We start from the raw sequence: 288358 nt of genomic DNA, 5'->3' as shown, positions 1-288358 counted from the left end.
CTCTCATCCAAATTGCCGCCATTCACCCAGGAAACCTTGGCCAGGTATCGCTGCAGTCAGTTAAACTACTGAAATTATTGTATGATACATCAAATCACACAGTAATTTTCCGAGATAAATAGTGGTATCAGTTTTCCTTTATATGTCATATTTCATTTGCAAGAAATAATTTCTACGGTTTTCCTTCGTTTTCGCATTTACGATTTAAAATTTTTAACGAACAATTTAAATTACGCATCAAATAATTTCTTACATATCGAAAATACAGTACTACCGCAACTTTTAATGTTTATCTTTTTATTTAGTCAGAAAAGCTGTTTTTAAGTGTGTGAAATCCACGTTCTGGCTCCTCATTTAAATATGTGAATAATTTCAGTAAACCTACTACCACATTTCGGTACAGTTCTACAAGATGTATCCGTAGACACCATGTTCATTGCAATGGGATAAGGCGCTACGAAGATACTGACTTTTACAGTTCAGGAGTTACCTATAACATCTAACTTACAATAAATTATAAACTAGTGTGTGTATCGAAGGCGCGTCTTCAGAAATGTAATTTTCCATCTTTGAGCATACTGGCTCTTCTGTGACCCATATGGTTCAGTATTTATTAATTTTGGGGTAGGCTTTAATTTAGCACTGGACGCGAAATGCGGCCATGAGAAACTAGCAGCCACTGTGCTGCCCAATGGAAAGGTCTTCCTTAGCGGCTGCTGGAGGTCCAGAGACAACCTCATCTGTGGAGTATAGTGTGGCACTGACCGTCCACGTGCTCCTGTCTCATTTCAGCTGTCAACACCAATATGAACCGACCTTAGCCGCCGCCTGCTCGAAACCGCTGTCGCGTTTTTGTGATTGTTTAATGTGTCTCTTCCTTTTACAATAGGCTGTCGTGTTACGATGTCCATCTATTTTCAGGAGCTATGAGTTTTACAATTTTACATTGTCAAAGTTGTCTGTAGAATAGAAAGCGATGGTAGACCTGCTGTACGTTGCTAGGTGCCGGGGTGGAAAAATTTGTACCTCTTTAATTCTGCCGAATTTTGAATGAGAACGAGACATGCACTCGACCACCTTTTTACCTACCACCTAATTAATTATGCACACAACTGTAACGAAGGGAAATGATGGCGGACCCTACTAGATGGTAAAATAAGGAGTGCACACTCACAATAATTTAATAAAAATCTTAATCTACTCAGAGAAAAAAAGGGAACTTTATCATAATAAACAATAGGAAATGGGATTCTGCATGTATCTACGAAATGGTACGCTGATTAAATATTACAATGAGATTTATTATACATCAGAACATAAAGACACATGATTATCGACACATACAGTAGGTTAAAGGATAGGGTACTCTGAACTATTATGCGAATAAGAATTGGCTCAAGAACATAGGGTTCCTACTGTCTGTGATGCAGTAGCTTGACGATAATGACTGGAGGTCCTAATGAATCAAATATTAGTCTCTCGACTATATTGCTGTATCGCAATTGGTAGTGAGAGCTTACATGGGATCACATGGAGAAACAAGCAAGGTGGAATTGTGGCAAAGCGAGCAGCCGTGCTGCTGAGGACTTCAGTACAAAACTGATAGGTCCTACAATGCCGGAGCCGCAAAATACTTTACCAGTCCTGAAATTTGTAGCAGGTCGTCGGTAGGCGGCTTTCTGATGATGTAGGCTTCGACTTCTGGTGTGCACCAACTCTGTTTCAACCCCTGGCCTCTAAGGCTGTCCGAGAATTCTAAGTTATGCCGAAAAAAAGTGCGATTAAGTCGCAAGACCGTCCGATTCCGACGAAGATGAGATCTTGAATCCTTGCACCCGCACAACACAAGAGCGAAGCCAACATTGCTCAACTCCCTACCATCCTCAAAACCCGCGAATCAGCATTCAGTTCGGATTCCAAAATATCCCGACACTGTCTCATAACATCATTCTCACCAATAGCGACCGTTCCCTCAAATTTCGAGCAGGGCTTTATGACGTCAACTATCCTCAGTTTAAGTTGACCAATCATGCCTCTGCTATTCATCTGAGGGCACTGAACCTGCCATTTGACCGGCTACAAAGCAACCTGCCTAGACCACCCGCCATCCAGCGCCAGACAGTTGCACACAGCAAGGCACAGTCCACAAGTGTTCTCAGAATCAGAGGACAATCCAGTCAGTTGGTGCCAGGAGTCTTTGTTCCGGACGTGGCAGAATGGTAAACACATAAACTGCGGCGACACTCAGACGTCTCGCAGGTCGTTTTGCCCTGCATACAGTAGGCGAAAATCGACCGACGTCAGTCGCTCCGCCAGGCGCTTTAGCCCATTGCACAAACACCTCAGAACTCGGGGATGTGCAGCCCCCAACCGTAAATGCGGTGTGCCGAGTCCTCCGATGCTCGCCTCACACAAGCCACCCAGAGAAGTAACCCAACATGCATAGGAATCAAGTGAAAAGTATTTTTGAGCTCTCAGTACAAATACTCTCATTACAATAACCTTATTCGGTCTGTTACCACCGTTCAATGACACAGAACATTAATAAAATTGATGAAAATGAGAGGCGACATGCAGAAGAGGGCATAGAACCTCTCATATGAAATTATAATGGTTCTACAATTTCCTAGTAAATATGTACAGGACCGCGACTCGAACCCAGTCTTCCCACTTGGAGACCTGGACGGATGGTCGAGGCAGTTAAGGCACCTGCTCGCTTAAAGTGGGAAATCCTTGTTCGAGTTCCAGTCCTGCACATATTTTCCTATGTAACTAGTAAATTGTACTGCCATTGTAGTGTCCCATTTACATCTGAGAATGCATTTCATACTGTGTACAAAGTTTTTTGTTCATTTTATCATTGTGTTATGCCCAGTTTTATATAAACAGTAGCTCCGGCAAATGATTGTTGATTTATTATTAACTGCCTAACATTCTGTCGATGTGACTGTATTTGTGTGAAAATACTGATGTTGTTAATAAACGCATTTATAAAATGAATTCACACCTACACAGCCCCCACCCGAAATCCCTCTCCACCCAAACCCTATGCTACACAGTCTATCGGCATTCTACGTCTTCCCCCAAGAAATTGTCCTATTTAGGTGGTTGTAGCTGTGATACAGAGTCCTAAGACTGATTTGCTGCAGCTCCTCATGTTAGTCAATGCTCTACAAGTCTCTTTCTGCATATTTACTGCAGCCTGCTCACTGTCTTGGTCTCCCTCTACTCTTTTACTTCTTCTCTTCACACGTTCTTGTTCCAGGCATGCATTTCGTGCTTCAGTAGCTAGTGTTGCTGCCTTTGGTGTACGGGGTCCTGGATTCGATTTCCGGCCGGGTTAGAGATTTTTCCGTCCAGGGAGTGGATGTTTGTGTTGTCCTCCTCATTTCATCATCATTCAGGACAGTGGCGAGACCAAACAATGGAAAGATTAGGAAATCGTACAGGCGCTGATAACGACTCTGTTGAGCGCCCTCTCCCCCTGCCCCCAAATCGAATGTCATTATCATTCTTCTTTTAGGCAAGTTCTGCCATTTACCCATTTCGTTTCAGTACCACCCCATTAGTTACTCGATCTGCCCACATAATTTTCAACATTCTTGTGCAACACCACATTTCAGGTTTCCGTACTCTTCTTTTGTTAACTGTTTATTAACAACGTTTCACCTCCAACCAGACTTATGTCCCAGGCAAATATCTTCAGAAAATACTTCCCAGCACTTAAATTTAAATTCAGTATCAACACATTTCTTCTATCAAAAACGCATTTGTGGCCTTTCGTACGTCAGGCAGATGAGACATACTGTGAATGAGAGAGGCACGGTTCTCACAACTCAAGGAATCGGTTGTGTCACATCACTGCATCAGCTTGGCAATGTCGAAATTCGAGCGTCGACACCATAGTTCCGGAAAATGGTGGTGAAAACAGGAATGAAAACTCGCTTACCGAAGGATTTAATTAATACAGATAGCATTTTCGTATGGACCAAACATGGAATACGGCATTTTCTGTGACCAGCTCGTAAAATTTTCGCTGCAGTGCACCTTGTCTTGATGCTTTACTATTCTACACGGAACCATTGTCTAAATGCAGATTAAGTTCTTGAAAGGTTATTTAGATAAGAAAACTTTACAATTACGTTGAATAAGCTGCGTACATGACAAATAAATTAAATTGTCTTACCTCTAAAGAAGCAACGGTGGAACATAGTATATGCTGGTCTCTCACAAAAAATATAGATATGCTATTTACAGGCCCATCGGAGTTCAATGCTGGCTGTAATACGTTGAAATGGACATGAAATTATTTTGGCTGATAAATGAAAATATTTATGAAAAATCCAACTTCTTTGAGAAAATATATGACCTTGACGGGGAAGCAGTACTGAAAATGGGGAATTACTAACACTGAGTCTTTTAGCAAAATTATAATGCAAGTTACGTTTGTCTCTTCAAAATCATCTGACAATTGATGTTACATTACTCATAGATTGATTCACAAACAAGTATTATCTAACCTCACTAATCCAACATAAATGCAAACCATCCAATTAAATATAGCTCTGTTAACGAATCTCAGAAACATTGCAAAAGTGATGTCTAATTAGCCTTTTATCAAATCAGTTTACGTATCTTCTTCAGTTACTCAAAAACTGACAATTATCAACCAACTCATCCATATTAATGCGCTAGTAAAACAAGAATCATAATTATTTACCGTCTTGTGAGAAGACTTCTGCTTACATGTTCTCGTAATTCCTACATTAATCTAACACTTGATGGCTCACCGACAGCTACCCACAACTTTCGCCCAGTTCTCTCTTACTCTAACACTACTATCTCAGACCACAAGCATATCTTTGGCTCTGCGGTCGTACACAGTCAGCGATCCGCATTATAAAGTCTATCACAGACATACATCGTTTAGAATAAACTAGTTTCATCTAAATTTACATTAATATTACTGTCATATTCGATGACCGAAACGATATAGTTGAGAGATTAGTCCAGTTCGAAGAGTACACCAATACGTTCTTTAAGAAGAACCCTGACCGAAAGTGGATTTGGAGGAGCCCAAATATCAGTGTCAAAAATGAGATAGACTTTATTCTGTCAAACATTTGGCAGTCATCACCTTCTGGTGAGATCAAGGGTCGAACTCAGTGTAAGAGATGAAAGGAATAAACTTACGAAAGGGAAGAAAAGTGTAATCCACCTCAAATGCCTGGAAGAAATTCCAAGATGTCGTCCAAAGCAAGTTCCACGTAACTAAAGATCGAGATTTGGCGGAAATGATTGTTTCAAGTGCACAAGAATTGGGTGACCCATGCCAAAGAAATTGAGTGCCAAAACTGAAAATCGTTTACAACAGAGGAGAGAAATGAAATTCCGAACTGACCGTAACATGGTAGAATATTCCGAACTATGTAAGGCAGTGTGAAGGGGAATGAAAACTGACATACAGAAATTCAGTGAAGACACCTTACGGGCAAGCTTAGAGACCAAGACAAGTTTGAAGTCAGCCAAACCCAAACTCACAATCCTTAAAAAGCAGATTATCGCACTTGATGAAAATGACAGTCGAATCACTCAAAAGGAGGAGGTTTTGAAGTTCATCAGAGACTTTTATAACAATTTGTATAGTAAACCAAGGGAAAATTTGAGTGTATCTAAATTAAATTATGTACCTAGTGTTCCGAATACACTCCGATCGCAAGTCAAGTGTGCTCTAGATAGCATGAAGAAGGGAACAGTGCTCAGTGTTGACATCCTGAAACTGGCAGGAGAATTAACAACAAATCACTTGGCAAAAGAATTTACTTCCTGCCTGCACTATTCTTCAGTCACGCTAGAGTGGAACAAGGCAAAGGTTATATTGATACACAAGAAAGGAAGTATTCACAATATCAAAAACTATTATCCAATCAGCTTGCTCTCAATTTTGTACAAAATTTTCACAAAGATCCTGTTAAATCAAATTATTTCCACCGTAGGCTCAGACCAACCTATAGAAAAAGCAGGACTCGAAGCTATTTTAGCACTGTTGACCACATTCTGACCGTTGGTCAAGTGATAAGCAGAGGAAATGAATACCAACTGCGTCTAGTCTATGCATTGCCTTTGTTGATTTTGAAACGGCGTTTGATTCCGTTAGCCACATAGCTGTCCTCCAAGCTTCGAGTGAGCAAGGAGTAGGAGCAGCGTACATTGAAGTGCTCAGCAATATCTACGAGACTTCTTCAGCTTATGTTGATATCGGCGAATCAACTCAAGAACTCCGCATCATGAGGGGTGTCAAGCAAGGCGATCCTATCTACCCAAAACTGTTATCAGCTGTACTGGAAATGGTTATGTCAAAGCTGAACAGGGAAGGTAAGGGAATTAGAATTAATGGAAAAAGGCTTACCAACTTGAGATTTGCTGATGATATTGCCTTACTGGCCAACGACTTCACAGAGCTCAAAAACTTAGTCACAGATTTTGCATCGGAGTGTCAGTTGGTTGGCTCGAACATGAACTTTTCCAAAAGAAAAGTAATTTCCGAAAATGGGTTTCAGCTGGAGGTGTGAAAGTCAAGGATAGTTCATTAGAAGAGGTCAGTCAATATATCTACCTTGGCCAGATTATAAATATGAAGGGAGATGTAAGGCAAAAAATCTATCGGCGCACCGACCTTGGCTGGCAAGCATCTGGGAGGAATTCAACAGAATTCAAATCAAAAATGCCAGTAAATCTGAAGAAAACAGTATTTGATCAATGCATTCTTGCTGTGCTGACGTATGGCGCCGAGTCATGGACACTGGACTCATTTATAAAAGGGAAACTGAGGACAGCATAGAGGGCCATGGGAAGATCAATGCTGAGCTATAGAAGAAAGGATAGGGAAAGGGCAAATGACATCCGGTCTGTGACGAAGGTTAACGACGTCTTAGAGACAGTAGGCTCCTTGAAATGGCAGTGGGTTGGCCACTTCGCGAGAAGGAAAGACAGCAGATGGAGGAAGCTAGTACTGGGTTGGAGTCAGAGAGAGCATCGGAGGCCTAGAGGAAGACTACCAGAAAGATGGACAAAGATATCAAGAAGATCGCTGGTAGCACCTGGTAGAGAACTGTCCAAGACTGTTCCACTTGGAAAGGACTGCTGAAAGCTTACCTGAATCCACGACTCGAAGAGGCCACATTGTTTAATGACTCAATTGCCTGATGATGATGATGATTTAAGTGCCACATACAAGTGTGACCCAATAGACCATTTTCACAACACTCCAGCGGGGTTTAACAAATTTGGCACATATTTGGAAGTACCTTGTACAACAAACGTGTGGTAAGTTTATCACATTACTGATAAGTAGAAACGTTGAGTAGTATAAAACCATTGCAGGGTAGTCCTAAAGACTATTATAAAGTAATATGTCATGACCACAAAAAGAAATCTAACTGTATATCACCTTCAAACTCGAAAGATTTGATAGTGCTCAGGTGCATTAGTATGAATCATAATATGGTTATATTATGAGTAAATTGTCTCATAAACAAAGTTGCTGAGAAGTAAATCACGTAACGCAAAAACAGTATACACTCCTAGTCATCAATGCAATGGTACAGAACTGGGCAAGGAAAGGAAAAGTCATGCCTATGGGCTTGTTGAAGTGACTGCATCATAAAGTCCATTTCTTTCTGTTTTGCTCAGGTTCAACAGATTAATAATGAACAATGTGGATTGCATTCAGTGTGCCAAGACATCTGAACTCCTTATTATGTTCCTCAGTCATGTGCAGAGATACAATAGATACTTGGCAAGAAATAATCAACAACCATAGTTGGCGATCATCATAATGTCAGTAATGTGATGACCTGCATCACTGTTCTTCATAGTAGAGATTCTTCTGAGATACAAAAGACATACATATAATCGCTTATGTTGAAGTATGAATACCAGTAATAAATCGCTCTAATACCATGAACAGAGGTAGGAGACGGTATAATGAAAGTTATGAAAAGGTGACAAATGTAAGATAGCGGAACATGAACGTTTGTACCTATGTCAATATCGAGTAATCAATCTGATCAGAAAAGTTCAGTATCCTAATGAAATTACAGACTCGATGAAGTAACAGCACTTTACGTCAGAGTAAATAGGCAAAATTGAAAGTAAACTCTGAATAAGACAAAATCTATAAATGTGGCATCAGACTGCCAGTTAGACACAGAATAACCTAACATGACAGAGAACGTCACTGGTTCATAGTATTATACTGTGGCTCTCAGTGGCCTTGTATAGGAACATTGTGATATAATTACTTAAGAAAACATAACAATAAAATTAAGAATTGAATGGTTCCAGGTGGCCTTGTACTTGGAATACATGCCAGTCTTAATATCTAAAACAACTGAATAGAAAATATCAATCCGAGGCTCCAAGTGGCCTTTTTACATAAATAAATGCTGATCTCAGTAGCTGAGAAAATGTTACAGAAATCATATTTACGGCTCAAGGTGGCCTAGTTTTAGATGAAATAAACGCTGACCTTAATAACTAAATGAAATGACAGAAATCTGCTTTGTCGCTCAAGGTGGCCTAGTTTTACATAACGTAAACGTCAAAGCATCATAAAATATCATTTACCTATAACTTCATGTGGCTCTCAGAGGCCTATGCATAATTCATAATGAGAATATCTAACTCGACATGGGTTTTACAGGAACAAAGTGCATAAATAGCGGTATTATATAAAAGTATGGCTCTGTATGGCTTGTATAAGTACATATTAGACAAATAGAATCATAGAATCAAAGTGTGGCATCGTGTGAGTAAAGACACATCATTTATAGATTCGTAGCACCCTCAGGGCTTCATAAATTTCAGTCCAGTAAATGACCTATATCTCTAACAATGCACATAGCTACAGGGAATGATATGGGAATGATTGATAAGGACAGTGCACTTCATCTGTAAAGAAAATGATTAACAGTCAATCGCCTTTCGCCTTGAGTGAAAAACTGCTATGGCCAAAGAGAGGAAAAAATGTGATTACAGTACATGCTAGCATAAAGACAGTATTACTAAGTGCAATATAGCTTATTGACTAGATAAATGTAACATATCACAGTAAATCATGAGATAAATATGCAAAGATGATGGTCAATTGCAGAAATAGTGGTACCTGTAAATGAGGTTATTAACCTTAAAAAATGCACTCATACATGCTAGCATAAGAAGGCAGTATCATAAAAAATCTCATAAGGAATGGTGAAAGAAAATGTTTCTAGCTGCAAAGTTTCCGTGACAGTCTCCCTCAAACACCTCCACTCAAGTGGTACAAGGTAAGACAGATTTTCATAGAATGGACACAACATACGCAAAATACATATTAGCATCATACAATATCAGCGTAGAAAAATCATCAATATATCAATATAAAGCTCATTATTGAAATGCAGCTCAGGGCTTACACACTCATGAAACATCAATATTTCATTATTATTCCAAAAATTGAGTGCAGCATATGGCATGAACACTCAGTAAATAACCTAACAATACTATTATACCTAACACAAAATGCAGAGAAAAAAATACCCTTAATCCTAAATCTTTATATGCAATCTGCCTAATTTACCTATTACACTAACCGCTAAAATGTTAATAAAGGCCTGCCAGGAAACAGTGTGAGAAGTGTAACTGTGTGCCGGACCGAGACTCGAACTCGAGACCTTTGCCTTTCGCGGGAAAGTGCTCTACCAACTGAGCTACCCAAACACGACTCACGCCCCGTCCTCACAGCTTCACTTCTGCCAGTACCTCGTCTCCTACCTTCCAAGCTTTACAGAAGCTCTCCTGCAAGGTTCGCCGTACTATTCACCGTTTCACCCATAGCAAATGGGAGAAATGGTGAACTCGGGCATGAGTGATACGGTGAAGGACTTTTCTTACGTGTAAAGTGTAAGGCTTTTATTTAGGTACATCCCAACCAGGGTTTTTTGAGAAGTCATGAAATGTTAGCATTTCCTATCCCATGCGAGAGTTATATTGTTTTATCCGACGTCTCAATACAATCGTTAATTTAAAAATTAGTTTTTATAAATTTTTTTATGATTACGGTTTGGTTTGTCAGTGATTAAAAGGTAAATGTTCTAACTACCGCCACTGTTCCAGGCAAAGATGCCTACAAAAGACAAAAATGATCCAGCCGTGCTGATTGCACAGAGGAGCAACTTAACGATGCCGTGAAAGCGATGCAAATGGAATGAGCCTGAATAAAGCCTCAAAGGAGTTTCACATTCCATGGTCAACGCTGAAGAGATGATTAGCAAACGGGTGATTTACGAATAAAACCTTTGGGTGGGCCACCTGTACTAACAAAAGAATGTGAGAAAAAGTTGGTAAAACATATACTAAAATTACAAACCTTCGGATTTGCACCGACAAGGACAGAAGTACGTACCATGGCATAAATATAACCAACTTCACAAATTTAACCGAGAAAAGGAAATTGCTGGAATGGACTGGCTACATTTATTATTAAAAAGAAATCCGGAACTCTAAATCCGCAAATCGGAAGGGGTTTCACAAGCACGGTCAAGGGGTTTCAGTACGAAAAACGTTTCAGACTATTTTTCATTGCTGCAAAACATCTCGCTAGAGCAGAACCTTCTTGATAAGCCGGGAAATATATTCAACATCGATGAGTCCGGACTTCAGCTGAACAATAGACCAGGTAACGTGTTGGCAGCAAACGGGTCTAAGAGCGTTCCAGCGATAACATCCGGTGAAGAGGGTGAAACCATGTCTGTAATCGCTTGATGCAAAGGAGAGGGAAAGTTTTTACCCCCAACTTGTGTTTTGAAGGAAAAAAATGAAAAGGCCGAATACAAGGACGGTATACGGCCGGGTTCCACGATTTTCATGTCAGAAAAGTCGGCGTACGTAGCAACCGATATTTCTCTTCTGTGGCTAAGGAACCATTTTGCACCGAGGAAGCCTAAGGGAACGGTCGTGCTTATTTTGGATGGACATAGCTCTCATTGCAGCAGCATGGGTAAATTAGAGTTTGCAGAAGACAAAACATAATTTTGCTCTGTCTCTCCAGCCACACCACACACTATCTGCAGCCGCTAGACAGAGCATTTTTAAAGCTCTGAAATCCTATTATTACAATGCTTGCAATCCGTACATTAAAATGAATCCAAATAGAAAAATTTCCGGACTAGTGGTCGGAGGACTGCTTACACACTACAAACGAAAGTTTTCATGATACCTTTCCTTATTTTCAGACTGGTGTTGTTGCTGGTGAGTAAGTTCCTCCTTCGATTAAATGCAATTTTGGCCTTTCTTATTCTGCTCGCAATTTTTTCTACCATCTACACTTGGCTACACCATAGTTATGTGTATAGCTGTTAAAATTGTCTACATGTGCCTGGGGCAAATAAACAGACCAGTTATCAGATTGAGACGTTCGACGACAAAACAAAACAGCATTACGCAACTTATAACGTGTTCTCAAGTCCGTATCATAAGTACTTGTTAGTTGTTGTCTTACTTTGTTCCATCGAGTATCTCTCTCTTGAAGTTGACTCATATTTTTACACATTTTCACAGAATAGGGCCAATTATTCCAACCACTACGGATATTTCTTGATGGTGAGCCACGGTACCCTGAATTGTAATTTCTATTATTTCTCTCTTGGAAACCGTTACTTTGACGGTTTCCGTAGGTTCCATTACCGTTACATCACTACGGTGGCGTATATGGATGACATCTGCAATGCACGTTGCAGTACTGTCTTCTGCTATTATTTGCGTTGTTGATAGTATCGTTAGCACGATGATTAAATGCTTTATATTTCGGTAGACCTGACTTGTTTCTGTTGCTCATTTGAATTTTGACTACTCTCATAAACTGGGTCAATCGAATCCACGACCGTGAGAAAGTGTTCTAGGTTATAAGATGGCACAGTTACCAGGTTCTCGCGAATGTTACTCGGAAAACGACTCTTTAATATTCTAAAAACATCGACATGCGATATCAGATCAGTACAGTATGTGATCTTGTTCAAGAATCTTTCGATATACCGGCGCTGTTCACCTTGTCTAACGTTAAATGGCTGTGGGTTAAAAACTTCCATTCGTAGTCTTTCCTGAATTCCCTGCAACCAGTGTTTCTCCAAGAAGGCCTGTTCATACTCTTCATACGTCCAACAATGATTTGCCTTTTCGGCTGCCGAAAAAGAACTAAATCTTTTGCATTTCGGACCAATGCATGGTAAAACATTTCTAAAAGCTCTCACAAAGACAACGGGGTGTGTTTCCTTGATTCTTGCGAGAAGACTGGGAACTATGTTTTGCTTTGCCCTCGTTTATTATGACTGACGATAGGTCTGGCATTACGTTATCAGATAGCGACGCCGTCCTACACCTTTTCGGGGACGTAATGCTCTTTATGGCGACACTTGTGCATACGTCTGATTGTTTGCAAACTGTTCTCCTCTTTTGTCACAATCCGCGTTTCGCGAAACAATGTTCACGTGACTACTGTAATGCTTCGGAAGATGGTTCGTTCCAACTATCTCGTTCATTTATCAGTTCGAAACGATTCATACTTTCTACTGCTTTCATATCATTAGCCATTTTAGCGAGAAATTTATGTTTACTTTCTTTTATGAACTCTTCAACCGAATCGGCATAAGTTTTTTGTTCCCGGACGCACTTTCAAGTTAGGGTACATTTGCTGTTAAATACGCCAGCCTTACTTCTCTCAGTTTATCTTATTATATCCTTATTGATACGTTCGCACTCGGTTAAAAAACATTTTGTCATAAAGTCAAAAATCTTACGTCTTGCGTGAGATTTTGTATATCAGCCGGTAAGTTTTCGCACGCAGACTTCATTTTAGATCAGTGTGTTTGAAGTGTTGTTACCACTTGAGCTAAGGTTTCATGTGCGCTTTGTAAACTATCGTGCGCTGTTAAAAGGCCCTTAACTTGATATGTGCTTTGATCTTGATCTTCGCTCATACTAGAACTTTTTTGTCTAGCTGATTGACAAATCAGTAAATTTTTTATCTAGCCGTAATTTATTGGTTGCATCTGTCAACTTTGTGTTCAAGTTAGTACGCAAATTGTTGAAGTTGTTCGACAGTGTGACTTTTTGGTCTAAGGTACTAAGTCTTTGATCTAAATTGCCGTGACCAGTGGACACGTTTGTGATTTTTGTACTCAAGTCTGTACGTGATCCACTATTCATTCGTATCAATTTCTGTAAGTATTGTTATGTGTTTGATACATGCGAATGCTGACTGTCTAATGTGCATATAGCCTGTGTGTGTGTGTGTGTGTGTGTGTGTGTGTGTGTGTGTGTGTGTGAGTGAGTGAGTGTTAATTTAGTTCACTCGGTATCGATCTCGGAAAATTTTCTACCTTTGTTGCACTGTTTTAATACAAATTGTTTGGAAAGAGACATTTCCTATTGAGAATTGCGAATTAACCTTATTGACAGCTGGCCGTGTTACATCATTTGGTTTAACATCTGTCCATTCATTGCAGTTGAGTTCAGTTGTATATTGTTTTCGACTATGACATTGACGCCTATTGCGATTCATTGTCATTTTAATTATCTGATCATTATGCTCTGATTCAGTATTTTCGTCATCACTGCCGTTAGTATTAATTTTCTCGTTCACACACGATTCTATCTTTACTGTCAATAAAAGGTACACACTGTAACTGAATTGTTAAAATATAACAGAAACTCAATAATTGTGGGAAATTTCACTCGTGATACACGTTTGCGCCAAGATGGCTTTTCATTGTTGTTTCTGTTATGTATATGAAAATCGTTTATTACTTCAACGAAAAACCAGCTCTACCACAAATAATGTTCATTGTAAAGGGGTTTAAGTAGCTTAAGGATCAGGGTAAAAATTCTTCACCCTACCTTTGGTTGATGTATTTCTTTTCATGTTCCATAAACTTTAATTACTTTTCTCTGCAGAAAATTTTCTTCAGTTTCCATAATTTTATTCCGTTAACACTGGTGACGTTCTCCTTTTCTCATTGTAACCTCATTGTCGAATATATGAAACAAAGGCAGAATACAATTAGTTTTTTAACAATCAATATTATATTTACATTACTTTTTACCCACAACACAAAGATTGCAGGATCTGGTCCTGTCACACTCTCCAGTGTATTAACCCAATTTTTGCTACTAGCTCGATAATGAATTAGAATTTTTGATTTGGAAATGTTCATGACTTTTACGTGTGAAGTCATACATGGAAGTTAATGAAATGTTTTTAAGACTGGCTGCGGAGAGACACCATCTAACATATGTGAAATAGACTTTCTGGGAAATTTAATAGTAAGTGTTCTTAGTTGTACTTTCTTCTTAGTGGGAAACTTCACATCTTCTTTCTGTTGCGATGGTCGTCTTGAATACTGCCGCCTTAGAGGTCGCTAATTGTTGACCGTGTCGCCCAACGAAAGAAACTTATATTTAGTTGCGGTAGGATCAGCTGTTTGTCAAATAAATCGATAGGCACCGTATTTTAATTAACGTTATTTATATTAACCCAAAAATCGAATGTTACTAACGAAACTGTTAGAATAGGAGGAGTGATAAAATGTTTATGTACTCTCTTCGTCAGACACACCAGACTTCTCTCTTTCTGTCGACATAAAAAAAAAGTGTGAGTCATATCTCTTTCATCTAACAGCATCTCTGCTGCAGCTCATCACTTCCTTTTTTGTCTTACTTGTACTTCTCTGGAAACGTCTAGCAAGTGACATTACAACTCACCAATATGTTTATAGTGTACCCAGTTAAAGTAGCACCAAATATTTATCCTGACTTTTAACATTCTCCATCATTATTCACCAAATCTTCATATCATAAATGTTTTCGTCAGATGTTTCTTTAGCCCTTTGCTCTTGAAGTAATGGCAACAATCATTGTAAGGAGTATGTTTTCATATGTGAACGGAAGCTGCCATTTATTTTGTCAGTGCAATAACTGTGCCAAACTGAGACCACAAATGCGTCATATTGATCCACGATTACATGACATGAGGGTGTACAAAGGTAGAAGAAGAAACAAATAATGCAGAACTCCGCATGTTCATTAAATACCTCTGTGAAACATGGTATCTTGATGATGGAGACAATTAAAGTCCAAACAGAATTTTATGTGGCCTACTTTTAAGAATTTTCAGTTGCAAAACAGCCCGTCACATCTCCTTTGTAACGTATTTATTCTAACATACAAGATTGTTGTTCTGAATAATTATACTGAAGCAATGTCCTTGGGTGCGGAGATGGTCAGACAACAAGCTGTCGCCAAGGTCAAAATCACTCACGATACGGACAGCTACCAATATCAACGTTTAGATTCTTGATTACCCAAGACACGCTTCAAATCGCATGCGATCGCACCAGACGATAAGCCTGCATGTGTCTGTTCAAACTCTCGACATGACGCACATGTCATCCACGACAGCTCAAGTTGCTCTCGTCATCTGTCTGTCTAGGTAATGTCCAGTTAGCTTTCGACGACGCTGTGATATTAATCTCTGTCGCAGAAGTCAGCTGCAGTTTCATCTTTTCTCGAAACACTATTTAAGAACCGACATTTGAAGCTGACTGTAGAACAACTCTACTGCCACAAGCACACATATCGCGTAAGAACAACGAAGACAAGAAAAGAGAAATTAGGGCTGATATGGAGGACTGTAGACTGTCGTTTTTCCCTCGCTCTGTTTGCGAGTGGAACAGGTGAAGAAATAACTACCAGTGGTGCAAGATACCGCCCCCCCCCCCCCCCCCCCATGTACCATATGTTTGCTTGCGGAGTATGTACGAGCTTCAGGTACTTTCAAGTCCCAGAGCTACAGCAGAGACATTTACGTCAAGCGTTATTTACAAAACGAGCGAGGTGGCGTAGTGGTTATACACTGGACTCGCATTCGGGAGAAGGACGGTTCAATCCCGCGTCCGGCCATCCTGATTTAGGTTTTCCGTGATTTTCCTGAATCGCTCCAGGCAAATGCCGGGATGGTTCCTCTGAAAGGGCACGGCCGACTTCCTTCCCTAATCCGATGAGACCGATGACCTAGCTGTCTGGTCACCTTCCCCGAAACAACCAACCAACCGTTATTTACAAAAAAATTTAAACAACTTTTACAGATCTGTCCAATTTCATTCTAGCAACATGCGTGAAACATGACATTCAACATTCATTATGTTTTTTTTAAATAAAAATGTTATTCATTTTATCAAACAGGACATCGGAAGTCAGATCTATGAGCTCGACGTTAAAGAAGTTGGTAATGGCATAATTAACTGACGGTAAGAACATTTCTCAAGGAAGAGTTCGTATCATGCCATCACAGATATGCGCAATTTTCTGCATGAAAAAAAAATTAAAAAAACTAAGACTTGATTTTTAGATTGAATAATTTTCTCAAAACTAATTACAAAATTTAGAAAAGAGCATCTCCTATGCACTCAACCGGTTAAGTACTGGAGGAAGGTGAGAGTGTTAACGCTGTTTGGAACAAAAAACTGCAGGCGTCTGTGTAATAGTTGTCGTGTTCTCGGTGTTCTTGTAATAGTACTGCTTGGACAATCGCTATGAAATTTCCTGTAGCGAGGGAAACACAGTTGATACTGATCGTGTCGGGTAAAAACGGAACGGTACCTACCCATTTCTAAGGTCGCAGGTTCGAATCCTTCCTCGGGCATGGATGTGTGTGATGTCCTTAGGTTAGTTAGGTCTAAGTAGTTCTAAATCTAGGGGACTGATGACCTCTGATGTTAAGTCCCATACTGCTCAAAGCCATTTTTGAAAATGCATGTAAGTAGTCCGGAACGAACAATTCCTTACTCCAAACATCTGGTATCATGTTCGAACGATAGTGAAACTACATACTCCCACTAGCGTGTCTACGATTGAGCTATCAATACTTCTGTGATACACTTCATAACATTAGTCTGTGTACGAAATAGTAACGAAGTAATACCAACGCTGATGAAAACACACAGGAATAGTATATTTAGGAAAATCACACTTATAAGACGTACAAGGAACCGCGTGAGAGCGAGGTCGCAAAAGGCCAATGATGTTACGGTCTTCGACGCTCCACATATTGTCTACCACAGAAACACGTACTGACCAGTAATGGCAGAACGGGGCAGAACTGGAGGTATCCAGTGTTGAAAACAACATGAGGCTACGGAGTGTAGTTGAGCTGCTTAGTCGATAAGTAACTCACAACAGTGCTACAGTGTGTGTTCCAGGGGTGTTGACACAAAGCAGAGCAATGGTAACGATAAACAAAGCAGACATTGAATTATGTGTGCAACACAGTTGCCGAAGTTGACTTTCGTCAGAAAGGACCGCAAGGAATTTCGCAAAGTGAGAAACAAGTAGCAGATGAATTATCAGTGTTTCTGCAAAATGAGTCAGTGGAAAGTGGTGTCCTATACGCTCGGCAGTGCGGACGATGTACATAAGGAGTACAATAACGGCAATACGTGCTTAACAAGTGAAAGCGATTCTGAGACAGGTGTCGACCAACGAAGCTATCTTCCTTCTCTGAAAGGAACTCACAAATCCTGTCTTCAGCAAAACGTAGTAAAGGGCAGTCGTTGTCCAAGGAGCAGGTTCAAATGGTTCAAATGGCTCTGAGCACTATGCGACTTAACTTCTGAGGTCATCAGTACCCTAGAACTTAGAACTACTTAAACCTAACTAACCTAAGGACGTCGCACACATCCATGCCCGAGGCAGGATTCGAACCTGCGACCGTAGCGGTCGCGCGGTTCCAGACTGAAGCGCCTAGAACCGCCCGGCCATCCCGGCCGGCCAAGGAGCAGGTATTAAACATAAGTAGTACATAGAAGATGATTGGCTGCATAGTAAAAAAAAAATTATTATCAGATTTCGAATAAGTCCGCAGCAGTAAGACCATGTAGTGCATAAGAAAACCCATGAAAATCCAAGCGAGGACAGGCGGACGAGTTACAAAAACTGGTGTTTCCAGGTTTCAAGGATGCTCGTTACGATGTATAGGATGTGCAAGAGAGATACGTATTACGTTAGGCTCATCACATCGCGAGCAACACAGGTTACAGGGGTTCCAAGTGAAACAGTGGATAGTTGCATAACTTCAAACGGTGCTACAGAATTGGAAGATGTAAAGTAACGAAACACAGCACCATCTTGGCGATGCACAGAAAACTACGAAATCGCCCCGAAAATTTGTAGATGAGATAAACAAGCTTATCATATCGTTCTGGAAAAAATTTGTTCTCAACATCCAATCAGGATTTGAAGATGAAATGCATATGAAAGGAACCGTGGAATTTAGAGGTACCAAGAGAGTTGCATCAAGACCAACTAACATCAACGCCTTAACGCATTCTCATACAACTCTGACGACAGTCAATCTGGATGGTGAATTGTGTGGGATGTTCTTTTTTGTGCTGCGAGAAATTAGAGGCGCTCTGCTCCATAAGATTCTTTCTCGTGTGCGTGTCTTGGAGAGCAGTAGGGAATATTTACGTCACAAGAAGCAAGAGTGGGAAAATGGGAGTAAGAGAACTAGAACTATGGTAGGATCACTTCTTATGGTCAAGACCTGGTCAAAATAACACGCTGGTCTACGTGTAAAAGTCATACTCCTTTAGAGCAAACTATTGCCCCTGTAACGTTTGTGACATTTCAATTCATACCACTGGACAAATTCACCCTCTGAGTATTTGTTTTTTTTTCCGTGCCTACAAAACATATTATCGCTCTACCTGCAGCTACGCCTTAAAGAACAGCCATTTTCACGTTAAGCTCCATGACAGAGTGTTTCGCATTCGGTTGCATGCCATCACATTCCATCAGTTCTCATCACCCCGTTATACCAATACGATTCTCTACGAATTCTTTAACAGTGGATAGCTAAGTGAATGTCCTGCGCGGTTTGTAACTCCCAAAGAGTTCCCCATCGATCTTGATTGTGCGAACCTTTGTGAATACTGTAACGCGCCATTTTTTATTCTGTGTTCACGGTGCAAGTTAATGGTTCGTTGAATGTTGATGATGTCCATTTTGTAAAGTGTGTACATACATCCCATAGGAGGTTAATCTCTGCACCTTCCGGACATTCATTTTCTGTCACCCGCCTGATGCACATGGCGAGTAATTAGCAGCTACAATTTTTCCTTTCATAGCTGTTAACACAATATGTTCAAATGAGCCTTACTACAGGCTGAGCCTGCCACCTTGCACTCACGGGGTTCCTTGCTGGTCAAATGCAATTTCCAAATCATACCTAATTACTTCACCAAATTACAATTTTCAAGAATCTGCTAGGATCAGAATTTGTGTTTTTAACTTGAAAGCATTAAAAATATAAAAGACTAATTATAGTCTTGTGCTTGGTTAAAATTTCTTTGACTGAACGAAATTTAGTTCAGAGGTCTAACAGCTATTTTCAGTACAATCTTTTACTATAGCAACATTGTGGCACTAAGGTTCAAATTTTAAGATACGATGAATGAACCTGTCCCTGGAAATATTAAACAGCAAAGTCACTGTATGTACACATACCTGAAATAACATGTGCAATATATTCAGTCTACCTTTGTGAGTTGTGGTGGTTGAGGTTGTAGTTGTGCGTATCCCTGAGATGCAAAAATTAATGTCCCCGTCATCGGAAAACAGACTGCCCTTCCTATGCAATCATGGGAATTTACTTTTAAAAGGTAATGAAACAAGTCGTGCAGCGGATAATGTCTTATTAAATTTGAATTTAATAGGGGTAGGCCCAGCTTTAAAAGTGAATAGTCGTGCATGAAATACACATGCACGACACCACATATTAGTTAAGAGAGGCTGCCAACGATTGAATGAAAATGCACGTTTATAAAATACGCTGTTTTTACCATAACAATCATTGGAAGTGGGAATAACCTTCAATAAATTAACAATGAATGTAAAGTTAAAGGAACAATAATGTTTAACTGTGATCTTGATACCAATTTTGGGGTCACGTAATAAATACAGTCAACGATCAAGCGAAAAGCATATCAGACAATGCCAATTATGAGTGAACTCGGAAGAGCTAACGCCGTTCAAAGGTACGAAGTGTATGAGGCATATCAAACAGCTTACTGCGGTCACAATTAACGAAATGACTAAATCTTCCAAGTCAACAAGTACCCTGACCCTTGAATTATACCACGAAGAGGCATCGCTGCAAGAATCGCACCAAATGACTGCCACTACTCATGATCTTGTGCGCGCTCCATTTGCGACAGATAACAACGTTCGGGTCATATAGTCTCGTGTTCTGCCCGAGAGACTCAGGAAGTCCGTTGCTCCTTGAGGCAGCAGGCAGAGTCTACATCTACATATACACTCCTGGAAATGGAAAAAAGAACACATTGACACCGGTGTGTCAGACCCACCATACTTGCTCCGGACACTGCGAGAGGGCTGTACAAGCAATGATCACACGCACGGCACAGCGGACACACCAGGAACCGCGGTGTTGGCCGTCGAATGGCGCTAGCTGCGCAGCATTTGTGCACCGCCGCCGTCAGTGTCAGCCAGTATGCCGTGGCATACGGAGCTCCATCGCAGTCTTTAACACTGGTAGCATGCCGCGACAGCGTGGACGTGAACCGTATGTGCAGTTGACGGACTTTGAGCGAGGGCGTATAGTGGGCATGCGGGAGGCTGGGTGGACCTACCGCCGAATTGCTCAACACGTGGTTCGTGAGGTCTCCACAGTACATCGATGTTGTCGCCAGTGGTCGGCGGAAGGTGCACGTGCCCGTCGACCTGGGACCGGACCGCAGCGACGCACGGATGCACGCCAAGACCGTAGGATCCTACGCAGTGCCGTAGGGGACCGCACCGCCACTTCCCAGCAAATTAGGGACACTGTTGCTCCTGGGGTATCGGCGAGGACCATTCGCAACCGTCTCCATGAAGCTGGGCTACGGTCCCGCACACCGTTAGGCCGTCTTCCGCTCACGCCCCAACATCGTGCAGCCCGCCTCCAGTGGTGTCGCGACAGGCGTGAATGGAGGGACGAATGGAGACGTGTCGTCTTCAGCGATGAGAGTCGCTTCTGCCTTGGTGCCAATGATGGTCGTATGCGTGTTTGGCGCCGTGCAGGTGAGCGCCACAATCAGGACTGCATACGACTGAGGCACACAGGGCCAACACCCGGCATCATGGTGTGGGGAGCGATCTCCTACACTGGCCGTACACCTCTGGTGATCGTCGAGGGGACACTGAGTAGTGCACGGTACATACAAAGCGTCATCGAACCCATCGTTCTACCATTCCTAGACCGGCAAGGGAACTTGCTGTTCCAACAGGACAATGCAAGTCCGCATGTATCCCGTGCCACCCAACGTGCTCTAGAAGGTGTAAGTCAACTACCCTGGCTAGGAAGATCTCCGGATCTGTCCCCCATTGAGCATGTTTGGGACTGGATGAAGCGTCGTCTCACGCGGTCTGCACGTCCAGCACGAACGCTGGTCCAACTGAGTCGCCAGGTGGAAATGGCATGGCAAGCCGTTCCACAGGACTACATCCAGCATCTCTACGATCGTCTCCATGGGAGAATAGCAGCCTGCATTGCTGCGAAAGGTGGATATACACTGTACTAGTGCCGACATTGTGCATGCTCTGTTGCCTGTGTCTATGTGCCTGTGGTTCTGTCAGTGTGATCATGTGATGTATCTGACCCCAGGAATGTGTCAATAAAGTTTCCCCTTCCTGGGGCAATGAATTCACGGTGTTCTTATTTCTATTTCCAGGAGTGTATATTTATACTCCGCAAGCCACCCAACGGTGTGTGGCGAAGGGCACTTTACGTGTAACTGTCATTACCTCCCTTTTCTGTTCCAATCCCGTATGCTTTGCGGGAAGAACGACCGTCTGAAAGCCTCCGTGCGCGCTCGAATCTCTCTAATTTTACATTCGTTATCTCCTCGGGAGGTATAAGTAGGGGGACGCAATATATTCGATACCTCATTCAGAAACGCACCCTCTCTAAACCTGGGTGGCAAGCTACACCGCGATGCAGAGCGCCTCTCTTGCAGAGTCTGCCACTTGAGTTTGCTAAACATCCCCGTAACGCTATCACGGTTACCAAATAACCCTGTGACGAAACGCGCCACTCTTCTTTGGATCTTGTCTATCTCCGCCGTCAACCCGATCTGGTACGGATCCCACATTGATGAGCAATACTCAAGTATAGGTCGAACGAGTGTTTTGTAAGCCACCTCCTTTGTTGATGGACTACATTTTCTAAGGACTATCCCAATGAATCTAAATCTGGTACCCGCCTTACCAACAATTAATTTTATATGGTTATTCCATTTTAAATCGTTCCGTATGCATACACCCAGATATTTTACAGAAGTAACTGCTACCAGTATTTGTTCCGCTATCATATAATCATACAATAAAGGATCCTTCTTTCTATGTATTCGCAATACATTTGTCTATGTTAAAGGTCAGTTGCCACTCCCTGCACCAAGTGCCTATCCGCTGCAGATATTCCTGCATTTCGCTACAATTTTCTAATGCTGCATCTTCTCTGTACACTACAGCACCATCCGCAAAAAGCCGCATGGAACTTCCGACACTATCTACTAGGTCATTTATATACACATATATAGAGTGTGTGTCTTTAAAAAATTCTAGCATCTCTCTAGTTTTGGAAAAGTGCCAAACCATCCACCAAGGACGGTAATGATTCTCAGCGCCGTCCAATCTCTAGCCCAGTTGTGCAGAGATTGCGACCACTGCTCCAATGAAATTTCAAGATTTCGATAGAGCGTCTGCAAGACAAAAACTAACGGTCTTTCTAGCCATGTTTCAAAGTAGCCGTTGACACTGTGTCTCTTAGTTCCCAAGGAAGATTCCACCAGCCACTTCTTTCTTTTAAGTAAAGGAGCCAGTCTTTCACACAGCCGTTGCATCCTTGCCTGATCGCTTGCTAGCTGCCAGACCCACTCACTACCTCCCATCACTTAACATGGCCAGCTCTGAGCTGGGTTGTTGCGTGCTTGCCTCCACCATCTCTCTCTGCTAGGCTTCTGTGCTGAATGAACGGAAAAATAAAGCCTCTCACAAACAGAAGTGAACAGCTAATTCATTTCCTAGCTTGATTGTGGACACATGCATTTTGCAAGTAGTATCACGATTTTTGAAAGGACATCTCACTTATCCATTCACTGTATTAATAGACAAGAGGAGTACTATGACAGTGTGAGTATTAATAAATATATGTAGGGTGCAGCTACACGATTATTTAAGCCACCTTCCACAATCACACAATAGTGGCCCATGCATTTACAAAGGCAAATAACGCTCTGCCCGCAGCTGTCTTTCAGATGTACGTCACCAATAGAGCCTCTTTTCATTTGTGGCTCACTCGTAGCATTTTGTAGATTGCAGCTCTAGCTATCGGCGCAGTCTCTTCAATTTTGAGACGGCATGGTGAGGGCTGCTCTGGAACATGGCTAGAAAGACGATTAGTTTCTGCCCTTCTCTCCAACTAAAAATAAAACAAAAATTCTCCATCTTGCAGACGCTCTGTGGAAATCTGAATTTCGTTAGGGAGGTGGTCACTGTCTCGGCAAAACTGGGCTGGAGACTGGAAGGCGCTCAGACTCATTACCATCATTGGTGGATGGTTTGGAGCTTTTCGGAACCTAGAGAGAAACTAGAATTTTGGTAAAGACGCGCACTCTGCCTGCCACCTCAAACAACAATGGGCTTGCTGCAGTCTCTCCGGTTGCGCAAACGAGGATGGGTCCCGAAAGCTGTTACCTGAGGAAGGATGAAGGTAAAGCAGAAGGGGCCAGTCCATGGGTACAAGAACTTCTTTATTGCTGTTTGTTTACATTCATTAGACTCTGGTGCAGCTAGCATCGATGGTAGGCGAGACAAATACGCCGACACAGCATCTCCAAGTGCACCGACCTCCAGCTCAACCATGTAGGTGATAGCACAGAGCGTGACACTACCACAGTGGCTCCTGCTGTGCCAGAGAAGTCTCGTGTTGCTGTCAGCCCGTAGTGTGGCTGGCCTGGCGAAGAATGACTGACGCCGTGATTATGTCAGGCTGCGACTTGCTCCAGTAGAGAGTGAAGAAGTCTTCTGTTGATACCCGGGCAGAAGTGGTGACAGCATCATAGCTCCACGAAGGCGAACTGCCCGAACGCCCAGATGCTTAGGTGGTAGACAGAAGTTCGAGGCCCAGCAATAATACTGCCAGCAGCATCACCAGTATGGCACTGACCAGCACAGAGAGGATATCATACTACTGCCCAGCTGTTCGACGATTACGTGCTGCTTCGAGGCGGTTTAAATGCAGATGCTCCAGGCAGACTTTGCAGAAGGGCTGAATCTGTGTGTCATGGGAAAACATCTGGATCAGAGACGAATGACTGAGCTCCCGCTATTGTCATGCAGTAGTCGGTCAACTTTCTGAAGCGTATAGAAGTTGAAGTCTGGTCCACTACCTGACCGTAGACATGCGTAAATGGCGTCAAAGAAACGGCTCGCTTTTGCTGAGTGTGGCGAGCAAGTGGGTCGGTAACTGCTGGTGACCCATGTCCGTGCTCTCATGCTTTCTCTTCGTCTCTAAGCATTGCTGTGGTTTACTCTGCTGAAGTACCGTGATCCCAATGTGCTTATCATTTGTGCCTTTTGCACATGAATAACGTCCAGTCTAGCTTTCTTCATCATTCTATTTGCACCAAGTCCGTCTCTCTCTGTAGATGGTGGTGGCATGTCCTAGCTTCCTTAACGACTGGATGTGCACTAGCTTTGTGTGCACACTGTTCATGTCTTCCACCTTTACCTTTGGTGCCTCCCTACTACAGAAAGACTTCCCTTTTGCTTTTCCCTACATATTCTCACATGATTTTCACCACACCTACAAATGAATCAATTTTAATTTTTAATGTGTCAATGAACAGTAGGTGAAATGCCAATCAGCATTTATAACAAAATTTTATTTACATGGTCTTTTTCTTCTTATTCCGCACATGTAATTGCGTAGGCTTCCACGGCCAGAGTCAGTCGACATAAAAGTGTTCTAGGTATGGTACCGCGTCATAATGTATAAAACTACTGCTTCTGGAGAAAAGCAGCAGTAGTTTTATACAATATGACGCAGTACCACACGCAGAAAACTTTTATGTCGACTGACTCTAGCTGCGGAAGCCTAAGCAATTATATTATTTATATATCCTTTTTTTGTAAGTATCAATAGGCTGCAGTACTTGATACAAATACGTTTTCTTTTTGCTTTAAAAATTTGAATAGGCTACGCATGAATATAGATATGTGCAACTTCAGTTATTCCACTGATTTCTTATGTATAAAAAGATCATGCGTATGTATTGTAGGCTGAACTTAATGAGGGACGTGTGGGAGTGGTTACATTCACTGCAGCGTACTGAAACTGTAAATTATGAGAATGCTTTATGTACTTTGGCAAAGCTTTTGAAAAAGTTAGCTGAGCCTGTTTGACTATTGTCGTTGAGTTTCTGTCTGTGTTTTTAGAATATATAGAATGTAGGCGTGTCCTTTGTTTAGTGTATAATATTTCAAAGTTGCTTTCTACATTGTCATGTTGGCAAACAGCAACACATACTTGAAGTACAAAAACAAATAGAATACAGTGGTGTGTATGAAAGTGTGTTGTGAAAAACATAAGAAATGTATTGTGTTGCAGAACATCAGAAAATTCGACCAAAATTTTCAGTGTCTAAAACATGAAAACAACGAAGTGCTAGTAGATGTAAGCCAGAAATAAGCGGAAAAATCACCGTAAGTACAAATCAACCTACTCTTAACGAAGTGTTTTACGACCTAAAAGCAAATCAAAATGTAAATAACTTAATTACAGACCACTGATGATGCTTTAACTCAATAGAGTGAAACGCGTCGGATGAAAAAAAATCACTCATTTTTGTAGTTGTAACGACAGAACAAAAATACTCTCAATAATAATAACTGAAGTGTGTAAATAGCTGTGTTCATACTCAGTCTATTCACATTTTTAAAACAAAACGAAGAAAAGGAAACATATTTATGTACAAAACCGTTTAATCATCAGTTTTTCTCTAATGCTGTAGTCCATCCATATTTACAAAAAAAGCATATATGACTACTCAATATAATAACTGAGTTTTCCAAATACCGGTATTTTGGTGAAGCCCATTCATACATTTCTTAAAAAACACACATATTTATGAAGAAACCGTTTAATTTTTTATCGCTGTATCCAGTTTAAACAAACGTATCTGCAACATGTACAACATCCTTGAAGTGACACTATAAATGAATGTGCAATGCAGAGGACATACATCAGGCAACACTATGCAGACATTTTACGACTTCATCATCTCCGTAAGTAAAATGTTTTTTAACCTCTAAAGCGCCTTTCCTGAATAAATTTTTTTTATCCTTAGCAAAAGACGCAAAATAACCTACACTGCCCTTGGTCTGTTACTGTGAAAAGAAGTCTGAACTCTTCACCAACACCAGAAATGTAAATAAAAAATCCTCCACCTGAAGATGATGGTGTGAATCGCCGAAACTCGTAGTGTTAAAATAAACATGTGACTGATGCAGAAAATATTTTATTTCTATTTATCAACAGTCGCACCCCTCATAATGACGTTCTTTATGGGTGAAATATTCAAGTCCGTATATTCAAGACTACTTGAAGAAAATGCCCGTACCATCGAAGATAACTTCTTCTTGCCTTGTCTACTACTGGTGCTGTTCCATATAACTGACGAATTTAATCATTTGTGACATGGTCGTTCAGTGTTAATCCAGCTGTCCACCTAAGAATCTTTGTTTCAATGACAGTAAGTCGTTTATCTACTTCTTTTGTTGCAGGCCAGAATTCATTACAACACAGCGTAATTGAACGGTTTACAGATCGGTGTACTTTCAACTTGAGTCTGTTTGGGATTTTCCAGTCACAGGGTACACAGGTCACAGAACAGCATTTGAGCGACGTGCCATCCAGGCGGATAGACATTTCTGCACTGAGATTTCCATCAGCAGCAATTGTCGATTGTACATGTGACGCCAGTCGAGTCAGCAATGCACTTTGGATTCTAACGGATCATCACATCGGATGATGATTTAGGGATGGAAAACCGATAAAATGAGGGAGACTCACTGTGTGTTACTGTCTAGTTAGGGACACTGCAATGGAAGAGCGACCGAATATGGCTGTATATTGAATCATGTTCGTGAATAGTATAATTTCCATAATAAGTCAATAATACTTAATATCGCCGAGTAACAAAATCATGACTGCATAATATTACTGTAACCTATTTACTCCTGTAAAATCGGGACATTTGGCGCAGTGGTAAGACATTTGACTCATGTTCGGGTAGACGGCTGTTCGAATCCCCATCCGATCAATCAGATTTAGGTTTTCTTGGTATTTATACAGTGTTTAGCCCTTTCATGGATAAAATTCATTTTTTACAGATTTTTAAAGTATTAGGGTGGTAACAGTTTCTTTTCAGTCCCATTATTATATTTTCACCACCAAAATAGTTTTTAAGTTCTCCATTTTTTCACAACAGGATGTGGGACACACATGGCCCATGAACCAATGCAAGATACCTTTTCTGCTGACGGGCTGATTTTGTAATTTTATTTTTTTAGCCATAAACAGGATTTTGCAGAGAATAAAATAACTACAAATTATACATGCAGGTAATCTTTTTATTTGTGTAGAGCCAGTGTAAAAAATATTCATTACATTTCAGTTTTCATGGTACATGATCAATACTTACAGAGTGGTACACCACAAGCAGTGCAAACAACTCTTGTTCTCTTCTCTTTACAGTTTGTGTTGCATAATCTGCATCGCTTCGTAGTGCCACTGTCTTTCGGTACATGTTTGCCTACGTTCACGATCCGGACGTCATCTCGCACACTAGAGACTCCTCTCTTTGCTGGGAAGAAAGTGGGCATTGATCCCCTCTTTTTCCTGGATGAATACCCATTAATCAATTGTCTTGCTAATCTTTACAAATAATCTGCTGGGACACATGTGTCCCAATAATTTTATTTCGATTATAAGATAATGCAGTCGCTGAGAAGTACATTCCACACTGTATTTGTACTAAAAAATGATTATTAAATTAATAATAAGATGAATTACTTACTTCAGACATCGCTGGAAAGTGAGAAATGATGAAACCTGAAGAATGACACAAATAAGTGGCGTTGCAGCGGCCTTATATACACGCCAGTCAACAAAAGTAGTCACCGCTTCTCTATTGCCTTTGCAGTGCAGTCCCGATTTTTTTCTTAGGTTCAGTACAGTCGTCCCTAGATGGCAGCACCGTGCAGAGGTGGGTAACATATATCCCGACACTCGAACTGGCGCTCAAAGTTAGTGGGACATATATGACCCATCAACCACGAAAGGGTTAAGGCACATTACACGACTGTTTCTTGGAAACCAACACGGCCGATTTCCTTCCCCATCCTTCCCCAATCTGAGTTTGAGCTCCATCTACGACGGCTTTATCATCGACGACACGTTAATTCTATTCTTAGATTTTAATTTCGTAATTAGTTTGCTTGAGGTCAAGAAATAAAAAGAAAACAAGAGGAAAAATACATATATGCGCTGGATAAGACAGCCATGGAAGCTGTCGAAGTATTGTGAGAAACGCAAATATTCACTGGGATGCAAACTGAGATATCTGAAGGACATCAAATTCTCGAGGAAAACATAATTATTATATTTAGCGTTATTGCTATTATTACTACAACAACTACTCTCATTATTTTCTGTCTGTATTACGCCGGTCCGGGGACCACCGCTCTAATTTCAGTTCAATTTTCCTGTTCTTGCCTTTTCTTCCATTATTTCTTCACCGTTCCATTGTGTTTCTTTATGCTTTTCGTAGTCAATTTTGTTTTCTTTCCTTCCTCTCTTGGTAACTTCCCATTTTTAAAAATTGCCTCCTAAGCATTTATCTTTTCATGGCTTCTCCATCTCTTAGTCACTGTGACTGTTCACTGCTTTTCTTACCAAAGATATTTTAAGACCCTTTAGATTAGTCTTTTATCAGTTGTTCTGTAAAAATGTCTAAGAAATGGCTATCTCGTTGGAAGCATTGTTTATGATAAGTTTTCTTTGTTTTGATATATGTCAAAGTTACTTGTTATTTCAAAACTTCTGAAGCTTCTAGAAAACCTAATGTTTTCCTTGTAATAGTTCTGTATACTCCTAATATTTCAATTACAATTCAGAACTGAGCATAAGCTTGGAATATAGACACATATGAATTAAAGTTTCATTATTTTGTTGTACAGCTTTATTTTAAGGTTTTTGTACAATCATTCCTTTTCGTTGTACTTATTCTTAATTATATCGTAAGCTGGTTCTTTTTTGTGTATTCCTTCCTCTATAGCGGATCTTTCTAAATTTTTTTCTTGGATTGCTTCTCCCAAATATTTTAATTCATTTGCTTTTTTTATTGGACATCTTTAAATAGCTGTAGCAATTTTTATGGTGGTCATAAATTTAGTTTACTCTGCCAGGGATTTTTAAGCATATCATCTCAGTTGTCTTTTCCAGAAGACTGACGTGCTTTGTTACTTTTCTCATGCTTTCAGAAAATGTGGCACAATAATCCGCAAATGCAAGGCCATTTATTGTAGATAAATTTAATTTTCTTCCCAGCTTGAGTGTTAATACTTCCCGTTCCTTAAGTTTTTATTACAAATTCTCACATGCTTTTCAAGGATGAAACTTACACGGAGTCGGCGTAAGTGATGGCCTAGCCTGACACTTGTATTTATTTTGAAACACAGGGAAACTTCACCAAAATATGCTGGTTTTGAGACTGTGTCTGTAACTGTTACACAGATTAAATTTTCCAATTCAGGTTTAACTCTAAATTCGTGAATGACTTTATCACAGCCTCCGTATCAACAAAATTAAAAGCTTTTTTCAATTCATTAAATGTTATCATTGTGTCTGTGGATCTCATAAATCTGTGACGAACTGTGGATTTCGGTTTGAAAATCTATTATTAATATTACTATTTCCATCTTTCGTATTAGACAATATTTTTAGCAGTTTGAATGTATGTGAAGAGAGCTGCTAAAAGAACGTCTGGTTTGTTGTAAGAGCAGACATAAAACCCATAATTTAAGCGGATAAATCATTTGAATTAACACGTAAATAAAATGAAGCAGAAAGTTCACGTTCGCCTTCACCCCCAGGGTCAACACGATGGAAGTGGCATATTAGTTGAGTACGTGCGTTTACAATAAGCAGTGCACTAGGTTTAAGTCCAGACTGAGACACTATACAGAATGTCCGTAAAAGAATCTCCAAACATGTACACCTTTAGATATACGGCATACATCCAGCCTTAAATCAGTTCTTCCCACACTTAAGTAAACATGTCCGGAGTAATGGAAGAAATATCCTCTCCAATTCTGTTCTCAACTCCGGGAAATCAGGAGGCAGTTGCAGAAGGTAGACACGAACTTTTACAGAGCCTCAGAGGAGAAAATGACGCAACGTGAGGCCAGTTAAACGCGGAGGCCAGCGGAAAAGAGTTGTGTTGTATTCGCCACTACCACAAGCCCAATGAACAGGGCTTCGTTGTTCAGCCGATCTCGTAAAATCAGATGCGAATGGGAATAGATTCCACCTAGTTGACCAATAATGTCGTCACGTTCACCTTCCAATTGGAGAAAGAGTAATTCTTGCAACGTATCAGGATAAGCAACTCTTTTCATGGCAGCTTTAGCGAAAATAAAGGTCTGTACACTGAAGTCGGGACACAATGCTGAAAGAATTTAATTTTTGGAAATATCATTTATATTGCGTAACTTAATTAGGATATTCTTAACCAGGTACTAACATTATAGATAATTACCTTTCCACTTAGTTGAAAAGTAGCCTGATCACTGAACATCACACGATCAAGAAAAGTCTCCTCGCCGCTGAAACGTCACTTGCAAAAGTATAAGTTTATAACGTTAATCACAGTCATCTGACTTCAAAATATGCAAAAACTGGGGCTGGTGTGGATGCATGTGTAAATGTTTTCTTAAAACCTTCCAAACTTCGTCTTTACCACCTGGAGTTCAAGACGTACTGTCCGAACAGGCTTCTTACGACTATAAAAGTAAGATGGCTCGACACAAACAACGTCCACTTGAGACACTTTTGGTTGTCGCGTCTTTTCCGTTTACACACACATCCAGTCGTTTCGAATTGACTATACCATCGGCGGGTGTTTTTGTCACATGAGGGGTCTCGCAAACAGACTTAAAACAAAGTGGCCGGGAGGAGTGGCCGTGCGGTTCTAGGCACTACAGTCTGGAACCGAGCGACCGCTGCGGTCGCAGGTTCGAATCCTGCCTCCGGCATGGATGGGTGTCATGTCCTTAGGTTAGTTATATTTAATTAATTCTAAGTTCTAGGCGACTGATGACCTCAGAAGTTAAGTCGCATAGTGCTCAGAGCCATCTGAACCATTTGAAAACAAAGTGAACGTTGAAAATTTATACCTAGTACATTCTTTTATGGACAACCTGCATTATGTAGTCATTCAGCCAAGGTCTCTGTTCCCAGCAGAATACCTCGCGGTTGCCTGGAAAAGTCTAAACGAGGAATTAGAAGTTAAGGACAAAGAAACTCTTCTGGAAGACCCAAGGTATGATACAAGAAGACGATGAGCGTAAAAGAGGGCGTAACAACGAACTGCACGTGAAGCCTACGTTGTTCATTCAGTACATTGAGCAAGCAAAAAGAAAAGGAAAATTTGGAAATAGAATTGAACTTCAGGGAGAAGAGAGAAGAAGATATACTTCAAGATTTTCCAATGACGTTCTAATTGTTGGAGGTGGGAAATGACTTGGAAGAATCAATTGAACAGAACGGATAGTGTCGTAAGGTTGGTTGTAAGGTAAAGGTAAAATAAAAAAAAATAAAAAAAGTACGATAACGGTTTTAGCAGTTGTTCGAAATCAGGAACTTCTGTGGAAATTAGATTACGAAATTGTTTGGGTAGCAAATTGCTACTGAATTGAATCGGGATTAAAGACTGAAGAACAACTTAAATAAACGACGGAAGCGGTTGATAACACGCACCATGAGGCATCAGTTAATGGCGAATTAGGTGGTGGACGGAAATGGGGAGAGGGTTGGATGCCTGCAGACGAAAACCAAGATTTGACTGCAATAGCCAGGTTCAAATGGATGTAGACTGTAACAGTTTAGCAGAGATGATGATATTTGCACACGATAGTCTAGCGTAGAGAGTTGTGTGGACCAGTCTTCCGACTGAAGACAACACCATGATACGAAGGGGCCGCAGTAGACTGACAAATCGGATGTCTGCTTATTTTTAGTGATGAAATGCCACTGCTTCCCTGAGATTGAACAGGAACTTGAAAAAATAGAGGTACCGAATGATGACATGCTGAAATGTGCCGTTTTCAAGAAGGAACTTGAAACACTTCAGCGTTTCGAAGAAAAAGGCATCGTTGAAAACTGACAGAGCATGCCTTGAAGAAAGAATATTGACTCACAAAAAAAGTTACTTCAGTACTGTTTTTAAGTTAAAAGTCTTGGAAATACACGGTTGAAATAACATGGTTCACAGTTGGCCGGAAAGAAAGTTTAAGGAAACATTTTACATTCCAGAGTAAGTGTTGTACTTGATTGTCCACATCCAGTTACTTGAAACATATTATTTTACGTGTCTAGAGAGTAGACGAAAAGCCGCGTGGGATTAGCCGAGCGGTCTAGGGCGCTGCAGTCATGGAATGTGCGGGTGGTTTTGGCAGAGGTTCGAGTCTCCCTCGGGCATGGATAAATTAGGTTAAGTATGTTTAAGATTACGGACTGATGACCTTAGCAGTTAAGTCCTGTAAGAAAAAAAAAGTAGAGGAAAAGCAAAATGGTTCACCAACATAAGCAACCATTCCTAATGGCAAATAATCCGTATTTGTTAACTGACATCGTTAAAATATACGGATTAAAAAGACGTTGCAGTCAGCTATCACCTTGGTTATTGTAGCTTCCTGCCTCAGAACCACCACCAGTGAGCCACTTTCGCAGAAGCCACCTCCACAGTTAACATAAGCGGATTTCGATTATTGCTATTGACAACGCCTTTTCTTTCCCAACGTTGAAAGTGTAAAATGAGTTTTCCGTCACATTGTGCAGTTGCGGCTTTGCAGAGAAAGAGATTGTCTTCCCAAGTGTGTTCTCAGGGTTTCCAAGATAAGCCCTTACACGTGGCCACACTAGGGCTCTTAATAGATCCCTCAGTTGCGAAACGCAGCGTAACCGGGCGAACCTCCAGCCTTCAGCAGGCTTGCAATCTCTCGGCGCGCAGAATGTAAAAGGGCTAAGCTGATAGCGTAGCTCTTAAAACGGCCAGCAAGAGTCGTTGTCAGCCTCACATTCTGGCTCACCACCGAAACATGTTACTCTTGCAACATTTCCAGGAACTGTCTCACGTACTTAATGGACTTTTTCAGCGCTGAAACGAAATTAATCTAAAGCCCGAGATTCGTTTACTGCATTACTCGAACGCAGGAATGAATTTTCTATGGAGAAAGTCCACATCTAGAGATGAAATACCCACTCTGAAATTCCCAGGAAGAACATATGTTTTGCTGCAACGTTAAAAACAAATAGCTGAATAAGTAACTCTTCCGTTGCCTGTCTGTGCGTTAATGACAGCTGAAAATAGTGAAAACAAAGCTATTATTTTATAGTTTTCCCACAGCATAACGCTTCTACGTTTTCTTAAAGAAGAGTACGGAAAGAAATTACGATGCATGAACGGTGTGATATTACAGATTAATGTCCTTTGTGCCACGTTACGAGAGATTTTTACCTATCAAATTCAAATTGCTCTGAGCACTATGGGACTCAACTGCTGTGGTCATTAGTCCCCTAGAACTTAGAACTACTTAAACCTAAGTAACCTAAGGACATCACACACACCCATGCCCGAGGCAGGATTCGAACCTGTGACCGTAGCAATCGCACGGTTCCGGACTGCGCGCCTAGAACCGCGAGACCACCGCGGCCGGCTTTTACCTGTAGGGGAATGTCTGAACCAGGAGCTTATACAATTCCGTTCTTATGGTGGCATACTGAATCGCACTGCCGAACATTTTCATTTCGATTACTAACGTGCGCACAACGGCCACTGAAAGTTGTTAGTATTGATGCTGCAACAGATAAACTATGTTCGTAACACTTGATTTCCTGCAGAGTCCAGCAATGAAAGGAGAATTAACACGTTACCAATGTAAGAATAAGGTCGAGATAGTACAGAAATATACGAAGGGTAGGTCACGGATTAAAATACAGTCGAAGAGCAGTTTACTAGAGACCAAGCCCTAGTTCATGTCCATATTGCGGCATTTCTATCCGTAATAACTAAATATATTCAGAGAAGTAATAAAATTTGTGCTATCAGCCACTTTGTGATGACCATCTCCGAGCTGTACTCCAAGTCGTCTTCAGGTGAAATTCTTACCCGAAACTATAACGTAAATGTAAAAGGAAGAGAATGATTTTTGCCTTAAGCTGGTTCAAATGGCTCTGAGCACTATGCGACTTAACTTCTGTGGTCATCAGTCCCCTAGAACTTAGAACTACTTAAACCTAACTAACGTAAGGACATCACACACACCCATGCCCGAGGTAGGATTCAAACCTGCGAGCGTAGCGGTCGCGCGGTTCCAGACAGTAGCGCCGAGAACCGCTCGGCCACTCCGGCCTTGCCTTAAGCCCTGTTAGGAACTTTTTTGTGCACCTGGCCGGATTCTATGTTAATCTTGAAATTCCTCTTACAAATAAAAGAATAACCTAACAGTGTCTGTGGGAGGTAAGTCCTTAATTCGTCGTTGTTTAATCACAGATATTTATTATAGCGTAAAGACAGCCCTTGTTAAATAAATAAAAAACTTAAATCTAGTAACAAATACCGAAACTTTATGCATAACATTGTTTTAGCAAAGCTACGTGCTTTATCTATTACGTTATACAAGAATACTACGGAAAAGGGCCGTAGTCTCCTTCCTTGAGCAATTTGTTCTAATTTTACCAGATCTCCATGCATACTGCAAATTGCGTTAGAGCAAATGTATTGGATTTGACTTTGTTAGGAGGACCTTCAGTGTCAAAACCTTATATATTAAATTTCTGGACAGTCCTGAAAGTAATAATAGCTTTCTTTGCATTCTGTTTCGCCTATAAATTAACTACATCATAACTAGGCAATCAAAGAATGATCCAGTATCCCACAAGTAAATCTCACTTAACAATAACTTCGACAGTGAAAAGTACAAAATGAAAGATAAAATGAAACGAATATCTCTGGCAGTCGCAAACGTCTGCTGAGTTATCTTCTGCTTTCCTATAATTCGTATACAGTGAAAATTTAAGCAGTAGTAACATTGCAAGGGCCATTAACTGTGAACTTCTTCATCCTTGTAAATCAGTAGCTTTGACAAAAGGTACATGTAGAGAATTATTCTACTCCGTTAACTGATAAAACAGATTATAGGGACTTCTAGGTAACTGCAAATACCGACATGGGCTGCTTAGCAAGATTTATTTAAAATTTATTATCGGGGACCAATATCGTAGCGTATGCCCATATTCAGCAGACAGGTAAGACTATAAACTTATTCGTAGTCACGTGCCTAAGTGGCTTGGTCAAGAGTTCTGTACAGTTTCTTGAAAGAGGATACTTACGTGGTGTAATGTGTGTTTCGATATATGCAGCGCATATAGGAACATTTCTTGGCACTGTAGTGAGCTTGTCTGAAGTCTCGTTATTATACAAAAAAGCGAGATACATAAAATGTTTAAAAAGGTTCTCAACAGTGAAATAACATGTAGCATGAATGTGTCTACCTAGACATACAAAACCCCATCAGGGTGAAGCGAAATTCACGCACTCGGGCTTCGCAGCGCGACGTTTCACATGGCAGTGATAAAATAATGTCTGTCTCAAAACTTCGTCCGGCGAGCACATCCGGCAGGAAAAGGACGTTAAAGAGTGTCAGTCTGGCAACACTGTATGAATGGTAACTACCTCTCTCAGCACATATTACGTGTGGTGTACAGTTGGTGCAGTGGATAGTGTCTTGGGTTAGTATGCGAGAGATCGATGCTTTGATCCTGTGTTAAGGTATCTCTTTTTTTTATTTGGTTAATGTAGTCCCGGTGGTACGGTATGTGGCAGCTTAATCATCAACAGTGATTGCAGCGGGTTCTCTAGACAACATTTGCACTTACGTACTACAGTCGTAGACATGGAAGATTGGTCAGCTTTGAAAGAAGCCCTTTCCACGTCGTGGGCGAGAATCTATTCGTACCGTTTCATCTACTAGATACGAAACCTGCTTTCTTTGTACCCTCCTCCAATGGTCCCATAGATTAGTACCAACTGTTATTCTTGCCTCTTTCAGGGCACTTACATTTCGTTGGCGCCTTACATTACCAGTAGGACTAGCAACGTGCTTTGCGAAAAATGTCCAAACTCGGTTACTATTTGATATGAATTCTGAATTCGGTGTAGAAATGACGGCCTTGTTTGAACATATACTCTTCTCAACGTACTTTTTATTCAATGACGAATTCTTTGAACAAATAGACGGCATCGCCATGGGGAGCCCTTTGTCCCCTGTGGTAGCTAATCTCTTTATGGAGGACTTTGAGGAGAAAGCACTTGAGTCTGCTGTCTTAAAGCCTACGGTCTTCTGGCGGTACGTATATGATACTTTTGTTGTATGGCCTCATGGCAGACAGGAACTGGAGAAATTCCTTCATCATTTAAACTCATTACATGAGAACATCAAATTGACTATGGAGATTGAAAAAGATGGCACTTTACCATTTCTAGACGTGCTAGTACGCCGTAAAAATGTAGGGTCATTAGGACATTCTGTGTACAGGAAACCGACTTACACAGATCTGTATCTCCAGGCGTCAAGCTGCCATCACCCAGCACAAACAGCCAGTGTTCTCAGTACCTTAATACATCGAGCGCATGTAATATCGGATGATGAAAACCTTCACGCAGAATTAGAACACTTGGAGAAGGTTTTTAAAGAGAATGGCTATACTTCACGCGAAGTAAGAAAGGCCATGCGCAACTGTCATAACAAGAAGCAGCGCACTGAGGACGCTGATGACGACTTTAAATCAACTGCGTTTCTTCCATACGCTGGGAATGTGTCGTCGAAAATAGGCCGATTACTGAAGAAGAATAAAATCAAGGTTATCTTCCGTCCACCAGCAAAGAACCGGGCCCTGGTTGGATCCGTTAAAGACGATTTACAACTGAAGAAAGCAGGCGTCTACAAAATTCCCTGTGAATGTGGCTCTGCATATATTGGCCAGGCGACAAGAACTGTCCATTAACGATGTACAGAACATGAAAGATACACCCGTCTGCGGCAACCGTCAAAATCGGCAGTAGCACAGCACTGTATTTCATTGGGACATTCAATGGAATACAATGGAACAAAAATTTTAGCTCCGGTTTCCGGATTTTGGGATTCCGTAATCAAGGAATCGGTGGAAATACGTCTTTCCGACAATCTTATAAATCGTGACAACGGCTTTCAGCTGGATAAAAATTGCAATCCTGTTATTAAAATTATACAATCACAGTGGAATCGACAGCGTCATTCGCTACTCAGTGACTACATGATCTTTTACTTTCACCACCGAGGGCAGCACGTACAATTCGGCTATGCCGCGCATGCGCTGTAGGATGCCAGTACATTTCGCATGCGCGAGATTCGGCATAAATACCGCGACTGCACCTGGGCTCATCAGTAGTTGTGTACTCACCTGATGATGGCCGGACGTCTCTGGGCCCAAAATATCGTGGCAGAATGTCGACGGGATCCAGCTGCATACCCGGAAATTATTAGAAGAACGGTTACTATTTGTTTGTGTTATTACCATGGTCCCAATAACTCAACATTGAGTCTGGTAACTGCATGCTGTTTAGTATGTGTCTCAGTACATTATTTTTTAATTATTATTATTATTATTATTATTCTGTCGGCTGGATTGTGGAAGCATCACGTCTATTACCGTTAGGGAAACTGTGTAATTAGAAACCGAACATTTCACAAGTAGCGGTGTCAGGATGAACCATGCAGGACACGGTCTGTCAGAGGGGTAAAGCGCGTTAGGTGGAACAGCGCACAGGACTGACGGCGTGCTTATACTGTGTGCGCTGTCCACCAGGCGGGGACTAGTTGCTAGTCGAATAGCGCGCCCGTGGCAGACTCCATGTGTATTTGCACAAATATCGTAATTTGTTCGTGTGCTATTTTAGAACAATGTGGATGACGTATGTTATACGCAAGCGCTGAATATGTGGATATGCTTCTGGTGCGTGGAGAATTTGATAAACGGGTTGGTGTTGCGAATATGCTACTAAATATCCTGGTCGGCGTCATCCAGATAAAAGCGTGTTTCGTCGTCTGGAGCCATGCCTTTGGGAGACAGATTCTCTCCTTGCACCATCCCATGACAGAGGTCGTCCACTGAGGTCGTCTACTGAGGAAGCGATTCCGGAGGTCATACACCAAGAACCTCAGCGAAGCACGCGTAGCGTAGCAATGCAGCTGCGTGTTTCGCAACGCACGGTCGTTAATGTGCTGCGCGAGGATGGGCTGCTCCACTGTCATTATGCTTTCACGCGACACCTGCATTCTGCAGATCGCCACCTGAGGATGCAGTTCTGTAAATGGTTCCAACAACAACAAGAAGCCAATGATTTCGTAACACTGTAATATGTTCAGGTGATTCAGCATTCACTCATGAGGGTGTCTTCAATATGCACAGCGCCCACCACTGGTGTCAGGTTAACCCGCACATCACCCAGCACTGTGGACATCAAGTTTGCTTTGGTATCAACGTCCGGGCCAGAATACTGGACGATAGGTGTTTGGGCCCCTACATGTTGCCTGACCGGTTCGCTGCGCAATTGGTTCCAAAATGATTGTACACCTCCACACTTTGGAATTAATGTGCGACAGTATTTGGACAGAACATTCGCAGGGAAATGACTCGGACGTGGAGGTCCAGATGTATGGCCACCACGTTCTCCTGACCTAAATCCCCTGGATATCTTTCTATGGGGACACCTGAAGAAGCACGTGTACTCTACTCTGCCGACAAATGTGGAAGAATTGGTAGCGCGTGTTCATGCTACTCTTGTTACTGTAGTTGCAGCTTTGCTGCGAAGGGTCCAGAGCTAGATGGTCTGGCACGTTGCGCAATGTTTGGACGTGCAGGGAGGTCGCTTTGAGCATCTGTTGTTCTGAGGACCACGTATTCTGTTGTGAAGGTCTTGCGGTCATTAAAATCGTTATTAATATTGTTTTTGTGCGACATCTGAGCGCTCACATTACATGTAGTATAAATGACAAAAAGATGTTGTGTTCTTATACTGGGCTATCATCTGTAGCATCTCGAAACTGATATTGTTTTTGTAGTTATTCTGTCCTATAATACGTCATTTCTTTCAACTGTCTATTTCTTATTTGTCTAACCACGTATTTGTTACGTTCAGTGCTACAAAATGTTGCTAATTTAGGATACATGTGACCTAAGAAATGGTGTGTATTACAGTATGAAATGTCAGAATGAAATTAGCAAATAAAAAAAAAAATGAACCCCAACCCAGGATCGAACCTTCTACCCCCTGCATGATAATCCAAAACACTATCAACTGCACCAACAGTACAGTACAAAATTTGTGTACTGACAGAGATAGTTACCGTAATTGTGGTCACAGTGTTGCCAGATTGCCACTCTTTAACGTCCTTTTTCTGCCGGATGTACTCGTCATACGAAATTTTGTGACACTTTTTTTTTATCACTGGCATATGAGGAGTCGCGTTGCGAAGCCCAACTCAGCGAATTTCACTTCACCCTGCATAGAGTCTCACATTTACCACTAATTGTTCAATATCGATATAAACACGTAGTAGAACAGAGTGCGTCATGTGAGGTGAGTAAGGTAGAGATGAAAGTACCAAACTACAAATGATTCCATCTGTAACTGGGAGCTCAGTAATACTGATTGCCACTTGAAGGACATGGGTTCATCTCCCGGTACGGCCGGGGAGGACTGAAACTAAGTGCGCCCAACCTCAAGAGACCAGCTGAGGAGTTAAATTTAATAACTTGATTTATACATATTTCCAAATCTTCATTTCGCTCTCCTGTAAAATTTAATTTTTGCGTCTTAGACCTGAATCATTTTGGCCTCTACATATATATTTCAAGTATACGTAAGATCGGTTTATTCAGGCTATAAGCAGACAAGAGCACCATGGACGCGGAGCCATGGCCACATTGGAAGCACTACATCGCTGCTTGCTGATGAGAACAGCTTTAAATGCCATTCTCAGTGATACACTGTCTGCCCGACAATTGTAAAACACTTTACCGGTAGTTAGACGTTACACCGTGTTGTACACAGGATTACTGAATGAAGAGGGTAAATCTGTTTGCCTTTGCTTGAGTGAAATGATGTAGCAGGATTACCGGCAGTAAGCCGTTTATCATCCATCCCAAGAAGATGTTGCATCAGGGCTCTTAAGTTTCGATGAACTTCCAAGTACAGATTACGGGTATGAACTACTTGAAGACATGACTACAGGCAGGCATCGGGAATGAGGGCAGTCAGTTGGACATAAAAACAACAACTATGCATCCGAAGGTTCCTCAGACCACAGGTACTCAACCACACCACGTCTCTAGACGTCTGATATCTTTAATGACTAGACTAAAATTGAATCATGGACGTTATGGCAAATAACTAAACAGATTGCACACAGTGGCGACAACTTTCTATTCTTTCAGAGAAGAGAAAGTTGTGGACGGTCTTTTGTTTGGGGCGTTCCAGACGACGTTATATTACAATAGGCCTCTTCCATTAACTTGCGAAACTTGGTCATCGGTTTCCATTCTTTCTGCTGCCATTGTAGGAAATAGAACATAACTTTCAACTCGCTCTTCACAAGGAGGTGGCAACAGTCATTGGATACCTCCTAATATCATGTGGGACCCCCATTTGCACGGCACTGTGCAATAAGTCGACGTTGCATGGACTCAACAAGTTGTTGGAAGCCCCTTGCAGAAATATTGAACCATGCTATCTATATAGACATAATGACCTTTCTAGTGTCTGAGAAGCTCATCTGCAGAAACCAGCACGGTTTTAGGAAACAGCGGTCATGCGAGACACAGCTGGCCCTCTTTCTGTATGATATACAACAGGCTCTAGATACCAGCTCCCAGGTTGATGCCGTATTTCTCGACTTTCGAAAGGTGTTCGACTCAATTACGCACTGTCGCTTGCTCCAAAAAGTGCACACTTACTGTCTATCCGATGACAAAGGCGTTTGGACAAATGGTTAAAATGGCTCTGAGCACTATGGGACTTAACTTCTGAGGTCATCAGTCCCCTAGAACTTAGCAGTACTTTAACCTCACTAACCTAAGGACATCACACACAGACATGCCCGAGGCAGAATTCGAACCTGCGACCGCAGTGGTCACGCGGCTCCAGACTGTAGCGCCTAGAACCGCTCGGCCACCCCGGCCAGCGCGGTTGGGCAGAAAGTATCTTATCAAACAGAGAGCAGTATGTCGTCCTGAATGGGGTGTCTTCAACAGAAACAAGCGTAACTTCATGTGTGCCCCAGGGCATCGTAATAGGTCCGCTCTTTTTTTACGATTTACATAATCGATCTGGTTAATGGCACTGACAGCAGCATTAGACTGTTTGCCGATGATGCTGTAGTCTATAGGAAAGTAGTATCACTCGAAAGTTGTGAACAAATTAATGAGGATTTGCAGAAAATAAATGTGTGTTGTAATGACTGGCAGTTATCTGTCAGTAAGTATAACCTACTACGTATAACAAGGCGAAAATCCCCACTAAAGTACGAGTACAAAATAAATGCCCGTCTTTGGAAGCGGTAACATCCGTCAAGTATCTGGGTGTGACTATTTGAAACAATCTCAAATGGAATGCTCAGTTTACACTAGTAACGGGCAAGGCGAACTCTAAATTGTGGTTTATTGATAGAACCCTGAAGCGATGCAGTCCTTTAACAATACGTTAGTTCGTCCAGTCTTAGAGTATTGTTCGTCTGTATGGGACCCTTACCAATTGGGTCCAATTCAAGAGATTGAGAAGGTCCGAAGAAGAGCGGCAAGATTCGTGAGTGGTACATTTAGCTATCGCGAGAGTGTTACAAATCTCGTAGAAAGTTTGAAGTGGGAAACACTTGCAGATAGACGACGCGCTAAAAGGAAGGGGCTGCTCACTAAATTCCGTAATCCGATCTTAGCCGAGGACGTAGAGCATATATTATTACCACCAACGTTCAAATCGTGCAGTGATCACCATTCAAAGATAAGGGAAATTAGAGCTCGTACTGAGTGAGGCGTTCAGACAGTCGCTTTTACCTCGCGCGATCAAATGTGGTCCGGTGACGTGACGTCGTTGTTTGGGAATATGAAGACCATGGATGGCTGCATATGGCCTCAGAGTATGCGAAAATAACCATTTTCAGTCAATGATCGACTCAGTTAGAGCAGAGAACCTAGTCCATTCCATGTAAACATAGTCCACACGATTATGGAGTCACCGCCGGCCTGCATAGCGTTTTGTTGACAACTTGGGTCCCTGACTTCGTAGCGTCTGCGCCTACCACCACTTACCAACTGAAATCGGGAATCATCTGACAAGGCCACAAACAGTTTTACATTAGTTTAGGGTCCGATCGATATGGTCACGAGCCCAGGTGAGGCGCTGCAGGCGAAGTTTTTTTGTTGGCAAAAGCAACAGCGTCGATCGTCTGTTGCCAGCTAATTAACGCAAAATTTAGCCACACTGTCCTAACGGATGCATCGTCGTACGTCCCACATGGATTTCTACGGTTATTTCACGCAGGGTTGTTTTGTTCCTTAGACTGATAACTCTACAAAAACGCCACTGAGTTGTCCTTGGTGAGAGGTAATGCATGAAATTTGGAATTCTGCGCACACTGTTCACCCTGTGGAGCTCGAAATATTCAATTCCCTAACGATTTTCGTAATGGAATGTCCCACGCGTCTAGCTCCAACTACTATTCCGCGTTATAAGTCTGTTAGTACCTGTCGTGTGACCATAATCACGTCGGACACCTTTTCAAGTGAGTCACCTGAGCACAAATGGCATCTCTGATTTTTTCTTTCTTTATTGTGTTTCAATTCCCCATCGGGGCGGGCTGGCAGCAGCATATGCGCTGCTCTTCAGCCGAAAGACATGGAACAAACAATAGAAGAAATTTAAAAATAACAAAGGAGAGAATATGGTGAACATAGATATAAAAAGGGGGAACATCATGGAAGGCAATAGACAATAAAACTAGGTGACTGTAAAAAGGAGATAATTAAAAAAAAACTGTTTAAAAGTAGCACACACAAAAAGCCACGCACTGCAACGATTAAAAGAACACAAGGCACGGTGTGACTGGAGCATAAAAGTATCGACGGATGGCGTAGCACATAACATAACACTGATGGCGAACCTCAAGGCAGTACACAATTAAAATCACACCTCTTGACGCACAGGAGAAACAGCACTAAACACAACACTGATGATGATCAAAACAGAGGATCTGCCAGGCGCTAGGAGATGAGGGAGACCTGAAGAAGGAAGGGAGGGGAAGAGATGGAGGAAATGAGCGGGGGGAGCGCTGAAGAGGGCTAGGTAGGGAGGGATGTGGGAAGGAAAGAGGCAAGCATGGGGTGCAGGGTCTCAGGGGAGGGGGGAATGGAGGAAAATCCGCTCTGGGAGAAGGAGGGAAGAGGAAAAAGGGGTCCCTGTGGAGGGTGGGGGGAACAAGGCCAGGTCATAGTTGGAAGGAAGGGTAGATGTCACGACGAAGTTCGTCGTCTGGGAGGGGGAGGCGTTGGAAATTGCCCTGATGAAGGAGATGGAGGGTGTGGAGGTGGAGAGAGGGAGGGATACAGCGATAGAGGCGCGGCAACGGGCGGGGGGTGGAGAGGAAGGAGGAAACCAGAGGGTGGCGGGGATCAAGCATGCAGAAAATGTAAGGGATGCGGAGATGTTGGAGGAACAGGAGGAGGTGGGGGAAGGGGATCAGTTCATACAGGAGGCGTGTGGGGGAAGAAAGGCGGATACGGAAGGCAAGGCAGAGCGCATGGCGTTCAAGGATTTAGAGGGCCTTGTAAAAGCGGGTGGGGGTGGAGATCCAGGCAACGCTGGCATAACAGAGGATAGGACGGATGAGGGATTTGTAGGTGTGGAGGATGGTAGAAGGATGCAATCCCCATGTCTGGCCAGACAGAAGTTTCAGAAGGCAGAGGCTGGAATGGGCTTTCTGCTGGACAGTCTGGAGATGAGGGGTCCAGGTAAGATGTTGGTCGAGGGTGAGGCCAAGGTATTTCAGTGTGGGGGTGAGCTGGATAGGACGACCATAAAGGGGTGAGGAAGCATCTCTGACAATGCACTGCCCTTATATACCTTGCGTACGTGATACTACTGCCATATATGTATGTATATGTCGCTATCCCATGGCTTTTGTTACCTCAGTGTAGATCAACAGAGTCGTCCATTGATCGTGACTGGGCCAAATATCTCACGAAATAAGCGGCAAACAAAAAAACTACAAAGAACGAAACTTGTCTAGCTGGAAGGGGGAAACCAGATGGCGCTATGGTTCGCCCACTAGATGGCGCTGTCATAGGTCAAACGGATATCAACTGTATTTTTTAAAAATAGGAACCCCATGTTTTATTACATATTCGTGTAGTACGTATAGAAATATGAATGTTTTAGTTGGAACACATTTTTCGCTTTGTGATAGATAATGCTGTAATAGTCACAAAAATATGGCTCACGATTTTACACGAACAGTTGGTAACAGGTAGGTTTTTTTAAATTAAAATACAGAACGTACGTACGTTTGAACATTTTATTTCGGTTGTTCCAATGTACCTTTGTGAACTTATCATTTCTGAGAACGCATTCTGTTACAGCGTGATACCTGTAAATACCACATTAATTCAATAAATGCTCAAAATGATGTCCGTCAACCTCAATGCATTTGGCAATACGTGTAAAGACATTCCTCTCAACAGCGAATAGTTCGCCTTCCGTAATGTTCGCACATGCATTGACAATGTGCTGACGCATGTTGTCAGGCGCTGTCGGTGGATCACGATAGCAAATATTCTGCAACTCTCGCCACAGAAAGAAATCCGGGGACGTCAGATCCGATGAACGTCCGGGCCATGGCATGGTGCTTCGACGACCAATCCACATGTCATGAAATATGCTATTCAATACTGCTTCAACCGCACGCGAGCCTTGTGCTGAACGTCCATCATGTTGGAAGTACATCGCCATTCTGTCATACAGTGAAATATCTTGTAGCGACATCGGTAGAACATTACGTAGGAAATCAGCACACATTACACCATTTAGATTGCCATCGATAAAATGGGGGCCAATTATCCTTCCACCCATAATGCCACACCATATATTAACCCGCCAAGGTCGCTACTGATCCACTTGTCGCAGCCATCGTGGATTTTCCGTTGCCCCATGTGCATATTATGCCGGTTTACGTAACCGCTGTTGGTGAATGACGCTTCGTCACTATATAGAACGCGTGCAAAAAATCTGTCATCGTTCCGTAATTTCTCTTGTGCCCAGTGGCAGAACTGTACACGACGTTCGTAGTCGTCGCCATGCAGTTCCTGGTGCACAGAAATATGGTACGGGTGCAATCGATGTTGATGTAGCATTCTCTACATCGACGTTTTTGAGATTCCCAATTCTCGCGCAATTTGTCTGCTACTGATGTGCGGATTAGCCGCGACAGCTACTTAGGCATCATCATTTGTTGCAGGTCGTGTTTGACGTTTCACATGTGGCTGAACACTTCCTTAAATAACGTAACTATCCGGCGAACGGTCCGGACGGTTGGATGATGTCGTCCAGGATACCGAGCAGCGTTCATAGCACACGCCCGTTGGGAATTTTGATCACAATAGCCATACATCTACATGATATCGACCTTTTCCGCAATAGGTAAACGGTCCATTTTAACACGGGTAATGTGTCACGAAACAAATATCGTCCACGCTGGTTGAATGTTACGTGATACCTCGTACTTACACGTTTGTGACTATTACGGCGTCTTCTATCACAAAGCGAAAAAAGTGGCCCAACTAAAATATTCATATTTCTTTACGTACTACACGAATATGTGATAAAACATGGGGGTTTCTATTTAAAAAAAACGCAGTTGATACCCGTTTGACCTGTGGCAGCGTCATCTAGCAGGCCAACCATAGCTCAATCTGGTTTCCCCCTTCAAGCTAGATGAGTTTCGTTCTTTGTAGTTTTTTCGTTTGATGCTTATTTCGTGAGATATTTGGCCCAGTCACTATCAGTTTACCACCCTGTATATTGTCGCAGCTGATTTCCCTTTCTAACACCAACAAAGTACACTCTAGGAGTGTAAATGTATACCATAACGGTAATGATATGTAATAAACCCATCAAACTTACGTATTATCTGTACGAATTAGACGATTATATGGCGCCGGCCTTGGGTTGTTTACTAAAAAAAAATGTGATCTATTGGGACATGTGCTTCGTCATGAAGAATGTTACCAAATTTCATGCAGTGTAAAGTTACGTTTGTATTGTTACGAGCAAAAGGAAGGATTAATGCGAAAACCGGTGGTGTCATGTAGACTAGTCCTATTGACAAGCAAGCTTCCGATCTAAACGTCTGTATCTCAAGGACGGATCACCGTGCCCACGTGGGATTGATGGTGTTTAATCCTGGACATTAGTGCAGAGACTAAATCAGGAGTGACTAACCAGGATTGAAATCCCGCGAGTCGAGTTTTTTGACAGCTTCGTTACCTATCTCCATTTGGAGGGAAGTATCAGTTTTATACAAAACATTAGAGAAGATAAACTTCTTTGCCAAGATCGCTAATAATAAACTTTATTCTCGAAAACCGGTATCGGTGCCCTCACCATCCTCAGATCTGGAAAGCATTTACACAATGTGACTATATACAAAGCAATTGTAATGGACAGTATCAGGTACAATATGAAAAAAGAAACCAGGAATACAACAAAAAATCGACCGATAGGTCATTGCATATTTCTTGAAATAGCTGTAAAAGTACTTTTTCTCATGAATTGGCAGGTAGGTAACAGACTACAGGAGTGATGCATCGGCATGTCAAAATTAAAACAAGTATATATACAGTTACCCAGTTACTCACCATATGCATGTCTTACGTCACTAGAACTGAGCACATCACTGCAACCAGGGAGCCGCTAGACTGACAGGCGATGACCAGTAAAGGATAGACGTTGACGATTGGATCGACATGTGTCGCTAGAGTTACATGTACATTCCTTGCTAAAATATGTTGTGTGATTACATTACAGTGTGCTAGCTAAAACGTGAATGAGAATAAATTTAAACACTTGTTTACAAAATTTCTGACAATGCTTAATTAAAGCAGACTCTAAAAAAGATATTCTCATGGCGGTAATTACTAAATGTACGTATGCAAAAGCTGAATTTACATTTGGTACAGGTACCGCTACAATAGAATACTTGTGCTTACACAGTCGCCGGCCGTGGTGGCCGAGCGGTTCTAGGCGCTTCAGTCTGGAACTGCGCGACCGCTACGGTCGCAGGTTCGAATCCTGCCTTGGGCATGGATGTGTGTGATGTCCTTAGGTTAGTTAGGTTTAAGTAGTTCGAAGTCCTAGGGGACTGAGGACCTCAGAAGTTAAGTCCCATAGTGCTCAGAGCCCCTTTTGTTTACACAGTCATTTCGGTAATTAGGGCTTCTACTATGTCATGTAAGTAACTGTGTTAAAGTTGTGGACTTGTCCAAAGTGATAACAATGTACTCAAGTAAGAATAAGGAAAAAAATTTAAAAAATTAAACATGTCTTTTGGATAACCATCCAGGCTCTATAATAGCCTGAGTGCAAATCATGTGAGTCAAAAAGGAATAATTACAACAACAATGGTAACACACTTATCTCAGCATGGTAACAGTAGATCAACGATTTAATCACCTACTCCAACATAACACACACTCTCAAAACAAAAGATGAGCACAATTCAATCGTTTGTTCAACTGAGGAAAATTGGCTTTGCTCCTTGGGCCTTAAGGAAACTGTCTTTCTTATAGTTCAAAAATGACACAGTGAAATAGTTATTCATTAAGATGAGCAACCAGGTGAATGAAGTAGGTATCTTATTAGATTAATTCCACACATGTGGCATCGATTAAAAGAATCAAAGCTCTAGATGGAACAGCGAACATCTATTCATGAGAATTAAATTCTAAATATCATTATGCAACAATGTCCAATATCACAAAGTTCATAGATGACTGAAAATGCAGTTTCTGTAGCTAAATGGCAGTCTTATTTAAGCGTTACTGGGGACAGTTCAAGGGTAAAAAGAAAAATACAAGCCCTACTTTTAGGAAATGTTTGATAAATTATTGTATGCTACGTTGTTGAAACTGACAGGAGGCCGTGGCTGTGTACAAAATATAGACTGACTCTTACAGGGAAGATAACAGCAGCCAGTCGCTTTTTGTAATGCTGTTTATTTATATAGCGCCATTACGAGTTTCCAACCGACAGGTTCATCATCAGACTACTTGTTCACGTTAATATACATTTTACATTAGCTTTCCTTGGGGTGCTGGTGCCCTCCAACCAAAACACGATACGAGACAATGTCTTTTTAACTGTAATTGGGTGTCACAACGATTCGATGTAAATAATGTGAACAAATTATTAAAGTGAAGATGTTTCGGTTATTTGCACTGAAAAATCCGTGACATTATATCCCAGTTCTGACTACTTGTGTTTATGCAGCAGCGAAGATTGTGTGAAACTCATTCTTTGTATATAAGTTTACACATAGACACATAGTCTAAAGCGCCACTCACACACCAAGAAGTTCCACCACATGGAAAAATGTATACAAAGATGGGGCTATCACTACCATAACGTTGCCAAAGACTTACATTCGTAGAGATACTTCGATATATAAATAGATGTGACGGTACAAATTTACAAATTATTAATGTTCAATTCCGTACAATTCTTATTAAAGGAGAACTGATTGAAATAAAAATAAAAACAAATCAATAAGCCAGTTGTTTTTTTAAAAAAACTGGTATCATGTGAATATTTGGTATACGTTGGAATCAAAGTAAATGATAAAAGGTAGATGTACATAAATAAATATTACAACAGTGGACATTATATTAATTTTGTATAACTAGTTGAAGGTGTTGTATGACAAAGCAAGACATTGTCTCTCATCCTGTTTTGGTTGTAGGGCACCACCACCCCAGGGTAATTTCATCGTTTGGGAGAACAAAAAGTTAAAACTCATGTAAAATGTATCTGAACGTGAACAAGCCATCTGATGATGAACCTGTCGGTTCTAAACCGTTAACGGTGCTATTCGAATAAATAAATGGCATTGTAAAAAGTGGCTGGTGGCAGTTATCATCTCTGTAAGAGTCAACTTACAAATTATTTTATTATGTGTTGATTTTATATTTTATTCAACTGATCAGTTGACACTAATTACAGCCGTCTTCTCTTTCATTCTCATCAAGAACGCTCCACATTTAACCAACATGAAAGAATCCTCTTTACAATACAAAAGTATACTCTTGAAATTATGGTTTGAATTTCAAACTGAGTCAAATGGCCAAGATATCCTGTATGAAAATAGTTTTCATTGACCACTTACTGACCACGTCGACCCTAGCGAATATATATGTACAACGTATGTGTATGAGAAGTGATAAAAACCTCATGTAATCGAGTTATCCCAAAGCACCTAGGCAACTGCGTCGTTTGGATTGTAACACTGTGTTCGAATTATGCTTTTCTGGTTATCGATACCACCAGATATTGATTAAGAGTAAATAAGGCATTCGCTGTTTAGCCAAACTTTACGGACACATTTCGATGAAGTATTTTAATTATGCTGTTTTTTTTCGTTGTGATTGCTTAGTTGGCCTCATTGCTTGAACAAAGCAACAAGCTTAGAGGACTCTGTTAATCTCAAATACAAAGGGTATGTCGTCACTAAGCGGTGGAAAATTCGATGTTCCACTATCAGATCGAGTGTGGTATTGTGTGCTACTGCCCTTACTCAGAAGATCCATCACTTGTGACACTGATGAGCAAGTTATTAATGCTTATTTACGTTTACGCCAAAATAATGCAGGAGGCATTATGTAATGTCATAATGTTGTTTTCCGACAATCTGTAAAAAAGAGGAGCTCCCAAGAATATTTGAGAATTATCGCTATCATACATTTCTAATTAGCTATTCCTGATAATATTTGTCTTTTTCAATTGTTCTTATCTGTGCTGCTGCGATAACTCTCGTACATCGCACTATACACTTTGACACTGACACTGACAGTTGTCAAATTTTCGGCTATCAAATGACGAAAAAGGCAGGAATCAGAAGATCAAGATGTAATATTCGTTACTGGTTTACGTGTTGTTCGTGTGTGGACGCTAGACCGAATGGTACGGGGAGCATGTCACAATGTGATGTAGGGGTAAAACGCTGACATGGTATTTGATCGGGAATATAACTTGTCCCATCACCTTTCGTGGAGAATCGTCTTACCTGCTGAGGTAGGCTGTGACGCTGCTCAATGTTTCAGTCTGGCAGTACTTCTTGCCTAACTCACAAGAATCACAGAGCCCCTCCTGGCTGCCTGGCTGGACTGCCATCAATGTATTAGAATAGAATGAAATTTTCACTCTGCATCAGAGCGTGCGCTGATTTGAAACGAAACTGTGTGCCGAACCGACACTCGAACTCGGGACCTTTGCCTTTCGCGGGCAAATGCTCTTCCGACTGAGCTACCCAAGCAGGACTCACGACCCGCCCTTGCGGCGTTAATTCAGCCAGTACCACGCCTCCTACCTTCCAAACTTCGCAGGAGTGTTCCTGTGAAGTATGAAAGGTAGGAGCAGAGGCACTGGCTGAATGAACGCCGCAAGGGCGGGTCGTGAGTCCTGCTTGGGTAGCTCAGTCGGAAGAGCACTTGCCCGCGAAAGGCAAAGGTCCCGAGTTCGAGTCTCGGTCCAGCATACAGTTTTAATCTGCCAGGAAGTTTCAATGTTTTAGGGTGTTTGGCAGAAACTGTGTTAGGCACAGAACCATTTACTCTTATGACTAATGAAACAGAATTGGAGCACTTCCCACGAAAGGAAAACGGCTCGTTTCTATTGCTCATCAGTGACACAGCTGTAAATTGTCAAGAAGTATCACTGTTACCCACCATCCTCTCTAGGGTGAAAGGTTCGTTGTGGAAAGTAAACATATCAGCAGAGAATGTCTGCATTTGGAAGGAGGGGACAGGTGGCATGGTCGGGCATCCATACATTGCGCAGGACCATGATTTTATTTATTCCTGACCAAGTTGCGGCTCACATTCGAAAGACATGGCGTTCAAACCCTAATACGCATGCAGATTTTCCGAATTTTCTTCTGTCCTCCGTCGTTCCTTAGTTACTTCAAAATTCACGGAGATATGTTCCGTCTTTGCAGCTACATGAGAGGCAATTTGATTTTTTGAACGGCAGTTTGATTTTTACCATTTGCTTTCCGCTTCTTCTGTTTATGTAGTTTTTTCAGTGGTCTGTAATACACGTTCGTGTGCTGCACTTTAACAGTCACGGCCATCCGGGCGGTTAACACGCAGAAGTGTCTTCGCTTCCCAAATTCTCCTCGAGATTCTATTCACGGTGTATAAATACGCGTGTTTTACTTCAATTCCCACTTTTTCCAGTCAGTTCCTCCACGCATTACAATACACTGTGGCCCGTTCTCGGACAAGGACGGCTTTGCCTGGGGAATGTCAGCAAAACACTGGCGGTTGGTGCAAATTCTTTCGCAAGAGTTACCTCCGAGAGGACCCAAACCACTTCAACTGGCCGATTGATCGTTATTCATGATGACGTGCCTAACTTTTTCATCCGAAATAACTTTTTACTCGTTCGGGTTATTACTAATTACACTTCCGTGAAAAATTAGTAGTTCTGAAAAGACGACGTCGATTTTGATCTTATGACGGCATATCCTATCTGGTGGACAGTAGATATACTGCTAATGTTTCCAGCGTCGTCCACCATATACAGATTAGGGGCATACATCTACATCTACGTGATTACTCTGCTATTCACAATAAAGTGCCTGGCAGAGGGTTAAGTGAACTACCTTCATGCTGTCTCTCTAATGTTCCACTCTCGAACCGCACACGGGAAAAACGAGCACTTAAATTTTCCCGTGCGAGCCCTGGTTTCTCTTATTTTGTAGTGATGATCGTTTCTCCCTATGTAGGTGGGTGCCAACGGAATGTTTTCGCAATCGGAGAAGAAAACTGGTAATTTAAATTTCATGAGAAGATCCCGAGGCAGGCAGGATTTGTACCTGCGACTGTAGTAGCAGCGTGGTTCCAGACTGAAGCGCCTAGAGCCGCTCGGCCACAGCGGCTGGCTTGACAACTGACAGGCAAATAGTGTTCTGTGTTTTAGTGCTGAGGTAATAAAGTTCACAGAGACCACCAAAGAGAAACCTTTACTGATTTACAACGGACATCAGTATGCAGTTGACTGTACTAGCAAAGAAGAAGTGACTTACTGGCGTTGCGTAAATTTTAAAAAGAATAAATGCATAGGGGGTCTATTCACAAAAATTAACGCAGTTTAAGGGAAATGTAGCCATGTTTGTATCATAAAAGAAATGTTCAAATATGTGTGAAATCTTATGGGAGTTAACTGATAAGGCCATCAGTCCCTAAGCTTACACACTACTTAACCTAAATATCGTAAAGACAAACACACACACCCATGCCCGAGGGAGGACTCGAACCTCCTCCGGGACCAGCCGCATTGTCCAAGACTGCAGTGCCTAAGACCGCTCGGCTAATCCCGCGTGGCGTTTGTATTATAGATAAGGCAGCAAATGAGAGGCGAAAACATTCTGTCAGCGCAAAGAAGCGGGCAGAAGAAATCAGACACTACAGTTTCATCAGTTTACGATGAAGAAGTATGGCAGCTCTTGAAAGGAGGCTACAACTTAGTAACATCTTTACCGTCATACAGAAGTGCGAAACTACTGTTACATCGCGTTAAATGAAAAATGTATGAGAACTACACATCATCGCGCCGATTCTGGAGGAACATTCTTCCGAGAAAATAATTTACTGACGAATTATGGTAGCAATTTTTTACTTGCAGAAGATAGCAGGGGACCGAATGACAGAATACTGGTCTTTTCCAGCAAAAAAGGAAAATCGTGCTTATGAAACTGCGAGTGATTCTTTGTGAATGGAACGTTCGAGAGTTCGAACAAGCAGTCTGGACAGTTGTTTGTACTCCACGCCGATCTCATAGTTCTTGGGAGGGAACAAACACCATTCCATTTGTTTAGGCTTTGCTGCCAAATAAAAAAGCGAGAAACACATGAACGTTTTTGTAAAGCCATGAAGACTAACTTGCCTGAATGTAACACTGTGTCTCTGATGACAGACTTAGAAGTTGGTATCGTCCAAGCAGCTAACAGTTTGTTTCCTGGAACAGAGATTACTGGTTGCAATTATCATTTGATCAACGCTTGTGAAAACAAGTTCAGTGTTGCGCCCTCTTTCCAGCGTATAAAAAAACGAGGTAATACGCTGCCACATAAAGAGTGTGGTCTAATGGCTCAAATGGCTCTGAGCACTAAGGGACTTAACTTCTAAGGTCATCAGTCCCCTAGAACTTAGAACTACTTAAACCTAACTAACCTAAGGACATCACACACATCCATGCCCGAGGCAGGATCCGAACCTGCGACCGTAGTGGGCGCGCGGCTCCAGACTGTAGCGCCTAGAACCGCACGGCCACCGCGGCCGGCAAGAGTGTGACCTGCTCTATCACATGTTCGCCTGGAAATGTTGGACGATGGTTGGCTGTGTATTCAGGAGAGCACACCTGAAAACCAAAAGCTTCAGGACTTTTACTGAGTACTTTTTGAAGCAGTGGCTCGTTAACGAACGTATGCCAAGAGAGAGGTGGGACTACAATGGAAGGCGCCACCGCAGTAATAACGTCACGTAAAGGTGCAACCGAAGAATAAATACATTACTTTTAAACGTTCATCCGAATGTTTACTTATTTGCGAAAATCTTCGGGAAGATGCAGAGTACTAGGGCCACCAGTTTGTCCGACTTATTTTACACTTTGCTGGGAAAAGAAGAAAACAGATCAGCAATGAAGACTGACGAAGCGATTGCAAAGGCTTTAAAGAAACTCCAAACTAATGGGAACTTAAAATCATTTTTGACTTGTGTTGCCTGCGCACAGAAGATACAATGGCGAACAAAACATCAGAATCATCGAAAAATTTGTAACTACTGAAAACCAGTTTAATGTAATCTTTGGCAGTCTTGTAAATATTGTAAGTAAATTTTATGGTAGACTGAAAGAAACTATCTCATCGTGCTGTTCCCCGTTAATGATGCAGTCAGCTCAACGTCTCTTGAAATTTGTAAAATATTCCCTGTAGGAGACTGAGAAAACTATTGCAAAGGCGAAGTCTTTTCTAGGGAGTACCTGCAGCAATCACCTCCAGAGGTTCTTAGATGTAAAATCTGTATGGACAGACAATGAATCCAACGTCGTTGCAGCGTAAAGGCGGGCAAATGACATGCAATTAAATCCGTACTTTCTCCATCCGTTCGAAGATGAACAAAGCAGCATGAAACTAGTAAAGACAGAATAAACTGTCATTAAAAATAGTGACCGGTCACAGTTTTGTAACATTTCACCACACGTTAAAAACTAATGTCTGCTAATACATGTCGTAGACTACAGCGGTCCTGTTGAATGCGGCTAGGGGAGCACGAGCGCTCACGCATGCTCTCCACTTGGTTTGTGAGCGGCCGCAGTAAAACAGGACGGCCAGACGTCGGTACGTAGCGTAGTACGGCCGACTGGTAGCGCAGCAGACGTGCAAACCATGTGTTACCTTCAGAGGAAGGACCACAATTAGATTCGGCGTAGCCTCAGACACGTACACACAGTATATACGGCGCAGTTTACAACATTACAATATATTCCATGCGAAAGATTATGGATGCTTCGAAGGTGAATAGCAAGAAGCAGATGTGGGGAACAAAAACCTTTAAGCAATACGACTGAAGAAAATATTCATCGTATGGGAGCACAGAAATAAACGTCTCAATAATTTTCTGAACATTTGCACTTTCAAACCGTATTTTTATTTTCTGGAGAAACTCTCTACGAATGAATCTGCAGTTAGATCAAGTTACCATGCTGCTTTTTAGCTTGCAGAGGGTTGCACAGTTTCACTGAATTTTGGGCTATGTTGACAGTGTGAAAATTCGGCTACAGTTCGTGCTGCTTTTTTACGCAGTGAAGAGAACGAAATCCACCCACAGAAGCTCACTGGCAGACTTGATCTTAAGGGCTTGTCTTCGAATTAGCATACTCGAAAGCATTGACTTTTAATGAAAAGCAAAGTAAGTAACGTTTAACGTCATTCTGTGTTCTCATATTTAACGTTTAAATAAAATGGCGACGATATAAAAAATTGTCAATTTAAATTTCGTCCTAAAACGAACAGAAGATGCGTATGAAACAAATTAAGTCCTAGACCTGTTTACTTCTACAATGAAGATTTCACGTTTTAGCGGGGACAGTGTCATTAAAGCACAATGCCGTATTACGGAAGGACGGAGAAGGAAATCGCCTGTGCAGTGTCAAAGATACCATCCAGATATTTCCCTGAATTGATTTAGGGATATAACGAAAAACCTAAATCTGAACATGGAGACTGGATTCCTTTTGTAGGACTATAAGAATTATAGAATAAAAACACAGTGATTACAGATTTTTTTTCTGCGACCATTTGAATGATGTACGGCCCTGAAGTTTACTCAGCTTTTTCGTGCGGCCTAAATATCACGTACGGCTTGCTTCCGTAGCGCTATTTTTCGTGGGGAGTGGAGTACATTTCCATACATATTCAGACGGCAGCAACATCAACACAGAAGCTTCCGTATTCACACTTCCTTACCAAAAAGGTTAAGCAAACGAAAGTGGAGGAGGATCGTAAAGAAACTTCATGATCTTACTTTTCTGGAGACATATGAGTCTCAAATTTATCTTCGCCAAGGACAGAGGATGATGCAGTGAACTGAAACTTGTGCCGCAGCGTGGGCTTGAACCCTGGCCTCCTGCTCACTAGGCAAATAATCAGAGCTCTGTGGCTACTACACCTGTATGGATTACGTAGTCCATTACCCTCCTTAACACAAACTTCTTTTCACACCTTCAGTCCATTTTCTCCTTCTTAAATAGTCAATATTGCTGAGGCTCTCAGCTAGTGGAATAGCTTTGTATGTAATCCTGCCTGCACCTCAAGTGTAGGTGATCTGTTGAACTGATGGAATTACATTTTTCAGGAAACATGTGAGTCTGTCAGCGGGAGGGTTGTACAAATTTTAATTCACTGCTTCAACTTCTATCCTTATCAAAGATGAAGTTGAGACTCAATTTGCGTTGTCTCGTTGTCATTGTAGGCTTGTACCATGGGAAGCAAGAAGAGAATTTTGTTGGTGGCTGGTATCCTCTTTCTATAACACAACAGCATGCATGTATTAACAATGCTTCTTTATTCACAAGAACTGAAAGTTATTCAACTCAAGATCGTCCAGGTGTTGTGGTACAAGCTCCCACTAAAAGACCACGTTAACCTCACTGCCGGTGAAGTATAAGTCCCGTTATGTACACTACTCTGGTTGCTAGGTACTGGCTGACTCTGGGCTAGAGGCTGAGGTAACTGCGACTGCAACTCCCACTGCGCTGCGACTGATGACACGTTGACTCACTGGACGACTGCCTGGAACTAACTGGGCCCTCCAGTCCACAGCGGCGATCTAAATACTGGCGGTCGAGAGGGCGTTGGCGGCGCGTTGCTCACAAGTCTCAATGTGACCTCTCTCCTGATAGGGGCTTCGCTTGCGCCTACTATCGATCTTCCCACAACCTCTTTGGCGCCTGGTGTGCGGGTGACAGCTTACACCAGTACAACTCAAATGTTTCAAAAACAAACAAATAAACCTCATCCGAGCAGGTTTTGAAGGCCCATGATACCGAATGGCCACCATGTCATTCTCAGCCCGTAGGTGTCACTGAATGGTCATATGGAGGCATATGTGGTCAGCACACCATTCTCCTAGTCATTGTCAGTTTTCGTGACAGGTGCCCCCACTTCTGAATCAAGTAGCTCCTCAATTGGCCTCACAAGGGCTGAGTGCACCCCACTTGCCAACAGCACTTGGCAGATCAGGATGGTGACCCATCCAAGTGCTAGCCAAGCCTGACAGCACTTAACTTCAGTGACCTGACGGGAACTGGTGTTACGGGTGCACCAAGGTCGTTTGCTTCACATATCTCCAGGAAGATGTAATTCCATCAGATGATGAAGTTTCTTTTCCATCCTCCTCCCCTTTCTTTTTTCCCTTTTTTTCCTTCACCTTGTTTTGTCAAGCAGTGTGAATGTGGAGGTTCGCTTCGGTGTACATGTACTGAGATTGAAATGGTACACAGACAATTAACGTGGCCTTTTCTCAAGGATGAGACACAAAACCGTTACGTGTTCCACGTTTCAGTGCTGGCCCAGCCGGCATCATGGGGGAATCTCTCCACAAGTGGGGTATGCCATCGGCTGTGTGTCGCTGTAGCACGTGAATACGACATAGACATTAAGCTGTGGAAGCTCAGATTAGAAGTCTACGTTGAAGTTTCCTTTCCGTTCGAATATGACAGACTGAAAGTGCTTCAACTCGGTGACAGATTTTTCGAAAAGATAAGTTTGCAAGATTATAATCTTCGCAGTTTGGCAAATGATCTCCTTGGCAATGCAATATATGTTAAAGTGGGAGCCGTTGAAACATGTATCCACATTATGACAAAAGCATTCGGTTTTGCAGACTTTGTTCGTTCTAATGTTGAATACAGTTAAACAGCGATCAGCTCTGCTGTTTTAGGGTTGCAATCTGTGTCCATATTCCTGAAGTTATGAGAGAGGACATTTTTCTTATATGGAAAATTATTAAACATTTTATTACAACCTGACACGCCCTGAGCGAGACTCTAGACAGTTAATGACCTGAGTAGATGTCAATGGAGCCTGGTAGGCCGCTAAAACCATGAGGTATTTTTATGGTTCTTCGCTCATGGAAACGACCTATTTTGGAGTTGGAAGCAATTAGCGATCAGCCCATCCCTCAGTAAATCTTGCCGGATAGGCCCACAGACACACAAGGCAATCAGAGCAGCTCCTCATCGAGACAGGTCTCCAGCATAACAATGCTGTGATACCTGCACAGATGTCAGCCAAAGGCTGGGCTGGGGGTGATGGACTGAAGGGACATGTCTACACAGTGGGTTCATAAACCAGGCATTGTGTGCAGAGCCATGCGTAATAAAAATCTGTAATCTTTCATGTTCACTGATACTGCAAATAGGCCTGTGACCCACTTCAATTGGCTGTCTCAGTTGTATAATAAACTCAGGTGTCTGAGAATATTTAGAGATAGAATCTTTATTACATCTCATAGCTAAGACTAAAAAGCTCCAAGGCACCAACGATTTACTTAAAAATCTTTAAGATTGCATCTGTTCGCTTGTTGCCATGGGAAGCAATGCAACTTTTGAGAAAAACACCTTCCCCCTCCGTGAAAACTTAAAACAGCCAGTAATTGGCAGTTTCTTAACTCTTGCCTTTGTTCGAAAGGGGTTTGAGCTATTGTGTGCGACGAGAGATTTAGCGCCTTTAGAGCCCTACGATTTAGTCATCACGGCGTGATGGAGGTGTCGTTCGTGCACTTAGTGGGAATATGGACTTTCTTCTCATGAGAGGTGCGAGGCACTTCGGTGCTGGACTTTGGTCTGGTAGGGAGACATCTGGTACATGCTCTGGCATGTGTGGTTGGTGCTTGGGACCCGTCCTGAGACTGACTTCACTTGTGAGTAGTTTAGACTGGGGAACCTGTGGTGAAATTCTTACTGTACCGACAGTGTGATTTCAAACGTCTCGGACTACTCGTTTGCCGAGGACACACTTAATCGTTTTTGGTTTACCACTCTTGACATTTGGTTTCCTTGTGTGTTCTGTTGTATAAGTGAGCCAAATTGGTCATTGGTGCTACCAGCGACCAGGTGGGTCACCCGCTGAAATCTACCGTGATTTCAGGGCTCTGGTAGAGAGTAAATTGCGATCCATCTGCCTGATCGCTAGACCGTGAGATTTTTGCATTTCTTTTGTGGCCACGATCGATTAACAGGTGCAGCCTCTCGTCTCACTTCCGCCGCACCCATCTTGCCAGGCGCAAGTTACATCGCCATACGAAGCAAACAGGGTCACGTACTGTTGCTCCGGCACTGTCAGGATGTACAGATTTGAATTGCCACTTGCTATCAGCTGCGCTTATGTAGTGAAACCACAAGAAATTTTATCAATCAGAGTCTGCTCAGTGTCAGATCAATTCAGATTGTGTTATCCCCATTTTTAGGGCCAGAGTACTTGACTCACTTCTGCTACCCAGAATCCTTGTCCATTGTGGTCTTAAACCACTTGTTGGTTGTTTACAGTATTCAGTCACAACTTGTTTAGCATAATTTATGTCTGTCTTTGTTTTGGGAAAATAAATGTTGTCAGTAAACCAAAAGCCGGCCGCGGTGGTCCTGCGGTTCTAGGCGCTCATTTCGGAACCGCGCGACTGCTACGGTCGCAGGTTCGAATCCTGCCTCGGGCATGGATGTGTGTGATGTCCTTAGGTTAGTTAGTTTTAAGTAGTTCTAAGTTCTGTGGGACTGATGACAACAGATGTTAAGTCCCATAGTGCTCAGAGCCATAAACCAAATTTTGCATACATTCCCAGTCATTTTATATAACAGCGCCACAGAGTTAACTTTCATTGTGGCGCCCCTGCCAGGATATTGGATTGATGGAACCTTCTGCGACCTGCAGATCGCGTTGATTACCGTAGTCACTCAACTTGTCGTGCCATGTGCGGAATTTAGGATTTATGGGAACTGGGAATCAGTCGCTCAAGGTAGCGTAATTTAGAGTCGAATCTGCGTGGCATCGGAATGTGTAGTGATTAAATACTTTTTTGTCAGAATGAGAGTGCATGCTTACAAGTGTAAGTAGGCTGTTTAGGTCTTTTTTATTGGTAACGCCGCCGCCACGTAGCGCTCTGTGTGAAAATCACTGGCTGTGCCGTGTGCAGTCTGTGGCTGGTTTGCATTGTTGCCTGCCATTGTAGTGTTGGGCAGCGGCAGCTGGATGCTAACAGCGCGTAGCATTGCGCAGTTGGAGGTGAGCTGCCAGCAGTGGTGGACGTGGGGAGAGAGATGGCGGAGTTTTGAAATTTGTAAGAATTGGTGTCACGAACTGATATATATATTATGACTATTAAGGTAAATACATTGTTTGTTCTGTACTAAAATCTTTCATTTGCTAACTATGCCTATCAGTAGTTAGTGCCTTCAGTAGTTTGAATCTTTTATTTAGCTGGCAGTAGTGGAGGTCGCTGTATTGCAGTAACTTGAGTAACGAAGATTTTTGTGAGGTAAGTGATTTGTGAAACGTATAGGTTAATGTTAATCAGGGCCATTCTTTCGTAGGGATTTTTGGAAGTCAGATTGCGTTGCGCTAAAAATATTGTGTTTCAGTTTAAGCACAGTCGTGTATAAATTGTTCTAAGGGGACGTTTCACAAGAAGCAAGGCACGTTTCCTACAGAGTAGCGGAAGTAATTGTGTTTTGTTAACAATGGATCCATCTCAGATTATTAGCGGTGACCCGGCAGATATTACACGGGATTCTTAGTTAAATACAGTTGCAGACCGAGCAGATATGTCGAATGTAGAACCTGCGGATGACGACATGCCTCAGTCATGTGACGAAAGTGAACTGGAGGCCGTGGCAGAACTAAATGTAGACGCTGCTGGTACGCGACGCACCATTAGTGATACTGGCAGACCAGAATTATGAACGGAACGTCACAGAATGAAGGACTCTCGTTCATTTAGTCCGGAAAGTGTTAGCGGTGGATCTCAGTTTGAGGCTCTCATGCAATTCATGCAAGAGGCAGAAACGAAGAGACAAGAGGCAGAGAAAAAGAGACGCGAGGAAAGGCACAAATTACTCATAAGAACGGGCATATACAATATAGATGGAGTCCAGAAAGAGATGGCAGGAATCCAAGAAGAGCTGGAGAATGTCAAGAAAACGACAGTAGAAACGCGTGAGGCGGCGGACCAGACGAAGCGCGATGCCAAAAAAGCGCGATTGGTATCGCAAATAGCACGAAAGGACGCAGCAGAGGCCAAAGAACAAGTTAAACTGACAAGAACTGAGGTGTGCAAGACAGAAGAGGCAGTTGCAAGTCTCCAAAAGCAAGGCAAAACAATTGTTCAAGAAACGCAGGAAAAAATGAGTGAGGCTGCGAAGCGAATGGAACAGATAGAAATCAAACAGGCCGAAATCTCTGAAGTTAAAGATCCGCAGACCCGAGTCGCGGCCCGGGAGACGAGTTGGCTAAGGGCGTCTGACAGGCACATGGTCTGGTCACGCAATTGTAAATACAATCTCGTCTGGTAGAGCGCCATCGAGAGCATCACAGAAGGGAAAAAAATGTTTTGCGACTCTCCGAACCGCCATATGAGGACACACCCCTGTACATGGGCGAATGGAACAAGAATATGCTCCTGCCGCTGCGGAACGCGTAGTAGGAAATGCTCCGTCGGTAACACGCAGCATGTCAGAGACCGAGCCCGAAAACAAACGTACACATATAAGGAAGTCAGAAAAGTTATACGAGAATCTGGCAACAGTGCACGAAGATCCTTTGGGCACGGACACATGGAATAGCGCACTGTAGACGAGAGGGAAAATTCGTACGGCGGATTCGTTGAACCTTTCGACCACAAACTTGACCATCCAGAATTTTCCAAGTCTTTAAGGAGGCAAACAACGCATTACATCCCAAGACCTGGATGGCACAGTACGATCACGTGCTACCAGTACAAGCTTCTCTTTATCTATGGTTTCTGAGAAGGGTTAGAAGGGTCGATTGCAGAACTTATGCGCGGAGTTGCGGAGAGTTATCGCTCCTACCAAGAATTTAAGAACGCATTCCTTAGCATACATTGGTCGCAAGACACACAGGAGCGGATAAAACAGGAGATCATGTTAGGAAAGGACTTAGAAGCGTCAGGATTCCGCATTCCTGTCAATTTATTCGAATCCCTGGTCAAGAAAAACCGATTCTTGGATCAACCGTACAGTCCCAAGGAAACTATATGGTACTGCTACATTAAACTGCCTTTACATTACCAGCAACGGCTCAGCGGTAGATGCAGTTATTCAATCGAAGCTTTCAAGAGTGCGAACTCGAGTATGTGAATGAAACTCACAACTCGCGGGAAAGAAGCAGAAATAATGACCGTAACTGGCCATATTCGCCAAAGAGGAATGACGATAGACGAAATGGGGGAAAATGTCGATCGAATCGAAACCAAAATTCAAACTTCAATGGGAATAACCAGCCATCATGGGGAAATAGAAGAAGACGAGGAAATTATAATCATAACAACAGCAACAACAACTACTACTACCGACGAAACGGAAACTGGAAATAGCAACAGATCTCGAACCAGGATCAACAGGATTCTAGGCAGCATCACCAAAGCAATAGCAGGACATACAACAGTCAAGGTCAATGGAACGACCAACTTAGCGAATATTTGGAATTGAGGCCACGTAACCCATCACAGGGGTCACGCACAGAAAATTCAACAAGGAATTGATACACAGCCACTGAGGACTCAGCTCAGAACAATGTCGCAAAAACTATCGGAACGAGCGATATTAACCTGTTAGAGTACTAAGATACAACAGAACTGCAACAAGAAGAGAAGGTGCTGTATGTAAATAGTCTCTATGGAAGAACTTTTTAACATAATCTAATGTTAGTATTGTGTTGCTTAGTGTAGCCTTCCATTTGTTCTATTTCGGTGTTATTCTGTAGGTTTGTCATTTCCATTAGTTTTCAGCATGAGTCCTTGATGAACATGTTCAAATGAGTTGCGTATTTGTGACATCTTCATGCCAACATTCGCTGGCAGGTGGCAGATTTAATTCAAATTCCGTTGCCAGTTATACATCATCACTAACTGCCACTTTTTGTGGCATGCCATACCAGGCACGTTGCAGTGCTGAGTACTCCAAACAACTGAGTACTGCTGTTATTTATTTGGACCTCACACTTTTGGTCCGCTTACCGCAATTGAGCGTCGTACTCTGTCATAGCAGTCTCATAAAAGAGCTTCACAATCATTAACATGGGCTATGAAATTGTTTCTGTTTACTTTCCTTGGGTACTTATACACTGTCCATGGGACAGATGTGCATCATTTTATGTTTTTCGTGGTGTCTAGACGGTAAATCGTGCCATAGAGCATGTGTGTCTCGATTTTCGGATGTGTTCCGTATGGTGTGAGCAGTCCACGCTTTGGGCGTATGTCGGCGCTAAGACTCAGTGTGCTATAAGCATGTGAGTCTCGAATTTCTGATGTGTTTCGTATTGTGTTAGCGGTCCACGCTTTGGGCACGTGTCAACGCTAAGACTCGGTGTGATATGAGCCATCACCTGTCGTGCGATATAGCCTGTCACGTGGTAGAATTTTGCCAGCGGCATGTGAGCGCCGTCGGCAAAGTATTCTGTATGGGGAATCAACACGGATAAGAGCAAGTCATGGTAGAGTGGCGAACCAAATAAAAATATACTTGTATGTGTAATTCAGTATGCTTTTGTTTCATTTCCGCAGCAGCAATCCTGACAGATGAGACAGGAGGCAGCCTTTTACTATGTCAAATTTCGTCTACATAATCAAAAATGCCACTTCAAAGATTTCAGGAAAATCACGAGCACCTGAGAGAGTAGATGCACTTCCTGACTACTTCAGCGTCAGCAGACAACATCGCTGGACATCGAAAAATAAAAGAGGACTATACCAGGAATAAAATACGCAAAAATTCGCTTCGGTAGTATTAGCAAAGTCATAGGATAGTACAATAAGTTAGTATTTAGTATTAGAACTACCCAAAAACTAACAAAAACACGTACACACACAAACAAAGACACTTCACACAACATAATTAATGTCCATACAACGTTAACCGGGCCTTGGAGTTATTAAAATTATTTCTTGATTTGCGTCCTTACTAATAAAGTAGACAAATAAATAAATATATTTGAAAATTTTTGTATTCATCATTATTTTCTTTTTATGTAAGTGGGTTATATCGATGTAATGGCATTTGTGAGAGAATTTGACACTTGACCACACTTGAGGATTGTGCAGACTCCGGCAGCAACACGGCAGACTGGACGTCACGGCTCACATCGACCAGAGAGGGGCAAAGGGAGTGCGCAGCCGTAATGAATGACCTGTAGCAGCCCAGGTGAGTGGGGGCCGGACAGTCTGCTGTGACAGAACTGGGCCGCAGCCAGCTAACGCGCCTACGTCACGCAGCCCAGTCGTCTACCGGCGCAGGCAGCACATCACAAGCCAGCGCTGACAGTGGAACGCCATCTCTCCGCAGTATCCTTTCTTCCAGGAGTGCTAGTTCTGCAAGGTTCGCAGGAGAGCTTCTGTGAAGTTTGGAAGGTAGGAGACGAGATACTCGCAGAAGTAAGGCTGTGAGGACGGGGGGTCAGTCGTGATTGGGTAGCTCAGTTGGTAGAGAACTTGTCCGCGAAAGGCAAAGGTACCGAGTTCGAGTCTCAGTCCGGCACACAGTTTTAATCTGCCAGGAAGTTTCAAGTGGATGAATATTTGGAAAAATATCAGTTTAAAACTGTACTGACTAGAAGAGTCGGTGCCGTATGGTATGACATCGTAAACGAAACCATCTCATGTCGAGTTCAAGCTATTTTAGACAGCAGTAGGTGTGCAAAGGGTCAACGTCATAAACTCATTTTAACTAACGTATATGCGCCGCCGCCGACTAACAAAAGACGGTATAGGAGTAACTTTTACCAGGATGGAGCAGTCGAACTGCTAACGAACGTTTGGGCTACCGCCATACCTGCCTAATGTTAACTCCTATCAAGAGCTACAAAACATTGATGAATGAATAAGAACTGCAAGACAACTGGCCTTACATGAATCCCCAGCTTATCTGCCATACAAATGTCAGAAGCACTTCAGCAAGTAGGTTAGACACAATCGATGTTACACAAAAAGAATTTTTGCGCAATATCGATGATTGTGAGATATGTCGTGAGAACTTCTTCGACCATTGTGCATACCACGTTTCATTCAGGTACATCCCACAAAATGCTCTTCCTGGCCGTTGGGTATGGAAATTTAACATCTCATTATTGCAGGAAGCTGAAATTAAGCAGCAGATGAGAAACACTTGGCGCGAATGCTTACGTTCCCAAACTAAGTATCGTGAGCGAATAGCTTGGTGGACCGAACATCAAAACTTTTATTTGCAAATGAGTTATGCGGTATGCAAAGGTATAGGAGATATTGGCGCAAACAAATAGCAGGCCGGCCGCGGTGGTCTAGCGGTTCTAGGCCCTCAGTCCGGAACCGCGCGAATGCTACGGTCGCAGGTTCGAATCCTGCCTCGGGCATGGGATGTGTGTGTGATGTCCTTAGGTTAGTTAGGTTTAAGTAGTTCTAAGTTCTAGGGGACTGATGACCACAGATGTTAAGTCCCATAGTGCGCAGAGCCATTTGAACCATTTTTTGAACAAATGGCGGAATATTACGTCTCCTGTTTGCGACACCTTTATGGGCAAACTTGAACGCCTTTCGGCCAACAAAATGAAGCTGAAACGCTTTAAGTCGAAAATAATCGACCTGTTCCGGCAGCGTTTGGAGGTGTTGCGTATGCGAGCCCTAGACAAGGACGACCTCACGCAGGAACGTAAGTCGTTATACCACGTTATAATGGAGACACGCAGAGGGAAACAGAGAATAACAACCGCACAACCGCAATGAGGTACGAAGAAGGGGGAGGACACACTTCTCAGACCGCCATAAAGTAATATGTCGCAGGGATCTCTACGCCGGAACGGAAATAGTTGGACGCTGAAGAACTTTTAACACATGTTACGGCGGAAATACGTGGATAGGATAACGGCAGTCTATCCAGAATATAAATGAGGACGAAATAAAAAGTGGATGAATACCTAGAAAAATATCAACAATAAAATTCTTCTAATCAGAGTCAGTGCCGTATGGCATGACGTCGTAAACGAGACCATACCCACAGCGGAACGATTACACGAAATCAAACTGAGACCATCTCGATACTGAGACAAACGTTAGCTTGTAGAAACTGTAGCGCACATGCCATTATGTGAAAATAAAGTCAGAAATTGGAACTGGACTGGGAAGAAATTAGCACTTATCAACAGAGCCACAGAAAGTCACCCGAAGGTTTACAAACCGACTGAAATTTTATCAGTCGGCAAAGAATAACAGTTACTCGTGGATTATGGGCAGTTTGTGTTTTACGTGCTAACAAACGAAACGTCGAACTTAGAAGAGTACATGCTTTATATAGCAGAAGGAACATATTAATTACGGAAGAATAATAAATATAAGGATTGCTTTCATAACATTTTATCTGTTGCCCTATGTCGACTACCATTAGGACCTCAGTTTTGCTAATTGGAAGAGGAACACTTATCTCATCACTCACTACTCAGGAAATTCTCTTATGTTGATATTAAATGGAAGCTGTTGTAATATGGTAAAACTCCACCGGTAACGAATTTCATTTCCTCTATCGAAAGATAAATAGCTTCTTAATACACATGACGTTGCATCCAGTGCATAATAACTTAAACTGAGGAAAAGTTTTTGAACAAATGTATGTTATGAATTTTTCCGTTACTATTCTGACTGTTTTGAGCTATGTCACAGGAAGAACTTTCGGCGTTGGAAATGGCAGTCTGTTACTATCTCACGTCACTTTACTGCTTCACTGCGGTTACAAAATTTAAAGCGTATATGGAAAAAACATGTGTTAATTCCAAAAAGAGTGATAATTCGGGAAAATATGGCCTACGTGCCAAAGCCTACGAAGGCGAAATTTGGTGAGCGTAAGGCGTGGCTGTGAGGGGAGGATGTAGGCCGCCGCCGCCATCCCGAAAAAAAGTCGTCAGCACATCTGTCTAGTAAGTACGAGATCCAGGTTCAAGTCCCAACAGTGACAAGAATTTTAACTCATTGCTTCAGCTCCTATCCTTACTGAAACTTCGTGGGTTGATAGCGTATGTGACGTTACTGCATTGATTACAAAATCATGTAAAATTTACTAATAACTTCACAATATTAGCCCACTTATTAATATGAGATTACACAGACTCTGGCCTGGATGCAAGCAGTGATTCGGTTGGCGAGGCTGTCATAAAGTCATTGTATCCTCTTCCTAGGCAAGCCGGCCCACAACTGTTATTAATGGTTCTTGACATCTTGGATGCTGTAATAGAGAATGAGTTGACGTTCGAACAGGTCTCACACACGTTCTGTCGGGAAGAGATCTGTGGATCTTGCTGGCCACGGGAGTACCTCAACATCACACAGACAGTTCACAGACAACCGTGCGACAACTGGACGAGCATTGTCGTCTTAAAGAATGGCACCACGATACCGTCGCGTGGGAGGTAACAAATGAAGCAGCGGTAGGACCATGACGTGCCATTGTGATGTCAGAGTTCCCTCAACCACTAATAGCCGTGATATGAGATGGTTCCACACAACAGTGCCTTTATAAAGAATTGGAAGACTGAAACCTCTTCCGACGTCGTGCCACAGAGGTAGCGCCGAATAGTGATTCATCCCCGAACACAAAACGACACCATTCTTCAGCATTCCATGCTTCTCGACGATGCCACCACTCCAAAGGCAGCCATTTTTGGTGTGGTGTAAACAGCAACCAAGGCGTGGGGCGGTAATTCCCTAGCTGCTGCTGGTCGCAAACAATGGTGCGGAATGACGAAGAATGTTCCAGAGAGCCCATTAATTGGCGTTTATCTGGTAACAAATACGCAACCAGTCCATTTTACGATTTATTCAAACATGAACATGTCTTCGAGCCACTAAAGGCTCGTCTTCAGATGGATGGTCACGATTATGTGGGGCGCTCAACTGCGTGGTTATCAGCACCCGTACAAATTTCCAACCTTTGCTCAGTCCAAACTCGCCACATTCGTGAATTGTGATGAAATGATGAGGAGAACACAGACACTCAGTCATCTCGAGGCAGGTGAAAATCCCTTACCCCGCCGGGAATCGAAACCGGGACGCCGCGCGGAGTGGCCGTGCGGTTTGAGGCGCCATATCACGGACTCGGCGGCCCCTCCCGCCGGGGGTTCGAATCCTCTCTTGGGCATGGGTGCATGTTTTGTTCTTAGTTTAAGTTCGTTTAAGCAGTGTGTAAGACTAGGCACAGACGACCTCAGCAGTTTGGTCCCTCAGGAATTTACACACATTTGAACATTTTTTGGAACCCGGGACCCCGTGCTCGGGAAGCGAGAACGCGAACACGAGACCACGAGCTGAGGACATCTTCAGATGGATGATGATGATGATGTTTGGATTTTGGGGCGCTCAACTGCGCGGTTATCAGCGTCCGTACAAATTCCCAACCTTTACTCAGTCCATTCTCGCCACTTTCAGGAATGGTGACGAAATGGTGAGGCCGACCGGAGTGGCCGAGCGGTTCTAGGCTCTTCAGTCTGGAACTTCGCGACAGCTACGGTCGCCGGTTCGAATGCTGCCTCGGGCTTGGATGTGTGTGATGTCCGTGGGATGGTCAGTTTTAAGAAGTTGTATGTTCTAGGGGACTGATGACTTTATATGGTAAGTCCCGCAGTGCTCAGAGCCATTTTGAACAGCGATCCTCCCCTGGTCTCACGTGATCGACTGGAAGTATGATGACGGGTGTGTCTGCCTTCACATTGTCATGCACTTTTAACATCGGGCCACCGTCACGTCCATATGTCTCACAGTACTGAATACTCCACGATTCAATCAATAGAGCAAGTGGAGAACCCCGCAGTGTGACTTGTTTCAAACACTGTCAAATTTTGACAGTGTTGTCTCAAATGAATACACGTTATCTCAATGTTCTTCACAGTCATCAGTGAACATCTGACGCTGTTCGCATTCGATATACTAATCATTTACGTACCCACCAATGTTGTGTACGTGTACAAAGTTATATTGACGTCTACTATGTCTTCTGGGTGTTTCACTTTTTTGTCAGACAATGTAACGCTACTCTGTAATTTCTTGTTAGGCTAAACAGATCTGCTATTGTTGAAAAAAAGGAATAAAAATAGGAATAAGAAATGAAACATAAACATTTCAAGTTAATTAAAGGTAAAGCCTTTATGTTGATGATTAACGAAATTGTGCAGCCAAATAACCACGCGCGGTTGCCGTGCGGTCTGGGTCGCCTTATCACCGACCGCGCGGCTCCACCCGTTGGAGGTTCGAGTCCTCTCTCGGGTATGGGTGTGTGTGTTGTCCTTTGCGTAAGTTAGTTTAAGTTAGATTAAGTAGTGCGTAAGCTTAGGGACCGATGGCCTCAGCAGTTTGTTCCCATAAAACCTTACCACAAATTTCCAGATTGCAGTCATATGGGTCTGTTGTGAATTTATGGTTTCTTCTGAGAATTTAGTGTTCATATCAATTTCGGGCTCGCAAGCGCTTGTCGTCGGCTACATTCCACGACTTTTGCGCAAGGCTCCTGCCAGTCATCCTTAGGTGATCCATCGAAGACTCAGTCTTTAGTCACGTGTCCAGTAAAAATGTCGTGGGGTGTTGTTGACGACGGACGGCTGCAAGCCAGTAATTTCTTCGAACATGTTGGTCTGTGTTTCGTGAGGTTGTAACGATTATCTGTCTAGCTGCTTAGAAGTTTCGCAAGAATCAATATTCGTGCAGAACAGTGCAATAACTCTGTAGCACAATCGTCTGTCGCGTGGCGGGAACTCGGAAGTAAGACAGGTTAGAACGTTCAGAGTCATATAGTTAGCCATTTCTCCCTCGCTAAATAACCAAATGGAATAGGACAGAAAATCTATAATTTTCCCACGATGTACTCTTCACCAAGCTGTTTATTTTGGAATATGTTTGTGGATCTTTATGTTTCATTCACGATACCTGTGTATTTTTTTCATTTTTGGGTGTAGAGAATTCGACAATGGCTAGTTGCATCTGAAACTGGGCCGCAGATACGTTTCTATTGCATTCGCTCTTAAGCAGAAGCAAATCTGTAAGCATCATTATGGCGCTCCTTGGCATTAGGTATGGAAAAAACCGACCAGTTAAAACCAATAGCGGCATTTTAGTTCTGAATAACCTGTATTTTTCGATATTTATTTGGCCCCGGATATAACAGGTACTTTTTTAGTTTTCACTGAAAATAATCGAGTAGAGAACCTGAAATATCAATTATCCAAGGCAGCAGTGCTAAACTTTTCCGTTTTTAAATAAACATTTTTTTAAAGAACAGTTAATTTTAATTAGTAAAATTTGTATTGCTGTGAAATATTGCGTTATTGTAGAAAACGGGAAAAGCGATAATTGCTATTTTAATGACAATGCCGACAGAAACGCGCAACAAATACATGAAATAAGAAATGGTGCAGCATTTCTGGATCGATGAGGTGTCGCCTATTAGATGGTACGTGTGTACATGCAGTGTGTAACACTTGCACCATGTGGTCTACATGGTAGTTGCCCCACTGTCGTTGTTGGACGTCAGTTGTATTACAGATGACATCATCCCTAGTCTGGAAGTATTTTACGAAGTGCGGTTTCATTGAAGTACAACACTACACTTGCTTTGCAAGATTCATACGGGGAGGAACTACAACCAACCTATGTCATTATACAAAGAGAAAACGTATAAGTTAACGGTTAATTCATAGTTAACAGTATAAATGGAAAGCAGCTAATGTGCTGTTTGTTAGTATCTTTCACGCCTTTATCTGCTTGTTGCCCTTTCACAAATTAACACGACGAACAGAGTTCTTGAACCTAAGTTTTCTCTCTTTAGCACTGACTACTCGTAATTTCCAAAGAGTAATATGATTCGCGATTACAACACGAATTGCGAGCCGCGTTTCAAAAAATCAGGTTCAAGAGGAGAATACTGGTGAATACTTGTCGAGTGAAGCTGCGAATATTGGGGCGCCTAGGTCTTCTTTTTCTACATAAAAATTTTTAGAAAGCGTTCTTCTCTGTGGTACAGCGATCGGCAAAAAACTGTTAAAAATCAATAAAAACACTCCCGATCGGTCTTCCAGATTTTTTTATTTTTATTTTTGCTACCGGTTTCGGCACTTTCCTCGGACCATCTTCAGACTTACACCGTCATTATGGTTGCTGGTGGCGGCAAACGGAGCGATATCCGTAGTAGTACGTTTGTTACTGTTTGCCGCTCCGAGCACCCATAACGGTGTTGTAAGCCTACACGGAGGACGCGAAAGAACTTTCCCCCCTTCGAACAGCCGTGTACCGCAAGTCTCTAGAGGAACGGAAAAGAGCACAGGTGGTTCAAGTTTTCAAGAAGGGTCGTAGACCAGATGCGCAAAACTATAGACCTATATCTCTGACGTCGATCTGTTGTAGAATTTTAGAACACTTTTTTTGCTCGCGTATCACGTCATTTCTGGAAACCCAGAATCTACTCTGTAGGAATCAACATGGATTCCGAAACCTGGGATCGTGAGCGACCCAACTCGCTTTATTTGTTCATGAGACCCAGGGAATATTAGATACATGCTCCCAGGTACATGCCATTTTCGTTGACTTCCGGAAGGCGTTCGATACAGTTCCGCACTGTCGCCTGATAAACAAAGTAATAGCCTACGAAGTATCAGACCAGCTGTGTGGCTGAATTGGAGAGTTTTTATCAAACAGAACACAGCATGTTGTTCTCAATGGAGAGAGGTCTAGAGATGTCAAAGTAAACTCTGGCGTGCCACAGGGGAGTGTTATGGGACCATTTCTTTTCACAATATATATAAATGACCTAGTAGATAGTGTCGGGAGTTCCATGTGGCTTTTCGCGGATGATGCTGTAGTATACAGTTGCAGCATTACAAAATTGCCGTGAAATGCAGGAAGATCTGCAGCGTATAGGCACTTGGTGCAGGGAGTGGCAACTGACCCTTAACATAGACAAATGTAACGTGTTGCGAATACATAGAAATGTGGTTATTGTTGTTGTCTTCAGTCCTGAGACTGGTTTGATGCAGCTCTCCATGCCACTCTATCCTGTGCAAGCCTCTTCATCTCCCAGTACCTACTGCAACCTACATCCTTCTGAATCTGCTTGGTGGATTCATCTCTTGGTCTCCCTCTACGATTCTTACCCTCCACGCTGCCCTCCAACGCTAAATTTGTGATCCCTTGATGCCTCAGAACATGTCCTACCAACCAATCCCTTCTTCTAGTCAAGTTGTGCCACAAACTTCTCTTCTCCCCAATCCTATTCAACACCTCCTCATTAGTTATGTGATCTACCCATCTAATCTTCAGCATTCTTATGTAGCACCACATTTCGAAAGCTTCTATTCTCTTCTTGTCCAAACTAGTTATCGTCCATGTTTCACTTCCATACATGGCTACACTCCATACAAATACTTTCAGAAGCGACTTCCTGATACATAAATCTATATTCGATGTTAACAAATTTCTCTTCTTCATAAATGCTTTTCTTGCCATTGCCAGTCTACATTTTATATCCTCTCTACTTCGACCATCATCAGTTATTTTGCTCCCCAAATAGCAAAACTCCTTTACTACTTTAAGTGTCTCATTTCCTAATCTAATTCCCTCAGCATCATCCGATTTAATTTGACTACATTCCATTATCCTCGTTATGCTTTTGTTGATGTTCATCTTATATCCTCCTTTCAAGACAATGTCCATTCCGTTCAACTGCTCTTCCAACTCCTTTGCCGTCTCTGACATAGGCGAACCTCAAAGTTTTTACTTCTTATCCATGAATTGTAATACCTACTCCAAATTTTTCTTTTGTTTCCTTTACTGCTTGCTCAATATACAGATTGAATAACATCGGGGAGAGGCTATAACCCTGTCTCACTCCTTTCCCAACCACTGCTTCCCTTTCATGCCCCTCGAATCTTATGACTGCCATCTGGTTTCTGTACAAATTGCAAATAGCCTTTCGCTTCCCTGTATTTTACCCCTGCCACCTTCAGAATTTGAAAGAGAGTATTCCAGTCAACATTGTCAAAAGCTTTCACTAAGTCTACAAATGCTAGAAACGTAGGTTTGCCTTTCCTTAATCTTTCTTCTAAGGTAAGTCGTAAGGTCAGTATTGCCTCACGTGTTCCAACATTTCTTCGGAATCCAAACTGATCTTCCCCGAGGCCCGCATCTACCAGTTTTTCCATTCGTCTGTAAAGAATTCGCATTAGTATTTTGCAGCTGTGACTTATTAAACTGATAGTTCGGTAATTTTCACATCTGTCAACACCTGCTTTCTTTGGGATTTGAATTATTATATTCTTCTTGAAGTCTGAGGGTATTTCGCCTGCCTGATACATCTTGCTCACCAGATGGTAGAGTTTTGTCAGGACTGGCTCTCCCAAGGCCGTCAGTAGCTCTAATGGAATGTTGTCTTCTCCGGGGGCCTTGTTTCGACTCGGGTCTTTCAGTGCTCTGTCAAACTCTTCACGCAGTATCTTATCTCCCATTTCGTCTACATCCTCTTCCATTTCCATAATATTGTCCTCAAGTACATCACCCTTGTATAAACCTTCTATATATAGAAATAAGGATCCTTTATTGTATGATTCTATGATAGCGGAACAAACACTGGTAGCAAAATGTATGGGAGTATGCGTACGGAACGATTTGAAGTGGAATGATCATATAAAATTAATTGTTGGTGAGGTGGGTGCCAGGTTGAGATTCATTTGGAGAGTCCTTAGAAAATGCAGTCCATCAACTAAGGAGGTGGCTTACAAAACACTCGTTCGACCTATACTTGACTATTACTCGTCAGTGTGGGATCCGTACCAGGTAGGGTTGACAGAGGAGATACAGTAGATCCAAAAAAGAGCGGAGCGTTTCGTCACAGGGTTATTTGGTAAGCGTGATAGCGTTACGGAGTTGTTTAGCAAACTCAAGTGGCAGACTCTGCAAGAGAGGCGATCTGAATCGCCGTGTAGCTTGCAGTCCAGGTTTCGAGAGGGTGCGTTTCTGGATGAGGTATCGAATATATACTTCCCCCTACTTATACCACCCGAGGAGATCACGAATGTAAAATTAGAGAGATTCGAACGCTCACAGAGGCTTTCCGGCAGTCGTTCTTCCCGCGAACCGTATGAGACTGGACCAGGAAAGGGAGGTAATGACAGTGGCACGTAAAGTGCCCTCCGCCACACACCGTTGAGTGGCTTGCGGAGTATAAATGTGGATGTAGATGTAGATGATCAGAGGAAAGGGCAGAAACCAGAAGGGAAAAAAATACTGAAACATCAGTCGAGACTCTTGTTAAATTCTTTTTATTTGCCTGTTTAACATTTTGATTCTTAGTGTTTTGGAACTGAGTGAGTCAAAATTTTGGAATCTTCGTTCTATTTCTACGGTTATTACAGGAAATTATTGGAATAAAAACCGATAATTGGTTACATCAGAAACCGGTTATTCTGAGAGGTTGTGGTTAAACTGGCGTTGAAAAGTACCGATATAATTGAAAACCGTTTTGTTTCAGTGATACCTACCATCCCTACTTGGCATGTGAGGCAGTGCTCGGACAGTAGGGAGTAGATGAAGTCTCCCCTGGAGAGGCGCGTAGCGGCAGGCTGAAGATCTCGCCGGTTAATCCACCAGGCGGCGGGCGGCCCGCTCTTGCCAAGACGGCCAACCGGAATGCTGTTATTCTGTCTGGTCTGAGAATCTGGAGCCCCGTAATGGCCACTTGCCAAAACCAGCGCTGACGCCGAGATGCGGCCCGCAGTGGATAACATCTGCGTTCTCCTCGGCTGGGCCCGAGATTAAAGAGCCGCGACAAGCCAACCGGCCGCTGATACTGCGGGGAAGCCCGCAGAGATGCCGACAGCCGTGGTGCTGTTTTTAATGCACGCCGACATCAGCGGAACAGTATCAACAAACGAACGACAGGGTGCTGCGAATTCACTTCACGTTTTCAGTATGTCGTTGTTTGTAAGAAACATAGTGCGTGTGCAGTTTCCTTCCCGATCGAAAAAGTGAGAAACACCAATAGAGAATCGAGTGCCTGAATTCATCTGTGGCTCGGAAGAAGTATCTAAGCATTAAATTTACCATTATTTGCACTAGGACAATTTAACCTTCACTTTCATTTACTACTGCACATCCTCGTCTTGTTTATTTCAGAGCTCACTCTCTCTCTCTCATCATCATCATTTAAGACTGATCATGCCTTTCAGCGTTCAGTCTGGAGCATAGTCCCCCTTATAAAATTCCTCCATGATCCCCTATTCAGTGCTAACATTGGTGCCTCTTCTGATGTTAAGCCTATTACCTCAAAATCATGCTTAACCGAATCCAGATACCTTCTCCTTGGTCTGCCCCGACTCCTCCTACCTCCTACTGCTGAACCTATGAGTCTCTTGGGTAACCTTGCTTCTCCCATGCGTGTAACATGACCCCACCATCTAAGCCTGTTCGCCCTGACTGCTACATCTATAAAGTTCATTCCCAATGTTTTTTTTTTGTTTCCTCATTGTCTGCACCCTCCTGCCATTGTCCCCATCTACTAGTACCTGCAATCAAATGGTTCAAATGGCCTCAACCTTGTTGATACGGTGTCCTGAATCCACACAGCTTTCGCTCCCATACAACAAAGTTGGTCGAAAGATTGAACGGTGCACAGATAACTTAGTCTTGGTACTGACTTTCTTCATGCAGAACAGAGTAGATCGTAGCTGAGCGCTCACTGTATTAGCTTTGCTACACCTCGCTTCCACTTCTTTCACTATGTTGCCATCCTGTGAGAATATGCATCCTCAGAATTTGAAACCGTCCACCTGTTCTAGCTTTGTTCCTCCTATTTGGCACTCAACCCGTTTATATCTCTTTTCCACGGTCATTACTTTTGTTTTGGAGATGCTAATCTTCATACCATAGTGGTGGTGGTGGTTAGTGTTTAACGTCCCGTCGACAACGAGGTCATTAGAGACAGAGCGCAAGCTCGGGTTAGGGAAGGATTGGGAAGGAAATCGGCAGTGCCCTTTCAAAGGAACCATCCCGGCATTTGCCTGAAACGATTTAGGGAAATCACGGAAAACCTAAATCAGGATGGCCGGTGACGGGATTGAACCGTAGTCCTCCCGAATGCGAGTCCAGTGTGCTAACCACTGCGCCACCTCGCTCGGTCATACCATAGTCCTTACATTTCTGATCTAGCTCTGAAATATTACTTTGAAAACTTTCAATAGAATCTGCCATCACAAATAAGTCATCCGCATAGACGAGACTGCTTATTTTGTATTCACCTATCTTAATCTCACCCAGCCAGTCTATTGTTTTCAACATATGATCCATAAATGATATGAACAACAGTGGAGACGGGTTGCAGCCTTGTCTTACCCCTGAAACTACTCTGAACCATGGACTCAATTTACCGTCAACTCTAACAGCTGCCTGACTATCTATGTAAAGACCTTTAATTGCTTGCGAAAGTTTGCCTCCTATTCCATAATCACTTAGAACAGACAATAACTTCCTCTTAGGAACCCGGTCATATGCCTTTTCTAGATCTATAAAACATAGATACAACTCCCTATTCCACTCTTAACACTTCTCCTTTATTTGCCGCAAGCTAAAGATCTAGTCCTAAACCCACACTGATTTTCATCCAATTCGTCCTCAACTAATACTCGCACTTTCCTTTCAACAATACCTGAGAAGATTTTACCCACAACCCTGATCAAAGAGATACCTCTGTAGTTGTAACAATCTTTTCTGTTTCCATGTTTAAAGATTGGTGTGATTACTGCTTTTGTCCAGTCTGATGGAACCTGTCCCGACTCCCACGCCATTTCAATTACCCTGTGTAGCCATTTAAGACCTGACATTCCACTATATTTGATGAGTTCCGACTTAATTTCATCCACTCCAGCCGCTTTATTGCACTGCAATGTATTGACCATTTTCTCCATTTCCTCACATGTGATCCTATTTTCATCATCATTCCTATCCCATTGTACATCGAAATCTGAAACATTATTGATCGTATTTTCACCTATATTGAGCAACTCTTCAAAATATCCCCTCCATCTGCCCAAGGCATCAACAGGATTCACCAGCAGTTTTCCTGACCTGTCCAATATACTTGTCATTTCCTTCTTAGCTCCCTTTCGAAGACTGCTAATTACACTCCAGAATGGTTTTCCAGCAGCTTGACCCAAGCTCTCCAACCTGTTTCCAAAGTCTTCCCAAGATTGCTTCTTGGATGCTGCAATTATCTATTTTGCTTTGTTTCTTTCTTCAACATAACTTTGTCTGTCTACCTGAGTTCTAGTATGTAGCCATTTTTGATATGCCTTCTTTTTCCTTCTACAGGCTGCCTTGACTGTGTCATTACACCAAGCTGTTTGCTTCATCCTACTTTTACACAATACTGTTGCAGGACATTCTTTGGCCACTTCTAGTATTGTGTCCCTGTACCTTGTCCATTCCTTTTCGAGTGACTGCAATTGACTACATTCAACTAACTGGTACCTTTCTGAGATCACTGTTATGTACTTGTGTCTGATTTCTTCATCCTGAAGTTTCTCCACTCTTATCCTCCTACACATGGACCTGACCTCCTGCATTTTCGGCCTCACAATACCAATTTCATTGCAGATTAAACAGTGATCAGTCTCATCAAAGAATCCCCTGAATACACGTGTGTCCCTCACAGCCTTCCTGAATTCCTGATCTGTTATTATATAGTCAATGACAGATCTGGTTCCCCTGCCTTTCCAAGTATACCGGTGAATGTTCTTATGTTTAAAAAAGGAGTTTGTGATTACTAAGCCCATACTGGCACAGAAGTCCAAGAGTTGTTTCCCGTTCCTGTTGGCCCCCATATCCTTTCCAAATTTACCCATAACCTTTCCATACCCTTCTGTTCGTTTTCCAATCCTGGCATTAAAATCACCCATGAGCAGAACACTGTCCTTGTCCTTTACTCTAACAACTACATCACTGAGTGCCTCATAAAAACTATCCATCTTATCTTGATCTGTCCCTTCACAATGCGAATATACTGTCACAATCCTAATTTTCTTGCTAGACACTGTCAAATCTATCCACATCAGTCGTTCGTTTACCTACCTTATTGCTACTACCCTGGTTTCCATTTCTTTCCTGATGAAAAGCCCTACACCCCATTGTGCTATTCCTGCTTTGAATCCTGACAGGTAGACCTTGTATTCTCCCACTTCCTCTTCGTTCTCACCCCTTACCCGAATGTCACTAACAGCTAAAACGTCCAACCCCATCTTACTTGCAGCCTCTGCCTTCTTCCCAGAGTAGCCCCCTCTCTCTTTTTTCATTAAATATGGAGTGCTCATTCAAGTGGACAGGGACACTGAAGATTATGCTGAAGATAATTTCATTTTAGAGCGAAAAACATCATCATTACCGCCTCCAATACGGTGATAGCTAGGACGAATAAACTTAAGAATTAAATGGAAAAAAACACATATTACACATGTGTTAAATGAAACAACTAGTAAGTCCTTCCCTTCTGAACGCTCACGTACTAGATTTCTTACAAACAACGATATACTGCCTGCCGCGTTGGTCGAGCGCTTCTAGGCGCTGCAGGCCGGAGCCGCGCTGCTACTATGGTCGCAGGTTCGAATCCTACCTCGGGCATGGATGTGTGTGATGTCCTTAGGTTAGTTAGGTTTAAGTAGTTCTACGTCTAGGGGACTGATGACCTCAGATGTTAAGTCCGATAGTGCTTAGAACCATTTGAACGATATTCTGAAAACGTGAAGTGAATTCGTGGCACACCCGTCATTCGTGTAATATCATAATCTATTCTGCAGAACGTGCCGCAGATCAGCGTAAGTCCGCGAATGTTACTACACACGCCGGCTCATTTTCGATATTGCTGGAAGTACCCTGATACGGCGAGAGATCATTCTAGAACATTACCAAACGTAACCATTCTGGTGGTTCAGATGTTAAGGCGTGGGAATACATAACTGATTGACTTCTCATGGTCGGGGTTCACTGTCATGCAGAATTTTTTAAAACTCGTCAAATTCGTCGTTGATTGTATAAATATTTTTATTTTTTAAATGACATCATAACTGCCGTTGACTGTAGACATTAATTATTTCCCTGTCGCAGTTTCGGCCTTTGGGCCATTTTCAAGTGGTACTGCAAAAGATTTTGCTTCCGTACACCTCAGACTTTAAAATCTTCTGACCCGTATACATGACATCGCTAAAAATACTCCCTTTCGCTGTAGAAATACCGTAACGTTTGACGAGTGTGAAGCTCCATACCTCGTTAAATGAAGTAGATTACTTGAAACGTTGCTGATGTTAACATCATTCACGTTAATAGTTACAAATCGGTGTTTCACCACAGTGTTTACATGTAAATTAAGGCCTGTATAAAATGAATGTTAGACGATCACCTACCTTTTTTAAAAAAAAATTAAAACCCAAATATCGACCGGTTTCAGTCACAATCCATCTTCACGCTTTAGAGTTAAAACAGTTTAAGCCGCAACATCACATACATCATTACTTAAATAATCACCACGTGTCATACGTAGGACATGTCATGACTTCCAGTATGTTACACAGAACTTTTAAAGGCAAACTTACTAATGACATGCGAAAAACTGCGGTACATAAGAGAAAATCTGATGTGTCAGTCACACCTCTGATCTTCTCTGCAGTACTGCAGTGTTTCACATGTCACTGGTACGTCTGCCTTTAAAAGTGCTGTGTGCTGTAGTGGAATACAAGACATCTCTACATATGAGATATGGCCATTATTTACGAGTAAGTATAGACAGATGTCACGTAGCGACTTAAACTGTTTTAACCCTAATGCATGAAGATTATCTGTGACTGAAACGGGTCGATATTTGGGTTTTAAATAAATAAAAAACAACAGCTGATATTATAACATGTATTTTATACGTTACTTGACGGCTGTTTATAGCCACCTTCCAAAAATGTTTAAACTAAGACCACTGATGCACTTATCAGAGTAGACTGCCGTTTTGAGCCCATACGACCATAACTCAGTACCTGACCTGCTGCCCAGGAAAAAAAAATCTATAATAAATTCCTTGTGTCAAGCGCATTCGGAGGTGCTAACCAACCTGAAACATACTACTAGTAATACCTGTAATTATTAGTTTTCAAATGAAGTGAATACTGATGTTATGTCGTTCAGAACATAATAATGTCTTTTCTGGAGACTAGAAATCTACTCTGTAGGAATCAGCATGGGTTTCGAAAAAGACGGTCGTGTGAAACCCAGCTCGCGCTTTTCGTCCACGAGACTCAGAGGGCCTTAGACAGGGGTTCACAGGTAGATGCCGTGTTTCTTGATTTCCGCAAGGCGTTTGACACAGTTCCCCATAGACGTTTAATGAACAAAGTAAGAGCATACGGACTATCAGATCAATTGTGTGATTGGATTGAGGACTTCCTAGATAACAGAACGCAGCATGTCATTCTCAATGGAGAGAAAAGTCTTCCGAAGTAAGAGTGATTTCAGGTGTGCCGCAGGGGAGTGTCATAGGACCGTTGCTATTCACAATATACATAAATGACCTGGTGGATGACATCGGAAGTTCACTGAGGCTTTTTGCAGATGATGCTGTGGTGTATCGAGAGATTGCAACAATGGAAAATTGTACTGAAATGCAGGAGGATCTGCAGCGAATTGACGCATGGTGCACGGAATGGCAATTGAATCTCACTGTAGACAAGTGTAAAGTGATGCGAATACATAGCAAGAAAGATCCTTTATCATTTAGCTACAATATAGGAGGTTAGCAACTTGAAACAGTTAATTCCATGAATTAACTGCGAGTACGCATCAGGAGTGGTTTAAAATGGAATGATCATATAAAGTTGATCGTCGGTAAAGCAGATGCCAGACTGAGATTCATTGGAAGAATCCTAAGGAAATGCAATCCGACAACAAAGGAAGTAGGTTACAGTACGCTTGTTCGCCCACTGCTTGAATACTGCTCAGCAGTGTGGGATCCGCACCAGATAGGGTTGATAGAAGAGATAGAGAAGATCGAACGGAGAGCAGCGCGCTTCGTTACAGGATCATTTAGTAATCGCGAAAGCGTTACGGAGATGATAGATAAACTCCAGTGGAAGACTCTGCAGGAGAGACGCTCAGTAGCTCGGTACGGGCTTTTGTTAAAGTTTCGAGAACATACCTTCACCGAAGAGTCAAGCAGTATATTGCTCCCTCCTACGTATATCTCGCGAAGAGACCATGAGGATAAAATCAGAGAGATTAGAGCCCACACAGATGCATACTGACAATCCTTCTTTCCACGTACAATACGAGACTGGAATAGAAGGGAGAACCGATAGAGGTACTCAGGGTACCCTCCGCCACACACCGTTAGGTGGCTTGCGGAGTATGGATGTAGATGTAGATGAAGAACATTTTCATCATTCATCAATGCAAATAGTTGCACTTCTACTCATGACGCCATGTACGAGGGCTAGAACTTAAATAACTATATATTCACAACCGATACATATGTGTTACATGTTTGCACCTGTTACTGCCCTTCAAAGTGTTGTGTAGAACTCGTTACCAGCGATGTGAATGGCGTAGAATACCTTTAGCAGAGCCTGCTCTGTTGATGGTGGGAATGGAGCGGTCTAAAGCTATGGTGATTCTCATGTATGACTGTGATGGTGTTAGCCTAACGCATTACGTTCTTCCATGGCAGACGGTCGTCTTTGGAGCATTACCTGCGACTGGCCTTGCGAAAGAAGCGGCGACACTTTCTGCGCAACCCACCCATCATTTTGCACGACAATGAGCGGGAGCATGCAGCGAAAGCTGTGGCTGCTCTGTTCGGGACTGGGAAGTACTGTGGCATCCACCATACACCCGGGACTTAAGTCCTTGTGACTTTGATTTGATTCCGAAGATGAAGGAACCACTTCGTGGCATTCGCTTCAGAACTGTTCCAGAGATTCGACAAACAGTATACCGCTCTATTTGCACCATCAACAGAACAGGCTCTGCTACCGGTATACTACGACTTCCACATAATTGGCTACGGGTTCTACACAACGCTGATAACTACTTTGAAGGACAGTAACAGGTACAAACATTTTAGTTCATTATCGTGAAAATATTTTACCAACATGGAGTTTCCTAAACACTTAAACTTTAAAGTCGCTTAGATTTAGTAGATGAGCAACGATGTCCTACGGTAACGACTCTGTTATGTGTTTGTAACAATTACAGACGACTGGAATATTTAAATAGCCACTCTAAAACTTACGAAACACTAGCTGTTACAAAAGCTTTCTATTCAGGGAACTGCCTCTTTCTTTAGGTCGGGACTTAATTTTGGGTGCGGCATTGACGGAGATTCCAAACATCTGCATGGTCAAAAGCACAAGGTATTGAAGATAGAAACGTGCATTGTATTTAGAAAGCTGTCACTCCCTTTTGCCACTAAGCCGGGTTCGTAAGCGTCAGTATAGAAAAGTCTCTGTCCCTGGCAACAGAGTCACAACTCACTACGGCCTCCATCACTGCCCCTCACATCTGATCATAGCGCATGAAACCGTTTCCTTGCAAGGCAAAACTTGCAATATTCGTGGCACTACTCCAGATTAACCTGACCTTTGAGCACAGTTCTTTAGCCAGGAACGCTAAAAAGCGACTCTAAACTTCATAAAAGTACCCAAACCGCAATATGTACGTGAACAATATGAGAATAAAGTTCCTTACTATTTTACTTACTATTTTACTACTCAGCTAAAAATGAAAAATAGTAATCACGTACTCATTCCAAAAACAAAAAATTACGACGGTTACAGAGTTAATGAAGCAACAGGTATCTGAAGCACTTAAGTTTTTTGTTTCAAAACATACCAGTGACGTTAAGACAAATATATTTTTAATTGTAATCTAAAGCACGTAATTGCGGACAGGGCTTAAGGAAACGATCTCCACTCTTACATGCTATTTTCTTTCACTAGTTTATAAAATGAGTAACGACGTGATTACTCATTGAGGCGGAGATACGAATAAAATGGAGGGGAGCGCTAGTTTTGGCGTTGGCGCTTTCGCTCTAGAGAGTCGCCCTGAGTCCTTCATAATGGACAGACCTGTATCTGACCGTTACTATCAAATGTTACCTTTGTTCGGTCAGTAAGTACTTTTGTAGTACAAATTGCTTTCCAGACACTGCTCTGAGTGTCTGGAACATCAGTTGAGTCGCGACAGACTATTCCGCAATTTATTATCCTAGTTAAAATTTACACGAGGCAGTTATTTTCGTCGTGTGAAACGAAGTCTCATTGGAACAGTGATGAACTTTAGAACCATGTATTGGAATCAAGATGCAGTCTCATCGTCATGGGTAAATGATTTCTTGCGTGGCCCGGCGCTGGTGTGTATTTCCGATAGTCTTCAAAATGGCTATAGAGTAGAGTGCAGTTAAACGAATCTAAATTTATTTTGTAAGATGGTAATGTTCAGGCGAGCGAGTGTTTGTTGTAGTTGCATCATTAGAAGTCCCTCGTGGCAGTCCTAAATTAATTGTTTAACGGTAAGTGAAACCGGTATCTAAATTATATATAAGTAAAGATAAAACACATTGTTCTAGAAGGAACTAATGTATATTGCATTGTTCTGAAGGATAGAGGCTGATTAACTGTGAAGATAATTTATGAACGTAAATGAGAGACATTAGCCTGATACTCTGTCATTGGTGTGCTCTCGGATTAACTACAGGTGTCAAACATTGCTGTAATAGCAATCCCTGGCAGTTGTAACATTGCGCCTCTGAATTATATTTTATTTATCACAGTAGGTCCGTATTCTTATTGGCTACAACAGCCTTTTTCATTAGAATGTTACTTGGTTGATTTGTTGTTTCCCAAGATGGCTTACAGTGAGACGCATTGAGAGTGGTAGAGCAGGAGTATCTTTGAGAGCCAAACATCTTCGAGAAATGTGGTCTGCAGTGGCCTATGGGGCTTACGACACAAAACATACGTTAGGTAGACATTGACCCTCTCCATGCCCGATTTAATACAATCTATTTGGCACCAAGGTTCTCAAGTGACTAACCACTGTCATCGATATATTAATAGCAGTATGCAACTCATATTACGTCACATTCCAGCTTTCGGTTTCGTCGTAATGGTAGTCAGGTGCAAAAAATCAGAGTAGTAAGCTGCTCCACCGATCCTGCTAACTTCCAGTCACTATTCATCATACATGAAACACAGAGAAGAAATTACTATTCTAGTATCATGCCATTCAAGAACTCACCTTTTCTTTTTTATAAAAAAAACACTTCGTCGAACACATTCGCTTGTCTAAAAACTTGTATATCTCATTGTCAGGCTACGTAAGCGACTGTAGACATAAATCTATCGATGTGCACAGACCAGCGTTTACTACCACACTCTTTCCTATAACCTCTTTGATCTGACTATCACTAGCTACCATGAAGATGAAAAGCGAGTGAATTTGCCATTACGTCACTGCCTTGAAGCCAATGTCCACCATCTTGCCTAGTCCAAAACGCTAGGTTCACCGAATTTATATTTTCCAGTTTCACCGCGGTGATATTTCCCCGTGATGCCACTCTGACGTCTCCGCGCCCAGTTTCGACCGTTGGGCGTGTCCATCGGCTTTTATGGTCGTATCCTAAATAGCATCTGGTGCTTTTATTGTGTGGAGACGTAGCTGTTTCATAAAAAATCCAACTTGCGTCATTTGCCGTTGTACTAATCGATCCGATCCTAATACGAAGTTTAAAAGAATCACACTTCATTCATAAGTGGAGCCATTCAAGCAATATTTATTTTGTATACGTGAATTATGGCTGCGCTCTTTACTCTTATTCTTTCCTGTGTTTTTCATTGCCTTCCAAAGCGCAAACGCTCCGGCCTCCGAGTCACACTCTTCACATTTCCTCCCTCTTTAAAAAAAGATTCTGGCTATAACAGCCGGAGACAGCGGACATATGTATGTGTGTGAAGATTGAGTGTGTGTGTCTATGAATGTGAGAGTAAGCTTTGCTTCCTTCCTGGAGAAGAGTGCGGTTGAAAACTTAAGTGAACACACTTTTCATCGTACCTGCCTGCTGCTCGGCGTGTGAGTAGCAGTCTATCCGCTTCATGGCATAGTTATTCCGTTATGAAGTTTGTTGTAAGTAATGCACTGCACTTCAACAGGAACAGTGATGTACATAATTAGAATACCAGACAAAAATAAAACATTCATTACTCCACATTAAGGTTGTCTGTAGCACGAAAAGGGGTTCACAATGCTGCAACCAAAAGTTTGCAGCACTTACCGATTGATATAAAATGCCGGACTGCCAGCAAAGTAAAATTTGAGACTAAACTGAAAACAGGTTTCAATGACAGTGCCTCGTATTCCGCAGAGGTCTGTTATTGTAATGCGTAAATGATGATGGGTAGAAAGTACTAACATGTCCGTCTTTAATTAAAAAATAAAAATAATAAATGACCAGCATGAAGGCATATTTGTGAGAAAAAAGATGTTAATTTAAAATGATTCGTTTCACATCAATTACTATGTATCATTCAAATGATACATGGAACTTGAAATTAACGGACTACTGCTATATGACAAAACATGGTATAAACCTGTGTACTTTCAGCACATAATGAAATTCAAATATAAAATGAAACAGATAATGAAACTAGACGTACATGCCAACTGTGGTATGTTTGATTATATCTGAAAACCTGACAGTTATTGGTGAGAAATATTCCAAGAAAAGAAGCAAACGAGCTACTGTTGGAACGGTGGGCCTAAATGTTACACATGTTAGGCTATCATTATTACACAAATAACTTCCACATACATTCAAGAAAAACAGCCATTTAATGGGTCCAAGCGTTTTAGACTATTCCCTTAATCACGTTTATGATATTGCTCTCAGTGATGAGACATTTAAAAAAATTATAGCATCTTTTTACCTAGTAAAACGCTATTATTGGTCACACACTGAATGATTCATCGTATGTAATATTTCAAAATGAGGAGATGTATAAACTACAGTGAAACTAATACACTAACTATCTAATAAAACAAAAACTCTATTATGCATGGAGGTATACCCGTATGCAATTCTGTTTCTTTCACGTTACAATATTCGTTCACTTTGTTGACATGCACAAGACACAATGGCATGCGCTGCTTGTTTCCGCAAAGCACACGTTGGGCTGGCAAAGAACACTAAAAATGTTGTGCATACGAGTTGAAGCTGAAAATGTAACGAACAAGATGCAGTAAACAAACAAGCTTAAGTTTCGGAGTTATAGCTTCATTTTCTATGGATACAAATACAGTAAAAGTGGAATTAAATGGATTAGAAAAGCATGCCTTTCACATAACTTCCTTCTCTTCTTCGTCTTTCGAAATATATAAACAAATAAACAAGTTCAATTAACGATTCCAAATTTGTCGTATTACTAGAGCAAACACGCATCCAAGAACAGAAAAATGTTCGAAATTGCTTTCCTGACACTATGTTTTTCACGTAAACACTGTGATTTTTGGTATTTACAACAAGTTTTGTATGCACACGACTGAGATGATGAACGAAGGGCAATAGTAAACGTCATTCTAGTAATGTTTTGGGTTCTTCAAGATGGTGACAGGCCCTGCCCACTCTGGTTCCAAAACAACGTACAGTGTAGGTCAGTAACCCCATCTTCCTTTTGTTTTTACCTCCATGGTAGCTGCAATGTCTCTCTCTAACGCACCAAGTTAATCTAGCAATAAGGACATTTCAATTTAAATAAAAGGAACATTTGGTATTAGAGCCACTAGCATACTGAAACTCCATCCTCAATTTTGTATTGTTTGAAAAATAATTAAACGTTTTAGCGATACAGAAAAGTAGCTCAGCACTGAATTACGAATACGACAACTATAAACGTACAGAAATAAGTTAATTAGCTTTCTGACGTGCGCTGACAGATAAATGAAAAAATAAAAATTAAAGGCTGACACGGTTAACGTCACATTGTTTCCCATAAATTTTCTCCGAGATAGAAGACCCGTCGAAGACGAGGTCATTAGAGGCGTAACATGAGTTTTGGCTGGGGAAGTACAGGGAAGGAAATTGACCAAGTTGTATCAAAAGAATCATCCAGACATTACCCTTAAGCGATTTTTTGGGAAATCCACGGAAAACGTAACCCATCTGTCTTGACGGGGCATTGCTTCCAAAACAGACATAAGGGTCCACGTTAACTCAAAGATCAAATGAAATACTTGAACAACTGAGTGAATGCTGTGGATAAGAATAAGAAATAATATTGGCCAACATGAACAGTATAAGCAAGTGAATATAAACCGGGTACTGAACGTCCGGCCATATAGCCAAGGTCTCGCGAAACTGAATAGAAGAATACGTGAAAGCATCTTTAGAAATACCATGGGCAGAAAATTTCAAAACATAAGCGAGGAATATCGAAACATATACGAAATTTGGGGCACAGAGAGTTTACTTGCTAAATACATTTCTTCAGTAGTTTACATGAAGTAATGTAAATGGGATGCATGCACAGGGTAAGGGTCTTATTGTGTTCAGAGGTGCGTAGAATAAGAGATGTTTATATTAAGATCTATAACTATATTACACATTCGAGAAGTGTAACTCCATGCTGGTAAAAGGTAAAGAATTTCATAATCACGCTCAGAAATTTTACTGCTCTAACACCAGCGGTTTTTGCAGAACAAATTATGGAAATATGTTCCATCTATTCCATTTATTTTATGGACCATAAGAACAGCTTTTGGCAAATTTGTAATGTCATCAGTGTATGGCTTCGACTCAAGCATATATTGAGACCAAGAATAGAGGACGAATGTAAACTTGTAAAACACACGCCAAACACGTGTTTGTTAAACCTTGACCATGTTTTCGACAGTTTTAAAACTGTCTTCTTCAGAAGCTATCGTACCTCTTAAAAAATATTACATTATTTGTGGAACAGAGGTGGTATCATTACAATGTTATTGGCCAAGCCATCCAGGGACACAGGTTATGTGTGTGTGAATTATGTTTGCGTGAAAATGTGTGTGTGTGTGTGTGTGTGTGTATGTGTGTGTCTGTGTGTGTGTGTGTGTGTGTGTGTGTGTGTGTGTGTGTTTGTGTGTGTGTGTGTGTGTGTGATGTCTATTTGAGAAGAAGTCCTTTTGGCCGAAAGGTTTAGCAGTATATTTGTTGTGCCGGTCTGCGACTCAAAATCACCACTATGTGGTGAGTAGCAATATATCCTTTTCTTAATGTTGTCGAGTGTAGAAACATTGATACTCTTATATTTTGCAGTGATTACTATTTTGGAGATTGTAATTTAGAAGTGGAAATTCACAGGAAGTTCATAGTAATAGTCGCCATATACTGGATACAGCTGCTGGTTTTGAGTTGTTCGTGAAACAACTCGAAGATTAAGTGAACTTCTTGAGTTGTAAAAAGAATGAGAGGATATTGTCTGAATATTTAATAGATGTTTTTATGGTTTTCCTCTTCGAGACCTATTTACTACATATAATCTTCCTCGTGCCCTTACAATTTCCAAGAGTTAAGGGAAGCAACAGTACTTTTACTGGTAACATTTTCATAGACAGATGAAGATAGCACAATCATTGCATAAGTACTTGTAGTTAAACCACAAGATCAATAAATGAAAAAGAATTTTAAAACTATAAGATGTACTTTCTACATATACACTAGAAAGCTGTATACAGCACAACTGGCCTTAATGAAAAAAACAACATATTTTGTATCATAAGCAGAGGCTACCTAGTTTGAAAAATGTTGTCTTATACAATTAATTGTACTTTTGTCTCACTTTTTTTTTTTTCTAGCACAGGATGACCTCCAATATCTGTACTAGTTTCTTTGAATGACAGCTCCAGTTGGTGCAAATCAAATAAAAATTCCATAAAGAATTAATATATTAACCTGTGTGAGTAGATTTAGTCCTAATTATCCATGTAATATTAACAGAATCTGAATATCATAAGCATCAAAAGAAATCGTCAGACGCTATGTTAAATCACTTTGCAAACTGGGTCCTAAAATACTAAGCAAAATCATCAGAGAATCAAAGTGTGCGACTTATCAAAGATGCACTGAACGTCAAAGTTAAACGCTCCGTCCACGAAAATATCATTGGAGACGGAGTTGCAATTGCGAAAGAATGTGGAATGAAATCGGTCACGCCCTTTTCAAAGAAACCATCTCTGCACTTACATTAAAAACTTAAATTCGGATGAGCAGACGAGTATTTGAATCGCCGCTTTCGAGAAGACGTGTCCAGAGTGTTGCCACTGTCTTCATTTTCAAGAAAAAATAAATCTCTCCACGACAGGCAGGTAGCAGGTATTTTTCGCTGAACACTTCCTTAGCGAATAACTTGCAGTTCTCAATAAAATCATTTCAAAACATGTTTAACAATTTTCAACTTTTTAAAGAATATTAGTCGACATACGCAAAAAATTGCCGTTGGTGCTCAACATGGTTATGTTCCAAAACAGAACTTCCGGACACACTGGTTTAAAATGCTTGGTAAAAGCTCATATGTACCTCGGTCGATGAGAGCTACCGATTACAAGCGACGTTACTGTCGAGATTGCCAGCTAGTGTTTGGGGCGCTTAATGAACTCGCCGCCGATGACACTGCGTGATAAGTCAGACCAGAGAGAACTCAAGGGCGTAATAGCTCTTGTGAAAGTGATAGTTACTGCTATTAATTATGTATCCCCGAAATGCAACACACAATTACGCAATCACGACTGTATCATGTCTATTGGGAAAAGTAAAGTTTTCTCGCCTAAGCTGGCAGCGGGAGGAATCGAACTATTAGCTGCCAGAATTCCAGCTCTCTCTGCCGATTTAGTACCATGGACATATAGTTACGGGAGCATCCTACAGCAACTGAGGATACGAAAAGCACTGTCGCAAAGATGATACAACTGATCCATCGTATTTAATTACACATCAGATAGACTTCAAATCGTATATCATGCCGCTAATATCCGCACATTTTATATCCCTTTGCATGTAAATGACACATTAGTTTTCCAAAATAAAAACAGCATGTTGCATTAAATCCTCTAAAACGCGTTACTGATTCGTATGAAAACGTATTATTTGTTACAGTATCTGCATGGCCAACTTGTTTTTCAGGACACCATGGTAAGGTACGACAAGCAGTCTGGATGACTGGTTTCCAAAATCAAATTACCTTAAATATAACTGCGGTGTCGAAGATATCATGCTAATTTCCAAGAATGATTGCCTATCGAAGTTGGAGGGCTCCAAACGATGCATATCGAATGTGCGATAGTAAATCGATTATGGAAGTCTCGTGGCGCGCGTTACGAGTATGTTTCAAGTTGTCACTACAGCAACGACAAAAGAAAAGCGTTAGAGAAGCACTTGTAAATTGAAAGGAGGCGACTTACCTTCTTCGCCGTCGGTGTTATCGTCTTGTGACAGTCCGTGTGATGTATAATCTACAGGGGCAATTCCTTTTTTCCCGTACGCAGGGTAAACTCTGCCAATATCGCGCAGGAATATCGGCAGAGTGCCGCATGCGTCGACTTTCCCCTGCAAACGCCAGTTGTGGCAGTGTAGGTACTGGAACCAGTGCAGTTCGTCCCTCTGTCCTGGACGCCCTTCCCTTTTTGTGGTAGACTTGACAGACTTCCACAGCCGTTCTGTTTTCTGTGTATGGACACTGGCGTCAACTGAAGAGACTAACTCCACAGAGTGGTTCACGAATTCGTGGTCGAGCGCTTCAGCTTTCAGAGTTTGGTACGACTGAAACCCGTCTGGGATGACATTTGTTCCAGGCTGTATGAAATATTTTATGAGACCCACTAAAGACACCTTGTCTCGGGACAATACCCTCACAACGAAACGCTTGCGGGACTCTCTTTCTATCCCACCGAAAACCCACAAATGATCTACTAAACTTTTAGGTCACACTGTCATTTGTCACTACCACGTAGCACACTTCTCGGCAAAACCCGAAGTAGTCACACACGGTATTTACCGATAAGTCAGTTTCTGATGCTGTGGCTTGCAACGTGTAATTTCGAATCCAGCACGAGGCAAGAATTACGCTCGTCTGAATCGATAATTTGGAGGACTCGAACCACGTATTTTTCCTGACGCTGGTTCACTTTCCGTAAAGTCCGCAATGCAATTGCAACGGAATCTCGGTGTCCACACTCCTCTTACGAAGTTTTACAGACTTCGCAGCACCATAGACAACACAGCCCCTCCTTTCCTCGTCCGGCAGAAGTCGATATTTACGGCAAAAAGTGAAACATTTGCCTATGGTGGATATGCATGTCAGGCAATCCGCAGAAGAAACGTGAGAAGCAACAGACATTAAACTCGCTATCAAGAGAAACCGTGTTGATTTCCCATTGAAATCACAAATAATTACGGCGGGAATGTAATGTACACGAACTGAAGAAACAACGGAAATCTCGTAAAAATGAGGATCACAAATAATTTATCATAACGCGCGCCACGAGACTTCCATAACCGATTTACTATCGCACGTTCGATATATATCGTTTGGAGCCCTCCAACTTCGTCAGGCAATCATTCTTGGAAATTACCTATACTCTTATTCGTTACACATATACGCGTACGAAAATATAAGTTGTTCGTCCGCAAAAAGGAACAGTCGATTAGGCGCCCGTCGAAGACGGATTCAACGGATTGGCATAACACAGATATTTGTTGATGACTTACCTTCTGATTGACTTCATTCCTTGCGGTCTTCCTGTGTTTCTCGGTTTTCTTAAGATTATGCTGGCTGGGGGCAGACACACTCATGTTGCTCGCCAATCGCGTCGCCTAGAACTGTCGCTCAGCAACGGCCTGGGCCGCTGCAGAGACTCCTGCATTGTTGAGAACTGCGAACTGCGTCTCGTCGCGATTTCAGATGTTCAGATGTGTGTGAATTCCTAAGGGACCAAACTGCTGAGGTCATCGATCCTTAGACTAACACATTACTTAAACTACCTTAAACTAACTTACGCTAAGAACAACACACACACTCATGCCCGAGGGAGGATTCGAATCTACGGCGAGAGGGGTCGCGCAATCCGTACGTAACGCCTCAAACCGCGCGGCGACTCCTCGCGGCTCATAGCGATTTGTTGTTTACTCTTAGAGCACACGTAGAAACAATCGCCACATAAACAAGGAAAGCGACCAGCGAAAACGGCATTTCTTAAATAGGCGTGGGGCGCCGGGACCCCCGCGGGCAAACGGGACGAAGATAAAAAGGAAAAAAGGAAAAAATGTAATGAGCAGGAGAAAATTTAAAAATTATAATAACTCGGCACTCAAGTGGCTTCTTTCGCTGAGTTGAAATAATAAAATACGCTTGTGGTATTTCTCCAGAGGTAAAGACATGCTAATCCTTTGCCTCCTCTTCCCAGTTTAGAAATCAGTCTGCATTAAGATTCGAACAGCAGTTAACGTGAATCTACAGATTGAAAGTGCGTAAGTATGAGAAAATTTTGTGACCAAAGCTACGGCAAAGCATCTGTCATATGTGGTATATACAGCGGTGTGAAAAAAAGGAAAATCAAGTTACAGTTTAAATTTAGTTCTTAAAGGAACTGTAGAGACTGATGACGAATCAGCTCTGTATCACGTAGCAGATCACAACATTTGCATTTCAGTAACATATGCCACGACGGTGGGATGCAAAAAATTGTTTCGTGAGTTATTTAAAAGGTAAAGCTAAGAATTTAAACTCAACTTGTTGGGATGGCTGATCAGATTACGTCTATACTCTAAAAGAGAGATTCATTGACGCTGCTTAAGGATCTGACATACACAATTCTAACCAGTGAAAAGCCGTAATGATCTACATGGAACAATTGGTTTTAGAAACATAATCCAATGCTATTGCTTTGGAATTCAGTTTAAAGTACAAGAAAGAATGGATGCAGCGTCTACAGTCTTGAATCTTGCAGCGGCAAATGACGTCTGAGGAACTGATATGTGAGAAAGGATTAATCGACAATTGCATGTTGGAGCTTTCACCGTCTGAGAAAGATGATGCATCGCTTGTAAATTCAAATAAAAACAGTAAGGAAGTCTTAACTAGACGTAAAATGACACTTTATTTACCTCATGGCTGACAACATTTATTTGTAGCCACACTTATGGGGCTAAGGAATGAAGTAAGCTGTAGACGCGTACGGAGCAATACAACCGCCGCATTTCACACCTACAGTAGGAGACGAAAATTTTAAGATTGAACCACTGAAGTTCTTCGCTGACATCTCCTCATAACATCACTCTTCTGTTTGCTGCACAGCTGATATTGATAGGCCGGCCGGTGTGGCCGAGCGGTTGTAGGCGCTTCAGTCTGGAATCGCGGGAACCGCTACGGTCGCAGGTTCGAATCCTGCCTCGGGCATGGAGGTGTGTGATGTCCTTAGGTTTAAGTAGTTCTAAGTTCTGGGGACTGATGACCTCAGATGTTAAGTCTCATAGTGCTCAGGGCCATTTGAACCATTTTTGATATTGATAAGAACTTCCTTGAAACTGTCCAGTGTAAAACACTTAGCAGTGATGGTACTGAGTTTCCTTGACTAACGCACAACCGTGCCAGTGTATGTAACAGAACCTGTAGCTGTTGCAAGAGCTGAGCGCTCTTTTTCCAGTGTAAAAATATTTTTAAGCTTACGTTGTACACTGAGTCAGGAACCGTTGTCTCGTCTGGCAGTACAATGAGTAGCACAGGGGCCGTGCATCTGGTCGCAAAATTGTTTGATCAGTAAACGAGCGTAACACAAATCAGAACCGGAAGCAACACGCCGTATCTCATGGAAGAATGTGCTTGGAAAAGTCGAAGACCAATCTGTGAGACCTGAAATTACAGAGCTTGTTCAGACGCCTGTATATGTATCAAACGCATGAAGGTCTTGCATATAATCTTAGGCAAGTAACAGCTCGCAGAGGCGCAAAAGCAACCTCCGCGCACCCTCTGGGTATGGACGAGAAACAGACTGTAACGTGTGGTTGAAAAAAAGGTATCCTGTGGCACACAACGTACTGTGACTCACAGAGTATTGGTGTAGATGTATTATTATGTAATGGGAAAGCATTGTTGCGCCGTGCGTCCGTACAGCACGGTCGCCGCACGTAGGCCCCGGCCACCGCCTTCTCGCGCACCGTGTGCCAACGCTCCGGTGGCAACAGCGCGGCACACTTCAAAGTGCTCGCATTGGGGGCGCCATGAGAGACGCAGCAGTCATATCGCTGGAGTCGACGGAGCTAGTCAGGATGCAGCCCCACGTGACTAAGTCGCATCAACGTGGCTCGGAAGGAGAGTCGTCTGGTGGGCCTCCTGGATTGCCCACTCTCAGTCACGACGCTGTTACTGTGATACTGTTTGCGGGAGATGAACTTTAGCTACGGATGCGGTACAAGTGATTACAGTGAGTTACATTTCATCTTGCTTTTAGAGTAAGTCCTCTAAGTTGTAATTAATTCCGGCTTTGCATCTGGTAGTTCGCACCTGGGCCACAATAAGCACGAAATAGTTGTGTTTTCTCTGAAATAATTCACCGTACTGCACATACAAGAACGAGGAGAGAGACATTTGCTTAGCACCAAAATTTAAGTCACTAGTCACAACTATTTCGTTAGCAGTTGACATTTTTGCATTGATGCTTGTACATGTGTAATGCTTAGAAATTCACATTTCGTTCCTATTTTGTCTTGCAGTGCTGTAATATTTAAAATTTCAGTTTCATGATTTTTTTCTATGTTGTCATTAATTAACTTTTAATGTTCTTATTCCTAATGGCAGAAGATTATCGCACTATTTAAATAAACACACATCAAAAAATGTTTTGCATCACCCCGGTTTCCAGAACTCCTAACGATAGACGTTGACTGTGGATATTGTATCACAGACACAGTCCCTTTGACTGTTCAACGGTGTCACTAAGCCCGCCCAAAGATGTAAACAACCATGCATGAGCAGTGCCTATAAGACGGCGGTAATCCGAAACCCGATCAATACCAGTCATCCCACCAGGGAGGAGGTACACGGCTCGTGTTGTCTGTAGTTCAACCATGCCACACGGTCAATACCGCGTTTCGATCGCGTCCGCATTGTTACTTAGTGCCAGAAAGGGCTCTCAGCAAGGGAAGTGTCCAGGCGTCTCAGAGTGAAACAAAGCGATGTTGTTCAGACATGGAGGAGATACAGAGAGACGGGAACTGTCGATGACATGCCTCGCTCAGGCTGCTCAAGGGCTACTACTGCAGTGGATGACCGCTAACTGCGGAATATGGTTCGGAGGAACCCTGACAGCAACGCCACCATGTTGAATAATGCTTTTCGTGCAGCCACAGGACGTCGTGTTACGACTCAAACGGTGCGCAATAGACAGCATGATGCACAACTTTACTCGCGACGTCCACGGCGAGGTCCAACTTTGCAACCACGACACCATGCAGCGCGGTACAGATGGACCCAACAACATGACGAATTGACCGCTCAGGATTAGCATCACGTTCCCTCCACCGATGAGTGTCGCGTATGCCTTCAACCAGACAATCGTCGGAGACGTGTTTGGAGGCAACCCGGTCAGGCTGAACACCTTAGACACACTGTCCAGCGAGTGCAGCAAGGTGGAAGTTCCGTGTTGGGGTGGCGTTATGTGAGGCCGACGTACGCTGCTGGTTGCCATGGCACGCGTCATAACGGCTGTACGATAAGTGAGTACCAACCACCGATCAACAGTGCAACCATATCGGCAGCATCATTCATCTTCATGGACGACAATTCGCGCCTCCATCGTGAACATCTTGTGAATGACTTCCTTCAGGATAATGACATCGCTCGACTAGAGTGGCCAACATGTTCTCCAGACACGAACTCTACCTTACATGCGTAGGATCGATTGAAAAGTGCTGTTTATGGACGACGTGATCCACCAACCACTGTTAGGGATCTACGCCGAATCGAGGGGTGGGACAATCTGGACCAACAGTGCCTTGATGAACTTGTGGATAGTATGCCACGACGAATACAGGCATGCATCAATGCAAGAGGGCGTGTTACTGGGTATTAGAGGTACCGGTGTGTACAGCGATCTGGACCACCACCTCTGTAGGTCTCACTGTATGGTGGTACAAATGAGCAATAAAAAGGGCGGAAATGATGTTTATCTTAATCTCTATTCCAATTTTCTGCAGAGATTCGGGGTCTCTCGGGACTGAGGTGATGTAAAATTTTATGTGATGTGTGTATATTTTCGTAAGAGACAATTTCATTTTACATTCAGTGTCCGCACCCGGTAGCTGAGTTGTCAGCGCGACAGAATGTCAGTCCTAAGAGCCAGGGTTGGATTCCCGGCTGGGTCGGAGATTCTCTCTAATCATCATCATTTCATCCCCATCGACGCACAAGTCGCTGAAGTGTCGTCAAATCGAAAGACTTGCACCCAGCGAACCGTCTACCCGACGCGAGGCCCTAGTAACACTACATTTACATTTACAATTTACATTCAGTGAAAATAAACCTTGACTACTTTGCAGTACTTGTTGCTTTTTTCTTTCTTTTCATCAGTTTTGTGAATGGTTTGATGCGGCTTGTCATGAATTGATCCTCTGTGCCAACCTCTTCATCTCAAAGTCGCTCTTTTCCCGAGAATCCACAGTTATTGGTCGGATATATTGCAGTCGGTGTCTTCCCTTACAATGTTTCCTCCTACAGCTCCCTGAAGAAACATGGAACTTACTGCTTGATGTCTCAGTACAACTACACTCCTGGAAATTGAAATAAGAACACCGTAAATTCATTGTCCCAGGATGGTGAAACTTTATTGACACATTCCTGGGGTCAGATACATCACATGATCACACTGACAGAACCACAGGCACATAGACACAGGCAACAGAGCATGCACAATGTCGGCACTAGTACACTGTATATCCACCTTTCGCAGCAATGCAGGCTGCTATTCTCAAATGGAGACGATCGTAGAGATGCTGGATGTAGTCCTGTGGAACGGCTTGCCATGCCATTTTCACCTGGCGCCTCAGTTGGACCAGCGTTCGTGCTGGACGTGCAGACCGCGTGAGACGACGCTTCATCCAGTCCCAAACATGCTCAATGGGGGACAGATCCGAAGATCTAGCTGGCCAGGGTAGTTGACTTACACCTTCTAGAGCACGTTGGGTGGCACGGGATACATGTGGACGTGCATTGTCCTGTTGGAACAGCAAGTTCCCTTGCCGGTCTAGGAATGGTAGAACGATGGGTTCGATGACGGTTTGGATGTACCGTGCACTATTCAGTGTCCCCTCGACGATCGCCAGAGATGTACGGCCAGTGTAGGAGATCGCTCCCCGCACCATGATGCCGGGTGTTGGCCCTGTGTGCCTCGGTCGTATGCAGTCCTGATTGTGGCGCTCACCTGCACGGCGCCAAACACGCATTCGACCATCATTGGCACCAAGGCAGAAGCGACTCTCATCGCTGAAGACGACACGTCTCCATTCGTCCCTCCATTCACGCCTGTCGCGACACCACTGGAGGCGAGCTGCACGATGTTGGAGCGTGAGCGGAAGACGGCCTAACGGTGTGCGGGACCGTAGCCCAGTTTCGTGGAGACGGTTGCGAATGGTCCTCGCCGATACCCCAGGAGCAACAGTGTCCCTAATTTGCTGGGAAGTGGCGGTGCGGTCCCCTACGGCACTGCGTAGCATCCTACGGTCTTGGCGTGCATCCGTGCGTCGCTACGGTCCGGTCCTAGGTCGACGGGCACGTGCACCTTCCGCCGACCACTGGCGACAACATTGATGTACTGTGGAGACCTCACGCCCCACGTGTTGAGCAATTCGGTGGTACGTCCACCCGGCCTACCGCATGCCCACTATACACCCTCGCTCAAAGTCCGTCAACTGCACATACGGTTCACGTCCACGCTGTCGCGGCATGTTACCAGTGTTAAAGACTGCGATGGAGCTCTGCATGCCACGGCAAACTGGCTGACACTGACGGCGGCGGTGTACAAATGCTGCGCAGCTAGCGCCATTCGACGGCCAACACCGCGGTTCCTGGTGTGTCCGCTGTGCCGTGCGTGTGATCATTGCTTGTACAGCCCTCTCGCAGTGTCCGGAGCAAGTATGGTGGGTCTGACACACCGGTGTCAATGTGTCCTTTTTTTTCCATTTCCAGGAGTGCATCATCCTGTTCCTTTTTCTTTTCATTGTTTACGACGTATTCCTCGCAGTGCTGAATCTGCGGAGAACCTCCTCGTTCCTTGCTTTATCAGTCCACCTAATTTTTAACATCTTTTTACAGCATCACAGCTCAAATGCCTCGATTCTCTACTTTTCCGGCCTTCCGACCGTCCTAAATTCACTACCACACTACGCAGCGCTGTAAACATACATTCTAAGAAATTTCTTACTCAAATTAAGTCCCCAGTTGCTACAGTTACGTCAGCGGGTAGCCGTGGTGAGGCCTAACTAACAGTTCCGAAATAGGGGCGGCAGACGTTTCAGTTGTCGCTGGGGCAGCAGCTAGGAGGGTTGAATGATCTGGCTTTGAAAAAAAAATGCAAAACTGTGTTACTTTGTTGGCACTGGGAACGGCTGATATCAGGCGGAGATGACGTTACTTTATTTCCCAATGACATTCAACTGCGCTGTATGGTTTAATAGTAATCATCTAGGCTAAAATATTGTGGAGGTAGTATAATAGGCCCCATTCGGATACTCAGGCGGGGCCACAGAGAAGAATGTTGTCATCAGGAAAAATAAATCCGGCGTCCTATATTCCAGACTGAAGATTGTTATTGAGGTAGGTAAATCAGAGACTTTAAAAAGATTAATCAATAGGCTGAAGTTAGATATAGTGGAAAGGGAAAAGTACAGTAGCAAGAAGAACTATATTCTCAACACACAACAAATTAGTCGTAATGCAGAAGTAAGTTAAATAATGAATAAGACAGTAGGAATGTGGCTGAAGTACTAGGTACAGCACAGCGAACATTTTATCATAGTCAAGCTAGACATAAAGCCAACACCTCCCACAGTGGTATAAGTTAACACCGTTCGTTTATAATTTTCCAAGATTTATTTCAGTCTTGACGTGTAAGCGATTTCAGCGCAGTAACTACGGCAGCAGCCTGAACTAACAATTGTAAACAAAAGAGGATCATGCGACCACTCAGTTTTCAAGAAGAGAAAAGTGCGTGCAAAATTTTGTCCCGAACAATAACGACAACACGCGAAGGTCTGCCGATACTCGATTGAAAGGCAAAACGAGGACAATTCTTATTTGGAAATAATCATCATGGGTGACGAGGCTTTTTGCTATCAATACGAACCCGCCACAAAACGGTTAAGTGCTGAAATTTGCACGAAGAGTCAGTGCTTTAACGATTTAACCGACATTCAAGCTGATACGGCGCGCGAATTGAACAACATCCCAAAGAAGGACTTCTTTAGCAATCCACGTGGTTGGAACATTCTGTGCTGCGAACTGAAGTGGGAATGAACTACATAGAACACCTGGAACTTGTCTGCCACCATCTTGTTTTCTCTTTTTTCTATTAATCCGGTGTCGAAACTTTTTGGACTGATGGGGTAATATACAAAACATGGTCGTAAATGGACACAGTTTCGGAACAGTTGTTCATATTCTACGACTAACTGCCACACTTGTTTAAACGTATAACCAGGAAACCTTAAGATGGATTTTGAAGAGACTGAAAGACTGTATGATGAGACAAAAGAAATGATTGAGGAAGTTTAGGGTCTGTTAGGAGGCTGCGAGACTTCCATGATAGAGGGGCTTACCCCACACCACACCACACGTTTACACTCCACGGACACTACCGTTTCATCTGCGGAAGCCAACAGAGGTTGTGAGGGCGGACAGGAATTTTTTAATAATAAAAGGAAGAGAAGAAATTATAAAACAGGAAAAATTTTGTTGTTTGCATAACCAGGGCATCTACACCCAACCGTTTAACATAATTTTATGACGGCTCAGTGCACCAGATCATACAGGGTGAATCGCCTAAAACTTCAACTGCGGATATTGAAGAAATAGAAAGTGCTGTTGATGTGTGGTTTTCAAAGAACTGATTCGTAGTGAGGGGCTCGCATTGTTAGCCAATCAATAAACTTTAATACTACTTAGAAAGTTTACTTTTTGTTGAAACATACACTTTTTAAAAGGAAATAATGCCTATTGACATTAACAAACTAAAAATATGGTAAATTAGGACGTCAGTGGTGTTTGTTGCAGGATTCTAGTGCAAGCTGTTTACGAGACATCTATTCTGAAAAGTTCCCACACTGACACTTGTTCAATACCTGTGGTATCTCACACAAAAGAACGACATAAGTGCGTACATTAGTTCCGTGGATTCTGACCAGTAAGGAGACAATGACCAGCACAAGTTGTGTCCAAAATGACCACCAGCGGGGGCCACACACGCTTCCAGTCTGGTATGAAACGACTGCTGCACACGTGCTAGCATTGCAGCCGAGATGTCCGAGCTGGCTGCAGTAATACGTCGTTGCATATCATCGGTTGTAGTTGGTATGTCCTTGTAGACAGCGTCTTGCAGCTTTCGCCTCAAAGAACAAAGTCTTCAGGCGTCGAATCCTAGAAACAGGGAGGCCAAGGTACAAGACATATGCGTCCAATTGAACGATTTTGAAACGATATGGATGCTGTTGTACACTGTGCACTATGTGCTGGACAGTCATCATGTTAGTACCACAAATTCCCCCTAGTCTGCACAGGAACGTCTCCTATCATCCGTGGAAGATAGTCTGTTAAGAAGCTGCGAGACTTATACGCGTTCATTGTTCCGTCTATGCAAACGGGTTCATTCCAAACCACACCACACGTTCACGCTACATAGACAACAGAAGTTCCATCAGACGAAGCCAATGTGGTTTGTCAACAGACCAATAGTGCATGTTTCGGCAGTTTATCTGCCCATGATTGGTAAGTGTGGGATCATCACTAAACAAGATACATGATACGTGTGAAGTATACTGTCTTAATGCCCATGTACAGAAGTTAACACTTTTCTCATAACCGTTTCCATGCAGCTCTTGGTGGAGAGAGATGTGATAGGTATTAAACATATATCATTGGAGAATACGTAGGACAATTGCGTGATTCATGCCACTTCCTCGTGTGATTGCGCAGGACATAACGTGCGGATCAACAGCAACTTCCGCAAGAACGTTAATCGCCCCCCCCTTTCCCTCCTTCTGTTGTCATCTACTTCCTTCTGTTCTGTTTTCCATGTGTTCCACTATCACTTTCACGAAACTGGTTAACGAGGTTGATAAATAACTGCCAGGGTGGTTGACATCTATTGGTACACTTTGTTCCATACCCTGTCTTGTTGTTGTGGTCTTCAGTCCTGAGACTGGTTTGATGCAGCTCTCCATGCTACTCTATCCTGTGCAAGCTTCTTCATTTCCCGGTACCTACTGCAACCTACATCCTTCTCAATCTGTTTAGTGTATTCATCTCTTGGTCTCCCTCTACGATTTTTACCCAGCACGCTGCCCTCCAACGCTAAATTTGTGATCCCTTGATGCCTCAGAACATGTCCTACCAACCAGTCCCTTCTTCTAGTCAAGTTGTGCCACAAACTTCTCTTCTCCCCAATCCTATTCAACACCTCCTCATTAGTTATGTGATCTACCCATCTAATCTTCAGCATTCTTATGTAGCACCACATTTCGAAAGCTTCTATTCTCTTCTTGTCCAAACTAGTTATCGTCCATGTTTCACTTCCATACATGGCTACACTCCATACAAATACTTTCAGAAGCGACTTCCTGATACATAAATCTATATTCGATGTTAACAAATTTCTCTTCTTCATAAATGCTTTTCTTGCCATTGCCAGTCTACATTTTATATCCTCTCTACTTCGACCATCATCAGTTATTTTGCTCCCCAAGTAGCAAAACTCCTTTACTACTTTAAGTGTCTAATTTCCTAATCTACACTCCTGGAAACTGAAATAAGAACACCATGAATTCATTGTCCCAGGAAGGGGAAACTTTATTGACACATTCCTGGGGTCCGATACATCACATGATCACACTGACAGAACCACAGGCACAGAGACACAGGCAATAGAGCATGCACAATGTCGGCACTAGTACACTGTATATCCACCTTTCGCAGCAATGCAGGCTGCTATTCTCCCATGGAGACGCTCGTAGAGATGCTGGATGTAGTCCTGTGGAACGGCTTGCCATGCCATTTCCACCTGGCGCCTCAGTTGGACCAGCGTTCGTGCTGGACGTGCAGAACGCGTGAGACGACGCTTCATCCAGTCCCAAACATACTCAATGGGGGACAGATCCGGAGATCTTGCTGGCCATGGTAGTTGACTTACACCTTCTAGAGCACGTTGGGTGGCACGGGATACATGTGAACGTGCATTGTCCTGTTGGAACAGTAAGTTCCCTTGCCGGTCTAGGAATGGTAGAACGATGGGTTCGATGACGGTTTGGATGTACCGTCCACTATTCAGTGTCCCCTCGACGATCACCAGAGGTGTACGGCCAGTGTAGGAGATCGCTCCCCACACCATGATGCCGGGTGTTGGCCCTGTGTGCTTCGGTCGTAGTCGCAGTCCTGATTGTGGCGCTCACCTGCACGGCGCCAAACACGCTTACGACCATCATTGGCACCAAGGCAGAAGCGACTCTCATCGCTGAAGACAACACGTCTCCATTCGTCCCTCCATTCATGCCTGTCGCAACACCACTGGAGGCGGGCTGCACGATGTTGGGGCGTGAGCGGAAGACGGTCTTACGGTGTGCGGGACCGTAGCCCAGCTTCATGGAGACGGTTGCGAATTGTCCTCGCCGATACTCCAGGAGCAACAGTGTCCCTAATTTGCTGGGAAGTGGCGGTGCGGTCCCCTACGGCACTGCGTAGCATCCTACGGTCTTGGCGTGCATCCGTGCGTCGCTGCGGTCCGGTCCCAGGTCGACGTGCACGTGCACCTTCCGCCGACCACTGGCGACAACATAGATGTACTTGTGGAGACCTCAGGCCCCACTTGTTGAGCAATTCGGCGGTACGTCCACCCGGCCTCCCGCATGCCCACTATACGCCCTCGCTCAAAGTCCGTCAACTGCACATATGGTTCACGTTCACGCTGTCGCGGCATGCTACCAGTGTTAAAGACTGCGATGGAGCTCTGCATGCCACGGCAAACTGGCTGACACTGACGGCGGCGGTGCACAAATGCTGCGCAGCTAGCGCCATTCGACGGCCAACACCGCGGTTCCTGGTGTGTCCGCTGTGCCGTGCAAGTGATCATTGCTTGTACAGCTCTCTCGCAGTGTCCGGAGCAAGTATGGTGGGTCTGACACACCGGTGTCAATGTGTCCTTTTTTTTCCATTTCCAGGAGTGTAATTCCCTCAGCATCACCCGACTTAATTCGACTACATTCCATTATCCTCGTTTTGCTTTTGTTGATGTTCATCTTATACCCTCCTTTCAAGACACTGTCCATTCCGTTCAACTGCTCTTCCAAGTCCTTTGCTGTCTCTTGACATAATTACAATGTCATCGGCGAACATCAATGTTTTTACTTCTTATCAATGGATTTTAGTACCTACTCCGAATTTTTCTTTTGTTTCCTTCACTGCTTGCTCAATATACAGATTGAATAACATCGGGGAGAGGCTACGCCCTGTCTCACTCCCTCCCCAACCGCTGCTTCCCTTTCATGCCCCTCGACTCTTATAACTGCCATCTGGTTTCTGTACAAATTGTAATTAGCCTTTCTCTCCCTGTATTTTACCCCCGCCATTTTTAGCTTTCTCTAAGTCTACAAATGCTAGAAATATAGGTTTTCCTTTCCTTAATCTAGTTTCTAAGATAAGTCGCAGGGTCAGTATTGCCTCAGGTGTTCCAACATTTCTACGGAATCCAAACTGATCTTCCCCGAGGTCAGCTTCTACCAGTTTTTCCATTCGTCTGTAGAGAATACGCGTTAGTATTTTGCATGCGTGACTTAGTAAACCGATTGTTCGGCAATTTTCACATCTGGGATCGGAATTATTAGATTCTTCTTGAAGTCTGAGGGTACTTCGCCTGTCTCATACATCTTGCTCACCAGATGCTAGAGTTTTGTCAAGACTGGCTCTCCCAAGGCCGTCAGTAGTTCTAATGGAATGTTTTCTACTCCCTGAGACTTGTTTCGACTCAGATGTTTCAGTGCTCTATGAAACTCTTCACGCAGTATCCTATCTCCCATTTCATCTTCATCTACATCCTCTTCCATTTCCATAATATTGTCATCAAGTACATTGCCCGTGTATAGGCCCTCTATATACTCCCTCCACCTTTCTGCTTTCGCTTCTTTGCTTAGAACTGGGCTTCCATCTGAGCTCTTGATATTCATACAAGTGGGTCTCTTTTCTCCAAAGGTCTCTTTAATTTTCCTGTAGGCAGTACCTATCTTACCTCTAGTGAGATAACCCTCTACATCCTTACATTTGTCCTCTAGCTATCCCTGCTTAGCCATTTTGCACTTCCTGTCGATCTTGTTTGTTGAGACGTTTGTATTCCTTTTCGCCTGCTTCATTCACTGCATTTTTATATTTTCTCCTTTCATAAATTAAATTCAGTATTTCTTCTGTTACCCAAGGATTTCTACAAGCCTTCGTCTTTTTACCTACTAGGTCCTCTGCTGCCTTCACTACCTATTCATTAATACCCTGTAGAAGAACGAAATGCATTCTTCCTACACTCTTCACACACCAAGAGCCTGTCGGCTTTTTCTGAATTAGCAAATCCTATCTTCCACTCACGGCCTATTGCTTAGTCTGTCACACACTGACTAGCAAGTCGCAGTGCCCTCAAGGAACTCACAAGTACACTGTCAGCGAACGTAACAACGTCGTACCTAGCAACTACGCAGGTTGAATGTCACAAATCACGCATGCTGAATGGCACAAACAAGTGTCGGTGTGTAAACTTTGTACAGTACGATACCTAGTAAACGACTCGCACTAGGATCCTGCAACAAACTCCACTGACATTCTAAAGCCTAGTTTAAACGACGACATTGGGTTGCGCCACTCGTTGCGAGGAATGAGTTGCACGCAAGTGGTTTCATATTTGACTGTAGACACGGCGACACCAGTATACACATCAGTTTAGTCGTTTTGTGGGTCCCAGAGTGGTGTCTGAAATGAACGTTTTAGCAGCTCCACGTCGCACGAGTTGTGATGGAGTTAAAGCTTGTTGCGTGGAATCGTTTCATAAGAAAAAAATAAGAAACGTGTCTCGATTCGTGACTGGGTGAAGGAAAGAAGCTAGCTCGGTTGCTCAGCATCCTTGCTGAAATAATTTATAACTGAAGATCCACGAAGTTCTTTTAATTATCTTAGAATGTAACCAGAACTGTTCAAGTTTCTTCTAAATAGAGTTAATTATACTATAAGGAATAAAGGTCTGTAATGCATGAAGCACTGTCGCCAGAACTGAAATTACGTGTCATTTTGCGTGCATTACAATCGAGGACAACTGGCATGCTATAAGATACGGTTTTAGTTGGTGATGGCGCTATTCCACTAACACCAATAATTATTAACATCAACAGTAATAATTATTGACATTAGCAACAGTAATTACTCGAAGCAGGCCGCATTAAGAAGAGTTTGGTTTGCAAACTACTCTCTTGAAGACAGATGTTTACAGTGGCAATATTTCAAAATTCTAACATACGTGAATGGAGATCACTGCAGCGAGGTTTGAAGTTGATGAATATTGAATAAAGAATGCAGCTTCTTGAATTTGTATAGCCTTCCCTCCTGTCGACAATATTCCTTAACGAAGAGTTGGCCAACTCGAACGATAAGATTTTAGTCTTGTAGACGAGAGCATTGCCGCAGCGAGAATTACACTTGGTTGTATTTTTCTTAATTCAGTTGTATATGTGCTCATAACTCAATAAATTTTGCCCTGCATCTCAGCTATTGTCAAACCATCTATGTTATGATCGCACATGACGGTCTCAGCGGCAGCAATATGTTGCTTATTTTTTTAATCAGCATCACTGAAATCCCACAAACACCTGTGCAAAGGATACATATCCAAAACGTGGACATTATTCTCCGTTCCCCACTTCATATTTCAATTTGTCTGCCCTCTACGAACACACATAACCTCAAAACTCATGCAACTAGTGTCGCCAAAGTTGGAACACGCCGAAAGTGTTTAGTTCCACCAACGAGTTGCGCAGAGGATTGGCGCGCATGCGATGTGGCCGGTAGCGCAGTTGCCTGCAACCTAGTGTTGTCGTGTAAACTAGGCTTAATTTAACCTACTTTTAGTTTTTAATGTCAATAGGCATTGTTCCATTTAAAAAAGTGTAGGTTTGCACAAAAAACTTTGTGAGTAATATTACAATCTGTTTGTAGGCTACAATACGATCCTCTGACTACCAACCCTTTCTGTGAAAACCTCACATCAGTATCACTTTTCATTTCCGCAATATCTGCGGTGGAAGTTTTAGGCGATTCACACTGTATCATTTGAACAAAACAAATAGGGCTATTGGATCATAGCCATTCCGTAGATGTCTTTGACACTTGGGCTGTTTTATTGAAAAACATAATTCTACGTGGTATCAGCGCCATATCTGGACGACTGCGGGCTTGTGCTCGCGGTAAGCTGTCGGGACCCCAGGAAGTAACGGCCGTGCCCTCAGCCACAGCGACCGCACCGACCTGACAGCAACAGCGTCGCCGCCTCTCAACGAAACACACTCTGCGGCTGGCGAGCTGACGAACAGCCGAGCTGTCAACACAGCTGAGTGACGCAAGTGTCCCACGGACACGTGTAGCCAAGTATCTCTCGGAGCAGGAGGAGGAGTAAGTCTCACAGCAAGGACTGTAGACGAGAGGAGACGAATTTCATCACACTCAACGACCCAGGAGACGAACGTGAAAATGAACATACCTCATCAGCTCGTCTTTCTACAAATTATCTGAATTCCTAGATTCAGGAACCGAAAACGCCGTTTCAGCTCCATGCCTAGTAGCTGTGTTTGTTGTCAATCTACACGTCAAGTGGTTACGTCAAGACACGAAGGAATAAATATTGTGGCATCACTGGTAGTACTGCAGAGTGGCTTCAGCAATATCCTACTAATAGAAAACAATGGTTATCATTACGTTACACTTCAGCAATAGGCAATCAGACATCATCTGACTGGGAAGAAATTACATGTGGTGTTCTCTAAGGTTCCATACTAGGTCCACAACTTTTTCTTGTGTATATTAATGACCTATCATCTGTTACATTACCAGATGCCAAGTTTGTCTTATTTGCAAATGATACAAATATTGCAATAAATTGTAAATGAAATATAAATTTAGAAAGGGCAGCTAACCAAATTTTTACTGACATTAATAAGTGGTTCATAGCCAATTCACTGTCATTAAACTTTGAAAAGGCCTACTACTCCAGTTCAGAACTTCCAAGAGATTTCGTCCTAGTGTGTGTATGAAATATGATGACATGGAAATAGGAGAAGTTGAGAGTGTAAAATTCTTGGGGTTACAGCTTGATAATGAATTCAGCTTGGAGCGACATACTAATGAAGTGCTAAAGCGCCTAAACATGTCTGTGATTGCAATGCGAATCATGTCAGACATGGGAGATATAAATATGATAAAACCGGCATATTTTGCTTATTTTCACTCCATTATGTCATATGGTATAATATTTTGGGGTAACTCCACAAACCGAGGAAAAAGTTTTAGAATACAGAAGCGTATAATAAGAGTAATGTGTAGTGTAAATCCAAGAACATCAGCTCGAAACCTATTCAGAGAATGGGGCATACTAACCACAGCGTCTCAGTATATTTATTCCTTAATGAAGTTAGTTGTAAATAACACACCCCGTTTTACAACTAACTGCTTAGTAGACAGTATCAGTACTAGGAATAAGAACAATATACATAAAGATTTAAAATGACTTACTCTTTCGCAGATAGGAGTCCAGTATTCAGCAACGAATATTTTCAGTAAGTCATCAGCAACAATTAAGAGTTTAGTTTCAGACACAGTACAATTTAAACATAATTTAAAAGAATTTTTGGTGGCCAACTCCTCCTATTCCACCCATTAATTTTCCCATAAGTGCAGTAGACCATTTTAATGAAAATTTATTATACTTTAATTTTTGAGAATACTTGGTTGTAACAGCCAAAGTTTAATTTTAAATCTTGTACATAATTTGACTGTTCTTAACTGAGAATCATTGAAATGAATAATTTACTTTAATTTTTGACAATACTTGGTTGTAATAGCCAAGTAACTAGCTACTGTGTGAATGGTGGATTTAATGAAAGCAACTCTAAGTATTAAACCTGTAAATATTAGAAGTTTAATTTTAATTCATGTACATAATTTTACTGATTATTGACTGAGGATCACTAAAATTAATGAAACTCAAGTTTTTCTAGTTACATTTTTGTAATGTGTTTGTCTGACATGTTCCACACCCAGGAGGATTCCCTCTTTTGTGGGTCTATGGAATGAATAATTAATCTAATCTAATAAATGACATTAGCTGCCAGTGGGCTTTGTTTTAAATCAATGGGTAAAATTGAAAATTTATGCCAGGAATTAGCGAAAAGACACGAGAAATGCGCATAATGGAAAAGGGGCGCTACTTCAGTAGTTTTTGGATAAACTGAGAATTTGAGTCTGACAAGAGGTGAGTTAGGGTAGTATGTGCAGTGGCGCTGACCACTGTGTCCTTATGTCTCAGTGGTCAGCCCATTTGTCTAGTAAGCAGGAGACCTGTGTTCGAATCCCGATCCGAAAAATTTTTCAACTTTCCTCATTGATTTAAATCAATGCCCACTGGCACCTAAAGTCATCAATTCCTTTGTGTCTTGATTCATTGTGGCTGCAGGAAGAAAATGGTGTCTGTTCTCTCCGACAGGTCAGAAAGAACCTAAAATCATTAATTCCTTTGTGTCTTGATTCATAGTGGCTGCAGGAAGACACCTAAAGTCATTAATTCCTTTGTGTCTTGATTCATAGTGGCTGCAGGAAGAAAATGGTGTCTGTTCTTTCCGACAGGTCAGAAAGAACAGACACCACATTTAGCATGTGGTTGTGTACTGTAGAGACGACCCACTATTTACAGTTGTTTTGCTGTGTTAAATTTAACTGGTATAAGCATTTAAACATAGACGGGGCTCGTAACAGGAACCACATTAACTTCCGCAGGACGACATACAACCTGTTGATCCATCCGCCAATAGCTAGGTTTGATGCCACAGAGGGAACCACTTCCTTCATCCGCCAAATACAGGGGCGAACGAAAATAGGGAAGCAACGAAAACACATTACCATGGCTAATATGGTGTAGGAAGCCCGTTGACATTCAAAATAGTTTCTTGTCGTCTCGGAATGGATACACACAGGTCCTGTATGGGTTTCGAGGGATTCCTATACTTTTCGTCTAGCAAAATAGCTGCAAGTTCCGGCAACGATGATGGAGATGACTCGCGAATACACACCGGTCACTCGAAAGTAGAGTGCAAAGCTTCGATAATATTCAGTTATGGTAATTGTGGTGGCCAGGAGACATACGACATTTCATCCTGGTGTTCACAGAAGCAGTTCTGAACGATGCGAGTCTTATGAACAGTACCTGTGTCGCCTTGGAACACAGCGTAACGGTTGGGCAACAAACATTGTACCATCGGATGCACCTGTTCAGCCAAAATGACCACCCGATCCTTGTCAATTATGTGACCTTGTAGACTAACCATGGTGTTCATCGAATACCCCGATGTGTACTTCCAAATCGTCATCCAACCCATATTTTCCTATTGGGACATAAACTCGGCCAAAAGTTGGAAACAGTGCCAAAAAAGATTCATTCGACAAAATGACTGTCTCCCGATGCTTTGTAGCCCATGCTTTATGGCGTAGGCACCACATTTTTGTTTTGCGGGCATTTGCATCAGCGCTGATTGGTTTTGGAATTCTAGCTCGTTTTACATTTCCCTGCCTGCGGAGCTCCCTTCGTGTTCTTTTACTGCTTGTGGGTTAGCAAGTGCGACATTCAGTTCTGCAGGGCTTTAGGAGCTGTCGTCCTCTTACTGTTTCGTCACAATCCTCTTAATCGGAGCCTGTCACGATCATTCAACACATACTTTCGTCCACGTCGTGAGTTAGCGGACCCTTTTTACTTTTGTTTTCGCTTTGTCTGTATGTGAAACAAATCTTCGATACGGTCATTCTTGAAACACCAAATACTTCGGCTACCTATTTGATGCACACTCCCACCATACGAAAGCCAACAATTTGTCCACGTTTTGATTCACTTAGCTCTGACACAATGCACTCAGCACTACACATAACAGTGTTCCCACAAACTCCGACACTTGAAGCGTTTTGTGGACGTTCCAGAGGAGCCGATCGTGATCAAATTGAACAGCGAAAGCCTCAGCCATGGATTAGCATCTGAATTTATGTTCAAGCTTGCATTTCTCGCGGTGTTTATATATTTTTGAGCAACCCCTGTCGTTTCCAGACGAACGTACTTCCGCCGAACACAGATTTACACAGCCGCAGACATTCACTTGGCCAATTACTGCCCAATTGCAGTTATCCGGGTGCTGCAGTTGCAGTTATCAACGAGTCGCCAGCTGGTATCAATAAATATGGACATTGCCGCAGCTACTGTCGAGTGTCGCAGAGTGTATCTATTAACTGAGGCTGAATATATTCTCTCACTGACAGCAGACCTGCCTGAACTTATATTCCATTAGTTAGTCATCGTTCAATAAGTTAGGTAACACCAGTGTTCGCAACTGTTCATTCAGTGCCACACCTCGTCATCAAACTAAAGCTGAGTGTTTATTGTGTATACTCTTTTAATAAATATTTGTTATTAATTGTGCTGTTAAAATTATTTTTGTTTTCGTCTACTAAACCCCCGATTCTTTACAAAATCGAACTCCCATGTGGTGTAAAACAGCTGCAAACGTCTAATTAAAAATAGGACGACGTGTTAAATATTTGACGTTAAGCATATAAGAGAGAAAAAGTTTAGAAAACATTTCGAATTATGCTTGAAGTTTGTTGGGAGTCAATAAATGCTCTCATTATGAAACACAGGGTTAATATATTCTGGGGAACGTGCACTCAATTTTAAGTAAAAACAATATTTTCACGTATCTCAATGCTTATCATGTCACATCGCCTGAACTATGTCACTTTTGCAGGTGCATTCAGTGAAGTATTTAGATAGTGTCTCGAAAGTATGTTTTGAACAGAGTAAGTAGCAAAAAAGTAATAAATTAAAACGTCATGCCTGATGTCGAAATTTTGCTGCGCGCCTTGTTCAGCATAAACTAGTTTCTCTCGCATCTAAATTTCCATGACGTCATATCTTCTGAACAGTGTGTCACACAATGATATAATTTTTCAGGTAAATTCCTTGGTATATGTGGCTATTGTCTGCAGACTGTGTTGTGAATAGACTCGATAGTAAAAATGGAATTTTCTTGTCTGAGGATGTTTTAGGACACGCGTGTAGTATTTGTATCGTTTAGTTAAGCTCGCACAGCGTCATCAGAGACGGAGCGCTGTCTTTACTCTGTGGAGATGCAGGATGTCGATCGCGAGGAAGGGAGATGGGGAGCTGCAGTGGGGTGTCGTGGCAGTGAGCTTGTACAGGAACGACACAAACATGGTGCTCTTGGGAATTATTTTATTTATCTGAGTGAATATATTTTTATCACAATAGGAATGTTGTCACCATGCACTGAATGAAATGGATTTAATAAGAGAGATACCATTTTGAGAAGACTGGGATTTAAGGTAACGAATAAACGTATTTTACTTTGTTATGGTAGCGTGTAGTTACATCTACATCTACGTCTACATACATACTCCGCACGTACGGTGCGTGGCTGAGGGTATCCTGTACTGCAACCAGTAGTTTCCTTTTCTACTCACAGATAAAGCGAGGCAAAAACGACTGTGTATATGCACCCCTTTTAGCCCTGATTTCTCGTATCTATCATCGTGGTTCCTAAGCGAAATGTATTAATGACAGCATTTCGAATTTTAAAAATCCAGTGAGTAATTACGAGGAACATTGAAACTCAATTTCTGTTGATCCTTGAAGCCATTCCTATCTACAGACAGTACTAGGCTCCAGGACAGTACGTTAGCAATATAGATTGCCCTGCGCCTCGCCAATTGCAGCTTGCAAGCACGCCATCTGTAGACAGCAGGTAGGGCACTATGGTGTACTTTCTGTGGTGAGGGATTCATTGTCTGCTACCTTTATGTTTGGCTCCAAACTTATTTAGTAAGTACAACAGTCGTTAATACAGTACAGAAATAAGTTTCCTTGATTTATTTGCCTTTTTTATATTTAGTTTGACTTTTACAACAATTCTTCTAATTCTTGATGTGGTCTGCGGATCACAACAAATGAACAAATTATGGCAATGCGACATGGATGCACTGTAACTTTCTGTCTCTCATACTGCTGTTTCAGCTTGACCCATGTCTAGTTAGTTACCTCTCCTCCGCTGGTAGTAGCCCCACACACATACCAGTGTACCACTCTGACGTACCTGTTCGTGTGGCCTGTACATGTGAAATGGAGTTGGCGTGGCACAGCGAATCTGTGCCGGCCAACATGACTGGACAGGCCACCACAAGATAAGCGAAATTCGATTATTTGTGCCTATGCACCTGTCCAGACGTAAGCGTGTACACTAGTCGTGTAAGGTGTTCAGATTTTACGGACCTAACATGAGCTTGATCCATAATGACAGGATGATACAGTATAAGATCCCCAGAAAATACCAATTATATTATATCAACAAAAGGCAATTGCAGTTGTTCTCATGTAACGAAAACTAACAGAACGATATCTACCATAAGGACAATGGCATGGAGCAAACAAGTTAAAGCGAAATCCATTTTGGAGATGAACCGAGCAGGTGGTTAATGATATTGTACAACTCTCATTAATCAAGAGAATGGCGAGCTTCAGCGCAGAAAAGGATGAGGCCAGAACAATACATTATTCGTTTTAACGTAAATAAGACTGGGACTGAGGGTAAGCGGCTGCACGTCATTAACAGGGCTAGGTTGCGACCCAGCAAGAAAAATAAATATGTTTATTCGCCTCTAGCAAGTCGGTGATTGGCTGAAGCCATACTTGGTGACGCGGACGCAACACAGTGGGGAGATCCCCATTTTATATAAGCATTTTGAGGCCTAAAATTGCTCTCTGTCTCTCTCGTCTCATGGCGAACCACGCAAGTGCGTGAAAATAAGCGAGGGCGTTGAGAGCTTGGCTTTCTGGGAAGTGAGGACGATACGCTTCACATATCATGGCGACAGATAGCAAAGTGCTAGTTAATTATTCCTGCGGGAATTCTTGTGGGCAAAGAAATTGTGCACGTTGCTCCAACCCATAGCGAGTGTGCAATAGCCATTATTTTGATTAGGGAAAGATAAATGTTCTACAGAACGGACGAAAGTTGCGACTGAGTGAATTCAGTCAAGGCCAGAGTAGGGAATTAGCGTTACAGATCCAGCACAGAGACAATGCCGTTGCAGATGCCTCTTGGTAATGTACGATCGCGCGTTAGGCCACAGTAAATGTTGAGTCTAAATTTGATCATTCCAACTTGGGTACTCATTGACCATTGAATATCGAAAGCTAGGATACTAACCTGTCCTCACATTGAGTACATGAGGGTTTTTTCATTGGTACAAAAACTTAATTTCTTCTCCACCAACTCAGTGCATTGACCAGTTACGTCAATGTATATTTAAATGAGCTGATGAGGATTTTTAATAATTATTGTTTCCTGTAATAAAATATTTTCATGTGTAGAAATAACGATTTTTAATATCGTTATTTCAATATGTCCAAGAAGTAAATATTCTGTTACTGAGTGTCAAAAGTAATTGAACATGATTGTTGTTTATCACTTGACCCCTGAAAGCAACAGTTGATAAATTATAAGTAGAATAACAAAGGGAATAGCTGTTTTGTCTTTCTAGAATACACCCCAAACTTTCGCTCACTTTTATTAGTTCATGCATTCTAGGTACATGACAGCAGCATTTCTAATGATTCTTGTTACGATCCGCACCTGATATTAGCTGCGTTACAGGGCCAGGGTCATATTTATTTAGAATGTCTTTTTGGCAGCCTGGGCTTGAGAAGACAAAAAAGTGTGGCTCTGAGCACTATGGGACTAAACGTCTGAGGTCATCAGTCCCCTAGAACTTAGAACTACTTAAACCTAACTAACCTAAGGACATTCCACACATCCATGCCCGAGGCAGGATTCGAACCTGCGACCCTTGCGGTCACGCTTTTCCAGACTGTAGCGCCTAGAACCGCTCGGCACCCCGGCCGGCGTTTGAGAAGACAGTTCAGATGTTTTGTCCATTTGCGCACTAAGTGGTGAGGTACGTTTGCATACTCACTGTGCAGATACAAAGGTCGGACATTTGACAGTCGCTTACTGATGTTTCAGAAATGGAGCTATCACTTCTTCATATATTTGCGCGTGTTAAGTAGTGATAAAACCGACACCACTGACAGAGTCAATAAACTTCATACTCTGGAATCTAGTTTAATGAATATAGGGAGGAAAGAGGAAAACGAGAAGCCACTTACTCAAAATTGTGGAAAAACTGAAATAGTAAGAGTCGGATACAGGGATGGACATTGTCACAAGAAAAGAGAACAATTTACGATGCAATCATAAAAAAAGAAGTGAAATAAAAACAAATTTCGATGAAGTACGTCTGCACGACATTTACTGACCGTCATAGCTGTGATATCAATTGTTTCATTTTCTGGAGCATCAAGATGCTGCCCGAGGCTGGAGAAACAATAGCAGGGTGGACGAGAAGTGATCCACAAACAATCTTTTCTACGTTTTTCGGGGTGAGCTTCCGATTACTTTTGTATAAGGGACTCACTGCACCCGGCAGCTCGTTACATAATTATTTTACTTTACTTGGTTTCTTGCCCCAGTTAACTTTGTATCTCCATTGCATTGAAAATACTGCACAGCAGAGCAAACGTCAGCGTTACGCGGTGTTGGTCTTGTTTCACTTTTCTCACTATACCTGCTGTTGGCAGCAGTAATGCCCTCCTTACCTCCTTGTCGTCAGGATTACATTCAGTACTGCTCGATTCTATCTAGGGTTTTGCTTTCCGGCAGTGTTAGCTGCGCGTTACCAGTGATACACATCTGTAGTATGAATAAGTTTGCTGATGAAAATATGACCGATAGACACCTCTTGTATAGGTTCACTGAATGCAATGGAAGAGAGACATACAGAGCGACGCTACGATGCGATGTTTCCGCACCGATGGCAACCAATTCACAGCACGTTTGCGTCTGTACATAGGTAACTGGACCCTTCCGTGTTAGAATGCAAGACACCGGCTGTGTAAGGTATGCTAGCACACCCAATATACACCGACATAAAAAAATAGTAAAACCAAGAAGGAGTTGTGCAACATGTAGAGTTACAGTATCATACATCATATGGCAGACACTGGCTTCCAAGGTAGAGTGGACATATATTTAGATTTCAATTGGCAGTTGAAATCGAGTGTTGGTAACGGCGAGCTCGGGGTGGGTCACATATTCCGTCCGAACAGGTCTCAGAATATCCAACGGCACCAACCGACCGCCATGTCATCCTCAGCCGATAGGGGCCACTGGATGTGGATATGGAGGGGCATGTGGTCAGCACACCGCTCTTCCGGCTTTAGTCAGCTCCCGTGTCCGGAGCCGTTACTTCTTGATCAAGTAGCTCCAGAGATGGCCTCACAGGAGCCGAGGTATCACATACATTTACGAAAAAAAAATCACTACACCTTGAAAGAGGTGTGTTACATAAACGAAAGTTGGTAAGCGTGTTTCTACATCTGAAAGACGGAGTATATTCAAATTTCGTGCCACTTTGAGGACGCAAATCATGTTTGCTTTTAACACACGCTGTAACAGTGGTGAGCGTCAGTTACTTTTAAGACTGGACGAGGTCGAGAATGTAAAGACGACAAAGACGCCATTATCAATACCTCGTTGAGTTTGCGCGAGGTCGAGTAATAGCGCTGCAAATAGCTGGATGTTCTTCTGCTATACTGCAAAAGACTTAGCAAGAATGTAGCCACGGTACATGGCTATTGGCAGCGGTGGTCACGAGATTGTACGGTCGCAAGAAGGCTCGGCTCTGGGCGCTCATGGGGCACTACCGAGATGAAAACCATGGCGTTCAGCGTATGGCTTTCTCACAATTTGAGCAGCAGTTGGCACCACAGTGGCGCAGTTACAAATCGGTTGCTCCAAGAACAACTCTGAGCCAGACGCTCATTCCACTAAATCCAAATCACAGTCATTTGCGACTCCAGTGTTTTCAAGCGGGAGCTCATTGAAGGGCAGGGTAGTCTGTTGTGTTTTCTAATAAAATCTGGTTATTCTTCGGTGCAGTGATGACCGGGTATTGGTTAAACTGTCTGTATCTGTGCTACGCACACTGGACCTACACCTGGAGTTATGGTCTGGGGTGTGTTTTCTTTATGGCAGCAGCAGCACTCTCGCGGTTATCCCACGCACCCTGGCTGCAAATTTGTGCGTCATTTTGGTGATTTGATTTGTTGTGCTGCCACTCATTAATAGCTTTCCAGAGGGTGTTTCCCAACAGGATAACGTTAAACCACATACGCTGTTGTAACCCTACATGCTCTACAGACATTCAGCATGTTACCGTGGCCTGCTCAGTCACTAGATCTGTCTCCAGTCGGGCACATGTCTGACATCATCGGACGAAAACCCTAGCGTCATTCACAAACAGCATTAACCTACCCTGTTTTGACCGTCGGAATTCCATTCCATAAACTGACGTTCGGCAACTGTACAACACGTTTGCATGCGTGCATACAACATTCTGGCGGTTACAGCGGTTATTAGTGTACAAAATTTTCACATTTGCAATGGCGTATTTCGTGCTTTCACTAATCTGTGAACTTGTACTGTAATATGATACCTATACAAACGTATTCTGGAAATTATATTATTTCTCATTAATTATGTTTTGGTGTTGCGATTTGGTTTCCATTTTTTTCTCTTTACGTCGGTATATAAGAGAATACTTTCACGCCACAGAAGACAGTTCTGCATCTACACTCATGTTCATAAATTAAGGATAACTGCAGAGTGTGGTGTCACACAACGTGGTACTACACAAAACTGGCGCAAATAGCATAGGCACATAGGGAACACACACGGCACAGATCCGAAAGTCCATGGTATTGGTGATAACTTGAGAAAACCGTCCTGAAACAGATGTGCTTACAACACGCCACTTTTTCCTGGGCATGTACCCCGATATCGATATGGGATGTGATTACCATGCACACGTACACAGGCCTCACAACGGGTTGGCATACTCTGGATCAAACGGTCGAGCAACTGCTGGGGTATAGCCTCCCATTCTTGCACCAGCGGCTGTCGGATCTCCTGAAGTGTCGTAGGGGTTTGAAGACGAGCAGCGATACGTCGACCGAGAGCATCCTAGACCAGCTCGATTGGGTTTAGATCTGGAGAACAGGCAGGCCAATCCTTTCGCCTGATATCTTCTGTTTCTCCGCGATGGCAGCTCAGTGGTTCCGTGCGATATCATCCATCAGGAGGAAGGTGGGACCCACTGTAGAAACAGCCATGTATGGGAACACGAAAATACGCACCCGGTGGAGTGTAGATCCTATCAACAGAAATGTGCTGTGCATGTAGGGTACTGTCAACGATTTTGTGATTGGACATTACCTACTTGTTTATATAGTGAAGGGAGTTGTGTACAAAACTTTGCTTTAAAATGTCCTCCCACAGTTCCTAGAAAATGTGCCGCTGAGAATTCGTCAGCTGATGTGGTTTCAACATGATGACGCGTCAGCACACTTCGCACTCGATGTTGGGAACCACATTGAAGTAAAGTTTGGCGACCATGGATTGGTCACGGTGGTGCTTCTCCATGGCCAGCTCGATCACCAGACATGACACCAATGGACTTCTTCTGGGAGCATGTGAAGAGCCTATATTACGTGGTTCTGGCCAATACTCGCATAGACCTGGTTTCTAGGATTATCGCAGTTAAGGAAGTAGTACACCAAACTCTTGGATTCCTTGACCGTATAAGACAGACAATGGTGAGTCGTTGTACGCTCTGCCGTGGTCATGGTGGTCGACATTTTGAGCAATACCTGTAAATGAACAGTTCTGCAGTTCCCACGTGCTGTAGTGTACACTAACAGAACGGATAGAACACACTGTGATGAAGGCGTACGTTTCTTGTGTGGGGGTTGTTGCATTAGTCTGTGTCGTGTGTCGTACGATTTGGTGATTGCATATTACATTCTTTTTTACTGTCGCGGCGGTATTTTCACAGAAACAAGGGTGACGCTAAAGCTTACATTATTGCTCTGTAAAGAGCCTCCGGGGCCCGTGAGTTTTTATACCAAAATACTGAACAACTTCTGTAAAGTCTGTGGAGTTCTGGTCACCCTGTAGAAAAACTCGAATCAAGACGCAGGAGCGACGAATTTCAGTATTGCTCTCAGTCTCTTCTGATGGGACATGGGTTTACTCTTCACAGTGGAGAGTAACTTGAAGTACACATCTGCAGGAATTTTTATAACCATCTGGCTCAATCCTGAAATCATTGAAGAGGTGTGTGGTTGTATTAGCTCCTTTACGGAGTCTACTCGTTAAACACTTGACGCGTTGCTCCTTTTGTGTTTTTTATGGTTCTCAAAACAAGCCTACGAAGGTCAAAGTGTTTACTTCAGTCAAAGCTATTCTTTCAACTGAACTTTTCAGGTTTGTCGTAGCGTCTGTGTGCAGGAATACCTGTGCAACTAAATCCGACGGCCGATCGAGCAGTGTAAAGCGCTGCAGTCATGGACTGTGCGGCTGGTCCCGGCGGAGGTTCGAGTCCTCCCTCGGGCATGGGTGTGTGTGTTTGTCCTTAGGCTAATTGAGGTTAAGTAGTGTGTAAGCTTAGGGACTGATGACCTTAGCAGTCCCATAAGATTTCACACACATTTTTCATTTTTTAAATCCGACGTCAAAACGAAACGGAAGTGTAGGTTGGGAATAAATCGTCGGAAAGCTTTGCCTTCATCGCAGACTGAAGAGGATCCACTGCGTACAGTTCAGCCATGAATGAGCCGTGTGGCAGGTCGCGGCATCGGATGATGATTGTGGAACACCTTGAAACGGAGCACTCGCAAAAAGTGGTGCTTGCTCTCTGAATATATGCATGAGGGCTGGTTGGGCAGCACCGGCTTGTTAACATCACCTGGCGTTATTTGCTTCTCTTAATCAGGATCGCGAGATGAATGACGGGCCAGGATTCAGATTTCAGCTTCCGGAAAACCCACCGAGCGAGGTGGCGCAGTGGTTAGCACACTGGACTCGCATTCTGGAGGACGACGGTTCACTCCCGCGTCCGGGCATCCTGATTTAGATTTTCCGTGACTTCCCTAAATCACTCCAGGTAAATGCCGGGATGGTTCCCTTGAAAGGGCACGGCCGAATTCCTTCACTAATCCGATGAGATCGATGACCTCGCTATCTGTTCTCCTCCCCCAAAAAACTCCGTAGTAGTTACTGCTGTACACCTTGTCCAAATTCTTTGCAGATTGTACGAGATCCGTACGGAAAGTACTGTAACAGCAGGGATGACGTTGTAAAATAGAACCAAGAAATGTTAGAAAGAACTATGCTAATGGCAGAAGGGCGTGGCAGCTAAACACAGACATTTCCGTAGGCTTAATATGTTTCGAGAGTTTGACAGATAAACAAAGCTGTACACGAAGTAGCCCTAGCCCTTTTGCAGTGCCCAACCACACCGTCTGTAACCTACAACAGTTGAGCAATTGTCAGTAAGCCTTTTGGAAAAGTGGAATAAGGGCATATCGCTACCGTACAGGTCTGTTCTATAAGCGCCATGAAGGAGCGAAGATTTCTCAAGATAACTGATTCAAATGAATCCTTGAAGAATTAATTACTACAGGATTCAAGCTTCAATCGGCTATTTACCAAAGCCTCGTATGCAAGAAATCTCGAGTCCCCAAATACAGAAAACTGTGAAGTCTGGAAGAGCACCATTACTTCCGCTGGGAAATAGAACGAAATTTATCCCCAGGAAGAGAAAGGAAGCAAATACTCCGCGTTTCCCTACATTTAAGTGAGAAAACTGGCGGGATGTTTCCATTAAAAGGTAAATATCCATAGTCGTACTTCCCCAACCTCATCTTTCACTCCATCTCTACTGACCCCGTCCTCACCGGTTTATTAAACTTTAATCTTCCTTCATTCAATTGGTCTACAAGGACAGCAGAAGAGATTTAGGATCGAGTTACCGGATTGCGCAAAGTACCAATGAATAGTATGCTTTAGGGCAGAAATGTAGTTGTGGTGTAACTTAGCATGACATTTTGAAGAATTAAGCCAAGTACATGGATACGTCGCTTAGCCACATAAGTGAGTCGATTCTGAGCCAGGTGGCAGTTTGTTCGAATCGTGCTGGTGAAGTAAATATTAAACAGCAGGACTTGGAATGAAATGGTGGCGTGAACTTATTGATCTCTAGTCCTTGCAGCAGCGTCCTCAGTTAAATTCTTAATTTATGTGTCCATATTGTCCGTAGTTGCTTTACAATTCCTGATGTTATTTTTGTACCGTCGTTGCACCTACGAGAAAATACTTGTTTTTCTCACCAGTTCCGTTTCGCTTTGTTGAAGTAAAGCACAATCAGTGGTCTTTAATTAAATATATTTACAATTCAATGGTTTTTATTTATTGTAATTTTTTGTTGTTTTTTCGCGTTAATCAGGAAACACCGTTTGCTAGCACGTGTTTCATTTCTTTCTTCATTAGACATTGATACTTGTGGTCGAATTTTTCACTGCATTGCAAGACTATGAATTTTTTACATTTTACACAGCATATTTTTCGCACACCTCTCTTTCGTGTTTATTTATATAGACATACTAACGTGTGTGACACCAAGAGTGACACGGGCACCAAGCTTAGATAGTTCAGAATAGTAGGAAAACAACCTACAAGGAATACACACATAGAAGTATACAAATAAACAGTGAACAGTGGTGTACGACATAGTGTGCTGTGTAGAATGTGAAATATAAACGATTAGTTCTGCAAAGCAGCGAAAAATTAGACCATATGAACAAACTCTAATAAAGAAAGAAACTAAACACGTGCTAGCAGATGGTATTTCCTGATATAAGCGAAAAACAAAACAAAAATTACCATTAGTAATTGTTAACGAACATCTTTTGATCTAAAAAATCAAACTGTAAAAATCTTCAATTACAGACCATTGATGATGTTTTACTTTAATAAAGCGAAACGCATCTGGTGAAAGAAATACTAATTTTTTTTATAGTCATTACAGCTACAAAAATTACCTCAGTGCTTGATTACATTTTAATGGTTTCGGGAGTGCCTGTGAACTGACACGACATGAAAATAGTTTATGATATAGGCACATCGTGTAAGAAACGTATTATGTGTATCGTGTATGCTTGCAGCAGACTTTACCCATTGCTTCCTTCCGTCCAACATCATTCATAACAGTACCAACACACACAACTCTACACTCACAGGGCACAGATATACACTCGACGTTTCATACCAGACATGAGGAATTTGTAAGCAAATCACCTACTGTAAGATTTTGTAAAGAGCAGCAATATGTTATTCTCACAATATAGTCAGTTTTAGATGGGCAGCAGGAAATGAACTAAAGAAATATAGGCAGCACACACACCACTAAGTTGAATACTGAGTACCTGATAAATAGGAACAGAAACTGAAGTTCACATGATTGTGACCATGTGGTTCTTTCAAAACTCTGAGGTTAGTTAAATTAAAGAGGATTAGAGCTTACAAGCAACGAAATTTTATGGTTTGGTATGCTGCCAAAAGGACACCAAAGAGAGTGACAAAAGATCTGTGATAAGAAATTACTTTTGTTTATTAGTGGAAGAAGAAAGCACAAGAATCCAAATGTGATAAAACGAAGACAGAAATATACTTAACTAGAAAAACAAGATAACCGAATACGCAAAGCAAGAAAATGGTGGACACGTGAGGGAGCTGTCTACGGAAACGGAAAAATATGTATTAATATAGACTACTAATGCTCTGTATAGGAACGTCAAAGAAACTTTCTGGTGTGTTAAAACTGTATGCCGGACCAAGAATCGAACCTGGGACCTTTGACTTTGGAAGGCAGGAGAAGAGGTACTGACGAAAGTGGAGTTGTGAGTCATATCAGTTGGGACCAGACGAGGAAAAAAGTCTCTATCGCCACGAGAATCATAGATATGATAAACATCGATTTGCTGGATACACTCGAGTCTTAAACTGGATTTGGGTGCCAGATATACGCTGTCACTGTAAAATTACCTGAGTGTAATTCTCCAGGCAGATTTAGAAAGAAAAATGACATTGAAGTGAACGCAATTTAAGTCAGTAACAAAATCATCTGATGGAACAAGATAGGAAAATAATTTAAAGTTACACAAGAAATAAACTTACCAATGCAGACTTTTTTCAGGCGACATACGAGAGAGTAACAGAAAAAGGGTATTGCTTGGTGTAAGTTTTAATTTATTGTTGTTATTAATAAGTATAAGAGAAGAAATGATATATTTTGCAACTGAGAAAAGGACAGTTCAGTCGGTAGAGCACTTGTTCACGAAAGACAAAGGTTCCAGTTCGAATTCTGGTCCGACACATTGTTTTAATTTGGTAGGAAGTTTCCAGCGAGAGCACGCTCCACTGCAGGGTGATCATTCCAGGAACATTAAGGAAATTTACTAGAATGTATGAGTTTTCATTTTGAAGCACAGACGGTAGAACTTATCCTGACTAAGCGTGAAAGGATAAGTAAGTGACAGGATGATACTGAAGACATACTAAAATTTGTGACACCAAAAGAGACTCATTGACTGAAATGACGATGCCTGACGAACGGACACTAAGCTTAGGTAGTTCACAATACAAGGAGAACAAGATACACGGAAAATTCTAACCGCATTTCAATAGCTCCTTCAAGGACTTTCCTGAAAAGTTCCTGAGTAAACAAGTCTTTTCCGCGAAACAATGCAATTAACGTTCAACATAAAAATCCCTCAGTAGGCTTGGTTTAGCTTGTTTTCATATTACGAAGATTTGTGTTTCAGTAAACCATTGGAAAATAGTGGTATTTAGAACCTGGTCAATATTGTTATCAGTAGAGAAACAATATGATTTGAGCTGCATGACGTAACGGCATTGACAACGTTAAAACCAATATCTCGAAGCTGCAACACTTGCAACACAGATCTTGCGTTAGAAATTACAGGTAGGTTACACATTTAACACCAGTTGTTTAATGTCAGTTACCAAAACCAGTTATTATGGAATGGTAGTGAAATAATCGCATCATTACAACAGAAGTTAAAACTTTTCTTAGTCGACTGTTTTAAATGAACGTTTTATTAAATTTCATATTAAAAAGCGTGTGTCTGCCAAAATGCGGTTCACACCAATTGTATCAATACATTTTTAAGAATTGTATATTTGTTTCTTACAGAACTGCAGAAGATAATTTTAACTTTATTTACCAATCATGTTAATAGTGCCATATGAAAACTACCTTTATTAACTGCTACATACAACAGAGAGCCAGAGCCCAAGCGGTTTAGTGTGGAAGTTAGCTCAAGTCAGTTCAGTTGAGTTTTGGAGCATCACGCCGTAAAATGGCGTACGGGGATAGGGAGATTGTTGTATTCCCTGCTGACGACAATGTATGGGTGGGACTCATCAGGACGGTGTCCAGGGCTGACGTTAATTGACAGAACAGGAAATTACGTCACGTGAAGATAATACATTTTACTGTACAAGATACACTGGGCACGGCTACGGTAAGAAGTTACCAGGTGTAGGCCAGTCTCAGTGGCGGATTTAAAAATTTTGCACCCCTAGGCACGCCAAATTATATGCACCCCCTCTCCCCCTCCGAAAAAAACATGTTTTAAATAATAACTATCTCCCGACCACTTCACAATTGTCGTTTTGGGTGCGAACGCTGTGAGCTGTTTCCGTACTCTGCTGTTTGTTGTTCTGAAGGACGCGTCAGCGCTCTAGTCGAGCTCAACCAAAATTTAATGTGGTTCCTGAACTGTACTTGGTGTATGGCAGCGGATAAAACAAACTTAGAACAGAATTGTGTTAACACATTTGGTGTCGAACGACGACAGAAACGAACAGAAGAACAATAAATTTTCTTTTATGACCTAAGAATTCAGTAGAGCGTGTAGGAAACAAAGGATTTTTGTTATACATTCACTTTTAATATGTTCTTTTACACGAAACCGTTGAAAACGAAAATAAACAAGTTGTGTTACCATCTAAAAATTGAAGCGAACGTGTCAAATATTAGAAATTAATACACATTTTTACAGATGCGTTAAAAATTAAAATTAAACTCTGTAGTAGATAAAGAAGAAATATGTTCGGTATTAATACACTCCTGGAAATGGAAAAAAGAACACATTGACACCGGTGTGTCATACCTACCATACTTGCTCCGGACACTGCGAGAGGGCTGTACAAGTAATGATCACACGCACGGCACAGCGGACACACCAGGAACCGCGGTGTTGGCCGTCGAATGGCGCTAGCTGCGCAGCATTTGTGCACCGCCGCCGTCAGTCTCAGCCAGTTTGCCGTGGCATACGGAGCTCCATCGCAGTCTTTAACACTGGTAGCATGCCGCGACAGCGTGGACGTGAACCATATGTGAAGTTGACGAACTTTGAGCGAGGGCGTATAGTGGGCATGCGGGAGGCCGGGTGGACGTACCGCCGAATTGCTCAACACGTGGGGCGTGAGGTCTCCACAGTACATCGATGTTGTCGCCAGTGGTCGGCGGAAGGTGCACGTGCCCGTCGACCTGGGACCGGATCGCAGCGACGCACGGATCCTACACAGTGCCGTAAGGGACCGCACCGCCACTTCCCAGCAAATTAGGGACACTGTTGCTCCTGGGGTATCGGCGAGGACCATTCGCAACCGTCTCCATGAAGCTGGGCTACGGTCCCGCACACCGTTAGGCCGTTTTCCGCTCACGCCCCAACATCGTGCAGCCCGCCTCCAGTGGTGTCGCGACAGGCGTGAATGGAGGGACGAATGGAGACGTGTCGTCTTCAGCGATGAGAGTCGCTTCTGCCTTGGTGCCAATGATGGTCGTATGCGTGTTTGGCGCCGTGCAGGTGAGCGCCACAATCAGGACTGCATACGACCGAGGCACACAGTGCCAACACCCGGCATCATGGTGTGGGGAGCGATCTCCTACACTGGCCGTACACCTCTGGTGATCGTCGAGGGGACACTGAATAGTGCACGGTACATCCAAACCGTCATCGAACCCATCGTTCTACCATTCCTAGACCGGCAAGGGAACTTGCTGTTCCAACAGGACAATGCACGTCCGCATGTATCCCGTGCCACCCAACGTGCTCTAGAAGGTGTAAGTCAACTACCCTGGCCAGCAAGATCTCCGGATCTGTCCCCCATTGAGCATGTTTGGGACTGGATGAAGCGTCGTCTCACGCGGTCTGCACGTCCAGCACGAACGCTGGCCCAACTGAGGCGCCAGTTGGAAATGGCATGGCAAGCCGTTCCACAGGACTACATCCAGCATCTCTACGATCGTCTCCCTGGGAGAATAGCAGCCTGCATTGCTGCGAAAGGTGGATATACACTGTACTAGTGCCGACATTGTGCATGCTCTGTTGCCTGCGTCTATGTGCCTGTGGTTCTGTCAGTTTGATCATGTGATGTATCTGTCCCCAGGAATGTGTCAATAAAGTTTCCCCTTCCTGGGACAATGAATTCACGGTGTTCTTATTTCAATTTCCAGGAGTGTACGTAAATCCATAGGGAATCGTAAGAAGTGAAAATGAAATAGAGATTTCGGTGCACGAACTAACAACTAAATACAGACGAACAAACACAGAACTGGTTTTGCTATTGCATAAATTTACAGAATAGTGTGGAAAAAATATATTTGTTATACAATCTAAGAGTTAACGTTTAAAGCATTAGGGTCTGTGTAGCTAGATGCTGCGTAATAAGTGTACACAATGTAGGGAAGCAGCCTAGTCACGCCATATAGAATTCTTATTCTTTCCATTGTGTTCCAGCCTAGCTATGACATCACGAATGTTGCGCAATACCTTAAAAGTAAAATAAATAATCTGAAAAGTTAATAGCATGTCAGGAATGACGGTAAAATGATAATGTGTTAAGTTTCAGTTTAGTAACTTTAACAGTTTTCGAAATTTGGACATTTTCCGTAAAAATCATCGGCGCAAAAGGAAGGAGCTAGAAACTTCAAAATTTATATTCGGATTCCTTTTTCATTTTAATTTAAAGTAAACAGCATGCTGGATCTCACAAAGCAATATTTTGGTTTAAATTCATGATTTTCTGTTTTGTGTCCTACGAGTATGGTAGCAAGATAGATTAAGTAAGCGATTAGAAAAATCTCAGATGTTTAGATTAAGGTAGAATGGAGATACGCTATAATAACAAAGATGTGAGAAATCTGCAAAAGGTAGCTATAAAACTATAGCTGTATTGTCTCTCCAAAGGGCAAGTTCAGGGCTCATCTATTGCGTGCAGTGCAACTAAAATAATTCTTTCTCCAAAAGTATTTAGCCTAGCCACATCAGAACTTTATTACAGATACGCACCTGTGTGCTTTATTGGCCTTCAGTGAATGAAGCAATTAATTATTTGATAACTTCAAGTGGTGCTCTACAAGCCGAGCGGCTAATTAGGAAGGCAAATGTTGGCTTCGCCTTCTGCGATCCACACCGCGGCTATATAAATAAGAGCGGTGTGAGCTAGAGTCAAACCGCAGTTCTCTTCTAGATTCGTATCAGCGCGCACTCCGTGTCAGAAGCCGCGTCGCGTTTGCGCAGTTGCAAGGAAGAGCCTTGAAAGCTGTATTAAGTACCTCGGTATGCACTTAACAATGAGTTCAAATTGGGGTAAAGTGTTAATTGAGGAAAGACTCCAGTGATTTATTCTCAGTTTGTGTATGTCGAATTTTTAGGTGTCGCCGCAGGACAGACCTTCTATAATTACTAGCGTGGCATTTGATGAGTATTAACATCAAATTTTGGAGAGCATTCACTTTGAACACTTACATCGATAACGGTTATTGAACGGTTTTGTTCTCTAGGGATAATAAGATCTGCGCAATAGACTCCGAACAGCTCTGATAGTATAATAGCTGACAGTAGCACTGCTTGGTTAAACATTCATTTGAAATTTTACGCTTTATCGTTTTCAGTATATAGTGAATATTGTTATAGTAAACTGCATTTTCTATGAATCCCAGATATCCTAAATCCTCAGAGTAATGAACGTCAATGGTCAATAACTTGATTTCTGCATCAGAGTGGGCATAGTGAACTTTAATTACAGGCATCACGTCTTTGCTAATCACTTTCTAGTTGCCAACACTCTAGTTAGAGAGCCTATGTAGAGAACGGCAACAATACAAAAGAAAATAAATTTTCCACCTGCCACCCCACAACAATACCCTTAATCCACGTAAGGGCTGAACAGTTTAGTACTGCAGCTAGTGCTCTGACCATAGCTCTTTCTAACGGTATTAAAAAAGCTTTTACGTATTTATCGACGGAACTGAACTACAATATTTATTAACACTTTTTCTTCTGAGCGTACTCTCTAATAATGCATATTTCCTCGATAACTATACATCTCAGCAGACGCCAAGAATAAGCATCAGTTGTAACATACTACAGTATCAGCGTGACTTGACTGTAACCGCCGAGGGGCCTGGGTCATTCGCGTATTGTTTAGTACTGTCGGGCGCCTTCGGTCACGTCTGCACGTAAGCGAGGTTTAGTTACACGTTCTGCCATCGGCAATTGTAAAATAAACAGGTAATACGTAGTTTATAAATCCAATGAATCTGCTCGAAGTTACATTAAACATATTATAATCTTAAATTTTTAAAACTAATATGAATAAATTAAGAAACTCACCAGTCAGCAAAATATGCGTCTGGCTTTGATGGCAGAAAACTCGTTGATCATATCTTCATAGTCCAGACGGTTATCAGTTACGAGATCGGCTTCGAAGTAAGGAATGGACAAGGCGCTCAATCTCTCCTAAGATAACCTAGAACGTAGGTACGATTTCAGTCTTTTAAGAGCCGAAAACGAGCGTTCTGCTGAACAGTTTGTAAGTGCCATACAGAGAAACATTCCAAGAGCAATGTCAACATTCAGAAACACGGACTACTGTAACCTCCCTTTTTGTAAAAATTTACTCATTTCTGCTGGTATATCACTGATCTCAGAAGATTTCCGCGAAATGTACACATTTGCTAGGGAAGGAAGGCTCTAAATCTGTGTCATATGACGCTTGGAGTTTCGCTGCACGATCGGCAATATGGTCAGGTGAAACTGTTTTTAAAGTTACTGAAAACTGTGAAGAAGTCCAACAGCGATATATAGCTTTCATTCCTCCTCACTAATTCGGCGTACAAATTGTCGAGTGCTCGAGAAATATTTCGACTCTAAATTTTTCCCTTCTGGCCAGAAAAACTTCTTCAGAGTCCGCATGGTCAGAAAAACTTCTTCAGAGTCCGCATTTTCCTCATCATGAAGTTCGCGTTTTCATGATGTTTTATAGGTGCATTCATAGTATATATCAGTCAAAATCTCCATAGATTTATTTTCGAACCAGTCCAACATCCACGAATAGATGCAATAAATCCTACAAATGATTCATGTAATTCATGCACTATTTTAGCATCAATATTTACACTATGCAATTTAAGATTTACACTATTAAATCTCTGCGGTAAGTCCTTCCAAACTGTCATCATAAATACTGTTTCTAGTCTCCTGAGTTAATTCAATAAGGCTGAAGGCTCATTTCGTGCAATTGGTTTTTCAAACTTACTATTGGCAATATGCGTAAGGGCATTGATAACGCCCTCCCAGTTTTCATATAGACTTGTACACGCCTCCTCTCTTACTGACCAACATGTTTTTGATAAACTTTTTACTTTTTTGTTCCTTGGTTTAATGAAAGAAAGAAGTTTATCCCAGCGCTATGAAGAAGCAGAGAACAACTATAAAGGTTTTGCACTTCATTGAAAAATGAACGTGCTTCCCGACAACTAGTGCCGACTAAATTCGAAGAGTGTGCTGCACAAGGCACATACGGCGCTTTCGGATTTCATTCTTTAATGTTTGCCTGCAAACCAATGTAGGTTCCTGACATGTAGCTGGCCTCTACAGTCAGTAATACCAATGGAATTTGCAGACAGGACTTTTAATACGACCTCAGCTAATTTTTCGGGCTTTTGTCCCGGTTTTGGTACAGACAGAAGGAAACGTTCAACAGGGTCACCATTCTCGTTCACGTATCTTAATATGAAAGATAATTGATCAATATGCGAAATGTCCACAGTGGAATCTACTATTACAGAAAAATTTTTGGCCTGTTGTATTTCACTTACGACAATTCTTTTTATTCGTTCAGGAAGAAGCTCTACTATTTCATTAAAGATTGTTGAAGAAAGATAACTTGTTTGTCCCTATCTTGGATTTCCATATCATTGAATGTGCTCTGCGAGAAAAGGATCAAACTCAGCTATAAGTACAAAAGACATCATGAACTGACCATTATGTAATGAATGGAATCTTTCAACGTGTCCACGTGGGGAAATTTCCACGACCTGTTAGCTTCTTCACTGCTGCAAACACCCTTTTCAACACACTGCACCAGTACATTTTTTCTATCTCAACATATGACTCGAAATGGTTCCCTACTGTTCCAAGTGACTTTTTTCTTGTTAAGAATGAGAGCTCAGAATTTTTGTGTTGAAGAGAATTCTCATGATGAGATAAAATACTAGAAATATTTTTCCAATCTGCAATACCGTTAGTAGCAATCGCGGCCTTACCTCCGAACAATTTACATGGTGCACAAGAAACAGCACTGGTGCTACAGGAGTATACTAGAAAATCACGCAAAGTTGATTCACCTTTTAAACGTTTACGGTAAAAAAACATTTTTGTTCAAATATCTGGTTTTATCACCTACTGATCTTTTTGCATTAGAAAAATCACCATTACAATTTTAACTAATGCCACGTTATAAGAGAATGTCGATTTTTGATTTATTGACACACCATTCTACAGGATCATCACCAACGAGGTTATTTCTTTGTGTAATGTCTGACTCAACACTTAGTTTTTCATGAAACTCAAAAATCAGGAACAATTTGCTTGTCTTCATTTTTAACTTTTGTGTCGTCAGTATTTATTTCTTTTACAACAGCTGCAGTGCCAGAAAGCTCCTCCGTCCTACTTGAACTCGAATTCGAACCAGCAACATTTTTTGCGAAAAATTTATGTCCTCTGCCAAGCGTTTTTAGAATATTGGCTTCTCTTTCCCGCCTCTCCTTCGATAATATCCAAAATGCCACTCCACTTAATTTAGCACGTTTGCTTTTTTCACTGTTATTCATGTTAAAGCACTTACAGAATTGTCAACCAACAGTCAAAACAAAATAAAAAAAATTGTAAAAGGAAAGAAAGAAAGACTGTATCCAGTTCCAATCGTACTACTCCGTACATGAGCACAAAGCTTTTTACTTTAAACACGCCACATGAGCACAAAGATTGTTCCTTTAAACACGGAGTGATGAGCTGACCATCTCGGATAACTCGACATAATTATTGTAAGTAGGCTGTTTAGATTTTCTTGTTGGTAACGCCACGTAGCGCTCTGTATAAAAATCACTGGCTGTGCTGTGTGCAGTCTGTGGCTAGTTTGCATTGTTGTCTGCCATTGTAGTGTTGGGCTGTTGGCTGTTAACAGCGCGTAGCGTTGGGCAATTGAAGGTGAGCCGCCAGCAGTGGTAGATGTGGAGAGAGAGATGGAGGAGTTTTGAAATTTGTAAGACGGGATCCCATGAACTGCTGTATATATTATGACGTTTGAACACTATTAAGGTAAATACATTGTTTGTCCTCCATCAAAATCTTTCTTTTGCTAACTATGCCCATCAGTAGTTAGTTACTTCAGTAGTTCTAATCTTTTATTTAGCTGGCAGTAGTGGCGCTCGCTGTATTGCAGTAGTTCGAGTAACGAAGATTTTTGTGAGGTAAGTGATTTGTGAAAGGTATAGGTTAATGTTAGTCAGGGCCATTCTTTTGTAGGGATTATTGAAAGTCAGATTGCGTTGCGCTAAAAATTATTGTGTGTCAGTTTAAGCACAGTCATGTATAATTTTTCTAAGAGGTCGTTTCATTAGACAGTATTTACGAATGCATTGTTATTGTGAACAGACGACACAGTGTTATTGTGTGTGTACATTCTTGCTTGTTAGTTGCACAATTACATAACGACTATCAGGCTTACATACTTTGAAATTTACTGGTACTGCTAATGATATTTTAATGCAACATTTTGGTTTACTTGAAAATACATTCTGGATTTAAAGTACTTTCTGTGAGATACCAGATGACGCAGTGGTTAGTTTATGCGACAGCCACACGATTTTATCACGACGCTATTGATGAGTGACAACCTACAATGTTGCTTTTGCGGTGTATCTGTTTTATATCTGCACAGTTTTTCTGAATTCTTCTGGAGAGTAAAACATGTTTTAGTAGTATAGCTACAATGAGACAGCCTTTTCTGTAGCACAACAATACGTTACATTATAGTACTTTCTTGATCACGGTAAGGTAAGTAATAATTACGATATCTATACGAAAAGCATTTCACTTTCGTTTATGATGAGGTAAGTACATTGACTTCAGCGGAACTTTGCTTACAGAGGACGATGACTACGACACTTCCACAGAATTATCTTACAGCAAGACACACATTTAGCGCTACAGGACACGCATTTGAGTGATTAATTTTGTACTTAAACCATTTATTTTTTTAAGATTTTTCAATTACAAAGAAAGTTTTTTGTGATACATTACATTCCATAGCTGTAAACTGTAACACCTGAGGATATAATTACATTAATCCTCATGGGGGTACACGCTTACTTTGTGTACCATGTGTGTGGCAAGCACAAGGAGCCCTAGCTAATATGGTATTTGCTTATACAACTTTACACATCGGTACCATATTTCTCTAACACATAAATTACACAGCTATCTGATCATCTAACTGGGAGAGACAAACATTTATTTTACTACATCAGTGACAGATGTTTACGTAATTACACACTTGGATAACTTCACACTTATGAAATTATATTTTGTCTGTACTTTGTGAAATGTTCATAGTTTTTCGGAAACCATTTTGATACTATGAGAGCTTTGAATGATGTATTTGGTGTGGGATCATGATTTTAAAGTACGATTGAGGTAGATGACACTATTGAAATGAGCATATAATTCTTTTTAGCTTTTGAAATTATTGCAGAAAGACAAGACGATTTTGAGATTTGACTGAGGTGTTATGATATTATTACGATGACTATGTGTATTATGCTGTTGCGGTATGTTTATGATCAATAAGCTGATGCTATATGAGTTATTTGATTATGCTATGTATCTGTTATGATGAAATATTGAAGAAGTGTCGACGAATAAGGTAAGGAATACTGAGTAGTGGTTAGGTACTCTGGTTTGTGAAAAAGGTTGTTGGAAACCAAGAATCATACTTTAAGAGTTATGAAATGTATGTAAATGCGTGAATGTATTACAATGCCGACGAAAATTTTTTGTACCCGGTTATATCAATAGGATTTTGTTTCTACAGATTTGTAACGCAAATTCTTAACCTGTGAAATTTTTTATATGAAACTGCCACTGTAGCGGAAACTGCTGTCGTAAACATTTCAGTAAGAAAGATAAGTGGCCTTTGCGCTAAAAAATATTGTGTGTCAGTTTAAGCACAGTCATGTATAGTTTTTCTAAGGGGACGTTTCACTATGCTATAAAAGAACGACATTTCAGAATAATGTAGTTTCATTGTCGCCTCTTTCTCTGTTGTTAGCGAACAGTAGAAGCCCATCTGACGGCTGGAATCCGCCTCGTAAAGAAAACGGGACAGTCCCTTTTTTGGCGTCTGTTTCCTGTGTCTTCAGAATTTTAGCTGGGACGCAAATATGCTCTGAATGTTCTTGACACTGTCTTACTAATTTAAAAAGCAAATAATTTTTGCAGTTTCTTGCAGTGATGTGTGCTGGTTTGAGTCTTATCCCACTTACTCTTATAACAATATAGAGGTTTCTGTGGGCACTGAAGACAGACCTGCAAAGTTTAAGTAGTCTTGTTGGCAGTTGATGTTATGTGTTGTCACTTGGATGAACACTGCTGTTATGTCTACACGAAAATGTGCCTTTTGTTCCAACATAAAATCAAAATTACGTTTCCTAGAAGAAAATAGTTTAGTTAAGAAGTTTAATATACAATTTTCAATGTCACGTACATTTTTATTGCACAGAGTGGGAATTTTGATATTGTGCAGGCTGCAGCACAATAAATGAGACAAACGAAAGTGAATTTCTTCTACTTTTTTCGCCAAAAAAGTAGCCAAGTATAAAAAAATAAATAAAGTTTTTAAACTGTTTTTAGGTTTATTTCACACATTATTAAATATTCTGCTATGTTCTTCTCGTTTAAACATGTGTTTAAAGATGTAAAACGTTCCCAGTATCGACATGTTTGGTTAAACGGGTGTCATTAAATCAAAGCTCAGATATTGAAGAGCACAGAGCTTTCACATTCATTAAGGTAATGGATACTGAGGACCACATATGTCACAGTATTTAAGAAACTGGTGATTAGTTTATCACAGCTTTCAAGGGGTCCCGGTATCTTCACGTGAAAAATATGGTACGGTTAAGTAGCCTTGGGACAGCCTTGGGAGAGCCTTGGGAGAACCATTCCTGACAAAACTGTACCATCTGTTGAGCAAGATGTATGAGACAGACAAAATATCCTCAGACTTCAATAAGAATACAATAATTCCTATCCCAAAGAAAGCAGGTGTTGACAGATGTTAAAATTACCAAACTATCAGTTTGATAAGTCACAGCTGCAAAATACTATCACGAATTCTTTACAGACGAATGGAAAAACTTATAGAAACCGACCTCGGGGAAGACCAATTTGGATTCCATAGAAATGTTGGAACACGTGAGGCAATACTGACACTACATCTTATCTTAAAAGAAAAACTAAGGAAAGGCAAACCTACGTTTCTAGCATTTGTAGACTTAGAGAAAGCTTTTGACAATGTTGATTGGAATACTCTCTTTCAAATTCTGAAGGTGGCAGGGGTAAAATACAGGGAGCGAAAGGCTATTTACAATTTGTACAGGAACCAAATGGCAGTTATAAGAATCGAGGGGTTTCAAAGGGAAGCAGTGGTTGGGAATGGAGTGAGACAGGGTTGTAGCCTATCCCCTATGTTATTCAATCTGTATATTGAGCAAGCAATAAAGGAAACAAACGAATTGTTCGGAGAAGGTATTAAAATCCATGGAGAAGAAATAAAAACTTTGAGGTTCGCCGATGCAATTCTGTCAGAGACAGCAAAGGACTTGGAAGAGCAGTTGAACAGAATGGACAGTGTCTTGAAAGGAGGGTATAAGATGAACATCAACAAAAGCAAAACGAGGATAATGGAACGTAGTCGAATTAAGTCGGGTGATGCTGAGCGAATTAGTTTAGGAAAAGAGAGGCTCAAAGTAGTAAAGGAGTTTTGCTATTTGGGGAGCAAAATAACTGATGATGGTCGAAGTAGAGAGGATATAAAATGTAGACTGGAAATGGCAAGGAAAACGTTTCTGAAGAAGATAAATTTGTTAACATCGAGTCTAGATTCAAGTGTCAGGAAGTCGTTTCTGAAAGTATTTATATGGAGTGTAGCCATGTATGGAAGTGAAACGTGGACGATAAATAGTTTAGACAAGAAGAGAATTGAAGCTTTCGAAATGTGGTGCTACAGAAGAATGCTGAAGATTAGATGGGTAGATCACATAACTAATGAGGAAGTATTGAATAGGATTGGGGAGAAGAGAAATTTATGGCACAACTTGACCAGAAGAAGGGATCAGTTGGTAGGACATGTTCTGAGACATCGAGGGATTACCAATTTAGTATTTGATGGCAGCGTGGAGGGTAAAAATCGTAGAGGGAGACCAAGCGGTGAATACAATAAGCAGATTCAGAAGGATGTAGGCTGCAGTAGGTACTGTGAGCTGAAGAATCTTGTACAGGATAGAGTAGCATGGAGAGCTGCATCAAACCAGTCTCAGGACTGAAGACCGCAACAACAACAACAAGTAGAAGCCGACAACATTCTCGAAATAATAACGTTTCAAACATTGTATTGTAGATTGCTGTCCTGAATTCGTCGGAATTAATGTACTCGTGAAAACTTATAGTATAGAGTCAAGTTAATCAGAAATGAGTGTCCATTCGTTAATTAGAGTGCATGTCTGCACGAAGAACCAATGTTATTTGAACTGTAGCCGAGAAAGTTTTAACAGGAGATCAAGATCTAAGTAACCATCTGCTACTAATTATGTCAGTATTTCAAAACGCTTCTTACATATTCCAAAGTAAAATCAATCTGTCAACTGTAGAAAGTGAAGAATGGCTAAATGGTTCAAATGGCTCTGAGCACTATGGGACTTAACATTTGAGGTCAGCAGTCCCCTAGAACTTAGAACTACTTAAGCCTAACTAGCCTAAGGACATCACACACATCCATGCCCGAGGCAGGATTTGAACCTGCGACTGTAGCAGTTTTGCGGCTCCGGACTGAAGCTCCTAAAACCGCTCGGCCACCGCGGCGGCGTCAGCAGTGTTTGTATATATGTATTATAATGTAAGTATGTGTAGTGTTATTATTAACATCCTCTATAATATCCATATCTGTTATTATATGCCAATATTGCATGATTATATTGTCACCTTTTTTCAGTTTTGTTTCAGAAATACTACAAGTTTTTGTCCTAATGACATCCGTTTTTGTGGGATATACACATCACATAATATATGTGTTGGTTTCTCTTTTGAAATGTAAATTATTTCTGTTTGTATAGAGAATTTTACTACAACTATAATTCAAAAATCTTCTCTATTGATTGTAAATGTAAATGTTAAATCTCTTCATTAGTTTACAAACAATTATTCATTAACTTTTAATTGTTTAACTTATTATTAAACTGTCTCTATAGACATGTATTTTCTTTGCACTCTATCGTTTCATAACATACTTTTCCAATTTGATACTCTTTGGCTTTTTAGCATTACACTATGGATGAGATGTAGGATGTGATAACACAATCAGTATCCGAGTAAACACACTTTTTATTTTTGCTAAGGGGGTACAAGAACGATCCATGTACACACTTAGAAGCCATTCAGTGAGATACGCCTCATGCATAGTCTCAGTCGACTGCCAACTATGTTCTTTATTGTCATGGAGTTACCACACACCCCATACAGGATGCCCCATAGTGAAAAGTACTGTGAGGGGTGATGCATGGATCACTGGGGGGATGAGGCAACATGAAGAGGGAGAGGTCGCCTAGCTGGCATGTCGAGGCAACAAGCACGTTGTCTGCTGTGTAGTTGCTGTTGAGAGGTGATGTGTGTCCACCCAGCATACTGGTGGTAGTCACAAAGGTTCAGTGGTGTGTGGTAGGGGCAGCTGAAGCTTGACTGTTTGGTAGTCTCACAAGTTGGAGGGGTGGCGAATAGGTCACTATGGCCAGATTGTGCTAGTGATGTTGTGTGATCTGGAGGGTGCAGGTATGTAACTGTGGTGGTGGTGGTGGTGGTGGTGGTGTGTGTGTGTGTGTGTGTGTGTGTGTGTGTGTGTGTGTGTGTGTGTGTGTTTGTGTGGTTGTCTAAAGGACCAAACTGCTAAGGTCATCAGTCCCTAGACTTACACAATACTTAAACTAACTAACGCTAAAAACAATATACATACTCTCATGCCCGAGGGAGGACTCCAGTGGGATGGGCCGCGCAATCCGTGATACGATGCCACAAACCACGTGGCCATCCGTGGTGGTGATGGTAGTACCAGCAAAGAACTGCGAAGTGAGAGTGCTGGCATCGAAGTCATGGAGTATCTGAACTGTTTTGCTGAGGTGATAGGTGACAGAACTCTTTGCTGTCTAGTGGTCTGGGTGCTGACCCATGCTGCAGAGGTCATTGTCAGTTAATATGAGTTTTTGGGAGAAAATCGTGGGTATTAAGGCACGACGCGATGGGCAGAGGTTCATTAGTATTGGTGGGAGTGTCATCCATCGTAGTAGACAGAGCTTGATGCGAAACATCGTCTGTTGAGGCTTGTTACAGGGTTCACACCAGCTTAAGCTGATTAAGGTTTCTCATGTAATAATATCTCAAAGGTACAATGGTTCCATTGAAACACCTTGTGGGGACTCAAGTACGGCAGTTCAAAGGCTAGTCGTATTGTATCGTCATGCAACATCACAAACTCACACTCTGTTAGAGCCTTGTGAAAGAAAACATTAGAAGCCAAGTGCATAAGAGGAAAGGTGTGTGGAGGTGAGCGATGTGTTGTTTTACTCATGTTATCAGGTTGGGGAGATCTGGAGGCATAGCTATAATAGGTATTGGAATACCAAGTCCACAGACATAGAGAGCACTTCACTACACAAAATTTCAGGGAGCTAAGCTCATAGGTCACGTCTGTGGGCCGTACCTGCTCCAAACAGTACCTTTGGTAATGGCCCTGTCCAAAATTGGACATGGTACATGAGAACCGCCTTTGAGGTATGGTGCACCAGCTTGATGAGCCCATTGCTCTGTGGGTGATAAGCTGTCGTTTTACATCGATGGGTGCCGACCATGTTGCACAGTTCCAGGAGGAGGGCGGCTCTGAACTGCCGACTAGAACAGAAACGTGAAATTCACATGTCAGCAACGGTTTTGGTGGTGAGCTCGGTCGTTATATCCTCAAGCAGTTCAACTTCGACCCATCAGTGATACAGTCAGTCACTGACAGGATGTATAGATAGCCATTAGTTATGGATAGTGGTCCTTCAACATCAGTATACACCTGCTGAAAAAGTCCTTCTTGGACATCGAAGCAACCCATGGGTGGTTGAGCATGGAGTGCAACAGTATTCTTTTGGCATGGGACACTTGACCTGTCCAAACATTATAATCCTTCTTCACATTAGACCATACGAGATAGTCCCTTACCAAACATACAGGTATAGTTGGACATACGACAGTTTTTTCAAAACGTCACATAGGATCAAATACATCGCACTCGCGATAGGCCAGAGTTTGATCCACAGGTTCATGGAGCGACTGTGGAGAAGAGCCTGTAACTACTGATCTTGCTCAAATGGTTCAAATGACTCTGAGCACTATGGGACTTAATATCTGAGGTCATCAGTCCCCTAGAACTTAGAACTACTTAAACCCAACTAACCTAAGGACATCAGACACATCCATGCCTGAGCCAGGATTCAAACCTGCGACCGTAGCAGTCGTGCGGTTCTGGACTGAAACGCCCAGAACCGTCGGCCACCGCGGCCGGCTACTGATTTTGCTGTTGCGCTTGTTGTTAATGATCGAAGTGGGACAACATGGCATGGCATGACTAATATGCCACGCATTTTTCATACCTTTCAGTTGATGGACATCGGGGGCGGATTGCGCAATGCAATAAAAGTTTCGAAACCAACCTGAGCAAGGACCATGGTCTTTGTCAATAATGACAGGCTGTTGTTTGATGTCTTGGTGGAATTATCATACTGCTTCATAAACTGTTACTAACTCTCAACTGTACACTTGCGACATGCATTGCGAAGGCAAAAACTTGCACATCTTTTTGCGTGTTATCACCAACTGCGGATTTGCTAACAACCACAGTTATAATGAGCTGGCAGTCAGGGAGGGGGTGACCAGAGTAATGTCTCATATGAGGCAGTTTTTAATGTGTTCGAAAGCAGATTATATATCTGACATCCACGGGAATTTGCGTTTGCTTTTACTGTACTTGATAGTGAGGACAAGAGCTACAGGCTCCTGAAGGAAAGCTGTCTGTGAAAGGTGCCTTCGACAAAAACTTACGGTGCCTAAAAACCGATGTAATTCCTGGTAGTCCTGATGCAGTTTGTGTATGGTCTTAGTACATTCTGGTGTAGGGCGAATGCCCAATGCATTTACTACATGAGAAGAAAGACGATTTCCTTTTCGTGGAGCTGGTTTCTCTTTTTTCATCACAACTCTGCTATCAAAGAGCACATCGACAATTTGTTTGAGATGCCAGCTATGGTATTCATTGCCTGATGAGAAAATTAGGATACTGTCAAGATAAGTGTAACAGAAGAGAAACTTGAATGTTGTAACAATAATAAAGTGCTGGACGTTCTTAAAACCATAAAGCAATAACATAATGAAAACAGCCAAATGGTGCGGTATTAGATATTCTGCGAATATCATCCAGGCTCATAGGGATTTGCAGATGTGCAGTTTTGCAGTCAATGCATTCACCAAATAATGAGTGAAATCCTGGATGTTCAGAAACAGGTAGTTATCTGCTATAGTACGAGTGTTGAGAACTCTGTAATCATGACGCAGCCTGAGAGGTCCTTCTTTTTTCGGAAACTATTTGGTGGGTGAAGCCCAGGAACTGTCAGAGGGCCTTATAATGCCTGCTTGATGAAGAGGATCAGGAACCAAACAGAAGTCCGGAGGAAGACAGCACGAAGTACTGGTTCACACACATCCGCTAGTATAAATGTCCAGGTGAAAACGTCATCTAAATAGACCTCTAGTGTGGAGATCAGAGATCCGTAGACATGCATTAGTTAGGCGAGTGATGTGCAGAGCTGGACGGCTGGGCATATAGGCGATGAGGTTGGCGGAGAACTTCGGAGCTGGAGTCTATAAGGAAGTGTTGGCTGCTGATGTGGTCAAGAACGAAGAGTCTGTAGTCGTGAAAAGAGCAAGGCGAGAGAGGGTCTGAATCATCGTTTTGGGTTCTAGGCAGCTTTGATATTCTGCACGGTTTGGTGCGCCTTCTGTGGATCGCGCACTGCATTTGAGAAGTCTCATTTGAGAGCGGAGTCACTGAATTGTGCGTGGTACTACTGCTGTACCCGTGGTCTAAGGGCGCCGGCACGGTAGCTCAGCGTGTTCGGTCAGAGGGATAGCTGCCCTCTGTAATAAAAAAAACTGAGTTAATCTATGAACAACAACCTTCAACGGATGTCCTACGACGTCCGCCCCGAGCAGAAGCAACGAACAAAAGAAAAAAAAATGAGATTATTAAAAAAAAAGTTGCGTCTTTGATTCATAATCAAAACGTCTTCGGTCCCAGGTTCGATCCCCGCCACTGCCTACATTTTGATAGATAATCAGCATTGGCGTCCGAAGACTTCCGGCATAAGAAGTCAGCCTCATTCTGCCAACGGCCTTGTCAAAGAGGGCGGAGGAGCGGATAGAGGTTCAGGGCACTGTCTTGTCCTAAGGGTGAGAAATTGCCCCTAAAGGTGGAAGAATCAGCAATGATCAACGACATGAGGATGCAGAAGGCAATGGAAACCGCTGCATTAAGGACACGTAACGTGTATCCACAGGACATGTGGCCTGTAGTTGAAGAAATGTCATGATGATCTCTCCATTGGCAAAAGATTCCGGAATAGTCCCCCATTCGGATCTCCGGGAGGGGACTGCCAAGGGGGAGGTTACCATGAGAAAAAGATTGAATAATCAACGAAAGGATAATGTTCTACGAGTCGGGGCGTGGAATGTCAGAAGCTTGAACGTGATAGGGAAGCTAGAAAATCCGAAAAGGGAAATGCAAAGGCTCAATCTAGATATAGTAGGGGTCAGTGAAGTGAAGTGGAAGGAAGCCAAGGATTTCTGGTCAGATGAGTATCGGGTAATATCAACACCAGCAAAAAATGGTATAACAGGTGTAGGATTCGTTATGAGTAGGAAGGTAGGGCAGAGGGTGTGTTATTGTGAACAGTTCAGTGACCGGGTTGTTCTAATCAGAATCGACAGCAGACCAACACCGACAACGATAGTTCAGGTATACATGCCGACGTCGCAAGCTGAAGATGAACAGATAGAGAAAGTGTGCAGTATGTAAAGGGAGACGAAAATCTAATAGTCATGGGCGACTGGAATGCTGTTGTAGGGGAAGGAGTAGAAGAAAACGTTACAGGAGAAAATGAGCTTGGGTCAAGGAATGAAATAGGAGAAAGACTAATTGAGTTCTGTAACAAGTTTCAGCTAGTAATAGCGAATACCCTGTTCAAGAATCACAAGAGGAGGAGGTACACTTGGAAAAGGCCGGGAGATACGGGAAGATTTCAATTAGATTACATCATGGTCAGACAGAGATTCCGAAATAAGGTACTGGATTGTAAGGCGTACCCAGTAGCAGATATAGACTCAGATCACAATATAGTAGTGATGAAGAGTAGGCTGAAGTTCAAGAAATTAGTATGGAAGAATCAATACGCTAAGAAGTGGGATACGGAAGTTCTAAGGAATGACGAGATACGTTTGAAGTTCTCTAACGCTATACATACAGCAATAAGGAATAGCGCAGTAGGCAGCACAGTTGAAGAGGAATAGACATCTCTAAAAAGGGCCATCACAGAAGTTGGGAAGGAAAACATAGGTACAAAGAAGGTAGCTCCAAAGAAACCATGGGTAACAGAAGAAATATTTCAGTTGATTGATGAAAGGAGGAAGTACAAACATATTCCGGGAAAATCACGAATACAGAAATACAAGTCGCTGAGGAATGAAATAAATAGGAAGTGCAGGGAAGCTAAGACGAAATGGCTGCAGCAAAAATGTGAAGACATCGAAAAAGATATGATTGTCGGAAGGACAGACTCACCATACAGGAAAGTCGAAACAACCTTTGGTGACATTAAAAGCAACGGTGGTAACATTAAGAGTGCAACGGAAATTCCACTGTTAAATGAAGAGGAGAGAGCAGATAGGTGGAAAGAATACATTGAAAGCCTCTATGGGGGTGAAGATTTGTCTGATGTGATAGAAGAAGAAACAGGAGTCGATTTAGAAGAGATTGGGGATCCAGTACTAGAATCGGAATTTAAAAGAGCTTTGGAGGACTTATGGTCAAATAAGGCAGAAGGGATAGATAACATTCCATCAGAATTTATAAATCATTAGGGGAAGTGGCAACAAAACGACTATTCACGTTGGTGTGTAGAATATATGAGTCTGGCGACATACCATCTGACTTTCGGAAAAGCATCATCCACACAATTCCGAAGACGGCAAGAGCTGACAAGTGAGAGAATTATCGCACAGTCAGCTTAACAGCTCATGCATCGAAGCTGCTTACAAGAATAATATACAGAAGAATGGAAAAGAAAATTGATAATGCGCTAGGTGACGATCAGTTTGGCTTTAGGGAAAGTAAAGGCACGAGAGAGGTAATTCTGACGCTACGGCTAATAATGGAATCAAGGCTAAAGAAAAATCAAGACACGTTCATGGGATTTGTCGACCTGGAAAAAGCGTTCGACAATATAAAATGGTGCAAGCTGTTCGAGATTCTGAAAAAAGTAGGGTAAGCTATAGTGAGAGACGGGTCATATACAATATGTACAACAACCAAGAGAGAATAATAAGAGTGGACGATCAAGAACGAAGTGCTCGTATTAAGAAGGGCTGTAGCCTTTCGCCCCTACTCTTCAATCTGTACATCGAGGAAGCAATGATGGAAATAAAAGGAAGGTTCAGGAGTGGAATTAAAATACAAGGTGAAAGGATATAAATGATACGATTCGCTGATGACATTGCTATCCTGAGTGAAAGTGAAGAAGAATTAAATGATCTGCTGAACAGAATGAACAGTCTAATGAGTACACAGTATGGTTTGAGAGTAAATCGGAGAAAGACGAAGGTAATGAGAAGTAGTAGAAATAAGAACAGCGAGAAACTTAACATCAGGATTGATGGTCACGAAGTCAATGAAGTTAAGGAATTCTGCTACCTAGGCAGTAAAATAAGCAATGACGGACGGAGCAAGGAGGACGTCAAAAGCAGACTCGCTATGGCAAAAAAGGCATTTCTGGCCAAGAGAAGTCTACTAATATCAAATACCGGCCTTAATTTGAGGAAGAAATTTCTGAGGATGTACGTCTGGAGTACAGCATTGTATGGTAGTGAAACATGGACTGTGGGAAAACCGGAACAGAAGAGAACCGAAGCATTTGAGATGTGGTGCTATAGACGAATGTTGAAAATTAGGTGGACTGATAAGGTAAGGAATGAGGAGGTTCTATGCAGAGAGAGGAAAGGAATGTGTGGAAAACACTGATAAGGAGACGGGACAGGATGATAGGACATGTGCTAAGACATGAGGGAATGACTTCCATGGTACTAGAAGGAGCTGTAGACGGCAAAAACTGTAGAGGAAGACAGAGATTGGAATACGTCAAGCAAATAATTGAGGACGTAGGTTGCAAGTGCTACTCTGACATGAAGACGTTAGCACAGGAAAGGAATTCGTGGCGGGCTGCATCAAACCAGTCAGTAGACTGATGACAAAAAAAAAAAAAAAATAAAATAAAAAAATAAAAAAATAGCATAAGTGTTTCTACTCAGACGCAGGTGTGGTGCAGACGGCAAATGGACCAGGGTTTGATGCGAAAGCGTGCAGGTTGTTGCCCCTATCTTGGTGCGGTGAAGTAAGGGTCAGCGGAGATCTGGTGATCGGATGGGCTCATGGGCCACGTTTGACGCCATGCAGGCAGAGTCATTAATACACTGTCGAAGTTGAATGATGAAAAATATTGTATATGCGTTCTGAGTTGTGAATCTCATGGTGCCTGCTCATGGCCGACCGTGACTAGTTTGTGTGGGTGCAGCTTGGCAGCCTATGTCCACAGCGTATGACTGGGCATAAGGTGCAAATCATAATGAGTTCATTACTGAGGTCATAATAGAGACGGACTCTTGTCCTTTAAATTTTCATCGTACATGATGTGCTATAATTGTTCTTCGAGGGGCTCGGTGAGATGGCGAAGAAATGCCATTTCAGCAACCTGAAATTTGTTATCCGACGCCATGGCGAGAATGATACCACTGATGAGTAAGCAGTGTGACGAATTTTGCGCTGTCACTGATGAAGTCACTCAAAGCAAAAATGTTGTCCACAATGGCGAACCACATGCGTCGTTGATCAAGTCGAAAAAGTGGCAGCTTAAGATCTGACCTGAATCGAGTAAGTTGCTACGTAGAGGGAGAATGGCAGTGCAATGAGGCTCCGTACGCGGCGCGACTTGATGGACAGTAGGCTGGTCGGTAGACGACGCAACCGGCCGAATGGCGCCGGAGTGGACGAATTCGTGAGTGCCACAGATGAAACCTTGGCGAAATCGAGTGAACATGAATACGACTGGTTGCATGGATATGGATCGTAAATAGCGCGGTGTGTGAGCGAAGCGGAGTCCATTGCGAAATCACAGAATGGGTTAGCCGAGGTACTCTACTGTTTAGCACCATTGTTCACTGTCATAACACTGTCGCTAGAAGTGTCACTGTCACTCCTAATAACTTGAGGTGTTGCCTAAATGGTGCCATAATGTTGAACGCCAAATGAAACAAAAAAATACGTGAAGTATGTGAAGGGTGTAGTCCCTAACACCGAGTACCGTAGCATGAGAACTGCTGTCCGGATGAAATGCGCAGCACAATAGAGGCATGACGGGAGCATTGTAGTTGCGCAATAACCGTAGATCTCCCGAATTAAGTGTGAACACGATCGTTGTGGGCCACCAATGTGGTGTTGCACTGTGGATGATATGTATGATGTATAAGAACATAGCCAGAATACGAGTAAACGTACTTTTCATTTTTGCTTAGGCGGTACAAGCACTATGCATCTGTGTATATAGAAGCAATTCAGCGAAAGTGAATTGACTGTCAAAGATCACTGGCGCGTCGTCTCAGTCGACTGCCAGCAGTGTTCTTTGTTGTCGCGGAGTTCCGATATCTGGTTTACAATTCACCTGACCTTCTCTTGAAGCTGTGCCTTCACATCTTGATTACGGATTTCCTGTTGGTTATCCCCCGTTTTGTAAATGCACCAAACGGTCTGTAATAATGTATAAACATCTTATAATCCCTTTGTAAGTCAAAAACGAAGTATTGAAGTTTGTCACGTTCATATTCAGCACTCCCCCGTCGGAGGTTCAAGTCCTCCTTCGGGTATGGGTGTGTGTGTAGTCCTTACCGTAAGTTAGTTTAAGTTAGATTAAGTAGTGTGTAAGCCTAGGGACTGATGGCCTCAGCAGTTTGGTCCCGTAGGAACTTACCACAAATTTTAGATTTCCATATTCAAAAGTTTGATGAGGTGCAAGTCTGGATTAATAACATTGTCATGTCGAAGATTGACTTGACACGCAACTAAGGTAAAATGTTTTGTAAGTTCATATAGTGTTATAATGTTGAACGCCAAATGAAACAAAAAAATACGTGAAGTGTGTGAAGGGTGTAGTCCATAACACCGAGTACCGTTTTAGTTTATACAACGTCACATTTCAACTGAACGAACTCTGTATAATGCTGTTTGTTGTGTGGCGGTCGTAAGTTCCTACAGGACCAAACTGCTGAGGTCATCGGTGCCTTGGCTTACGCACTACTTAATCTAACTTAAACCAGCTTACGCTAAGGACAACACACACACACACACACACACACACACACACACACACACACTCATGTCCGAAGGAGGACTCGAACCTCCAACGGGGGAGCCACGCAAACAATTCCAAGGCTTGTGTGCTCGTATTCGCTGTATACGAATAGCGTGAATATAGTAACTGAAACTAGTTGCAGAAATGTAATAAACGCGCAGGGTGGTCTATGGATAGTAACCGGCCCAAATATCTCACGAAATAAGCATCAAATGAAAAAACTACAAAGAACGAAACTCGTCTAGCTTGAAGGGGGAACCCAGATGGCGCTATGGTTGGCCCGCTAGATGGTGCTGCCATAGGTCAAACGGATATCAGCTGCATTTTTTAAAATAGGAACCTACCGGCCGGGGTGGCCGAGCGGTTCTAGGCGCTACAGTCTGGAACCGCGCTACCGCTACGGTCGCAGGTTCGAATCCTGCCTAGGGGCATGGATGTGTGTGATGTTCTTAGGTTAGCTAGGTTTTATTAGTTATAGGGGACTGATGACCATAGACGTTAAGTCCCATAGTGCTCAGAGCCATTTGAACCAAATAGGAACCCCCATTTTTTATTACATATTCGTGCCGTACGTAAAGAAATATGAATGTTTTAGTTGGACCACTTGCTTCGCTTTGTGATACGTGGTATATGTACGTGGTACCACGAAACGTTTCGCCATTGAGGACGGAATTTGCTTCATGATACATTTACACGACAAGTCTTGACACGCAAGCATCGCCTATTATCCATTTGGTGTCGGAGGGTGCTGGAGAGCTAACTTTCGGAGCTCTTCATACGGCGAGTAGAAAACTGTCACGTGGAACCCACCTGTAAGTACGTCAGCGTTAAAATATTAAAACACCAAAACAGTAGCCAAAGTAGTACTATGAACGGCTACTTCAATATAATAAGTATTTTATCACTGAGACCTTTGCAAGTGATAGTTTTATTTGTAACTGTGGGGAAAACTTTGCGACAGGAGGATCTCAGGAGTTCTCTGTCAGACTAAGGGTATTTATCAAGTGTTTCCGATTCTCCAACCGCTTCCAGTAGGAAATACAGCCAATTCTTTAGAACATGTTGACGACGAGCTGCATCATCAACAAACTTTGCCAACAAAATTGTACCAACGGTGAATTCGTTTTGAATGCTCATCTGACTGCTACCTTGTACTGTTAAGCGCTCATAAGCTGTTCTAGAGTCAGTGACAAATATCACGACGATGTCACAGAAGACGACAAAACATTTGGCACAGTGAGACCTGACGCTTCATTTAAGACACCAGAATAGTATTTGCGAGCAGTGGAGCTGAAATAGCGATGTACGCATCCACATTTACGTTTCCCACGGCTTTTCTAAACCGTTCAATGCAAACGGTGGGATGGTTTCTTTGGAGAACGACACTTCCAATTTCCAGGCCTATTCTTTTACAGGTTCGTATTTCGTTCAGTCTCGAATGACTGTGTCGTTGGCGGGACGCTAAACACTAATTTTCATTCCTTTCCATAATCAGTCCAGGAGAAAGAAAGATTGAGGATGGATTTTAAAGCAGGAGAGTCTTAGGACTGTGAGAGAAAACTGAAGTGCCACAATATGTTACGTTGGCCCACTTTCACTCGTATTCACAATTATGATTCACCTCTCACTGCACTGGCAGGACAACTTCACATAATCTACGTTGGATATTTACAGAATTGAAGTTTGTGCACACTCGATACTGTTTCGTCAAAGCAGCCTTTTTATTATTTCGGAAACGAAGTATTTTGTGAACTCCGTTTAAAAAATTCTTCCATCTATACAGTCCGAAGCAATTTTTTTTAATGTGGTACAGAAAATAGACACTTCTGGTAATGTGAGAAGCGTGTTGTTTACTTCTCTTAGGAATTCACAACATTCGACGAACTTCGTGTTTAAACGATGCAAACGTAAAATAATGTACGTGATCATACGAACTCGAAGCTGCTGCTTACATAAAATGTTGCGAGACAACTTATGTACTTCACAGACGCCAACTGAAAAGTTGCACGAAGCGGATACCCATGCAGAGTAAATTAAGGGACAGGAAACCGCCGTTGGGCGTAATTCCTCCGGTAATGAATGATCACAGTTGGCAATATAATCTAGCGAGCGACAAGTTAAATGTCACCTTCACCTAAATCAAAGCTACTGCTTTACGGCAATACTTCCGTTACAGCTTCGTGTGCGGCCGATCATTCCAGGGTAAAATACTGTATTCAAGCTAAGTGTTACCATTGCTTTCCGGATGTCGTTAATGTTAAGTAATAACGCAATTATTACTTCGTTGAGCATGGATTAACAATTTTGCTGCTTGCCATGTTGGTGTAAGAGAAACTTCTTGCAATCAAAATCAGCGCTTAGTAACTCTTACCTGCAGGCAATCATTAAACGAAATGTGGACAGGTTCGTAAATAATGTTTCCATGTTTATATCGTACACTAGCTGGCGCACCTGGCTTTGCTCAGGTAGTTAGTAACCGAATTTTTCCGTTCACGCAGTAGAATCCCGGTCTTTGACTACTGAATTTTTTTCATTGGAAAATTGACAAATATTATCCATTTTTCCGATTGCGGAGTGTTTGTGTTTGTTATATTATTTCGTCGGGTCGTAGTGGAATGCCTCATTTGTTAGGTAGTTCTGTACACTTGTTTTCGTCCGCGCTTCTCGTGGAGTGATATTTTCACTGCTAGCTTCAGTTCGCAGTCTTTCATAGTAAGACTGTTTTGCAATTCATGAGTTTTCAATATGTTCATTTCCCTGTTCTTCTGTTGCTCTGCTTCTCAAATTGCTCATTCTCGTTCGTTCAGAATTTGAACGTTCTTCGCGCTCTTCGCCTGTTTCGGTTTTTCGCTGTTGTTTTTGTTTTCGCCATTTGGCTTCAGAACTGATAAGATCTCCACCTCTTTTACGTTTGAGACTACGTACACTTAGCACACTTTTCACACTCTGTTTTCGATTATTTCAGTCACTCTATCATTTTGACTATTCACACTTCACTGTTTGTTTTTACTCTCTCATTGCACTACTTTTTCCGTTCCTCACTTCGTAACTGATAAGAAACTGACGTTCGAACCCACGACAGGTCTTGCTTGATATACCACTACGAATGGGTAGCTCCACGAATAGTGAATTCCTGAACATACCAAAAAGGCTTCGAATGGTCCACAATGTTCCAAAACATTTCACAACAAACGAGAGTGTTCTGGAATGCTGCACAATGATCTCGGATGTTATCGGATGTTCTCGAACATTCTGGAATCTTCCTGAATGTACCAGATTATTTCCAAACATTCCAAATCAGCCCGGATCATTATTGAACATTCCGGAACATTCTGTATTGTTGTGGAATACTCTCGAACACTCTTGAATGTTCTAAAATACTCTAGACTGTTCTGAAATGTCCTAGAAATTTCTAGAAGGCGTGACATCCCAACCCATGTATATCTTCAGATAAAAACGGGGACATTCTTCGTGGATGGGGGATAGACGGCTACCACACCATATAACTACCTTGATCGTACCGGGGCTCGTTTCTGAGTTTTAGCGGCACGCACGTTGTACACCTAATTTTATAGTGTGTATTGAGTAGCTACTTACAAATACTAGCTATTTCAAGCCTTGTGTGAAGGCAGTGGAGAATTCAACGGGACTCTCAAAAAATTTATCCATATTCAGAAGCGTGATTAGCTACTCTTAAACTGTGTTTACCAAAGAAGATTTTTTTCTGCGCGGATATGTATTTGTCGTTCGAAGCTGAGAATTACTTGGTAATATAAGTGAAACGAAACTGAATAATTGATTAAATAACTTTATTTCGTGTGCTTTCAGCCTTCGTAACTCGTGTAACTGCATATGGAAAGAAAGACCCATTTTTCAGTTTTCAGCCCAAAACTGAAAATGCAAAGCTGATCGAAGCACTTACGATACTCAAAGTACGCACACTGTATTAAAAAAAAAGTAAAACATAAAGATGGTGAACGAGAGCTGATGGTAGTGTTATCACGAAGGTGGCGCATAAAACTGTCACGTGCAAACTTGCAGTGGAAGAATGTGCTTCTGTAATCTGTACGCTATACGTGTGGGAGTAGGATAGTGGTTGGTGCTATCATGGAAAACGAGGGGGGGGGGAGGGGGGGAGGGCTATTAAGCATGATAGAATGTGTCGATGCAACATTTAACTTACGAAATACGATTGAAGGCTTTTGTTCCCTGGCTACGTCAACATCAAGCCAGTTTTCCTGAGCAAGTCTAGAATAGTGATTGTGAGGTAAAGAACGGAGTGCAAAAATGCATAAATAATCTACCCAGCAGTTAGATTTGTAAGCACTACGAAGTTAGTTAACGCAAAGATATTGAAAATGATGCCTCCGGAACCTAATACGTACACTCATGTTCAGAAAAACAGAATACTTTCAATGAATAGAGACAGAGCGTTCATATTCACAGTGCAATTACAATAGTATGTTCAGCAGAGATTATTAGCATTTGAACCATTTCGGCCCGCGGATTCAAGGTCAATATCGATTCTGTCATTGAGATACACTAAGCACTGCCATGGTTTCAAACCTCTGAATACTCGTCCAACAATCTCTGAAACATTAGAGGTACATTTTTTAATCCAAATGCAATGTTATGAATTGGTAGTGCCTACTGGGTTTTGAAAAAAACTATTTTATTTTGCAAGACTCAATAATGTCTGTAACAGATATTCTAACATATTGTGTCACATGTAGTTTTCCCTTCAAGAACAGTAGCCCTGTGTATTTAAGTAGTTCAAATGGCTCTAATCAGTATGGAACTTAACTTCTAAGGTCATCAGTCCCACATAACTTAGAACTACTTAAACCTAACCAACCTAAGGACATCACACACATCCATGTCCGAGACAGGATTCGAACCTGCAACCGTAGCGGTCGCGCGGTTCCAGACTACAAACATGGGGAACAGCATCACAGTAACTGCATTAGCGCAAGACATACATCGCCAGCTCAAGGCCTTATGGTGTGGGCTGCTGTTTGGAACAACAATGAAGCACACTTGGTGTGTATCCAGGGCACTGTCAACAGTGTGACCTACGAGAATGACATCGTGCAACCCGTAGCTATACCCTTTCTGCACAGCACTGCAGACGCCATTTTTCAGCAAGACAGTGACCGGCAACATGTTGCTGCACGAACACGTGAGTTCTTGGTGTCTCAGGATCTCAGCCTTTTTTCCCTGGGCCACCACATTATCAGACTTATCGCCAATCGAAAATGTGTGGGATATGGCAAAACGACTGGTGCAGCACTGTGACCCGAATCTAACCACCACAGATGAACTTTGGAACCAGGTGAAATCAGTATGGATTGCTATACGACAGGACGTCATTCGCGCCTTATACGTGCCGATGCCATCACGCATGCAACAATTTATGAGGGTCCATGGCGGGCCCTTCCTTTACTAAGCAACAGGCCATATACTGAACCGAGGTAACTGAAATGCTAATCATTTCTGCAGAAAATACTAATGTATATGTCACATGATTATGAACGTCCTCTCCCTAGTCATTCAAGCTGTTCTGATGTTTCTACGACTAACGGTAGTGTATATCACAGCGTCTGCAATTAAAATGTACTTCACCCAAAAATTTGCCCAGAAAGTGGAAGAATGTCCTAACTATAGCTGTAACAAAGGTGGGGACAAAGGACATAGTCCCTGAGAGCAAAAGGCCAATCAGTTCTCTGCCAACTTGGACAAAGTATTTGACCAACATCATTTGAGATTTTCTTTCAAGTCATCGGGGGATCGGCCTTGCCGCAGTGGATACACCGGTTCCTGTGAGATCACCGAAGTTAAGCGCTGTCGGGCGTGGCCGGCACTTGGATGGGTGACCATCCAGGCCGCCCTGCGCTGTTGCCATTTTTCGGGGTGCACTCAGCCTCGTGATGCCATTTGAGGAGCTACTCGACCGAACAGTAGCGGCTCCGGTCACAGGAAACCATCATAACGATTGGGAGAGTGGTGTGCTACTGACGACATGCCCCTCATATCTGCATCCTCAACTGAGGATGACATGGCGGTCGGATGGTTCCGATGGGCCACTTGTGGCCGGAAGAAGGAGTGCTTTTTTTTGAGTCATCATTCTTCTGACTGGTTTGATGTAGCCCACCACGAATTCCTCTCCTGTACCAATCTTTTCATGTCAGAGTAGCACTTGCAACCTCGTCCTAAATTATTTGCTGGATTTCCAATCTCTGTCTTCCTCTACAGTTTTTGCCCTCTACAGCTCCCTCTAACAACAGAACTCATTTCCTGATGTCTTAACAGATGAACTATCATACTGTCCCTTCTTCTTATCAGTATTTTCCATGTATTTCTTTCCTCGCCGATTCTACAGGGAACCCCCTCATTCCTTACCTCCACCCAATCTTCAATAATCTTCTGTAGCACCACATCTCAAAAGCTTTGATTTTCTTTGTTCTGGTTTTCCCACAGTCCAACTCTCATTACAATACAATGATGTTCTCCAAACGTACACTCTCAGAAATATCTTCCTCAAGCTAAGACGTATGTTTCGTACTAGCAGACTTCTCTTGGCCAGTGAAGCCTTTTCCGCCTGTTCTAGTTTGCTCCATCCATCATAGATTGTTATGGTGCCTAGTAGCTCTGCTACTTCTCATTACTTTCGTCTTTCTTCGATTTAATCTCGGTCTATATTCTGAACTCAGTAGACCGTTAATTCCATTCAACACATCCAACAATTCTTCTTCACTTTCACTGACGATAGCAATGTCATCAGCAAATCTTACCATTGATATCCTTTCACTCTAAATTTTAATCCACTGTTGAAACTTTCTTTAATTTCCATCGCTGCTTCTGTGATATATACATTGAACAAAAGGGGCGAAAGCTACATGCCTGTCTTACATCCTTTTTAATTCAAGCACCTCGTTCTTGGTCTTGCAGTCTTATTGTTCCCTCTTGGTCGTTGTGCATATCGCATATAATCTGACTTTCCCTAGAGCTTTCTCCCAATTTTCTCAGAATTTTGAACATCTTGCACCATTTCACACTGTCGAACGCTTTTCCCAGGTCGACTAATACAACGAATGTGTCTCGATTTTTCTTCAAATACTATGAAAGTGTCTTGATTGTTCTTCAGTGGCCGGCCGGAGTGGCCGTGCGGTTCTGAGCGCTACAGTCTGGAACCGAGCGACGGCTACGGTCGCTCGGAGGCATTTGAATTTGTTTGATGACGTGGTAGAATAAGTAACAGGAGTCGATTATTGACGTTGGTGTGTAGAATGTATAAGACTGGCGTTTATACCATCAGACTTTCGGAGTATCATCATCCACACAGTTCCAAAGATAGCAAGAGCTGCCTCAGGCATGGATGTGCGTGACGTCCTTAGGTTAGTTAGGTTTAATTAGTTCTAAGTTCTAGGCGACTGATGACCTCAGAAGTTAAGTCGCATAGTGCTCAGAGCCATTTTTGTTCTTCAGTCTTGCTTCCATTATCAACCGCTACATCAGAACTAGCTCTCTACGGCCTTTACCTTCCATAAAGCAAAACGGATCGTCATCTAACCCATCTGCAGTTTTATTTTCCGTTCTTCTGTATATTATTATTGTCAGAATCTTGGATTCATGAGCTGCTGAGCTGATTGGACGATAGTTCTCGCACTTGTCAGCTCTTGCTATCTTTGGAAATGTGTGGATGGTGATACTCCGAAAGTCTGATGGTATAAACGCCAGTCTTATACATTCTACACACCAACGTCAATAATCGACTCCTGCTACTTATTCTACCACGTCATCAAACAAATACAAATGGCTCCGAACAGTATGGGACTTAAAATCTGAGGTCATCAGTTCTCTAGAATTTGGAACTACTTAAACTTAACTAACCTAAGTACATCACACACATCCATGCCCGAGACAGGATTCGAACCTGCGACCGTAGCGGTCGCGAGGCTCCAGACTGAAGCGCCTAGAACCGCTCGGTCACATCGGCCGGCCAACACGTCATCAGATAAGTCTTCCCCCTTGTAAAGGCCTTCAGTGTACTCTTTACATCTGTCTGCTCTCTCCTATGCTTTTAACTGTGGAATTCTCACTGAACTCTTATTAAAGTTATGATCTTTGCTCTTAATTTCAGCTAAGGTTGTTTTGACTTTTCTGTATGCTGAATTTGCCGTCCCGACAATCATTTGTTTTTAGATTTCTTCACATTTTTCATGCAGACCCTTTTGCCGTGTTGCCTCTCTATACCTATGGCTTTCTTTCCTAATTCCGTGATTGCCCTTTCTAAGGATGTCCTTTCCTCTTCAACTGTACTGCCTACTCAACTGTTCGTTATCACAGTATCTGTAGCCTCACAGACACCCAACCAAAAACTCGCTTAGGATGTCACCCTACCAGACGAACAATTTGAGTTCCACGTGGGACATTCAACGCCACAGTAGCTACTGAGACGTTCTGTGGGAACCACCCTCTCCTTCAACTACAGGGACGCTGTTGCATGTTCGTATTCGATTTGGTTTCTACAGTACCTCACATCTTGTCAAGGACATCTACTCAAATGACATCTCTTATTACTAGGAGCCGATAATCGGCTCTAATTCAGTGCCATCTGCAGGACGCTTGACGAGATATGGAGAGGTGGGCAACAGACTGTAGTGTGGGATTCAATAGTGGCAAAAGCCAGGCACTTCTCCTCACAAACAAACAGCCTCCTGAGATGTTTGATTATTTAACATCAACTGAATGGATAATGACAAATATGTAATTCAGAGTGATACTTCATCAGGAGCTGGTGTAGAAACACCGTGTACATGCTGTAGGGAACAAGACCTCCCAGCTGCTGAGTCCATTGTATCAAGTATTTAAAAAGACTTTATCATTTTTCATTGATAGCAATTAGTGGTCTGCTAATTTATGCGAGCTTTTTACAATAACGAAAACTTATGGTGAAATTTGACCAGTAGCTGTTTGTATCAAAATCTATGTATTACATATGTGTGTGTTGACTGTGAGTTGGTCTATGCTTCTGCTCTTAAATCTGGTAATGTTTAAAGTGCTTATAACTGAAGAATACTCAGATATATGTGACTGACAGTAATCATTTAAGTACACCTGAATAACATTTTGTAATACATCTGAAATTGAATTTTGCGTTGGAGAAGAGTTAAAATATTGGCGCACAACAAAATGAAGTTTCATCAACCAAAAAATTAATCAGTAACGCCCACTCAAGACAGATAAAAGACAAAATCATTATTCGCAATCGAATCATTACACCGTTCTTCAATCAAAAGTACGCAATGGATTACGATTCTGACTGATTCAGATCTACTCCTACTATCTTTTCTACTAATCTGCACCTAATGACATGTGACATACCTTAACAGACCTGTTTAATTAGATAATCAATATATATAAAATCTTGTCTGTAGACTGATTTACACCGGAACAGAAATCTGAAAGAAAAGTGGTGTTGTAGTAACGAACTCATCATTCAGGCTGCAAGGGCCCAAGGTATGACTACCTCTCGCCATGTCATCCTGTGCCTTGCAGCGTTATGTGGATGCTATATGGTGGTTCAAATGGTTCAAAAGGCTCTGAGCACTATGGGACTTAACTGCTGTGGTCATCAGTCCCCTATAACTTAGAACAACTTAAACCCAACTAATCTAAGGACATCACACACATTCGTGCCCGAGGCAGGATTCGAACCTGCGACCGTAGCGGTCACGTGGTTCCAGACTGGAGTGCCTTTAACAGCACGGCCACTCCGGCCGGCTATATGGTGGAGCATGTCGTGAGGACACCACTGTCCCTGCCGTTTAACAAACTTTCCAGACCGTGGGACCCTACTACTAAGTCAACGAGCTCCTCATCTGGTATCACAAGGTTGCATGCATCTCACACCAGTCCTCGCACTCAGGAAAATTCCGTGGCAGTACTGGGCCTTGCACCGAGCTCCTCCACATGGTTGTCCTCTACACTGACCACTCATCTGCAGAGGTGGACAAAGGTGATGTGCTCTAACCTTTAGCAAGCAATCTTGCAAACGGACTAGCTTGGTCCTGACCACGTATTTCCTAAGATTTCGTATCTTGCAGAATACATAACCTCTGTATATGAAATTCGATATAAAACCCCAGATTTTCCTCGAAACTAAAGACCTAATTTTGGAACATGAAGGATCAAACCGCAGTCGAAGATGGCATGCAATGAATCAGCATTTATTTAAATACAGACTAACTACTCCAAAGGAAGGAAAAATACGAGCTTATTGTTTGAATGTTACTGATATAGACTCAAATTCAGTTTGTATAAGTTTCCCCATGTTTATCACACATAGCATATGGTGCATGCCAAGACAAAAGGATTGAAGAAAAAAGTTGTTATGTACATAGCTCCGCGTAGTTAGCGCGTACACAACTTTCCTACTAGAGCGCGCCCCGCTAAGCACAACAGTGCAGGTGCAGCGCTCGTCCGTCTCTGCAGTATGAGATGGCGCTGTCTTAGAGACGGACCAAATTCTGCTTCCGCCGATCCTCGTATTAATATGTAACGCAGCCAATGAGATTGCTGCTAACGTAGAACCTTTTGTCCTCGCGGATCACATTCGCGCAGTGATACCTGAACGCTCGAGGTATTGTAACGAGTGTACAGACCTCCGATTACTCAGTCTGCATTGGTCTGCACCAGTCTGTAGCAGTCTGTATTAGTCTGCATTAGTCTGCATTTGTCTGTATTAGTCTGCACCTAACAAGATTATCATATTCTTGTACATAGCCATGAAGATAGATGAATTCGTGGTCGTGCGGTAGCATTCTCCCTTCCCACGCCCGGGTTCTCGGGTTCGATTCCCGGCGGGGTCAGGGATTTTCTCTGCCTCGTGATGTCCTTAGGTTAGTTAGGTTTAAGTAGTTCTAAGATCTAGGGGACTGATGACGATAGATGTTAAGTCCCATAGTGCTCAGAGCCATTTGAACCATTTGAACCATAGATGAATAGACACTTTGTCAAGTATCAGAGATACGTGAGAATAAGATTAACGTACCAAGAGCAAAGGAACTTCAGATTGTCAATTGTAAACAGCATCCAGAATCAAGTTACGTAATGTCTATATTTTTTATTATTTTAATAAATGTGTGTAAAATTCGTCAAGTTCTGTTTAAAGCTGGTCACCATCAATCTGCTACTCTAAGTGTGCAACTGGCATTTCTATCGTCTGACCTAACGGCAGAAGATAAACGCGCCACGATAAGACCACGAGGCATATTAGTGACACTCGCCTCCTTCGTTAGAACTACAAGTCAAATAATCTGACGATGTGTGTACTGAAGGTCTTACAGAACGCACACCACAAACGCGAATTCTCAAACTTGAAACAAAACTCACAAAGCCTACGTTCATTTAAAGAACAACAAATTTTCAGTAATAGTGCATGGAAAGTCCTGTTTGAGAGTAATGAATTATTTAGGAATAAAGAGACGACTCACCAAAAGGCAGAAGCGCTGTGCTGTCCACAGATACACAAACAAAAGGTACAGAGCTTGCTTTGCTAGCTTTCGGAATCAAATTCCTTACTCGAGCTATAGGAGAAACATGCACATGCACACATGTACACTCACTCACATGCACACACCTATCTCCCTACATTGTGCTCATTCAGCTTCCAGCTCTTTCCTGGCCCACAGTGAGTGTTCTGGGGTGATATGGTGGTGCAGGGTGGGGTGGGGTGAGGGATGCAGAGGTGAAAGGCAGGGAGAGGCCTGGGAGGAAGTGTCTAGCAGCTCGTGGGAGAATGGGGAGCCGTCAGTGGGCTGGTCACGGGTGCATGTGGTGGAGGGGGCAGGTGGCAGACGGCTGAGCACGCGATCTCACAGACTAGGGTATGAGAGGGCAGCACACAACTGTCTGACACGTATTTAGTGAGGGTAATGGGAAAGTGGTGGTGTACACACACACACACACACACACACACACACACACACACACTCACACACATACACACACACAATTTGGTCCGGGGGGGGGGGGGAGGAGGAAGTGGCTCCCCACTCTCCCACGAGCCACCAGATGCCTCCCTCCATCCATTTGTTTGTGTATCTGTCGATGACGCAGTGCTTCTGCCTTTCAGTGAGTTGTCTCTTCATTCCTAAATAATTCGATAGTTTCAGAAATGGTGAAAATAACAATAGAAAGACATGAACGAAGTAACATAGAGGTAATGGCTGAATGAAGTGGGCCAAAAAACGGTCAGGAATATCACATCCACATGAGTGATAAAAAGGCTCCGCTTTCCCACAGTATGAGAAATATTGAGACTGGAACTACTAGAAATTTCTACACATCAAAAGAGAGCATCCCTTTTCCATAAAAAAATAACACGTGTGTGGGCCTCGTTAACTACAGTCTGTTAAGAAGTGTGGCTTAATGCTCACTAACAGAATCGTGGTACAAAAGATCTCGAGTTTTCAAAGTCAAATTATTCTCCAAAACATTACGAGCACACCACGCACAGGATGATTCCATGATGATGTTACAAACTTTCGGGGATGATACGGAAAGGTAAACGTGTCAATCGATGTAATGGACCCTGGTCTGGAAACGACTGAGTCAAAAGTTATAAGCGAAAATCGTTCTGATAACTCTGGCAGTGGAATGCATTTACCCGTACTGTTGTTGCTAAAACTATAGAGTAGGCAATACCAACGAGCACATAGACAGAGGTTGGGCTAATAATTCAAATAATCCAATACAAATGGTGTGTAATGTGTGTACGGTAGTAGACTGTAGTCTGTGTTTACAATTTGAAGTACTAACGTCATTCAGCCCTAACCAGGTTGGGGTGCACCCACTGACGGAACTTGCAGACATGATTTTCTTAAATGGATGAGGAAATGGACGCAGCAAAGAAGCGGAAAGACTGTAAATGACCAAATATCTGCGTAGAAGACACCTGGACCAAACTATGTTTTCAATACTGTTCCAGTGATTAAGTTAAACATGGCAAGTACGACCACTGTAGAAAGACGGAGCAGGGCGCCGAACTATTTGGACTCTTGGCTTAGAAAACGCAGTGCTTGGTCGAGTGAATGGGGTGCCTACAAACAGTACTCAATCAGTTGCTCTTGAAATGAGTGTTTTGCAGAATACTGTGTGGGGATTATTACAGTAAATGCAGCTACATTCCTGCCATATACAGAAAGTACATGCGCTGATTCCTGCTGACTTCGGGTCTATTATCACATTAAGCCAGTGGTTCCTCCAGCGCCTTACAGCCGATCCTCATTTTTCTGAATATGCACTTTTCGTGAATGATGTCTGATTCACCACTGATGGAATGCAAAACAGTCGTAATGTTTGGGCAGATGAGAATTGCCACAATAGAAATATGAAGAGCTATAAACATAGATTATCAGTAAACTTGTGGTCAGGCACGGTTAATGATTATGTGCTACACCCGTTTATTCTTCCGCTTCCCTTAAATGCACCAGTGTTTACAGTGTTTATCAGAGACATTCTACTTAGGCTCCTGGATCGTATCCCACTTGTTATTCGTCAACGCATGTGGTTCCAACATGATGGATCCCACTTTGGACTGAGGGCTCGTGAACTCATAGGTCAGACATTACTTACAAAATAGTCACGTGCAGGCGGTCCTATTTCGTGTTTCTTTTTATGGAGTCACGTGAAAAGTCTTGTGTTCGAATGAAGAGGATCTCCTGGAAATAAATCTCGTTCACTAAGACACTGCTCAAATGACACTGGGGGTGTTTTGAACAAACGGCTCTGTAGCAGTTCGTGAAACTTGTGGAGCTAAATAGAGTTCGTTATTGCTGTACCGTAGAGTTGGTATTTTCGGACTCTCTTACATCATGTTACGTACGCCGTTGCTAGTGCATCAACAGGATAAATTACCTGAGGGTGTTTGGAAGTATTCAGTGCGAATTCTGTACGTCATGAACAGGATTCCGAATCTGGGGTCCTTAGTTTGAGCGCTGCGTGAAACTAAGGCGGAACTTATAGTAGATTTTCGCTTATACCCTTTCGTTTCGATCGTTTCCAGACTAGGTTTCCTTGCCTCAACCTGGCACATTTACCCGTCTCCGCCATCCCTGAGAGTATTTAACATCATCACGGAATCACCGTGTATAACAATAAGTTACTGGACATACGACCATGATGCAAGCACAGTAACAGCATTTGAGTTGACACAAGAGAAGAAGATAAGACGCTCCAGTAATCCTAAGTCGCGAAGAATTATACTCGCAGAAATCATGTACAGCAAAATAATGCAACTCAAACCATTAATATAAAGAATAAGCCAGACAGAATTATATCTAAATGGTTGGCAGAGGTCACGTGAGCTCGAAAACCGCTCCATAAAAAAATAAGACTCTGTTTCATAATTTCTTGAATCGTAAAGGAAATGTGGCTGAAAAACGGTTAATATCAGAGGAGAAATAAAGGGTAAAAGTGATTAAAGGTGAATTCTCCGGTCGAGCGCAAACGTGGCGTGGCGTAGCGAATATCTCATGATTACTCCAGAACGATGGCAGTGTCGCTGAGCGCAGCGGCATCTCCATCGCAAGTGTCTGCTCTCACGTCTCCTATGTCAATGACGGTAAAAAGTTACGCACCCGCAGTGTATGACATATATCGCTTCTCCGTAGACATAGATTTTGCGTAGCTCGACTGTATCTTACCTTACCGGCACACAGTTCACGTAACATCTTCGACCAACACGACAACCAGAATGCGCGTGTGAAATGAGGAACTCCTTACGAGGAACGAAATGCTCTCTCGCCGCTCGCGACGACAAACACGAATGCGGCATGGTATTCACTTATGAGAATACCCATGAATATTAACATGAGTCATAAAAATCTTCACTATAGACAGTATTGAAGTCCGTCTTTCACTGTAGGAACCTCTCAGCGACAACTTGGCTAGCTTTCAAAAGTTCTTGAAACTGACCTCAATTGAGGGACTGGTGTAAATGAATACTCTTTGCATGTTCTTAATCACTTCCTATTGGGGTTGTTGAAGAATAAGTCAGATGCAGTAAATCAAGTGATCAATGGAGCCATTTCCCTTTCAGAACCAACTGACCGTGAAACCACTGACCAAACAGTGTCATGGCCGTGCCATACCATTGTTCTGCTGAAAACATTCATTTACTGTTGTGTCACCTGTATGTAGCGGTCACGGTTCTCTGTACTCTAAAGGAATTTGATAGATTCTCCGTTTAATTCACCTTAGTAAGAACTTGGCGAGTTAAACTGACGAAATGCCTACGGACTTAAAGACAGTAGCACACAAAACATTTTCCTCTCGAGATAATTAGCTCGGCTTCGTATTTTCGCTACCGTGAAAAATTGGAACACTTCATCTGCGATAATCTGATTCGCGCTGGACTGTAGGACTTTCTAATTAAATGAAGAACAGGTTCTTCAAAGTTACTACAGTAGGCAGTTATCTCGGAGAGATGGCAGCAACGGCGGCTGTGAAAACTTCGTCAAGCTGGTTACTGTCATTTATACAACAACAGTCACCCACATTTTCACTTGGTAATCTGTTAATAGCATAAAAGAGGAATTAATATTAGGAAATAATAAGACAAGGCTCATTACTGGTACAAAATGGATAAATATTCGAACCAATAAATTAACAACGATATGTACATCTCAACACACGAAGACCACGAAGAACCGATATTGAGGGAAGTGATACAAGGATATCGAGGGAAGTGATACAAGGAGAAAGACAGACAAATGATAAACAAAAGGTTTCGAACGCTTGGCATATTCTTTGATTTAACTAAGGCATTTGATTTTGTTGATCACAAAATATTGCTCCAGAAGTGGGACCGTTACGGAATACAGGGAGTAGCTCATAATTGGTTCACCTCTTACTTTAGGAACAGGCAGCAAAAGGCCATTATTCACAATCTTGATAACAGCTGTGATGTGGGGTCTGAGAGGGGTACTGTCAAGTGGGGGAGGGGGGGGGGGGTGCCCCAGGGATCAGAGTTTGGGCCAATCCTGTTCCTTATTTATATAAATGATATGCCCTCTAGTATTACAGATAACTCTAAAATATTTCTGTTTGCTGACGACACTAGATTGGTAGTAAAGGATGTTGTGTGCAACATTGGCACGGTTTCAAATAGTGCACTACATGATCTTAGTTCATGACCTGTAGAAAATAATCTAACGCTGAATCACAGTAATACTCAGTTTCTAGAGTTACTAACACACAATTCAACCAAACCTGACGTTTTAATTTCACAAAACGGGCATATGATTAGTGAAACTGAATAGTTCAAACTCCTAGGTGTTCAGATTGATAGTAAGGTGTCGTGGAAAGCCCGCTTTCAGGATCCTGTTCAAGATCCTATCTAATTGATAGCTTATTCTTATTGTATTGTTGATTGCGTTTAATTAAATTTATGGACTGACTTTTTTCGAGTACGTAGTAATAGACGGAAAATCATCGAGTAAAACTGAAGTGATATCAGGTGTTCCCCAGGGAAGCGTCCTGGGACCTCTGCTGTTCCTGATCTATATAAATGACCTGGGTGACAATCTGAGCAGTTCTCTTAGGTTGTTCGCAGATGATGCTGTAATTTACCGTCTTGTAAGGTCATCCGAAGACCAGTATTAGTTGCAAAGCCATTTAGAAAAGATTGCTGTATGGTGTGGCAGGTGGCAGTTGACGCTAAAAACGAAAAGTGTGAGGTGATCCACATGAGTTCCAAAAGACATCCTTTGGAATTCGATTACTCGATAAATAGTACAATTCTCAAGGCTGTCAATTCAACTAAGTACCTGGATGCTAAAATTACGAACAACTTCAGTTGGAAAGACCACATAGATAATATTGTGGGGAAGGCGAGCCAAAGGTTGCGTTTCATTGGCAGGACACTTAGAAAATGCAACAAGTCCACTAAAGAGGCAGCTTACACTACACTCGTTCATCCTCTGTTGGAATATTGCTGCGCGGTGTGAGATCCTTACAAGGTAGGATTGACGGTGGACATCGAAAGGGTGCAAAACGGGCAGCTCGTTTTGTATTATCACGTAATAGGGGAGAGAGTGTGGCAGATATGATACGCGAATTGTGATGGAAGTCATTACAGTAAAGACGTTTTTCGTCGCGGCGAGATCTATTTACGAAATTTCAGTCACCAACTTTCTCTTCCGAATGCGAAAATATTTTGTTGAGCCCAACCTACATAGGTAGGAATGATAATCAAAATAAAATAACAGAAATCAGAGCTCGAACAGAAAGGTTTAGTTGTTCGTTTTTCCCGCGCGCTGTTAGGGAGTGGAATGGTAGAGAGATAGTATGATTGTGGTTCGATGAACCCTCTGCCAAGCACTTAAATGTGAATTGCGGAGTAGTCATGTAGATGTAGATGAAGACTTAATACTGTCATTTTTACTATTCGAACGGTATCAGTAGTGAGTGGTCGTTCGACACGAATATTAGTCTACTTTGCTTATTTTCATTCGCTTATGTCGTATGATATTGCATTTTGGGGTAACTCTTCCCATTCTAAAAAGATATTTTTGGCTCAGGAACTGGCGGTTCGGGCAGTAAGTGGTGTAAGTTCACGAACGTCTTGTCGACCCCTGTTCACGAGTCTGGGTATTTTGACATTGGCCTTTCAATATATGTATTCCTTACTTTTATTTCTTGTTACCAGTATTAGCTTATTTTCAAGAATAAGCAGCTTTCACTCGGTTAATACTCGGCAGAAATCAAATCTGCATTTGGATTTGATTTCCTTAACTCTCGTGCAAAAAGGTGTGCAGCATACTGCTGCATCCATTTTCAATAATACTACACGAATTCAAAGATCTTAGCAGTAATACACGCGCTTTCGAAGAGTTTCTTCATGGGTCACTCTTTCTATTCTGCAGAGGAGTTCCTTGAAAACTTAAGCTGATTCTTATTGTATTGTTGATTGCGTTTAATTAAATTTATGGACTGACTTTTTTCGAGTTCATGAACATTTACTTTTATTTGTTATTACTTTTATGTTGTAATTTCATGTACTGACACGTTCCATGACCTTGGAGATTTGCTCCTTAATTTGGTCCTACGAAGTTTGGCGTCTAAATAAAATAAAAAATACACTTCAAGGGTAAACTCGACTCCCTCCTTTCGAAACAGTATGGATTTATGGTTTCCAAATAAGACTCCTTTATTTGTCGTTAATTGCTCACTGCAAAGTAATCTTATTAGGACAACAAAGCAAGACAAAAAATACGGATAGGTCGTTATAGCCTTCCTGATCTTGCACCCCAAACAATCATTTTGTGTGTGTGCTGGGGTACACGTACAAATGATATGTATTTTCCATAGCCAGAAGGTGTGAATTACGTGCATTCAATCATATAACCATGAAAGTAAAGTTGTACCTCGTTAGATAGAAATAAATCAGGTTCTTCCTCACCTGGCTTTACAGACGACAGAAACGACTGACAGGAAACTATAGATTTTCCACTGTATTCAGCTAAAAACACAAGAACAGCACGAATTGTGTGCAGATGCGTTTAAGCCATTTGTGCGAAGCGTTTTGGGCACTATCGACACACTGACCAAAATGGTACTGAAACAGAGGATGACAGACTAAAGGCAGAAATACTAAATGTCTTTTTCCAAAGCTGTTTCACAGAGGAAGACTGCACTGTAGTTCCTTCTCTAGATTGTCGCACAGATGAAAAAATGGTAGATATCGAAATAGACGACAGAGGGATAGAGAAACAATTAAAATCGCTCAAAAGAGGAAAAGCCGCAGGACCTGATGGGATACCAGTTCGATTTTACACAGAGTACGTGAAGGAACTTGCCCCCCTTTTTGCAGCGGTGTACCGTAGGTCTGTAGAACAGCGTAGCGTTCCAAAGGATTGGAAAAGGGCGCAGGTCATACCCGTTTTCAAGAAGGGACGTCGAACAGATGTGCAGAACTATAGACCTATATCTCTAACGTCGATCAGTTGTAGAATTTTGGAACACGTGTTAATGACTTTTCTGGAAACTAGAAATCTACTCTGTAGGAATCAGCATGGGTTCCGAAGAAGACGATCGTGTGAAACCCAACTCGCGCTATTCGTGCACGAGACTCAGAGGGCCATAGACACGGGTTCACAGGTAGATGCCGTGTTTCCTGACTTCCGCAAGGCGTTCGATACAGTTCCCAACAGTCGTTTAATGAACAAAGTAAGAGCATACGGACTATCAGACCAAGTGTGTGATTGGATTGAAGAGTTCCTAGATAACAGAACGCAGCATGTCATTCTCAATGGAAAGAAGTTTTCCGAAGTAAGAGTGATTTCAGCTGTGCCGCAGGGCAGTGTCGTAGGACAGTTGCTATTCACAATATACATAAATGACCATGTGGATGACATCGGAAGTTCACTGAGGCTTTTTGCGGATGATGCTGTGGTAAATCGAGAGGTTGTAACAATGGAAAATTGTACTGAAATGCAGGAGGATCTGCAGCGAATTGACGCATGGTGCAGCGAATGGCAATTGAATCTCAGTGTATACAAGTGTAATGTGCTGCGAATACATAGAAAGAAAGATCCTTTATCATTTAGCTACAATATAGGAGGTTAGCAACTTGAAACAGTTAATTCCATGAATTAACTGCGAGTACGCATCAGGAGTGGTTTAAAATGGAATGATCATATAAAGTTGATCGTCGGTAAAGCAGATGCCAGACTGATATTCATTGGAAGAATCCTAAGGAAATGCAGTCCGAAAACAAAGGAAGTGGGTTACAGTACGCTTGTTCGCCCACTGCTTGAATACTGCTCAGCAGTGTGGGATCCGTACCAGAAAGGGTTGATAGAAGAGATGGAGAAGATACAACGGAGAGCAGCGCGCTTCATTACAGGATCATTTAGTAATCGCGAAAGGGTTACGGAGATGATAGATAAACTCCAGTGGAAGACTCTGCACGAGAGACGCTCAGTAGCTCGGTAGGGGATTTTGATAAAGTTTCGAGAACATACCTTCACCGAAGAGTCAAGCAGTATATTGCTCCCTCCTACGTATATCTTGCGAAGAGACCATGTGGATAAAATCAGAGAGATTAGAGCCCACACAGAAGCATACCGATAATCCTTCTTTCCACGAACAATACGAGACTGGAATAGAAGGGAGAACCAATAGACGTATTCAAGATACCCTCGGCCACACATCGTCAGGTGGCTTGCGGAGTGTGGATGTAGATGCAGACGTAAATGTAGATGTAGACGAGCAGGCGAGTTACAGACGTGTCCAAAATTAAGCAACGAACTGCTATTTCCCCATCCTGTGTCTTATTCATCATGTAATCAAACAAACTGTCAACAGATACCGTTACGAACGCGTTCTCCACGGAAGATGGCATTCTGGTCAACGGACAACCACGCGACTAATGACGTCAGGGCACCTATCAAGCGGGTTAGTGTTTTAAAGGTAGTCCCACATCCACAATCTCTCTGTACACAGTCACGGACGGTGCAGTATGGCACAGAGAAGACGCCTAGCAGACTCTCTGTGGTGGAGTGCCATGGGGAAAATCTTGGGATCTGAAACGCGTTGATTGCGAGGTGCTGTGGACCCAGGTGGAAGGACGCTACTGATTATCAACCTCTGAGAGGACGGATATATGATTTTTTTTCGGAAACAAAAGATATTGCATGCATGGTGTCGCCTGCTCGCTCTCCCGATTTGAACTCCAAAAAATGTTTCAAATGGGTCTGAGCACTATGGGACTTAACATATGAGGTCATCAGTCCCCTAGAACTTAAAACTACTTAAACCTAACTAACCCAAGGACATCACACACGTCCATGCCCAAGGCAGGATGCGAACCTACGACCGTAGCGGTCGCGCGGTTGCAGACTGAAGCGCCTAGAACCGCTCCGCCACACCGGCCGGCATTTGAATCCTAAAGAGCATGTCTGGCATGCGCTAGGGACACGGATTGATTCATGTCAGCATCCAAGACTTGTGAGCAGCTCTGCAGGAAGTATGGGCGTTATTACCTCAACATGAGACTGATGACATCATTCACAGCGCATCCCGTCGTTGTCAGGCCTGTATTGGTGCCAGAGGTGGTCACACCCTATTCTGAGCACGTTAACCAGCTGTCAGAATGTGTCTGAAAATCCATTAAGTTGAAAAAAAAACACCTGAACATTTTTGTTTACTGTTATGGATGTTGTAAGTTGATTAAGTTACGTGTTTTTTTTTTTTACATTGCTTCTATTTTACTGTCAACTGTTTATACTGTTTTGTGGCAAAATAAATGCATCCTCGTAGAATTTTCGTTTGTTGCTGTAATTTTGGACACCAGTGTAGATAGGTGTGATTCCTGCTTTGTGGGGCTCAAAGAATACGTAACAACTTCCCTTGTGCTATCGATTTTGACCGACCACTGTCGCTTGTACGTATGACATTTCTTTCTTTCTGGAAGATGTCGTACAGTCGCTTGGTGGTGCATCCTTAATGCACTCTCTAGTGGAAGCATTATGAGGTTTGACATGACTAGTATATCTAATGCAGTAGGTGAGAATAAATAGTCTCAGCAGCAATATTAACTATTTCTTCTCATTTAAGTTAGAATCAAGTCTGCAACAAAAAAGAAACATTCTGTCATAAGTTTGAGTCTCTTTTTGAACATAAAATTGTGTCACAATTTGAGCATCTTGTATCATGCGTATTTGAGGGACAGCCAAAGCTATCTCAGTTTTTGTTGAACTCTTACTTTCCAGTATAACGTGCTGGATTCAATTAGGGAACGACTGCATTAAGTAAGGTTACTCTGCACCACACTAAAATCTCTATCTCGACGCAATTTGTATAGGATTTAACTGAACACTAATTGTGCGTATTGGAGGAGCACGCAGTTAGTTTGTCGACCAATCGCTATCCACGCCTTTTCTCCGTGCTATGGTACAGAAGTACTTATACCCGTTTGCCCTAGCCCCGCATGAGCACTGTGGATAAGTGAGACTGTTCCGTCATGCAGACAAAGTGGCGGTCAGCGCCTTCGGTCGCCAAATTGCGTATGACGTCCGGCAACCATTGGCTCCACCCCTTAAATAGCCTGCCACGTTCCAGTTAACATTTCACGGCCTGACATATTTGCTTCACGAATACCGGTTGTTATGTGCGGTTCGAATTATCTCAGACGCCCGTATTACGCCCTTTCGAGGGCACTGAAGAAAATGGTTCAAATGACTCTTAGCACTGTGGGACTTAACTGTTGAGGTCATCAGTCCCCTATAACTTAGAACAACTTAAACCTAACTAACCTAAGGACATCACACACATCCATGCCCGAGGCAGGATTCGAACCTGCGAGCGTGGCGGTCGCCCGGTTCCAGACTGTAGCGCCTACAACCGCTCGGACACACCTGCCGGCGGCACTGAAGGTCTCGGCACTTGTTTTTGCGATTCCACTTTCTCTGACATCTCTCCAATCTCTCCACTGAGTTCGGCGTATAGTTGACTTTGACGTTCTCACAATCTACCTGTGAAACGTCCCCTTAGAAAAATTATACATGACTGTGCTTAAACTGAAACACAATATTTTTGGCGCAACGCAATCTGACTTCCAAAAATCCCTACGAAAGAATGGCCCTGAATAACATTAACCTATACCTTTCACAAATCACTTACCTCACAAAAAATCTTCGTTAATCGAACTACTGCAATACAGCGAGCGCCACTACTGCCAGCTAAATAAAAGATTCAAACTACAGAAGGCACTAACTACTGATAGTCATAGTTAGCAAATGAAAGATTTTAATACAGAACAAACAATGCATTTACCTTAATAGTCATAATATATATATCACTTCATGACACCAATTCTTACAAATTTCAAAACTCCGCCATCTCTCTCCCCACGTCTACCACTGCTGGCGGCTCACCTCCAACTGCGTAGTCAGGGCCATTCTTTCGTAGGGATTTATGGAAGTCAGATTGCGTTGCGCCAAAAATATTGTGTTTCAGTTTAAGCACAGTCGTGTATAATTTTTCTAAGGGGACGTTTCACCTGCAGTCTTAATCAATTATTGATAGTGAACTTACAGAGACCTTGTTTTCAAAACGTTCAGTCTAGTCCTTCTCATTGTTCGTGTGAGCGCTACAATGTTTTCCCTATTTCATACCGGTGTTCAGAGTCGCAGTTTCTAAATGGAATAAGACGTATTATCGTAGCTATGTACAAGACTGTGAATTTCCGAAGTTAACTTTTCAAGTAGTGGATTAACTTTTAAATTAACTTTGAAAAGCGGTAACGGAATTTTTAACTTCCATTAACTTTCTTTGAGTCCGTTAATCGTTAATTAGGTACCTTGATAAAAATGACACCACGCTGCCCTCGGAAATCATTTTCTGACAACTTCGGGTCATTTAGGAATGTGGGTACGACGCGTTGCGCGCGACTGATGTAAGCAAAGGAGTGCGATCGAGAATAACTACAGGTGTTGGCTGTTTGTTGTTGTTTGTTTACTGAGTTCGCGTGAAGTAGTGCTATTTGTTAGTGGATTGACTCTGGATACTACATCATGAAATCGGATTCTAGATGTACAACAGATGAAAGTCCGTGGGCACATTTAAATGATTACGTTAATTTTGTATCAGATCGAGAGCAAATACTTTTCTATTGTAAGCTGTGCTTTCCTAAAAAGAATTACCAGTTAGAGATCACACCTCTAGCCTAAACAAGTAGAAGCAATACATTAGGACAGCACGTGAATCGCGGTATATATAGTTTGAAGAAACAGTTAAGGTAGGAACCGGACAAGGAAGGCCGAGGAGAAAAATTGATCTTGGGTATTTAGATATCCAGCGGAGTCAGCACGAGTAATTCGGTTAAAAGAAAGCGACAGAGAAATGTTGCAGAGATTTTTGGCATTGCAGCAGTTTGTAGCGGCGTGTCTCAAGCTGGTATGGGAGTGCGTATTCAGAAACAGAGATATGTGAACAGGCAGAATACGACGCAGCTTTCGGCAACGTCTATATAAGACAACAAATGTCTGGCGCAATTGTTAGATCGGTTACTACTGGCCGAATAGCAGTTTATCAAGATTTAAGTGTGTGAACGTGGTGTTATAGTCGGCGCACGAGCGATGAAGTAGTGATAAAGTGGGGATTTTCCCGTACGTCCCTTTCACGAGTGTAGCTTGAATATCAGAAATCTTGTAAAACATCACATATCCGATGTCGCTGCCGGCCGGTGTGGCCGAAAGGTTCTAGGCGCTACAGTCTGGAACCGCGCGACCGCTACGGTCGCAGGTTCGAATCCTGCCTCAGGCATGGATCTGTGTGATGTCCTTAGGTTAGTTAAGTTTGAGTAGTTCTAAGTTCTAGGGGACTGATGGCCTGAGAAGGTAAGTCCCATAGTTCTCAGAGCCATTTGAACCATTTGAACCGACATCGCTGCGGCCGGAAAAAGATCCTGCAAGAGCGTGACCAGCGACGACTGAAGAGAATCGTTCAACGTGACAGAAGTTCAACCCTTAGGCAAATTGGCGCAGATTTGAATACTGGGACATCATCAAGTGTCAGCATGCGAACCATTCAAAGAAACATCGACGATGACTGCACGACACAAAGCTTAACGCATCGCCTCGGCCCATTAACATCAATACTGGACTGTTGATGACTGGAAACATGTTGTCTGATCGGAAGAGTCTGGTTTCAAATTGTATCGAACGGATGGACGTGCACAGGTATGGAAAAAGCCTCATGAATCCATGGACCCGCATGTCAGCAGGGAACTGTTCAAGCTGGTGAGGGCTCTGTAATGGTGTGGGGCGTGTGCAGTTGGAGTGATACGGGATCCCTGACACGTCTAGATATGATTCTGACAGGTGACAGGTACGTACGCATCCTGTCTGACCACCTGCATCCATTCATGTCCATTGTGCATTCCGACGGACTTACGCAATTCCAGCAAGAAAGTGCAACACCCCACACGTCCAGAATTCCTACAGTGTGGCTCCCGGAACACTGATGTGAGTTTAAATACTTCCGCGGGCCTCCAAAATCCACAGACATGAACATTATTGAGCATATGTGGGGTGTCTTGTAATATTCTGTTCAGAAGAGATCTCCACCCCCTCGCACTCTTACGGATTTACGGACAGCCTTCAGGATTCACGCTCAGTTCTCTCCACCACTACTTCAGACATTAGTTGACTCCGTGCGACATCGTGTTGCGGCGCTTCTGCGTGCTCGCTGGGTTCCTACAACGATAGTTGGCACGTGTGTCGGTTTCTTTGGCTCTTCGGTATAGATCCCATCAAAAGTTCATTTTCTAGGAGAATATCAGGCAGACGCACCATTGATGACAATATTCGATTAAAGCAATATAATTATTAAGGGAAATATGCACCGAGAATAAAGTTTTGTGTTAGCAACAGTAACGCGTTTGATTCATTTGCTCATTTCGCTACACTCACTAAATTAAGTTTATAATTGCGATTTAGAGATCAACATTTAACTTTAACTTTCGATAAAGCTCCTATAAATTAACGCTTTAACGTTTAACAAAGTTAATATTTATACCAACGGATGAACGATTAGCGAAGTTAACTTTTTGACTAACTTTGCCTAGCTACGCATATTTTCTACTCGCGACTGCGAGCCCAAAATCCCCTGAACACGTTTCAGTATGGCTACCCCGTGTACCTGTACTTCTGACCTGTATTAGTGAACCGGAGTGTGTGTGACAACAGAGCTGTGTAGGCCAGCGTGACTGTACAGTCGACAATAGAGGAAACGAAAATCGGCTTTTTGTACTGGTGCAACTGTCCCAACTTGAAAGTGTGGGTGAATCGCTTTCAAAGATTTCAGATCCAACTCTCACTTCAGCCTTTAATTCACCTTAGCACGTGACAAGTTAGAAAGCGAATTTTGTTGTTGTGTAAGTTAGTCACCTTTGTTTTGCAGTTAGTACTTTGCTTTGAGATAGCATGTTTGCTTGTCAACGCGGCAAATAGAAAAAGAAAGAACGCCACTGAGGAATTCATTCAAATGGTTCAAATGGCTCTGAGCGCTATGGGACTTAACATCTGAGGTCATCGGTCCCCTAGAACTTTAGAACTACTTAAACCTAGCTAACCTAAGGACATCACACACATCCATGCCCGAGGCAGGATTCGAACCTGCGACCGTAGCAGTCGCGTGGTTCCGGACTGAAGCGCCTAGAGTCGCTCGGCCACAGAGGCCGGCAGGAATTCATTAAGTTTTAAAAATATCATCCTAATTTTTGGAATCTTAAACGCAAGAAGTTGCACGGTCTACGAAGCAGAATCTGCATATTCGAAGTTGTTGGGAAAATTAAGTGTATCGAAGGTAGTAGCCGATAAGGACACCGTCGTCTAACAAATAAATAGCGGACGAAGTAACCGCCTTAAAGGGAGCTGGTCTTAAATCTGGAACATCTCCAGGCGACGTTGTTTTGGTTCTGCCACCTGATTTTCTGAAGGATCAAAATAGTCTCTGAAGATCAAGCTACAACGTAGAGGTACCCGAGTGAAGAGCCAGGAGCGTTGATCTCGTGGGGGAAGTGTCCCTTTTAGATCGGCTGAAACCGATTAAAAATTACTTTAAAGTATTTAAGGTGATTTCTCTGTACGACTTTGAATTTTTGTGCATTCGATGTGTAAAGATCAATGACCGTGATGAATTCTCAAGCACATGTCGCTGAAGAAAGAATATCATGTGACAGAGAATTATGACTAGCGGATACTCAAGACTGAGGTATTATTTAGCAAAAATATAAACAATACGAAATATCACACGCAATACTTGCAGAGTCAGATTTACGAAATCAGAAATCTCTGTTATGTTATATGCTCTTCCCTTATTCGTCATCGAGCTTCTAGTAAGGCGTTGCTAAATCAAGTAATTAAGCCTCAAGCAACAGCATGCACACTTATCAGGTGCAACACCTGGGTATATCATATCATTTTTTGAGTATCCGCAGTGCAGTAGTCAAGTATCAAACACTAGTGATCACATTACCCACATATTTGCCTCGATCAGTCTTTTAATCACTTGATTGATAGCCCACTTCGATTATCAACAAGAGAAGAACGAAAGACAACACAGCAACATCTGTTTTGGTAAATACGACTCTCTGAATGCTGCATGTGTTGAAGCATATATATTCACGCAACTGTTTAGCTTTTTGCCAAATAATGCTTCGTTTATGACTCCTGTGAATCTGCCACTTGTATTTATCTGTTAGCCTACCAGGTATTGCTTTACAAGCGACTTGTGTTTCTGTAGGTTTTCGATCTGTTAACCTCCAAACATAGATTTTACACAAATGTAGACTTTCACGGGTAAATGGCGTTAGTGCGTGGTGGAACAGACAACTCTTCGTATTTTAGATCACTGTAGGGTTTAAGCTGTTCATCTGGTATATCCCTTGTTTCTGTTACTCTATCGTGTGAGCATGGGAATTTTCTTATCGCATTATCTTCTCTTCCCTTTCGAACACGTCTTTTACAATCGAGAGTAACTTTAGGTACTTTTCCATGGAAAGGAAATTATTAAAATAATTTTGCTCTTCCATGAGCTTATTTCACAATGTAACGTTGCTGTTCTGCCTGTTTCTCAGAAGCCACTCCTTACACCATTTCTTTCGTGCCGTCTTTAAAGTATTCTTCTGTTTTTTAAAGCGAGGTAATATTTACTTTAGCCTTTGCGTTTTCTTCAGTCGAAGCCATACTCTACACTGAAATTCATAACCTCTCGCGTTACCGTCGCGTGTACACTACCTGATCAAAAGTATCTGATCACTTCTCCCTTCGCCTTTATCACAGGTTAAGCTCTACTGGAGAACTTTCTATGACGTGTCTGAATATCTGTTGAGGAATGGCAGGCCCATTCTTCCTGAAGAGCCGAAGCCAGAGAAGTTAGTGATGTTGGACGCTGGGGGTCTGGAGTGAAATCGATTTTCTAAGCCGTCCCAAAGGCGTTCAGCTGTGGACTTGGGACACCCTAGGCCACTTCAGGAATGTTAGTGTCCACAAACGCTTGCCACACAGCTGCTGCTTTTGACAGGGAGTATCGTCATGCTGTTAGAAACAATCGTCATCTCCAGACCATTCCTCTAATGTTCTCAGCTCCCCAAGCTGTAAAATGTGCTCATACACTACTGGCCATTGTAATTGCTACACCAAGAAAAAATACAAATGATGAACGGGTATTTATTGGACAAATATTTTATACTAGAACTGACATGTGATTACATTTTCACGCAACTTGGGTACATAGATTCTGAAAAATGAGTACCCAGAACAAGCACCTATGGCCGTCATAACGGCCTTGATACGCCTGGGCAATCAGTGAAACAGAGCTTGGATGGCGTGTACAGGTACAGCTGCCCATGCAGCTTCAACACGATACCACAGTTCATCAAGAGTAGTGATTGGCGTATTGTAACGAGCCAGCTGCTCGGCCACCATTGACTAGAAGTTTTCAGTTGGTGAGAGGTCTGGAGAATGTGCTGGCCAGGGCAGCTGTCAAACATTTTCTGTATCCAGAAAGGCCCGTACAGGACCTGCAACATGCAGTCGTGCATTATCCTGCTGAAATGTAGGGTTTCACAGGGATAGAATGAAGGGTAGAGCCACGGGTCGTAACACATTTGAAATGTAACGTCCACTTTTCAAAGTGCCTTCAATGCGAACAAGAGGTGACCGAGACGTGTAACCAATGGCACCCCATACCATCACGCCTGGTGATACGCCAGTATGGCGATGACGAATACATGCTTCCAATGTGCATTCTCCGCGATGTCGCCAATCACGGATGCGACCATCATTATCCTGTAAACAGAACCTGGATTCATCTGAAGAAATGACGTTTTGCCATTCGTGCACCGAGGTTCGTCGTTGAGTACACCATCGCAGGCGCTCCTGTCTGTGATGCTGCGTCAAGGGTAACCGCAGCCATGGTCTCCGAGCTGATAGTCCATGCTGCTGCAAACGTCGTCGAACTGTTCGTGCAGTTGCTTGTCCGTCTGTTGACCCAGGGATCAAGACGTGGTTGCACGATCCGTTACAACCATGCGGATAAGATGCCTGTCATCTCGACTGCTAGTGATACGAGGCCTTTGGGATCCAGAACGGCGTTCCGTATTACCCTCCTGAACCCACCGATTCCATATTCTGCTAACAGTCATTGGGTCTCAACCAAGGCGAGCAGCAGTGTCGCGATACGATAAACCGCAATCGCGATAGGCTACAATCCGACCTTTATCAAAGTCGGAAACGTGATGGTACGCATTTCTCCTGCTTACACGAGGCATCACAACAACGTTTCACCAGGCAACGCCGGTCAGCTGCTGTTTGTGTATGAGAAATCGGTTGGCAACTTTCCTCATGTCAGCGCGTTGTAGGCGTGACCACCGGCGCCAACCTTGTGTGAATGCTCTGAAAAGCTAATCATTTGAATATCACAGCATCTTCTTCCTGTCGTTTAAATTTCGCGTGTGTAGCACGTCATCTTTGTGGTGTAGCAATTTTAATGGCTAGTAGAGTATTTTTCTAAATATTCTGTTTTTCAATCACAATAAGGGGACAGCACACTAACCACGAATAACCATTCCAATGCCTTAATACCTCCTCTTCTGTTCTTTGTTGTTGGCACTACCCATGATTGCAGGTAACGTTCTCCAAGCATTCCACAAACCCAAACGCTTCCATCGGAGTGCCATAGGGCGTAACGTGATTCATCACCCCAAACCACCTGTTTCACTCATCCACTGTCCAGTGGCGTCTCTTACCTTTGACTACAGAACGTGAGGCTTATGAGGGGCTGGTCTACTGTGACACCCTATCCGTTTAGCTCCCTACACGCGGTCGTCTTGCTAGCTGGACTGCCAGAAGCTTTTTGTAATTGGCCTGTGATCCTTATGGTGATCAGACGCGATTTTTTACAACCTCTCTCTGCAATGCTCGCGGTCCCTGTCTCTAAGTATAAGAGGTATGCCTCGTCTTGGTTTAACTCTAGTTTTCTCTTTGCATTTCCAGTTCACAGTCACATCACCAGCAGTCGATTTAGACAGCTTTAGAATGCTGAAATAACCCTGACGGTATTGTTACTCAGGTGACTGGTACACGTTCCACTAAGCTATCCTGATCCATCCATTCTGCTGCTACTCCTTCACCACTGACAACATAATACTCACCACAACCTTTTATATTGGCGGGTCCGCCTCTCGTGAAATCTAGTGCGGAATTCCGCATTACATAGTGGTGTCAGGATACCTTTGATAGACACTGTATGTGCGACATATCTGTAGAAGTAAAATTGTATTGGTGTGCCTATACAGGTATATAAGAGTCGAGGGGCATGAAAGGGAAGCAGTGGTTGGGAAGGGAGTGAGACAGGGTTGTAGCCTCTCCCCAAAGTTATTCAATCTGTATATTAAGCAAGAAGTAAAGAAAATAAAAGAAAAATTCGGAGTAGGTAATAAAATCCATGGAGAAGAAATAAAAACTTTGAGGTCCGCCGATGACATTGTAATTCTGTCAGAGGCAGCAAAGGACTTGGAACAGCAGTTGAACGGAATGGACAGTGTCTTGAAAGAAGGATATAAGATGAACATCAAGAAAAGCAAAACGAGAATAATGGAATGTAGTCGAATTAAGTAGGGGGTGATGCTGAGGGAATTTTATTAGGAAATGAGACAGTTAAAGTAGTAAAGGAGTTTGCTATTTGGGGAGCAAAATAACTGATGATGGTTGAAGTAGAGAGGATATAAAATGTAGATTGGCAATGTCAAGGAAAGCGTTTCTGAAGAAGATAAATTTGTTAACATCGAGTATAGACTGAAGTGTCAGGAAGCCGTTTCTGAAAGTATTTGTATGGAGTGTAGCCATGTATGGAAGTGAAACATGGACGATAAATAGTTTGGACAAGAAGAGAATAGAAGCTTTCAAATGTGGTGTTACAGAAGAATGCTGAAGTTTAGATGGGTAGATCACATAACTAATGAGGAGGTATTAAATAGAATAGGGGAGAAGAGGAGTTTGTGGCATAACTTGACAAGAAGAAAGGACCGGTTGGTAGGACATGTTTTGAGGCATCAATGGATCACAAATTTATCATTGGAGGGCAGCGTGGAGGATAAAAATCGTAGAGGGAGACCAAGAGATGAATACAATAAGCAGATTCAGAAGGATGTACGTTGCAGTAGATACTGGGAGATGAAGAAGCTTGCGCAGGATAGGGTAGCATGGAGAGCTGCATCAAACCAGTCTCAGGACTGAAGACCACAACAACAACATACAGGTACAGTTGAAATGCAGCATGTGTTGCACCCCACGCACCCATCTAAAGCGTGTGGAAACATCGCGCAGAGTGCAGGCTAGTGGAATGCGCACAGAGGCTGGGAACGCACCATGCGGCAGGTCGCGGGGTCGAGCTGTGATTGTGGAACGGCTTGAAATACGGCACTTGGCCAGAAGTGGCGCTTACTGGCGTCTCTGAATAAATGCGTGAGCACTGTCTGGGCAGCGCCGGCTCGTTAATATCGTCTCGCGCTATTTGTGTCGCTTACTAAGGCTTGCGAGAAGAATGAGGGGGGCGGAATCCAGATTCCAGCTTCTGGAAAACCCACTGCGCCACAATCTCTACACTGTGCCTTGCCTTTCTTGCACACGTCGTACGAGATCTGCACGGAAAGCGGACATAGTTCGTCCAACACGAGGTTCAAGTGACTTTTTGTACAGGTTCGCCATGACACTTTTCTTTCTGCTTTTAAATAAATGGATTCTAAGCAAAATCATGCTGAACTCCTTTAAATATCTTTGAGCTTTCAGTGTAAATCGTAAGCACTGCCATCACTGTGGAGTTTCTGTTTTAGGAGCCACAAGAATCAGCAAATATTCTGAGACTAGGACTTTCTGCGCCTTCGTTCATTAGATCTTGCTCTAAAGAATTTCAGTAGTCTCTCACAGCAGATGAAATTTCATTTGGGCCCCATCTTGGGTCAGTCTCAAGCCAGGTGTGCTTTCTTTTGTGAGTATTTTAACATCATACAGTCACACAACCAGATCTGTTGGGCGTAAAATACGTCTCCAGTAGATTTGTTTTATTTTCGTTTAAAATATTGAAAAATCTTTTTGCCCTTATTTTGTGCAACTTATAATCTGTTCTTATACGTATTACTTTTTTTTATTCCAGATCTTGAGCTGACTGACGCTACAACAAAAGCCTAAACAATCTCAGTAACTATCAGTATGAAAATTTGCAAAGCCCAAGTTAAAACATTTGTAGAATGCTTTCTTATACTTTGAAAGAGTTTGGCCCAACAACACTCCTTTACCTGGAAAAATATATTCCCTATTATTTATTTGTTTAACATTTAACTCTAGTGGCGGATATGACAGCTAATTTTATTTGTAGAGTAATGAGAAGATCTGCATTTATAGTTTAGTATATCCTTCTCAGTGAACTGCCGGCGCTCTTCGCCGCTTTCCTGCAACTTGCAAGTCCTTCCATCTCGATTCTCATTAGATAGTATACCCTCCAGCTTATATCTTTTGGCAGTACGCCCGAGTCTCTCTCTGTACAGCCGGCCGGAGTTGCCGAGCGGTTCTAGACGCTACAGTCTGGAACCTCGCGACAGCTACGGTCGCAGGTTGGAATCCTGCCTTCGGCATGGATGAGTGTGATATTCTTAGGTCAGTTAGGTTTAAGTAGTTCTAAGTTCTAGGGGACTGATGAACTCAGATGTTAAGTCCCATAGTGCTCAGAGCCATTTGCACCATTTCTCTCCGTAGACTCCTGGAAAAATAGTAGATGTAACCTTTTCAGATAATTGTTTTCATTACTATGTGATACTTTTCTGAGTAGTGGAGCGTGGGAAATTGCTTTTTCGGAATTCACGTTTTGGCGGCAGTATTGGTCGGATAGAGAGGAGAGTGGGCGTGGTTTATAGTGACCCACGGGAGGTTTGTATTCAGTTGTGTTCAGTTGCGATAATGCAGTGTACACGTGAGGAGCGCTCATTTTATGTTGAAGTGTAGGCCAATTTCTGTAATTACCGATCGATCACTGCAGTGGAGCGTGCTTTTCGTTTGCCATTTGCAGTACCCCCCGCGGACGTGTTCCTGCACTGCAATCAATTTTAGATTGCGTAAATGCGTTCAGAACAACAGGGGATGTGTCATCTGTACGCAGAGGATCTGAGAGAACCGTTAGAAAACCAAAAAATGTCGAACGAGCTACAGCAGCAGTACTGCAATCTCCGAAACGCTCAGCTCGGAAATACACACTTGCTCTTGGCATTTTAAGACGTTCTCTGCACAGAATTTAATTTTCACCTTTATAAAATGTGCGTGGTCCAGCTATTGTCAGCGCGGTATTATGTAACACGAAGAACATCGTGTGAAGACATGCTTGCAGCCATACACCGTGACGCAAATGTGTTCGTTTCTGATGAGGCACATTTTCACCTCAGTGGGCATATGCGGTACTGGAGCGACATGAACCCCACGCAAATTCACCAGAGGCCCCTGCACTCAGACGGCGTCACTGTGTAGTGCACCGTATCACGAGTAGGCATCATTGCCTCTTGCTCTCTGAAGGAAAATTGTCGTGCTGTAAATGTGAACTCAGATCGTTACTTAACTATGCTGTAAGAGCTTTTCCAGCCGGCTTTCGAGACAATGCAATTACAGGATACCTGGTTTCACTGCACACACAGCGTCCATTAACCTGAATTTTTGAGGTAAACGTTTCCTGGAAGGCTTATCTGTCGGATGGGGGAACTCACCTGGCCCCCACGACCACCGGACGTAGCTCCATGCGATTTTTTTCTTTGGTGTGCAACCGTCCCAACACCCTGGAGGACCTATAGAACAATATTGAGGCTGAAACTGCAAGAATACCAGAAGATATGCTTGTAAGAGTGCATGAGAATTTCAGAAAACGACTGCGGCAGTGTGTCAATTGTGAAGGTAGTCATTTGCCAGAAATACTGGTTAAGCCATGTAATTAGAAACTTCCAATATTGTCCATGTAATTAGAAACTTCCAATATTGCCCAATATGAGAAAAATAAACATATTAGTTTCTAAGTGTTCATTATCTTTTTATTTCATTCCCAAATCAGCAGTTTCCTTGTAAAGGCTCTTTCTTAAAAGACTGACATCACTGGAACACAAACGGTTTGCTCTGCATGTGGTTTCCTTTGTTGTTTCAATAGGGCTACAGTCTGTATTTAGATTTTCATTTGAAGGCGTAATTGCGCACTTCTTACTATTTTGCAATTTTATCATATGATGACGTGGTTGGAGACTGTGGCTGTTATTTGAAGACAAATGTTGATGGTGTTGAGACAGCAACCAGCCACAAATTTATTTTCAGTTCCTTTATTGAAAGGGTACCGTTACCGTCTGATTTATATTCAGAATTATAACGATTCGAAAACGGTAACGGTTCCCCTTTGAATAAAGGAACTGAAAATAAATTTGTGGCTGGTTGCTGTCTCAACACCATCAACATTTGTCTTACTGTTTTGCGTTGATGATTCCTTCTCGGTCTTCCACTTTTCACCCACTGAACTGTCTCACAACATTCTGAATCTTCTAACATCTTAGTGTTTCAATAGGAGCGTTGTACAAAAGCTACTAATCTTACAGCAAAACAGTGGTTAAGGGTGAATATGCATTGTTGCATAACATGCTTAGCTTGAACTATGTTGTGCTACTGCCTAACAGTATACACATGCGATTGTATACGCCGTTAGGTCTAACTTTCACATTTTATGTTCCAAGTGTCAGCCTTGCAGTAAAAAGGATCACCTGAGTTTTGTGGTCTCTTCAGAAATAGAGATGTCGAGTTTTGTGAAAATTTGCTGTATTCAAGTGCCTCTTACAACAACAAAAATTCTGTTTTGTAGTATTTTCTGTTAGCCATTGTGTGAGGTCATCGTAATGTGCCAGAAGGAGTTGAGAAAAACACAATTTGAAAAAATAAATGGCATTCGTTGACTTTTTTTTTAAAACGACCCTCAGTTACTGTACCGCTGTCTTTATCCTCTCGTCTTTGGAAAGTTAATGGCTGAGATCAAATTGTTGATCTAAATATAAATTCCAGATCAATTTTCCCATAAGAATCCTTTAGAAAACATACTGTGAATTATCAAAGACTATTAACTGATTGCTGCTATCTGGCAGCGTGGTAAGCAATCCAAATTCCCCATAAACAGTACAAAAAATTCCCGTTTCTACATACAGTTGCAACTAAAAGCGACCTATTTTTCAGTATAAATCACAAGCACACACTTCCCTTCTATGTGCTCATTATTATAAAATCTGCTTGTCTCAACGTCTGAAACAACAGTTGCCACCTTCATATCGTTAAGACTAACCGGCTGATGATCTTCTTCAGTGCAGATGCACACGAATTCCCGGAACTCCTACGGGACTCGCTGGATTGTCTGCCACGAGTAATGGATATAATGGCAGGGGCGCTACGAATGTAGTGTGTGGACTATAAGTTGAGAATGTGGGTCTCACAGGGAGCGTGCCGGCGATAAGTGCAAGCAGTCGAACGGTCCTCTGTGCCCTCGGTGGCTCACTGGAGCCGGCACAGTAGCTCAGCCTGTTCGGTCATAGGGTTGGCTGCCCTCTGTAACAAAAAAACTGAGCCAACGGCTCAACACTGAACTTCAACGGGTGTCCTCGGACATCCGCACCTAACAAATGCAACGAACAACATCGAACAAAATGGGAGCAAAAAAAATGAAGAAGTGGATAGAGCGTCTGCCCCGTAAGCAGGAGATCCCGGGTTTGAGTCGTGGTCGGGGCAGACATTTCCACCTGTCCCCGTTGATGTATATAAACGCCTGCCAGCAGCTAATAGTATTGATTTAAATGTAATTTCAGTATCACTTTTGTACGTTTTTCTTTAATAACTCGAAAAGCGCACACTCCAACGAAAACGTGTCTCAGTACACAATTAAAGTAAATTAAATTTGCAACAAAAAAGGTCCTATTTATTTATTGTCTAGGACTAACAGATTGCGCGAAGAGATCGCGAGAATATTGGAAACCTCGCGCGTCGCACGTGCGCTGTAGCTCAAGTACTTTTTGTAGTCCAGTCTGAAGTAGTTTCCGATTTCATAGACCACAAGCGTCCTGTATCAAAATATTCGTCTCAACTTCCTCTGTATTACTGTGCTTCGTTATAAACGGTGACAATTAATAATACAGAAAATAAATAGAAATGTACATTAGAAGTGTTCCATCTCGGAAACCATTCGGAATAGGGCATATGTCCATATCGAGTGTTTTGTTCAGCATCACTCATGCTATCACCTGTCAAAACACTTACCTCTCCTCATGGCAAACCCTGTGTATATAACAAACTTGGTTTTCCCTTATTATTTGTCCGTAAGTAACATGCTAAAGTGCAATCTTTTACATTTAACTTCTCTAATCCTGTGGTTATATGGTGCTCAGTTAGGGACAGGACGTCTACTTTTTTTTCAGGGCTCTCTAAATTTACCGACTAGACAAGAAGCTCGTCTACCGTATTACTCAATCTTCTAATATTCTGACGAAATGGACTGGCCTGCTCGGAGACCCGACATGAACTATATGGAAAACTTTTAAAGTGAGTTAGAAAGCTGACTTCGCTGCAGATCCCAGCGTCCCACATTATTACCTCCTCTGGTTTAAGTTCTGGAACAAGAATGGCTTCCCAATTTTCCACAGACATTCAGACAGATCACTGAAAGTGTCCTCAAAAGAGTTCAAGCCGTCATAAAGGCGAACGGTGGACACATCCCATATTATTGAACACTATTAGGTGTACGGATACTTATGATCGACTATTATACCTTTGTAACTAACTGCTGCAATAATTCCAGTAACTGATTGTCTGCCACGTTAGTAAACGATATAGAACATTTCCGGTCTATTATACCATTTGATTTACTTTCTTTCCACCAGGAGCCGATCACCTGCAAATATCTCTGCATTTCGTAACAGCAGCTCAACGATGTCAGTTGTACCTACACACGTATGTGTTATCTCTGAACACCTTATAAGGCCACAGAGATCTCTTAGCTGTCACACTATCGTAAGGTGTGCTCGACACTATTTGCGCTTCTTGAGACGCCTCCTCATTGTGTGCCACGTTCTTGTGTTCAACAGCGGCAAATGCCCAACGTAAAGGCGGCAGGAAGCGAAGCTACTTCTTCAGATATTCGTAGATGAATAGACGCAGCCTGTTTCCATGCTAGCTTCACACTCTTCATAGGGTCGTATCCCTAAAACAAAGTCAGTAGGGAACATATGAAAAATAGTAAGAATCATTCCTTGAATTAAGGTACATCAAATTATATTGACTTCTCGCTTCTGGAAAAGGTTTGTTTTTGATGTAACGTTTTGCACCTAAGCTAACATAGAATATGATTACTAACTAATCGGCCGGCCACTGTGGCCAAGCGGTTCTAGGCGCTTCAGTTCGGGTCGCAGGTACGAATCCTGCGTCAGGCATGGAAGTGTACGATGTCCTTAGGTTAGGTAGGTTTAAGTAGTTCTATGTCTAGGGGACTGATGACCTCAGATGTTTAGTCCCATAGTGCTTAGAGCCGTTTGAACCATTTGAACTAACTGATCCAAATGAGGAGTTTAAGTCCAGCCTCTCAGTTGCTAAACACTGGGACTGTCACTTTTCTAAAGGTTCGGCGGTCAGCGTACACTTTCTGGCCTCTAGAACTGGTCGGCACTGTAAATAACCTGTAGGCAACAGTAGACTTATTCTAACTGGGGTTCAACTGCAGGTACTGGGCGACAACTGAGTGACAACTGGTTGAGTTTTGGTGTGCAGCCACTTAAATGATGCGTCGGTGTATGAATGTCATCCGATGAATTATTTGGCGGATGCATGAAACAACTCCACGTTTCTGTGCTCCGTGTGGTGCCAGACGCAACTGTTGGCGGATGAATGGGTAATTTGAATGTCTTGCTTGGAAGTACAAAATAATTCCTGGTATGAGCGCTGTCTAGGAGCGACTGGCCATAGTATTCCTCTTACCACGCTGAGATTGTCTGCTTTGTTCCACTTTGATGCTACCTCTGTAAGCGGCGGCTGGCGGAGACGCAGCGGTATTCCGTAAGCGCGTATTTTGTTTCTAGGCGACAACACCGAAAGCTTTCTGGAAGCCAAGAAGCACAGCATTAACTTCAACTTTCCTGTCTGAAGCCTTCTGATTTTCCCTGAAAGAAAACAACACTCTGAATTTACAGAATCGGTGGCTGTGGAAAATGTGTCGACTGCTATAGAGGAGTTGAAGAGTTTGACATAGCACTGAAGACCTGAGTCGAAACAAGGCCCCGGAGTAGACAACATTCCATTGGAACTACTGACGGCCTTGGGAGAGCCAGTCCTGACAAAACTCTACCATCTGGTGAGCAAGATGTATGAGACAGGCGAAATACCCTCAGACTTCAAGAAGAACATAATAATTCCAATCCCAAAGAAAGCAGGTGTTGAAAGATGTGAAAATTACCGAACTATCAGTTTAATAAGTCATAGCTGCAAAATACTAACGCGAATTCTTTACAGACGAATGGAAAACCTAGTAGAAGCCGACCTCGGCGAAGATCAGTTTGGATTCCGTAGAAATACTGGAACACGTGAGGCAATACTGACCCTACCACTTATCTTAGAAGCTAGATTAAGGAAGGGCAAACTTACGTTTCTAGCATTTGTAGACTTAGTGAAAGCTTTTGACAATGTTGACTGGAATACTCTCTTTGAAATTCTGAAGGTGGCAGGGGTAAAATATAGGGAGCGACAGGCTATTTACAATTTGTACAGAAACCAGATGGCAGTTATAAGAGTCGAGATACATGAAAGGGATGCAGTGGTTGGGAAGAGAGTGAGACAGGGTTGTAGTCTCTCCCCGATGTTATTCAATCTGTATATTGAGCTAGCAGTAAAGGAAACAAAAGAAAAATTTGGAGTAGGTATTAAAATCCATGGAGAAGAAATAAAAACTTTGAGGTTCGCCGATGACATCGTAATTCTGTCAGAGACAGCAAAGGACTTGGAAGAGCAGTTGAACGGAATGGATAGTGTCTTGAAAGGAGGATATAGGATGAACATCAACAAGAGCAAAACGAGGATAATGGAATGTAGTCGAATTAAGTCGTGTGATGCTGACGGAATTAGATTAGGAAATGAGACACTTAAAGTAGTAAAGGAGTTTTGCTATTTGCGGAGCAAAATAACTGATGATGGTCGAAGTAGAGAGGATATAAAATGTAGACTGGCAATGGCAAGGAAAACGTTTCTGAAGAAGAGAAATTTGTTAACATCGAGTCTAGATTTAAGTGTCAGGAAGTCATTTCTGAAATTATTTGTATGGAGTGTAGCCATGTATGGAAGTGAAACATGAACGATAAATAGTTTGGACAAGAAGAGAATAGAAGCTTTCGAAATGTGGTGCTACAGAAGAATGCTGAAGATTAGATGGGTAGATCACATAACTAATGAGGAAGTATTGAATAGGACTGGGGAGAAGAGAAGTTTGTGGCACAACTTGACCAGAAGAAGGGATCGGTTGGTAGGACATGTTCTGAGGCATCAAAGGATCACCAATTTAGTATTGGAGGGCAGCGTAGAGGGTAAAAATAGTAGAGAGAGACCAAGAGATGACTACACTAAGCAGATTCAGAAGGATGTGGGTTGCAGTGGGTTCTGGGAGATGAAGAAGCTTGCACAGGATAGAGTAGCATGGAGAGCTGCGTCAAACCAGTCTCAGGACTGAAGACCACAACAACAAACAACAACATATGTAGGTCAGTGGGTGGGTAAGCGTCGGATTACATCTACAGCTAGGTAAATACCCCGAAACCCATCTTAACGTGTGTGGCGGAGGGTACTTTGTGTAGCAATATCGATTCCCCTTTTTCCTGTTACAGTCTTGCAGGATTCAATTGGCTTTAAGTACTATGGGACTTAACATCTGAGCTCATGAATCCCCTAGACTTAGAACTACCTAAACCTAACTAACCTAAGGACATCACACACATCCATGTCCGAAGCAGGATTCGAACCTGCGACATGCACGATTCCCAGGAAAAAGTATTGCTGGTAAAATTTTCACGCGGGCTCGAATCACTATAATTTTATCTTCATCGTATTTCCACGAGATTTGTGTCGGAGGAAACAGTATTGGCTGACCCTTATAAGGAATTTTGACAGTAAAGCACACTATGGTGAAAAACGCTTCTCCTACGACTTCTGCCACTGGAGTTGACTGAACATATCCGTGCAGCTGTTACGGTTACTAAGTAAGCTTATAACGAACAGTGCTGCTCTCCTTTCGATCTGTTCTATGTGCTCTATCAATCCTGTCTGGTGCAGATCTCAGACACAAACAAATACTGAAGATCGGTTGAACGATGTTTTGTAAGGTGCTTCCTTTGTGGATAGACTACATTTCATGATGATTCTTGGAATACCAGGCGTTAAGTTTAGGGCGGTGAACAGTTATGACATGAGCAGATACCAGGTATTTCATGTTAGATACTCGAAGGAAGAGAGCTGCGGATCCGCCTTCTCTTGCTGCAGCCACCGGAAAGATGAAGTCATCGGCCACTTTGCGTAGAACGATTCATGAAGGCGGTCTGCATCCGAGGCAAGTGGCCAAGTGTGCAGGACACAGGTGTAGCCGTGTCACCGGCCACACCTACATATGCAACTGACTGCATACCAATGGAGGACCGTACTCCTAGAGAAAGGCGTCCAGTTCAGATGGTAAACAGGCAGCATACGTGTTTCGATTTCTGTATAAGATCGACCTGTTTATGTAACAGGAATTCCGTCGGTCGGCCCCGACACTGACGCGCCAAAGAAACTGGTATAAACATGCGTTTTCAAGTACAGAGATATGTAAACAGGTAAAATACGGCCCTGCAGTTGGCGACGTCTCTATAGGACACCAAGTATCTGGCGCAGTTCTTAGATCGGCCACTACTGCTACAAAGTCTAGTTATCAAGATTTAAGTGAGTCTGAACGTGGTGCTACAGTCGGAACATGAGCACTCGGACAGAGCATCTCCGAGGTAGCGATGATTTGGGGATTTTCACGTACCACCATTTCACGAGTGTACCTGAATATCAGAAACCCGGTAAAACATCAAATCTCCGACATCGCTGAGGCTGGAAAAAGATTATCTAAGAACGGGACCAACGACGACTGAAGAGAATCGTTTACTATGACATAAGTGCAACCCTACCGCAGACTGATGCAGATTTCAGTGCTAAACCACCAACAAGTGTAGGCGTGCGAACCATTCAACGAAACATCATTGTTGTGGATTTTCGGAGCCGAACACCCACTCGTGTACCCTAGATGACAACATGAAACAAAGCCTTACGCCTCGCTTGGCCCTGTCAACACCGTCATTCGACTGTTAATAACTGGAAACATGTTCCCTGGTCGGACCAGTTCTGTTTCAAATTGTATCTAGGGGCTGGACGTGTACGGGTATGGAGACAACCACATGAATCCATGGATCCTGCATGTCTGCGGGGGACTATTAAAGCTGGTAGGGGCTCTGTTAATGGTGTGAAGCGTGTGAAGTTGGGTGATATGGGACTCGTGATACGTCTGGATACGACACTGACAGGTGACACGCACTTAAGCACCCTGTGTAATCACCTGCATCCATTCACGCTCATTGTGCATTCCGACGGACTTAGGCAATTATAGCAGGACAACGCGACACCTCTGACGTCCATAATTGCTACACAGTGGCTGCAGGAACACTCTTCTGAGTTTTAACACTTCCGCTGGCCACTGAACTACCCAGACATGAACATTATTGAGCATATATGGGGTGCCTTGCAAGGTGCTGTTCAGAAGAAATTTCCACCCCCTCGTACTGCTACTGACTTATGGACAGCCCAGCAAGATTGATGGTGTCAGTTCCCTGCAGCACTACTTCAGACATAAGTCGTGTCCATGCCAAGTCGTGCTGAGGCACTTCTGCGTGCTCAGCGGGTCATACACGATATTAGGCAGGTATACCAGTTTCTTTGTCTCTTCGGTGTAGTTTTGCTCATAGCCCACACAAGTCTTCTGGTCGTTCTAGACGAGAATAGGCCATTCCTTGTGTGTGTTCCTAGCGTGCTTTGCGGTGACATTTGTGTTGCAAACCATACACTATTCAGTTACTACAAGCAGCGCTAAACAATATGAATTCACTCTAGGTGTGAAGATGGAAGACAACGTCTTTTATTTATTTATTTATTGGTTATTTAGTCTGACCACATTAGCGCCTAAGGCAGGAACAATACTTACCAAAGCTATTACAAAAACATTCATAGGAGTAACAGTAACAACAACAACAATAAAAATAATAATAGCACTCATAATTATCAATAATAATAATAATAATGATGATGATGAAAACAGTGGTTGACGTTAATAATGATAATAATATTAATAATAATGGTAATAATGGTTGACGTTAATTATAAACACATCAAAAAAGTTTTGCATCACCCCCGTTCCCAGAACTCCTGAAGACAGACATTGACTGTAGATATTGCATCACAGACACAGTCCCTTTGACTAGATTAGATTAGATTAGAGATTAGATCAGATTAATCCTTGTTCCATAGATCATGAGTACGACACTTCGTAATGATGTGGAATGTGTCAGATTAATAAAAGATGTCTGTACAAGATATTACATTACACAAAATATTGCATGACACTAATGTCTAAGTTGTTTTTTTTCCCTCGCTTAATTTATATCTAAAAATTCAGCCAATGAGTAGAAGGAGTTGTCATCTAGAAATTCTTTTAATTTATTTTTAAATGTTGGTTGGCTATCTGTCAGGCTTTTGATGCTGCTTGGTAGGTGACCAAAGACTTTTGTGGCAGCATAATTTACCCCTTTCTGTGCCAAAGTCAGATTTAACCCTGCATAGTGAAGATCATCCTTTCTCCTGGTGTTATAGCTATGCTCACTGCTATTACGTTTGAACTGGGTTGGATTATCAACAACAAATTTCATAAGTGAATGTATATACTGTGAGGTTACTGTGAGGATCCCTCGATCCTTAAATAGATGTCTCCAGGATTAACGTGGGGGGTTCCAGCAATTATTCTGATTACACGTTTTTGAGCAATGAATACTTTTCTACTCAACTATGAATTACCCCAGAATATGATGCCATACGAAAGCAGTGAATGAAAGTAGGCGTAGTAAGCTAATTTACTAAGATTCTTATCACTAAAATTTGCAATAACCCTAATAGAATACGTAGCTGAACTCAGACGTTTCAGCAGACCATCAATGTGTTGCTTCCAGTTTAACCTCTCAACAGTGGACTCACCTAAAAATTTAGACAATTCTGCCTTAGCTACAGATTTCTGTTCAAAGTCTCTATTTATTGCTGGAGTTGTGCCATTTACTGTATGGAACTGTATATACTGTGTTTTATCAAAATTTAAAGAGAGTCCCTTTCCTGAGAACCACTTAATAATTATGTGAAAAACATCATTTACAATTACATCACTTAGTTCTTGGTTTTTGGATGTTATTACTATACTTGTATCATCAGCAAAAAGAACTAACTTTGCATCTTCATCAATGTGGAATGGTAAGTCATTAATGTATATCAAGAACAGTAAAGGACCTAAGACCGAACCCTGTGGGACACCGTACTTGATAGCCCCCCCCCCCCCCCCAGTTTGAGGAATCTGCTGTTGTTTTAACATTACATGAACCACTTATTTCAACTTCCTGCATTCTTCCAGTTAAGTATGAATTAAACCATTTGTGCACTGCCCCCCTCAAACCATAATGATTTAGCTTATCTACAAGAATTCCATGACTGTTCACAGACGTCATTAAACCCTCCCAAACTTGTAAACAACCACGCGTGAGCAACGCCTATAAGACGGCGAGGGTCCGACAGCCGATCAGTACCAGTCATTCCACCAGGAAGGAGGTACACGGCTCGTGTTATCTGTTGCTCAACCATGCCTAGACGGTCAATATTGCGCTTCGATAGCGGCCACATTGTTATTTTGTGCCAGTAAGGGGTCTCAAGAAGGGAAATGTCAAGGTGTCTCGGAGTGAACCAGAGCGATGTTGTTCGGGAATGGAGGAAATACAAGAAGGGAAATGTCAAGGTGTCTCGGAGTGAACCAGAGCGATGTTGTTCGGGAATGGAGGAAATACAGAGAGACAGGAACTGTAGATGACATGCTCAGGCCTCCCAAGGGCTACTGCTGCAGTGGATGACAGCTACCTACGGATTATGACTCGGAGGAACCCTGCAACCAAGGCCACCATGTTGAATAATGATTTGCCTACAGCCACAGGGCGTCGTATTACGACTCAAACTGTGTGCAATAGGCTACATGATGCGCAACTTCACTCCCGACGTCCATGGCGAGGTCCATCTTTACAGCGAAAAAATCATGCAGATCGGTACAGATGGGCCCAACAACATGCTGACTGGACCGCTCAGGATTGGCATCACGATCTCTTCACGGATGAGTGTCGCATATGCCTTCAACCAGACAATTGTCAGAGTGTGTTTGGAGGCAACCCGGTGAGGCTGAACCCCAATGACGCACTGTCCAGCAAGGTTGAGGTTCCGTGCTGTTTTGAGGTGGCTTTATGTGGGACCGTTGGTGGTCATGGTAAGCGCCGTAACGGCTATACGATACGTGAATGCCGTCCTCCGACCGATAGTGCAACCATATCGGCAGCATATTGACGTTGCATTCGTCTTCATGGACAACAATTCGCGCTCCCATCGTGCACATCTTGTGAATGACTTCCTTCAGGATAGCGACATTGCTCGACTAGAGTGGCCAGCATGTTCTCCAGACATGAACCCTATCGAACATGGCTGACTTAGATTGAAAGGGCTGTTTATGGACGACGTGACCCACAAACTACTCTGAGGGCTCCTTGCCGAATCGCCGATGAGGAGTGGGACAATCTGGAGAAACAGTGCCTTGCTGAACTCGTGGATAGTATGCCACGACGAATACTGGATATTAGAGGTACTTGTGTGTACAGCAATCTGGACCACCACATCTGAAGGTCTCGCTGTATGGTGGTACAACATGCAAGAGGTCATAGAATGGTTGAAAATGTCCGTTATTTTGGGCAGTAGTGATTCGACGAGAAAACTGATCATTAGCAAGGTTATATTATCGCGTCCTGCAGCTGCCGAACGAATAAGCGGAACGGACTTTCTGACCATGTTAAGGTTTACTGGCAATAGACAAAACTTTTCGTTTGTCCCAAATAACCACTGATACTTTAAGGGAGTAGATGGTTGGTGCCATTATGAATTCGTTGAGCGTTTATTGTGTTCAGTGAGAGACTACGTTTCATTTGGGTCGCTCGCAAAAGGACTTGAGACCTTGCACGGCATCTTCAGCTTCCAAGATCGGCTGATCTCTTGTGAGGAGGTTTGATTTTGTGATGATCGGTAAAAATGTTAGTTTTAGCTAAAATGCAGTGAATTCAGTAACTCCAAAGATGCTCACAAAAGTGTGGGAAGTGTCTGAATGTCGTCTGGATATTTATTATCATCCAGTGGAGCGCACAAGGAACATAATGATAAATTAAGACTTTTCTCTTAAACTAAATTGTAAAAAGTATCCTGCAGTTGTTCTTGCATGCGTGTAAGACGTATACCCGTGTAGAATCACATAGTTTATTTGAAAAAAAAATCGGGTCTCTGTTTTCCTTTATGTAGAATATTTGGTTTGTTCAAACTGGATGAATCTTTCTTGAACATCCTATATTATCTTCCAATTTGTGGAAAAAAATTATGATCTTTCTTTAACGTTATACATTGCTGTTATATTTATTTCTCTTTCATTCTTGTGTATGCGAAGGTGGCTGTGCATAAACATGTTACTTATAATGATCATCCGGGCGATAATTTCTTCCCTAACAACAATACAACGTGACCCCAGAGCGGATTACCATTGTGCCTGTTTGAGTTGCTATCGGGTGACGTACTGCTTCCCACGAGAACTTTCCCATACTGAGAGCAGTAATGTGACGAGGATCACACACGGTGCTTACATACACACGCATTAACTGCATCTCGCGTCGCAGTGTGTGCTGTGTTGCTACTTGGGGTTCTCAAACTCAGTAATGACGCAAAGGGCGGCTCTGAGCACTATGGGACTTAACATCTATGGTCATCAGTCCCCTAGAACTTAGAACTACTTAAACCTAACTAACCTAAGGACATCACACAACACCCAGCCATCACGAGGTAGAGAAAATACCTGACCCCACCGGGAATCGAACCCGGGAACCCGGGCGTCGGAAGCGAGAACGCTACCGCAAGATCACGAGATGCGGGCCGCATAGGCCGCTATACGAATCTGTCACATTGATTTTTTTTTTCAACGTTTGAACATTCGTTCCTCGCGTCGACCTGTGGTATGCTTATTCATTTATGAACTGAGGTATCCTGTATAAATTAAATGGTGTATACATAGTTTGACGACATAAATGGACATGTAATTATTTTTCACTTCATAAGTTTTCAAATAAAAATTGTTCTGCGGAAAGAATGTCTAAACATTCAGCTTTTATATCTGTGAACGCATTATTGTGGCCAAGATAGACACGAAGCCCTTGCCTACAACAGTAATACAAGTTTAAATGCCAAGTAGCTCTGCAGATGATGAAAAAATTGAAGAAATGTATGATGAGATAAAAGAAATTATTCAGGTAGTGAAGGGAGACGAAAATTTAATAGTCATGGGTGACTGGAATGCGACAGTAGGAAAAGGGAGAAAAGGAAACATAGTAGGTGAATATGGATTGGGGCTAAGAGATGAAAGTCTGTTAGAATTTTGCACTGAGCATAACTTAAACATAGCTAACACATGGTTCAAGAATCATAAAAGAAGGTTCTATACATGGAAGAATCCTGCAGATACTGAAACGTATCAGATAGATTATATAATGGTAAGACAGAGATTTAGGAACCAGGTTTTAAACTGTAGGACAGTTCCAGGGGCATGTGTGGACTTTTACCACAATGTATTGGTTATGAACTGTAGATTAAAACTGAAGAGATTGCAAAAAGGTGGGAATTTAAGGAGATAGGACCTGGATAAACTGACTAAACCAGAAGTTGTACAGAGTTTCAGGGAGAGCATAAGGGAACAATTGAGAGGAATGGGGGAAAGAAATAAAGTAGACGACGAATGGGTAGCTCTGAGGGATGAAGTAGTGAAGGCAGCAGAGGATCAAGTAGGTAAAAAGACGAGGGCTAGTAGAAATCCTTGGGTAACAGAAGAAATATTGAATTTAATTGATGAAAGGGGAAAGTATAAAAATGCAGTAAATGAAGCAGGCATAAAGGAATACAAACGTCTCAAAAATGAGATCGACAGGAAGTGCAAAATGGCTAAGCAGGGATAGCTAGAGGACAAATGTAAGGATGTGGAGGCTTATCTCTCTAGGGGTAAGATAGATACAGCCTACAGGAAAATTAAAGAGACCTTTGGAGAACAGAGAGCCACTTGTATGAATATCAAGAGCTGAGATGGAAACCCAGTTCTAAGCAAAGAGGGGAAACCAGAAAGGTGGAAGGAGTTTATAGAGGGTCTATACAAGGGCGATGTACTTGAGGACATTATTATGGAAATGGAAGAGGATGTAGATGAAGGTGAAATGGGAGATAGGATACTGCGTGAAGAGTTTGACAGAGCACTGAAGACCTGAGTCGAAACAAGGCCCCCGGAGTTGACAACATTCCATTAGAACTACTGACGGCCTTGGGAGAGCCAGTCCTGACAAAACTCTACTATCTGGTGAGCAAGATGTATGAGACAGGCGAAATACCCTCAGACTTCAAGAAGAATATAATAAATCCAAACCCAAAGAAAGCATATGCTGACAGATGTGAAAACTACCGAACTATCAGTCACAGCTGCAAAATACTAACACGAATTATTTACAGACGAATGGAAAAATTGGTAGAAGCTGACCTCGGGAAAGATCAGTTTGCATTCAGTAGAAATGTTGGAACACGTGAAGCAATACTGACCCTACATCTTAGAAGAAAGATTAAGGTAAGGCAAACCTACGTTTCTAGCATTTGTAGGCTTGGAGAAAGCTTTTGACAATGTTGACTGGAATACTCTCTTTGAAATTCTGAAGGTGGCAGGGGTAAAATACAGGGAGCGAAAGGCTATTTACAATTTTTACAGAAACCAGATGGCTGTTATAAGAGTCGACGGGCGTGAAAGGGAAGCAGAGGTCAGGAAGGGAGTGAGACAGGATTGTAGCCTCTCCCCGATGTTATTCAATCTGTATATTGTGCAAGCAGTAAAGGAAACAAAAGAAAAATTTGGAGTAGTTATTAAAATCCAAGAAGAAGAAATAAAAACTTTGAGTTTCGCATATGACATTGTAATTCTGTCAGAGACAGCAAAGGACTTGGAAGAGCAGTTGAATGGACGGACAGTATCTTGAAAGGAGGTTATAAGATGAACATCAACAAAAGCCAAACGAGGATAACGGAATGTAGTCGAATTAAGTCGTGTGATGCTGAGGGAATTAGATTAGGAAATGAGGCACTTAAAGTAGTAAAGCAGTTTGCTATTTGGGGAGCAAAATAACTGATGATGGTCGAAGTAGAGAGGATATAAAATGTAGACTGGCAATGGCGAGGAAAGCGTTTCTGAAGAAGAGAAATTTGTTAACATCGAGTATAGGTTTAAGTGCCAGGAAGTCGTTTCTGAAAGTATTTGTATGGAGTGTAGCCATGTATGGAAGTGAAACATGACTAATACATAGTTTGGACAAGAAAAGAAATGAAGCTTTCGAAATGTGGTGCTACAGAAGAATGCTGAAGATTAGATGGGTAGATTACGTAACTAATGAGGAGGTATTGAATAGGATTGGGGAGAAGAGAAGTTTGTGGCACAACTTGAGTAGAAGAAGGGATCGGTTGGTAGGACATGTTCTGAGGCATCAAGGGATCACAAATTTAGCATTGGAGGGCAGCGTGGAGGGTAAAAATGGTAGAGGGAGACCAAGAGATGAATACACTAAGCTGATTCAGAAGGATGTAGGATGCAGTAGATACTGGGAGATGGAGGAGTTTGCACAGGATAGATTAGCATGGAGAGCTGCATCAAACCAGTCTCAGGACTGAAGACCACAACAACAACAACGACAACAAAAACAACAACATCTATTAAGGTTTCTTTGTCGTTAATAGTCAGTTTTAATAAAAACCATCAACTCTCAAGAATTCTGAAATCCGTTTGTTTGTACTATAACTGATGTCGCAGGCTGTGTTAAATTACGTAACTCAAAGTTTTCAGTGTTATATAGACTCTCTCTATATCTTTGGCTCTATTTCCCATCGCCACAAATGAAGGCACGCCTGTCATGACATGAAAATTACTTGCGGGAAAGCATCGCGCAAGACCTATCATAAAACGAATCACTGGCTTCCCTTTTAATAATACACATCCAAAACCAATCAGTATTGCAACACTCCTATCGAAGGCAATTCATTGCCTACATGTAAGACAAAGTTTAATTAGCGAATGAAACCCGAATTTCATTGCACATTATAATGCAGAGAAAATTCTTATTTTCTCCCAGAATACATAAACACAGCGATGTTCAGAATTAAACCAGCAAACGGAAATGTTGCAAGATTACGTTTATTTTCGTACAAAACAGTGTCAATACGTAATGGTAAAGTAGAAACAATGTAAAGAATACAGAACATAAACAACTGCAACACGCGTAACGGTAGAAAAAAGGTTCGTTTTTTTTTTCAACTTAACTGTTTACACACGCATTCCGACAGCTGGTTAATTTGCTCAGTATGCTATGTAATCACTTCTGGCAGCAATAAAGGCCTGACAACGATGGGGTGTGCTATGAATGAGGGCATGAATCTCATGTTGAGGCAATAACGCCCATTATTTCTGCACATCTGCTCGCAAGCCTTGGAGAACTGTTGATGGATGCTCACATGGTTCAAACCGTCTCCCCGTGCATCCCAGACATACTCTATGGGATTCAAATAGGGAGAGCGAGGAAGTCACCCATTGGGAGCAATATCTTCCGTTTCCCAGAGAACGTCAACCACCCGTGCTCTATGAGATCGAGCAAAATCGTTTGGGCCCACAGCACCTCGCAACACCGCAGATGTGGTCCCAAGATTTCGTCGCTGTACCTGAAAGCCGTTAAACCTTGCCGATTCATCCGTGCAATTTCATGGAGAGGTATTCGAGTGGTCAACGTAATCCCCGCCCCCCCCCCCCCCCCCATTAGGGATCCTCCTCAGTACAGGTCTCTTCTCCCAGCGTTTGGGTCCAGAAATCGTTTCCCCGTTCCATTCAGAGTCAAATCTGTCGAGAATCACTCTCCAGACCAAATCAGGACTCAACTGCAAAAATAACATTGGCTCACTGTTTAATCACTCCTCTCTAGGCGTTCCCTTCTGTGAAGACACGTCAGAGGTACACATACAGCAGGTCTCTGACAGTAAAGGCCACTCTATGACGCCTTCTGTACACCGTTTGCCTCAATTCAGTACGTCCAGTGGATGTTGCTGGGTGAAGTGCCAGTTGCCATGCACTACTAAGGCGGTACCGTCGTGCCCTTACAGTCAAGTAAAGGTACTCTCTTCCTGATGTCACACGTGGTCCGTGCTGCCCTGGAGATCGGGATACAGTTTCGGCCTCAATAAACTATGGCAACATCCGAGAAAAAACAGAACGATTCACGTTAAGGCATTCGGCCACATCAGTTTGTACTGCTTGCATTTTTCCCATGGTCCACCACAGAGAGACTGGTAGGCGAATTCTCTGTGTCATACTGCACCATCTGTGACTGCATACACTGCGACTGTGGATGTGGGATTACCCGGTAAACTCTGCCCCGTTTATAAGTCTCCTGAAGTCATCGGTGGCGTGGTTGTCCGTTGACGGGATGCCATCTTCCTGTCAGAACACGGTCGTAAAGACATATGTACACAGTTTGTATGATTATATCGTGAATGAGACACAGATGGGGGAAACAGTGGTTTGTTGCTTTAATTTTGGTCACCAGAGGAGCTAGCCAATAATTACCATACTGCATCAGTTACATTCTCAGACTATTCAGTATGTCACTCCCAACGTTTTCGTTTCGAAATTCTGCTAGCTTCCGACTGGTGGAGACAAGAGGCTGTTTCGTAATAAGAATCGCAGGAATTTCCTCGGTTATCATTAGTTCGTTGCTGGCGTAGGATGTATGTACCACGTATATTTTTGTCACACTTAATCGAAGAGCTGGGAAAACCGAAGTATAACTAGTCCTATCTGGAAATCTGCGCATTTCTTCGCGTCACTTGCAAGGGAATCCAGCAGCTTGATCGGTCAAACCACCTAGCTAAAAAGCTGCCTTATCAGTATCTGCACATAACTTTGTGAACAGATTTAACAGCTTCTATGCACCACAACTATGGAAACTGTTCTACAGTTGACTGCATAGTTTACTTATACAAGCTGTGCTTTGTCATAGAAACACCGATGACAGAGCAAGGGAAGAAAGAGAGTTTGGCACATACGTAGCTTTAAGTAACCGGTGACTTAATGTACCCTTAATGATCATGAAAGTGGATTTACACGGCGCAGTAGATCATCGGTTAGATGACCTGTGGTGTCAGATTAGTCCGTGACTAATAACACAACAGCAGCGTTACTGACAAGACAATATTACCAGACCAGCAGCTGAAGTCGGTAGCGGCTAACTACTCTTCTCGAAAATAGATTACTAATCGCGAAATAATCTCCTGCAAAAGCTTTTCTAAATCGAAAAAGATTCTTCTCTTAAATTTCAGCCGAAATCGTTATTATATAATAATTTTTGTTGCTAATGATCACAATAGAAGCAAACGACAGATACCCTGTCTATCTAAATAGTATGACCAATAGTATAATAATAACGAAACTTAGTGAAGAGTAGGGGGAAGTAAGATGTGGGTCAGTCGTTCGTGGAGAGTTCAGTTGGTAGAACACTTGCCCTCGACAGAGACAGATTCCGCGTTCGAGTCCCAATCTTGCGTATGGTTTAAATTTGTCAGGATGTTTCAAATCAGCACCGATTCCATTGCAGGGTGAAAATTCATTCTGAAAAAGTAAAACAGTAGTTAATCATAAGTCGCTAGAACATCCATTGCGCCACGTAACTATAAAAATGTACTATTCGTTCCAGTCTGCAACGCAGCCTGATTGACATTTTACAAGGTCTGTAGACCTATCTCGTTAAACATCATATGATGTAGAATTTCATAACGTACACTTGTGTGCAAAACAGAAGGATGAAAGTATCTTTAGCATTATGTGTCACTGACAGGTAAGATAGCTCGGTAAAACGTGGACGATATATAGAAAGAACGGAAATGACACTTTTATTCAAAGACAGTAATTGTAGTGAAGTAACCTCGATTTATGATGGTCCCCTGGACATTACAGAAGGCAGGTCATGGCTCTTAACACATTTGGAGGTCAGTGCGCCCTTGCAACATTGTACCTCCTCACAAAATAACACCTGGACCACCACAACGAGCATACACGACAATGCTGAACGTGCCCTGGTAAGGCGAGAGTCGAGAGCACCTAATGCACCCAGGAACATCATCGAACACGATCGTTTTCGTGGTTTAGGCTCTAGCTCTGAGCACTATGGGACTTAACATCTATGGTCATCAGTCCGCTAGAACTTAGAACTACTTAAACCTAACCAACCTATGGACATCACACAACAACCGGTCATCACACGGGTGGTCTAGGCGTTACGCTGTATAGAGGCATGACGTTGCTTTGGTGTATTGACCTCTGAATCTTTGAATGCGGTACACTCACCAATCAGCGTTCTAGTGACAATTGTACGTAGGCTGTTTAGGTTTTTATGTTGGTAACGCCACGTAGCGCTCTGTATGAAAATCACAGGCTGTGTTGTGTGCAGTCTGTGGCTTGTTGGCATTGTTGGAATATTCGCTATTGTAGTGTTGGGCAATTGGATGTGAACAGCGCGTATCGTTGTGCAGTTGGAGGTGAGCCGCCAGCAGTGGTGGAAATGGGAAGAGAGATGGCAGAGTTTTGAGAGCGTACGATCTAGACGTGTGTCCGTCAGAAAAACGAAATTTGTAAGACTGGATGTCATGAACTGCTATAGATATGATGACTTTTGAACGTTATTAAGTTAAATACATTGTTTGTTCTCCGTCAAAATCTTTCATTTGCTAACTATGCCTATCAGTAGTTAGTGCCTTCATTAGTTAGAATCTTCTGTTTAGCTGGCGGTATTGGCGCTCGCTGTTTTGCAGTAGTTCAAGTATCGAAGATTTTTGTGAGGTAAGTTATTCATGAAAGGTATTGGTTATTGTTAGTCAGGGCCATTCTTTTGTAGGGATTGTTGAAAGTCAGATTACGTTGCGCTAAAAATATTGTGCGTCAGTTTAGTGTTGATCAGAATAAGTAAAGACAGAAATGTCTGAATACGTTCCGTTTTGCTCAGCTGTTTGAAAATGAAATATCGTAAGGGGTTTACCGGCACAGTAATTCATAATTTTTTCTAAGGGGACGTTTCACGGTGTACTTCTTTCCCACGTGCGTCTTTTCAGGGATGCATTCAGCTCCGACATCATTTTTGTGGGAAACAATGTGCGACCGTATCCAATAGCAGAGGTGGAGCAGTTCTTGGAACTAGAGGGTTTTTGGCGAATGAACTGGTCTGATCCTTCCCCTGACTTAAATCCTATCGAGCACGTGTGGGATACGTTGGGGAGACGTATTGAAGCACCTCTACATGTATCAACGACCATCCAGCACTTGTCAACCGCACTGATGGAGAAATCGAACGCGCAACCAGAAGAACTCCTTACATGTCCTGTAACCAAGCTGGGAACACGTTGCAGAACATGCACTCCGTCCGTAGTGATCACACACCCTATTAAAAGCCACGTCCCACCTTTTGCAACGCCCAGGAGACCGTCATGAATTACGCTGACTTCTATGTAATTACTGTCTTTGGATAAAAGTGTAATTTCTGTTCTACTCATTGTGTATTTTGTTAAGTCCCCTTCTCTACTACACTCATGGTCATACATTAAGGATAATTGCAAAATGTGGTGCCACATAACGTGACGATACACAATACTGGCGGTAATAGCATAGGAACATAGGGAACACACGCGGCACCGATCCGTAAGTCCACGGTATTGGTGATAAGTTGAGAAAACCGTCCCGAAACACATGTACTACACTGTTTCCTGCGAATGCACCCCGACATCAGTATGGTATATGACCACCATGCACACGTACGCATGCCGCACAATGGGTTGGCATGCTTTGGATCAGGTGGTCGAGAACCAGTGCCTGTTGGAGTTCCTGAAGTGTCCTAGGGGTTTGAAGACGTGCAGCGATACGTCGACCGAGAGCATCCCAAACGTGCTCGATGGGGTTTAGGTCTGGAGAACAGGCAGGCCACTCCATTCACCTGATATCTTCCGTTTCAAGGAACTCCTCCACAATGGCAGCTCGGCGGGGCCGTGCGTTATCATCCATCAGGAGGAACGTGGGACCCACTGCATCCCTGAAAAGGCGCACATACTGGTGCAAAGAGACGTCCCGATACACCTGACCTGTTACAGTTCCTCTTTCAAAGACGTGCAGGGGTGTACGTGCACCAATCATAATCCCTCCCCACACCATCAAACCACGACCTCCATACAGGTCCCGTTAAAGGACATTAAAGGATTGGTATCTGGTTCCTGGTTCGAGCCAGATGAAAACCCGCCGAGAAACACTGGCCAGACTACACCTGGACTCGTCCGTGAACATAACCTGGGGCCACTGTTCCAATGAGCATGTACTGTGTTCTTGACACCAGGCCTTACGGGCTCTCCTGTGACCAGGGGTCAGTGGAATGCACCTTGATGGTCTCTGGGCGAATAAATCATGTCTCTTCAGTCGTGTGTAGACTGTGTGTCTGGAGACATCTCTTCCAGTGGCTACGCTAAGGTCCGGAGCAAGGCTACTTGCAGTACTCTGTGTGTGTCTGCGGGCACTGATGGTGAGATATCGGTCTTCTTGTGGTGTCGTACACTGTCGACGTCCCGCACTGTAGCGCCTGGATACGTTTCCTGTCTACTGGAATCGTTACCATAATCGTGAGATCACACTTTGTGGCACACGGAAGGCCAGTGCTACGACCTGCCTCTGTCTGACCAGCCTCCAGTCGCCCTAGTATTCTACCCCCCATAACGTCATCAATACGTGTTCTTTGAGCCATTTTCAACACACAGTCACCATTAGCAAGTCAGAAAACGCCTGCACACTTACTCGCTGCACCGTACTCTGAGATATACCGACAGACCTGTATGAGGACTGCTGCCAGCGCCACCGTGCGACTTTCACAGGTCAAATGCACCGCATGGTCATACCCCGAGGTGATTTAAACCCGCAAACCGCCCACCAGAGCGTTGTTTCACCATGTATCAGCATTATCCTTAATTTATGAGCATGAGTGCAGTAGCTATTTCTGTGTATCGCCCAAGTTTCATCGAGCTATGTTACTTTCGGATGATGGAGCTATGTCCTTTCGGATGATCATATTATGCCGATATTTATTGAGAATAACGAACATTAATAATTTTATTTTTAAATGTTTTATGTTTAATATTTATTTTTAATGTTTAACTTTTATGTTAAATGGCTAATATTTATGTTTAATGTTCCTTTTATGTTATTAAAAACACTTTAATTTTATTTCTATATTTTCACTCATTAACTTTTTCTTGTAATATCTATTGCAATGAATCCAAATTTGTCATCATTCCAATATTAACTGAACATTTCTTGAAATTCATCGAATTTCAAATCAGCACTAACAGATTTCATGATACATGTCATTTAAAGTTGTACCATCTTGTCTAAATACATTTAAAAATTTTACATCATGCTTATTAATTCTTTGGGTATTTCAGTATTTGTTTGGACTAAATAAAAACAATGTATTCCTTCATGTCTTCCGCTAGTACAATATTCATTAACTGCAGTGTGATTTATAAGAACAAAATCATGAAATAGAAAAACTTATTTATCCTCCCATTCATCTGATGGTATAATTTCTTTATTATTTTTTATAAAAGTAGCTATTTTTTAATTTCTTTATTTTCAATTTTTTACACGTTTCTATAAATTCTGAGTGTTTCAGTTGATCCAAACTTTCAGAATAAGTATATAACGGTTTATATTTTCACCCTGGAGCTGAAATATAATTCTCAAAAAATTGTTCAAATGGCTCTGAGCATTATAAGACTTAAATTCTGAGGTCCTCAGTCCCCTAGAAATTAGAACTACTTAAACCTAACTAACCTAAGGACATCACACACATCCATGGCCGAGGCAGGATTAGAACCGGCGACCGTAGCGGCAGCGCAGTTCCAGACTGTAGTGCCTAGAACCGCTCGGTCACAAGGGCGGCCTATAATTGTCAATCATTCAACTTGTTTTTCCACATCCTCTTGGTCCAATTATTTCACATCATATGAAAGTTACTTTCGTCGTTGAGTTCTGCACAGCAATGTATTTTGTGCACGTGGATGATAACTTTTCAGCAGTTAACTACGCTTCTTCCAAGTACAAATTGGGTGAGACCCAACTTCCTTGTTTGTTAATAATATCGAGAGTCTGTAGATAGCGGTGTTCAGGCTGATGCCGTATTTCTTGACATACAGGAATCCTAGACAACATTCCTCTCCGTTCCTAGTTAACAGAACACGTTCAAAAGGAAAAACTGAACTGGACGCGTTCTGTCAAACACAACTCAGTAAGTCGCTACAGATGCTGTCTCATTGTCAGGAGAGGTACTACGATGTGACGTGCCTCAAAATAGTTACGCCACGATTGATGATTTCTGCAGCTGCGGAAGGGTATTCAAAGAGAACGGTGTGGTGTACAGATAGATGACATAGTTAGAAACTGGTTACGAAACGCAAAGAGACTTGCAGATTGCCAGCGCCGCGTTGGCAACTGCCCATTAAGGTAAGTAAACAGAATGTAGTGAGCGTAATATGTTAAACTACCGGATATTTATGTGATCACGCTATTGAGATTAATCATGGAATCAGTCGTAGCTGTCAGGTATCTAGAAATACCTGTCGGAAGGAATTAAACGTGGATATGGAGGTGGAGGTAGATCGATGGTGGATTCTTAGCTGTTAGATGATTCCCGAGAATTCGCTTACAAAACTCTCGTTGGCTCAGTTCCCGAGTATTCTTTGACGATCTGACTCACTTACCAGGTTCGATGTTTCAAAGATCTTTCCTCTTCTGTTTGCTTAGTCATCGTGAAAGTGTGTAACAAAGAAAGGTAGAGGTGTCCTATATTTTTTATACGCCCACCTATAAAAACTTCTTTGTTCTCCTTTCTTCTCGTCTCTTTAAATGAGTGATAAATATATTGTGTGTGTCTGAAATTACCATATTCTTGTCTATGACGTAATTTTCTAGAAACGTTATTATTCATTAGGTAGTTTACATGCCACTGATGCTAACGGAGTAATTGATTTGGGTTTTATTTAAACATATTTTCAACATTGGCGATACCCATAAATCACCGACACTTTGAAGACAATTTTTTTTATTTTAAGATTGACATGCATTGTTTGAAAACACGCATTTCTTGCTTTCTGAATACACTTTACGCTTTTCAAAAACCTAATATTTCAAAAGTTATTGTTATTTGAAGTTTGTTCTAGAATGTTCGACTCTGTAAATGCTATTCTTCATTGGCACCGTTTTGTAGCTGCGATGGTTCACTCTTTGAGAATGCGTAATTTCACCAAAGTAATTTCTCAGGATATGAAGTATTCAAGTTAGAAATCTCAGATTTCCAGAAATTTCTTGGCGGGCTCAGATGGTCATATTACAAATTCTGAACCACGCATCATCAAGTTGTATGAGTAACTTTTGCCACTTTTAAACCTACGTTCTCTAATGCATATATATGTTAACTATATTCTTTATCTTTTAGATTGTTATTGAACGTATAATTCAACTGCAATTTAAATTTTAACAAATGTTTCCGTTTGGCGTATATATATGCAAAACGTGCGCAAAATCTGGAGCATTCTAAGTTACGCTATCATTCAGCACAGATGCTGTGTACGATCGAGATTTGGATGCAGCGATAAAAGTCACTATTACGGCTATGAGGTGCCACTTGTAGACTTAAACTAGTTTAAATGGACCCTGTACAGGTGTACCACAATTAATATAACGTATTTCTAAAGGTTGTAGAGTGGACTTAGTAGATCAAGTTTTACATACGAATCCATGTCTGGAAAGTCATCCATCAACACTAGAGAGAGTCAGCGTTGTATGCGCAGGACGCGTATACATACACGTACACACATGAAAAAAGTTTTGCACCACCCCGGTTGCCAGAGCTCCTGAAGATAATCATTCACTGTGGATACTGTATCACAGACACAGTCTCTGTGACTGTTCACAGATGTCACTAAACCCGCCCAAAGATGTAAACAACCATGCATGAGCTGCGCCTATTAGACGGAGGGGATCCGACAGCCGATCAGTTCCAGTCATTTCGGCAGGAAAGAAGTACACGACTCGCGTTGTCTATAGTTCAACCATGCCTAGACGGTCAATACCACGCTTCGATAGCGTTAGCTTTGTTACTTTGTGCCAGAAAGGGCTCTCAACAAGGAAAGTGCGGCTCGGAATCAAACAAAGCGATGTTGTTCAGACATGGAGGAGATACAGAGAGACCCAAGACATGCCTCGCTCAGGCCGCCCAAGGGCTACTACTGCAGTGTATGACCGCTACCTACAGATTATGGCTCGGAGGAGCCCTGACAGCAACGCCACCCTGCTGAATAATGCTTTTTGTGCAGCCACAGGACGTCGAGTTAAGACGCAAACTGTTCGCAATAGGCTGCATGATGCGCAACTTCAATCCCGACGTCCATGGAGAGGTCCATCTATGCAACCACGACTTGCAGCGTGGTAGAGATGGGCCCAACAACATGCCAACAATATGTCCCCATCGTGCACATCTTGTGACGGGCTTCCTTCAGGATAACGACATCGCTCGACTAGAGTGGGCAGCATGTTCGCCAGACATGAACCCATCGAACATGCGTGGGATAGACTGAAAATGGCTGTTTACGGTCGAGGGATCTGCGCCGAATAGCCGTTGCGGAGTGGGACAATCTGGACCAACAGTGCCTTGCTGAACTTGTGGATAGTATGCCACGATGACTACAGGCATGCATCATTGCATCATTGCGCTCTGTGTGAAAAGTCACTGGCTGTGCTGTGCGCACTCTGTGGCTAGTTTGCATTGTTGTCTGCCATTGTAGTGTTGGGCAGATGGATGTTAACAACGCGTAGCGTTGCGCAGTTGGAGGTGAGCCGCCAGCAGCGGTGGATGAGGGGAAAGAGGTGGCGGAGGTTTGAAATTTGTGAGACTGGATGTCATGAACTGCTATACACATTATGACTTTTGAACACTATTGAGGTAAATACATTGTTTCATTTGCTAACTATGCCTAGCAGTAGTTAGTACCTTCAGTAGTTAGAATCTTTTATTTAGCTTGCAGTAGTGGCACTCGCTGTATTGCAGTAGTTTGAGTAACGAAGATTTTTGTGAGGTAAGTGATTTGTGAAACGTATAGATTAATGTTAGTCAGGGCCATTCTTTTGTAGGGATTATTGAAAGTCAGACTGCGTTGCGCTAAAAATATTGTGTGTCAGTTTAGTGTTGATCAGAATAAGTAAAGAGAGAAATGTCTGAGTACGTTCAGATTGCGTTGCGCTAAAAATAAGGTGTGTCAGTTTAAGCACAGTCATGTATAATTGTTCAAAGGGGACGTTTCAGTGTACTGGATATTAGAGGTACTGGTGTGTACAGCAATCTGGACCACCACCTCTGAAGGTCTCGCTGTATGGTGGTACATGCAATGTGAGGTTTTCATGAGCAATAAGAAGGGCGAAAATTATGATTATGTTGATCTCTATTCCAATCTTCTGTACAGGTTCCGGACCTCTCGGAACCGGGGTGAAGAAAATAAATAAATAAATAAATAAATAAATAAAAATAAAAAATAAAAATAAAAATAAAAATAAAAATAAAAAATTGTGTATGTATAGACAGAGTGATTCCATTATGACGTTACAATCTTTCCAGGATGATGGAGAAGGACAACAGCATCTATTTGAGGTAGGGGTCCCTGTACTGGAAACAAACGAGTCCGAAGTTATAAGCGAAAAACAATGTGATGTCTTGACAGTGGAATAAACGTACTCGTACTGTTGGTGCTGAGATTGCCGGATAGGCAACTTGCAGAGGTTATAGTATGGACCAAAGCTAGAAAAAAATGTCCAATATACATGGGCCTTAAATGGCAGTGTGCTATGAGTATTTGTTCAGTAGAGGAGATGTGTTTCACATTAGCGAAGGTGAACAAGTGCTCACAGCCCCTTAGGTGTATATTTTAAGGCCTATGTTTACGGTACATTCCTTGTTTTGGTCCATACTTCTAACTCTGAAGGTTCCCTACTCTACAGTGCTGGCAAGAACAGTACCAGTACATGTATTCCACTGTCAGAGGTATCAGAACGGTTTTGGTTTATACCATTCGACTGGTTCATTTACGATGCAGGATCCCTTACATCAGATTGATACATTTATCATTCTTCATCGGCCCAGAAAGTTTGTAACATCATCATGGAGGCACCCTGTATATAAACAGCACACAACTACAGGTGCTGGCGCCTATAACTTTGAGGCTCTGTAACATCACTGGATGCCGTTTCCGTAGATGGACTTCGACGTAAAACGTGATCTCCCGAGTCCTCTGTACAACCCCTGGAAATGTGTAAGATGAAATGTAATACACCCTGTATAAGGCACTGAAGTTGCAAGGACCCTACGCTTGCATTTGTAATTGATTTCAACGCAGAAATATGTCGTCAGAAAACGCCAAAATATATGTTATTTTATACAAAACTTTATTACTTACAACAAAATCTGACAACTGTTTCATATTCGTATTAATGTTTCGTATTCAAGTGTAGAGGATACTTACACTGAGAAATGGGAAGAAATTGGGACACAAGTGAATATTTGAGTGGATTTAATGTCATATTTATTTTTGTAAATTTAATAACACGATTCAGTTAGCGTGTAATTGAGGTTCCTTGTAGGCAGACTAAGTGCCAGTAAGATGCATGCTTCAGCCCCTCTGCAGCACCACTTACCTTCTAACCAGTTAAAGTATGCAAAGAACTGAAAAATGTTTCTGCTGACAGCAATTTTGAAAAAGCATCTACTGATGGCAATTTTGCTTCGCTCTGACTAATATTCTTGCTGAATACAGAGATAACATCGTGCTTCAATTAAGTACAGGTTTGAAAATGAATATAAAATCAGTCGTATTTTAACATGGGGTCTAAGAGTGACTGGGGAATGGAAATAAATCGTAAATGCTTTAGTTACATTTACAGTTATCAAGATTTAACATATATCTTGCCTCTGGTGTTATTCAGAGTTTATGCGACGACGTAGCGTAATCATATACACTAAATATGAACCCTTGCCAATACTGGCATGAATTGTTGTTCATTAAGTTTTACGAGGAGTGCAGTCGACTTAAAGATATATGTGTAGTTCAGAGTAATACAAGTGTTTATGTGTTAAATTATAAATCGCCGTGTACGCTTTCTTACTACGTTCCCTGCAGTTCTGAGAATATATAGTTGTTGAAAGACATCCACGACCATTAAGAACAATTACAGAAATAATATAATCGGATCGGACGTTATAGGGGACGGCTGTTATATGAAACAGGTATTAAATTTTCACATTAGTTACGGCGAACGAATAACATGGTGCCTTATCCATTTTCTTGTCAAAGATTTTACGTCATTGTGATAACTTTCAAAATAATTACATTCCTAAGTGTGTCACCAGATAGCAGAGGGAAATAATATCAGTTCTTTCGCAAACGAGAATATATGAGATTCGATTGGAAAGACTCAGTTCAAACGCAGTAAAGATTACACTTGTTCTGTGGTGAAACACGTGTATACAACTCCATGATTGCAAATACCGATGAACGAGAGAAAAACCGAAGTATCAAGGGCGTTGATGATAAGCTACCTGGCTGACCAATGTAAGTTACGTTTGAAGTTATGTGAAGGCACATTTAAAGAGCTGAAACGTTGCTGACAGTATGTTATGCTACGCTAAAAATATATGCCGCAGACTCACCGTACTCCCCGTGTTTTGTTGACTGAGGACGGCCATCATAACGTGAACTCAGTTCAAATACGAAAGACCATGAACAAGCTGTGACACCGGTTGTTTAGAACAGAACGACATAAAGGAAGTAGAAAGAGCAGAAACAGAGTGGAGAATACAGAATTCCGAATGCAGAAAGTAGAATGCTTTGTACACGTTCAATGGGGGTCACAAATGAGCGAAGCGACCAGCGGAAGCCTGTGATGTGCTAGTATCTACTGCGTCCAAAGTATAGGCCGCCAGACATACTTTCACTCGACTATTCAAAGACTGTAATACATTAAGCAATTTTACTGGCACAGATTGTCTTGTATTCTGCTTCACAATAATTTGAAAGTTGACATTTTAATGAACACTTCCTAGTGTCAAGAGATTTGTATACTTTTAAATCAGTAGTCAATCTGGTCATCGTCAATTTGCTTGAGACACAATAAATTTAACCAAAGTAAAACTTATAATCAACTGTGCTGTTTCAAGGTGTTCGATAACCTTTCAAAGCATTTTTTTAGCGTTCAGCGAGGCATGAAGACGACCTGGAAGATTTGTGAGTGGAACTGCGCTCCAGTAAAACTACGGTTTGGTGCTTCTGGTATGCTACATAATTGACGCAATAAACGAGAGGATTACCGTTAGTATTGGCAGTACTGCTAGGGAAAGAAACATAAATGAATGTGTAAGAGAGAAAATCGGAGCCTTCAACATATCTTTTTTTCTTTTTTTTTAACTTGTTTCGTTGTTTGTTTTGTACATAATTAGAACCACACATGATTCAGTGTTAACCTATTCTATATTTTATATCCTTGCGGAACGTAAACTGCATTTTTTAAATAATAAAAATTAGTTCTGCTCTTTTATGTAACCAAATCAATTACTTTTGATGCAAGTACAGTCTACATGCAGAAACGAAAATAACTGTAAAATTGTTGTTGTTATTTTGTACTCAAAAGAACGTTCTTCATCATGACCAAAGCTTAGAGTTTCCTGTTATTATTGATACATCCGAAAGTTATTTATGAATAACAGTAACATTTTTATAAAATTCGACAAAATAATGAAGCGATTGCGGCAGAAAACTAATCTCATCATCTCATAATTGTCTCAAAATGAAATATTCGTCTGGAGTGCAGTGGGTAAGTCAGGTGTTCATATTCGAACGTAAAGTTCCCCATCGAGCCGGTGAACATCGTATGAAGGATACAAAATGGATGTCATTTATGCTCATAGCAAGCATGTTAAGTGAATTTCAAGATGGTGGTTACTATAAAGATAACGTTCTGACCAGGATTAGTTTACACTTGAAATGAAATTTTCGCTCTGCACAGGCAAGGCAAAGGTACCGAGTTCCAATCTCGGTCCGGCGCCACGTTTTGATCAGGCAAGGAACCATCTATCCCTGGAACGCTAGAGAAAGCACCTTCTCAATCTGCACTCATATGAAGCTTCTACAACGGAAAGTTACTGAAGTGTGGAAAGGAAGAATTTACGTGTTTCAAAACTAGTGCAAAATATGGGAGCAGTCTTGCTGTACCATTTCAAAACTGTTGTGTGATACGAACATTGGCACCCTGAACAGTGTACTGATTGAACTTCATCACTTATTATTAAACTATTCATTCGATTTTCGTACCGAACAACTGCGTGACATTCGGGAGAAGTCGATAAATTTCGAACTTTATTTGCCAAACTTTAGAGTACATGCATTTCACATACACCAGTTGACCAAAATAATGCTCTCCAACAAAGTAGACATTGTTTGCTTAGACACTACGGATGATAATGGATTTCTGAAATAGTATAGCAATGCTTATCGATTTCCCGTAGGATGTACATAGTAGATACAACTTCACAACGTTAATTTAAAACATTTGTCATGATTTTACGTTGTCATTTACAGGAACAAAACCACAAGAGAAAAAATTCTTAGCATATATGAAGCAATAAATTATTCTCATTATACGGGAGGAATATAAAGATGTGTTGTAATTTTGTGATAATCTTATTGTGCCCTGCTTCATATATTGTTGCAATGAGTGACATAAATTCGTAATCAGAAATAATCACGTATAGCACGAACGAAACTTTTCGCCCAACTGCAGTGTAGCAGACGATTCAGACGGGAGGATGTGCTGCGATGCGTAAAATACAGCTTCCAGAGTTCTCCGTTCAGATAGTCTGGGAGTCAGGCCCGACATCAGTGTCAGAGACAGTTGCTGATTTTTTCATTTGCTTGGCACTGTCTCTCGTCATACTTGCCGGTTTATCACAAAGAGGCGCATCATCAGAAGTTTTCTTTTCTGCCCTATTACCTATGAACCGGGTTTAAATACGTGGTCACCTCTTCTGTTCGGTATCTTGTAATCTGACTAATCACAAATTTAAGTTTCATTAACATCTCATCATTTTGCGTTTCGGGATATCGCTGTCATCAGATCTGTCGTATAAACATAGGTACAATGTAAGACAATAAATGAAATTTAAAGATACATAGTTCCAACAGCGCAGTGAAACTGACAAACGTACCTGTCAAAAACCACTTCCTGTGTCGAACACATGTTCGATGTTCCGGCAAAATATCAGTGCCAAAGAGTACGACATGACATAAAGTAAACCATTTCGCTACTAGGTGACGTATGTGACTATATTTAAGATGACAAGTTAAACTGCTACGTGGTAGTGCTTGTTGAAACTTGAGTTAGTTGACTGACATAAAAATTTTATTGATAAAAGAATATAAAAACTGGCGAAATTGTATACTTTATGTCCTGTTCTACTGCACGTATCATTTTCGGCATGAATCCCTGCAGTAATGTAGTAGGAGCCGACATATGATTGAATGCATTTTTTGACAGGTACTTTTGTTAATTTCACTGCGTTGTTGAAATTATTTACGTTTAAATTTCATTGTCTTACTTTGTACGTTTGTATTATATGTTCATAGTGTATGTTTTCACCACAGATCTGATGACGGGGATATCCCGAAACGCGTAATGTTGAGATGTTAACAAAAATTTTACGAATCCGCGTCAAAAGTGATAAAGCGCTTGTACTCGGTTCGTTTGCTCGCAAAAAAGAACATTTCTGCAGTTCACGGTATTCGATGCAATGTGGCAAACGCGCGCGCATGCGAGTTCGTTAGACATCGATTATTACTTACTTTCAGCCCAATCTCTGAACTTTTTAGTTTCCTTGTAGTATGCATGGTGAGTGACTAACATTTTTAGCTTAAGTAAGTTTTGACTCAATTAAATATATTTACAATTCCTTTCGAACTGGAAGAATATTGATCACTGCTTTGCATATTCGCAACTTAGTCACATATGTAGAAGTATCAACTTCTGCTTTCCTTTCAGACTATGCTGACATAACAGCTCCATACCTAACAATCACATACAAGCGCTCACTCGACGATGCCTACCTGAAGACTGCGAAGTTCACAGGTCACACCGGTACACAAGAAAGAAAATGGTAGTAATCCGCTGAATTGCAGACCCTTATCACTAATGTTGATTTGCAGCTGGTATTTGGAACATACGCTGTGTTAGAAAATTATGAACTACCACGAAGAAAACGATTATCGGCACATAGTTAGCAGAGGTTCAAAAAATATCGGTCTTGTGCAAAACAACTAGCTGTTAATCACACGATACTGAGTGCTATCTAGAGCGATCTCATACTGATTCATTTCTTGATATCCAAAAGGCTTTTGATATGGTTCCTCACAAGCGGTTTCTAATCAAATTGTGTGCATATCGAGTTTCGTCTGAGACGTGCTACTGGATTCGCGATAATTGTAACATTTCGCACTAATTGACCGAAAGTCATCGAGTGAAATTGACGTAACATCTGATGTTCACAAAGGAAATTTTATAGGCCCATTGCTGTTCCTAATCTCTACGGGGTGTTCGGAAATTCCCGTTACAAGTTTCTAGAACTTCTAGAGGGGACTGAGTAGATAATATTTTGAATTGTGTCTCATGTCCGGAAACGTACCCTTTCTGTACCGCTACCATTTGAAAACATATTGCTTACGCAATCGTGTTTACAAATAATTTATTAGGCGCATCCCAGTACAACATTTATTCTACAATTCCACTCACTAATACGCTACGGTCTTAGGTTCGAATCCTGCATCGGGCATGGATGTGTGTGATGTCCTTAGGTTAGTTAGGTTTGGCTCTGAGCACTATGGGACTTAACATCTGAGGTTATCAGTCCCCTAGAACTTAGAACTAGTTAAACTTAACTAACCTAAGGACGTTACACACATCCACGCCCGAGGCACGATCGAACCTGTGACCGGGCTGAAGCGCTTAGAACCGCTCGGCCACCGCGGCCAGCAGAGAGGTAGGATAGACGTCAAATGACATCGGCCGATCCAACATAAGAAGCGCCCACCAAATGTACCCTATTGTATAGCTAATTAGCAAACACGTTTGCAAACGGTTGTAGCACAGAAACCGTACGTTTCTGAACATGGGTTCCAATTCTTGTCTACTCAGTCCCCTCTGCAAGTACAGAAGTTTCAAACGGCTATTTCCGAACACCCTGTTTAAACGATTTAGAATACAATCGGAGAAACCCTCAAAGATTATTTACAGATGATGCTGTCATTTGTCCTGTATTTAAGTCATCCATTGATCAAAACCAATTGCCAAGTGATTTAGGCAAGCTATCTGGTTCGTGCGGAGTGTGACAATTGATAAGAAAGAATGAAAAGTGTGGAGCCATCTACATGAGTACTAAAAATGAATGCTCTGAATTTCGGGTACACTATAAATCAAACGAATCCACAGGCTGTGAATTCAAATAAATGCACATAGATTACAATTACGAACAACTTAAACTGGAACGACCACATAGATTACGTTGTGAGTAAGGGAATCAAAGGCTACGTTCTATTGGCAGCACAATTAGTAGACGCAGCAGGTCTACTCAGTGGTGTGGTTTCAGCTGCCTGACATTGCTGTCATGTGTATGAGCTGTGCTTGCGTCAGTGTGTATGTTTGCATATGTGCATCTATTGTTGACGAAGGCCAATGGCCGAAAGCTTTAATTATCAGAGTCTTTTTTTTTGTGCGTATCTGCGATGCAGCGTCTCCACTACATGGTAAGTATTAACATTCCTTCTCATAATATTGTTACATTCCATCCTGGATTTTCCGTTGTTTCAGATGTGTGGGTGTGTTTTTTGGTCTTCAGTCCAGAAGCTGGTTTGATACAGCTCTCCATGCTACTCTATCCTGTGCAAGCTTGTTCATCTCCCAGTACCTACTCCACCCTACATCCTTCTGAATCTGCTTGGTGTACTCATCTCTTGGTCTCCCTCTATGATTTTTACGCTCCACACTGCCATCCAATGCTAAATTTGTGATCCCTTGATGCTTCAGAACATGTCCTACCAACCGATCCCTTCCTCTAGTCACGTTGTGCCACAAGTTCCTCTTCTCCCTAATTTTGTTCAGTCTCACTTCATTAGTTACGAGATATACGCATCTAATCTTCAGAATTTTTCTGTAGCACCACATTTCAAAAGCTTCTATTCTCTTCTTGTCTAAACTACACTCCTGGAAATTCAAATAAGAATATCGTGAATTCATTGTCCCAGGAAGGGGAAACTTTATTGACACATTCCTGGGGTCAGATACATCACATGATCACACTGACAGAACCACAGGCACATAGACACAGGCAACAGAGCATGCACAATGTCGGCACTAGTACAGTGTATATCCACCTTTCGCAGCAATGCAGGCTGCTATTCTCCCATGGAGACGATCGTAGAGATGCTGGATGTAGTCCTGTGGAACGGCTTGCCATGCCATTTCCACCTGGCGCCTCAGTTGGACCAGCGTTCGTGCTGGACGTGCAGACCGCGTGAGACGACGCTTCATCCAGTCCCAAACATGCTCAATGGGGGACAGATCCGGAGATCTTGCTGTCCACGGTAGTTGACTTACACCTTCTAGAGCACGTTGGGTGGCACGGGATACATGCGGACGTGCATTGTCCTGTTGGAACAGCAAGTTCCCTTGCCGGTCTAGGAATGGTAGAACGATGGGTTCGATAACGGTTTGGATGTGCCATGCACTATTCAGAGTCCCCTCGACGATCACCAGAGGTGTACGGCCAGTGTAGGAGATCGCTCCCCACACCATGATGCCGGGTGTTGGCCCTGTGTGCCTCGGTCGTTTGCAGTCCTGATTGTGGCGCTCACCTGCACGGCGCCAAACACGCATACGACCATCATTGGCACCAAGGCAGAAGCGACTCTCATCGCTGAAGACGACACGTCTCCTTTCGTCCCTCCATTCACTCCTCTCGCGACACCACTGGAGGCGGGCTGCACGATGTTGGGGCGGTGTGCGGGACCGTAGCCCAACTTCATGGAGACGGTTGCAAATGATCCTCGCCGATACCCCAGGAGCAACAGTGTCCCTAATTTGCCGGGAAGTGGCGGTGCGGTCCCCTACGGCACTGCGTAGGATCCTACGGTCTTGGCGTGCATCCGTGCGTCGCTGCGGTCCGGTCCCAGGTCGACGGGCACGTGCACCTTCCGCCGACCACTGGCGACAACATCGATGTCCGTCAACTGCACATACGGTTCACGTCCACGCTGTCGCGGCATGGTACCAGTTTTAAAGACTGCGATGGAGCTCCGTATGCGACGGCAAACTGGTTTACACTGACGGCGGCGGTGCACAAATGCTGCTTAGCTAGCGCCATTCGATGGCAAACACCGCGGTTCCTGGTGTGTCCGCTGTGCCGTGCGTGTGATCATTGCTTGTACAGCCCTCTCGCAGTGTCCGGAGCAAGTATGGTGGGTCTGACACACCGGTGTCAATGTGTTCTTTTTTCCATTTCCAGGAGTGTAATTATCCTCCATGTTTCACTTCCATACATGGCTACACACAACACAAATACTTTCAGAAAAGACCTCCTGACACTTAATTATACACTCAATGCTAACAAATTTCTCTTTTTCAGAAAAGCTTTCCTTGCAATTGCCAGTCTACGTTTTACATCCTACCTACTTCGACTGTCATTAGTTATTTTGCTTCCCAAATAGCAAAACTCATTTACTACTTTAAGTGTCTCATTTCTTAATCTGATTCACTCAGCATCACCTGATTTAATTCGACTGCATTCCATTGTTCTCGTTTTCCTTTTGTTGATGTTCGTGTTATATCTTCCTTTCAAGACACTGTTGATTCCGTTCAACTTCTCTTCCAGGTCATGTGCTGTCTCTGACAGAATCACATTGTTATCAGCAAACCTCAAAATTTTATTTCTTCTCCATGGATTTTAATTCCTACTCCAATTATTACTTTTGTTTCCTTTACTGGTTGCTAAATATATAAAGTGAATAACATCGTGCGTAGACTACAACCGTGTCTCACTCCCTTCTCAGACACTACTTCCCTTTCGTGCCACTCGATCTTATAACTGCAGACTGGTTATTGTACAAATTGTAAATAGCCTTTCGCTCCCTGTATTTTATCCCTGCCATCTTCAGAATTCGAAAGGGAGTATTCCAGGAATATTGTCAGAAGCTTTTTCTAATACTAGAAACGTAGGTTTAGCTTTCCTTAATCTATTTTCTAAGATAAGTCGTAGGGTCAGTATGGCCTCACGTGTTCCAACATTTCTATGAAATCCAAACTGATCTTCCCCGATGTCGGCTTATACTAGTTTTTCCATTCGTCTATAAAGAATTCGTGTCACTATTTTGCAGCCGTGACTTATTAAACTGATAGTTCGGTAATTTTCTCACCTGCACGACCTGTTTTTTTTTTTTTTTTTGGTATTGGTATTATTATATTCTTCTTGAAGTCAGAGGGTATTCGTCTGTCTAGTACACCTTGCTCACCAGATTGAAGAGTTTTGTCATTGCTGGCTCTCTCAAGGCTATCAGTAGTTGTAATTGAGTTTTGTCTACTCCCGGGGCCTTGTTTACACTTGGGTCTTTCAGAGCTCTGTCAAACTTTTCATGCTCTATCATATGTCCCATTTCATTTTCATGCACGTCCTCCTCCATTTCCATAATATTGTCCTCAGGAGCATCGTTCTTGTATAGATCCCCTATATACTCGTTCCACTTTTCTGCTTTCCCTTCTTTGCTTAGCAAACTTGGGGGCAAAATCGCTACTGTATTGCAATCCAAAATTGGACAAACGCGTTATTATCCAGGTTGTCGTAATGTTTTGGCTCATGAGTGCATCTTAAAACAACAACGGCCCTCACAATGACGTAGACAACTTAAAGACATCTGAAAAACATGTACCACAATCCCGGCATGTGATGATGAATTTAAGAAGATAATAATGCAAATTATATGCAAATCATCTATTGTACGATGTTCTTTATAAATGTGATAACAAAAACTTTTATTATATTCATTCATTAACATTTTACTGCAATTGGCGTTGCTCCATCACATTTTTCTTTATGTACAGCAGATACATTCAAATCCCCATTTCTAACATCAGTGTGTGTTTGGTATGTGTTTGTTTGTGAATAACTTTTCTGCTATCACTGACGATTTTCTTTTGTGTTTCCCACTATGCGTTTCATTAAATGGTTCCAAATTTCAAACGTGTTTTCCTGTTTTCTTCCAGATTTCGCCACTCGCTACATGTAAATAACGATAACCAACTACAAACATTTCGTTATTTTTATGTAGTGCCGTGAAGTCAATAAAACAAAGCAGAACCTCACACATCAAAAATGTTACGTAAAACTGACGTAGTGTACAGAGAATAGCGCACTTGAATATGGGAATCGTTTTCCGACTCGCGTCTTGAAAAAAATAGATAAATATATCGTAACTGGTATCAGAAAAGTTACTTATAAACACACCCATTGTCTTCACAGTCGCAGACTTCACAGACAATTTGTAATGTATCGTATCAGATGTGTTTCGTAATTGGCACACGTTGTTGCACGCCCGCCAAACTGGCGCGGAGGCTGCCGAATAAGGGATGGCTAATTTGGTCGCGCAGCGTGTGGTACAAAGCAGAGCCCGTGGGAAAGAACTGCTGGAAGGAGAGAAACAGCGGCGGCGTCCGCTTCTGTGCAGGCCCCCGCCGCGCCGCCTCGGTCAACAGAATGTTCAACAGGTAAGCCGTCGCCCACGGCCCGGCCGTAACAGATGGCGCCGCTGTCTATCTCTGACGCTGATCCGCCCTTAATGAGAGGCGCTGGCGGGGGCGGCAGAGTTAATTGGATTGATTAGCGGGCGGCGCGCGCGCGCCTGTCAGCCCCACGGATTCACTGTTCTGGAATTCCGGGTCGCCCACGCCGCCTCCGCCGCCTCCACCTCCTCTCCGGAGCCGCGAACCAAAATAAAGAGTCGGCAATTAACGACGGCGCTCTTCTCACAGCGCGCCGGACCACCCACTCTCCGACTGACCGTGTTTTCCACTCGCCTTCTTCGCTCGCTTCCGCGAGTTTTCGCCTTTCCGCTTTACACGGCAGCGAACGCTATATCTGTAACAGATAGCGTAGACAGAGGCTACTCGAAACGGCTGACTGACGTTATCTCAAGTATTCCTACTACCACAAGAGCGGATATAGATACAGGGAAGTGGGACCCGTTTCGTAGCCAGGGAACACTTAACACTTACATCCTAGGCCTTTTTTGTCTACTTCATCTACATCCATTCTCCGCAAGCCACCTGACGGTGTGTGGCCGAGGGTACCTTGAGGACCTCTATCGGTTCTCCCTTCTATTCCAGTCTCGTATTGTTCGTGGAAAGATAGATTGTCGGTATGCCTCTGTGCGGGCTCTAATCTCTCTCATTTTATCCTCGTGGTCTCTTCGCGAGATATACGTAGGAGGGAGCAATACACTGCTTGACTCCTCGGTGAAGGTATGTTCTCGAAACTTCAACAAAAGCCCGTACCGAGCTACTGAGCGACTCTCCTGCAGAGTCTTCCACTGGAGTTTATCTATCATCTCCGTAACGCTTTCGCGATTACTAAATGATCCTGTAAGGAAGCGCGCTGCTCTCCGTTGGATCTTCTCTATCTCTTCTATCAACCCTATCTGGTACGGATCCCACACTGGTGAGGAATATTCAAGCAGTGGGCTAACAAGTCTACTGTAACCTACTTCCTTTGTTTTCGAATTGCATTTCCTTAGGACTCTTCCAATAAATCTTAGTCTGGCATGTGCTTTACCGACGATCAACTTTATATGATCATTCCGTTTTAAATCACTCCTTATGCCTACTCCCGGATAATTTATGGAATTAACTGTTTCCAGTTGCTGACCTGCTATATTGTAGCTGAATGATAAGGGATCTTTCTTTATACGTAATCGCAGCACATTACACTTGTCTACACTGAGATTCAATTGCCATTCCCTACACCATGCGTCAATTCGCTGCAGATCCCGCATTTCAGTACAAGTTCCCATTGTTACAACCTCTCGATATACCACAGCATCATCGCAAAAAGCCTCAGTGAACTTCCGATGTTATCCACAAGGTCATTTATGCATATTGTGAATAGCAACGGTTCTACGACACTCCCCTGCGGCACATCTGAAATCACTCTTATTTCTGAAGATCTCTCTCCATTTAGAATAACATCAATTTCTGAGTCTATTTTGAAAAATTAATGTACAAGATGGAATAACATGAGGAAAATACCAGGGATGGAACTTAAATAGTGGCAACTATTTATTGACAACAGATACAAAAGAGCTAAATGTGTGCAGCTGTTGCTGCACCTCAAAGTAGTGACCAGCGTTGTGTAGAACCCGATGCCAGTGATGTGGAATGCGTAGTATACCGTTATCAGATCCTGTTCTGTTGATGGTGCGAATGTAGCGGTCTAAAGTTATGTTGATTCTAGTGTACGACTGTGATGGTGTTATCCTACCGCATTGCGTTCCTCCAAGGCAGACCTTCAATGCACAGCATTACTGTTCGTTTTTGGAGCATCACCTGCGACCAGCTTTGCGAAAGAAGCGGCGACACTTTCTGCGCAACGCACCCATCGTTTTAAACGACAATGCGCGAGCGCATACAGCGCAAGCTGTGGCTGCTCTGTTCGGTCAGTGGGATTGGGAAGTACTGTATCATCCACCATACAAACCGGACTTAAGTCCTTGTGACTTTGATTTGATTCCGAAGATCAAGAAACCACTTCGTGACATTCGCTTTAGAACTGTTCTAGAGATTCGACAGGCAGTAGACCGCTCCTTTCGCAGTAGGAACAGGCTCTGATAACGGTATACTACGCCTTCCATATCGCTGGCAACGGGTTCTACACAACGCTGGTGACTACTTTGAAGAACAGTAACAGGTGCAAACATGTAGCTCTCTTGTATCGGTTGTGAATAAATGAATAAACATTTGCCACTATTTAAGTTCCAACCCTCGTAGAATGAATTTGTCTAAAAGAAGAACAGGAAAACTTTTAAGGAAACGGACCGACTTTTTTTATGACAACATTTGTTCGAGGGCCACTGAAATACAGTAGCATTCGACAGAAGGTCGCCCTATTAGCGTCGTAAGGAAATTAACAAGGTGAATATGAGCGTCATCAGAGCTGCATGTAAAAGCACATCTGTGACATGTGATCTACTAAGATTTTGAAGCGCAAATTTTTAAGGAACTGCTTTTCATTCCACATGAAAATATAATAGTGAGAATTCTGGAACGATTGTTCGTTAGAGTTAGTTTATCACTGATGTTATATGTGGTGTCACCGCCAGACACCACACTTGCTAGGTTGTAACCTTTAAATCGGCCGAGGTCCGGTAATATACGTCGGACCCGCGTGTCGCCATTGTCAGTGATTGCAGACCGAGCGCCGCCACACGGTAGGTCTAGAGACTTCCTAGCACTCGCCCCAGTTGTACAGCCGACTTTGCTACCGATGGTTCACTGAATAAATTCGCTCTCATTTGTCGAGACGATAGTTAGCATAGCCTTCAGCTACGTTATTTGCTACGACCTAGCAGGGCGCCATGATCAGTTTCTATTGATATTGTAAATCATGTACCGTCAAGAGCGACGTTCGTCATTAATGGATTAGAGTTAAGTATTCCACAAGCTACGTCCGTTTTTCTCAATTCTAATTCCCTTGTCATGTTCCAGACCTCACGCCAGCCTGCGTGCATTTCGGCCTCCTTTAGTAACACTGTGTTGGCTGCCCTGCCAACCACAACATTATAATTTGATTTACTTCTGTTGTACCACACATGTGAGAAAGTTTGGAGGTGAAAGATGTATAAAAACATGTAAGATAATATGTTATAAAGACAAAAGAGAGAATACTGCAAACAATAGTTGATAATACTTAAGATTTTGTAACTCAAATGGATTATTTTTAACATAAATATTAACTTTCTGTATATGTGATTTGTGTAACTCAGGTTATTCTTGTTTTAATAAACATCGTATAACATACCTGTGTCTGTTCCATAATGTTATCTCAAGGAAAAGAGAAATCAAACTCAAAATTTTATGCTCTCACACACAGACACACTCTCTTCTAAGAGCCGCAGGGGCATTTTTCCGGTGTTTCGGTTAAGACATTTGGAATTTTGTTCCTGCGATGTGTAGCTGTAGTCAGCCCACAGAAACACTTCACACCGCATATTTCATATGGGCCCCGTGTCATCGAATAACGTAGGTTTGTTTCCCATTACAAAACAACAAAAAAAAACATTTTTATAGCGGAATTTCACCTGTCTGATCGATAGAGTGGTCCCAAAACAGGCTGGTGAGATATTTGTTTTAACGGTTTGTGTTCTCAGGGGCAGTAAAATATGAAGAACAAATACTCCAGCAGCGACTCAGCAGCCCTGCTCCATGGCTGTGTGTCAGCGTGGGTCAGCACAGAGCTGTCTCCGCTGGGGAACTGGTTATTCTTTGTGTTTTACTGTCCCTGTTAACACATACCGATGAAACGAATATCGCACTAGACTAATCTGGGAGCACTCTGTCGAATGGTCACGTAAGAGCAGTATTTGTTTGGAGCACTAGGTACACATTGCAAAAACGAAAATGTAAATCCAGAAATATATTATTCGGATGTAACATAAGTTTGCAGATTTGAATGGTTTCAAGTGTCCTGTTCCGCGGTACACGCAAGAAATGATATGGGGGCGTCAGCGTCAGTAGCTGGGGCTGTTGAAACGTGTTGCAGAACATGAACACATAAGTTGAAAATAATGTTGCTGAATGTCTTCAATTTTTGCACCCTTTAAGCTAAAAGTGCCACCAATACTCTTTGAGAATTAAAGCAAATAATAGGCAAAACGAGATTTCTGTATTTCTGTGAAAGCAGCAAAGAAACCTAAGTTAAGAGTTACTTATTACCTGTATCTTTGTTTAGGTGAAGGTTACAATAAATTGGAAAACAGCGTTATTTTATGATAAATGCAGAGAGAACGTATATTCCTATCAAAACGGAAAACTAAATGCAACACGATATGTTGCTACAATATGCGCAAAAAAAACAACAAAAAACATACATCACAAACACCGATTTATGAGACATGTGCTACGCACAGTATTTGTATCATTCGGAAACCCACAAAATATGTGTTTATTCAGGTTGATACAGACTCAGATCGGGGCAAGCGGTTATTTGAACGAGGATACTGTCACTGAAATTGTATACAACAGAATGTAGATTATAAGTGGTGCTATACATTAAATATGTTTTTCACCGCGCACGGCATACTAAAGTGGACAACGTATCATGACAGAAGCACGAATTTTGGTACAGTCAACACAAAAAACGCTTCTTCTCCACCGGGTCCGTAGCTAAACAAGATCAAAATATGACATTATCTTTCCCTTGTTATACGTTAAGCTGCAAATTGTTTTGTTTCACTAGTGATCATTAAACTGTTTCACAACAAAATCGTTTCGGTGGAATTGGCGTTTTCAAGTGGTTGTCTAGGTAAAATGACGTCTAAATGCATCTTGGAGCGAGTTTTCTGTCTCGTAACTTGTTGTTTGAATCACATAGTTTCTTTTGTCATTGACTGTTAGTGATTTTATACAGTACATTTTGACTCTTTTCACACAACGAGCGGAAACTATCAAACACTGTTTTACCTTCGATCCAAAGAAATGGCTTATACACTCCTGGAAATTGAAATAAGAACACCGTGAATTCATTGTCCCAGGAACGGGAAACTTTATTGACACATTCCTGGGGTCAGATACATCACATGATCACACTGACAGAACCACAGGCACATAGACACAGGCAACAGAGCATGCACAATGTCGGCACTAGTACAGTGTATATCCACCTTTCGCAGCAATGCAGGCTGCTATTCTCTCATGGAGACGATCGTAGAGATGCTGGATGTAGTCCTGTGGAACGGCTTGCCATGCCATTTCCACCTGGCGCCTCAGTTGGACCAGCGTTCGTGCAGGACGTGCAGACCGCGTGAGACGAAGCTTCATCCAGTCCCAAACATGCTCAATGGGGGACAGATCCGGAGATCTTGCTGGCCAGGGTACTTGACTTACACCTTCTAGAGCACGTTGGGTGGCACGGGATACATGCGGACGTGCATTGTCCTGTTGGAACATCAAGTTCCCTTGCCGGTCTAGGAATGATAGAACGATGGGTTCGATGACGGTTTGTATGTACCGTGCACTATTCAGAGTCCCCTCGACGATCACCAGAGGTGTACGGCCAGTGTAGGAGATCGCTCCCCACACCATGATGGCGGGTGTTGGCCCTGTGTGCCTCGATCGTATGCAGTCCTGATTGTGGCGCTCACCTGCACGGTGCCAAACACACATACGACCATCATTGACACCAAGGCAGAAGCGACTCTCATCGCTGAAGACGACACGTCTCCATTCGTCCCTCCATTCACGCCTGTCGCGACACCAATGGAGGCGGGCTGCACGATGTTGGGGCGTGAGCGGAAGACGGCCTAACGGTGTGCGGGACCGTAGCCCAGCTTCATGGAGACGATTGCGAATGGTCCTCGCCGATAACCCAGGAGCAACAGTGTCCCTAATTTGCTGGGAAGTGGCGGTGCGGTCCCCTACGGCACTGCGTAGGATCCTACGATCTTGGCGTGCATCCGTGCGTCGCTGCGGTCCGGTCCCAGGTCGACGGGCACGTGCACCTTCCGCCGACCACTGGCGACAACATCGATGTACTGTGGAGACCTCACGCCTCACGTGTTGAGCAATTCGGCGGTACGTCCATCCGGCCTCCCGCATGCCCACTATAAGCCCTCGCTCAAAGTCCGTCAACTGCATATACGGTTCACGTCCACGCTGTCGCGGCATGCTACCAGTGTTAAAGACTGCGATGGAGCTCCGTATGCCACGGCAAACTGGCTGACACTGACGGCGGCGGTGCACAAATGCTGCGCAGCTAGCGCCATTCGCCGCTGTGCCGTGCGTGTGATAATTGCTTGTACAGCCCTCTCGCAGTGTCCGGAGCAAGTATGGTGGGTCTGACACACCGGTGTCAATGTGTTCTTTTTTCCATTTCCAGGAGTGTATATGTAAATATAAGTAGATATATTGCACGTATTTTGCACTTAGCTTTCTTTGTGACACCTTTTACATCACGGTGCCACAGATGAACACTGTAGCTTCAGTATATCTCACGAAAACGATTGAAAATATGAAGCACAACAAAGTTTGTCTGCTACTTGGGATGGCAAACGAAGCAGTAATCGTGATACTATCAATGACGTTGGGTATATGCATTCCAGTAATATAAATACAGTGAAGCTCCGAAGAAACTGGTATAGGCATGCATATTAAAACACAGAGATAAGTAAACTGTAAGAATACGGCGCTGCGGTCGGCAACGCCTATATAAGACAAATGTTGGCGAAGTTCTTAGATCAGTTGCTGGTGCTACAATGGCAGGTTATCGAGATTTCAGTGACTTTGAACGTGGTCTCACAGTCGGAGCACGAGCTACGGCGCATAGCATCTCCGAGGTAGGGATGAAATGGCGATTTTCCTGTACGACTATTTCACGAGCGTACTGTTACTATCAGGAACATAGTAAAACATCAAATCTCCGATATCGCTACCGCCGGAACAAGATTCTGCAAGAATGGGACTAACGATAACTGAATAGAATCGTCCGACATGACAGTAGTACAACCCTTCCACTAATTGCTGCGGATTTCAATGCTGGGTCATCGAAACGTGTCAGCGTGCGAACCGTTCAACGAAACATCATAGTTATGGGCTTTCGGAGCCGAAGGCCCACTCGTGTGCCTTTGATTACTTGTCAGAACAGACATTGGACTGTTGGTGAATAAAAACATGTTGCCTGGTCGGACGAGTCTCTTTACAAATTGTATCGAGCGGATGGGTGTTCAAGGTCGTGGAGACAACCTCATGAATCCATGGACCTTGCATGTCAGCAGGGCACTGTTGAAGGTGGTAGACGCTCTCTAATAGCGTGGGCCGTGTGCAGTTACAGTGATATTGGACCCCTGTTACGTCTAGATATGACTTTGCCAGGTAACACGTACGTAAGTATCCTGTCTGATCACCTGCGTACATTCATGCCAATTGTGCATTCCGATGGATCTGGGCAATTCCAGCAGGGCAATGAGACGTCCCACACGTTCAGAATCGCTACAGAGTCGCTCCAGGGACACTTTTTTGTGTTTAAACATTTCCGCTGGTCACGTAACTCCCCAGACATGAACATTATTGAGCATATCTGGGACGGCTTGCAACGTGCTGTTCAGAAGAGATTCCCGCCCCTTCGCTCTCTTTTGGATGTATGGACAGCCCTCCAGGACTCACGGTGTCAGTTTCCTCCAGCACTACTTCAGACATTAGTCGAGGTCATGCCACGTCGTGTTGCGTCACTTCTGCGTGCTAACTGTTGCCCTACACGATGTTAGGTAGGTGTACCGGTGTCTTTGGCTCTTCAGTGTATACCAAGGATATAAAAAATCAGCACAGTATACAGATCTACTTACAACTTCGGCACTAAAGCATAATAAAATGAGGTCAGTAGCACTTTCTCTATGATACTATGCAACTTTTGGCCTGTTGTTTCCAGGTGTCATCTCACAACATTATAATTCTATTTTCACCTAGACGGAACAGAAGCAAGTCTCCCTAGCCATATCGATATTAATTAGAGAGATATCGATCATTTCTTTTTCACTTGGATCCGTGGGAATTTCTGCTGTTAACATTGGAAATCCGATAGTAATTAATTTACTAGCGTTTCATTCTCCAAAATCTCGTAAGTACTTTAGAGGAAAGCTACTTATGCTTTCTTCTCTTTATATCGTACTGGAAGCCGTTTAATGCGAAGATTCATGATGTGGATCGAAACCGTTGCTCCTGACTCGTGAGTCGCTCCAGTTTGATGCAAGTCCATGACAGAAAGCAGCTGATGTCGATGATAGACTGATCCACAGGTATGAAGCTGTTCTCAGAACAGTAATGAGACCACTCTTGTTCTTCACCTACATAAATGACCCTCCAAGGACTTTAAAGGGTGGTTAATCATCGTTAATGTTCCCTAATGACACTGCCATAATAATTGCATATCTAAGCACATCCTTACGAGACACAGCCCGTATGGTAACTGAAGATGCCTGCAGATGGCTCTCAGGTAATATTTTTAGCCTTAATATCACACAGACTCGCACAGGCTGACTTCAAACAAGAAATATAGACCTGTTACCACTATGTGTACGAGTTCATGGTCATACACTAATTTAAACACGTTGAATAAAATTCTTTGAGTTTCAAATGGGCAACAATGTAAAATGGACTCATCACATACATAAACTAATCATAACACTTGAAAGATAGCAAGTCCTTCGGACTCACCTTTTCTCTATTGTATATATTAAACTGAGCAGACACATCCAATTAGGATACTTTCATTAGATTAGGAAGACTCTAAGACCAGTGAGACTATTGAAGAGGGTTGACAGTAGATCTAATACTGAATTAAATGGCAGTTAGGTGTACGGAGCTCCTGTTTTGTTAGACAGCCACAGCTGTGGCAGGAGTGGTTTGTTGGTGACAGTTGTGACAGTTTGGAGAAGACTGTGGGGCTTGAGAGTAGTTGTTAACAGAGCTAAACAAAGAGGTGGAATCATCGATTTGAGGAATTATTGAATATTTTACGAAGATTTGGGCAGAAGGTAGAAGTTAAGGTACCAATGAACACGTCAGGTTGTGGGCACTGGCAAAGTTGTTATTAGAAAACATTTCTGCGAGGCAGGCTTACGACACTGCCTGGATGGCACTATGCCGGCCGCGGTGGTCTCGCGGTTCTAGGCGCGCAGTCCGGAGCCGTGCGACTGCTACGGTCGCAGGTTTGAATCCTGCCTCTGGCGTGGATGTGTGTGATGTCCTTAGGTTAGTTAGGTTTAAGTAGTTCTAAGTTCTAGGGGACTGATGACCACAGCAGTTGAGTCCCATAGTGCTCTGGGCCATTTGAACTATTTTTGATGGCACTATAAACCTGCTACTGCGTATATTCAAGCGCCGGCACGACAGTCGGGACGATCAAGAAGAGATGGCATTGAGAAGACGCCAGCCAATCGCACTCTGACCGATCCCACTGCATGACGACAACGCGACAGCAGCGGCCGCTATGTGGAGAGGCATAAGCGCTGTAGCAACAGGCGATGCCCCCGTTGAATAGCAGCTTCAAGATTAGGCACTTGTATAGCAACGGTTTAGGACTGTATGTACCAAAAAAGATTGCTTATTTTGTACGTCGCCCTTTGCTTGCCACGCTTCTGCGTAATTGTCAAAGATAAGTGTTGTGATTTACTTTTTTGTAATAAAATTCATTAATACGATTTGCTTGAATAGTAAGATTGCTAGACTCCACGAGCATGGAGACAGAATAAAACCAATGTGGAAGCGGTTGTGGAGTAAACAGGGACTACGAAAAACAAATACGTTGTAGTTACAACAGCGCCTAGCAACCTGTATGTGGGGGCCGAAGGGGGCCAGAAAAAAAAAAAAAAAAAAAAAACTGACATCATAATTATTCAGAAACATTCCACTCGCCACTCCAGAGGAACTGCGTCAGAGAAATAAGAAAATGAGTATAAATAAGGCAGCCCAGAGGTCCAAGGAAGCAGTCATGTCACTGTCCTGTCCGCATCTGGAACTGCAGAGAATGACGACTGTTTAAATTGCAGGCCAACCACGACGACCCTCTGGTCTGATGGCTTTCGGCTGCCAGCCAGCCGCTTGTGGCGAGGCGGGTCTGAAATTTGGCGCAGGGTGGGGGGAGGGTGCGGCCAGCCGTCGCTCTCTGGGTCACGTCGTCCAACGGACTGCAAGCTGCCATCTGCAAGGGCAGAGTCAGGGCACGATCTCGCAGCCCCCCGGGTCCGAGGCTGTCGTCAACTATGGACTGAGCTTGTGAGGTTGTACTCCAACAACAGGTGCCGGCGCTCTACATAGGGACTACGAGAAGTGCCTGAGTGAACAGCCAGACGCACTCTGGAAGACAGGCGCGGAGCTTCCAGATCGGCTGACACACGCTGCTCGCCACACTGCCTAATCCAGGACAGGAACCACTACATCATGTGGACGAAGCGAGATTTGCCGCGGCGTTTGCACTGACACACATACACACGCGACGCTGCCGCCGGGTAAATCATCAGACATACTGTGTATCCTCTGTGGAACGCAGACTCGGATTTAGTGGGTATGTGTAGCGGACTACTTGTACACTGAAGGCCGAACACTCTTTGTTACAAAAGTTACTTAATTTTCAATAGCCCAACAACATTTTTATGAATCGGCTGAACAGTCAAACTGAGCTCTAGTACTGCATTTATTTTCGTAAAAGCAAGTCTTAGTCTCTACCTCTCTCTCTTAATCGGGCTGGTAGGATACAAAATTTAAAAAACGAAATGGGTAGGTTAAAGTTAGATATATTGGGAAGTAGTGAAGTTCGGTGGCAGGATGAACAAGACTTCTGGTCAAGTGAATGCAGGGTTATAAATACAAAATCAAATAGGGGTAATGCAGGAGTAGGTTTAATAATGAATAAAAAGTAGGAATGCGGGTAATCTTCTACAACCAGCCTAGTGAACGCATTATTGTGGCCAACATAGATACGAAGATCATGCCTACCACAGCGGTAGAAGTTTATATGCCAGCTAGCTTCACAGATGACGATGAGAGTGATGAAATGTATAATGAGATAAAGGAAATTATTCAGATAGTGAAGGGAGACGAAAATTTAATAGTCATGGGTGACTGGAATTCGAGAGTAGGAAAAGGAAGAGAAGGAAACGCAGTAAGTGAATATGAAAAGGGGTTAAGGAATGAAAGAGGAAGCCGTTTGGTAGAATTTTGCACAGAGCGTAACTTAATAATAGATAACACTTGGTTCAAGATTCATGAAAGAAGATTGTATACATGGAAGAAGCTTAGATATACTAGAAGGTGTCAGATAGATTATATAATGGTAAGACAAAGGTTCAGGAACCAGGTTTTAAATTATAAGACACTTCCAGGGCAGATATGGACTCTGACCACAATCTATTGGTTATGAACTGTAGAGTAAAACTCAAGAAACTACAAAAAGGTAGGAATTTAAGGAGTGGGGACCTGGATAAATTGAAAGAACCAGAGGTTTTAGAGAGTTTCAGGGAGAGCATTAGGGAGCGATTGACAAGAATGGGGAAAGAAATACAGTAAAAGAAGAATGGTTAGCTCTGAGGGATGAGATAGTGAATGCAGCAGAGGATCAAGTAGGTAGAAAGACGAGGGCTAGTAGAAATCCTTGGGTAACAGAAGAAATATTGAATTTAATTGATGAAAGGAGAAAATATAAAAATGCAGGCAAAAAGAAATACAGACGTCTCAAAAATGAGATCGACAGGAAGTGCAAAATGGCTAAGCAGAGATGGCTAGAGGACAAATGTAAGGATGTAGAGGCTTATCTCACTAGGGGTAAGGTAGATACTGCCTACAGGAAAATTAAAGAGACCTTTGGAGATAAGAGAGCCACATGTATTAACATCAAGAGCTCAGATGGAAACCCAGTTCTAAGCAAAGAAGGGAAAGCAGAAAGATGTAAGGAGTATATAGAGGGTCTATACAAGGGCGATGTTCTTGAGGACAATATTATGGAAATGGAAGAGGAGGTAGATCATGAAATGGAAGATATGATACTGCATGAAGAGTTTGACAGATCACTGAGAGACCTAAGTCGAAACAAGGCCCCGAGAGTAGACAACATTCCATTAGAACTACTGATAGCCTTGTGTGAGCCAGCCCTGACAAGACTCTACCATCTGGTGAGCAAGATGTATGAGACGGGCGAAATACCTTCAGACTTCAAGAAGAATATAATAAATCCAATCCCAAAGAAAGCATGTGCTGACAGATGTGAAAATAACCGAACAGTCAGTTTAAGAAACCACGGCTGCAAAATACTAACGCGAATTCTTTACAGACGAATGGAAAAACTGATAGAATCCGACCTCGGGGAAGATCAGTTTGGATTCCGTAGAAATGTTGGAACACGTGAGGCAATACTGACTCTACGACTTATCTTAGAGAGTAGATTAAGAAAATGCAAGCCTACGTTTCTAGCATTTGCAGACTTAGAGCAAGCTTTGACAGTGTTGATTGGAATACTCTCTTTCATATTATGAAGGTGGCAGGGGTAAAATACAGGCAATGTACAATTTGTACAGAAACGAGACGGCAGTTATAAGAGTAGAGGGGCATGAAAGGGAAGCAGTGGTCGGGAAGGGAGTGAGACAGGGTTGTAGTTTATCCCCAACGTTATTTAATTTGTACACTCCTGGAAATGGAAAAAAGAACACATTGACAGCAGACACACCAGGAACCGCGGTGTTGGCCGTCGAATGGCGCTAGCTGCGCAGCATTTGTGCACCGCCGCCGTCAGTGTCAGCCAGTTTGCCGTGGCATACGGAGCTCCATCGCAGTCTTTAACACTGGTAGCATGCCGCGACAGCGTGGACGTGAACCGCATGTGCAGTTGACGGACTTTGAGCGAGGGTGTATAGTGGGCATGCGGGAGGCCGGGTGGACTTACCGCCGAATTGCTCAACACGTGGGGCGTAAGGTCTCCACAGTACATCGATGTTGTCGCCAGTGGTCGGCGGAAGGTGCACGTGCCCGTCGACCTGGGACCGGACCGCAGTGACACATGGATGCACGCCAAGACCGTAGGATGCTACGCAGTGCCGTAGGGGACCGCACCGCCACTTCCCAGCAAATTAGGGACACTGTTGCTCACGGTGTTCTTATTTCAATTTCCAGGAGTGTATATTGAGCAAGCAGTAAAGGAAACAAAAGAAAAATTCGGGCTAGGTATTAAAATCCATGGAGAAGAAATAAAAACTTTGAGGTTCGCCGATGACATTGTAGTTCTGTCAGAGAGAACAAAGGACCTGGAAGAGCAGTTGAACGGAATGTACAGTGTCATGAAAGGAGGATATAAGATGAACATCAGCAAAAGCAAAACGAGGATAATGGAATGTAGTCGAATTAAGTCGGGTGATGCTGAGGGAATTAGATTAGGAAATAAGATATTTAAAGTAGTAAAGGAGTTTTGCTACTTGGGAAGCAAAATAACTCATGATTGTCGAAGTAGAGAAGATAAATGAAGACAGGCAATGGCAAGGAAAGCGTTTCTGAGAAAGAGAAATTTGTTAACATTGAGTACAGATTTAAGTGACAGGAAGTCGTTTCTGAAAGTATTTGTAAGGAGTGTAGCCATGTATGGAAGTGAAACATGGACGATAAATAGTTTGGACAAGAAGAGAATAGAAGCTTTCGAAATGTAGTACTACAGAAGAATGCTGAAAATTAGATTGGTAGAACACATAACTAATGAGGAGTTATGGAATAGAATTGGGGAGAAGGGGAGTTTATGGCACAACTTGACTAGAAGAAGGGATCGGTTGGTAGGACATATTCTGAGGCATCAAGGGATCACCAATTTAATACTGGTGGGCAGCGTGCAGAACAAAAATCGTAGAGGAAGACAAAGAGATGAATACACTAAACAGATTCAGAAGGATGTAGGTTGCAGTAGGTACTTGGAGATGAAGAAGCTTGCACAGGATAGAGTAGCATGGACAGCTGCATCAGACCAGTCTCTGGACCGAAGACCACAACAACAATAACAGTCTCTACCTTTACTTAAGATCCAAAAATTAACAGTTAATCAATTTCATCTTGCACTAAAATTCTTTTGTTTGGTTTTCTAACATTCACTCACAAGAGCCACTTGGACTGGTTGTCCCTTTGTACTGCTCGCACCATACTTCTCAGGCCTGATCACCAGAACAACAGGTGCTTCTCAGCCAACACACCAGGTTACAGTGTGTGCTCTATTTCCGCCAAACCAAATTAACTTATTAGAGACCGACGCTGTCTGTACTTTTCCCCTCTTAGAAGATCAGCTTCACAACACAGTTCTGTGGGGTTCTAGAGCAAGATCACTTCATCGGGTGAAACCGAAACAAGTCCCCTCGTTTTTAGTCATTAAAAGTTCCAAAAGCGAAACACAAACATTCTACACAAGATGGCTACCTTGGCGTACCCTCTTCTTCCTCTGTTCCCAGCAGCCCCACCAAAGTACGTCCACTGCCTAGCCGTTACGCTCACAAATCCCACCTGCAGGCGTTGGGCCAGTTGCCATCGTTGCCCGCAAGAGCTCTCTGCTCTCTCGCTGGCCTCGCACTCCTCTTCCATACCACTAAAGACATTCTCTGAGGACAAACGAGTCATTCGATCAAAGGGGAAATCTAGTACCGTCTAACATTCGTCACTTCGACGGAGTAAAATTAAATGGAAAACTTCTCTGCACGCCCCGACGTGGTCGCCCTTCTCTGCCAAACTATATCCCCGTCATCCTGGCACATTATGATCCCTTAGGTCAGGGTTCATAACAGAGTGAAGGGAGACTCTGGGTTGGGATGGGTTGTTTGGGGAAGAGACCAAATAGCGAGGTCATCGGTCTCGTCAGATTACGGAAGGTCAGAGAAGGAAGTCGGCCGTGCCCTTTCAGAGAAACCATCCCAGCATTTGCCTGGAGCGATTTAGGAAAATCACGGAAAACCTAAATCAGGATGGCTGAATGCGGGATCGAACCGTCGTCCTCCCGAATGTGAGTCCAGTGTGTAACCACTGCGCCACCTCGCTTGGTGGGGGACTCTGGCAGGTTCTTTTGCACAGCAGGAGCCAACACAGAGAATTCGGCCTAAGCCACAAGGGGTCCACTGACCATGGGAAGCTGCGAGCCCAGACAGTGCCACAGCGTATTGTCCCAGATGCCAGAGGCAGAACTTTGTCCGACAGCTTTCGCCGAGTTGCGATGGACTGAGGCATTGACAATTGTTTTTGGCCACGAAGAAGTGAATTCCGCCGTTTCTGCATAGATTGTAAGACGTCGCTGTCTTCTGACCTTCGTGTTCTGCCCTCACAGTTATGTTCCGCACATCAAGACGCTTCATTCGAACCCAAACTCGATAAGATAAAGTCAATGTTGTATGAATTCATGTAAACAATATGCAATTGACAAATGAGCGCACCATGGTTGAAATACTCCAGGCTGGCATGCACACATATATTCCAGACACGGTGGTCACAGAGGCTTTTAGTTCGGGAGAGAGGCCGCACAACGGGACGCCAGGCCCTTCAGAGGACGACCCAGCCCATGTCGGCCGGTGACAGCCTGTAGCTAACAGCGTGGGCCCGAGTGGAAAGGGGGGGACAACCCCGTGTTCGGCTTAAAAGCAAATTCCGCTACATTGTGTGGGAGCGCCCAGCCTACGCATTCTTTACACATAGCACACAGTTTCAGAGATTTTCACAGGGAGACAGCAAAAGCCAAATGCCAAAGATACAAGCTTCCAGATTGGTCGCCTTAAACGAAACGTCATTCTCCAGTTTTAGAAGGTAGACGATGTTTCTGACGCCTTGAGCTGGAGGAATAATGGAAGAGACCGAAAGATATACTCCTTCACGTCTGGAGTGGAGAGGCGCCGTTCCGTTGTCGCTTTTGGAGCGAGAACACGTAACGAGAGCGTACGCGCTCGTACGTGTACTCGAAAGAGCGAGGAACAAGTCTCTCCTCAGTACTTCACTGGGAGAGCGCCTCTGTTGTGAGCGAATCAAAGGGCGACTCTATATTGAGTCCTTGCGATTAAGCGTTGTTCACTGTGTTGGCCAACACACTTACTGTGCGGTGTGAACGGACAGAGTTATAGTTAAACGCCTCCGAGCGAATTTTGAGTGGCATCGCGGTGGACTTGTTATCTGAGCAGTGTACTACGCCAATAGTTAGACTAGGAACGAATAGGAATCCTTGACTTCATCAAGGCATAGGGAGAATTTGATTGACGAAAGCCAATCCAGATAGAACGAGAGTTATCTTATTTGTCAGCAGCGAGTGGCACAGAGAGCAGTCATCGCAGCTTATGGTATTGTGCGCTACAGCTCTTGTGAGCCCCATATTTCCTTCACAACAGTACACTTCACTGCATTTCACACGCGACAGTCTCGACCATACCGAGCAACATCATAAAGGATAATTATTCAAGTTGAGTAGGCGTGCCTCTCAGCCATTCTGCCAAGTTAACAACCATCTTAAATTTTGTACGGAAATTTCATTAGCGAATCCTATCCTTGAAAGGTAACTTCACATTCCGAAAAGGACCAGAATATAATTTGTTCAATTCATAATTTTGCAAAATATTTAATAACATTCGTTAGTTTCATGTTTTTTTTACACTAACTAGCACTACTCCAGTACCCAAATATACCACTAGTTACATAAGAAATTTTGTGAATTTTTGTGTCATTTCCTTACAGCGACCCCAGAAGATATTTATTTCTGAAGTATTTTAGGCATTTCTCTTTAGAACGTTAGGAGCGTCTGTCAGACTTCTGTAGTAGTGTAGGGGTAGAAATTGCATCTTGCAGGAGCCACAGGGTAAAGGGTACATCTCAGATTAATCCGTTGCGCAGAATAACAGAATAATAGATCAACCCCACGCGCTCAAAAGGTTCTCACGATGTTTCCTGGGAACCTCTGTAAGATCAGTCAGGTCTGTGAAAACATTTTGTTGAAGCGGCACAAGTGCCCAAAAAAGCAGTGTGGTCATTGGGAAGCCGATTGTGGAGTCAGAAAACTTAACGGTAGATGCCTTTTCGATTCCTTGAGGTTCTTTAAGATTGAAGAAACAGTTTTGTCACATCTTATGGAAGGAGGCTGCACAGCACGCAGGGTGATACACGTTTTACGCAGCGCTACATTCCTCTATTGGTGATTTTACTCCATATAGAGTGTTTCTCGGGCTTACATAAGGTATGAGGACGGTCTTGGGGTGTGGAGGAGAGGAGCAGAATTCGGCCAGGTGCCATGGAGCAGAAAAGTGGATTCGATCTTCTGCCACAGAGAGCAGAAGTTGATTTCAACTTGGTCCATGGACCTGGATCTGAAGTTGGGTCCGAACGAGAGGAGGTCCACCGTTCAACCCAATGCACAGGCGCACTGGCCACCGCATTTGAGGCACCGTGAACATTTCGTAGTACTGGCACTAGGAAGTTCTAGAATGAATTTCTCTCACTGCACCGTGTATTTAAAGCAGCAGGACCCGCAGTCCGATTTAAGCGCTTTGTGGTATTTTGTTGAAATCAACAGTTCGCAGTCACTGTCAATCACATCAGTTACAGTCAAATAGCATTTTCCACTTTCAAAGTCAAAATTACAGTCAATTTTCCACCCTCTGTTCAACTTTGTTAGCTGTATGTCAGTAAACTTCATTTTATGTCCACGATCGTATATAACTGATGAGTTGTGCCGAACTATGTTCCATGTCATTCATGTCTTTTGGAAATAAATGTATAGTGATGGTGAATGCTATTTTTAGTGAGGTCCGCAACAACCCTTGATCACCTTTCTTAATTTTATTCCTCTGTGTGGGGACTAATAAGAGTAGTCCTGGAATAAAACACGTTATGTCATCCTCTGTTTCAGTGCACAGGACCAAACACCTCCTCGTTTGCGTTTAATTTGCATTGCTTATAAATTGCACAGTAGTGTAGCTGAAGAGTGGTTCTGTGTCTTAGACTTATTCAGATGTAAAAGTTCATCAGGATTACCTGCATACCTGCCAACCAAACACGAAAAGTTGCAAAATCATCTCAGCATGTATTGCCCTTAAAAGGATCTATCGTCGTGTTCAGCTAAGGAGTCTTTGCTTATTTCGCATATTTTCATTTTTTGTTGTCTTATAGAATAAAATATTTGTTCAAAATCAAAACCAAATGTGTGTGAAATCTTATGGGACTTAACTGCTAAGGTCACCAGTCCCTAAGCTTACACACTACATAACCTAAATAATCCTAAGGACAAACACACACACCCATGCCCGAGGGAGGACTCGAACCTCCGCCGGGACCACCCGCACAGTCCATGACTGCAGCTCCCTCAGATCGCTCGGCTAATCCCCTGCGGACTATTTGTTCAGCGAAGTGAGCTGTAAGAGGGCTGTGGTAAATACATAGTTGTGCATGCCGCAGAGGACTTTCTAAAGATCTTGGGATTCTTACACCCACTCTCCAAAGCATTTACTCTTTAATGGGGTTAGTTGGTGACAGTAAAATCAGGGCGGGTCATGAGTAGTGCTCGGGTAGCTCAGCCGGTTAAGCTCTCGCCCGCGATATTCAAAGGTTACTAGTATTACGGTATGTTGATAAGATTACTAGCTCGAGTCTCAGTCGGCACAAAGTTTTAATCTGCCACGAAATTTCATATCAGCGCACACTCCGCTGCAGAGTGATAAATTCATTCTGGAACAAAGTCAATATCAGCTGAATCGTGGTTTACATATTGAAACACAAAAATTATTTTCGTATGGATCTGACTCCTTGTCTAGGGTTCATAGTGGAGTTATGTCTCAAGATGTTAGCTGCATCGTCTGTACCACTGGTCGTTTTAAACTGGCACAGACAAGTTATAATGTACTGTAAACATGACTCAGGATTTAAAAGAAAAATACTAACCCCATGAAGTAATTATGAAGCTGTGTGGCCACGTGTAGGAGATAAACAAGAACTACTTAGTGCAACTAAGAAAGCAGAAGCTTTTTTCCGGATTGCCGTTTTCCTTCCGAATTTACGTCACTTAATTTAGTGCTAGTGTAGTGTAATGTTAATACAGATAAAGTTTCTATGATCTGATTGTTTTGTTAGCGCATATCTGTTCTCGTGACACATCCCTAAGAGTTTTCAATCTCGATGGCATATTCGAAAAACGATGAATGAAGATGTGGGTATCTGAGATACTGTTGTAGTGCTACGGAATGTACCAAATGTCCGATTGCTTGTTTCACAGAAATGTTGGAGTGTGTTTTAACGCCTATTACATTGTCAGCGCGTGAGTCATGAAGACCTCCACCAGCCGACGACCGCGAAATGAGAGCAGCAGCCGTACATAGCAATTTCCCACTTGACTTTTGCTCCTTGGATTTCGCTCGTTGCAGCTGCCTGTTTTCTTTACCGAGATCTCGGCGTCAGCTTGTAAACACAGGTCCGACCAAAATGAAACCCACCGCAGGTGGCACAAGTCATGAAACGGCGCCTTGTGTTTGTGTTCGCAAACAGCGGTTTGAAAAGGAAACCACTCGCCATTGACATTGTACGATATCGCTAAACATTCCGTTGAACTACACTTATGGTCTCTGTGCAGCTGATCCCGGCGGAGGTTCGAGTCCTCCCTCGGGCATGTGTGTGTGTGTTTGTCCTTACAATAATTTAGGTTAAGTAGTGTATAAGCTTAGGGACTGATGACCTTAGCAGTCCTATAAGATTTCACACACATTTGAACATTTTTTGAACACTTATGGTCTACGTTCTGGGCCTATCGAAATTCCGAAAACATTCTGCGGCTCGGTGATAATGTGTGGAATGAGAGGTCTGCTATCAATATTGTGACAAGTGGAGCACTGATATGGATATTCGGTACGACTGACAGTGGGTTCCAGGGTTCAATTCCCGGCGGGGTTAGGGATTTTCTCTGCCTCGTGATGGCTGTGTGTTGTGTGATGTCCTTAGGTTAGTTAGGTTTAAGTAGTTCTAAGTTCTAGGGGACTGATGACCATAGACGTTAAGTCCCATAGTGCTCAGAACCATTTGAACCATTTGAACTGAAAGTGGAGCGTGGGAAGATTGCCTTCCACCATTTCTCGAGCACCCTTTGGAGGTTGCAAGTAGTTGAAATGGTTAGAGGACGACCAAAGAGTGAGGCACCTGAAACAGCCCCGTTAAAATATATGCAGAGACAGCAGATATGATGAGGCACGGTTTTCGTTGACAAAGGGAAGGCCCAAAACACAGCCAAACTATTAGTTTCATATATGACGGGTCGCTTGAGTGCTTGAATGCAACCTGAAGTTAAAAATCCTAAGACCTACTGGATCGATATCACCTCCTCTGTTTTTGAGAAAACCAATCCTAAATTTCGGGACCCACGGTCGACCCAAGATTGGCGGGATCGATAGACACTGATGGAAAAAAATCACTACACCAAAAGATAATTAATATACAGTAAAAGAAATTTGGAGAGCACATTTGTCTACGTAAACTTTTAAAGTGATTTGCATTGCAAGATCACAGGCTAACATAAGTTCGAAATAAGACATTGCAAATGTGAAATGCTGGTACATTACTAACCTGTGCAACCTCCAAAATGTTGGAAGCAAGCATGCAAATGGGAATCCATCATGTTGTGCAGGTCCCTGACGTCACATTGTCAGATGGAATTCCATGCTTGTTGCATTTGGATTGTCAATACAGGATGGTTAATGTTGGTTGTGGATGGATGACGCTGGAGTTGTCATCCAACGATGTCGCGTATGTACTTGATTGGTGACAGATCTGCTGATGGAGCAGGCTAAGACATGTCGAACCTGTGTACAGCATGTAGGGCTACAACAGCGGTAGGTGGGCGAGCTTTGCCCAATTCCAAAACAGCTCCTGGAATGCTGTTCATGGAATGCAGCACGGTAGGTGGAATCACCAAATTGACTTACAAATTTATAGAGTGCTTGGGATAAGCAATAGAGTGCTCCTGCTGTCATACACAATCGCACTACAGATCGTAACTCCAGGTGTCGGACCAGTGTGTCAAGCACAGGTTGGTTGTAGACCTCAACTGGCCTCTTTGTAACCAGAAAAGGCCATCACTGGCACCGAGAAAAATCAGTTTTTATCAGAGAAATCAACAGATGTCCACCCTGCTCTTCAATGAGCTCACGCTTTACACCACTGGCTTTGCAAATGGTAATGGTTTGGGGTCAGCGGAATGCACGCTACAGGGTGTCTGGTTCTGAGCTGTCCTTGAAGTAACCGATTTATAACACTTCGTTGTGTCGCTGTGGTACCAACTATTGCGAAAACTGTGGCTGCAGATGCAGTGCGATGCGCCACACCCATACGGCGAACGCCATTGTCTTCCCTCTCGGTTGTGCCACGTGGCCGTCTGGAGCCCGGTTTTCTAGTGACCGTACATTCCCGTCATCATCGTTGCCAGAAATCATGTACAGTGCCTACATTCCTGGCAAATCTTCCTGCAGTATCGCAGAAGGAACATGGAGCTTCTCCTAACACTGTTACACGACCTCGTTCAAACTCAGAGAGATGTTGATAATGACGTCTTTGTCGCCTTAAAGGTATTCTTGACTAAGATTAATTCATTGTGTCCAGTTTGAAAGGTAATTAACACCAATGATCGTACAGCAAACTTGATTTGCATCCTCATACGAGCGCTACTAGCACGAGTCATGCGACTGGCAGGAAATCTAACTAAACATCATCTTTCAGATGCTGAAAAACGCCTACCAACCACGGTGTATATCGCACAACTCCTTCTTGGACTTGCGATTTTTTTTCCAACAGTGTTTAACTGAAAACTGAGTTTTTTCATCATCATGTGCGTATTTTCCTAGAAATGAAGGAAAGGAACTTTTATGACAGCCACTTACGTACCCATAAGGCAAACGCAGTGCAATGAAAGCGCCTCTGGCGTACCGACGAACGAATCTGGCTGGGGAGCAGGGAATCTGTGTTTGATTACAAAATGCATTCTTCATTTTTTTCGTATCGAAATTGATATGGACAGCATGGTTAATAAGGTCAGTAAATCAATAAAAAATGGTAACAAGGTGAGGAAAAAATTTTCTCAAACGACTTGGATTGGCAAAGATGTAAAATTTTAAGCTTTTTCGTATGAAAACAACTCCTACTGAGATTACTGGGAATTCGACACGAGCTACCACTGACTGCCTACAGCGTAGCGCTTGTTTACAGAGAGGCGAGGGGCAGAAGGCATGCAGTTGCACCTGTGCCATTCTAGTTCTCTGTTCGACATATTGTAGTTCTGAACTTCGAGGAGTAATGGTTTCCAGCAGCAATAGTACCTATGTCAGAGTGAAGGGGGTGTTCTCCGTCATCAGTCTTACGAACCTCGAGCATACTTACAGTGAACGTTTATTGTATACCTAGAGGATGAGATAAGTTTTGCGAGATAAGACGGTGAAAGTCTGCAAGTAACCTATGTGCTCTACTGTATGTAATCCGTTGTAAATCGCTTTTTTGTTTTTCGTAGTAATATCTAGTTGGCTCTTTTATGTTGTTTCAGCTGCATGATCTTAATAATGGCGGACATACAGCATGTAACCAGCACTGAAATAAATGTTTGGTAATCGATCACAGACGATGGGAGGCGGAAGGTGTCCGACGCTGTGTTTTGGTCTCAGCAACGTATCGTCAGTGCACTGCAGGAAGCAGGCAGTTATGTGTCTCGGCATTCCAGATTGGTAGGAGAGACTATCGCCGAACGGTTTCTTGAGCTGAGAAACAGCCGACAGCGCGAAAAATGTGTGGCGTTCGTCGTGTTATTCAGTGGTTTGGTATTTAACTAATTTGTAAATGAAAATGATAATGTTATTACATTACAGTGAGTAATCACAAAATATTTTTTTCTTCCGGCTAAAGATTTGGTCAAGTTGCTAAAGAAATCCAAGTTAACGTTGTGTTGAAGTATTGTCTGTAAGTTGTGTAAGTGTCACTAAATCACAGTTCATACAACAGATTCTATACAACTATTGATTTTGATGGAAACAGTTATCTTCAGCAAAATGATCATTAAGACCACCGAATATATGCCGCGCACAACACTGGCGTATGTTACCTGAAACAATATTCTTCACAACCCGTGCGTAATTAATTTCGGTTCCATACATCAGCAAGAAAAAGTTTGGTATATGGATCGTACTATGAGCACTGTTTTTAAAGAACCAATCCAATTCGAATTATTTTCATTAAAATGAGTTAGGGACCACCGGTGCACATTTATTTTTACACTTTTTTGTTACCCTCGTCATTTATGTCTGCAGAGTTGCGTAATTTGAATTTTCCGCTGAGATAATTGTTAAGATGGCGGCAGACAATTGACGGAGACTTTCTACTGTTAGAGCAAATTTCCTTTTAACAGGATAAGTATTTGAATTAATGCTTATTAAACTTTACTTTTATATTGTGCACTATTTAGACTAATTTTCACCACGCAAACCTTTGACACTTTCGTAAGAAACATGGATAAAAATGCGATGCAAATCGCTATCATCAGTGACTGCGCTCCTTGCAGCGGAAAAAAATAATTAATACAGATAATGCTTATTGAGAGAGAAATTAAAGTTACAAATACTTATTCACTCATATTTATAATAACAATGAACCTCTATTCTCAAGTAATAATTAATGAATAATTCCAGTTTCTTAACAGACCTCAGTTTGATATGCGCCTAGCGTCCACAACCTACAAAAAGCCAACCAACAAAAGGTAAAAACAAAGGAAGACGAACGCAGACCATAAAAGGAATTTACAATTATAATTGTCTTTGTATGATATGTCCAATTACATCATAAAATATTATATAAATAATTAATATTTATCATCGTTTTGTTTTATTTCACTGTTTTTCTGTATGTCAGATAGATAATGTTTATAACTGTTAGAGGCATAATTTCCTCTCGTCACACTGTAGCTAAAATTTATCTCGTGGATGTTACAGCAAGTAATTTTCAACGTTTATAGCTGCCGAATTATGACACAAACTTTGTTTTATAATGTAAGCTAAGCGTTTTTTCTGTCCACATGGCATGAGTCTCATAGCATGCGTGGAATATCATCAAACAGAAAGAACATACCAGCGTCACAAATCACCTTACCAAAGCCAGTAAAACGGGTCTCACAGTCGACTCCCCGAATGCACTAAGTACAGGTAAACAAGTAACTCAGCAACTGTCGTGGGTTTATTATTACGACCGTTAAATCAAGTGTTCCAGGTGTTTACCTTGAGCACAGATACGCGCCATAAAGCTGTTCCAGTTAGTGAATACTGTATCTAAATTTATCACAGCTCAGACCCGTGTTGTGCGACATTTCATGTATTTGCTAACCGTCCTTGTATGCCTCTTGTATAATTTTCCCTACATATAAAAGTTCATACGTGTCAACTGCCGTGTGCTAGTAGACCATATTGCGTTCTCGAACGACGTATCCGACGATCTTCAGATACTTTGTTTTGAAGGTCTGAAATTATGTGTACAGAGTGGGCGGAATATCCATCTTGTTGGTACCACAAGGATTGTCTTGTGTCTAGTGGCGTGTCTTGCGGAAACTGTCGCAGCATATTCGTTAGCAAATGTAGATGCTTCTGGCTATGTAGAGTCTCATGAATAAAATTGGGACCGACATTACGTTTCTTGAAAAGCCCATACTAGACGTTGCCAGAATAGGGTTATTCCCTTCTCTCAGTCAGCATGATTTCCTAGAGACCAGCAGAGCATATTGTAAAGTAGGATTTGCCCACGGTTTGTAAGCGGCGCTTAATCGGTAAACAAACTGATGCACTGAAACGCGGCATCACTTAGCTGTTTTTGTGGACACCACTCCGAGAATTATGACCAATTTTGAAGGTCATCCTTATGAAACTTTTTTGGAACGAACTGTAGAAATGTGAGGTGTTTTTGCAGTGTAAACTAATGAGCCAAAACATTATGACCACCAGCTTAATAGCTAGTCTATTCATCTTCGGAACGAAATGCAGCACTTATTCTGCGTGTCGGGGATCCGACAGTTTGTCGGTTGGTTTGTGGAATTATGTGGCATTAGATGACTACACACAAGTCATGTAATTCGCATAAATAACGGGCCGCTAATTCGCTTACGTGGTGATGGCACCCTATAGCGAAGAAGATGGGTTGCATAGTATTTACAACAGGCGCATTTGCACGCCGAGGCATCTACGTGAATTCACCATATAGCTCCTCAAACCACTGCAACACGGTTCTGGCTCCGAGACACGGACAACTATACAGCTGAAAGATGACATCGGCGTTGGGGAAGATACGAAGCATGAAGGGATGTATGTGGTACGCAGCCGTCAGCGTGTCTTCGATTACTACCACAGGTCCTGTGCAAGCGCTGAAGAATGTCTGCCTTAGCATAATACTGCTCCCACCAGACTATGTTCAACGCGCGCTGCACGTTTCGCGCCGCCGTTCACCTCGATGTCGGGGCTTCTGGAGACGACCATCAGCTTAGTATAGCAAAAATGTGATTCACCCGAAGAGCCGACACGTTTCCATTGATTGACGGTCGAATACCGATGGTCCCGCGCCAACTGCATTCCTAATTGCCGATGTCGTTGTGTCAACATGTGAACAGGTAGGAATGACCTGCTGTGGAGCTCCGTTTTCAACAATGTATGATGAACGGTGAGCTCCGAAACACTTGTGCGCGGACCAGTATTGTGCTCTTTCGACAGAGTAGCCGCAGATCACCATCTATCCTCCTTACAGAGCAAATAAGCCTCCGAACTCCACGTTCTGCGAAGAGTCGTGGACGTTCAACCAACTCAGCGCCTAGTGGTAGTTTCACTATCCTCCACCTCTTTCCGTAGATGCTCACGGCAGTGGCACGTGAACATTCGACCAGCATCGCCGTTTTATAGATACTTGTTCACAGGTTCTGCGTAATAATGATTTGCCCTTTCTCAAAGTCGCTTATCTCACCGCATTTCCTCATTTGCAGCCCATATCTGCTCTAGGATGATCTCCCGTCCGTGTCGGCTCCGCTTACGTACCTTTGTTACGCGCCAAGTGTTTGCAACGCCACCAGGCAGCATCTAACGTTGCGGTTGGCAGTGGTCACAATGTTTTGGCTTATCAGTGTAATATTCGCTGAGTATTCGTTCCACTGATTCCACTTACAAGTATTCTGCCTATTTTGTGACGCAAAGATCATGTTAAAGTCTGAATACATAAACTCTAAAGCATTTTCTGTTTTGATGCTACCAATTATGATGTCCGTTGGGCTTATTGTCTTTGATTTCCTTAGCATCACAATTCTGATACTAACTTTAATATAGAGATTTCTTAGAATAGTCGCACGTTTCAAAATTAGGCATCAATGATTACGGTGATGTTCGAATTGTTGACACATGAGAACGCTACGTTACAAAAATGCTTCAAATGGCTCTGAGCGCTATGGGACTTCACATATGAAGTCATCAGTCCCGTAGAACTTAAAACTAATTAAACCTAACTAACACATGGACATCACACACACCCATGCCCCAGGCAGGATTCGAGCCTGCGACCGTAACAGCAGGGCGGTTCCGGACTGAAGCGCCTAGAACCGCTCGGGCAAACCGGCCGGCGCTACGTTACAGGTGTTGACGTATGAAGCAACTTTGTTATGGATGCACGGCGAGAATCCAACATAAACTGTGGCGACTCATGAGCAGTAAACTACATCACTATTTTACATACCACTGAAGGCAGGTAAGCTTCCACATTCGCTGATCCATACGGTCTCTGTGTGTGAGGAGAATGCATCTACATCTGCATCTACATCTGTACACCACAAGTCACCTTGCGGCTGGCGGAGTGTCCTCTGCGTACCATCGTAACTTCTCGCTCTTGCTGTTCCAGTTGCGAACGGTGTGCGGGAAGAATGGACAGTTGGTAAACCTCTGTTTGAAGTTCGACTCTAATTCACCATCACGGTCTTTTCGACAGCTATACGTAGGCGGAAGCAAAATATTGGTTGAAACTTTTGGGAATTGCAGTTTGAACATCAGAATGTATCGTGATGCACGGCCCTCTCTTGTAGAATCTGTAGTCGGAGGGACTTCTCCGTGAAGGGTCTTCGATTACTAACCGTACCTGTCATGAAACGTGCTACTCTTCTTTGAATCTTCTCTGTTTCTTCTGTCAATTCTATCTCGCAAGGGCTCCTAGGTATCGTTCGAAGGAGGTTCTGTACGTTACCTCATTCATGTGTGGACAATCCATCCTGAGCATTCTTCCAGTGAATCTCAGACTGCCACTTGCCTTTCCTACAATCAATTGCAGGTGGTATATATAATTAAATTCACTCTGTATGTGTGCTATCAGATATTCTGTTTATATAGCTACCTCTAGTAATTGTTCGGCAGTCGTATAATCGTAAAGTAAGGTGTATTTTTGCCTATTGATATGAAACACGTTACATTTGCGTGTGTTGAAGGTCAGCTTCGAACCTCTGCACCAAACGCTGACAGTCTGCACGTGTCCCTACATTATTAGCGTTGATTTCCACTTACGAGGACAGGCTGAATTGCTCCCAGATTTCCGATAACCTCATCGCTACCCATCCCTTCCTCCTCCCTCTACCCCTGCCACATACCATTAGACCAGTTGCCTTATGTATCGCTGGTCGTTGTGGCCGAATGGTTCTAGGCGCTTCAGTCTGGAACCGCTGGACTGTTACGGTCGCCAGTTCGAATCCTGCCTCGGACATGGATATGTGTGATGTCCTTAGGTCAGTTAGGCTTAAGTAGTTCTAAGTTGTAGGGGACTGATGACCTCAGATGTTAAGCACTATAGTGCTCAGAGCCATTTGAACCCTATGTATGATATGCCTCGAAATTGTCCTACTGCAGAAGGATACTGGTACACCTTGCATGATTGTCGAGTGGAATTAATTATAAATCTGTCAAGTGGAATTAATTAGTAGCTTCCTTCCAGGTGCAGCTCCACATGTAGAACTTTGACACGAGTGCCGGAACACTGGGGAATCCGAGATGGTGGATCCAAGATGGCAAACTCATGTTATTATATTGTCACAATCCAAGAAGGTGGAATTAAATGCAACACAACAGGACTTTCATGCAGGTATGAACCAAGAGTTGCTATGCGTTCACCTACCCACTTACAACCACTTTTCAGGATCACCCAACAATCCACTTTCAGCACACACATAAAGCAATGCTTTGTTTTTGTTTGGTCTTCTTTTAATACAGGCTGTTTCAAAAATGTCCGGTATATTTAAAACGGCAATACAAACTAAACGAGCAGCGATAGACATACACCGTTTGTTGCAATATGCTTGGGACAACTGTACATTTTCAGGCAGACAAACTTTCGAAATTACAGTAGTTACAATTGTCAACAACAGATGACGCTGCGGTCTGGGAAACTCTATAGTACGATATTTTCCACATATCCACCATGCGTAGCAATAATATGGCGTAGTCTCTGAATGAAATTACCCGAAACCTTTGACAACGTGTCTGGCGGAATGGCTTCACATGCAGATGAGATGTACTGCTTCAGCTGTTCAATTGTTTCTGGATTCTGGCGGTACACCTGGTCTTTCAAGTGTCCCCACAGAAAGAAGTCACAGGGGTTCATGTCTGGCGAATAGGGGGCCAATCCACGCCGCCTCCTGTATGTTTCGGATAGCCCAAAGCAATCACACGATCATCGAAATATTCATTCAGGAAATTAAAGACATCGGCCGTGCGATGTGACCGGGCACCATCTTGCATAAACCACGAGGTGTTCGCAGTGTCGTCTAAGGCAGTTTGTACCGCCACAAATTCACGAAGAATGTCCAGATAGCGTGATGCAGTAATCGTTTTGGATCTGAAAAATTGTCCAATGATTCCTTTGGAAGAAATGGCGGCCCAGACCAGTACTTTTTGAGGATGCAGGGACGATGGGACTGCAACATGGGGCTTTTCGTTTCCCCATATGCGCCAGTTCTGTTTATTGACGAAGCCGTCCAGGTAAAAATAAGCTTCGTCAGTAAACCAAATGCTGCCCACATGCATATCGCCTTCATCAATCCTGTGCACTATATCATTAGCGAATGTCTCTCATGCAGCAATGGTAGCGGTGCTGAGGGGTTGCCGCGTTTGAATTTTGTATGGATAAAGGTGTAAACTCTGGCGCATGAGACGATACGTGGACGTTGGCGTCATTTGGACCGCAGCTGCAACACGGCGAACGGAAACCTGAGGACGCTGTTGGATCACCTGCTGCACTAGCTGTGTGTTGCCCTCTGTGGTTGCCGTACGTGGTCGCCCTACCTTTCCAGCACGTTCATCCGTCACGTTCGCAGTCCGTTGAAATTTTTCAAACAGATCCTTTATTGTATCGCTTTTTGGTCCTTTGGTTACATTAAACCTCCGTTGAAAACTTCGTCTTGTTGCAACAACACTGTGTTCTAGGCGGTGGAATTCCAACACCAGGAAAATCCTCTGTTCTAAGGAATAAACCATGTTGTCCACAGCACACTTGAACGTTGTGAATAGCACACGCTTACAGCAGAAAGACGACGTACAAAATGGCACACCCACAGACTGCGTTGTCTTCTATATCTTTCACATCACTTGCAGCGCCATTTGTTGTTGAAAATTGTAACTACTGTAATTTCGAAAGTTTGTCCACCTGAAAATGTACTGTTGTCCCAAGCATATTGCAACAAACGGTGTATTTCTATCGCTGCTCGTTTAGTTTGTATTGCCGTTTCAAATATACCGGTCATTTTTGAAACACCCTGTACTATCCAACGAAATTTTTAACTTATAATCCGTATCTACATACAAATCATTTAATTCTTTTTCCGAACAAAAATTTGACAAATAAAATGAAGGTATGTTCTGCAAATTTTAATATTTAACTATGTGCACCTAGGAACAGAAAAGCCACTTATAGAGATTTCAACTGTCAGAATAACTACATTTCACAGGCTTTTATTTCCAAAGGTTCTATGCGGAAATTCCACAAAATGCGGCTCAGAACGCACCCAGCAAGCTGTAGAATGCTTTAACAATTGTGTAGTGGGGATATAAAAGGCAAAATTGAAATCCCTGAAGCTGGTGGCTAGAAGAATTTTAAGAAGGAAGGGAGCTAATATTACATCGGAGAAAGGAGTTGACAGTGGAAAAAATTAGATACGTCTCGTAATTTGAGAAAATACATACTTTGTATTTATTAAATTACTGGTTGACCCAGCTACCCACTTTCGCCAACATGGTATCATCATCTGAAAGATACATGTAGATCATCACAAACAGCAGGCATTTTAATATCTTTGACAGGGTAGTGATTGATTAAGTATGTGCTTCCAGGTGTTCTGCCGAGTTTTTTATTATTATTATTATTATTATTATTATTATTATTATTATTATTTTGTACATTTCATGCACAATATTTCGACGACCGACCCAGTTGTCTTCTTCGAGTTTTGATGTTACACGGGTGCCCTGCCTGATGGAGTCCATGCAGAGAGTACACAATTAACTTTGACGCTATCAACAAAACAAATATTCTTCTACAAAAATTTTATTAATTTTTGCATATATATTTACAGACGTACACACGAGCACCGGAAATAGTAGCTGACAGTGAGCAAGTGCCATAACAGTAGCTCTGCAGAGATGACTGTCATCTTGTGAACCCAGTTATAAAACAGTATTTGTTGCGAGTTTTTAAAAAAATGGTGATTTGTGATTACCAAACATTAAACCATGACTTCTGTATGCAAGAGGACTACCATTACAATAGCAATGTCATTATAAACAGTGATAAGAAGGAATAGACTGTTTAGCATGCATGAGCTCCAATTGTAAAGATGTATGACAAAATTATACTTAAGTGATGAAAGATATTAGTAAATACACTGCTGGAAATTGAAATAAGAACACCGTGAATTCATTGTCCCAGGAAGGGGAAACTTTATTGACACATTCCTGGGGTCAGATACATCACATGATCACACTGACAGAAGCACACGCACATAGACACAGGCAACAGAGCATGCACAATGTCGGCACTAGTAAAGTGTATATCCACCTTTCGCAGCAATGCAGGCTGCTGTTCTCCCATGGAGACGATCGTAGAGATGCTGGATGTAGTCCTATGGAACGGCTTGCCATGCCATTTCCACCTGGCGCCTCAGTTGGACCAGCGTTCGTGCTGGACGTGCAGACCGCGTGAGACGACGCTTCATCCAGTCCCGAACATGCTCAATGGGGGACAGATCCGGAGATCTTGCTGGCCAGGGTACTTGACTTACACCTTCTAGAGCACGTTGGGTGGCACGGGATACATGCGGACGTGCATTGTCCTGTTGGAACAGCAAGTTCCCTTGCCGGTCTAGAAATGGTAGAACGATGGGTTCGATGACGGTTTGGATGTACCGTGCACTATTCAGTGTCCCCTCGACGATCACCAGAGGTGTACGGCCAGTGTAGGAGATCGCTACCCACACCATGATGCCGGGTGTTGGCCCTGTGTGCCTCGGTCGTATGCAGTCCTCATTGTGGCGCTCACCTGCACGGCGCCAAACACGCATACGACCATCATTGGTACCAAGGCAGAAGCGACTCTCATCGCTGAAGACGACACGTCTCCGTTCGTCCCTCCATTCACGCCTGTCACGACACCACTGGAGATGGGCTGCACGATGTTGGGGCGTGAGCGGAAGACGGCCTAACGGTGTGCGGGACCGTAGCCCAGCTTCATGGAGACGGTTGCGAATGGTCCTCGCCGATACCCCAGGAGCAACAGTGTCCCTAATTTGCTGGGAAGTGGCGGTGCGGTCCCCTACGGCACTGCGTAGGATCCTACGGTCTTGGCGTGCATCCGTGCGTAGCTGCAGTCCGATCCCAGGTCGACGGGCACGTGCACCTTCCGCCGACCACTTGTGACAACATGGATGTACTGTGGAGACCTCACGCCCCACTTGTTGAGCAATTCGGCGGTACGTCCACCCGGCCTCCCGCATGCCCACTATACGCCCTCGCTCAAAGTCCGTCAACTGCACATACTGTTCACGTCCACGCTGTCGCGGCATGCTACCAGTGTTAAAGACTGCGATGGAGCTCCGTATGCCACGGCAAACTGGCTGACACTGACGGCGGCGGTGCACAAATGCTGCGCAGCTAGCGCCATTCGCCGCTGTGCCATGCGTGTGATAATTGCTTGTACAGCCCTCTCGCAGTGTCCGGAGCAAGTATGGTGGGTCTGACACACCGGTGTCAATGTGTTCTTTTTTCCATTTCCAGGAGTGTATATTAGCAATTTTATAAAGTGTCCAGATGGACAAAAATGAAAAACTTTACGTTTGGCTTGGCTAAAGTAAATAGTATTACCAGGCAGGAAGCTACAATACACAACTGAATAATAGATGGTGTGTTTGACCATGTGGAAAATTGTTTATGTGTGTTAAGCGCCAACAAATAGTGGCTCCATTGTTTCCTGTACCAAACAATAGTCCTCTGCAGTTTGTCCACTGGGGCAATAAGAATATGTGAAGCCTGAGTGGGGTACAACTAAAATTTCCACACACTCAGGACTCAGAAAAGATTATAAACTAAGCGCGGTTTTAATTATTTACCTGAAAATTATGTGGAAATTGTTAGCACAGCCTCCAAGAAAGACAACAAAAGTATTCCATCTAAGTTTAATACTGAAGCTGGAGAAATATATTTTCCTGTATCCAGGACATTGTTATCCACAATATGGGAAAATATACATTCATGCTCATAAATTAAGGATAATTGCAGAATGTGGTGCCACACAAAGTGGCACTACACAAAACTGGCGCAAATAGCATATACACTTAGCGAACACAACGACCCGGATCTGTAAGTCCACGGTATTGATAAGTTGAGAAAACCGTCCCGAAACACACGTGCTTCAAAACGCCACTGTTTCCTTCGCAAGACCCCTACACCAATATGGGATATGATCACCATGCACACGTACATAGGCCACACAACGGATTGTCTGGTCAAGCAGCTGCTGGGGTATAGCTTCCCATTCTTGTACCAGTTCCTGTCGGAGCTCCTGAAGTGTCGTAGGGGCTTGAAGGCGTGCAGCGACATATCGACCGACGGCATCCCAGACGATGGGGTTTATGTCTGGAGAACAGGTAGGCCACTCCATTCGCCTGATATCTTCTGTTTCAAGGTACCCCTCCACAACGGCAGTTCGGCGGAACCGTGCGTTATCATCCAACAGGAAGAAGGTGAGACCCACTGCACAACTCAAACGGCGTCCATAATGGTGCAAAATGACTTCCCAGTACACATGATCTGTTACAGTTCCTCTGTCAAAGACATGCAGGAGTATACTGCACCAATCATAATCCCACCCCAAACGATCAAACCACGACCTCCATACAGGTCTCTTTCAAGGACATGAAGGCGTTGGTATCTGGTTCCTGGTTCAGGCCAGATGAAAACCCGGCGAGAATCACTGGTCAGACTATACCTGGACTCGTCCGTGAACATAACCTGGGACCACTGTTCCAATGACCACGTACTGTGCTCTTGACACCAGGCCTTACGGGCTCTCCTGTGACAAAGAGTCAGTGGAATGCACCTTGCAGGTCTCCAGGCGAATAAACCGTGTCTGTCCAGTAGTCTGTAGACTGTGTGTCTGGAGACAACTGTTCCAGTGGCTGCGGTAAGGCCTCGAGCAAGGCTACCTGCAGTACTCCGTGGCCGCCTGCGGGGACTGATGATGAGATATCGGTATGCTTGTGGTGTTTTACACTGTGGACGTCCCGTACTGTAGCGCCTGGACACGTTTTCTGTCTACTGGAAACGTTGCCATAATCTTTAGATCACACTCTGTGGCACACGAAGAGCCCGTGCTACGACCTGCTGTGTTTGACCAACCTCCAGTTATCCTAGTATTCTACCCCTCATATCGTCATCAATATGTGTTCTTTGAGCCCTTTTCAACATACACTCACCATAGCATGTCTGAAAGCGTCTACACACTTACTCGCTGCACCGTACTCTGACATGCACCAACACACCTCTGCGTATGTGGCCTGCTGCCAGCACCACCGTGCGATGACCTCAGGTCAAATGCACCGCATGGTTATACGCCGAGGTAATTTAAACAAGCACACCGCCCACCAGAGCGTTGTTTCACCAAGTATCAGCATTATCCTTAACTTATCAGTATGGGTGTAGATGTTGCAGGATTAGGACTGTTTCCCACGAATAATGTTATTCCACATGTCGTAAGAAAATGTGGAAATGTATCACACAGACTTGAACCATTCTCCATTACAGAAATTACTCCCTGAAGCACAGTAATGTTTTATGTATGCAAGAAAGATACGTGGGAATGGAATATGTCGAGTTCACGAATAATAAACTGGAGTCTTTGGTGAAACAAGTTGCCACAAAAGAAGAATATATTCTGTCATTGTAGGAAGAATAAGCCAGTGCAGATGTGCAAGCAAGGTGTACATATTCCTTGAAACACAATGTATGGAATAATGAAAATGACTGGAAAATACAAAATAACAGTATTTAATGTAAGCAGCAATGGAAAGTGGCCAACGTTGAAGTACGAGAAGTAAATGTTCGATTTAAAAACGTTTACTTCCTTAAAGGACACATGAAGAATTTGTTTATAAGCCTTCATTATCATTTTTATCTGCTTAAGAAGGATGGTTACATTTTATCTAAATGTGGTGGGTAGGAAAATGTTCATCTAGCAACAGAAAAGCCGTTTGCAGAGATTGAAATGGATCGAATAACTAATTTAATTTGGAAATCTGTGGTAAGTTCCTAAGGAACCAAACTGCAGAGGTCATCCGTCCCTAGGCTTACAGACTACTTAGTCTAACTTAAACTGACATACACTAAGGACAACACACACACCCATGCCCGAGGGAGGACTATAACTACCGACGGGGATAGCCGCGCGAACCGTGGCAAGGCGCCCCAGGCAGCGTGGCTACCCCGCACGGCACTAATTTAATTTAATGAACATTCATTTGCAATAGCTGTGTACTTAAAGTCTATGTAGTAATTCCACAAGAATGTGGGGGGAACAGGTGGCAAAGTACGTCCATGAAGATGTGGAAACGTTAACAATAAAGTAATACAAGAAGTTCAAGGCAAAATTAAAATCTCCAAATACCGTTAATCAGAAAAATTGATACGAGGAACGGAAATAATTGTTGAGGGGATATTAGAGATAGTCTACAGGAACAAATTACATACATATTAGAAATTGAGAACATACTTTCTTTGTGTTCATCTAATTAGTGGTTGTTTTCTTCTTATGGATGTACAAAAATTAATTACGTGTTTGTACAAGAATATTTCTTTTTCTTAGACGCTACTGTGACAAAAATCTTAAAATGTCTTGTATTTATGATGATGATATATGGGTCTTTAGATGGTGATATTGAAAAGTAGGTGAAAGTGGGTAGTTGCAAGTTGGTAGTTGAAAGTCTAGAAACCCTTATTTCCTACCTGTATAAGAATCCTCTTGGATACATTTAATCTGCCATCTGGGTTGTGAGATCATAGAGGTCACCATTTTGAATCTGCCGTCTTGAATTTCCCAATGATCTGGCACGCTTTCCGAGGTCCTGCAAGTAAACGTTGGATGCTACTAATGCGACCAATTAATTCTGCTTGACGGGGTTACGAATAACTCCACTTGGAAATCATAGAGGCTTTACCAGTATTCTCCACCAATAGGAAAATTAGCCACCATTGTATACGAAAGGGAGTTGGCCCAAAGGGGCAGGGGACAGCGAAGGGGTGGGTGTGAGCAGGTAACCAGAAATCTGACCATAGTGCTGACTCTTCTCGTATGCTCAAAAGAAACCTACTTACATTTCACCACAATTTTCTAGAGTGTCAACATGTTTATATATCGCTGTCATCTGTGTGCAGTCTAATGGACCCGCGCGGAGTGGCCACGCGGTTTGAGGCGCCAGATCACGGATTACGCGGCCGTTCCCGCCGGAGGTTCGAGTCCTCCCTCTGGCATGGGTGTGTGTGAGTCGTTCTTAGCAAAGGTTACTTCATGTTATTTTAAGTAGTGTGTAAGTCTAGGGACCGATGACCTGAGCAGTTTGGTCACTTGGGAATTCACCCACATTTCAACCTAATGGTGCTTTTGAAATTATCATGTAGGCTAGTTTTATGCATTCACACCGCTCTATATTAGTAACTGAGTTCTCAAAAAATCCGCGAGCACTACCCACTCACCACCAAAATAAACAACTTTGTATGTAACCTGAATATTCAATTAATAATTTGGTCACTGCACACAACGGAATATCATGAAACTGAAACAACACTTTAGTGTATTTCTGTAGTTAGATAAGGGTCGCCGTATCGTGGGAGAAATTGTAAGAAATGGGGTTCATAATGCTGATTTCACAATAATCAAGTACTTATTCAAATTACAAACCACAAGGAATTGACTCTTAAAAAAGATAACAGAAATATTCTAGTTAATTCTGTGGAACTAAAGAAACACGTAAACAGGAAGACTGAAAGACGAATAAATAGAGTCAGTGTTCCTGATCTGTACTGCTCGCATTTTCGAATACAAGAGATATAACGTAATGAACATCGCATCCAAGAAACACAAAGAATCAGTTAAACTGCGAGCAGCTCAGAACGTGGGCTCTAAAATATGAAAGAAACACTTCATGGTACTGCAAAAGGCATCTTCAGACTGCACAATCAGCATGAGACAGAAAGCAGGAAACAAATGATAGTTGGCAGAGGACGACTCCCAGAAAAGAATAATAAGTATTTAAAGCTCCATGTATTGAGCAAGTTTGTAGCCGATATGATGAACGTGAACCTGCTTCGAAGCATGAAAATAGAGTGGAACACAGCAAAGGTTTCCTTTGTATGGCGTACAAAAACGCAAAAACGGTGGAACCATGGTTGAAGAGTCTTCCACTATTGGAAAATGCAAAACAATGTCTAAAACGGAGGCAATACGCAGTTTTGGCCGACTGGAGATATTGTTGAGATGGAGCTGCATTTCTCGTGTTCCATGGGAATGGAAAGGCAGGACTACTGTTGACCTCAAACGTCTCAAATGTGCACGTGGGAGCTAAGGCGCCGATGCGGCTGCAGTCAGGAATGAACTCCTGGAAACCAGGATACCACACAACTCTTGAGCAAGACATTTCTCTCGTCCGTGAACTCGACCGCGTGTACTCCCTGAAACCACTACCTTGCGTGAGAACGTTTCAGCCACCACAGTTGCCTGCACTGCACGCTTTAATTTAAGAAATAAATGTAACTGAACTGATACAGACTCATGAAGCGATATGCGTGTCATGTTACATCACTGTGAAAACTTAACTGTGGGGTAACACTAACTTGGCGTTATACCTGAAGTTAATTTCACATCTCAAGATTTCCTCATTAAGATTTACATTTCTGTTTGCAAGAAACTCAGCAGTCCCATCACAAAGCTGTGTTCTGCACTCTCGTATTTACTTTATTAGGCGACGATGCGGAACTGTACCGAACACATCCAGGAAGTCGAGGAACACAGCACCAACCTGTACCTATGTTTACTGTCCTTTGGGTCTCGAGGAGGAATAGAGTGATCTGGGTTTTACATAATCGCTGTTTGTGAAGACCATATGACTCCCGCAGAGGAGATTGTCAGCTGTTAGAAGGTCATGACACGTAAGCATCAACGTGGTCCGAGGTACTACAGGTTTATGCCAGGAGTACTGGACGATAATTGTGTACGCTTGTTAGAAAACTACGAGGGTCTATCAATAAGTAATGTCCCACTTTTTTTCTCAGGTTTTATCTATTATTAAGAGTCAGAATTTGGTGACAGTATGAAACGTTCCCTTAGAAAAATGATACATGACTGTGCTTAAACTGACACACAGTACTTTTAGCGCAACGCAATCTGACTTTAAATAATCCCTACAAAAGAACGGCCCTGACTAACAATAACCTATACCCTTCATGAATCACTTACCTCACAAAAGTCTTTGTTACTCAAACTACTGCAATACAGCGAGCGCCACTACTGCCAGCTAAATAAAAGATTCTAACTACTGAAGGCACTAACTACTGATAGGCATAGTTAGCAAATGAAAGATTTTGATATAGAACAAACAATGTATTTACCTTAACAGCGTTCAAAAGTCATAATATATATCAGTTCATGACATCCAGTCTTACAAATTTACTGTCTCTGATCGACACACGACCACATCATCCGCTATCGAAACTCCGCCGTCTCTCTCCCCACATCCACCACTGCTGGCGGCTCACCTCCAATTGCGCAACGCTACACGCTGTTAACAGCCAAATTCCCAACGCTACAATAGCGAACAGCAATGAAAACCAGCCACGTACTGCACACAGCACAGCCAGTGATTTTCATACAGAGCGCTACGCGGCGTTACCAGTAAAAAAACCTACGCAGCCTAGTTACAAATACACATTAACATGTCTTGTCCATCTCCTATTTTTCTACGTAGTCTCCACCACGTCCCATGGCCGTACGCCAACGTTGTGGGAGATCATGTATTCCCTGCCGGTAAAAGCTCTTGTCCTATAGGCGTAGCCACGTTTTCACTGCATGACTGACACTCTCGTCATCTTCAATGCGTGTTTCTCGTAGAAAATCTTTAAGCAGCCCAAAGATATGGAAGTCCGAGGGTGTCAGGTCTGGACTGTAGGGTGGATGGGGCATTGAGTGTCCAACCCAATTTGGCGATGTGTTCCCGGGTTCTCAGACTTGTGTGTGGGTGTCCATTATCGTTTTGGAGCAAGATTTCTGCTGGATTATTAACCGATGGAACACGTCGGCAACGGTTCTTGAGTTTATTTAGAGCCTTCAAGTATGCCTCTGAATTGAAGGTTAACCGTCTTGGTATCACATCCACGAGAATGACGCCGTCACAATCCCAGAAGACTGTCACCATGACTTTTCTGGCTGATGGCGTTGTCTTGAATTTCTTCTTTTGTGGTGAATGAGGATGATGCCACTCCATGGACTGACTTTTTGTTTCCAGCGCAAAGTGTTGCACCCATTTTCATCCCTCCTAACGATCCGTGACAGAATGGCCTCACCGTCGGTCTTAAAACGCTCCAACAGTTCAGATGAAATGGCCTTTCTTTTAATCTTGTGGTCAGCTGTGAGCATTCGTGGACCCCACTTTGAGCACCTCTTTGAATATCTGAGAGTCTCGATCATTGCTGATGCACTTCCAATGCTGACCGTCAATATCATACACAACCACTCGCTCGACGAAAGATCCGTACCCAAAGACTGGAAAGTTGCACAGATCACACCAATATTCAAGAAAGGTAGAATGGAGTAATTCACTAAATTGCAGGCCCATACCGTTAACGTCGATATGAAGCAGTATTTTAGAGCATATGTTGTGTTCGAACATTAAGAACCACCTCGAAGGAAACGGTCTATTGACACACAGTTAACATGGGTTTAGAAAACATCGTTCCTGTGGAACACACTAGCTCTTTATTCACATGAAGTGCTGAGTGCTATTGACAAGGGATTTCAGATCAATTCCCTATTTCTGGACTTCCGGAAGGCTTTTGACACTATACCACACAAACGGCTAGTAGTAAAATTACGTGGTTAAGGAATATCGTATCAGTTATGTGACTGGATTTGCGATTTCCTGTCAGAGAGGTCACAGTTCGTAGTAAGTGACGGAAAGTCATCGGGTAAAACAGAAGTGATTTCAGACGTTCCCGAAGGTAGTGTTATAGGCCCTTTGCTGTCCCTCATCTATATAAACTATTTGGGAGCAGCCGTCTTCGGTTGTTTGAAGATGACGCTGTCGTGTATCGACTAATAAAGTCATCAGAAGATCAAAACAAATTTGAAAGCGATTTAGAAAAAATATCTGAAAAGTTGCAGTTGACCCTAAATAACTAAAAGTGTGAGGTCATACGCATGAGTGCTAAAAGGAACTTCGGTTACACGATAAATCAGTCTAATCTAAAAGCCGTAAATTCAACTAAGTACCTAGGTAGTACAACTACGAACAAATTAAATTGGAAAGAACACATAGAAAATGTTGTGGGGAAGGCTAACCAAAGTCTGCGTTTTGTTGGCAGGACACCTAGAAAACGTAACAGACCTACTAAGGAGACTGCCTACACTACGCTTGTACGTCTTCTTTTAGAATACTAGAGCGCGGTGTGGGATCCTTACCAGGTAGGACTGACGGAGTACATCGAAAACGTTCAGAGAAAGGCAGCACTTTTATATTATCGCGAAATATGGGAGAGAGTGTCACAGACATGATACAGGATTTGGGCTGGATATACTTAAAAGAAAGGTGTTTTTCTTTACGACGGAATCTTCTCACGAAATTCCAATAACTGGCTTTCTCCTGCGAATGCGGAAATATTTTGTTGACACCGACTTACATAGGGCGGATCGATCACCACGATAAAATAAGGAAAATCAGAGCTCGTACGGAAAGATATAGATGTTCATTCTATCCGCGCGCTATACGAGATTGGAATAATAGAGAATTGTGAAGGTGGTTCGATGAACCCTCTGCCAGGCACTTAAATGTGATTTGCAGAGTATCCATAAAGATGTAGATGTAGAGCTCTAGAGCCAAAGTCGGAACGAATATTGGCATCCACACGATTCAGCATGCCTGGAGCAGTGTTGTGACAGGACGACCCGGGAGGGGCTGAGCATGGAGCTCTGTTTCTGCATTTCCTGGGGCTGTAATTTTCTTTACCCACCGGCCAACTGTGCTTATATCAGCTGCTGCAACGCCATACACTGCACACAAACGTTTATGGGTGTTCAACACGGTTTTTTTTTTCTGCACACAGGAGTTCAATAGCAACACGCTGCTTGTAACGTGAGTCGTATGTAGACTCCATTTCAACGCTGTACTACGGCTCTGCCATCTGCCAGATCGCTTCGAAACTGCACTGGCGTCATAACAAATATCGAATGTGAATCACAAACGAGGACGTTTGTCTGTGTACATAAATGGCACTTAAAAAAATGCGTGACACTACTTATTGAACGACCCTCGTATTCTTGAATCTGGGAATCACCTGCACATTTTTCCAGTCGCTTGGAGCACTTGGTAACTCTAGCGAACTTCGGTAGATTTCTGCCAAAGGGTAGTGAAAGATATAGAAAAACTTGTCTAAGTCTATGATACACGTATAGACAGGAGACACGTGTCCCGCAAAATCTTGAGATACAGCAGGTGCTGAGCTGGTTCGACGACATCGTGCGCTTGAGACAAGTTAATGGTCTGGACTCTGGGCTGTAGTGCGTGGCCAACCTTGTCCTCAATGTCTTTCTTTCTACCTGCCAACTCAGGCGCGAAGTGACATTGCGGGTGGCAGTGAACTCCCTTAGCGTTTGCAAGGATACTTGACAACCCATATTCGTTGTGTAGAAGGGGATACTTCTGCTCTCCTGATATTCATACTCATCCGTGTTCCAGTAGCTTACAGTGTTCGGCAACAACAATTCTTGGTATTACTCCTTATTAGCACAAATATCTGTGACTTTCTGTTTATGGTCAAGTTCTGTATCGATAGCAGAAGTGTCGTATCTGAGTTACCACTTTTGTTTCTAATTAATACACTACTGGCAATTAAAATTGCTACACCACGAAGATGACACGCTACAGATGCGAAATTTAACCGACAGGAAGAAGATGCTGTGATATGCAAATGATTAGCTTCCCAGGCCATTCACAGAAGGTTGGCGCCGGTGCTGACACTTACAATGTGCTGACATGAGGAAAGTTTCCAACCGATATCTCATACACAAACAGCAGTTGACCGGCGTTGCATGGTGAAACGTTTTTGCGATGCCTCGTGTAAGGAGAAGAAATGCGTACCATCACGTTTCCGACTTTGATAAAGGTCGGACTGTAGCCTATCGCGATTGCAGTTTATCGTATCGCGACACTGCTGCTCGCGTTGGTCGAGATTCAATAACTGTTAGCAAAATATGGAATCGGTGGGTTCAGGAGGGTAATACGGGACTCCGTGCTGGATCGCAACGGCCTCGTATCACTAGCAGTCGAGATGACAGGCATCTTATCCGCATACCTGTAACTGATCATGCAACCTCGTCTCGCTCCCTGAGTCAACTGAAAGGGATGTTCCCAAGACAATAACCATCTTCACGAACAGTTCGACGACGTTTGGAGCAGCATGGACTATCAGCTCGGAGACCATAGCTGCAGTAACCGTTGAAACTGTATCACAGACAGGTGCGCCTGCGATGGTGTACTCAACGACGAACCTGGGTGCACGAATGGCAAAATGTCATTTTTGCAGATGAATCCGGGTTCTGTTTACAGCATCATGATGGTCGCATCCGTGTTTGACGACGTCGCTCTGAACACACATTGGAAGCGTGTATTCGTCATCGCCATACTGGCGTATCACCCGGCGTGATGGTATGGGGTGCCATTGGTTACACGTCTCGGTCACCTCTTGTTCGCATTGACAACACTTTCAACAGTGGACGTTACATTTCAGGTGTGTTACGACCCGTGTCTCTACCCTCCATTCGATCCCTGCGAAACCCTACATTTCAGATGTGTTACGACCCGTGGCTATACCCTCCATTCGATCCCCGCGAAACCCTACATTTCAGCAGGATAATGCAAGACCGCATGTAGCGGGACCTGTACGGGCCTTTCTGGATAATGTTTGACTGCTGCTCTGGCCAGCACATTCTCCAGATGTTTCACAAACTGAAAACGTCTGGTCAATTGTGACCGAGCAACTGGTTCGTCACAATACGCCAGTCACTGCTCTTGATGAACTGTGGTATCGTGTTGAAGCTGCATGTACCTGTAAGCGCCATCCAAGCTCTGTTTGACTCAATGCCCAGGCGTATTAAGGCCGTTATTACGGCCAGAGGTGGTTGTTCTGGGTGCTTATTTTTCAGGATCTGTCCACCCAAATTTCGTGAAAATGTAATCACATGTCAGTTCTAGTGTAATATATTTGTCCAATGAATACCCGTTTATCATCTGCATTTCTTGTTGGTGTAGCAATGTTAATGGCCAGTAGAGTATATTGTGGTAGGGCACGATTGTTGTGAAGTCAGAAGTTTGCTCACAACTAGTCAGAAAAATTACAAGTCCTCTCTGCTCACACCAACTTCAACAGTCACGCCAAGCGGTCTTGTTCTGATATGATGTGTGTGACACGTGTTAACGTATAGCCCCCTAAGTATATAAGCTAATAAAAATCGCATGCCACGAATAAATATACATAGTATGGTAGTTAATGGACACAATATCCATAATCTACTCATACCAGCCACACGGGATTTGGCGTATACGAGAGAAACATTAAAATTATATTTATGTTTATGATTCTCTCAGGTCATTTACGACACAAACCTGAGTAGTAACTGTTGGAATGCAATTCATGGGACACGATTTTGGTTATATTTGCCAGACACTTTAAAATGCGAAGACGAATCGTGTTGATTGTCCACTGCGAAATGCGAGGGGTGGGTAAAGAGAGGGAAACATCGCGAGCCACTCATGCTTGAACATGAACGCCAATGCTAGCCAAGCTTACAGGTTGCGCTGTTTCGTTTGACCACGAGTGGCAACTATGCAATGCCCTCAATACTTTGCAAGTGTCAGTGTCCTCTGTAGTTTTGGGTTCATTATGTCGGAGACCAGTGCAATCGAACGTAGCCATATTGTTGATGCTTGTATGGTGGGCGCTTCCGCAACAAAATAAGTTGAAATGTTTGGTTTTAGAAGAGACACCGCATCGAAGATTTATACCAAACACAGTGAAAGCTGTAAAACGTCATCTGCCAAGTCACAACGCCGGCGAAAGTGTGCGAATAGTGATCGTGATAGAAGGTCATTGAAGATGACTTTTACGAAAAACAAAATGACGACAGCTGCAAAAATCCCTGCAAAACTGAATGTCGCACTCGCGAACCCCGTCAGCACCAAAAGTACACGAAGGGAGCATCAAAAGCAGGGAATTTCGTGGTGAACTAGTATTTCAAAACCACTCATCACTGATCCAAATTCTCGTAAGGGAAGAAAGCTATAAAACTTGGGCAGGGGAGCAATGTACGAGTGTTATTTTGTGTGTCAGTCTTGTTTCACACTGTTTCCAACATCTGCCCAAACTTACGTCCGATAGCGAAACTTGGCCGGAGTTTGGTAACGATGTGGGCAGCCGTATCGTGATGTTCCACGGGCCCGATGGTTACCGTCTCATAACTGACAAGGCTTATGTGACCATTTTAGTTGGTCATGTCCACTCCATGGTGCAGTGTCTGTTTCCCAATTGTGATGCTGTGAAATGAAATGATCGTATGGCATTAATGACCGAAGGTCCCAACATGGTACGTTCGGCCGCCAAGTGGCAAGTATTTTCATGTGACGCCACACGGAGCAACTTGCGTATCGATGAAATGATGAGGAGTACAACACAGCACTCAGTCTTTGAGTGAAGAAAATCTCCGACCCAGCCGGGAATCGAACCCAGGCCCGCAGGATTCCCGTCTGATGCATTGACCAACAAGCTAAGAAGGCGGACTGTGATGCCGTGTTCAAAGACGACAACGCCCAATTCACAAAGCTCGCATCACCCACAACTCGTTTTATGACCACGAGGATGAATTCAGGCCACTACTGTCACAGGATCTTAATATTATTGAGCCTTTTTGGCATACTTGGGAGAGAAGGGTGTATGATCGTAATCCACCTCCGTCATCCTTACCTGAACTTAATACTATTTTGTAGGAAGATTAGTATACTATTCCCTGCCCGCCCGGTTGGCCGTGCGGTCTAACGCACGGCTTTCCGGGCGGGAAGAAGTGCCGGTCCCCGGCACGAATCTGTCCGGAGGATTAGTGTCGAGGTCCGGTGAGCCGACCAGTCTGCGGATAGTTTTTAGGCGGTTTTCCATCTTCCTCGACGAATGCGGCCTGGTTCTTTTTATTCCGCCTCAACTACACTATGTCGGCGATTGCTGCGCAAACAAGTTCTCCACGTACGCGTACACCACCATTACTATACCACGCAAACATAGGGGTTACACTCGTCTGGTGTGAGACGTTCCCTGGGGAGTCCACCGGTGGCCGAACCGCACAATAACCATGGGTTCGGTGTTGGGCGGCGGAGGGGTGACGTGGACTGCGATGGTCGTCGTGGGGTTGTGGACCACTGCGGCTGCGGCGGAGGCGGAGCCTCTCCGTCGTTTCTAGGTCCCCGTTTAACATAACATAACATACTACTCCCTTGAAGACGATACATTGCCTTTTATTTATGCATTCTCAGACGACTGTAAGCTGTTTTGGATGCAAACTGTTTTCCTATACCCTATCAGGTATTATAATATGTTGCGATTGCGGTTTTTTCGTATTTTAGGACAACGTGAATGAACAGCATACGTCTGCACATCAAAACTCCATACTTACTAGTCGCTTATTTGAAAGACCTAACGTACATTCGCACTGGAGCACTTCTTTCAACTGCTGTTATGCTATTCTGTAGTGAATTTCATTCTGTTCCAATATTTTAGTCAAGCAAGAAATCCTTCGGACACTGTGAGAGAATGAGTGAGGTAATTACGGTCTAAAATAGTCCAAATGATTCAAATGGCTCTGAGAACTATGGGACTTAACTTCTAAGGTCATCAGTCCCTAGAACTTAGAACTACTTAAACCTATCTAACCTAAGGACATAACACACGTCCATGCCCGAGGCAGCATTCGAACCTGCGACCGTAGCGGTCGCGCGGTTCCAGAATGCAGCGCCTAGAACCGATCGGCCACCCGGCCGGCTTCTGAAATAGTTGCTACCTCGTAAATATTCTATGGTCGCCGCAGCTAAGCTGAAAGACCATGTAAAAAACTAACTTCACATTCCGGTCTAAGAGTCGGTGTTAATCTGTCATGGATGTTTGTTTCCTAAGAGAAAGGTTATTGCTCGGTATGTATAGTCAGTAAGCGAGAGAAACGTTATTAATATCAGTTTCTTAAAAAAAATGTAGGTTCACGTTCCGTTATAGTACACAGTTTTAATCTGTCAAGAATGTTTGTTTCATATTAGCACCTATGCGTAATTTTTGGTGTGTATAATGATTGAATGAGCGAAATTTCAGTTCACTACTTCTTCGAACAACAATTCACATTCAAGTTATTCACTTTGACAAGATTATGACTACTCTTCACATCGTTAAAAGTGCCGACATTTTATGTGTAGGACTCAGTTGGCCGTAATACTTTCCTGAACTATGACAGTGTTGATTGGGTGTTACAAACTAGCAGTAATTTAAAATTGCCGTCTGCCCGTACGTTAATCAGTGTTACAGGAGTGCAGCTTTGTTTACGTTGATGGGACTCCGCAGTGGAACATGGCTGGCAATTGTTTGCTAACGGGCACACCCACATGTTGTCATAGGAGATTTGCTGACTTACGTTGTCAGCGCAAGTACAAAGTGCGTCCAATTTACTATTTCTAATTGGTAGTCGTTTTGTCTGTACTTCATCTCCTATACAATACCGTATCAGTTTGTTGGATTAGCCTTCTATAATGGAGGTCACTCAGGAATTGTTGCACACTGTAGTTCTTTTATTTAATTAAAGTTATTTTAATTAGTTACAGTTTTCCAGTTGTTGTTAGAACATTACTTGTGTATTTCTTGGGCGTTTATAAATAGATTTGAACGAATCAGGCGTGTAACGCTACTGCCTTAAGCACATTTTCATCTTCCTTTCCGCCGTGAATTGTTACATGTCAGCTCGCCACGGTTGACGACGGTTCTAGGCGCTTCAGTTTGGAGCCGCGCTACTGCCACGGTCGCAGGTTCGAATCCTGCCTTGAACATGGATGTGTGATGCTCTTAGGTTTAAGTAGTTCTACGTTCTAGCCGGCCGCGGTGGTCTAGCGGTTCTAGGCGCGCAGTCCGGAACCGCGCGACTGCTACGGTCGCAGGTTCGTATCCTGCCACGGGCATGGATGTGTGTCATGTCCTTAAGTTACTTAGGTTTAAGTAGTTCTAAGTTCTAGGAGACTGATGACCACAGTAGTTAAGTCCCATACTGCTCAGAGCCTTTTGAACCATTTTTTAGTTCTTCGTTCTAGGGGACTGATAACCTCAGATGTTAAGTCCCATAGTGCTCAGAACCATTTCAATCATTTTGTTACATGTCGGTGATAGGAATGTTGGGTGTAGCGGTCGGACAACTTTCTTGTTGACCTACTAAAACTCCAATAATATACACTGATGTGCCAAGGAAACTGGTATGTTTTCAGATACAGACATATGTAAACAGGTAGAATACGTCGCTGCGGTCGGCAACACTTACATAAGACAAGCGTCTGGCGCAGTTGTTAGATAGATTACTGCTGCTACAATGGCACGTGATCAAGATTTAAGTGAGTTTGAATGTTATGTTATAATCGGCACAAGAGCGACAGGACACAGCATCTCAGAGATAGCGATGAAGTGGGGATTTTCCCGTGCGACCATTTCACGAGTGTACCTTGAATATGAGAAATCCGATAACACATCAAATCTCCGACATCGCTGCTGCCGGAAAAAGATTATGCAAGAACGGGACCAACGATGACTGAAGACAATCGTTCAACGTGACAGAAGTGCAACCCCTCCGCTAACTGCTGCAGATTTCAGTGCTGGGCCATCAACAAGTGTCAGCGAGCGAACCTTCAACGAAACATCATCGATACGAGTTTTTGGAGCCGAAGGGCCACTCATGTACTCTTGACGACTGCACAGTCCCACATTTTTACTGTTGATGACTGGAAACATGTTGCCTCGTCGGATGAACCACGTTTCAAATTGTATGGAGTAGATGAACGAGTACGGGTGTGGAGGCAACCTCATGAATCCATGGACCCTGTATGTCAGCAGGGGACTGTTCATGCTGGTGGAGGCTTTGTAATGGTGTAGGGCGTGTGCAGTTGGAGGGATATGGGACTCGTGATACGCATAGACACCACTTTGATAGGTTACACGTACGTAAGCATCCTGTCTGATAACCTGCATCCATTTATGTCGATTGTGCATTCCGATGGACTTGCTACACCCCACAAGTCCAGAATGGCTACAGAGTGGCTCCGGAACAGTCTTCTGAGATTAAACACTTCCGCTGGTCACCAAACTGCCCAGGCATGTATATTATTGGGCATATGTGGGATGCTTTGCAACTTGATGATCAGAAGACATCTCCACCTCCTCGTACTCTTATTGATTTATGGACAGCCCTGCAGGATTCATGGTGTCAGTTCCCTCCAGCCCTGCTTCAGACATTAGTTGAATCCATGCCACGTCGTGTTGCGGCACTTCTGCGTGCTCGCAGAAGCCCTACACGATATTTTGTGGGTGTGCCACTTTATTTGACTCTTCAGAGTTTATTTCGATGGGTGCCAGCGCATTTCCATGCATTCTGAAAGCTGGCACAACTACTGGTCTTCCTGAGGCATGTGCGACCTGTCCGCTAGCTCATCTCAGAGTGAACTAGTTTCTCACTATTTCGGAGAAGGCTGGAGTTCCTGTTACATTCGCGGCGTAGCAACAACCTAGACCCCTTCCACATGCCAGTCCTCTTTTCCTACTTAACGTTGCTTTAAGTTTTATCCACAAAAGTTGTATCTCTGTTATTTATTTATCATATTGGTCTTTTTTGTTTTCAATTTTTGTGATAGATCGCTCTCTGAGAGTATGACTATAACGTTTAAGAATTTGCATTTCTGCCAGGATGATGGTTTCCCACGCTTAGGAAAGTCCGTTAATAATTCTCTCCTGAGGGAAGACAAGCGGGAGGCTGCTTCCACCTGTTGCTACGGTTGCTCTAGCGGAAAATATTCATCTGCATTCCATGCCTGGTCTTCCCCAATTCGGCACCACCACCGTGTGGCCACGTGCCTGCGAACTTGGTAAAAAAAAAAAAAAATGAGGTGTGTGAAATCTTATAGGACTTAACTGCTAAGGTCATCAGTCCTAAGCTTACACACTACTTAACCTAAATTATCCTGAGGACAAACACAAACACACACATCCATGCCCGAGGGAGGACTCGAACCTCCGCCGGGACCAGCCTCACAGTCGATGACAGCAGCGCCCTACACCACTCGGCTGATCCCGCGCAGCCTGTGAAGTTGGTTTTGGATTTGGTCTGAGGGAGGTTGGGAACCACTTGAACAATGTTAAGTTGGACCACACGAACGTTCCGTCACGGACCTCCATGGTGGTACTGATGACGATGCAGCCCTACAGTGGTTGTGGACCCAGTAGAGAGACAGTTCGATGCCGTGTTCTGAGTGTTGGACTCGTGATAGCCATGCCACGACGTCGTCTTCCACGTCCAGAATCCACGTAAGCGCACGCAGTAAGTGTCGCATGAGCTTAGAAGGTGGCATATGAAGTGATAACATGTGTCGCCTGTCCCACTTCAGAGTGTCCCACATGAGCACCATATAGTTGTAAAGCACCACGATGATGGTCACAACCTGACATCATTCATTCGTAAGCATCGCAGCAAGCGCTACAGTTAGCAGTGACGCTGGGTGGAACAGGCGATCATTATTCCTATGTACCAAGAGGAAATGTTACGGAGGGGAAGTTTATGTTGGTAACCCAATAGAAACGTATTGACCGGTCCAACGGGTCTGCCGAAGAAGGCTTAGTGCGGTTAGCTAATGAAAAAATGGGATGTCTCAAACGTAGTTGCTGCCTGTGACTGTTTCATATCTTATGATATCTACAAAGAAGGGCAGCCCATTTTGTGTTATCGTGAAATAGGGAAGATACTGCCACAGACATGATACGTGGATTGGAGTGGCCATCATTAAAACAAAGGCGTTTTTAGTTGCGACGGGATCTTCTCATGAAATTTCAATCACCAATTTTCTCCTCCTATTGCGAAAACATTCTGTTGGAACCCTTCCAGATAGGTAGAAATGATCATCACGATAAAATAAGAGAAATCAGGGCTCGCGCATAAAAATTTAAGCACTCGTTTATCCCGCTCGCCGTTCGAGAGTGGAACGGTAGAGAGACAGCATGAAGGTGGTTCATTGAATCCTCTGCCAGGCCCTGTATTGTGAATAGCAGAGTAATCACATAGATATAGATGTATTACAAATAATTGAAGCTAAAAAACTTATATGTGATGGTTAATTTCTTGCAGTAAGAAACAGAAGTTCACTGCTAGCAATAATGCTGCGAAGGATTACCAGTGACTACCAAATTTCATGAAGCTCCTACCTTCCTTTAAACAAAGTCCCTATTCCGCAACTTGGTATGACATTTTTGTGGTACGTTTCTATGGGACCAAACTAATGAGGTCACCGGTCCCTAGACTTAACCACTACTTAATCTAACTTAAACTAACTTACGCGAATGACAACACAAAACACCCTTGCCCGAGGAGGAGTCGAACCTCCGACGGGGAGAGCCGCGTGAACTGTGGCGAGATGCCCTAGAACACGCGGCTACCCCGCGCGGCCCATCTCAACATTTTGTGAGCCTACGTGTTACTGGAACACGTGTTACAAAGGTTAAAATATAAATAAAATGTATTAAAATAACAGAAATTACCAGATGAGGCTCCCTATTGGTTATCAGCTCTGCCAAAGATGTTTGTATTTACTAAAATGTTAGATGAACTGCTTCATTTGGTTACAGTAAAAGGATTCTATAATATAAAGGTATTTAAAATATATGATATTGTGAGGTAATAGCGCCACCTGTATTGATCCAGCTTAATTTGTCCATAGACGGCACAATTAAAGTGTACCGCATTAGTCGTTTACTTCCGAAGACTCTACATGCAGTAGCTCAGTTGTGGTTCTGCAGCCGCTGTAGGCAAAACCCCTTGCACCATTTCTGCCCCGCTTCAATATCTCGACTTTCAAAATGAAGCACTCTCAGTTAACATCCAAACCGACAGAAACACTCCTGGAAATTGAAATAAGAACACCGTGAATTCATTGTCCCAGGAAGGGGAAACCTTATTGACACATTCCTGGGGTCAGATACATCACATGATCACACTGACAGAACCACAGGCACATAGACACAGGCAACAGAGCATGCACAATGTCGGCACTAGTACAGTGTATATCCACCTTTCGCAGCAATGCAGGCTGATATTCTCCCATGGAGACGATCGTAGAGATGCTGGATGTAGTCCTGTGGAACGGCTTGCCATGCCATTTCCACCTGGCGCCTCAGTTGGACCAGCGTTCGTGCTGATACATGCGGACGTGCATTGTCCTGTTGGAACAGCAAGTTCCCTTGCCGGTCTAGGAATGGTAGAGCGATGGGTTCGATGACGGTTTGGATGTACCGTGCACTATTCAGTGTCCCCTCGACGATCACTAGAGGTGTACGGCCAGTGTAGGAGATCGCTCCCCACACCATGATGCCGGGTGTTGGCCCTGTGTGCCTCGGTCGTATGCAGTCCTGATTGTGGCGCTCACCTGCACGGCGCCAAACACGCATACGACCATCATTGGCACCAAGGCAGAAGCGACTCTCATCGCTGAAGACGACACATCTCCATTCGTCCCTCCATTCACGCCTGTCGCGACACCACTGGAGGCGGGCTGCACGATGTTGGGGCGTGAGCGGAAGACGGCCTAACGGTGTGCGGGACCGTAGCCCAGCTTCATGGAGACGGTTGCGAATGGTCCTCGCCGATACCCCAGGAGCAACAGTGTCCCTAATTTGCTGGGAAGTGGCGGTGCGGTCCCCTACGGCACTGCGTAGGATCCTACGGTCTTGGCGTGCATCCGTGCGTCGCTGCGGTCCGGTCCCAGGTCGACGGGCACGTGCACTTTCCGCCGACCACTGGCGACAACATCGATGCACTATGGAGACCTCACGCCCCACGTGTTGAGCAATTCGGCGGTACGTCCACCCGGCCTCCCGCATGCCCACTATACGCCCTCGCTCAAAGTCCGTCAACTGCATATACGGTTCACGTCCACGCTGTCGCGGCATGCTACCAGTGTTAAAGACTGCGATGGAGTTCCGTATGTAACTGGCTGACACTGACGGCGGCGGTGCACAAATGCTGCGCAGCTAGCGCCATTCGACGGCCAACACCGCGGTTCCTGGTGTGTCCGCTGTGCCGTGCGTGTGATCATTGCTTGTACAGCCCTCTCGCAGTGTCCGGAGCAAGTATGGTGGGTCTGACACACCGGTGTCAATGTATTCTTTTTTCCATTTCCAGGAGTGTATAAACGACCTATCACAATAAAAATTTAAGTACATATCGCTATTATGATTAAACGGGCTCTGTTCGTTGAACGTTAACTTCTGTTTCCGACCTGCAGTAGTCAATAATTTTCCTTTATCCCGGATTTAGGTATTGAAATTCTACTGTCGTGCTTCGATTGGTCAGTATTTCCTTCATCTCCAATAGATTCGTTTCTCCGTGAGGTACCCGTTTTGTGGAAAGGACAACACATGGGTCATAGTGTGCTGATGAAGTTCATTTACCTGATGACTGACTGGCAGGGACGGGAATTTCTTTCGCTGGAGTCTCGAAACAAATAACCAAATTGTCGAGAAACTCGAAAAGATGCTTGAGATATGTATAATTACATTTCTCTCTCTTGATCTGGTGCATAAATCAGTACACTTTTAATATAATAACTAAGAGTGTGGGTAACAGATTAAGCCATGTATTGATTATGTCCGGCTATAGCGCCCTTAAACACTGTTGCGCTTGCCAAACGAACACCTACCATTGGCTCTAAATAGCGGCCATTTCAGTTAATCTACCGGAGCACCTCCTCCATGCTAATATATAAACAGTAGATTATTTACAAAAAGAAATAACACATAACTATACTCAGTTTCGATAGTATTCTGATATTGACGCTTTTCATTGAACGTTGTTGTATTTGATTTTCCATTGAATTAGCCTATGATTTCACGCTATGCTTTATATTCGAAAATCGTAAAGACTTAGTAAAATAACTCGTTCACAGATGAGCAGAACCGTTTTGCTGTATGTCATCAAGTGAAAGAAACCACAATACCAAAGGTTATTGAGCTATTAATGGTCGGCCGGAGTGGCCGAGAGGTTCTAGGCGCTTCAGTCTGGAACCGCACCACCTCTACGGTCGCAGGTTCGAATCCTGCCTCGGGCGTGGATGTGTGTGCCGTCCTTAGGTTAATTAGGTTTAAGTAGTTCTAAGTTTTAGGGGACTGATGACCTCAGATGTTAGGTCCCACAGTGCTCAGAGCCATTAGAACCATTAGTTATTAATGAAAATTATATACAATACATAATACATGTATATGGTGGCATAGATGCAGGGCATAGATGTAGATGAAAACAACTCTGCCTAAGAGTACAGCCACAAATACTAAAATGTGGTTCCTGGACAACACCCCAGAACTTGAAGACACTCCAGTCTCCTGAATTATATATTTCGACAATTTATTGAAAGAAAGGAGCAAATTATTTGCGCTGGAAGCATTGATTAAATCGACTACGAAATGCTTCCTAAGAGAATCGGATGAGGTATGACCGCTGTTTAGGAGGATGCTTAGTGTAACACAGCATTCTCTGTGTGTGTGTGTGTTTTTTTTTTCAATTTCCTGTGCATGTTTTTGTAAATAAGCCATTGTTTCTGATTTTAAACCTTCTGTCCATGTTGACACAATCGCTTTTCTCAGAAATTCTTCGTCATCAAATTACGTTCGTGCCATATTTTAAATTTTTTGTGGATACAGTTTTAATAGATATTAGCAGGAGAATATGACCACAGGAACTGTTAAAAGAAAAAGCTCTAAGTATCCAAATACTTGTTGTGCATCTAAAATGAATGAATTTTTTTAATTTGTAATTTTTTGCGTACCTCATGCACGAAATAAAAAGTAAATATCTTTAATTTACTGCTTGCAGTCTTGTTAACACAGCGGTTTATATCTCGAACAAGCCTCAGAAACCCACAAGGTCATTTAAGCAATCATTCTTTCCGTGCTTCTTACGTGAAAGGTACTCGTACAATGGCAAATACCCTCTGCCTTCACAGTGGCTTCAGAGTGCGGATGTAGATATAGATATAGATATAGATGTACTGCACTTTTCTAAACTATTATGCCGGGGACAAGTACAACATTGCAATCAATTTTAAGAACATTCATGAAACATTGTCATCAATGATTTCCTCTTCGTAGCCCTACACGTGATGTCCCTTCTAAGAGACGCCAGTCTCATTTTCTCCGGTGTTTCGGGAGATATTTTCAGTTTTGTTTTTGCAGCGTGTTGCTGGCGTCAGCACAAAAAAACACTCCATGCGAAGCTCTGTGGCGACGGAATGCGTCAGTATGTTTCCTTTAAAAACAAAATGATTTGTAAAGCGGAATTTTAAGTGATAATTTGACAGAGTGAACTCAAATTAGTCTAGTGTGATATTAATTTTGTGTGTAGGTGTTAACAGGGACAGTAAAACATGAAAAGTAGCCAGTACTCCAGCAACTCACAACCCTCGCATTGCCGTTCTGTATTCTTTCCACTGCGCCAACCGCTGCTCTGAACGCACGCTAACATAAATGATTCATGCCTCGCTCGACCCGCACTAAAATTACTGTTTTTTTCTAAAAGGCGGGTCATCTGTAGCTCCCACTTACATCACTTTCATTTATGGCCAAGAACTGGTTATAAAATAAATTTGGACGAAAGCGATTATGGCGAGTGGGCTTGATCTCCTTGAAAATTTACTGCAGAACTCCCTGTCTGTCAACATGAGTTTTGCAACTGATAAACGTGGTTAATGTTTCAGGTGAAGTATAGCATGGGTTAAGCCAGTCATAGTCTTTTTCTCTGTTGGTTATATAGATATCTCACCATTTTCCTTTTTCTTCCAAATTATTGGAGATTGATGAATATCAGACACTTATTATTTTTGAAACTCAGATTGTCTCCTTACATTGCAAAGAGGTTTTATTTATACAAAAAAAATGCCTACATACCCTCCACTTACCACAAAAACTGTTGGTCAAATAAATGGAGGAGACCTTGACACTTGGGACTTGGAACTCCAAAAGAAAGTCACTGCTTGAGAAAGAGATCATGTGCCGTGTTTTAAACATTTTATCCATGGGTTGGTACTTGCAAAAACTCTATGGAAGTGAAACTGAGTACCTAGAACGCAATAGCACTCGAAGCACATTTTGTGAAAAAATGACACTTAGAGGGTCTGACATTTCAACTCTTCGATTTGTCTGGCGCACCGGTCAGCCTGAGTATGATTTTGAGGCGGTTTTCACCGGTCGTTTAGACAGTTGCTGGTCTCCTCCCCTACGTCCACTTCAAAAAATACCACACACAAACAGTTCAAAAATATGATAACGAACAGATTCGATTTGAGTCACTTTTCATCCCATAGTCACAAAAAGGAGATGATTTTCGTGGGTATGGAATACATCAGAAACAAACATAGAAAATTTGAATAAAATACTTACTTCGCTGATCATTTATCAACAGATTGTCAAGATATGTGCAAACATTACAGTGAGCTACAGTTGCTGATATTTACAGAACTAATAGATTCTCAGAATCAAACATAGTTATGAACTTGTAACAAATTTATGACGCAAAAAATACATAATCTTGACTGTTGTGACCAAGTAAAGTCAAAATTGAAATCGAACAGACAGTTTTAATTAACCTGGTCTAACAATCCCTGTTAAGATAATTAACTATAGAGTAGAAGAAGTTGCCTACCAAAAAGCCTTTCAAACTCCGTTTAAACTGTACATTATTTGAAACCAAGTTTTTAATGGTTGCTGGCAATTCGTTGAAAATGTTTTATTCCTAAATACTTGGCCCCTTTTTGGACCAAGGTAACTGATTTTAAGTCTATATGTAGATTGTTCATATTCCGAGCACTATACTGTGTATTGAACTATTGGTTGGAAATAGAGACATATTATTTGCAATAAATTCAATTAAGGAATACATGTATTATTAGAATACGCAGTTTTTTGATCATGTTTCTACATGATGCTCTTGAATTTACACGTTTTTGCACTCCAAAAAAGTTTGCTTGGTTTGACGAGTTAACCGAGAATATGATCACGTATGGCATAATAGACTGAAAGTAACCAAAGTTTGTAAGTTTTTTTATGTTTATGTCCCCCACATCTGACACCATTTGCACTGCAAATACCGACTTTTTTAGGCGCCTATCCAACTGTATTTGTTATCGAGTTTTAACCCCATAAATTTAACTCTGTCAACCTATTCTATCTCTGTATATTCATATGTTATACACATGCTGGAAGGAAATCTCTTAAAGGTCGGGCACCACATATAGTAGGTCTTTTCAAACTTTAATGACAGTAAATTAACTTTAAATCATTAATTAATGTCAATGCAAATTTGATTACCAGCCATATATAAACCTGTACTTTACTTTCTATTTATTGCAATGCTTCTGTCACTTGCAAAAAAAAATTAGCATGTGGCATTGTAACAGACAGAAGGTAATTACTGGACACAAGAAAAAGAAACGGACCCAAGATGAAACCTTGAGGAACACTACATGTAATTAATTCCCAGTCAGACGAAGATGGATTGGTTATTCCACAGGTATTTCGCAACGACATCCTCTGTTTCCTATTAGTTAGGTAAGACTCGAATCATTTTGCTGCACTGAAAGTGACTACATAATATTGCAATTTACTTAAGAGAATGTTGTGATTGACACAGTAAGAGGCTTTTGACGGGTCACAGGAAATTTCAGTGGTCTGAAACTTGTTATCTATTGAATTAAGTATAGTCTCACTGTATTTTTAAATAGTCTTCTCTTTGTCAGGGCCATCTATATCTACATCCATACTCCGCAAGCCACCTGACGGGGTGTGGCGGAGGGTACCTTGAGTACCTCTATCTGGGAACCGAAACAAAGTTTACAGGCATCAGACATCCGACCTTAAAGATTTCACTCTGACGGCTGTCGCGAAAGGGAGGGCATCTGGCCACAAAGTTACAAGAAAGTAAAATAGCGATGCCATGAAAACAAGGGCATTAAACGGAGTAAACCCTAGGGAAGAAAGATGTGGCAAGTAACTGGAGACGAAGAGCTCAACAAGTAGTGGACGTGACAGCAGACTGTGTAGGTGGCGAGCAGCGGCGAGAAGATGCCGCAGCCACCTGCGCCGTGGAGCTGCGGGTGGTCCGCAGTAGCGGGAAGCGACGTGCTGCGCAGGCGACACCGGGCGCGTGCCCTGTGCTAGCCGCCTGCAGCCTGCTGCTTACTGGCCACGCACAGACGCTGCCGGATCCCCCGTCTGCGTGCAGCTGGCCGCCTCCACATCTCTCCTCAGGCACAGGGGCGTCAGATGGTTGAGGTGGATGTTTGGCCCAAACCCCTACGATGTTCAGGATACAATCGATACAGCATAACCTTCATGAAATATCAGTTCAGGTTCCCTTGAACGAATTCGAAATCTTTTATACAGTACTCAGTAGTTACTCGCAGGAACATAGACATATTAAAAACTGAAACGAACAGTATTAAAGTTCCATAAAAATATTTATTTTACAGTTCTTCGGAGCCCGCTTTAGACTTTCTAGGCCATTCTCAGACTAATCAGATACACCACACAAAATCAGCCAGAGTTTATATACACAACTGGCCATTAAAAAAATGCTACACCGAGAGGAAATGCAGATGATAAACGGGTATTCATTGGACAAAAATATTATACTAGAACTGACATGAGATAACAATTTCCCGTAAGTTGGATGCACAGATCCTGAGAAATCAGTACCCAGAATAACCACCTCTGGCCGTAAGAGCGGCCTTGATACGCCTGGCCACTGAGTCAAGCAGAGCTTGGATGGCGTGTGCAGGTACAGTTGCCCATGCAGCTTCAACACGATACCACAGTTCATCAACAGTAGTGACTGGCGTATTGTGACGAGCCGGTTGAACGGCCACCATTGACCACACGTTTTCAATTGGTGAGAGATCTGGAGAATGTGCTGGCCAGGGCAGCAGTCGAACATTTTCTGTATCCAGAAGGGCCCGTACAAGATCTGCAACATGTGATCGTGCATTATCCTGCTGAAATGCAGGGTTTCGCAGGGATCGAATTAAGGGTAGAGCCACGGCTCGTAACACATCTGAAATGTAACGTCTACTGTTCAAAGTGCCGTCAATGCGAACAAGAGATGACCGAGACGTGTAAGAAATGGCACCCCATACCATCACGCCGGGTGATACGCCAGTATGCCAATGCCGAATACATACTTCCGATGTGAGTTCACAGCGATGTCGACAAACACGGATGCGATAATCATGATGCTGTAAGCAGAACCTGGATTCATCCAAAAAATTACGTTTGGCCATTCGTGCACCCAGGTTCATCGTTGAGCACACCATCGCAGGTGCTCCTGTCTGTGATGCAGCGTCAAGGCTAACCGCAGCCATGGTCTCCGAGCTGATAGTCCATGCTGCTGAAAAAGTTGTCGAACTGTCCATACAGATGGTTGTTGTCTTGCAAACGTCCCCACCTGTTGACCCAGGGATCGAGACGTTGCTGCACGATCCGTTACAGCCACGCGGATAAGATGCCTGTCATCTCGACTGTTAGTGATAGGAGGCCGTTGGGATCCAACACGACGTTCCGTATTACCCTCCTGAACCCATAGATTCCATATTCTGCTAACAGTCATTGGATCTCGAACAACGTGAGCAGCAATGTCGCGATACGATAAACCGCAATCGCATTAGGCAACAATCCGACCTTTATCAATGTCGGAAACGTGATGGTACGCATTTCTCCTCTTACACGAGGCATCAGAACATGTTTCACCAGGCAACGACGGTCAACTGCTGTTTGTGTATGAGAAATCGGTTGGAAACATTCCTCATGTCAGCACGTTATAGGTGTCGCCACCGGCGCCAACCTTGTATGAATGCTCTGAAAAGGTAATCATTTGCATATCACAGCATCTTCTTCCTGTCGGTTAATTTTCGCATCTGTAGCACGTCATATTCGTGGTGTAGCAATGGCTTGTAGTTTATGTATAAAGTACAATGAGGTGATGAAAGTCATCGACGACGATGTGCACGTACACTCCTGGAAATGGAAAAAAGAACACATTGACACCGGTATGTCAGACCCACCATACTTGCTCCGGACACTGCGAGAGGGCTGTACAAGCAATGATCACACGCACGGCACAGCCGACACACCAGGAACCGCGGTGTTGGCCGTCGAATGGCGCTAGCTGCGCAGCATTTGTACACCGCCGCCGTCAGTGTCAGCCAGTTTGCCGTGGCATACAGAGCTCCATCCCAGTCTTTAACACTGGTAGCATGCCGCGACAGCGTGGACGTGAACCGTATGTGCAGTTGACGGACTTTGAGCGAGGGCGTATAGTGGACATGCGGGAGGCCGGGTGGACGTACCGCCGAATTGCTCAACACGTGGGGCGTGAGGTCTCCACAGTACATCGATGTTGTCGCCAGTGGTCGGCGGAAGGTGCACGTGCTCGTCGACCTGGGACCGGACCGCAGCGACGCACGGATGCACGCCAAGACCGTAGGATCCTACGCAGTGCCGTAGGGGACCGCACCGCCACTTCCCAGCAAATTAGGGTCACTGTTGCTCCTGGGGTATCGGCGAGGACCATTCGCAACCGTCTCCATGAAGCTGGGCTACGGTCCCGCACACCGTTAGGCCGTCTTCCGCTCACGGCCCAACATCGTGCAACCCGCCTCCAGTGGTGTCGCGACAGGCGTGAATGGAGCGACGAATGGAGACGTGTCGTCTTCAGCGATGAGAGTCGCTTCTGCCTTGGTGCCAATGATGGTCGTAAGCGTGTTTGGCGCCGTGCGGGTGAGCGCCACAATCAGGACTGCATACGACCGAGGCACACAGGGCCAACACCCGGCATCATGGTGTGGGGAGCGATCTCCTACACTGGCCGTACACCTCTGGTGATCGTCGAGGGGACACTGAATAGTGCACGGTACATCCAAACCGTCATCGAACCCATCGTTCTACCATTCCTAGACCGGCAAGGGAACTTGCTGTTCCAACAGGACAATGCACGTCCGCATGTATCCCGTGCCACCCAACGTGCTCTATAAGGTGTAAGTCAACTACCCTGGCCAGCAAGATCTCTGGATCTGTCCTCCATTGAGCATGTTTGGGACTGGATGAAGCGTCGTCTCACGCGGTCTGCACGTCCAGCACGAACGCTGGTCCAACTGCGGCGCCAGGTGGAAATGGCATGGCAAGCCGTTCCACAGGACTACATCCAGCATCTCTACGATCGTCTCCATGGGAGAATAGCAGCCTGCATTGCTGCGGAAGGTGGATATACACTGTACTAGTGCCGACATTGTGCATGCTCTGTTGCCTGTGTCTATGTGCCTGTGGTTCTGTCAGTGTGATCATGTGATGTATCTGACCCCAGGAATATGTCAATAAAGTTTCCCCTTCCTGGGACAATGAATTCACGGTGTTCTTATTTCAATTTCCAGGAGTGTATATACCAAATTTCAATGACGCGCGTGCGCCTTGAATGTTCTTATGTTGGCAATATAGAGTGCGTGCACGCGCAGAAGCGTCTATGTGACTTCGGCACTGCCGTTATATCGCTAATTTAGTTCACGCGGCACAGTAATGCAGTTCATATTGTTCGTGTGCGTGCGCTTTTCTTAGTCGTTGCACAAAGAAAATATTCCACCAAGATTACATATTAAGAGTAAATTCTATGACAGGTTACTTAATTTTAAAATTACAGTATTTGTTATAATACAGTACAACTTTAGACTGTTGAATGTTCTTAGTTACATGGTATTGCATTGAAATGCTTCAAAGAAAAATGTATTTCTGTTTCAAGTGTGTTGACCTATACACATCGTGTCGTTATTACAGTTTATATTCATCTGCTGCACAGTAATGTTTCACAGGTTAGTGTCGTCGTGGTAAAGTTGTTTGATCACAGTAACATCGCTGTATAACAACGTAATTGGTACATAAGCACGTCCACTTCCTATTTCCATTATAGTCGTTGTGATGCAGTTCGTTGTGACAACTAGCAATGTTTATTACAGATCAGGTGTGACCCGTCGAGTAATTGGCCCATATGCAGTTCGTTTTCGATATTCCGTGGGAGCTTGGTTGCAGAACATCGGATGGCACATACCTGGCGTCGATCCTTGGACAGTCCAGGTAAGTGTGTTCGTCACATTTCGAGAACATTCCATTCGCTGAAGTTCCAACCAAAATTCTTCCACTCGTCGTGTTGTTTTCTGGATAGGCATGTTGTGACCATTCAATCCAATTAACATCTCGAAGTTAGATACTGTAGTAATGTCACTAGACAATGCACCAGTTATGCACTTCACATTTTCAGTTTTTTGTTAAATATAGCTCAGCTAAATGTTCTTAGTTACTTATCAAAGAAATCGTTCATCGCGTTTACAAAGGTACGACGCATGATGAATATCATTGTTTCCTTCACATAGGTTTCTGCGTAGTTACAGACTTAGTAATGTACGTTAATGTCCGTGAACAGTGGTTCTCTATGCAATTTTTTAAAAAAGTTTTTCACATTTTGGCACTCGTTATCGTTCAAATTTTCACATAGTAACAGTTACATTGTACATCATTTTTTAAAAAACATAAGTAATCATACATATACACGTCACATATTTTCTTAGTATAAACATAACACAGTTACAAATAAACATGTTTACATCATCATTACATAGCTATAAATTATTACATTATGTCACATTTGATTACATGAATTGCAGATATTTACATTCTCTTTTACGGTTTTACTGGGTTTTTATCGATGTTTTTTGTGATGTCATCTGAAATTAAGATAGGTTAGACACAACATTCATTACATCAGTAGGCAAGACCAGGCGATTTCACTACTCAGTAAATATTCAAAATAATAAGGAAAGGAAAACTGTTAGATTCCTCTTGTTTTGATCGTCTGTGTATAGTGTCTGTGTGGATTTGGCTACTGGTAGATGCTTTTCTTGCTGAGAGATGTGCGTCTAATCTATTTCTCGAAGTAAAGATCACTTCACTGATGACGTCTGTCTGTTCGTCAGGTGTCATACCAAGTCAGTGGTACCTACAGCCACATATGCTCCGTGAAAAATTAATATATCATTCACTGCTACGTAATCATAAATTTTACCTTAATATTCAATCTTCTTGGTAGTGCCGCGGCGTTGAAAGAAAAGTTCTTCTGTCTTCAACTGCGTCACTGGTACAGCTGAAATGAAAATTTCTATACTACTTATTATCTATGTTGTAGCAAATAGAGTTTTGCGAGTTGCTTAGCAATGTTTTCGTGGATATGACTTTGACCTTATTTAGCATGAAATACTCTAAGATCTAGGTGTGCGTATAGCCCAATAATTTTGTTAGTTCTAGCATGTTGTAACAGATACGCACCAGGATGCGGTATGTTAACAATAGTATAAGGTCCTTCATATAACAGACGCCACTTAGCATTGAGTCGCTCGAGTGCTACAGATTTATGATGATTACGAAGTAGAACAAGCATTCCTGCCTTGAATTTATGTTTTCTTTTTATTATGTTTGTAAAATGTTTGTTTCGTATCTGTGCGTGAAGTGTCAGTGTAGTCAATACTTCTTTTACTTTCTGTACAGGGGTGATTTCCTTGTCTGACAACTTAGGTAATGGTTCTATCCATTGATCGTTCTGTTTGCAATTGAACATGATCTCGTTTGGTGTGTAATTTGTATTGTAAATATTTAAGTTATTGTGTACGTCTTTGAAAATATTTAGGGAGGACACCCAATTAGTATGTTTTGATGAAATATAGGTCCTCATGAATCGGTTTAGTTCTCGGAAAAGTGTCTCAGTCGCGTTACATTGTGGACTAAACTTTGAAATAAATATACTTTTAATGTTATTATCCTTCAAGAAATTTCTCCATTTGTACCCAGTGTAGTATGCTGCATTATCTGACAGAATTGCTTTGGGTTTTCCAACGTGCGTCAGGTAATCACTTGATAATCGGCGTATTATAGCATTTGCATTGGCGGGTTTTAAAGCATAAAGTTTTATATGTTTAGAAAATATATCGTAAAAAGCTAAGATATATTTGACACCTCCAGAGCTTGCTGGATGCGGTCCACTTATGTCAGTACACAGAATTTCCAGGAGTTTACTCGGTAAAATAGAATGTAAATCTCTTTTTGTTGATAAATTCTGAGGTTTTGATTTTTGACATACAACACATGTTTTCAGTTCCCTGCAAATTTTTCTTCTCATATTGCTAAAATAACAGTATGTGCTGAGCTTTGCCAATCACTTTTTCGTCCCATAATGACCCCAAACTAAGTGTGTGTGCCAAATCAAATTATGTTCACACTCTTTGGGAATGCATACACACCAGTTAGTAGCTTTTGGATGTCGGCGATAAAATAATACATCATTGTGTAACTTGTAATACTTAGTCAAAGGATGATTGTGTTTTTCTACCAGTGATGTTATTATCTTATACCAGTGAGGATCAGATTTTTGTAATTTAACCATGTTTCTGCAAATATCAATATAATAATGGTGATACTGCTTGTCTTGTATTAAGAGAATCCTGTAGTCAATTATGTTTTCTAAGTCACTGTTGGTTTCATTCATACCTTGTGGAAGTCTAGACAAAGCGTCGGCAATGGTGTTGTCCTTACCTTTTATGTACTTAATTTTTTAAAAAAATGTTCTGAAGACTAACTGGCCATCGTGGTGGTCTAGGATGTACAAGTTTACAAGTTAACAAAAATGTCAGGGCCTGGTGATCGGTATAAATTACTGTATGTTTGTCAAATAAATAATAATTGAATTTCTTGAATGCCCAGACTATGGAAAGTGTTTCTGACTCAGTAGTGTAGTATGTACACTCACATTCAATTAGAGTACGACTTGCGAATCCAATAATTCTTATTTGTTCTTTTTCTTTATTCTTTACAACTTGAAATAGGCAACAGCCCAAGTCAGAACATGAGGCGTCACAAGTCATACAAAAATCTAAATTAAAATCTGGATGGCTCAATATGTTTGCATTCACTAAAGAACGTTTAACTGTATTAAAGTCACTCTGGCACTGTTCCGACCAGATCCAAACTTGATTCTTTCTGAGCAGATTTAACAGATGTTTACTGTTCAAAAGTGGTTGTGGTAAAAAACGTCTGAAAAATGAACATAACCCAAGAAATGATTTTAACTGCTTTTTTGTTCGAGGGCTAGGAAAGTTTCTGATAGTATCTAATTTACTGGAATCAGGATGTATGCCCTGTGAATTAATGATATGTCCTAAATATTTTATCTCAGTGCAACCAAATTTTGATTTTCTAAGATTGGCTGTTACTCCAGCTTGCGCAAATTTTTCTAAAATTCTTTGAAGTGTGTCAATGTGTTCATTCCAAGTCTGTGTAGCTATCAGTGTATCATCTACATAATGTGTAACTGTCTCAACTAAATCATCGCCAAGCACAGTATTCAGGACTGTAATGAATACTCCAGAACTGAAATTCAATCCGAAGGGTAGAACACAAAACTGATAGGTTCGCCCCCAAATATAAATGCAGTATATTTCCGAGAATCAGGAGTGATACCTACTTGCCAAAGTGAATTAGCGAGATCTATAGCGGAAAAATATTTTCCATCTAGAAATTTCTGTAATTTCTCTTCTAAATTTTCGGGTTTTGCGTGAACCGGTAAAATTATTTCATTAATTGCTCGTGCGTCTAACACTAGCCTAATCCTACCATTTGGTTTTTTGACAAGTAGAGGACTACAGTAAGGTGAGGTGGATGGTTCAATGATTTTCCAGTTTAACATTTGTTTTAGTTCTTGCCACACAGCAGGTCGTTGAGTTAACGGTGCGTTTTATGTCCAGTGGTAGAAGATCTTGTGAGCCTTGACTTCAATCTTCTAGACATACATACTGATAAAACCTAATCGTTTGGTAAAAACTTGTAAATATTTGGATAACACTTCCTGTAGTTTCATACGTTCATATAGACTGAGAGCTGTAGCTTGTTTTCAAGTCCATTAGCTCTGTGTCAGATGAGTGTGAATATCATTGCCAAGTGCTAACTGAACCTTGTACCCTGTACAGTGTTTGTCATGCTTTAGAGTTCTCCTGTCCAAATCAATAATAATTACACTGCCTTTATCATTTAAAATACAATTACCTTTGGAGGAGTCTATCATGCAGTCCTTCTCGCTCATAATATCTAATCCTAATATGCAATTTGTCACAAGGTTTTGTGCAACCAGGAATGGCTATTGTACGGTTACATTACCTATTTTAATGTTTAAAAAACTTGTTTCTTAACCCTAAATGACTTATTACCTAGAGCAGTAGTTATTTTACGATTTTGAGCACGAGACTCAGGCACAGGTCCCAATTCACACATCTTTTTATAGAAATTAAAAGACAAAATGCTCACAGTTGCATCTAAGATAATAGTAGTTGGAATCCCACCTACTACACCAGTAGTAGAGGCTAAAGCAATTTCATTTGTGTTTGAACGACATTGTTTACTGCCTTGCAAAAGTTCATCTGATATATTCTCGTTGTGGTTGTATCTTATAAATAAAACAGGTACTTTTTGTTTACAATTATTAAGCATATGAATATTTTGTTGTTCTGTGGTGGTGTCAAATAACTGATTAACATTAAAGTCGCCCCCCAAGAATTCTTCAGCCACGACCCGGGGCATAGAAGTGACTGTTTCTAGTTTGTTGGATTAGCATTTGTATTAGGTAATGACACAGATTGAGGTTGTGTATCAGGTGTCACTTCTATTATATTCACATTCGGATATTGCCTGTTGTGATCTCCAAACTTTTGCGGTTGTTGTAGCTGTTGCGCATTATGACTTACCCGTCGGTCGTAAGGTATGCCCCAATTTTGTGCTGGTGGCTGCTGTGGTATAGCAGTGTTTGAATGAAAGTATTGGTCGCTACGAGTCCAGGCTTGATGCTGTCTTGGCTCGTAGATATTATTGTTTCTGTTAGTGTTTTTGTTGTTATATTTGTATCCGTTGTTGCCGTTGTTGTTGTAGTTATTACCGCGGTGCCTTTTGTATGGATTGCCGAATGAAGTGTTATTACTGTTGTAACTGTTTGTATTGGAATACGCGTGTTGATTTTGATTTCCGTATTAAGACGGCATGTGAGTTGGCTGTTTTTCCTGTATCGCGTATCCAACTGTCGGTGAGCCAGAATTGAGTTGGGAAGCCTGCATGTTTTGCATACCACTGATATAAACATTGTAGCTGCTGTTTTGCCGCGCGAAGCGCTGATCTTCTAGTTACGTGGCAACCGAATCTAAAGCTGTTAAAAAATAATCTGGATCGTCATCCGGAATATGTAAGAGTTTTTCTATAATGTTGAAAGGCAATTTGGCCTTCAACGCACGGAGTATTTCACGTGTTGCGACTGGTTCGTCCAAAAAATGTCCTATTTTCAAGTATTTTTCAAAATATGTGCGTAAGTTACCAGTTTTACTGTTAAAAGTTTCAGGATCTAAAATTTGTCTTCTGAGTCGCTCCTGAATCTATTGCGACCAGAATTTGTTTAGAAAAGCGCGCTCAAACTCACTGTACGTGGTACATACGTCAGCTTGACTCTATGCCCAGACAGCTGCATCGCTTTGGATGTAACCGACAATATATGAAATCTTTTTCCGGTCACTCCAAGTGCGTGGAAATGCGTTACTAAAAGATTTAAGATAAATCACCGGATGAATGGTTCGTTTTTCTCGGATAAAAGTCTGAAATTGCCTGTGTTTTATTAAGCTTTCTTCTTCCTTTGCATTATAATATGGACTTTTTCCACTGTAATTAATGTAATGTTCAGATGGCGAGTAATTACGATAATGCTGCTGTGGTTTACCATGATAATAGCTTGTGTTTGCACGTCGTGGTATGTGTTGTTGTCATGGTGTGTTTTGTTATTGTGTGTTTGTCGTGTGCCGTATGTGTGCGTCATACTCGTATGTTTATTGGTTTCTGAACTGTACATTTTGACTGATATTTTCGTTACATTCAGACTGTGGTTGATCCGAGAATTGTTTCATTGGTGCAGTGACAGACTGTACTGCGTCACTAATCAGCTGTTTGTTATTAGTGATGTATTCCGCTACGGAGTCGTGCACAATTGTTAGTAAATTTTCACGTATGCCTCTATCAAAATGTTTGTCATTGTTCTCTACCCAATCATGAAGTTCTTTATTAATATTTTGAAAATGAGCTGTGGCATCAGATTGTAATCTGTCAGTCAGGTGTTGTTCAACGTAGTCAAATTTATTCTGCACGTCAGTAATTCGTTTTCCAAGGTTGTCTTGTACGGAAGGATATGTTTGAATTTGTTCAGTAAAAGCTTCACACGTGACATTAAAGTTTTTTACTTGTGTCTGTAAAAGTGCTACGTCATTTGTAGTCTTTTCTTGTATCGTATTAAGCTTGGAAAATTTCGTACTGAGTTCAGTCATCTGTTTGGTCAGTGTGGCGCCCATAAGTTCCACACGTTTACATAAAGTGTCGTTACATGTCTTGATTGCTATGAGATCAGATTTAATTTCGTCATTTTGTGTCTTTAACTGTTCATTTTGTGTCTTTAAGGTTGCCATATTTTCTGCGTTTTGTTTCATTAGCATTTGTAACATGTTGGCAATGTTTACTGTTTGCAAGGTCTCTGCCCTCGCCGCGTCATTAGACGTGACGTCATGTATTAACATGGGCTCTGACTGAGACTTTGAAATTTTCGTGGTGGACGGCCTATTGTCAAAATTTCCGTTAACACTTGCGTCATTATTTGATGAATCGTCACTACCGGTTGCTGTCGTAAAGTCATTTTCTAACATTTGCCTCGCTTCTGAGTTGGATTACGTCTGAATAGTATGTCTTTGCTGTTCCATCTTTTCGTATTGTTTTCTGATTACGACCATGCCACTCGTAAGATATGCTTCAAAAAAATTTAGTTTGACACTAGTTTTAAAATAAAATGCAGTTGAACATGAATCGCTCGTAGCAACAATGGCTGTTTGTTAATTTAAAAATGTAAACTGAATATCGGATTATTCTTAATGGCTGCTGGCAATGTTACAACGTATCGTACAGAAGTCGGCCATATTGTACACTCGTCTATTGGTATTGTTGCAGAAGTTATTGTTTAAGGAAAAGTACTGAGAATGAAATTTATCACTGAAAACTTCTACGCGCGAAAGAAATACTACAGAATCTACTGAAGATCTAATACACTAAATTACGCGTCTGGCCAAGCCTGACAATGCAAAGGTGTTGCGTCTTCCTTATTTTGCTGGGAGCTTCATTGCGTCTTCCAGCAACATTTTAGAATTGGAAAATAACTACAGAATTTTTTTATTTCTCGTAAATTCACGTCCAGGTCCAGAAAGTTGGTTTTTCACATGAAACAAAGAGAACAACGTAACAAATGATAAAATAACAAGTCCGACACGCAGTCGCCAATATAAAATAAATAAATAAAATAAAATATTGATTATTGTATATGTATGATAGTGATTGGTTGTAAATAATATTTGCTTATCTGGAACGTGGACGATTAATTATTTTGGTATCAGACGCTTGACAATGGCTTTTTCGTAAATGCAATATTATTCGTAACTGACCGTTAAATGTAACTCAAATAATCGGACTTCGTATTTAATTCGCTTCCAAAGACTGCTACGGTAGGTGCGGAATCAAAATTTCAATATTAGAATAATTTGCCAGACATGTCAATACGTCGTACAGAGGTGACTGTCTACTAAACATAAAAATGTTTACACAGTTAGTTAAATCAGATATATTCAACGAATAAGCCTACAGTTAAATAATTCAATTTACTTTCATAAATATAGAATCTTTACAGAGTCGAGTGCCTAGTGAAATTGCAACTCGCAGTGTTCTTATATAACATAAAATATGGCGGTGTGCCAGTTAATAAAATATACGTGCTTCCCGCACCAGTTATTGTACAAGACCTACTTTTCCTTAATGAAACATAAGAGTGTCGTAATTGTATTTTGTTTTATCAGCGGCATAGCGCTGCAGTTCTGTGCCATAGGCTTTATTTATTTGTCAGAGATTAATTATTTAATTAAGATTTCGCGTTTCCGAGGAAACTCACGCACGCCATTCAAATGTGCCTTTATATTATGTTCGGCTACTTGGAGACGATTTCCAGCATTTCATGGACTTCATGTTCCCAAACTACGGTCGAAATTTTATGGAAAGTATCGCTCCGTGTCAATGAGTCACAGTTGTTCGCGACTGGTTTGAAGAACATTCTGGATAGTTCGAGCGAATGATTGGCTACCAGATCACCTAACATCAATCCCGTGGAACGTTTGTGAGACATAATCGAGTGGTCAGTTCGGGTACAAAACCCTGCACTGCCAACTCTTCTGCAGTTGTGGATGGTTATGGAGGGAGTATGCCTCAATATTTCTGCAAGGGACTTCCAGCGACATGTTGAGTCCATGCCATGTCGAGCTGCTTCACAACGCTGGGTAGAAGAATGTTTGATACGGTATTACACGGTACCCCATGACTTTGGACACCGTAGTGTAGATTTTTCCGAACGTATACATCCACACAAAAACAAAAGTGTCGTATCATCCACAGATTGGGGTGCAATACGACAGATGGCAACCTACATCAATACCACAGAAGTTAGCGATGTCTTGTTGCAATCCGCACCCACAGATGGAAAGCGTCGGCAGAGCCACACCCTCGCTCCCAGCTCCGCAGCGCCCTCGCACAGAGGCCGATACACAGCCGATGAGAGGAAGACTCAGCCCTGCTCATGACGTCCAATCAAGAAGACAACATCAACAAGTTAGAGCTCGGGTATTACTCAAGTCATAGATGTAATTGTATTCTTGAACACTGAGGATTTTTTACATTGAGAGAAGAGTTTGGTAAATGTGTGCATCATGTGAAGCTGTAATATTTAAAGACAGTTGGAATAATCAGCACAGGCGTGTCTCAATGAATTGTATAAAGTTACGTAAATTTTTTTCATCATTATCGTAATAAAGTGAACTAATATTTCATATCTTGTAATACAATTAACTATTTCCTTGAGAAATCAAAGA

General features: G+C 42.6%; 1 non-coding gene across 1 annotated transcript; it reads left to right on the top strand.

The window, feature by feature from the left end:
- Positions 1-57811: 57811 nt before the first annotated feature.
- Positions 57812-57915, top strand: LOC126282689 (U6 spliceosomal RNA). The gene has a single exon (XR_007551374.1). It is a non-coding gene; the product is annotated as a U6 spliceosomal RNA (small nuclear RNA).
- The last annotated feature ends 230443 nt before the right edge of the window (positions 57916-288358 follow it).

The sequence above is a fragment of the Schistocerca gregaria genome, chromosome 7, assembly GCF_023897955.1.
Source record: "Schistocerca gregaria isolate iqSchGreg1 chromosome 7, iqSchGreg1.2, whole genome shotgun sequence".
Lineage (NCBI taxonomy): Eukaryota > Metazoa > Arthropoda > Insecta > Orthoptera > Acrididae > Schistocerca > Schistocerca gregaria.
This window is presented reverse-complemented; position numbering and strand designations above follow the sequence as displayed.